The following is a 288,358-nucleotide window of genomic DNA, read 5'->3' as shown; positions in this document are numbered from 1 at the left end:
GGGTGCTCTATCCACTTTCACCATCTAGTTCAAAAAATGGTTTATACTTGGATAATTATGGATCTGGGAGGTAGGAGAATATATAAGGGTGAATATTCACTGTGGTGTCTGGAAGGTGAAGGTTCAAAGCCCACCTGAAGACTTACTGGATGTGACCCCGGGTAAGCCAAAATTTTCTGGTCTATAAAGTGTGTGTGTGTGTGTGTGTGTGTTAGATCATAAATCCCATAATATTCAACAGAAGAAGTATTATACATTGGAAAGGATGTTGGATTTGGCATCAGAGGACCTTAGTTTGAGCCTTATCCATTCTCTGCTATTTGAGTGACTCAGGGCAAGGTTTCTCATGTGTCTGTTTTTTCCTCATCTGCAAAATGACTTTAGACTAGACAGTCCCTTCCAGCTCAAGATTTGTGATCTTATGATTTATTCAAGGCTTCTTCATTGAGCAAATGAGATATTATATGGCAATTATTATATGCACAGAGAGAGTGATTTCAAGTGAGATTGTCAAGGCAGAGAAAAGAGAGAGAACTATAGAGGAGAAGGTAGGAGAAAGAGACAGAGTCAGAGAGAGAATGAGAGAGAGAGGGAGGGAGGGAATGGAAGGAAGAGAAAGGGAGATAGGAGAAGGAAGTAGAAGAGGAGGAGGAGGAGGAAGAAGAAGAGGAGGAGGAGAATAATGAGGAGGAAGAGGAAGAGGGAATGGAGAAGAAGGAGAAGAGAAGAGATGAGAAGAGAAGAGAAGGAGGAAGGGAGGTAGAGGAGAGAAAACAAAGATGGGTTTTGAGGAAATAGTTATTTGGAAAGAAGGACCATGAAAGGAGACCAAGAAGGGGAGAGCAGGAGGAGAGCCAAAAGGGTCTAGAGTTTCTGTGGCAGTTAATTGTATTAGCAGTTCCAGAGAAATCATGGAAAACAAATACTGAACAAAAGTTCAGTAAACTTGACAATGAAAATGTCCTTGACCATCTTGAAAAAAACAGTTTCAGAGAGTGGTGGTGATGGAGAGAAGCCAGATGAAAAGACTTTGAATGAACACAGTTGTTTCTAATGAAGCTGGCAGTGGAGGGGAGAAGTGAGATGGAATACATGAGGATGATTGGGGAGAGGAGGTAGAGTCTCATTATTTAGACTCAACTCAATGAATCAAAAGCCCCAAAGCTATTTCCTGCTCCCTGTCAACCTTCCCTATCAAACCACATCCCAAATCCTATACTCCAAGCTCCATTTCTTGACCTCAGACCCCACTCCAAGTCTTGACCCTACTTCCTCCTACCAAGAATCCTCATCCCACCCCCCAGGCCAGAACCAGGCTTGCCAGGAGTATGGGACTCGCCAGGCGGCTGGAACTCATCCAGAGACTGGGACTCGACAGGAGGCTGGGAGCCTTTCTCAGGGGGAGACCCGCCAGGAAAATGACCGAATACTAAATGGCAAAGACTGTCAACCCCAAACCCAACCATGGCAGGCAGCTCTGTTTCTGCGACCAAACAGACTCTATTGTGGGGCAGTGCTGGTCCATCCACAATGGGTGCTCACTGCTGCGCACTGCCAGAAACCGTAAGTAAGGAGGGGGAGAGGAGAGATGGGGATGGGAAAGGGAGGGGAGGGGAGAGGAACTGGAATGAAGATGAGGAGGGGGAGTGAAGGAAAGGGGGAGAGGAGAGGTGCTAAGGAGAATAATCAGTGGAGAGGGAGGGAAGGGGGTGATCAAGAAAAAGAGGAGAGAACAGAAAGGAAGAGGAGGGATGGAATGAAGATGGTGGGGAGGGAGAAGGGATGAATATACTTATCCCTGAAAGTAGTGAACCCCGAGTCAGCAAAGCTTGGGTTCAAATTCCAACTCTGACACTAGATAATAACTCAGATGCACTATGAATTAGTGGATAGAGTTCCAGACTTGGAGTTAGGAAGTATTAAATTCCAATCCCACCCCAGACATGTTCTAGCTGGATGACTTTGGCCAAGTCACCTCCATTCTTTAAATCTCCATATCTTCATATATAAATTCTGACATCCTAGATTAAGACAAGAAACTGTTTATAAAATCCTGGGCTAGATGTTCTGTTATATATCACTAATATTGTTATCACTAAGAGGTAGAAAAACCTGAGTTCAAATCTGTACTCAAGCACTAGCTGTGTGATCCTGGGCAAGTCACATACCATCTGATTGCATCAATTCCCTCAGCTCTAAAATGGAGATAATAATACAACTAGAAACCTTCCAGGATTGTCGAGAGAATCAAATGAGATAATATTGGTAAAAACATCTTGTAGAAAGTAGTATAAAAAAGCTTATTCCATTTCCCTCCTCTTCCCTCCTCATTTGAGCCTCACAATCCTGGGAGGTACATATTCAGGTATTATCAACCTCATTTTTCTAGGTGAGAAAACTGAGGCTCAGTGAGATGATGACTTGCCCCTCATTACATAACTAGAGTCTCAAATTTACAAGCAGATATTTTAGCATGAGCATCTTTCTGAGGAATGACTTGAACCCAGTTCTTCCTGACTGCAAGGCTACTAAAGTGCCCTGTCCCTCAAATCTGGAGCTCACATGTTCTTTGGACCCACTTCTCCAACTGTCTCTGGAACTTCTCCACCTAGACAGGCCCCAGGCACCAGATGGGATGTAGAACCCAGAAGGCCTCTAGGAGTCCGATAGTTCGACACCTTCATTTTGTAGACATGGAAATAGAACCCAACTCTAAGTCTTTAAGGATTCTCCATGGGCATCTATAGGGCTGGCATTGAAAACAGGGCTGGGGTTAACGCAGGAGTGACCTCTTTACCATCTTCTGCAGAGCCTACTCTGTTCGTCTGGGCCGGTATCATCTCCAAGGGATCGATCCGGGTCAGAGGATTCTCCGTGGCGTCAAGTCCTTTCCTCACCCCAAATATACCCGGCCAGCTCACTCTAATGATCTCATGTTAATTAAATTGAACGGAAGGGTCTCCATGACACCAAGCATCAAAACCATCAAGATCTCAACTCAGCCCCCAAGACCTGGTACCCAGTGCCTTGTTTCAGGCTGGGGAACCACCAGTAGCCCTCAAGGTAAGTCCTGTGCTTCAAGCTCTCACTGTTACTCTCTGTCTTTGTCTATACATCTTGCACCTTCTTTCCCCCAACCCCTTGGGCTAGTCTTTGTCCATCTTCAGGTCTGTTTCTCATTGACCCTATTCCCTAGCTACCTGGAAAGGGGGTGGAAGTTGGAGTTCCAGGAACTGAGTTCAAATTCTTCCTTAGTAGCCATGTGTTCTTAGGTGAGAACCTCAACCTCCTTTGGGCCTTTTTCCTCATCTTCACCATCCCCTCCCTCCCTCCTAACAAGAAGTCCTTGGATTGATCTGAGCGCTCTCCAGACTCTTCCAGCTTTATGAACTCTGGTCTTGTGGGAATTGTTATCCCAGTCGGAATCTCTGACTTCATTATTTGGTATCACAGTCCACTATCCCCAGGTTCTGCAATGTCTTAACATCACGATCATGTCTCATGAGGCCTGCCAGAGGGCCTACCCCGGGGCGATTGATTCTACCATGTTCTGTGCCGGAGATGAAGTGGGCAAGGACTCCTGCCAGGTAAGCCAGACCTTTGAATGTCAGCCGACCTGAGAAATAAGGCTGTTGAAAACTACAGAGAGAGGCAAGGGAGGAGGGAGAGGAAGGAAGACTGGGAGAAAGACTGGAAGACAGTGAAATGGAGGTAAAGAGAATGGAGAGAGGGAGAGACAGACAGACTGGACTGATTGGAGAGACAGTCAGAGAGTCAGAGAGGGGGAGGAGGATAGAGGGAGGGGAGAGAGAGAAACAGAGTCAGAGACATAGAAGCAGAAAGACAGAAATGGAGGAGGATAGAAGGGGGAGAGAGAGGGAGAGACAGACAGACAGACAGAGACAGAGAGAGAGACATACAGAGAGCGAGGGAGGGAGGGAGGGAAAAACAGAGAGGGATTAGATGCAGAGAATGGGAGAAATTAAAGAGTAAAATGGTTAGAAAAGTCTGGAGGGGGTTGTTCCTAAAGAACTCTTTCCATCTGTATTTATCTCTTTTTTTCTGTCTTCATCTCTCATTATTTTTCTCTACTCTGGCTCCCTCTCTGTGCGTCTCTTCCTATCTTCCTTTCTCTCTTTCTTTGTCTATTTCTTGCTGTCTCCAACTCTTTATCTTTGTGTCTCTCTCTATCTCTTCACTTTTTCTTTTCCTTGTTTTCTCTTCCCAGGGTGATTCAGGGGGCCCTGTGGTCTGCAATGGATATCTTCAGGGCCTGGTATCCTGGGGGGATGTTCCCTGTGGACAGCCCAACAAGCCTGGGGTCTACACCAACCTCTACGTCTTCGAAAAATGGATTGAAGACACCATCAAAAACAACTCTTAAATTAAAGAGGACTCTGGCATGTAGGTCCCTAACCTATATCCTATTCAGAGTCCCAGGAGTTTAGGTCTCAGGTTTCCAGCCTTTATTCCCTATTGCCTCAGAGATCTAGGCATCCCCATTTCTATATAGCTCAGGGACATAAGTCAATTAGATCCCCAACTCTTGTCTCCTCAGGACCAAGGATCTGACCCTCTAGTCACTGTTCCCTACAGGTAACCAGGTATTTGTATAGCCTTCCCCAAATTTTACTCTATTTGAAGATTAAGGAGACTAAGGAATTAAGTCATTTAACCAGCAAATCCCTGTCAAAGATTATGCATTCTTTTCTCAACCCTTACCTTCTGTTTTAGAATTAACACTATGTACTGGTTCCAAGGCAGAATTGTGGTAAGAACTAGGCAATGGGGGTTAAGTGACTTGCCCAGGGTCACATAGCTGGGAAGTGTCTGAGGCCAGACTTGAACCTAGGACCTCCCATTTCTAGGCCTGACTCTCAATCCACTAAGCCACCTAGAGCCTTCATTATTGACCTTCCCTTTGACCCTAGGTGATCACTAGTGCCACCTGGGGGACAATACTAAGAAAAGGGGAGCCAGTAAAGAATTAGGAGGAGATGTCTCCATTCAGGAACCTAATGGGCAGTCTCCTTCTCATCTATTTTCCCAACTCCAACTTGATGGCCTCTGAAGTTCTTTTCAACTCCCTAATTATGAACCTAAAGTTCTTCTGGACAAGGAAGGCATCTGAACATCTGGATCATTGCTTGGCTATCTTCCATGACCTCCCTTGTCAACACTAATCTCAACGTTGGCCTGAAGAGGAGTGAGGAGTATTCCCTGGCAGAGATATCCTAGGAAAGGGAATAAGAACAAAATCTACAACCTGGGAGAGTTGTTGCATGGATGACTTTTTGGATGACATGGATGACACTGGTTTGTACCTGGGGCTGATGAGGCTTCCTCTCCTCTAGGAATGAAGAAGATTTATCCTAAGACAGCTGAGGTTTTCCTCTGGAGGACCAAGGAAGACCAGTGGAGATTTATCCTGAAAACAATAAATATTTCATCTGGGAGCTACACAGTCCATAGAGGGAACAACTACTGGCAACCACTGGTACCAATGAGACAGATGAAGGAATCTTATAGGGTAGGGATGAGACTTCTTAGAACCAATAAATGTTCATTGTGGGATAATAGTTCTTCTTTGGAGTAATGGTTCCTGAAGTCTCACACTCTTTTACTTAAGATGAATAAAGATTTCTCTTGATCTTGATGAAGCTTCCTCTAGGGATACCCAAGGATTCTTTCTTCTACTTGACATGGATGAGGGGCCTGTTGGTACAAAAGAGAACCATTGACAAAAATGAGGCTTCTCCCTAAGATAGATGAGGTTACCATCTGGTAGTCATGAGGCTTCTTGGATCAATAAGTGCTCATTCTGGGATAATGGATCTTCACAGTCTTCCATCTGCCTTTTTGGAAGAGGGATGCTCTTAGAACTGATGAAGCTTCCAGTTAGGGAGTCATCAGTTATTGCAGTCCTTCTTGTGTTCTTCTGAGACAAGTTAATTCTTCTATAGGACAAAAAACTTAATTTCTCAGTTCAATATATATTTATTATCTCATATGTGCAAGATCCTATATATCAGGGAAAAGGAAAAACAAAAAAGATGAAAATGTCCCAGTTTCTGTCCTCATGAAGTTTATAGTCTCACAAGGAGACATGGCATGGAGTCACAAATGATTATGCTATGATGTAGAAAGTGATAAGGGCAGGGTCAAGAGATCCAGACAAAGGTCTGTGAAAAATTGAAGGTGAGAGAGAACATGCTTACCTATTAAAATAAGATAAAAGACCACGAATTCCTGGCCTAGACTACAGCAGACATAAAGGCAATTAGAATGAGATAAGGGCAGACCTATATGGAGGCTAAAACTACACCATGGAATTGCTTGAAGTCCAAATCAGGAGCTATCATTTTCTTTGATAGGCAATGGAAAGCCAGTGATAGTTTGTGAATAGAATGATGAGGTCATGACAAGAAGGTTAAGGATCCTGGCAGCAATGAGGACTGGAAGGGTGAGAGATCAATTTGAAGATGATTATAATAATTGGGTGGTAGGCATTCTAGAGAGCAATTTGGAACTATACCCAAAGGGCTCTAAAATGGTACATGTCCTTTGATTCAGCAATACCACTACACGGTCTGTATCCCAAAGAGGTAAAAAGAAGGAAAAATGCATACCTGTACAAAATATTTATAACAGCTCCTCCTTCAATAGTAAAAAATTGGAAATTGAAGGGATGTCCATTACTTGGGGAATGGTTGAATTACAAGTCAGGGTATATGAGTGTAATGGAACACTATTATGCTATAAAAATGATGAGAAGGGTAATTTTGGAAAAACCTGGAAAGACTTACATGAACTGATGCAGAGTGAAGTGAGCAGAACCAGAACAACATTGTACATAGTAACAACAATATTGTGTGATGAACAATTGTGAATGATTTGCTAATCTTAGTAGTATAGCAGGCCAAGACAATCCCCAAGGACTCATGATGAAAAATACCTTCCTCCTCCAGAGAAAGAACTCATGGAGTCTGAATACAAATCAAAACATATTTCAAAATAAAGAATTTTTTTGTTCTAGTTCTCTTCCGCAAAAGGACTAATAGAAAAATGTTTTATGTTATTGCACGTGTCAAATCTACATCAGCTTGTCTGCCATCTCAGGAAGGAGTGGGTAGGAGGACAGGAAGGAGGGAAGGAGAAAATTTGGTTCAAAGTTTTAAAAAATGAAGGTAAATTGTTTTTACATGCAATTGAGGAAAAAATAAAATATTATTTAAAAAATAAGTAAGTGGTGGGATTGATCACTCACAGCTACTTTGAAAGTATAGAATAGGAGATGAATGCTAGATCAGTTGGAGAGGAGGGAAGTTGTGAAGAGGCAGGGACAGATAAAGATTCCTGGGACAACAAGGGACTAACCGGGACCAAGCAAGATAACCACTGGGACTATTGTGCTGGGCAGCTAGGTGGCATTTTGGATAGAGAGAGTATCAGGCCTAGAGTCAGGAAGACTCATCTTCATGAGTTCAAATCTGACCTCAGACATTAGCTATGTGAACTTAGGTACTTACTCTGTTTACCTCAGTTTCTTCATTTGTAAAACAAGCTGGAGAAGGAAATGGCAGACCACCCCAGTATCTTTGCCAAGAAAACCTCAAAATGGGGTTTCAAAGATGACTGAAACATGATTGAACAACAAGCTGTGAGACTGTGTAACCCCTCTGAGCCTCAGTTTCCTCATTTACAAAACTGAGATATGGTGAGTGGAAGGTTGATTTTAGTTAGAAAACCCCAAATTCTAGTCCTTCCTCTAATTGGAACTCCAACACCAGCTGAGTAAGGATGAGCAAGCCATTTAACCTCTTACTATTCCTAGGCAAGTCTCTAAAACTTGCTGGTCACATATCACTGATTTACACCAGTGGAGTGACTTTCTACACCATGTGCTCCTTATGCTCATGAAATCAAAGAACTAGACCAAACAAAATGAAACAAAACAGAAACAAAACCTTTACCTAATGGGGTACTACAAGGATATGTTGAGGTAATGTATCTGTAGAGCTTGAAAATCTTATAGAAATTAATAAATGAAACTTTTTAACCATCCACATTTACAAACAATGTGGATGGAAAATTAGGTGGCAGAAAAGACAATGAATGGCATGCAGCCCAATCAATGTTGTAACATGAGTTTAGTGGATTATAAGCAGATATCACCCACAGGCTTCTAGTTCTGTATAACTCTGCTAAAGGGCTTGCACTGTAGATGTCTCCTAAATGGCTACTGAGCCAGAGGAACTGATGACTCTGTGGATATATAAAAAAGCGAGTCACCAGCAACTTAGCTTCTCTCTCTTCCTTTATGGTTCAAAAATCAAGATAGTGTAAGCTTCTGTCAGGATCTCAAAGATTACAAGGGACTGTTTATCCTTCTGAACCACAAATCCTAGAATTCCAGAGCATTCTCCAACCCCTCCCTCACAATTGGGCAGTGAAGAAGAGGAAGAAAGTAGACCATAAAGTACAGAGGCTAGAAGTGGCACTTTTGAAGATTCAGGGATGCCCTCAAGGATGTCACCAAGAGGCATTACAGGGCTAGCTGAAATCCAGGATATGCTATGGACTTCAAAGAATGGGAAAAAGTTCAAGCCAGAAATCTGCAGAAAGGTCCATAATGGAATAGGTTCATAGAGAAACCACTGAAAATTGGGATGGGGGGAAGATGCCAACAAAAAATGTATTTTAGAATAAATAGGTGTGCTATTCATGTTGGGAGAAGGAGGAGTAACCAATGGTCCATTGGTATACTCATGATCAAGAGGAAATAAGGGAAGACCTCAATGATATAGGTGGACTCCCTTTGGTAAAGTAATAGAGTAATAGATTAAGAACTAGAAGGGGGAGTAGCTGGGTGGCTCAGTGGATTGAGAACTAGGCCTAGAGATGATAGGTCCTAGGTTCAAATCTGGCCTGAGATACTTCCTAGCTTTGTGACCCTGGACAAGTCACTTAACCCCCATTGCCTAGCCCTTATCGATCTTCTGCCTTGGAGCCAATACACAGTATTTACTCCAAGATGGAAGGTGAGGGTTTTAAGAAAAAAAGAACTAGAAGGACCTTAGAAGTTATCAAATCTACTTTTTTCATTTTATAGATGAGGAAACTTAAGCGGAGAGATGAAATGACATGTCCAGGGAAACAGAACTAGTAAGTGTCTGAAGTAGGATTTGAATTTAGTTCTTCCAGACTCTAAGTCTAACATCTTAATTACTGTACCTCACTATTGGCAAGTGTAGGATAGGATAATCAGGCATGGGTGGGTTTTATGAGGGAATATGTGCATAAGTGAGATGATGGGTCCATTGATATACTTCAGTATTTTCATGGTGATGCTAAATGCCTGGGAATCACATCCCACTAGTATTTCAGAAGGACCAAAATTTCAGGTTACACAAAGGACAATAGAAACATGGCAGGTATAAACAGGCTCAAGGCACATTGTCACCAGTGACTTGCATGGGAGACATATAATAAAAGTTTAATAAAAATTACTGGGGATAGGTGTGACCTGAAAACCAGGTGGGTTGGCCATGTTGTGAGTGAAAGTGATGAACAGGTTACATTTGACACAATTCACCTATGAATGATGTGAGAACCAGAGGAAGGTCTAGGGGGCATTGGGTGAATCTTCAATGAAGAAATGAAAATATGTGAACAGGAAAGAATCCCATGAACTGGGAAGAAGAAATAAGCTAATCTGGTGGAGTGAGGGCTGTCAATGATGAGAAGACAGACCCTATCCCTCATTCCAACCCTAACTGGATCTCTAAACCTAACCCCAGTGACCAAAGCAGTGACCTGGAAGAATACAACAAGGATAGAGAGGAACCTAGAAAACAGGCCTTTGGGGGGGGACCTAATGGCCATCTTCTAGCACATGATGATTTTATTAAGTGGCAAAGTTTAGACTTGTCCAAATGGCCTCACAATTCCATGGTTGCTCATCCCTTTTCAGCTCTTAGGTTCCATGGCTTCCTCCATGACTTAGCTCCAACCCCATCTTTCCCCCCCAAAAAAGCCTTTCTTGCCCCTCCCCACCCACTGACCTGTTGATACATGCATGCCTCTCTGAGATCACCTCCCAGCTCAAGTGATGAGCAGGTTACATTTGACACAATTCATCTATGAATGATGTGAGAACCAGAGGAAGGTCTAGGGGGCATTGAGTGAACCTTCAATGAAGAAATGAAAATATGTGAACAGGAAAGAATCCCATGAATTGGGAAGAAGAAATAAGCTAATCTGGTGGAGTGAGGGCTGTCAATGATGAGAAGACAGACCCTATCCCTCATTCCAACCCTAACTGGATCTCTAAACCTAACCCCAGTGACCAAAGCAGTGACCTGGAAGAATACAACAAGGATAGAGAGGAACCTAGAAAACAGGCCTTTGGGGGGGGGACCTAATGGCCATCTTCTAGCACATGATGATTTTATTAAGTGGCAAAGTTTAGACTTGTCCAAATGGCCTCACAATTCCATGGTTGCTCATCCCTTTTCAGCTCTTAGGTTCCATGGCTTCCTCCATGACTTAGCTCCAACCCCATCTTTCCCCCCCAAAAAAGCCTTTCTTGCCCCTCCCCACCCACTGACCTGTTGATACATGCATGCCTTTCTGAGATCACCTCCCAGCTCTTCAGTATTTCTTATGCATATGCCTACCTAGTTGTTTATATGCAGTGTTCCCCTCTAGAACATAGTCCTTGACAGGTTGCATTTCTGTTCCCACTGCTCACAACTGTCCTGATACAGAGTAAGCAGTTCATAAATCCTTGACCAACTGATTGACTGGGTGACCATTTTAGATCTAGATCTTTAGAGGTCTAGCCCTTGGTCTCTAGGACAGTATGCAGGGAGTTTGGGGTGGACAGGGGGAATCTGTGGGGAGACATATTTTAGTTTAATGGAGGTCAAATTCTGGAGGCACCATAATTGTTCTTCATTCATTTCTGTTGTGTCTAACTCTTTGTGACTCCATTTAGGGTTTTCTGGGCAAAAATCCATGAGTGATTTGCTATGTCCTTCTCTACCTCATTTTACAAATGAGGAAAATGAGGCAAATTGGATTAAAGGAATTGCCCAGGGTCACACAGTTAGTAAGGGTCTGAAGCTGGATTTGAATTCCTATCTTCCTGACTCTGAGCCCAGCACTCTATCCACTGCACCACATAACTGCCCTGTAATTGAAGGCTGGAAAACCAGTTGTTGGAGATTCTACATCAGGTCTTGAATAGCCTTCATGTATGGATGCCCTTGCTCATTCTTCATTCCATTTCATTCTGTCTATATCTTACTGGTCTATAATTGTTGGCATGTCTCCCTCATCAGACTGGGAGCTCCTTGAGGGCAGGCAGGGACCATGTTTTGCCTTTGTATCCCCAGAAGCACATAGGTGGACCTTAATAAATGTGTTTTTTTTAAACTTCCTCACTGACTTTCTCACAATTAGAGTTGTCCCCAAAATGAGTGAGCTGCCTTGTTGGTAATGAGCTCTTTTCCTTAGAAGTGTTCAAGTAGGAGATTGTCTGGCTACCTCTTGGGGATGATATAGAGGACTCCTGTAGGGGTGGGGGCTGAATGAGATACTCTGAAGACTGAGAAACTCTGCATCTGGGGACTCCTGGTTTTGGGTGCTTGACTCACTCCCCCTGAGTTCTAAGCTCCAGCCCTATAGTCTCATCATTGCTCCAGGCTCTGGGGTGGACTGGAGTGGCCTTTGGTGGAATGATCCCTAACTGGGGACGCGGAACAAAAGCGCCAGCCTCATAAACGCTCATTATGGCTGGCCCACCCTGCCCCCCTTCTGCTAAAGGCGTCATTGCCCATAAACTGGGCTCTTACAATTGTCTCTCTTCCTAGCCACCCCCCTCCATCTGGGTGGGGCTCAAGAATTTATAAAGTTGGGCATCCCAGGGCCTGTCTCCCCCTTCTTGAGCAGACGAGCCAGAGCCTGAACCAACTGCCCCAGACTGCTCACGCCTTCAGATCAGGTGAGGCCCAGAGAGCAGAAGGATGGAATGGGGAGAGGGCATCAAGGGAGTCCAGTGAAGGGAGGTTGCTATCTGTGCCCTTGTCCCAAGACAAAAACTAGAGGACAGTTAGGAGAAGTCTGGATTAATTCTTGGAGGGATTCCTGGAGCTGAAAACCCTGTTGGGCAATAAAGAAGAAGAGGGATAAGGAGAGGGTGTCTGTGCTTTAGATTTGTCCATTGGGACACTTGCCTGCCAAACTTAGAAGGAATGAGACCTTGAGGGGCAGTGTAGCTCAGTGGAGAAAGTCTCTGATAGAAAGCCTAAAGATCTAGATGTGGAAAACTTGACTTGGGTCAGGCCTTTCCTACCTCTGGACTTCATTCTCCTCCTCTGTTGAAAAGGGAGCTTGGAATATATTATTTCAAAGGGCTCTTCCAGCTCTAATATTCTGGAGTTTCAGTAATGATGGAATCTCTGGAACTGCAAATGGGGGGCTTGAGACTAAGGGAGGAGTGGGGAGACCTGAGTGCTGGAGAAGATTGTGGAAGGGATGGGAGGGGGAGGGGGAGGAGAGAAGAGGAAGGGCCCATTTCTCTTCCTTCCACTCCCCAGCATTCCATTTCTCATTTCTTACCCAGAGTCAAGGTCAAGGGCCTCATCCAAGGCCCTGACCCATCATGCATCGACTCCTCACCTTTTCCTTCCTCCTGACAGTTACAGGTGAGAAAAGGGCCTGGATCACATTTGTGGCTGAGTCTATGATTTTGATCCACACCCTCATATAAATCCAAGTTTGTATGTGTGACTATGGCTGTGGCTGTGGCTGTGACTTCAGGTCCAGTTCCATGACTGTGATTGTTATTTGAGTCCATAATTAGGTCATCCACAGTTACGAGGGTGTTTGTGACTTTGTATGTTCAAAGGTGCAGTCATATGTTCATCTGTGACCTTAAATGTTCATAAGATCATAGGAGAGACAGAGACAATAGCTGGATGGATGGATGGATCAGTGGTAGAGATACTAGACAGATAGATGGGTTGGTGAGAGATAGATTGAAAATGGCAAAGATACATGCATAGATAGATGGATTGATGATAGAGAAAGAGATGGATGGATAGATAGACAGATAAGATAGATAGATGGATGGATAGATAAAGAGATGGATAGATGGATGGATAAGTAGACAGACAGACAGATAGATAGATAGATAGATAGATAGATAGATAGATAGATAGATAGATAGATAGATAGATAGATGGATGGATGGATAAGTAGACAGACAGACAGATAGATAGATAGATAGATAGATAGATAGATAGATAGATAGATAGATAGAATTTAATTTATTAAGTACCTATTCTGTGCCAAGCACTATGGATTCAAAGAGAAGGAAAACCACTCTGTGTCATAACAGGCTTATATCCAAGGCGGGGAAAGAATCCATAAAGAAGAACTTGAAAGGGTAGGGGGAGTGTGGTGGAAGCCTAAACCCCTGCAATATGATTGAAGGTCCCCTGTCAGATCCAAGGGACCCATAGGTCGGGTCTAAGTTGCCTTTGGACAGAGGTAGAGGTAAGGGTCCAAGGCCAGGAGTTGTCCAGGAAGCAAAAGAGAGAGAACTCTAGATGCAGAGCTCCAAAGGACCCCAGAATCCAACTAGTCCAACCTCCTCCTTATAAAGATGAGGAAACAAAAGCCCAAAGTTGAAGGGACTTGTCCAAGGTGGTAAATGAGGAACAAGGATTTAAACCCAGCTGCTCTGAATCCAAATCAAATCCTCTTTCCACTGCCCCACCCTGAATCATATATGTTCGTACCTGCAACCATATATGTGTAGATAATGTCTGTGATTTTTTCAGAGACATATTGGTGATCTGGAACTTATACATCTCTACTTGTGATTTTATATGTTCCATTCAGCAACTGGGCCTATGTATCTCAGCCTCTGTGTTCATAACTTGTTGCTCAACAAGCAACTGCGATATGTATAATCTGGACTACATTTGAAGACCTCCAGTGATAGGCAGCTCACTATTCTGCAAAGCTGTTTGCTCCATTTTTTTAATGTCTTTGAATATTAGAATGCTTTTCCTCATATCTAGCTGCAATCTGCCTCTCTGCAAGCTCCATTTTCCTCTCTCTGGCTCCAGTTTTGCCCTCTGGTCAAGCAAAACAGATGCTCACTCCTGTACTAAGGGAATCTCTGTAGATATGAAGATAATTCCTAACACTCTTTGTATCTCCCTCCCAGCCTTTTCTTTGGGGATGTTTAAGTCCAGCTTCTCTACTTGATTCTTCTTTGTCTTGGTCTGAAGTTTGCACACAAACTAGTTTGTCTTCTTTAAAATAGGGGGCTTAGAAACAGTCTTCACAGTTCTGATACTCTGTGGCCTAAAGTTCCTCCCAGCCCTGAGATGCTGCATTTGTTCTCTGCTCTGATGCTGAGGATAGCTCCCATCAGTGTAAATTCTCTGGCCCAGAGTGACCTGAGGGCCCATTGTGGTTTTCTAGATTCAAAGCTCTCTCCTAACCCATCCAGCTGCACTACCCTTTGTCAAGAGGCTCCATAGTGCAGGGGCATCAGTGCCAACCTAGAGCCAGGAAACACCTGAGCTTAAATCCCACTTCTGATACTTATTGGCTGTGCTCCCATGGGCAAGTCAGCTTGGCCTCTGTGGCTCTAAGGCAACTCTACAGGTCTAACCTATGAGCTGAATAATATAGACTGTGAGGTGGACAGGCCATGAGGTGCATCATTGGAAGGAGTTTCTTCCTACATTAATGAAGTCACAGGTAACTTGACATTTTAATGTATGTACCTATGGCTAAGCTCATTTTCTTCTTTACTTTGTTTCTTTGTTTCTTCCTCCCTCCCTCCCTCCCTCTCTCTTTCCACCTCCCTTCTTTCCTTCCTTCCTCCCTTTTTCTTTTTCTTTTATTTCTCTTTCTCTCCCTTCCTTCCTTCCTTCCTTGCTTCCTTCCTTCCTTCCTTCCTTCCTTGCTTGCTTCCTTCCTTCCTTCCTTCCTTGCTTCCTTCCTTCCTTCCTTGCTTCCTTGCTTCCTTCCTTGCTTCCTTGCTTCCTTCCTTCCTTGCTTCCTTGCTTTCTTGCTTCCTTCCTTGCTTCCTTCCTTCCTTCCTTCCTTCCTTCCTTCCTTCCTTCCTTCCTTCCTTCCTTCCTTCCTTCCTTCCTTTCTTCCTCTTTTTCTTTCTCTCTCTCTTTCTTTCTTTCTCTCTCTTTCTTTCTCTCTCTTTCTTTCTCTCTCTCTCTCTCTTTCTTTCTTTCTTTCTTTCTTTTTTTCTTTCTTTCTTTCTTTCTTTCTTTCTTTCTTTCTTTCTTTCTTTCTTTCTTTCTTTCTTTCTTTCTTTCTTTCTTTCTTTCTTTCTTTCTTTCTTTCTTTCTTTCTTTCTTTCTTTCTTTCTTTCTTTCTTTCTTTCTTTCTTTCTTTCTTTCTTTCTTTCTTTCTTTCTTTCTTTCTTTCTTTCTTTCTTTCTTTCTTTCTTTCTTTCTTTCTTTCTTTCTTTCTTTCTTTCTTTCTTTCTTTCTTTCTTTCTTTCTTTCTTTCTTTCTTTCTTTCTTTCTTTCTGTCTTTCTTTCTTTTCTTTCTCTCCTACCTTCTGTCTTAGAATCAATACTGTATATTGGTTCCAAGGCAGAACAGTAAGGGCTAGGCAACAGGAACTAAATGACATATCCAGAGTCACATAGATAGGAATTGTCTGAGGCCACATTTAAACCTAGGACCTGACTGGCTGTCAGTCCACTGAGCCACCTACCTGCCCTGTCTCTGACTTCAAGATAGATAGATAGATACACATATGTCTATGAATGACCTTTTGTTTCCATAACCACATATATGTGCATACACACATGCATATATATATACATATATGTATATACACATATTGTGTATATGGGTGACATTAGGTTCTCTGATATCATTGTCCAGGGAGTCGAGTCTTGGAAATTGGAGTCAGGAGGTAATGTTTCAACTAGTGTTGGCATTCTATTCTAGTCATGTGATCTTGGGCAATCTTAATTTTCCCTTCTCTGAGCCTCAATTTTCTTCTTTGTCAAAATGCAGGGGTTGAATTAGCTGGCCTCCAAGGTTTCTCTCATCTATAATATTTTATATTCTATCTTCTACGATTTTCCTCAACTTCAACATTCCATATTCCAAGGGTTCTCCTATCTCTTACATTCTCTGTTCTGGTATCCTTATCACCTATGACATTCCATGTTTTTAGGTCCCTCCTGCCTTTGACTTTCTATCTTCTTAGGCCCCTTCCTCATTTGACTTTCCATGTTCTAAGTTCCCTCCCAGTCCTGATGTTCTCTACAGGGTCCTTGTCAGTTTTGTCATTCTATGTCCCTTCCAACTTGGATGCACTCTTTTCAGGACCCTTATGACCCAAACATCTTGTAGGTTAGCTTCCATGATGCCTTCCAGTTCTAGCATATACAATATGTGCCCATTTATGACCTTTTACTTACACATATGTTCATGTATGTAGAATGTTCTGTGTAGAAGTATTGCATGGTTTTGTCAATGTACTGATCTTATCATCCAGGGATATCCCAGAGCTAGACCTGGAAGAGACCTTAGTGATGGTGATACTGAGGATCAGAGGGGCAGCAGGGCCTCTTGACAGTCTTTCATACTGTACCTACCATACCGTCTGCTCTCTCATGACAATGTCCTTGCCTTTGTGTATTCCTGACCTCCAGCAAAACTGCCCCCATATATCTTTGAGAGTGCACACCCACATCTATGCTTGCGAAAGGTCACTGTTCAGTATGATCATATATATACTGCGGCCACAATATCCTTGCTAGGTGCGTATTGGCTCCTGGATGTTTGTACAAGACCCTGAGCATTCCATAACTGGGTGTGTCCCTGTCTCTTTGTCCTGGGTCCTCCCCTTTTCTTTCTTTTTCTCCCCAATTTTTTTTAAAGTGTATTTTGGTCCAAATATTGGAGAGCAGAATGGAAAGAAGAGTCCTAGGAAATAGATTGGGGAAACTAGGTTACACAGTGCCTAGAGCAATGGGCTTAGAATCAGGAAAACATCCTCATGAGTTCAAAGCTGGCTTCAGACATTAGCTGGGTGACCCAGGGCAAGTTACTTCACTGTTTGCCTCAATTTCCTCTTCTGTAAAATGAGCTGGAAGAGGAAATGGCAAACAACTCCAGGATCTTTGCCAAGAAAGCCCCAGATGGGGTTGTGGAGAGTTGGACAGGACAGAAAACCAACGGAACAAAAAAGATAAGATTCAGAATGGAAATCACTTGGCTCTGTAGATGGGATATACGTGTTGGGCTGGAAAGCTACAGTGACTTTGGGATGGAAGTGGTGATTTTAAAGCCACTGTTTGGAGTCAATAGAAAGCAAAATGCTGAGATACAGCAGAAATTTGTTAGCCAATGGAGACTGTTCTCTTTGAAATTCAGGTAACTCAAAAAAATATGGTGGTAAGACCTCTGGGAAATTCTTGGGCACGTTGGGTAACTTCTGTGCCTGTTTTGCCCATGTGTGTGTGTCTGATCCATGGCTGGGGGGAAGCCCTCCTGGGGTGTGTCAATGTCCTCACTGACCTCAGACCTTCTCTCCTCAAGTGTCACAGGGGAATGACAAGGTCCTGGGTGGGGAGGAGTGTCCCCCCCACTCCCAGCCATGGCAGGTGGCTCTCTTCGAAGGGAGACGCTTCAACTGTGGAGCTTCCCTCATCTCCAGCCAGTGGCTGCTTACTGCTGCCCACTGCTACACCAGGTATGGATATGGGGGTCTGACCTCTAGGAGGTATCAAGGGGACAGACACCAGGGGACCTTGAGGGGTTTGGGACCAAGAGCACTGGGTTCTCCTACTTCCTGCCACTAATTGGCTGTGTGACCGGGCATAAATAAATAAATAACTGATCTGGGCCTCGACTTCCCCACTTATAAAACGCTGGTCTAGGGCATGGACAGCTACATCCCTTAGAGGGATGAGGAGACTCGAGATACACAGATCCCGGGTGGGCTGGGGCAGCTGAAAGGACTGTGAAGCCGGGATGGAGGGGATGGAGATGCTTGGTTGGGATCAGGCTGCCTGAGACCCTACTCCGGAGATGGGAATGCCGACTCTCGGGTCCATTAGGGGACCGCAGCTGGGGAAGCTGGAGGTCTGGGGTCCTGGAGGGGAAATGAGGACCCTACGTGGGCTAGCCCTGGGGTACAGGGCATGGCCCCCAAACGATCCACTGTTTTGTCCCGCAGCAAGATGAGGGTCCGGCTAGGGGAGCACAACCTGCGAGTGTGGGACGGGATGGAGCAGCTGCGAGGAGTGGTCTACGCTTTTCCCCACCCTCGCTACCAAGGTCATGGCCACCACGATGACATCATGCTCCTCCGCTTGGCCCGACCCGCCAGCCTCTCGGACAGCGTCCAGCCCGTGGCCCTGCCCGTCCGTTGTCCCCGGACCGGGGAGCAGTGCGTCGTCTCAGGTTGGGGCTTGGTGGCCGAATCCAATAACAAGACCCAGAGGGGCTTGGGTGACAAAGGTGCGTGACGAGGAGGAAGAGGGCCTGGGGGGCTCAGATGCCGGGGTCGCTAAGGTAGGAGAGGGCAGGACACTTGGGGAAGAAGGGATGGAGGAGGAGGGGGACATAGAAGAGTTGGGAAGTGGGTCACCCATGGCCAAAAGTGCTTGGGGACTGCTGTGTAGATCTCTGCAGGGGCTGGATTCTAGCCTAGGACAACTGGATTTCAAGGGTAAAGCTGTAGACTAGGATGCCTGAGTCCCCTGGAGACTCGGAGGAGGGACACGGGATGAGGGTGGGGGCTATGAAGGTATAATGAGCCCTTAACCCTTAAGTCCCAGAGAAGGCGGGATCTAGGAGGTGAGCTGGAGAAATGGGAGCGGGTGCCCCAATGTGGTTCTAGCAACTAGAGTCTAAACTCTGGGTCCCTTCACAGCTCCTGTGCCCAAAGTGAAACTTCCAGACACCTTGCATTGTGCTAACATCAGCATCATATCTGCTGCTTCCTGCAACAGGGATTATCCTGGGCAGGTGACAGACACCATGGTGTGCGCTGGTGTTGAGGGAGGGGGCACCGACTCCTGCGAGGTCTGAGCCTTGGAGCAGCTGCTTCTCTTGGGGAGATATCAGGGGGGTGGGAAATGGGAGTGGTTTGATGCTTGGAGATGGACACGAGGATGGGGATGGGAGTGGGAATGGGCTTAGGCTTGCAAATGGGGGCGATGGTGGGAGTGGGAATGCGGATGGGATAGGGACAGAGGATGGAGATGGGGATGAAGCTGGGTCATTGGAGAGGGGGTGAGGATGGAGATGGAAGATGGTTGGGATAGCACATCTCTTTTTGTTGCCTTTTCTTTCCACAGGGTGACTCAGGAGGCCCCCTGGTCTGTGGGGGAACTCTTCAAGGTATTGTCTCATGGGGTGATGTTCCCTGTGACACCACTACCAAACCAGGGGTCTACACCAAAGTATGCAAATACTTGACTTGGATTCGTGACACAATGAAGAATAATTGAGTTGGAAGGACCTTTGCTCTACAAGAAACCCATTGACAGCCACTCATACTTCCTTTGTGGATACATTGGGATGGCCCTCTGACATCTTGCCTATGGCAAGACAGACACCTAACCTCTTTACCCTCCAGTCCAAAGAACAGGAGATCAACTAAGACATATGCCATCACTGTAAGAACCTGGAGCTGTCCCCTGAGATTCTGTCAAAGTAATCATATAATTGAGACTATAATTTAAACCTGTCTGCCTGGCATTCGTGTGTCTTCCTGTCAAGTCAATAAGTAATAAGCACTTATATATGCCAGGCTCTGACTAAGAATGGTATGATCAGAGTGGAGCAGGCAAAGTAGAAAAGCTAGGGGGCACAGTGGGAGGAGTGCTGAACCCAGAGTCAGGGAAACAAGTTCAAATCCATTTTTCAGACACTTCCTAGCTGTGAGACTCTGGACCAATTGCTTAATTTCTGTCTGCCTTAGTTTCTTCATCTGTAAAATGGGGATGATAATAGCAGTTCTTCCCAGAGTTGTGAAGATTAAGTGAGATAAAATTTGTAAAACATTTTACTGTGGTGCTATAAAAATGCTAGATATTATTGCTATTTGTGTTGCGGGCTGAAAAACATCCCTATCGACCCTTCTATTTCTTCTCATTATTCTTCAGGACTAATGATAATTCAGTGGGGTAGATGGTATAAACATTTGCCTTCCCATTTTAAAGGTGAGAAAATTGAGGCAAAGAGAAGGGAAGTGACTAGTCCAAAATAGCTATTAAGGTAGGATTTTAACCCAGGACCTCAGACAACAGTGCTAACACTTCTTTTCACTGTTGCCTGTCTTCACTTGTGTATGCCTAGAAGTATCTGCTTAGAGACAATATCTTCAATCTCTAACCTTACTTCCCCTACAACCCCATGCTTTGGTTCCCCTCATTTTCCTCTAATTTCTTCTCTTTGCCTCGAATTTGTCTCTTCTTTCTCATCTGCGCTCAGTGATGAAGATGCAAAGATTAGGTAACACATTTTCTCTGCCCTCACTATCTAGAACATGGCAGGATGTCATTCTCTTCTATTCCATTCTCTTCTTTCTTCCACCTCCGTTTGTAGGTGGTAATATGTTGTGGTAAGAGGAACACTGGATTTGGAGTCAGAGGGCTTGGTTGGGTTATGTGTGGGTTGTGTGACCTAGGACAAAGTCATTTGGATTTTCTTGGACTTCTCAGAAAAATGAGGCGTATAGGTTAAATAGACCATATCTGGTCTCCATATTTTCTTCCAATTCCCAATGCAATGACTTCCATTATTTCCCTATGTTCCCAATATTCCCTCATGGAATAGGCATAGTAAAAAAACAAACAACCCCAAAAAGCAAAAAAGCAACCCCCAAAATTACTAAATGCCAATTCTAGAGTGCAAATAGTTATTGGAAGAAAGCAAAAGCTTTATTTCCCATGAAGCCATTTTCCATAGCTCAGCTCCAGATTTGATGTCTCCTATGAATAGTCAAGTTCTTGGTCCAGGCATCCTGGGAAATGTAGTCCTTTTCACCTTTGGCTGTTGTATTTAAAGTCATACCTGAGCATACTGGAGCACACAAGCATACAAAGGTATTTTGCCTTCATTCTGCCATTCCCAGACCATATACTTCTCTATTTCCAGTATAGTAACAAAGCATAGATTTACATCTTTCTTACAACTATATTGTGATTCAAGTGGCACAGCTTTCTCTTCATTGTAGAGATAAGTCAGTTGAGGCTCTGGGAGGGGTGACTTCCTTGGGAGATACACAGTCACTAGATGTGTGATGTGGGGTTTTAACCCAGGTTTCCCAGCTCCTCTTATCATTACTCTTTCTGCTATACCATTCTGTTTCTCCATGTTCCCTGTTCACCTCCATTCCATCACTGCCTCCACTTCTTCATTATTTCTGTTCTTTTTATTCAATTCTTTTCTTTATCCAATCAGCCAGCCAGTAAAGAAGTGTTTATTAGGCACTCACTCCACCAGGTACTGTGCTAAGTGCCCTAGATGGAGATTCCAGTTTCCTCCATTTCTGCATCCAATTCTATCACCTCCTTCCCTTCTATTTCTTGTCCAGTCTTGTCACTCATGCTCATCCCTGGTTTATCTTTAATTGTCTAATTCACCTTAATTCCCCCTTATTTACCTCTAGCTCATTCCAGAAGCATTTACTTAGTACTGGGCTCTGTGGTAAGTACTGGGAATAGTTCCTGCCCTCAGAAAAACAACTGAACAACAAAAACATATGGCATCTACTATGTGACAGGCACTATGTTAAGGGTTTAACAATTATTGTATCACAACAACTCATGGGAGATAGAGACCATTATCATATCAATTTTATAGATGGGGAAACTCAGGCAAATGGGGGTTCATTGACTCACCCAGAGTCAGTCAACTAGTAAGCATCTAAGAACAGATTTGAACTCAAATTTTTCTGATTCCTGGCCAAGTACTCATCACTGTACCCCTAGCAGTCTCTATATCAATGTAGGGGGGAAAAGGGGTTATTTATAAAAGTGTTAGACTGGGTTATTTAAGAGTGTGGTCATTAGGAATTTAATTTATTCCAAAGAGATTTATTTACAATTTATTTATAAAATGGAGAAAGAATGAAGTAAGAACAATCAGATAGAGGATAGGGTAAGATATCTAGCCTAAGCAATAAGTAATTTACTTCGCAGCTCCTAGTCCAACTCGGGCAGGGAGAGTTGGTTCTTAGCTGGCCTCAGCAAAGCCAAGGACCTTGGGAAAAACTCTCTCAAGAGGCTAGTCTCTCCTGAGGCTAGTTTCTTCAGAAAATATCCAGGAAAGGAGTCAGCTCTTTCACTCACCATGTGTCAGTCCAACAGTCTCATCAGGAACAGGGTCTCAGGTCCAGTTAGCAGATTTCTCCTTCAGCCTCCACTCCAAAGAATGAAGAACTCCAAGTAAAACTGCATTCAGGAAGTTGTCACTCCCTTTTAAAGACATTTTCTCTTGTGTCACTTCCTGAGCCTTCCCCTAATTCTATGTCTACCAATCACAGTTAAAGCCCTGATTTAGGACTGCCCAGGAGGCTATCAGTCTATTCTGATTTATCACCCACTATCACAAACATGGCTCACAGATCTCCCACTTAATGTTTGTGTGGGATGTTTACACTTTTGGTGATTAGATCTAAAAATGGGCAGGAGTTATAATTTAATCTTTGCAATCAGAGGAGAGTTATATTTAATCTTCATATCAATAAATACAAAATATTAGCAAAATAAAAACAAATTAATTTAAATGTCTAGGAGGGAGAGAGACAAAATAATGAGGGGAGTCAGTAAAGGTCTCTTAAAAAATTTTTTTAAACCCTTGCCTTCCATCTTGGAATCAATACTGTGTATTGGTTCCAAGGCAGAAGAGTGGTAAGGGCTAGGCAATGAGCATCAAGTGACTTGCCCTGGGTCACACAGCTGGGCCTAGGTTCAAACTGAATTTGAACCTAGGACCTCTCATCTCTAAGCCTGGCTCTCAATCCACTGAGCTACCCAGCTGCCTAGCTGCCCCCAGTAAAGGTCTCTTGAAGGAAGCAGTCTTTGAATTTAGCCTTGAAGGGTGCTATGGGTTTCAAAAGGAAGAGGTGTGAAAAGGAAGACCATTGCAGACATGGAGAAAAGCTGATATTTAAGACACTGAAATGAATGCATGAATGAATGAATGAATGAAAGAGTGAGTGAGTGAGTAAGTGAATGAATAAAAAATAGATTCATTAAGTGATATTCTAGGTACCTTGATAAGAAGTGTGAGGATAAAAATTTAATTAGGGGAAGGTAGGTGGATCAGTGGATAGAGAACCAGGCCTAGAGATGTGATATGTAGTGTTCAAATCCGCCCTCAGAAACTTCCTAGCTGTGTGACCCTGGGCAAGTCATTTAACCCCAGTTGCTTAGTCCTTACCATTCTTCTGCCTTGGAATTGATACTTAGTATCAGTTCTAAGAAGGTCAGGGTTAAAAAAAAAAGAAATATAATCAATAGCTCACATGTGTATATATATATATATTAGCTATTGTTTATATTTCTTTATATATATTTTTGTATATGTGTGTGTACACATGCACAAACAAACAACATTTATATGTGCCAGGCATTGTACTAAGAATTTTTTTTTAATAAATATTCTCTCATTTAAAATTCTTCTAACCCTGGTAGATAGTTACTAGATATTACTATATAGATATTATATAGATATTATTATCCTCATTTTGCAAATGAGGAAAAAGGAAAACAGAGGTTAAGTGATTTACCCAGGGTCACCTGACTAGTGTCTGAAGCTACATTTGAATTCAGATCTTCTAGAATCCAGCCCCAGAATTCTATCCACACCACCTCACTGTCCCATATTTAAAATAAACTGCCCTCAAGGTGCTTACATTTTACACATAACAGGAGCTAGAAAATGAGGGAGAAAGTTAAGTTTGCAAATGGCCAGGTGATGGATCTGAACAAGGGCAAAAATTCATCTATTAGAGCCCAGGGTCCCAGGGCAGGTTCCAGTGAGAGAGAGGGTGATGAGGAGGGCAACCAGAGTGCAGTGAACATGGCTTTGAAATGGATGAGAAAGGAATAGGGGCAAGGTAAGTAGTCTTCCTGAATTACAGAGAGCAAGATGGGAAAAAAAAGAAATCAGCCTGGATTTTGAAGGTTTGGAGTGCCAAAAACAGTTTTGGAAAATTGTTTCTTCCCCCCATTTCTCTCATCTCTGTTCTCTTCCATTGTCTCTCATCCACTGTGGTCTACCGACACCAACACCAATACCAATGCCAACATCAACACCAAACACCATTGCCATTTCCTTTTAATTCCTCCTATTTATTCTCTTCCTTCTTTGTTTTTTTTATTGGGATGGCATGGGTCCAGAGGAATGATAGAAACTAAATGCCAGCAGTGCCCAGGGGACAGCTGGCAGTTATAGGCATCTGGCCAGAAGTCTCAGCTGAAAGTGACTTCAGGCTGTTCAGGATACTTGGTGCCAGATCTAAAAACAATCTTACTATCCTCCAAACCAACACGGACATGTTCAAGAAGCTTGAGGTGGGAAGGGGGAGAAAGGAAGAACCTGAAATGGGAGATAGAATCACCTGTACGATAGTTGTGGGGTGACCACTTGGGAATTGTGGCCCCAGAGGCCATGGATCGTTGAAGGTCTGATAGTCATTTCTTTTTTTTTGTTGGTGTTCACCTATCTAGTTAGCCCCCCAAGTCCCAGTGTGGTGTGACAGAAGCTGGCACATAAGAAAAGTGCCAGGCTGAAGAGTGTGTGGAACTGATTACCTCGATGGGGGAGGGGCCCCAGGACTTTGGAATCTTGAGGAGAAGAAGACTTTTGGTTGGTCTCTCTCAGTTGGGAGAAGCCAAAGAGAGAAGGTTCAAAAAGAATTTCTCCTGAGGGTTACTCACTTTTTTCTGTCTGTGACTGGAAATCTTTCCCCCCAACATTTCCCAATTGAAAAGACTATTGAAGAGTAAACCTGAGAAAGACATTTTAAATCTCTGTCCGACTACTTCAGCTCCTGTTGCCCTGAGTCTGAACTGTGGCCAAGGGCCCAAACCCAGGGTGAGTCAACCTGACTTTTTCTCAGGGATCTCAGGCTGCCAAGGCCTCAAATACAATTGGCACCCCAGATTTAAAAGAACTCAATTAAAAAAAATCTTTGGTGACCAATTGTCACCAACTGTCACTGTCACCAACAGTCAGTTGTAACTCCTGAGCTAGCAGCCATAGTCACTGGCTCTGCCCAGGAGTTTCCACACAGGATCAAAAACATCTTGATTCCTGGTGGGGGGAGTACAAGTCAGTTACCAACTGCCACTCTGGTCATTTGGAAAACTGAGGAAGAGAGGCCATTGTAAAAGGGAGGCTGTATCAGGGCTATCAGCTTATAGGATCTAGCCATTTTAGATCCTGGTTAGAAGCAAAGCTTGTGGAGATAACAACCACTTTCTAACCGTTAACTCCTGGCAATTAGAGTCTAGGAAAGATCTAATGGGAAACATGTTACAACTAATATTGTGGTCTGCTGTGGTAAGAATAATTACAATTTATTGGGGCTACTGTATCATTTATAATACAGTGGCAGGGATGATAGACAACGTTCTGGGGAAATTAACCAATATGACTGTGGAATGGACACAGTTACCAATGAATTATCTAGATGTGAATTACCTCTGGCAAATCATACCCCAAATGTATGTTGTACTTTTGGCAGTGACTAACATCTTAAAAAATATCAAAGCTGCTGCCAACCTGATCTTCCAAAAGAAAACTGTACATGCTCTAGTCATCAATAATAGATTAGAAGCATTGTTTTGTCAGATCCCTATTATAACTGAGATATGCCAGGATTACATGAAGAGAAAACAAGGCATGGGGAAGGGAAACGATGTGGAGACTGGGGATGTGATGGGACAAACTAATATGGACAATGTAGTTACTAATACTAATACTGGGACACCATTAGGGGCAATAGGGGGAAATGACCTTGCCAATAACATACAGGCACAAAACAATGAGGCACCAACTAATGCATCTGCTAACAATCTTGCAAATGCATTAGGGGTTCAAAAGATTATGCCTTTGCATGATGTAGTTAAGGTCACTGATAACTCTGGCATTTTACATGCAAAGGTTCATAAGTCATCCATCACCCATGACTTAGAGTCTTTATGTAAATGCATGCTAAATTTTTATTAGAGTCTTATCTTGAGATTAAAGAACTAAAAAGAGCATTTTGCCTCTCTGAACCAGATTTTGAGGATATAGAAATTCTTTTATCTGAACTTTTTATGCCCCAGAAACATAAAAACTTTATTGAGCAAACTAGAAATAGTTTCTCACTCACGAGCTGGCCAGAAATTTCTGAAGATCTGGATTTTTCTAATCCAAGATCAATGACTTATCTAAGAAAATGCTGTGAGGATCTATTGCAGGGAATGAAGCAATTGTTAGAAAGACCCAATGCATAGGGAAAATTTGACAGATTATCACAAGAAAAAAATGAACACCCAAGCACATTTATCGATCACCTTATTGAAAAAAACAAAAACAAAAACTGAGGGACTATTGGGCTTTAACCCTGATTCAAAAGAATCAGAGGCACATGTGAGGAGACAATTTCTCAAGGGCTGTGATAAGCCCTTGAGGGATTTCTTCAGGAACTATTTCCCTAAGTTTGACACCATCTCACTTAATGAACTTAGGGATGTTGCCACCTATCTCCATGATAACAAAGTAGATCAGGAAAAAGAAAAGGATGATCTAAAAGAAAAAAGAAGCTCGAAAAGACCTCTGCAATATTAAGGCAGAAAGAATTACAGGAGGTTAAGAACTGGGCTACAATTAAGAAATTTAACAGACAAACCACACAGAATAGAAGACACCTCAAAGTCAACAGAAGGTGCAAAGAGACACCAGAACTTGCTTTTTATGTTCTCGTCAGGGACACATAGTAAGAAACTGCCCAGTGAAACATCACTATGAAAAGGGCCAAAATAGGAGAGAGGGGAAAGATCAAAATACATATTATCAAGAAAAAGTATATAATAACAAAAACTATGGGAGACAGGACTCTAATAGCAATCAGTGTTGCTCTCACTGCAGACTGAAAGAACAGGAGACCCCAGACCTGAAATCCATGGAAGCAGCAATAGCTTCTGGAGCGAAACCCCATTATTCAGAAGTTATATTGAGGAATAATCATTATACCACATTATGCCAGGCTCTAGCATTATTTAGTAAAAAAGAGATGAATTTGGAAGGTATCCCAGGGAGGAAACAGGAGGGCGTAAGCATAAAGTGAAAAGAGGGAAATGGTAGAAAGGAAAAAGAAAACTTTAAAATTTCATGGCGGAGAAACACATAGTTGGGCAAGATGCCAAGGGAAGCAACTTAAATACAAAACAAAAGTCTATAATTGAGATGGAGAGAGAAATTACACACTTAATAGCAGACATGAACCATTACATTTATTATGACAATATACAGGCACACAAAACTGAATGGAGAAAAGTAAGGAACAGATTAAAACCTTTTTGGAAAATTTCTTCGCTTTCAGAATGGGCCTAGGCAGTGGAAAAATCAAACAGGGGGAGCAAATCTTTAAAACAGCAATTTAAGTATCCAGATCATTCTGACAAATGATACATTTTTGCAAATGATCTTGAAACAGATACATTTATACATCTAGGAGGGGAAAGAAAGAGAAATGAGGGGAGAACTCATTTAAATCCCAAAGCCAAAGACTTTTACCCACAAGATTGTATCCAAAATCTTATAACACTCAAAGATACCAGTCCTGGGGATTGGTTCAGAACCAAAATTCTAATGACTATCTATTCCCTGTACCAGAGACTGCAAAACAATCGAAGGGAGTGGGAACAGAAGAGTCTTTGATAGTGAAACATCACCTAAGCAGTTCTTAATTTGAAATGAACACAAACACAAACCTGTCCTCTGAGCAGGCTGGTAGCTCACAGACAGCAGTGGTCCAAAGTGATACAAAGCTAGTTAATAATAGTGCACTGAATGAGAGTGGAATGACTAAAGAGGGGATGGCAGATTACACTGTAACATCTACAAAACCTGAAACATCTACTAATTATACATGTGCATTACAAACCATGGAGGCAAGAAAGTAAAGAGGATAATGGGAAACCTGTGTGTGTAAATACCATAATAGCTAATTTATAAGAGACTCCAGAGCCATATCTTGGGACAGAAATGGGAGAACAGAGTTACAAAGATCTCAGTGATACAGGGGCAAGTGGATCTATATTGAAGTCATTCCCAGAAGATACCACCAAAGAGGGAATGGTTTCTATGTCAACAGATTCACAAGAGGGAGTAGGTAAACAAGAACCTGATCCAAAAGATATGGTAAAACCTGTGCACTCCAGTAACATAATAGCAGATCCACAAGAAGCAGTAAACCCACAAGAATCAAATTTGTCACACACATACACACAGAGAAATGCCCCCCTTTGGCCTGAAGAGTTGACATATCTGTCTGCACCCCGTAAAATGATTGTTCCTCCATAAATCTGAATTGACAAGAAGAGCTGAAGAGACAGCAGAGGCTATGTGACATTGTTCTCAACCAGGCAGTGGGGAATTGTCTTTCTCAGAGCTCCTAAGTTTAGAGTGTGTCCATGAATTGGTTAAAAATTGCCTAAGTGAGCAAAAAAAGCTGCAAACTTTGTCTTTCCTCACATGGTGAAACAGCTGAACACTGGCCTTCATGTCAGGATTTTATCTTCCTTTTTGTGGCCATGGCCTTGGCTCTGGTCAGTATGGGGTTTACAATCCTCAATATGATAAAGGTCCCGTATCATGCAATAAATGGTCCTGCTGGTGTATGCCTGTGTGCAGGTGGTATTATTGCTTTGACCATTGGGAGCTTCATGGTGGCTGTGAAATTCCATGACCTCACAGACAGGAAAAAACCCTGAGGAGTAACCCTCAGGAGAAAGTCTTTTTCAACCTTCTCTCTTCGGCTTCTCCCAACTGAGAGAGACCAACTCTCCTACCAGCCAGAGTCTTCTCCTCAAGATTCCAAAGTCCTGGGGTCCCTCCCCCATCGAGGTGATCAGTTCCACACACTCTTCAGCCTGGCACTTTTCTTATGTGCCAGCCTTCCTCACAGTGGGGACCTCAGCTCTCAGTCCTGGTCTTAAGACTGTTTCTGTCCAATTATAAAATCAAAAGGGGAGGCTGAGAATTCAGGCTAGCCAAGGGGGCAGGGAAAGAGTTGGTTTTCCTTCTATCTATTGTCTAAGCCCTGGTCCTCAGCTCCCTCCCAGGACCTCCCCTTTCTCTTTTCCAGGATACCTCAGTTCTCTTCTTTGTTCCATTTCCCCTTCAGAATCAAGACCCCCTTGATTTCAGATTTGGGGTGGTTCTGACTGTGCTAGTTCCTCAGATCAAGGCAGGTCACCTTGTACAAATCCAATAATTTCACATGTGGAGGTGTTATTATCAGTGTGTACTAACTGTTGCTCAATGCCAAACTGAGTGAGTTAAGGAGCTTGTCTTTCTGTCCCACCTCTGTGGGGTTCTTTTCCTGTTCTCTGTCTATAGTTGTCCCTGTCATCTATCTTTGTCTTCCCGCCTCTGTTGTTTTCACAGTTCTGCCATCCTCACCCATCTGATTGTCCTTCTCCTTTTATCTCCCTCAGCATGCCCTCTCACTGTCTCTGACCCTGTCCCTACAGTCTTTCTGGCTATCATTCTCTTTGTCTCAGTTTGCCATGCCTGTCACTGCTCCCCCTGAGTCAAAGCTCTTTAGGCTATTGGTCTTTCTCTGGCACTCTAGAGCCTGTAAAAATGGAGACTTGAACTCCGGACTCCAATCCCCAGGAGTCCTTGCTAGCTCCCAGAATGCCCTCTAATCTCACTGAGATTTCCACTTGGGCCGAGGTCAAGAATTTCTATTTAACCTGGCTGTAAAGGCTACTGGGTCTCTTTCCTACTTATGCTTCTGAGCAGACACATCTCTTTCATGATGTAGGTGAGGTTGTCTAGGTCTCTTTGGGCCTAGACATGTGCTTTCTTATTCTGTATTTTCTTTAATCTTTAACCTTTAATAAACCTCATAAAAATATACTCCTTACAGAGAGAAACTAATTTCTACCTGCCTTAGTTTCCCCCCAAATTTTAAATCTTTACAGTTTGGCAACCACAATACAAGGCCACCCAGTGAACTGGATAGTTCAGGATTCTGTTGGCTCTGAATTTGGGGCCAAAATGGTCAAGAAGAAAGAGAAAGGGCTTCTGGGACCTTGAAAGTCCTGGCTGGCTGACAGTGACATTACAGGCTCTGTGGGAGAAGGAAAAGGGAAAGGGAGGGGAGGGGAAGGAGGTCTGGGAGGCAGTCTCAGAGGAAGATGTCCAGGCTTGATCCCTGGGATTCAGGGAGCTTTCTTCCCAAATTTGGACCCATTGGTCACATAGAGTTTAAACTCACTGCTTCTCCTCTTTGCTTCTTCTTCTACCCTGCTGTCCTGCTGACATCTCCCCGGGGAATCTGAATGCCTGGGTTTCTAAAGGGTAGGAATCTGGGGATCAGGATGTCTAGGTCTCTGAAGGGACAATTAATGGGGAATCAGGACTTTTGACATTCTAATGGGGATAGGATCAGTGAGATCAGGATGCCTGGGTAACTAAGGAGGGAAGGGAATGGGAATTGAGCATTTGGGTTCTGGAATAGAGCTGGGGAAATCCCCTTTCTAAAGAGGTAGAGACTTGGAGGCTGAATAAGAGTCCCTTTACAAAATAGGAATATTAAGGACCTAGGTACCTAGATTTCCAGATTAGTTGGAGAGCAAAGGGATTTTCTCCTGCAGGCCCCTGGACCTGATCTTTCTCTTTCATCCCAGAAATCTTCTCCATTGAGCTGAATTGTGTGGATTACACATTTTCCTCAATCAAATCTGTGCTGATGCTCACCCCCAGGATGTGATCTCATACATAATGTGTGCTTGGAACCTAGCTTAGAAAAAGGAACTAGGACTGGGGTGGGGAGGGAAAGAGTTGGGCTGGATAAGAAACCTTTCTATTCAACTTGAGCTCTCCCCTCATCTCTCTGAGAAGGCATTTCATCACTTCTAGCCCCACTCCCCTCCCATTTTACGACTAAAGAAACTGAGGCCCAGGAAATTTTAGTGATTGCTCTGTCCTGAAATGGGTCCAGATATAACGCTTTTCCTTTGTTTCCACTTACTCGCCCTTCCCCCGCCTCGGCCTTTTTAGCCTGTAGCCCAGATGCACTAGACAAAAAGATCTGGGTGGCGGAGATGCGCTGAAGCGCGGGATTTATTGGGGAGTCAGTAACGACGGGAAGGCGGGAGGCAGGAGACACGGGGCTGGTTAGGACATCGAGAAGGAGTTCTAAGGCAAAGATTGGAAGCAGGTCCTGCGCCGGGTGCCGAGGGAGTATGTATCGTTCGGGCTGATGCTCGAGTGTCTTCGATGGTACGAGAAGATTACGCTCAGCTTCGGGAGCGAAAAGGGAACTGGGAGGTTGTGCTTGTAGTTGAACAGGCAGACGACGCCTGGAGCGGGGTGGAGGGGAGACACAGCTGGGGCGGCGCCCAGAGAAAAGGGAGGGGAAGGGGTGCCGAGAGAGAGGGAGACAAGGGAAGGGCAGCTGGGAGTGGAGGCCACCCCTTCCCACTGCGTCCCCTCTTTGCTGTTCTTCTGGTCCCCGCCCTCGCCTCCCCCTTCTCTATTTGTCCTCCTCTCTTCTGTCTATCCTTCTTGCCCTCACTTCTCTCCCCCTACCCCCACCTGTCTTCTCCCAACGCTTCCGCGATCTTCCTTCCAGTTCTCGGCTCGCTTCTTCCTCCCCCACGGTTCCCCTGCACTCTCCATTTCCCTCGTTTCTTCTCTTCTTCCCGCTCTCATCACCCCCCTGCCCCGCTTACCTGATATATATTGCATCACGCCGCTACCCCAGCACAGGTAGTACGGGGTAACGTAGAGCACCTCGATGGGGTAGAGGTTCCAGCATTCGAGAGTGAAGAGCAGCAAACTGAGGGAAATCAGGGCTCCTGTGCTCCGGCGGGGCCAGACACACAAAGGCAGAGCTACATAGAGAGCCTTGAGAGACTCGCAGGCTATAAGCGGGGGACGCTGCCTGGCCACAGAGCCACTTAGGGCCCAGTCCCAGAAGTCCGAGAGTTTGGGGCCATGGAAACAACGGGACATTTTAACAGATGAAGGGAGCAGAGGACCAGAGAGAGAGAGAGAGAGAGAGAGAGAAAGAGAGAGAGAGAGAGAGAGAGAGAGAGAGAGAGAGAGAGAGAGAGAGAGAGAGAGACAGACAGAGAGAGAGAGAGAGAGAGACAGAGAGAGACAGAGAGAGACAGAGAGAGAGAGAGAGAGAGAGAGAGAGAGAGAGAGAGAGAGAGAGAGAGAGAGAGAGAGAGAGAGAGAGAAGAGAACCTCCCACCTGTCTGAGACACGAAAATAAGGACGGGGACAGGCACAACAAAGCAGAGACGTTAGAGAGGGAAAGACCAGAGACAGAGACAGAGGCAGAGATGGGACACAACAAAACAGAGATGTTAGAGAGGGAAAGACCAGAGACAGAGATAAAGGCAGAGATGGGACACAGAAAAACAGAGACTTTAGAGAGGGAAAGAACAGAAACAGAGACAGAGACAGAGATGGGGCACTACAAAGCAGAGATGTTAGAGAGGGAAAAACCAGAGACAGAGACAGAGGCAGAGATGGGACACAACAAAACAGATGTTAGAGAGGGAAAAACCAGAGACAGAGACAGAGGCAGAGATGGGACACAGAAAAACAGAGACTTTGGAGAGGGAAAGAACAGAAACAGAGACAGAGACAGAGACAGAGATGGTGCACCACAAAGCAGAGACGTTAGAGAGGGAAAGACCAGAGACAGAGACAGAGGCAGAGATGGGACACAGAAAAACAGAGACTTTAGAGAGGGAAAGAACAGAAGCAGAGACAGAGACAGAGATGGGGCACCACAAAGCAGAGATGTTAGAGAGGGAAAAACCAGAGACAGAGACAGAGGCAGAGATGGGACATAACAAAACAGAGACTTTAGAAAGGGAAAGACCATAGACAGAGATGGGACACAACAAAACAGAGACAGCAGAGGGAAAGACCAGAGAGAGACAGAGATGGGGCACCACAAAGCAGAGACGTTAGAGAGGGAAAGACCAGAGACAGAGACAGAGACGGGGGAAAAGCAGAGATGTTAGAAAGGGAAAGGCCAGAAATAGAGACAGACAGAGATGGGGTACAACAAAACAAAACGATCGTAGAAAGACAAACACATGGAGACAAACCAAGAAAGAGGGACACCCGGAGGACAGATAGATTCACCTGAAGTGGGATATGGACCAGAGAGACTCTGAGAGGGAAACAGAGAGAAACCCAGATATAAGTAAGGCTGAGAAAAACTGCCAAGGAGAACTAAGCCCAGATGAAGTTCAAAGATTCATATGATGGCCTTAGAATCATGCCTCTTTTCCCCCTCCCAACTGATGTCTCCTTAACCCAAGTGCTTAATAATTCTCCTCCCTCAGGAGGAATCACCTCTTCCCACCCTGGACCAATCCCATTCCTCCCTTTTGTTGCACCTCAGGTCTGACCGCAGATGTGTCCTACCATTGTTAAAGTGGAGGACAGCAAAGACCAAATCGCAGCGACTGATTCTTCGGAAGATGGGTCGGAAAGAGAAGCCCATGAAAAGGAGGCAGAAGGTCTGGCTGGCCAGGGCAAGAAACATGAAGCCCATTCCTAGGTGTTTACTCACTGGAGAGGAGGAGGGATATTGGTAAAGCCACTGGTCAGTTTCCTCCCAAACTGGCCCTCTGTGTGGAGTTTGGGATGGGGATGACAATGGGGTAGGGATGGACTTAGATATAGGAAAGATGGTTAGGAATTTTTGAGCCCTGTCATTCTCCTTTCCTCTGCCATCCCACAGCCCCACCTGCCTGAGGTTCTCTTCCACACCTGTGACTTTGCCTAGGTTTGGGCAGAAATGCTGTTTACAGTTGGTCCAGTAGCCCAAGACTTCACTGTGAAAGTCTGACACTTCAATGACAGCCAGTCGTCCATCAGCCAAAGAGAGAAGTGGAAAAAAGCCTAAAGCACTCACGGTGAGAGCCCAGGCCCTTAGGACAAATCGACTTTCTCTCCAGATGTCTGCAGGACTTCTAGAAGTATAATCTGGGGAAGAGACGGCTATAAAGGAATTGTGAGAAGATGCATATTCATTAGATCCAGTCCTGACCCATTCAGTCCCGACCCATCTCTTTGTTCCCAAGCCCATCCTCAACAACACGCCTTATTCGGATTCCTAGTTCTTTCCCCTTGCTCCATCTACACTTTTCTCTCTGTCTTCATCCCAGCTCACCCCATTTCATCTCTGTCACTATCTTCTCATCTCCTCTCCTCCAATCCCACTCCATAACTTCATCCCCATTTCACACTCAACCCTCTCCTCATCTCTGACTCTAACTCCAGAAAAAAAAAAAAAGTTATGGACAGGAAATGTGTGAGAGTCAGTCGGGGAAGTAACACTTCATTTTTTTTTAAACCTTTACCTTCCATCTTGGAGTCAATACCATGTGTTGGCTCCAAGGCAGAAGAGTGGTAAGGGCTAGGCAATGGGGGTCAAGTGACTTGCCCAGGGTCACACAGCTGGGAAGTGTCTGAGGCCAGATTTGAACCTAGGACCTCCCATCTCTAGGCCTGGCTCACAATCCACTGAGCTACACAGCTGCCCCCGTAACACTTCATTTTTATCCTGCCTTTTGCTGATGTACCTTTGTTGATACCATCCCTGGAGTCTAGAAGAGAAACCCTTCCTCATTACCAGAGGAACATCTCTCTCTTTTGTCAGACCTCATTCACTTCTATGAAGTTTTCCTTGAATCTCTTCCCTCTAATTATTAAAATAAGACTAATTTAATTTTTACCCCTCCCCAATGGATAAAAGGGTTTTTTCCTCCCTCAGATTTTTTCATAGCACTTTCCCTGGCTTTCCTTGGCACTTATCTCACTTTCCCCTTCATCAAAGTAATTAGTTTGTGTTTTTTCAAAAGGACCTGTTTTATCTTTATCTTTGTATTCCCCATCACCTAGCATAAGGCAAATATTTGTGAATGTGGTTGAAGTGAATTGAATTGAATTCAGCAGGATTTTGAGTATGTCACTGAGTTTAGAGTTGGGAAGAATCTTAAAGGTCATCTAGGCTGCCTTCATTTTGCAGAAGAGAAAATGGAGGACCAGAAAAAGGACATCATTTGCCCAAAGTCACCAATGTTGAAAGTAGCCAAGTCCAGCTCAACTGCCATTATGCCACATTGTCTTTCCAAAAGAGAGAATATGACTTAAGTTTTAGAGAGTGAAAGGAGATTAAAGGGAAAGCATTGGGAGGTGAGGTGGAGTAATTATAGGAGTTTCATGGATAAAGGTCTCAAAGGTTCCCCATAAATATATGGGGATATTTATCAAATATATAAGAACATAAGTCATTCCCAATTAACAAATGGTCAAAGGCAGTTTTTGAATGAAGAAATCAAAGCTATATATAATCACATGAAACATTGTCAGTGGAACTGTGAATTTATCATACCATTTTAGAGAATAATCTGAAATGATGCCCAGAGTTATAAAACTGTGTATACTCTTTCACCCAACAATACCAATATTAGGTTTGTTTCCCAAGGTGATCAGGGAAAGAAAGGAAAAGATCAGGAGTGAAAGAGGCTTGGCATTACACATCAACACTTTAATACAGTAATCTTCAAAAACTTTTTGGTCTGATTAAAAAAATAGATCACTGAGACAGATTAGGTAAGCATGACCTTGAAAAACATAACCAGAGTAGTCCAGTGTTCCAGAAACCCCAAATCACAAAGTACTAGGAGAAGGTCTTATATATTACAAAGAATTTTCTGGGAGAAAAAAATGGTAGAAAATAGATTTAGGGGGAAGCTGGGTGGCTCAGTGGATTGAGAAAGATGGGAGGTCGTGGGTTCAAACCTGGCCTCAGCCACTTCCTAGCTGTGTGACCCTGGGCAAGTCACTTGACCCCCATTGCCTAGCCCTTACCATTCTTCTGCCTTAGAACCAATACACAGTATTGATTATAAGATGGAAGGTAAGGGTTAAAAAAAAAAAAGAAAATAGATTTAGACCATTCTCTTGCACCCTATGCCATAATAAATTCCAAATATAAAAGTGATCTGAATAGAAAAGGACATACCCTGCAAAAAGGAAAGAAACACTGAAGGTTTATCTTTATTGTAATCTAGGGGTGGAAAGAGAATTTATAACTAGATAAGAGATAGATTATAAAAGATAAGAAGATTGAAAAAGAAATAATTTCAGTGATTCAAACATAAAAGATCTTTTTAACAAAATTATGATAAGATGTTAACTATTCACTAGAAAGGTTCAGACTGAAACATCTCTAATAGAAGCCTGATACTCCAAATATATAAACAACTGATCTAAATATATATATGTATATATATATATATATATATATAATTAAGAGCTATTGTCCAGTAGACAAATGGTCAAAAGATATGTGCAAACATTTTTCAAAAGATGAATGATAATCTAGCAACCAGCTCATGGAAGAATAGTTCAAATTACAAATTATATAAATGAAAATAGCAGGTGTCACTGTACACGCATCAAGCTAGCAATGATAGTAAGATATGAAAATAGTATCATAAAAGCTATAGGAAGATAGTGTACTAATACATTGTTGGTGTAGCTGCAAATTGTTCTAATGTTCTAGAAATCTATTTGGAGTTATGTTAGAAAGTTACTAAACTGCTCACATTCTTTGACTCAACAATCCCACTATTCAGCAGATACCCCAAGACAGTGATCCTATGGCACAGGTGCCGAAGATGGCATGCAGAGCATTCTCTGTGGGTACTCAGCTATCCTCCCTCCCCATCCCCATCCCCAGAGTTCATTACTGGAGAGGTAGAGCTATTCCCCTCTCCCTCTCCACTTTGCCTGATGAGATTTTTCTACATCGCTTGCCCTCCACCCAGCATCCCAATGGGAGCACACAGGGGGTTAGGTGAGCAGCTCACAGGTGGCAGAGCTGGAGGGGAGCAGAACACTTTGGCCACTCCCCTCTCTTTCTTTACCTGCAATGAGGACATTTTTTTCACTTCACCCACTCCCCTCTGCCCATCAGCCCAGTGGGAACGCTTCCTCCCTCCCCTGTGTGGGGTAAGGGGCAGGGCAGGGAATACCCTGCACTCAGTGAGAGGGAGGGTCACAGCCCATACTCTTCCTCTAAAAGGTTCACTGTCATTGCCCTAAGTCAATGAAAGACACAATTTTCATGGTATCACTCTTTGTAGTAGCAAAAACCCCAACAAAACAAAACAGAGTAAAATAGTTGTCCATCTATGGGGAATGACTGAACAAATTGTTGCATATGATTTTTTCCCTTTTGATATTTAAAAAAGTTTTAATTAAATTTTATTTTTTTGTCAATCAACAAATATGCTTCTCTCCTACCATTCTCCCCATTGGAGGGGGAACAAAACTTTGCTGTTTGAAACATTGTTTAGTCAAGCAAAACAAATTCCTGCATTGGCCATGTCCAAATATAGATATTATACACACATAATATACTCAATCTGCATTGTGTGAAGATGAGATTAATTCTTCTCTGCCCATTTTTAGATTTAGTCACCAGAAGCGTATACACCCCACTTATCCTTAAGTGGGGGAGGTCTGTGACCCACATGTGCTATAGTGAGTGATGATTCAGAAACCCACTGATTGCGCCTTGGGCAGTCCTAAGAAAAACTACAACTGCCATTGGTCCATGAAAAGTGGAAGGGAGGCACAGGAAGTGACAAAAGGGAGGGTCTTTAAAAGTGGCAAGAACTTCCTGTGACCAGCTCTTTCGCCTGGGAACCTGACCTTGAAGAAGCTCCAGCTTGGAGACTTCGTACTGCTCTTAGATTTTCCCTTAGAACTACTATGTGGGTTAATGAAAAAGGCTGACTCTCTTTCCCGGCTTCTCTGGAGGTACTAGTCTCTGGAGAGGCCCCTTGTCTAAAACCCTTGTTTAATTTACTTCTGGGCCCCTTTGCTGGGGCCTCCAAAGCCCTGCCTGGTTCTGACCAGGCCAGAGTAAATAGCTACTCTCTCTCATTTCCTTACTTTCTCTCTTTCCCTCTATTTTATAAATAAATTGCTATCAAATCATTCTGATTTGAGTAATAATTTCTGGCGACCACATTTTGTATATTTAGTCCAAATCTTTAATTTGTAACCCTTACAATTGAGTCTGTCATCTCTCAGGATATGGATATAATAACATTTCTCTATAATACAGGTTCTTAATCTCTTTGGGTCACAAACCTCTTCTAATCCATTAATAAACATTTATCTAGTGCCTACCATGTGCCAGGCATTGTGCTAAGCATTGGGGGTGCAAAAGAGGCCGAAGATAGTCTTTCCCCTCAAGGGGCTTAAATATAATAGAGCAATCTGATAGAGTCTGTGGATTCCTTCTCCCAATATTGTCTTTAAATGTACAAAATAAACGCATAGAATTACAAAGGAAGCCAGTGATGTTGCAATAGTTATCTGCAAAGAAAACAAGCTCACAGACTCCATGTTAAGAATCACTTCTCTCAAAGAAGCACTGAAAATGGAGAGTTCACGGAAACATGGGAGACTTTTGGAATGGGTTTAGCATGAGAAAAGCAGAAGCAGAAACATAATACGTGCAATGACTATACTAATATGACTGAAGAAAACCCTCCAAGATTAAAAGTCCTCAATCAAGTACAATGATCACTATTGTTTCAAATGACCGATTTGGAGAATACCACATTTCCTGTCCATTATGGCAGATGCATTAGAAAGTTCTGCTTGACTTGTTTTTTTTTTTAATTATTTAAAACCCTTTCCTTCCGTCTTGGAATCAATCCCATGTATTGGTTCCAAGGCAGAAGAGTGGCTAGGCAAGGGGGGTCAGGTGACTTGCCCAGGGTAACACAGCTGGGAAGAGTCTGAGGCCAGATTTGAACCCAGGACCTCCTGTCTCTAGGCCTGGCTCTCCATCCACTGAGCCACCCAGCTGCCCCCAAATAAAATACGTTTTAAACAACATGAATAGATAGATGGGGGGGGATGCCAGGGAAGATGGTGGGGCTATTTACAAAAACGGGAATATAAAGAGAAAGAGTCAAGTTTGAGGGGAGGGGAGAGAAGAGAGAGGGGAGATGATGACTGAGGTGGCTTCCATTTCTTGAGGCATAATCATTCATCTCTGTCACTCGCATCTTCGTCTTCTGAGGTCCCATGAGCCTAGCCCTAATGTCATCCTGAACCCTAGAAAACCACCAGCCTTTCACTGCTGGCCCTTGGCCTATGGGCTAAGCCTTGTACCTCTCTCAAACACCCTGATTTTGTCCTTGTTCATGAGCTTTCATTCCCTACTCCTCCCCCTGCACATCCCCTAAATCTCAGAGCTCAGCCTGCAAACAACAGGCTCTTTCTCGGCTTGGAGTGATGCAATCCCTGCCTTCCACCTTCCATCCCCAGAGCCCCACCTCATCTCGAGCCATGTCCCCCCAAACAAGGGCTGCCCCGTCTACCCTAAACTCCAGAAAAGCCCAGCCCAATCCAGAGGCCTCCCTCTCTCTTCCCATCCCTGGTTTCTCACCTCCATGCTTAGCAGGCAAGTTTCTGACGTCAGACTTCGATCCTGGGGCCCACGACATACTTATACTCCTCTTTTGTATGCTGTTTTTCAGACTGGGTTTCAGGAGCGTCTGCCTTTTACTGTCTTTAGGGGACAAGGAGTCGCTGTCTTCTGATAAGGTTTCCGATGCTTTCTCCATTGCCTTCACGTGAACTAGCCTGGCCAACTGTCACGGAACGCCCAGACTCTCTCCCCTCTGTCCTACGAAGGCAGAATTCCTAGGACAGGATTCAAGAGAGAGAAGGCTCGAGAAAGTCTCTGGGAATTAGAAGGGAGGGAGACTTCCACAGCAGACCCTTTGAGAAAAACCTCCCAGACAAGTGGAGGCCATGAGGTGTGTAGTGGAACAAGTCACGTCTCTGTGCTTGATACCCAGCCAACCATTCATCCCTTCAGTGTCCCAACACTAACTGCGAACCTACTATGGTTTGACCCTTCCCTGCTCTGAAGGGTCCCAGAAAGAAGACAGAGACAATGCTGTGAGAACAAAGGCCTTGAACCCTCTCCATCTGAGGCTTAGAAATGATCCAGAACAGGGGCAGCTGGGGAGCTCAGTGGATGGAGAGCCAGGCCTAGAGATGGGAGGTCCTGGGTTCAAATATGGCCTCAGACACTTCCTAGCTGAGTGACCCTGGGCAAGTCACTTAACTCCTCTTGCTTAGCCCTTACCCCTCTTCTGCTTTGGAACCAATACACAGTATTGATTCCAAGACAGAAGATTAAGGTTTAAAAATTAATATTCAATAACTAGGTATTGTATTTTAAAATTTTTATTAATAATAACTAAAATAAAAAAAGCTACCTGAGCTCAGCCTGGTCGCAAGTTAAAAATAGGATGAGGGAGGAATTACAGTCACTTATAGAACAATAACTTGATCACACAAAGGGGAGGCACAGGAGACATTAAAGGGAATTTGGGGAAATACTAAGGGACTTCTGGGGGATGAAGAGCCAAGGCTCCAAATTTCCATTTATACAGTGTCATTCTCAGAGTAGCATTTGGCTTGTAAGTCCAGTTTTCAAGACCTCTTAGTATTACTCTTTCTTAGAATAAAACTGGCCCCCCTAAACGTTTTTGGTTTCCGGACGTAGTTTCAAAAACTTTGACAAGAGTTTACTTGTAGCCTGGGAAGCGAGCTGCTTCCAGGAAAAGGATGAGATAAGAAAAGGAAGAAGCAGCACGGAGTTTCAAATGTATCTACTGCGCCATGTTGAAAATTGCATGAGAGTCAAGGGCTTTGGTCATGGGGGTCTTTAGAGTATATAATGTTGAAAACCACCCACTCAGGACTGTGAATGTCACAGCCCACCCTCGTACAGGGTTGGATAAGAGAGGGGGATGGGAATCTTACATTATTATGCATATGTAATATTATGATTATGATATGATACGATATTATGATTACGAAAGTCTCTGATTACACACACACAGAGAACATTTTTGCCCCCAGCAAGCAGCTTGTGTGGGCAGAATCCCTTTTCTTTCCCTTACCCTCCCTCCCACCCCTTCCCTGATGTTTTCTCCAAATAAAGCTGCATCCTGTCAACATCTTATCAAAGTTTCCTGTCTGCTTGTTAGAGTGACTTTGGGGTACAGACACCGAGATTACACTACACACACAAGGCAGAAGAGCAGTAAGGGCTAGGCAATGGGGGTTAAGTGACTTGCTCAGGGCCACACAGCTAGGAAGTGTCTGAGGCCAGATTTGAACCCAGGACCTCCTGTCTCTGAACCTGGCTCTCTACCCACTGAACCACCCAGCTGCCCCCTCTTGCTAAGCTTTCAAAGTAAGTATCACTTTAGAAAAGCAAAATACAAACAAATCAAGCTACTGTATGATAGGTACTGTGCCCAAGGGCTGGGGAAACACAAGGGAAAAAAGGCTGCTTCTCCTAAGGGAGATTTTACTTACAACTTACTAGATGAAGACTGGTACATAAATTCATATGCTAAAAAAGATTATTTGAGGATGATAATTTGAGTTCTTCAGGCTTCCCAAGGGCAAGAAGTATATTACTTTTTCCAAGCTGGAGTCTTTCTGAAGATAGACAGCTAGCTGGTGGACTGGATAATGGCACTGAACCTTTAGATCCATAATAAGCTTGTAAGTCAGAAACTTATAGAGTGAGTAAATCACGTAACCACCCTGGGCCACCATTTTTGCACCAGTAAATGAGTGTTGGACTAGGAGACCTATGTAGTCCTTTTTCATTTGTAAACTGTCTACTACATGCCTCTTCTTTCTCCTTACACTGCCACCACCCTTGTGAAGACTCTCATCACCTCATTCCCTGGACTATTGCAATAGACTGCTAGTAAACCTGCCTCAAGTCTCTTTCCATTCCAGACCATTTTCTACTCTGTTGCCAAATGAATCTTCTTAAAGTTCAGGCCTCAGCAGGTCATTTCTGTTCTTTGCACAAGACATTCCATCTCTTGGCTCTGGGCATTCTCATTCACTGTCCCACATGCACATGCCTGGGTTTTTCTTCCATCCCTTGGCTTTATTGGCTTTTCTGTGTCCCAGCTAAAAGCTCATCTTCTTCAAGAAAGTTAATAAAACGGATTCCTTTCTTTTTATTAGCTCTAATATGTTGCGTATATATCTTGATTGCATGTTGTCTCCTCTGTTAGTTTATAATTTCCTTGACATCAGAGATAGGTTTTCGCCTTTTAAAAAAATTCCGGGGGCAGCTGGGTAGCTCTATGGATTGAGAGCTAGGCCTAGAGACAGGAGGTCCTAGGTTCAAATCTGGCCTCAGACACTTCCCAGCTGTGTGACCCTGGGCAAGTCACTTGACCCCCATTGCCTAGCCCTTACCACTCTTCTGCCTTGGAGCCAATACACAGTATTGACTTCAAGACGGAAGGTAAGTGTTTAAAAAAAAAATTCCACGGCTTACCTTAGTACATTGTACATGGTGGGTGCAACTGGATTGATTATGAAATGGAGAGAATTAGTATAAATGTTATAGGGGGCAGCTGGGTTGTTCAGTGGATTGAGAGCCAGGTCTGAAAATGGAAGGTCCTAGGTTCAAATCTGGCCTCAGACCCCACTGACTTCGTGTCGTTATGTACTTCCTGTAGACAGATGATATTAGCAAATGGGTGGTCCTCTTGGCTCTTTTTTTTAAGCCTTTTCAGATTACATTGTTTTATGAAAGTCTCTGTATTTTATTATATTTTGCTGATTTCTGCTTTAAGATTTAATTTTGTTGTTTTAAGTTCATATATTAATGTATTCAATACTATTCTGCTACACTGAATTGGTTTAATCTACTGTGTTTTAACTACTGATATATTTTGTTACCTTTCCCCTATAACTATACTGAACAAATATTAGTGAATAAGCCCATATAAAAACAACTTTTTCTTCTATTTTGGCTTTCTAAATTGTCACACAGATAATGAATGGACTTCATCAACCTGGTTAATAATCTTTGATAAATTTAATGAGCTAAATATCTCAAACTGATTTTAAGGAGTCTTCAGACATCATTAAAACAATTTTTTGAACAACTCTGATTATTTTGCCTACCTCTGAGTTATTTGTAATAAGAAGTAAAAGCTCCATTTTAGTAGCTGAAGTGAAGTAAAATTATAAGCCCCACCTCACGCATTTGTAAAAATATGAATGGATGAGACATAATAGTCTCATACCAAAGAAGCTGGGAAGTTGATCCTAGGGCATGGTACCCCTAGATGGCACTCAAGAAGGAGCATCTCTCATTTGTAGCTCTTCAGTTTAATTTACTTCTAACAGAACAATTTAGATTTCTTAGTAATGTTCTAGACCCAAATAAGTTTTACTTTGTTTAAAAATATCTAGCGGGCAGCTAGCTGGGTGGCTCAGTGGGTTGAGAACCAGGCCTAGAGATGGGAGGTCCTAGGTTCAAATCTGGCCTCAGATTCCTAGCTGTGTGACCCTGGGCAAGTCACTTAACCTCCATTGCCTAGCCCTTACCACTCTTTTGCCTTGGAGCCAATACATAGTATTGACTCCAAGGTGGAAGGTAAGGGGTTTAAAAAAATAAAAAATAAAAATTATAAAAACATCTCACCCAAGGTTGAAAGATTTACTACACCTGAAAAACCTGTGACAAGTATCCTTTAGCTATAAATGTCATACAGCAGACTCATGTAAAATATGATAGTGGGTTTGTTTGCTATTGTCATTAAATGGGCTATTGTAACTTTGGGGATTTTGATACTTCTTGAATGTGCATTACCTGTTGTACTATTGTTCTTTATAAAAACTGTTATTTTGTAAACAGTGCATCATGGTCAAGTTTGAAAAGAAAATGGATCTCATTTTTGGGTGGGAAACCTTTCCTTAGCTGACACAGTGTGTCAATGATTGTAAGCTATATATTTTTTTATTTTTAAAACTCTATTATTGTTGTTTTTGTTTCTCTTTTATTTGGATTTTTAAAATGTTTTTTATTTCTCTTGCCAATTGATTCATATACCTCATAACTCAGCCATGCATCCCTAAGTGATCCCTATGTTTTTTAACACCCTCTTCAGGGGGGAATGTATTATTATTCTAAAATGCAAAGTTTAAACTCTTTTGAGAGTAATTTTAGGTTAAGAAACATGATACCTCTCCAAATTCAGAAAGTGAACTGTTTGGAAAAGGCACCATGAAGATGCCTCCACAGACCACACACTACACCAGAAGATACAGAGTGAACTTTGGGATGTGGTGATTTGAACTGTGTGGGGTTGGATGCATTTGTTTTTGTATGTATACTCTTCTGCTGAAGGGGACTGTCCCCTAACTGGCTTTTTGTCAATGTGCCTAGTAATCATTGGGTTTGCTCTCTTTTCCTCTTATCCTTAAATTATTATAATTTCAAAGTTGATTACGTTTACAAGATCCATTGGAGAGACTGGTCTTCCATGGATCTCAAGGGGCAATGTATAATTGAAAATGTTACCCTAAAAAAGAACTACATTTCCCAGGAGCCCACTGACTTCTTGTTGTTATGTACTTCCTGTAGACAGAGGATATTAGTGAGTGGGTGGTCCTCTTGGCTCTTTCTTGGGCTTGCAGCCAGCATGGTGGCAGTAGTAAGCTAAGTGTGGGGAGTTTAAATGGGCTGATCAGCCATGAGCACATGGTATTGATTTTGTATCCTCTTTATTCTTTGATTTCTAATGATCATTAATAAATCTCCTAAAATATAATATTCTATTATTTGAGATTTAATTTTAATTGTTACAGAATCAGGACTTGAATCTAAGATGTTTCTCTATTCAATAAGCCACTTTATCCAGACTTAAAATAAAGAGTATAGAGATGAGGCCTAGGAACCCAGGAACAAAAATAAGATGAAGCTTATCCTGAGTAGGACATCCAGATTTAAGGGTTGGACACCATGCCTAGAATAGCCATAGACAGACAGACAGACAGACAAATAGATAGATAGATAGATAGATAGATAGATAGATAGATAGATAGATAGATAGATGGATGGATGGATAGATAGATGGATTGATGGGTAGGTAGATAAATGCATGTACCTATATAGTATAGTGGTAGTCTCTCGGTGACAGAGAATGACTATTGTCTTTGTGCATTATCATCTATTGATGTAACCTCATGTGGCTTTGGAGTCCAAAGGCTGAGGCGCAGAGTTTGTGGCACATGGGGCATGGGACGCCAGTTGTTACGGGAGGTGCGGTTGTGGCCTGGTGTTGGCGTTCACGAGCAGCGGCAAGACGTCGACGTCGGTTAATGTGGGTTCGCCAGCTGCTTCTATCAGAGGCAGCGAGTTCTAGTTGCTTTGGTGTAATGCCAGCCCACTTCAAGTTGGACTTTAGCTGATCCTTGAATCTTTTCTTTGGTCGGCCTTGTTTCCTGAGTCCAGCTGACAGTTCACCATAGAATACCTGTCTTGGTATTCACTGTGGGTCCATGCGGATGACGTGTCCAGACCATCATAGCTGGGTTTTGAGGACCAGGACTTCGATGCTGGTGGAGTTGGCTCTGTCGAGGACTTCCTGATTGGTGATTCAGTCCTGCCATTGGATCCTCATGATTGACTGGAGAGAGCGTTGGTGGAATTGCTCCAGTTGTTTCATGTGCTTCCGGTACAGTGTTCATGTCTCGCAACTGTTCAGGAGCGAGCTGAGGACCACTGCATTATACACTTTGAGCTTCGTCGCAGTGCTTACACCTCTGTGTTGGAGGACTTTGCAGCGCAGCCGCCCAAGTGCCTGGCTGGCCTTTTGGATCCTGGCATTGATCTCATGGTCTAGGGACCCGTCGTTGGTGATGGTGCTGCCCAGGTACTTGAAAGTGTTGACGTTAGAAAGCTGCGTGCTGTCGATTGTAATGCATGGCTGGTTCCTTGGCCTCCCTGGTGCAGGTTGGAACAGCATCTCTGTTTTGCTGAGGCTGATAGTCAGGCCAAACAGTTTTGTTGTGGTGGAAAACCTGTCCACAATGGTTTGAAGATGATTTTCTTGGTGGGCCATGAGAGCACAGTCATCTGCAAAGAGAGCTTCCAGGATGAGTCTCTCTGTTGTCTTTGTTTTTGCAGTCAGGAGGCGAAGGTCGAATAGTGAGCCATCCAGTCGGTATTTGATGTAGACGCCCAGGTCTAGATCCATCACAGCATGTTTGTAATATTTGTGTGAAAAATAGGTTGAATAGTACCGGAGCGAAGACACAGCCTTGTTTCACACCATTGGAGATGTAGAAGCGATCGGAAGTCTCTCCACCAGATAGGACTTCCCCTGTCATGTTGACATGAAAGAGCTGGATCAGTTTGACAAATTTTGCTGGGCAACCGAACTAGCTAAGGATCACCCACAATGCGTCCCTGTTCACTGTGTCGAATGCCTTTGTCAGGTCTATGAAGACAATGTAGAGACTTAGGTTCTACTTAGGCATTTTTCCTGCATTTGCCTCACCGTGAAGACCATGTCGATGGTGCTGTGATCTGGTTGGAAGCCACATTGTGATTCAGGCAGGTTCTGCTTTGAAACAGATGACAGGAGTCTGTTGAGTATAACATGGGCGAGGATCTTTCCAGCAGTGGAGAGTAGTGAGATTCCTCTGTAGTTGTCACAGGCTGCTCGTGAGCCTTTGTTCTTATATAGGGCTATGATGGAGGCATCTCTAAGTTCTGGGGGCATGTCTTCCTCTTCCCATATGCTGGTCAGCACTATGTGGAATGCTTGGAGCGCCTTTCCATTTAAGGCCTTGTACACCTCGGTTGGGATCCCATCATTACTGGGTGCCTTGCCTGCACTCATTTGCTTAATGGCTTTTTGGACTTCCTCTATTGAAGGAGGGATGTCAAGTTGTTCAATGGTGTGGTTTTGGGGGATCTGGTCAAGGGCGCTTTGGTCGACTGAAGAGGGTCAGTTGAGAATCTGATTGAAGTGTTCTTTCCACCTGTTGCTGATGACTTTTTTATCTTTTATGAGAGTGTCACTGTCAGAGGACAGCAAGGGAATGGTGGTGGGTTTTAATGGCCCATAGACAGTCTTGAGGGCACTGAAAAATTGTTTGTAGTTTTTTGTATCAGCAAAGCACTGGATTTCTTCTGTCTTTTTTCCCCACCATCGGTCTTGCATCTTCTTGATCTCACACTGTGCCGTGTCTTGGAGAGACTTGAATCTGTCCTTTTTAGGAGCAGAGTTTGGGTTATTTTGCCACTCCATAAAGGCTTTGTTCTTTTTGCTCAATAGGTCTTCAATAGCAGTGTTGTTCTCGTCGAACCAGTCCTGGTGGTTGCATTGTTTGGGGCCTAGGACTGCCTTTGATGTTTCCTTCACTGCGTCTCTGAACTGGTTCCATTTCTTGGTTGAGCTTCCAGTGAGTGGTCCCTTGGCAGACAGCTTGTCTTCCAGGCAGGACTGGAATGTTTGCAAATAAGATGGATCGCTAAGAAGACTCACATTATAAAATGCGTGAACTGTCTGGGTGCATTTTGGATGGCGAGGCACAATGTACATTTGAAGAGTTGCTCTAACCAAATGGTGGTCTGTCCAGCATTCAGCTCCTCTCATGGCTCTACATACAGATATGTATATATATGTTTATGTGTATATAGATATGTATGTGACACATATGCCAATCAATAATAATTCATTACCACTTATTATGTATCCAGCATTGTACTAAGCACTGAGGAATAACCAAAGACAAAAGACAGTCTTAGACATTGAGGAATTCACATACTAATGGGGGAGCCATGTAAACAAGTATGAATAGGCAAGCTGTATAGAAGATAAAATGGAAGGAATTAGAATTAGGATTAGGAAAGGCATCTAGGGAGTGGGTTTTTTCTTCCTTCCTGAGACTTAAAGGAAACCAGGAAAGCCAGGAGGTGGCTACCTGTCATTCATTCAGTAAACATTTACTAACTGTCGACTATAGGTAAGATATTATGCTAAGATGAGGAGAGAGTGAATTCCAGACATGGGGGACAGCTGATGAAAATTCCCAGAGCTAGGAGATGAATGGTCTCATTTGAGGAACAGCAAGAAAAACAGTTTCACTATATTGAAGAGGAGGTGGTGGTATGTAATATGTAAGAAAACTGGGAAAGTAGGAGGGTGGGGTAGGTAAAGAAAGGCTCTGAATGCCAAACAGAGGATTTTGTATTTGATTCTAGAGGTAATATGGAGCCACTGCCGTTTATTGAGTAGGAAGATAACATGGTTGGATTTGTATTTTTGCAAAGTCACTTTAGCTGCTAAATGGAGGTGGTTAGAATAGGGAAAGAATTGTGGCAGGTAGACCAATCACAGGAAGATGCATTAGCCCAGATATGAAGAGGTAAGGAACTATACCAGGAAGATGGCAGAATTCAGAAGTAATACTGGGGCATTTTCAAGAGATATTGCCAAGGGGAAATGGAAAGGCATGGGAAAAAGATAGGATGTTGAGAATGAGAGGTAGTGTGGAGCCAAGGATGACATCTACATCAGGAGTCATGATTCTAAGGCAAAGGTCAGTTTAGGAGAACTGGAAAAATAGGAAGCATCAAGGCAATGAAGGTCAAATAGAAGATTTTGTTTCAGAGCCTGCTGGTGAGAGGGAGCCAGTAGGTTTCCTGACAGCTGGAGGGACACCATTAAGGTTGCATTTTAGGAAAATTACTTTGTCGGCTAAATAGAAGATGGATGTCAGTGGGGAGAGACTGGTGGATGGACCAGGAGAGTACTGTAGCGATTGTCCAGGAGCAAGGAGATGGAATCCTGTGCCTGAGGGGTGACCTCATCAGAAAAGAAAAGGGGGTGCATTGGGGAGATGTGGCAAAGGAAAACCAGACTGGCCTAAGCAAGCATCAGTTCCTGAGGGGGGCTCAGGCTGCCAAGCTAAAGGCCTGGGACAGTGATGGGGAAGATTTGGAGAGTTTAGGAGGAAAGATGAAAAAGGGGCATTTGTTTATGTACATATCTCTGTTTCTGTCTATGTCTGGATATCTCTAGATGAACACATGAATATCAATTCATAAACATTTCTTTTATTTATTATTATATGATAATGTAATATTAATAATAACATGATTTATGCAACACCTGCTATGTGCCAGGACCTGTGCTAGCTTTGGAGATAAGGAGGGGTCCAGGAGGAGGGCCTGGGGGGCAGGTGCTGCTCCCTACCGTAATGGGAAGAAAGGAGGGAGAGGGACTGGGGAAAGGTCTCCAGTTCCAGTTTCTGAGGCTTTCATCTCAAGGCTTCCCCACCCCTGCCTCTAACGCCCTGTGCTTCTCCATTCCAAGGCCTCTTGCTGTTCCTGTGTGCCCTGTTCTACCTGCTTCAGGCCCGGAATTTCCTGCAGAATGGAATGAGCTACACCCTGGAGACAAACTACTACCTGGCATGGCTAGGCATTTTCCTCTATATGCTGACAGGTGGGGATGAGAGCTGGGGCCCAGGAGCAAGGGGTGAACATGGGTAGAGGCTGGGATTGGGGATGAGGTTGAGGCTGGGACCCTGACTGAGGACAGATGTTGTTGTCAGACTAGGACAGGGAGATGAGAGGCTAAGAAAGGAGGTCTATGAGGATTTCAGATGAGATGTCCTGGGTTCAAATGTGGCCTCAGATACTTTGTAGCTGTGTGACCCTGGGCAAGTCACTTAATCTCCATTGCCTAACCCTTGCCACTCTTCTGGCTCAGAATCAGTACACAGTATTAATTCTAAGTTCAGGGCAAAAAGTCCAAGGATATGGGTTCAAATCCTTCCTCCAAAGGGTACTTTCTATGTGATCTGGGGTGTTTTCCCCCAAGTAAAGTGACTTGATTGGACTAGCTGGACTCTGCTTTAAGTCTGTGGTCTTGAGAAATAGTGACATTTGGGATAGGGAAGGATCTGGACTGAGGATGGACATGGAAAGAGGAGCAGATGTAAAGCAGGAATAGGGGTGGGAGGATGGAGAGGGGAGGCAGTGACTCCTGCCCATTCTCCCCTTCTCATAGGCTTCTTTTGCTTCCTCAACTATGCGAATTTCTGGTCTATGATGACACCTGGGGGGGCCTGGCTTTAGGCTTTGAGATGGATTCCTACCCTGGACCCTGCCCTCCCTGCTTCTTACCCTCACGCCAAGCCTTCCCAGCTGGGACTGTCGCTCTCCCTGGCTGATCCCTTCTGTTCCCTCTTGACTCCTCAGCTTAATAAACTCGCGTGTCCTCACTCTCCCCAAGCTGTGGTCAGTCCCCTCATTCAGCCTGGCTTTCCTGAGTTCCCCCCTCCCCACCCCGATGCCCACAAGGGGTTTCTTCCCACAGTGAGTGGAAGAGGGAAAGAAGCCACAGGCCTTGTTGTCGGGATGTCGCTGCATGGCTGGGGAGATGGGTGCCCCACAATGTGATGCTGAGGGGAAGTTCAGCACTTAGAGAGCTGAGAATTTACTCATGGGTGTGATGGGGATACCTGGGACTTTGGGGCCTATTCCCCTAGGAGGCCTGGGGGCAGAGAACCCTACAGGAAAGTCCATAATGGCAGCCAGAATGATGGCGGTCAGCTAGCCCTTAGGGTGACCCCTCTGAAGAAAAGGGGATGAAGGCAGGCTGTGAACATTGGCAGGAGGACAAGGCTGTCCATTCTCATGCCTTCCTTGGTTGGTTGGTTGGTTGTTGTCCTTCATACTCAAAGAGGACCAAAATGGCATCATTGGCGATGTCTTCTGACTCTCCCACGTATTTGCACAGTCATCTGCTTTTCTCTTCCATCGTCATACAAGGCCAGGGGCAAGACAGGGTGACAGGACAGCTCCAGGCACAGGGATGACCCTGGCATCTGTCTGAGCAAGCTCTAAGAGAACCTCTCTGGCCCCCTTCCTTGCTGCTGTAATAACCGTCTGCCCCTTCCCCCAGAAGTCTTTGCATGCTTGAGACAGACATTCCTCTAACTCACCAAGAGCTCTGAAGCCCATTGGATCCCCCCCAGCCCTGTTTAACCCACCTGCTGAAACAGTTTATTGGAGTATGGCAGCTGGGCAAGCTTCTTGGATCGCCAGGTGAGAGCCAGAGGCCACCAAAGACCTGAAAAGGGCTTCACAAGCCTTCACGCAAGAGGCACCAGTCTTCTCTGTACCCCCTAATGTCAGCTCCTAGCCCTTCTCCAAATGCCTGAGGCCCATGATGCCATATTGGTCACAGCTGCCCCTGCTCCAAGCATTCACTGCCCTCCCCCTTTGCCCAGTTTCTGTCTACACTGGTTCATGTCCCCATTCTGACCTTAATGTAGACCCCCATGACTAGCTCTATCCTCACACTCATCCTCTCCCTTTATTAAATTCCTAGAGAATTTAGGACCCCTAGATTCAAAGCAGAAAGGACCGTTGAGATCATCTAGTCCAACCCTCCCTACTTAATTTATTTTTAATTATTTAGGGGAAGACACTAATTTGTCCAAGACTGCCATGAAATTTTTTCCCCTTATTTTTTGTTGTTGATTACACTAAAGTTCTCAGGTATCTCATCTCCTGCTTCCCCTCACCACACCAAGGCATCACCAGACCCCCCAAAATGTACATATGAATTACGTCTTCCATGTTATCAAGTCTTTTCCTGGAAATGGAAATTCACAAGCTATTCCTCAAATATTAATTTTGGAGCTGGATATAATGTTCTCTTCATTCTACTCATTACTGCATGCAGGTCTTTTCAAGATAAAAACAAAACAAAACACCCACTTGCCATTTCTTATGGCACAGAAGTATTCCATCACAATCATCTACCAGAACTTGGTCAATCATTCCCCAAATGATGGAGGACATCATCTCGATTTCCAGTTCTTGGTCACCACAAAGAAAGCTGCGATAGATATTGGGAAACATTTTCTTTTTCCCTGATTTCCTTGGGAAATAGACCCAACTCTGGTATTGTTGGGTGTAAGGACACACATAGGTTTATAACTCTCGGGGCATAATTCCAAATTGTTCTCTAAAATGGTTTTATCAGCTCACAGTTCCACCAACAGTGTAGTAGTGTCTCCATTTTTCCATATCCTCTCCAACATTTGCTAATTTGCCTTTTTATCATTTAATCAATCTGAGAGTATGAAATGATTTCTCAGAAGTGGTTTGATTAGCATTTCTCTAATCAGTAGTGATTTAGAGCATTTTTATATGCCTATATATGACTTTGATTTCTTCATCCAAAAACTGTTAATATTTTTGACCATTTATCAATTAGAGATAGCTCTTATTTTTACAAATTTGACAAAATTCCCTACATATTTCAGATATGAAATCTTTGATAAATTGTACATAAATTCTGTTCCCCCCCCTCCATTTTCTACTTTCCTTCTAACCTTGGCTACATTAGCTTTATTTGTACAAAACCTTTTTCATTTAATGTAATAAAATTATCCATTTTGCATCTCACAATTCTCTCTATGTCTTGTTTATTCATAAATTCTTCTCCTGTCCACAAATCTGATGGATAATATTTTTACTCTTCTTCCAATTTGTCTAATTCAGGTATCCATTTTAAAAAAGCACACATTTTCCCAGGGCAGTTGGATAGCTCAGTGGATTGACAGCCAGGACTATAGGCAGGAGGTCCTGGGTTCAAATTTGGCCTCAGACACTTCCCAGCTATGTGACTCTGGGCAAATCACTTGACTTTGCCTAGCCCTTACTGCTCTTCTGCCTTGGAACCAATACACAGTATTGATCCCAAGATGGAAGATAAGGGTTTAAAAAAAAGTCCTTACCTTCTGACTGTAAAAATTAAATTATATTTTATGAGGTTCATCATTAGAAATCAAGGAATAGAGAAGATACAAAATAAAGATCACGTGCTGGTTATTTTCAGATTTTCAGATTTTCCTCACCTTACCACCATCACTGCTGATGCTACAGCATGCAAGAAGAGAGCATGTGGGAGGTGTTACTGCCAGTTAAATACCAAAAACATGATTTCACCAAGGTGGAGACACAGAAGAGATTATAGGGAATTCTGGGAAATACCAAGGACTTCTGGGGAATGAAATCTAGGGTTCAAAACCTCCATTTATACAAGTCTTACTATCAGTTCCAAGACAGAAGAGTAGCAAAGGCTAGGCTGCCAGGGTTAAGTAACTTGCCCAGGATTGCACAGCTAGAAAATATCTGAGGCTAGATTTGAACTCTTCTCAAATCCAGGCCTGGCACTCTATCTGCTGGGCTACCTTGCTGCCCCCATGTATCCACGTTGATCTTATCTTAGTGAATGATGTAAGATATTGGTCTATACCTAGTTTCTGCCAAACTACTTTCTAATTGCCAAAGAAATTTTTACCAAATAGTGTGTTCTTATCCCCCAAACTTGGATCTATACTTCTGTCACTAGTACCTCGTACTACTGTTTGTTGTATGTCTGTTCTGTTCTACTGACCTACCTTTCTATTTCTTAGCCGATACCAGGCAGTTTTTATAATAACTGCTTTATAATGTATTTAAAATCTTGATATTTTGGATCTTTTCTTTCTTCAAAATGAATTTTGTGATTTTTTCTAGCTCAAAAAAATAATTTTGATCATTTAGATGGGATGACATTGAACAAATAAATTCGTTTAGGTAGGACTGTCATTTTAATTCTATTGGCACTATGAATAATGAATATTTCTCTAATTATTTAAATCTGCCTTTATTTGTATAAAAAGAATCAGTATACTTTTAAGCTATAATACTTTTGGGACATCATTCATATATATGTGCATATGTACTATATATGTATGTGTATTTGCATGTATGTATGCTGCACTGCATATTATGTACATCATATGTGTTGTCAGAAATATGCACTTGTTTGTGAGGATATTTTGTGTTGTGTGTATGTATGTGTTCATGTGTATATAAGCACATACATCATATATATTCTTCACTTAAACACTCCCAGATTGGCATTTCCATATAAAAGAGAGAGCACAAGAAGCTGGTATATGAAAGGGTGAATCTCCATCTTACCCTGCTTGCATGTTTTTCAAAAAGTAGATAATAAATTGCATTTGCTGTTACTTTCAGAATTATTCTCTTTACTTGTGCTTCCTTTTGCAATTCTGCCTGTTCTCTCTTCATTTGAAAAACAACAACAATTTACAAGCCCTCTTTTTTGGCATCACCATTGCTATTCCCTCCCTTCAAGTCTCAATTTAAAAAGCAAGAGAATAAAAAAGGGAACCAAACAAAAACATAGCAATCAATGAGCAGGCGAGCAAAACAAAATGTCGGTCTCTCCCTGAACCTCAAGTCCATCTCCTCTGGTAGGAGGTGGGTGACATGCTTCGTCTTTAGGTCCTCCCAGTGCTTTAAAATTCTTTTCCTTTACAATGGTGTTGCCCTTGCATAAATCATGCCCTACTATAAATTCCAATTCTGTTTGCCTCCCTGCTTCAGTTCTTATTACCCAGAAATCTTTGAAATGCTCGCTTCTTATTTTTTATGGTGCAATCATATTCCATTAGGTTACTATTTAGTAACCACAATTTTTTTTCTGCCCTCTGCCAATTTAGGGTCACCTCCTTGAATTCCCATTCCAATTCCTTTCTCCCTTATTCTTTCCCTTTCTCTGTCCCTTCCTCCCTCTCTTCTTCCTTTTCTTTTTCCCTTTTCCCTTCCTTCCTTCCTTCCTTTCTTCGTTCCTTCTTTCCTTCCTTCCTTCCTTCCTTCCTTCCTTCCTTCCTTCCTTCCTTCATTCCTTCCTTCGTTCCTTCGTTCCTTCCTTCGTTCCTTCCTTCCTTCGTTCCTTCCTTCGTTCGTTCGTTCGTTCCTTCCTTCCTTCCTTCCTTCCTTCCTTCCTTCCTTCCTTGCTTCCTTCCTTCCTTCCTTCCTTCCTTCCCTCCCTCTTCCTGCCTCTCTTCCTTCCTCCCTTTCTCTCTTCCTTTTTTCTTCCTCCATCTTTTACTCCTTTATTCCTTCTTTCATTGTTTTCTACTTTCTTTTCTCCTTCCTTCTCATGCTGATTTAAAATAATTAAAGGGTTGATGGTTGGGGAAAATGGCAACAATTCTAAAAGATAATGCTAATCCATGGTTTTCTAAGTCAGCATGCAGCCCACTGGGAATCCTCCTCCTCTGTTGTATTTTCATTTGTTTTGTTACATATCTCCCAATTACATTTTAACCTGTTTCTTGCACTTGAAATTGGTAGAGTATTGCCCACACTGAGTTTTACTCCCCAATGTAGTGGAGAGGCCACTGGTCTTGAAATGAAAAACCTCTGGGTTCAAATTTCAGATACTACAGAACCCTGGACAACTTATTGGATTTCTCTGGGTCTCATTTTCCTTATCTATAAATTGAGCAGAGTTGAACTTGATTGTCTCTAAGGTCCCAATCACATCTAAAACCATTTTCCTTTTATGCTCCTCCAGTGAGCTTACCCTCATCCCACCAGCCATAAAGAGTTTGACTTCATCACCTGACCCTGTTTCCAATTCCATATTAAGTTTTCACCTTTTCATACCCTCTGATGGATCTGGGGCAATGTGGAATGGGACGAATATTGGATCTGAAGTTATAGGATCAATTAATCGTATATAATGATGATTTCCTAGTTCCACTTTTCTCTCTTCAATTCAACATCTACATCTTGACCCAAGTACTCTTCCTCACCCACAAGTTTGGCTTTGTCTTGCCCTGCTCAGAAAAACTCTACTGGGTGGGACAGCTGGGTAGCTCAGTGGATTGAGAGCTAGGCCTAGAAACAGTAGGTTCTGGGTTCAAATCTAGACTCAGGCACTTTCCAGCCGTGTGACCCTGGGCAAGTCACTTAACCCCATTGCCTAGCCCTTACCACTCTTCTGCCTTGGAGCCAATACACAGTATTGACTCCAAGAGGGAAGGTACGGGTATAAAAAAACAAACAAACTCTACTGGCTCCTTATTGATCATAAATACCAAGTCTTCAGCGTGGCACTTTGGGGCCACCATAATCTCACCTCATTTTACCTAGTTTTTTTCTTTACTCATTCCCTCCATGTATTCTAGTGTCCAGACAAACAGGATTATTAGCTGTTCCCAGAATTTAGCCTTCCATTTCCTAGTTCTGGGGCCCTATGCAAGTCACCCCCTTCTCCCTCCTCTCTCTCTCTCTCTCTCTCTCTCTCTCTCTCTCTCTCTCTCTCTCTCTCTCTCTCTCTCTCCCTCCTACCTTGCCTTTACTTATCTGGACATGTGTTGGATCAGCCACTAGAATGTCAACTCCATGAGGGCAGGGGCTGTTTTGTTGCTGTCTTTGTGGCCCATGGTAGATAGTTAATACTTAATAAATTGCAAGTTGGAAGGAATTACAGAGATCATCTCAATGAATCACTTCATTTTACAAAAAAAGAAAACAGAGAATAATCTAGAGAAGGTAAATGCCACTTCACTTCCTGGTTCCATGCGTTTGAGATGGCTTGGGTGTCCTTCTCACCTCTGCCTCTTGGAAGCCACAACTTTAAGTCTCAGCTCCAGGACCACCTTATGCAGAGGACTCTCCCTCCCCTCCCCCAATCTGTTATCCCCATCCCCTCTGAGGTTGCCTTGTATGATCTCATTGGCTTGTGTCTTCTATATTCCTATATATTCCCATGCTGCCTCCCCCCTCAGAGTGTTCACTTGTGACTTTGTCTTTTATTTTTAGCTTAGGATGACAGGATTTCAAATGAGAAGGGGACTTTTAGATATCACATGTTACCTGTGGAGAAACTGAGGCTCAGAGAACCTACATGGCATGTCCAACACCATATAAGTATGAAGGAGCAGATTGAGAGACACTTACATCCTAGAGCATGGGAGTCGAGTTTTCAGTCATATTTGAATGCCCAAAGTCACTGTCATCATCCTTGGATTAAGGGAAGACCTCCAAAAGAGGAGTGAGAGTATTCCAGACCAACATTTACCTCCTCCCCGACTCTGCCTGGTCCAACATCTCCAAGTCTTTCCCCCTCACCCACTCCATGAGCTACAAGGTGAGAGGAACCATTCCCTTGGTAACATTCTGTTCTCCTGGGCAACAGCATGTCTAATCCTAGGCTCTCTGCACCCAGCCTCATATCCCCAGAAGAAGTTGGAGGAAGAGGGTCCCCAGTCCAAAAGCGCAGGAGAAGGAATGAACTTACAGGAGGTAGTTGGGGGGAGATGTGGAGTGGAAGGAGGAGGGTTGAGTATTGAGTGAGAGGAGTAGCAGGCATTATTAGGGAACAAGAGCTTAGGTAGGTAGTGGAATGGGAGAGAAGGAGTACTTTGGGTTAGGAGGTGGTGGGGACAGGAGAAAAGAGAATATAGAAGAGTCATAAGAAGGAGGTCAACGAAGGAAAGTGGGGTCATTAAGATGGAAAGGTCTAGGGAAAGGCAATGGATGGGGGGCACTGAGAGGCAGAAGGCTGGGGGGTGGGGTATGAGGATTGGGGAAGAGTACTGGAGAAAACCTGACCTTGGACTCTCCATTTTCCCCAGAATGTCACCGTGGCCATGGCAGTGGTCACCATCTTAGCCTCCATTTACTTCTTCCATAAGGTGAGAGGAGTCTGGGGAGCCAAGGACCCTGTTCTAAGATAATACTGAATTTTGTAATTAAGTATCTTGGGAATGCATTGATAACCCAGTGGTTCTCTTATTCTCTTCATTTCTTCCTCTATGTCTGAGTCTCTGTATTTCCCTCTGACTCTGGGCCTCTGGCCTCTCTCAGACTGGAGCACTCAATGACATTGGATTATGTCCCTTCATCCTCCAGCCTCCAGCTGTAAAATGAGGAATTTGGAGTTGATGACCTCTAAGGTCCTCTCCATCTGGAATTCCATGATTCTGTGACCCAACAAATGGGAGGGAGACTCTTTAAATCCAAGCCCCTTATTTTACAGATGAGAAAACTGAGACTCACAGAGAAGGACCTTACCCAACCCATCACTAAGATCATGTTACTCCTCTATTCAAAATCCTCTTAATGGCTTTCTGTTAACAAATGAATAAAGTTGAAGATTTTAATCCTGGCATTCTAGGCTCTCCATAATTTCACCAAACTGGAGGATATCATGCCCCCATCATCTGAGTACTGTACACTGGACTGAACTACTCTGACTCCAACCTTCGATTCTCACCTACTTGGAACCTTTGATTGTATCATTCCCCAAAGTTGAATCAGATTCTTCTTCCCCGCCCACTACACATCCCATAATTTAAGTCCTTCCCATCCTTCAAGGCCTAACTCAGCTGCCACCTCTTCCAGGAAGTCTCACCAGACAACACCTCCCCTTCCCACTTTCCATTCCTACCCCACCCCACCCAGTTTGAAGTGATTTATAGCTTCTCATACTTCTTAGTAGCCCTTTGACTGACTCTAAGATATCTTGTATTTAGGCACTTATCATAACGTACCTATTAGAGCATCAGAGATAAAAAGGTCAAAGGTCAAAGGCCATTTTTCATTTCTGTATCTTCAGCATTGAGAATAGTCAGCCTTGCTTGTGCCCCTGACTTCAGGCCAAGGCTTCAAGGACAGATAGGCACCTTTCAGCCTGGTGTTGATTCCTGTGTCTCTCTGCATCCCTGCCAACTGTTCTCTTTATCTCTGTCTCACTCCCAGGCCCAGAAATAAGAAGACCTTGGGACCCTCAGACCTGAAGGCTACAATCCTGCCTTGAATAATCACCCTGGACTCTTGGACTAAATAAATGTGACGGGCTCATCCCGCCTGGTTCCTTCACACCTTTCCTTATAGATTCATATGCCCTTATATATTTCTATACACCACAGAGGTGTCGGTGAGGTGTGTGTATTTGTGTATTTGGGAGGGGGGGATCCCAAGGGCATGGGCTCCCTAAGCAGATACCTGGGCCCCTTCAGGGTGGGAGTGGGGAAGGGAATTCAGAGACCAAGGACCTGGGGTGGAGGTGGCAGACATCCAAGTGTCCAAAGTCATGGCTAACTCTGCCTTCATTTTCTGGCTCTTGCTGTCCCCCTGTGGCCATTCAGGGTATGTGGTTAATCTTTTCTTGGGCTTTGGTGGATGAAGGGAAGAGAGAGAAGGATCAGGAGAGTCAGACACAGAGAGACAGACAGAGACAGAAAGACACAGAGACAGAGTGAGACACACACAGATACAGACACAGAGAGACAGACACACACACACACACAGACTTAGACGGACAGAGAAAGACAGAGAGAGATAAAGAGAATGAAGAGAGAGGCTAGTCCTCCAGAACCACACGCACAAATATACCCTCAGAATGGTGGAAAGAAAGTAAGGAAAGAAAGAAGGAAAGGAAAGAAAAAGACAAAGAGAGAGAGATAGAAAGACAGAGAGAGAAAAAGAGAGAAAGAAGAAGGGAAGAAGGAAGGAAGGAAGGAAGGAAGGAAAGAAGGAAGGAAGGAAGGGAGGAAAGAAGGAAGGAAGGAAGGGAGGAAGGAAGGAAGGAAGGAAGGAAGGGAGTTATCACCAATCAATTCTATAACTTGTTAACTAGGTCTCTTCAGGAGTAGTTGACCATGGTTAACAAAGAGCTTTCTATCCATGATCTTAATTGTTTTTCATCATAACCCAATGAAGTAGTTAGATCACCAGTTACTGACATCTACAGCTAAAGAAAATGAGGCAGAGAGAAGCTAAGGATAAATTTAGGGAATTAACAGGTAATGAGTGACAGAGCCAAGATCTGAATCCAAGTTTTCTGGTGTTCAGTCTGATGCTCTTCCTAGGATGGTGTGGCCTGGTTCTCTGTCACATCACTGAGGATTCCATATATGGTGCTCTTCCCTTGGTAAATAGGCTGACTCTTCTACTCCACTATGGCTCTGATTTGGGGAAGAGATAGAGAAGGAGACAGCAGGATTGGAAGTGAACAATTGGGGGCACTGGGGGGAATTAGAGTATGGCGGGCACCATAGTTTAGGATTGCTCAAAGGGGACATAAAGGCACAGTGGGAAGAGCATTACTCAAGGAGATTTGGGTTCTAGTCCTATCTCCAGTGCTACCTTCTGGGGCCAACTTGGGCCAGTCCACAAGGTCCCAAAATGGAAAAACACCTCTATGACTATCTAGTCCAACTGCTTCATTTTTATAGATGAAGGAATTGATTTCCAGAAAATAGAAGGGCTTTACATGTAAATGAAGATGCATATATGAAGCTCACTAATGCTTGTGGGATAAAGAATATTCCTTCTATAAAACTTTGCTAAAAAGATGACTTCTTTCCCCTAAAAGGAATCTATTTCCAGAATCGGAGGCTTATGGCTTCCATAGGTATATCTTTTGCAATTGAGTTTGACACGGGAGCATAGCCTAACACTAGCAGGATGTTGTAGGCTAGAGCACTGGTAGAACTGGGGAGGAATGTGTTAAGCCCACACATTCCCACAACACCAGTTGGAACTATTCTGAAGAAAGCAGTCGTGATAGAGAACTGAGGCAGGTGGGGCTAACTTGCCTCCTGGTGCATTGGTCTGGGATCTAGCTATACCTTTTGGACAAAAAGAATATAAAACCAATTTTCCATAAAAACTTCTCAGTCCCCAGGGACCCTTTCTGACTTCTTTTGATCTTCTTACTGAGACTTTGATTCTCTGGACTATTTGTCACTGTCTAGAGATCTGCATTTACCCAATATCCTTTGCAATCAGAGCTCAATACTGCACTAAGGCTATTGATGACCTGTGTATTTTTGTGAAATCAATTCTTTGGATTTTTTCAGTCTGAGTGATCAGTTGTACCAGATGGAGAAACACAACCAACACAATTGGTAGCAATGATAGGATCTGGCACAATGACCTCTCTTGGAAAGAGCTACTTGGAAAGAGGGTGGTGGTACTTTGGAGAGGATTGATGTCCTTGTGAGACCTGCCCTCATGAGAAAACAGCAGATCTATATTAAGGGCCTACTAGGAGTCAAGAGCTGTGCTAAGCTGTGGGGAAATGAAGAAAGACAAAAGCATAGCCTCTGCCTTCGAAACTCACAGTCTAATGGGGGAGACACCATGGAGACCACTATGGACAAATATACAAATAAGATGCATACATGACAATCTCAGAGGGAAGGCACTACGATTAAGGGAGATTCAGAAAGGCTTTGTCATTGTACTTCTGATTATCAAGGTTGGGTCTCTTCTGGAGGTCGTGTTTTTGATTAAAAAAAACAGTGCTACCCCAAGAAACAGTAGAACTCTACAACAATGAATTCCTGTATTTGGCTTTCAAGAGTATTTGCCTGACCAATAGGGACTACTTTTGGAGATAGTCTCAGATGTTTCTCTCTAGTCATTTCTTTTTCCTTTTCCTTTTATTTAAACTCTTACCTTCCATCCTAGTATCAATTCTAAGACAGAAGAGTGGCAAGGGCTAGGCAACTGGGGTCAAGTGACCTCCACAAGACCACAAAGCCAAAACTTATCTGAGGTCAGATTTGAACCCAGGACCACCTGACTCTAGGTCTGGATTGCTCTATCCACTGTGCTACCTACGTGTCTCTATCCACTCCTTATTTCATCCTTTATGGAGGGTAACCTGGGGCATGATGTTTTTTTTTCTCTCCTTGGAAGGGAAATAGCATTCATTAATAGGTTTTCTTTTCTCCAGGATGGTGTAGGCAGCTCCTTCCCAAAAAAGTTTTTCAGGGACTTTGGAGTGAAATTACTGAAGTCTTCGTAGGGGAGGTAAAATTATGCTCTTTCATCATCGAAATACCAGGACTTTACTTAGGCTTGTTTGATAGTGGTTTTGAGTTCCTGGGTGATACAAAGGAAAATATTCAATCCTCATGGGAAAAGATGGTAGGCATTCAGTTCATATCTCTAACGGGACTAAAATTTGGTACTATCCACTTGGCAGGGCTTCTAGGGAAGGGAAAGTTAAATGAATGGTGGCCTCGGGTAAGACCCAGATCAGTGTAAGCCTCAGTATGAACCATATGCAAGATATTTGTGACTTGTTGGGTATTTTAATTCAGATGATCTAGACCTGTGTTGGGAACCAGTGATGATATTAGAAATAGTGAACCTCATATTCCTAGAGGTACGCCTGGCCACTACACTTATTTTCTTCATATACTTTTATTTGTTTTAAAATGCTTATCTTCCATCTTAGAATTATTATGTATTTATCAGTTCTAAGGCACAAGAATGGTAAGGGCTAGGCAATGGGGGTTAAGTGACTTGCCCAGGGTCACACAACTAGGAAGTATCTGAGGCCAGATTTGAACCTGGAATCTCTTATCTCTGGGCCTGGATCTCAATTCAGTAAGCCACTCTCTTCCCAAATACTCAGAACAAATTGTCCTTATATCTTTTCCCCACTGTTTAAAAGTGATTGTTTATATTTTAAAAAATATTTTATTCATTTCAATTTGTTCTAGGCTCATCTTCCAGTTTAGAATTGTTTTGAAATTATTTTAATGGTGAAGGATGTTCCAGAAAATTTTTAGGACCTTCTTACCAAGGGATGGGATATAGTGGAAGGCTAGGCTGGCTCTGGGGTTATTGCAGTGGTGGTGAACCCAGTTGGCTCTCTGTTCTGCCTCTTGACTGAGTCCTTCTTAGGGTTTTGTGGGCCTTTTGGTTTGAATCACAAAAGCATTGGCCTGGCAGTGTTGGAGGTCAGAGAGTTTTTCAAAATTCAAACTTCCTGCAGGGTATTTCCTTCAACTCTTGACCATGGAAGAGAGATGTGTTTCCCATCCTTTTCACTTTTGTATTTTTTTAAGATTTCAAGTATTAGAACAATTTAAATCAGATTTTTATACTTTAGGAATGCCTATTATATTTTAAATCAACTTTGAACCTACCGGAATAATTCAAATTTACACTTAGCCCATAACACCCCCTAAATCTTCCGCTTTTCTATAAACCTCAGGAGTTGTACTATGCTTCCAGCGATCTAAGCTCTCAACTCAGTGTCTTTCCTTGATTTCTTACTTAAATTTAACTTTCATATTCAATCTGTGGTTGAATTTTGGTTTTCTTCCTGTCTTTTCACCCACACAGCCATAATCCTGGTATAGGTCTTCATCACCTCACTCCGGGATTATGGTAATAGCCTGCTGGTAGATCTGCCTGCCTCAAGTCCTTCTCCACTCCAATGCATTCTCCAGTCAGCTGCCAAAGTGAGCTTCCTAAAGGGCAAGTCTCAACACTGCCAGGCCCACTACTCAACAGATGTCAATGGATCAAATACAAAATCCTCACTTTGGCTTTTGAAGCTCTTTCCAATATGGCGCCTTGATACCTTCCTGGTCTTCTTCCCCGTTGCTATTTTCCATACTCTGTGATCTAGATACAGAGACTTACTTGTTGTTTTCTGAACACAAATTCAATGCTTTTTCATCGACTTGTCTCTCATGGCTGAAATGGCAAAGGTCCCTCCTCACCTCTGCTTTATGGCTTCCTTCAAGACTCACCTCAAATCTCACCTTCTACAAGAAGTATTCCCCAGAAACCCTCCCCTTATACTACTGACAGCTTTCTTCTGAGATTACTTTCTACTAAGATAGTTTATTTAGATATAAATTTCTTTACCTAAAAAGGAAAAGACAAAATTCTGAGCTGAATTGATTTCAAGTCAGTCTGGATGTTAGCTTAGATCAATGGTCACTGATCTCCCACTGGAGACAAATGAAATGATGGACAGAGCTCCTTTTTTAAGGTGAAAAAGAGGAACTTGGGGGGAGAGGATTTACAAGAGGGGGTGTCACTGCCAAGAATTTACAGGGAAGGGAGGCATTGCTGGGAAAGTAAAGGCATTACGGTAAGATAGTTAAGAAGATGTGATATCTGCAACTTAAAAAATAACAGAGAAGTCGAAGATTTACAAATCTGTGACGTACACTTTGCAATATGTTGTAACTGCAAGTTTGTGAATCATTGTGTGGATGCGGAATCTAGAAGCCCTCAAACTAGTAGCCTAGAAAAATTTAATGGACCCCAGTTTACTTAGATTAAAGGTGAAGGACTCAGGTTTGACCTTGTCACCTGGGAATTCCTCCCTGAGGGAGGGTCCAGCTTTTCTAGTCTCAGACTAACAATAAACCTTATCTTGAGCTTAGCTCTAGCCCAGTGAGTGACTCTTTTGACTCTTGCTCAGTAGGCAACATGTCAGCCTGTCAGTCTCATAAGCTGAAGGAGAGTTCGATCCTTGGAAGGAAGGTGTGATATACTGGGAGAAGCTTCTGGAGACAAGAAGAATGAGCTTGATCCTGATGGGAATGATCACCCCCACTCAACTTAACCTTATTCTTCAGAATATAATGAAATATATTCTTTCCTTCAATTAACTTGAATAATTAATTAGGTGCTAGAAGTAACTTAATTTCTAAGATAATATCCAGGTTGACTTGACTTAGCTGATAGGCCTGGCTAATAGGGCTAACTCTTACTAAAATCAATCATCAAAGTAAAATCAAAATAATCAATATCTGCTGTTAACTGGAAAAAAACAGAACTATTAAATAGTCAGAAAAAAACACTCTTTAATTAAGGAAAGGGGTTTAAGTGCTAAATTAGGCCTCCACATAGAGCCCCAAAACTTGGGATTCGGGTGGCTCTGATCAGGGACCCTTGGGAGAGCCTAGACTGACAACTCCAAGGAACAAAAGAATTTGGGTAACTTCCATACCTTTTGGGAGGATTGATTGACACTACAAGGAAGTGGGAGAGTTCAAACTATACTGACAGAATACCATCAAGCTTGGGAAAGGAATCATAGCCAGAGGCTGGGGTGTAAGAGAAGAGGCTACTGACAATGGAGACTAAAAGGTCCTGGTGTGGGTCTTCTTGGGAAAGGGCCTCATACAATGGGGAAGGCTAGAATTGTCTTTCCTTGGGGTCCATTATTCAGTCTGAAACTGCTAGCCTGAGATACCCTTCAGGGTGGATTCTCAGGGAATCTACTGTAAATACGAAGGATTGTGGGGAATATAAGGCTTTAAGCAGACAAAGAAAGAACCTCAAAGTAGAAGGGGCTGCCTTAGAGAGAAGTGAAGTCACCATCCTTCCAGACCTCAAACCAACCCTTAAATAATCTACTTTGTCTGCTTAAAGTCTTATATTCCCCACAATCCTTCGTATTTACAGTCATGTCTCTTTGCCACTACCTGTGGTCCTCAGTAGCTGCCGCCCCTGTCTCCCCTTGTACCCTGGGAGCTGCTGGAGCCTGGCAGTGAGATCCTTAGCCTCCACGTGTTGGTACAGATGTTACTATCAGCATGGTGGGTCTGGAGAATCTGTCAGCTTGGGCACAGCATAAGCGGCATTCCTTTCCTTCTTCATGCAATGGCCCACCCCAAATGCTCAGATTGCAACTCTTCCCTTTAACCAAAGGCACCAGTTATACGGTGAGTAAAGGCTTTAGGGAGGAGTTGAACCTTGGCCATCTTCTTAACTTCTGGTCTAGAACTCAACTCACTGTGTCAGACTACTCTAGGCAGCTTTTACTTTGATGATCCCTGCTACAGGAGAGGCTAAAGTGAGCAAATTGCTGGAGCATGAGGGTTCTGAGTTCCAGGCTTCAGACTGGATAGGTAACCACGTTGAGTCTGGCACCAATGAGTAAGCCAGTGAGGAGTTCCTCAGGGGGAGGGGGGGTGAAATCACACCTATCAGATTGGTTAGTGTGACAGAAAAGGAAAAGAATAAATATTGGAGGGAGTGTGGGAAAATTGAGACACCGATACACTGTTGGTGGAGTGGTGAACTGATTCAACCATTCTCCCATTCTCGAGAACGATTTGGAACTATGCCCAAAGGGCTTTAAAACTGTAATGCAGTGACAGTACTACTAAGTCTGTATCCCAGAGACAGACTGAAAGACAGACAAATAGAAGGAGGGGGGGGAGGGAGAGAGAGAGACAGAGAGAGAGAGAGAGACAGAAAGAGAGACAGAAAGAGAGAGAGAGAGAGAGAGAGAGAGAGAGAGAGAGAGAGAGAGAGAGAGAGAGACAGAGAGAGAGAGAGAGAGAGAGAAAGAGGGAGCGAGAGGAAGCAAGAGAGGGAGGGAAAGAGAGAGAGGGAGGGAGAGACAGAGAACAGAACCAGGAGAACATTGTATACAGTAACAGCAATAGTATATGATGAAGGGGAAGCTAGGTGGCAAAGTAGATACAGGCCTAAAGTTGGGAGGTCTTGGGTTCAAATTTGACCTTATATACTTACTAGCTATATGACCTTGGGTAGGCCACTTAACTCCAATTGCCTAGTCCTTACCTCTCTTCTGCCTAGGAATTGATACTTCATATAGATTCTAGGATAAAAGGGATATAGATATAGATAGATAGATAGATATAGACAGATGATGAAGGACTCATGATGAAAAAAGCAATCTGCCTCTATTGTGGGGTATAGAGGTGAACCCCTGGGGTTCAGGAAGGGTACCTTTTGCAAGAATGCAAGACTCTGAAACTTAGCCCCAAAATAAAAAGAGAAATTTATTAATTTGGAAGGTAGTGTTGAATCTGGCCAGGAGGACAGCATAGGTGGAACAGCATGGGTGGAGAGCTGTCCCCCCCAGAGGACATCAATTCTGGGGGTTCTACAACAGTGAGGACATGACTCTGGAGCCAGGGGTTGGGGGGGGGGAGGTTTGCCCAAAGGCAAGGGGATGGACCTCATGATTTGGAGGACAGATGGCTGAGGTGTGTCTCTTTGTCCATCTCAAATCAATGGGCTGATGAAAGGAGGGTAATCCTCAAGGTCAGGTGTCCGGAGGGCCTAAGGGAGCAAAGGAATTTCCTGATAAGAGTTGGCCTGAGTTTCTGGGGATGCCATGCCCATGCCACCTCTTGATAAAGGACTGATGGAATCTGAACTCACACAGAAACCTACTAGATTTCACTTTCTTCAATTTTTTTGTTCAAGTTCTTTTCCACAAAACAACTAATATAGAAAATATTTTACATTATTGGGCATGTAAAATCTCTATCTGACTGCTTTCCATCTCAGGGAGGGAGGAGAAGGGGGAGAAGAGTGAGAATTGTACTCAGATTTAAAAACGAAAAGAGACAAAGGTTAAACTTTTTTATGTGTCAGTCAGGAAAAAATAAAATGTTCAAAAAGGTAAATGTTAGCTATTGTCATTATTATCAAGATATTTAACTGTGTATCTAAGATACACATAACTGCACAGAAGATATATAGTGTCATTGGCAGTGGCATTCAAGGCTCTCTACATTCTCATGCCAACATACTTGTCCAGACTTAATTTATATCATTCCCCTCCATGTACTCTTAAGCCCAGTCAAATGAGTCGCTTCTTCCCCTCCTTGCAATAACTCCCTGCTCCAGGGCCGCCAAGCTCTCTGACCTTTAAATTTATATCCACCTTTAAAGCCCCAGTTTCCCGTCATTGCCTCTTCCACAAGGACTTCTTGATCCATGCCCAAGTTGATAATGGTCCCTCCAGGTGCCTCTCCCATACTGATCATCTCTTGTTCTGTATTAGTTTTCTGTAGGTCCTACCCTAACTCAGGGGGGCCAGTGGATTGTCAGAAAATCTTGGTTTACTCGTTATTTGACTCCATAGAAGTCACTTGACATCCTGAAACTCAGTTTCCCCATCTGTAAATGGTTAGGAGAAAGCCCCTCGGCATTGTCCTGAGGACCAAACAAGATGATGTATGTGAGGAAGTTCACAAGCTCTAAAGCACTTAAAAAATGAGTTATTTCTGGCCATTTTTGAAACCTTTCCACTCTCTTCGCAACAACTGTAACAGCGAAGGGCAAGGACCAGTCAGGGTTAAGTGACTTGCCCAACATCACAAAGCTAGGAAGTGTCTGAAGCCAAATTTGAACCAAGGTCCTCCTGACTCTAGGCCTGATACTCTACCCGGCTTGCTTCCTGACTGCCTCTATTCCGGCCATTTCTATTCTAGGCCACCCGCCCTCCAGCCATAACCCACTGCCAGCAGAAGCTGAATGCTACCCCAGGCTTCTCATGGGTCAATTAGACCCTCAATTTGCGAAAACCAGGTCTCTGTGCCATTTCTTGGCCATTTCCAAGCCAGAGAGCCTTTTCTGTGGCTTACTCCCCCTTTCCAGTGCCCTTGGATGGCTAATCTTCCTCCATTCCAATGGGATGTCCTTGAAGGCAGAGGTTATCTTGGTTGGTTGTGTTTATCCCTGGCACTTAGCACAGTGGCTTCATTTGTCCAGGCTGTAGCAGCACCGCTTCTCTCCACTTCTGGGTCTGTGAACCTCAGTGTGCAAAATGGCTTGGGTTTTGTCTCAGGGTCCGGCTGTGGGAGGCTCAGCTATTGACGACCTGGGAAGGGCATCAAGGGAGGGAATCACAGGTTCTTGATATGTTGATGGATAAGCTGGGATGTTCATGACTGTGGAACACATGTCAAAGTTTGTGCCTGTGACCTTTGGTGTCTCTTTGGATATGTGTGTCAATAGGTGTGGGTGTGTTGTGTGATACTAGATTTTTGTGCCACTGAGCAGAGTCTTACATTAGGCTCTAGAAGGCCTGGGTACTAATCCTGGCCCTCTGTTCTAGCTGTGTCATCTTGGGCAAACCCATTTCTCCTTGGAGCCTCAATTTCCTTCTTTGTCAAAAAAGAGGGCTTAAGTTATTTTTCATGCATTAATTTCCTTCCTTCCTTCCTTCCTTCCTTCCTTCCTTCTTTCTTTCTTTCTTTCTTTCTTTCTTTCTTTCTTTCTTTCTTTCTTTCTTTCTTTCTTTCTTTCTTTCTTTCTTTCTTTCTTTCTTTCTTTCTTTCTTTCTTTCTTTCTTTCTTTCTTTCTTTCTTTCTTTCTTTCTTTCTTTCTTTCTTTCTTTCTTTCTTTTTCTTTCTTTCTTTCTTTCTTTCTTCCTCTCTTTATTCCTCTCTCCCTCCCTCTTCCTCCCTCTCCCTTCCTTCCTGCCTTCCTGCCTTCCTGCCTTCCTTCCTTCCTTCCTTCCTTCCTTCCTTCCTTCCTTCCTTCCTTCCTTCCTTTTTTCCCTTCCCCCTCCTTCCCTCCCTCCCTTCCTTCCAAAAATCTAAGCCTCTGAGCTAAGGGCCCAGGGGTTTGGGGGACGGTGGATAGAGGCCTGGAGCCTAGAGCCTAGAGTAACTGTAGGTCCCAGAAGCCCAGACACAGGCTGAAGGCAGCAGTAGGCAAAGGAGCATTGGGTACAGGGCAGAGAGAAGCAGTTTACTGGACTGTGAGCTCCCTCAGGAAAATACACCTTATTTAAACTTTGTACAGTGTCTCCACCAGCTGGAGAGGTGTTTTGTATACAGAAGCTGCTTCAGCAATGTTTGTGGAATGATTCAATGAATCAGTGGCCCTCACCGGGACACAGCAGTCCCCAGATGTAGTCATACAGCTCCCACCCACAGCAAGCTCATTTTCTCATGCATCCTGAATCTCCTGCATTATTTCGCCATTGGGCAACCCAATTTCTCAACACTCTCTTTTGTTATTGGCAAGCTGATTGTTTAGGCAGGGATCCAAGGCTCTCCCCATTCAACTTCACTGGCCTCTCTTTACCAACAGGGACCATAGTCAGGAGGTGGAAGAGATGGGGAGCTGATAAAATGGGAAAACAGAGCAAAATGAAAAAGAAAACCCACAAACTTCCTTCTAATTAGAACCATCCCAAATGAGAACACATGGCAGTAGAGGTGGCACAGTGCATAGAGCAAATCAGGAAGACTCACCTTTATGAGTATTATCCATTATCAGACACTTAGTAGCTGTGTGATCCTGGGCAAGTCACTTCACCCTGTTGGCCTCAGTTTCCTCATCTGTCAAATGAACTGGAGAAGGAATGGCAAACCTCTCTAGCATCTCTGCCAAGAAAACTCCAAATGGGGTCTCAGAGAGTCGTCCTGAGACACCTGAACAACAAACTGGCCCAGGGTTAGGCACGTCGTATACTTCACACTCATCCATGGAGTGAATGAACTGAATGAAAGGACAGCGCCCTACATTCTTCTGGGCTCAGGGCTCTCATCTTTGAATCACAGAAACTCGGATGCAGAAGGGAGCTCCTGGGGCTTCTGCACAGGAAGTTCTCTTCTGTTAGTCAACCAACATGAATGCTGCTCTGCTGCAGAGGCTTCGTGCTCAGTTCTGGGGCTTCGAGGACAAAATCAGGAGACAATAAGGGCAGCCATAACTATTGACACGATAAACATAAATCCGATAACCTTTTTAGTGTTCAGTCAGCCATTTGTCATGTCTGACTTTGTGGCTCCATTTGGCATTTTCTCTCTCTTTTTTAATCCCTTACCTTCTGTCTTGGAGTCAATACTGTGAGGGCCAGGCAGTGGGGGTTCAGGGACTTCCCCAGGGTCCCACAGTCTGAGGCCACATTTGGATCCCCACCTCCATCTTGAAGCCTGGCTCTCTATAGGCTGAGCATCCCCCATGCCTGGAACTCCCTCGTCATCTTTGTCTCTGCCTCCCTTTCTCTTGTTTCCTTAAAGTCTCAGCCAGAGGGCCATTTTCCCATCCCTGTGTCTTGTCTGGAACCCCTTCCTCCCCAGTTTGTCTTGTTTGTTCTTGCCATTGGCTCGATGTCTCCCTCATCAGACTATAAATCCTAGAGAGCAGGGACTAGTGGTGTTCGTTCCTGACCTTTTCTGGTTAAGCTCAATGGTTAGCGTCGTTCCCCGGCACAGATTGGTCCTTAGTCAGTGTTCATTGGCTGATCCTTTGGACAAACTGAGGAATTATTCCCTAGAAAGTTCCTGGGCCGTCCTGTCATCCCGAGGGTGAATCAGCCAAGGAGATTGTGCTAGATGGCTTAGGCTTTGGGCTCCTGCAAATCCAGGGGCTCAGAAGGGAAGCCTTGAAGGGGGAGGGGGGGGTTGCACGCCTTGGCTGCTAACCTGGGCTCCCCAAGCCTAGAGAGCTGAAGGAGGAGGGAGAGGGGAAGTTATTGGGGTGTGGGGTGTGTGTGTTGTGTGTGGGGCATACAGTAGGCCCTTTATAAATGTTGGCCCTAAGCTGCCCTCCCAGGCCCTGCTGTTCTGCCTTCGACCTTCTGTGTTACTTTGATCCAGTCCCATGTCCTCTCTGTTTCCCACGGCAAAACGGAGTGGGGGAGGGGATCAGTTCCCTTTTCTGTAGCTTGGGGGAGGGGAGGATGGCTGCCCCATTTGGTGGCGCGTCACACGCATGCACGCATGCGCGACCCACTGCAGGGAGGCGGAGAGGAAACCACCGAGAGGAGGCGGGTCCTCCAACAGCCTAGACAGGCCCAGAGGCTGCGCGTACACGCAGTAGCGGTGTTCTTGGGCCGCCTCGTGGAAGCCCCGGGGAGGAGGCAAAGGAAGGGCAGAGGCACCCAAAGCGGGGTGTCACGGACCTAGAGGACCCGACCGAGCGGGAGAATTAGGTGAGCAGCGAAGGCCCGGCCAGGCCTGAAGACAGGACTGCGCCTGCGCGCGCACAGGGGCGCGCTCACAAGGATACGCTCGCGGGGCGCGCTCGCGGGGGCGCGCCGGGAGTGAGGGCTGGGGGTAAGGAGGAGGGAGAGTGTACAGGATCTTCGCCAATCAGAAGTCACTCTGGAGAGCTATGTCGAGAGCCAATGAGCGAGCGTCTGGGACCTGTATGACCCGCCCTGGAGTGGGGAGGGCGGGAGAGGGGACCAGAGCCTGCGTCGTCCCCATGGCAACACTGCGTCTGAGCGCGTCCCGGATCCTCTAGGTGGTCACAGTGTAGATGCTCTAAGGCCCTGCCCACCTCAGGCATGACGTCATCATCGGGTGGTAGCAATATAAACGTAGGGAAGGAAAGGGCTTCATAGGCCAAGGAAGTCATTTGACACTTGAGGAAACTGAGATTAGGTGCTAGGCCTGGGGAATGAAAGGAAAGCAGAACTGTCCAAAGGGTTTTCCCAGCTCTCAGAGACCATCCTGCTAAAGGAATGTGGTTAGAGCATAGATTATCCCCAAATTTGGAATAAAAGTTGCCTTTTAATTGCTTAGAAATAAGATTAAAAAAAAAACGACTTTGTCAAACAGTAAAGCTTCAGGATGTTAGTGTTTTAACAAAGTGTACAAGCCTGGCAATTAAATCAAATGCAACAAAATAGCATTTATTAAATGCCTCCTACACCAGGCCAAGCATCAAAGCCAAGATGAAACAGTTTGTCCCAAAGGAGTTTATGTTCTATTGCGGGAAAAGACACATATAACTAAGGGATTGCAAAATGTATAACGTGTTTACAAAGCAAGTTCTTTTGGGGAGGGAAGAAGAGAAAGGAGAAGGGGGAAGTTGTATAAATAAGGTTCCTTTAGAAGTCTGTCCTAGAGCTGAGCTCTGAAGAATGCTAGCAAATCAGTGAGGAGGAGATGAGAAAGGAGGGCATTCTGGGCATTGAAGGATCTTAGATCTAGAGTGGAAAGGGGTCTCAGACCCTAGCTAGTTCAATCTTGGCACCATGGCACCATATATAATAAATGGCCTTGGTTTCTAATCAGTATTATGTGCCAGTGACTGAACTTTGATGTCTTATGGGAATTTGTCCACAGGATGGCACTCTCTCCCTTCTCTAAGACAATAATGGCGTGCAGAGAAATCTATGGCTCCTTCCTTTATTGAAACAGAAGACTGACCTTGAATGATTATTTGGCCATTGGACAGACAGTTAACATGCTTTTGTAGAAAGGAAGCAGAAGGGGGCAATGGAAGGAGCCCAGCTTTGGGAGTCATATAATCATAGAATTATGGGATTAAGAGTTGGAAGGGATTTTCTTCACCATCAAATGTAATCTTCCCATTTATGGATAAAGAAGTGGCTCAGTGAGGGGAAAACTATCCTAAGAGTACACAGTGGCCAATGCCAGAGTGTCATTTATTGCTAAGTAAGATTTATTACCTGGTTTCACAGACCCTCAAAGAGTCCATGTATAGATTTTAGGGAATCTGGGATTTTTAGGTGGGAAAAAAATAAGTTACATCAATTTAGCAACAGTAAAAACAGAAAGTAAAAGTTACTTTCCTTTGTAGTCTTATGTATTTATTTTTTGCATTTAAAATCAGTTCTGAGAAGGGATCCATGGACTTCATAAGATTGCCAAAGGGGGTCATTGCAAGAAGGTTAAGAACCCATGCTCTGAGGTGGTTTTCCATCTAATCTGTACACATGTTGTATTTATGTCTGTTTACTTACATTAACATATAAACTAGTTGAGGGCAAGGGATATTTTTCCTTTCATTATATTTAATTCTAGAGCTGAGCTTGAGGCCAACACTAATAGTAGATTCTTTCTTTTCTTTTCTTTTTTTTTTAAACCCTTATCTTTCATCTTGGAATCCATACTGTGTATTGGTGCCAAGGCAGAAGAGTGATCAGGACTGGGCAATGGGGGTTAAGTGACTTGCCCAGGGTCACACAGCTGGGAAGCGTCTGAGGCCAGATTTGGACCCAGGACCTCCTGTCTTTAGGCCTGGCTCTCAATCCACTGAGCTACCTAGCTGCCCCCACTAGTAGTAGATTGATTCATTGGGTGGTGTGGTGAACCCAGTAATTGATTCGATAGTCTGAAGATAGGTATGATTCTTGGCTCTTCCATTTGTTTGCTATACATCCTTTCTGATACTGTTTCCTTTTCTGGGTGACAGACTTTATTTATTAGCTCCTCTCTCTATCTTGTTAATAAATAAAATAAAGTTAGCTTCTTTAATTTTATTGATATCCACCCTGCACACCTCTCTCCTGTCCATGAGAATATCATGATGCTGTTGTTGTTGAGTCATTTTAGTTGTGTTGGACTCTTTGTGACCACATTTGAGGGTTTTTTTCTTTTTGGGCGGAGATACTGGAGTTGTTTCCCTTTTCCTTCTTTGGATTATCTTACAGATGAGGAAACTGAGGCAAACAGGGTTAAGTGACTTGTCCAGGATCGTTCTGAGGCCATATTTGAACTCATAAGAGTGAGTTGTCTTCACGGCCCAGCACTCTACCCACTGGGCCACCTAACTACCCTGTAGACTTGATCAAATGCCTTGCAAACATCCCCTTGAGCTGACTTTACTCTAAAAATCAGTTGACTGGCATGAGTTGTCCTTCATGAATATATGCTGGCTTACAGGGATTAAACCTTTCTAAGTGCGTACAATCTATTGACATTCACTGTATACTTGTTGTTTGTGGCCCTTTGACCATCTTTGACCCTTCTTTCTTCCTCATTCCCCCCCAGTATTAATTCTTAGCTACAGGACTAGTGCTGATGGGCAGGAGTACTTGCAGGATGTGGGAGTAGTTCAGACTGGAGGAAAGAGGCCTTCAGGAGGGCATGAGAGTTATCTCCTCGTATTGGAAAGACAGTCAAATGGAAGATCTCTGGGATTTGTGTGTGACTCCAGAGGGCAGAACTAGGAACAGGGGCTCAAAATTGTAGAGGCCTATTTCATTTTAAATTACGAGAAAAGTCAGTCAATGAAATCTATCCTTTGCACAATTAGGATGGTCCAAAAGAAGAATGGGCTGCCCACCTTAAAAGGTTTCACAGGATCATAGGCACAAGGTGGAAAGGACTGTCTAAACCCCTCATTTTATGATGAGCCGACAAAGGCCCAAAGAAGGGCTCGCCTTACCCAGTACATATGTCAGTGACGGGGCAAGAGTTCAAATCCAAGGCTTCTGACGAATTGGATGTTCTTTCTGCTGATCCACCAAGAGGCAGGTAGTGAGTTCCTCATTACTCAGTCTCAAGCAGAAACTGGATGGCCAATTGGAAGGACGTTGGCGAGAGGATTCCAGCTCATATGTGGGCCAGACTTGGATCTCCTTCCACCTTTTTGAGTCTTCCTAGAGGATCCCCTCCAAGCCTTTTGTTTTGCCAGGGGACTCTCATGCCGGGTGTCTGACTCTCCATTGCACTTGGGTCCCAGGCTGACAGCCTCCCTGCCAGGCCGGTGTAGCCTGAGTTCACGAACTTGGACAGGAAAAAGTCACCCTTCTTTTCAATGACCCGTCACCTGAATCTGGCTTTTCACTGGATTACAAATAAAAAGTTACTCTGAGAAGAGGTCCCCGACTCAGAAAGCCCGCTCCGCCGCATCGACTTCCCAGGGTCTAACGTGGACTTCTCTTCGTCAGCAGCCAGGGAGGTTGAGATCCCTTCTTGCCCGCAGAGCCGGGGGGTGGCCCTGGATCACGCCGAAGCACCTCCTCTTCCCCGGGAATCTACGGTTCTGTGACTTGGGCCCTCGTCCCCTTGAGGCGGGCCACGGCGTACCTCGCGGCGCGGTGCACATCCTTGTTCCGCAGACTGTAGATGAGGGGGTTCAGCAGTGGGGTGACCACGATGTAGAAGACGGCCGTGAGCTTGTGGCGCCCGGCCGGGGTGGGCCCCCGGGGCCTCAGGTACATGGCCATGACGGTTCCGTAAAAGAGGCCGACCACCGCCAGATGGGCCCCGCAGGTGGAGAGGGCCTTGCGGCGGCCCCGGGCGGAGGGCAGGCGCAGGGCTGTGGCCAGGATGAGGCCGTAGGAAGCCAGGATGCAGCCGAAGGGCCCCAGCAGGATGGGGACGCCCATGGCATAGACCAGGGCCCGGTTGGGGGCCGTGTCGGCACAGGCCACCCTCAGAACTGCCGGCAGTTCACAGAAGAAATGGTCGATGGGAGGGCGCCCGGCACAGTAGGGAAGGCGCAGGGCGGCAGCGGCGTTGGGCATGGACAGCAGGAAGCCCAGGGCCCAGGCGCCACCCGCCAGAGCCCCGCACACCCCCGGCGTCATGATGGCGGCGTAGTGAAGGGGCCGGCACACGGCCAGGCAGCGGTCCACAGCCATGGAGGCCAGGAGGATGGCCTCGGTGCTGCCCAGAGACAGGGCCACATAGAGCTGGGCCCCGCAGCGGGCGAAGGGGAGGGCCCGCCTCTGGACCAGCATGTGTGCCAAGGCCTGGGGCACGGTGCTGCTCACGTAGGACACATCCAGCAGAGCCAAGTGGGCGAGCAGGCGATACATGGGCCGGTGCAGCCGGCCGTCCAGGAGGATCAGGGACACCAGGAGCACGTTGCCCAGGACGGTGGCCAGGTAGGAGGCCAGCACGGCGGCAAAGAGGAGGGGCTGCAGGGCCGGCCCAGTGGAGAGGCCCAGGAGGAGGAATTCAGCGAGAGCCGTCCCGTTCCCGTGGCCCATCCTGTGGGGGCAGGATGGGGAGACAGTGGGGAGAGAGTCAGACTGAAGGGGAGACTCTGAGTTTGCCTTCCCCTCTCGCTTCTCTCCTCTTTCCTCTCTGACCTCCCCTCAGGTTTGGGACCTGGAGGATGAATTAGACATTGTCTATAAGTCGAGATGAGGAAACTGGGCGGTAGAGTAGAACACGCTTTGAGCTCTAGGCCCGAGTTCAAATCCTGCCTCAGCCTCCCTGGGAAAATCACCTCACCTCAGTCAGTCATCCAGTGCCCTCTGAGGCTCCTTTCAGCTCTGAATCTCTGCTTTTAGGAAGGGAGGCCCTCGAAGTCACACAGGTTGTAAGGGCTGAGCCAGGATTCGCACTCAGGTCCGCCCACCTCCAAGTCAGTGCCCTCTCTGCTACAGCATTCTGCCTCCCTTCTCTGTTTGCTCTCTGTAAGTCGCAGGGCCAACTCCATCCCAAGGGGCTCGGGAGTGTGACTCACCTATTTTTAGCTTTACGGGTTATTTTATTTTTTTTCCCAACCCCTTCCTTCTCTCCGAGAATCAATACCCAATATCCATTCCCAGGCGGAAGGCTGACTCTCCTGCCCATCCCCCTTCCTCTGGTCCCGGGCCTCGCTCTGGCGCTGACGCTCTCAGCAGCCTCCGAGATGCCGTGGCTCCTGTGCCCTCCGCGCTTCCCCGTCCGCCTTTGGTCCGACCTCTTTCCTCCCCAGCTCCCTCCCACATAGCAGGGCGTCCTGCGGAGCGACGGGGATGTCCTGGATAGGCCATCGTGGTGCCCACTCAGGGCTTCACCCTGAGGCCCCCACAGCTTGCGGCCTCCAGGCTTCCCTCCGGCCCGTCTCCCTTTCTCCCCCCTGGCCTTAGCCTCTGGCCAGGGGGCTGCCGGGCCTCGCGATCCTCTCCTCCGTCTCCCGTGGCCCCATGTGATGATCCGGGTCTCTCGCGGCGCCCCCTCCTCCAGCTCCTGCTTCCGGCTGTGTCTTCCTGACCGTGCCGGCCCTGCTGACTCCCGGGCCTGCTGCGGGCTTGTTGGGCGGCATCTGGCCGGATGGGACCCTCACGGGGCTTTCCTGGCCGCAGTCTTGGTGCCCTTGGCCGTTTCCTTCTCCAGCTCATTGGAGGAGACGGAGACGACGGGGGTGGGGCGGGTGGGGGCTGGGGGGTGGGTGGGGGGAAGAGGGGGGGGAGAGGGGGGAAAGGGGGGGAGGGGGGTGAGAGGGACCGGCTGGGGTCAGCCAGCTAATGCTTAGGAAGAGGGTCTTCCTCGTTCTAGGCCGGCGTTCTGGGCGCTGTGGCATGGCCTGGCGGCCCGAGAGCAGGCTTTGGGCCCCTCGCGTCTCCGTGGGCCTCTCTCGCCCCCCATGAGCTCCGTCCGTCCTCAGGGAGTGAGAGCGCGGCTGGGGGGAGCGATGGACGCCAGGGCGGGGCCTGCGTGGGGGAAGGGAGCGAGCTGGGCCTCTCCAGGCCGGTTCTGCCAGAGGGACGTGATTCCCTCGGGGGATGGGCCTTGGAGGCCGCGGATCCAGCCGGACTCTGTCTTGTGGACAGGACAGGGAGGCGGGCCAGCGCCCTGTTCGGGGCCGGCTCACAGGTCTCGACAGGGTCCGAGGTTCGTGCTTGACTCTCCTCGTTCAGTTGTCCCGCTGCGTCTGCACGTGGGGAGCCCGCGCACCGGGCCATCCTGCTCCGTGAAGACGCTGGAGCGGCTTCCTGCTTCCTTCTTGTCAGAATCTGTCCGCCGTCCCTCAGCGAAGAGGTGGCCGAGGTGGAACTTGAACTCAAGGCTTCTCGACTCCAGGCCCAGTGCTCTCAAGTGCTGAGCCGCAAAGGCCTCCACTTGGCTCTGCTGCTTACCGTGACCGTAGACACCGCCCCCCGAGCCATTGTTGGAATGGCAAACTCGACTTGCATCTATGGGGCCGCCGGGAAGCGCACTGGAGAGAGCAGCAGGCCTAGAGAGCGCAGGGCCTGGCTTCCAATCTTACCTCAGATACCTCTTGGCTGTGTGGTCTTGGGCAAGTCACTTAACCCCAATTGTCTAGACCAAGCTGCTTCTCTGTCTTAGAATTGATACCAAGACATAAGGAAAGGGTGAAAGAAAAGCACCTGCGTCAGGCTCATGACGCCGACTTGGCATGGAGAGCTAACATTTTCGATGGCAGAGGCGGGATCCCCAAATGTCTTAAAAGTTTGAACCTTGGGGTGGAGATGAACAAGAGGAGGCTAGATCTCAACGTGGGTCTTCCTGGCTCCAGGCCCATTGCTCTACCCATTAAGCCGCCTCCCTCGCTGCCTCCTAGGCATACTGAGGTTAAGTGACTTTCCTGAGGCCACACAGCGAGGATGTGTCTGAGGCTGAATGTGAACTCCGGTCTTCCTGAGCTGAAAGCCTCAAAAAGCGTTAGAAAAAAGCTTAAAAAAAATCACCTGTGGAAGTGCATGATGGGTGAGGTATAGGTAGAAAGGAAGAAGTTCTTCTGAAAACTCCCGGGGGTGTTTATTGGCCCACCTGCCGAACATGTGGAAGCCGTGGGATATGTGGCCTGAAGAGAAATCTACGTGTCTATAAAACCTTGGACGGGAGATGCTGCTGCAGGCTCGGTGCGGGCGCCATATTGGAGGAAGCAAGGGTGGCGACCCACTGAGGCATGTGTCTGAGGCTGGACTGAGGGATTTGGCGTGTTTAACCTGGAGAAGAGGTTTTCTTCCTTGAGGGGCAGGAGAGCTCGTATTCACCAGCCGCCTGTGGAGGAGACTTCTCCTGGCCGGCCTCAGGAGGCAAAAATCGGGGCGGGAAGGCCCCCTTTACAGCCAGAGCTCTCAAAGAGCAGCATGGCGGCCTGCACGTGCCATGGGTTCCCTCTCCCAGGAAGTCCTTGGTTAGAGGCTGGAGGACCATCCCTCTGGTGAGAAGGATTGTGTATTCTTTGCCCAATGAGATGCCCGTTCTGATGGAGATTGGGGGACTGCCATTTCCTGCCCAGCTGTCCTCCTCTCTCCGGGCCAACCAAAATAATCTTCCTCAGGAACAGATATCACCAGCTTGGCACAATGGAAAGAGTGTCCACTGTAGAACCAGAGGTCCCGAGTTCGAATCCTGCCTCTGACATGCCCAGTATCACCTCAGAAGACACTTAAATGTTGATTGACAATCGATCCTCTCTTTCTAATAACCCTTCCCTCAATCTCTTCTTCTTGCTCATTTTCCCACATTTCTCTTCCTATTCTCTCTCTCTCCTCTCTGTCATGCATCCCAGCTCCTTCCCTCTGTCCAGATCAGCTCAGTAAGCATTTATTCAGTGCCCCGTGTAGGAGAAGTCTTGGGCTACAAAGACAAAGACCCCAGAAGTGCCCAAGGACATAAAACATGGGCCGCTGGACCGCAGTGTCAGGAGGGAGAGACCGTTATTTTCTAGGGGGGATCCGGGGAAGTGGAGATGAGGAGGGAGCCCATGGCCGGTGTGGGGAGAGAGGGGGGAGGGGAACCCCTTTGGTTCTGCAGGAGGCAGGGAGACGTCATGCAGGCCAAAATCCAGCGTGTTGACAAGTACACCAGGGGCAGGAAGAGCGCGGAACGCACTGGAGAACAGCCGTCACCCGATTGGGTTTCAGTGCATCTGCGAGCAAAGCTGGAGAGGAGCTCGGGAATGCCTTGCTGCAGGATAGAGGCCTGGGATAGAGCCGTAGAGGTAGGAAACACGAGAGCAAGGATGATGCCCTCCCGGGAGCCTCCCGCATAGCTTTTGTCAGCCTGAGACTGCAGCCGTGACAGCGGGCAGCAGAGTTTGGCTCTTATGGAGCCCCGAAGCCCACGGACGGGCCTGGAGCGATGAGGCCACAAGCGACGCGCAGGGAGGAGCCCGTCCGCGTGTGTGGGGCAGGCCAGTGGGGACCTTCAGCGCACGGCTCTCCCAGAGAGCCACGGCAGGGAGGAGCAGGACTGCTGAAAATGGCGGCCCCCAGATGGGAGCTGGAAGTGGGCGAAGAGTAGCAACGTGCAATCAGAATGAATTCTTGCTATCTTATCCCAGAGGCAATCGGGAGGAGAGATTTTTGGGCAGGGGCGTTACATGGGTCAGACCTGCGGATTTTTGTTGGTCATTCATTTTGGTTGTGTCTGACTTGGTGGGACCCTATTTGGGGTTTTCTTGGCAAAGATCCTGGAGCAGTTGGCCATGCCCTTCTCCAGCGCATTTTACAGATGAGGAAATGGAGGTAGACAGGGTGAAGTGACCTGCCCAGGGGCACACAACTAGTAAGTATCTGAGACTGGATTTGAACCGATTCTTCCTAACTGCAGGCCCAGTGCTCTGTGCAGTGCCTCGCTTTCTGACTTGTATATTCGCAAGATAAATTTGCCAATGTGTGGAAGAAGATTTGAGAAAGGAGAGATTGAGTCTGGGAGATAAATCCTTAGCGGAGGTACAAATGATTTTTCAGGTGAGAGGTAATGAGGGCCTGACCCAGGGTAGTGTGAACGGAGAGCAGAGGTTTGAAGTGAGATATGTTTTGGAGATAAAATTGGCGAGACAGTCTCCCCCCTCACTCCACCCCCCCATTCTTCTCAAAATCCCCTCAGATCCCCAATAGATCATTTACTCTAACCCTTGTACTTGCCTCAGGCATCGTATTTGCTCTGTTGAGGAAAGTCCTGAAGGATTTTTTTAGAAGGCACAAATGCTGTCTGGGAGGAGGGACATAGCACAGCATGGGCAATCTTGGCATGGACTGATTTCTCAGCTTAGTGATCTGTAGAGCCATATAGAATGTCAGAGCCCTCAGAATAGAGAATGCCTCCTTGGGAGGGTAAGAACCGAGAATGTCAGAGCTGGGATGTTGTATAACTCCCTGTTGTAATAGTAGAAACAAACCCAGAGAAATGGGAGCTGCCTAAGATCTCTAAGGGAACATTTGATTCCTGCTGAAACCCAAGGAATCCCATGTCACTTTTCTCCTGCCAGGTACTGGCCCATACCTCACTCTCCTTCATCCCAGTGATCTAATTTGCCCAGTAAATGGATGTCCGGTTAGTATTCTCTCCCTCATCCCCCTGGGTGGCTGCATACTAACTGTTGCTTTGGCTGAACAACTGCCTTGATTCTTGCTGACTAAACGTGCATTTAGCAAGGATATATTCATTATCAAGAGAAGAGTGACACCTACGTAGCATGGACAACTGCAGACTTTTTTTGATAATAGGAAAATGTCAGAGAGAGCCCACATTTATTTGACAGGGAAATGACTGAACAAATGGTGATATGTGAACACAGGGAGATTCCATTGCACCTTGATGAATGAAAGAAAAGTCAAGAACAAAAATACATGGGGAATCTTTTGGAAAGTGCAGCAAATATAGCAGTGTGCAATGGAAAGGCCAATGGAGTTTGAGGATCCAGGCTTTAATTCTGGCTCTGCTGGTTAGCACTAGTAAGAACTTGAACAATTATTTCATCTTTCTTGGCTTTGGATTTCTTGCATAAAAAACTAAATGATCTTTAATTTCTTTTTCATTGTTAAGTCCATGACATCCATCCATTCATCCATTCTTTCATCCAGCTATCCATCCATTTTGTCCATCCATTCAACTATCCATCCATTCATCCTTCTATCTTCCTATCCATCCATTCATCTGTTCCTCCATGCATCCTTCCATCCATCCATCCATTTAATTGTCCATCTATCCATCCATCCATCCATCCATCCATCCATCCATCCATCCATCCATCCATCCATCCCTCCACCTGTTTACCCATTCATGTTATAAGAATATTAAGGACCTCCTATGTGCTAGTTACTGTGGTAGGCACTGGAATAAAATAAACTTAGAGCCAGGATTGACCATTCCACAGAAGGAGACTTTAACTTTTTCACACCTTAGCAAACGGTCTTCAGTGGCTTGTTGTGGCCATTTTTTTTTGTCCTGGTGGCCCATCTTTTGGTGCTTGGATGAGAGAGATTGGGACTGCTAATTTGCATTCTCTTCAGTCTATCCTTTGAGAATATCAGCTTGCTTCTTTGTGGTGATGGAGTATTAGAGTGGGACATCAATGGAGACAGAAACCGTCTGGTTCAAGAAATCTGTTCTTAGTAATTGCTAACCTGTGGCACAGGGGAAAGAGTTCTGGATTTGGAAGCAGGAAATCTGAGTTCAAGTCCTAGCTGTGCTACTTTCTGTGTGAATTATTTCCTTAATCTCCTTTTCTCAGTTTCTCTGTCAGTAAAAAGAAAGGGCTGGACTCTGTGACTTAAAAAGTCCTTTCTAGCTCTAAATGTTACGAAATCTGATTATTCATTTTCTGAGCAGCTTCCATCCTGAGCCCTGCTTGAAGTGGCCTGACCTCATCATTTTGGTTTGTCATTGAAGTTTGAGATACATGGCATGGATGTCCCCATTTTCTACTGAGACTCTGCCTCTGCTCACCATTCAGTTTGTTTGACTTAACTGATGGAGAGAGTTGCAGAAAGAAGTGTCACCTCACCATTTGATTAGAGCACTTTGTCCTGGCCTTGCCCAGCTGTTTACTACAGCTCTGTCATAGCATGTCCTCACTCCTGGCATCCAGGAAGAAGTATGCCCATAAGAAAGCAGGCTGTTACAGATGACTTCTGAAGGATTTGGAGGTTTAGAAACAAGGCTCAAATGTGGGCTATCCCTCCGTCAGTGCAAAACAAGACCTATATTCAACTTTGTAAATAGGTCTTAAGGTATTTCTTAAGGCAAAAGAGGTTAAGTATCTTGCCCAGAGTCACACGACTAATACTGTGCCCAAGATGGGACTCAATCCTTTTTCTCACAGACCATATTTAACACTTATTTACATTCAAGCTCAAAAAATTCTTCAGAATTTCAAATAGAGAATGCAGGACAAAGTAGGAACAAATTTCTAGGTGGTGACATGATTCCCCCTTCCCCCTCTGCCTACTCCCCTTCCAAGTTCAAGGATGTTTGTCTTCCCTTTCTCTAGATTAGATTGGAGACTGTAGATAGGGAAGACAATAGGATGATGGATACTTAGCTGTGAAGGGTAGGGTATGTGTAGAATTAGAGCTGAAAACTTGGGTGGAGCCCCAGTGACTTTGCCCTAGTTTGAAAGAGTTAAGAGAGCGTGTACCCATCCTGGTTCCTGCCCTCCTTCCCCCTCCTCCCCCCGCCCCCCAGCAGCTTTAATCTGGGAAGTACTTTTTTCCCCTGGAAGTGGCACCTCTTCCACTTTTGTGTTCTCCAGTCATCCAACAGAAGAGCAGAACTCTTGAAGTGTCCCAGAGTATGCTTCTTCCCTTCCTTGGATGCACTACTTCTGATTATCTGAAGGATAAGAGTTTCTACATCTTCTCTCCTTCTTCCCATTCTTAGAGCATCATAGACAGCTTAGAGATCATCTGGTACAACTCTACAATTTTATAGGGAAGGGTTGAGGAAATCACTTGTCCAGGGTTATCCTGTAGCTAGAAAAGGCAGACTTTAAACCAATATCTTCCAGTTCCAAGTGCAAGGAACTTTCCTAGCACTGTGTTCTATCCCTCCAGTCCTTTCTTCCTTGGGTATTTGAAGGTCCTGGGCTGCTCTCTGTGACCTTTCCTTCTCCTCAATTTCTTTCCCATTCGAATTTCCCATCATGGATTCAGTTGGATTTAGACCTGGTTCCCTGCTCAGTCACAATGAACTCGCTGTACCTTGCTTGGTGAAGGAGGGGATTAATGATCATCAGTGGTTACTGGAGACCTAGCAAATGGTCCTGCTCAGGGGGATAAGTGGGCCCAGCTGATCACTAAGGGCTTTTTCAGACCTAATGTTCTGAGCTATGGTCTGTGATTTAAGATAGCTTCCAGCTGGAACACTCTACACTCTTTGTTCTAAGGTCTCTCAGCTCTTTTAACTATTTTATATTCTATCCATCTCTTCATTGGATTGCCCCTATTAGTCTTGTCTCCTTGCCCCTCCAACATGGACTCACCTCCTTCTGGGTGCCCCCAAGGTTCAGATCTCAGTTCTTCTCCAGCCAACAGTGATATTCCTTAACTCGCAGCTTAGCATTTTGTGGACACCAGATTGGATGGTCACATGCCTAGGCCCCAAGCCTGTGAGAGGCCAGAATAGATAAAGAAGAGTCATCTCCTGTTCCAAGGAGGGGAAAGATAAAAGGATAGTCTTGGTTCCCTTGGGGGAACCCAAGAAGGTAGGAAGCTGCCTTCTCTTTCCCACTCTGGTTCGGTGGCACCATCCAGTTTCTCTCAGGCCAGAGGATGCTGTTGCCACTGTCACTTTCCTTGGGGACTCCTAACTGTCTCTGCTAATGAAGCTGGGAAAGTGGGACCTGTGCCCTTGAGCACAGACCTTGGCACCACCTTGGCCCCAGTACATGCCCTCTCTGGGGATGGGAAATGAGAAGGTGGTGAATGGTTGAGGTTTTTATGCCAGTCTAATCCATGGGATTCCTTCAAGGTTCTTAGGCACTGAAGAGTGTATATCAGCAATTAATCAATGAACTTATAATTCATTGCATTAGCATCTTTTAGTCAGGCATTATTATAACAGGAAATATGGAAAGCACAAAAGTATGAGCTATATCCCTGAGGGTGCTTAGAATCTGTTTGGAGAGATAAAACAGGCATGAGAAAAAAGTCCATAAGACAAGGTAACATTGCAAAGCCTTGTACAGCAAAGAAGCATTATGGTAACCTGTATGATTGGCGTAGACAGTTAGTGTGTTGGGAGTCTAGAGGAGGGTCATCTGAGGAAAGTGTAGGGGATGCTCATTCCTGGTCAGATCAGGCCAGTCAGCAAGATCACATGCACAATATTAGGTTCATTTCAGGGAAGCACAATTAAGAAAGACTATGGATGTTCAGGCCAGAGAAGAGAGGACCAAGGAGAAACATGGGAGCTGACTTTGAATATCTGAGAGATTTCATGTAGAAGAGTGGTTATACTGACTATTCTTGACCCCAGAAGAAACCATGAGGAGCGATATACGGAGGGCGCAGAGAGAGGGAGTTGGGCTCAGTAGAAGGAAAAGCTTCCTTAAAGTCTGAGCAGTCCCACAGTGGAATGGACTTCTTGAGCATGTGCTGGGCTCCCCATCTCTGGAGGCTTTCTAGTGGAGCCTATCTGCCAGCAATACTGTAGAGGATGGTTTCTTAATTCCAATACAGGCTTGGCTAGAAGACTTTTGAAGTCTCTTAAGACTCTGAAGTTCTACAAGGCTATGCTTCCTGAAGGCTCAATGGAGAAAATGGCATTATACCTTGTCTCCTTTGGTTCTAAATTCTTTTAAAACCTACTTTGCCTTTTGCAACTCTAATTCTAGTGCTTTTTCTCTCTTTAATTATTTCCTATCTATTCTGTAAATATCTTGTTTATATATGTTTGTTTGTATGTTGTTTCCTCCTTTAGACTGTGAGCTCCTGGAAGGGCAGGGTCTGTCTTTTGTCTCTTTGAAGTCCCAGTGTTTAGCACAATGCCTGATACAATAGGTGCTCACCAGGTGTTTACTGACTGGCTAACTAATGGAACTGTGATGAGTTATGCAAGTACTTCCTCTAACCAGTGTAGATTTTAGTCTTTCTATGTCTTCTCATCCTAGGACTTGTCATCTTCCTGTAAATCACCAAGATCCATTTAGCATCATTTGGTATTCCTTCTTAACATTTTGTACCACCTCTTACTTTGGCCACATCTGGTCTGCTTCCTTTTTGCAATTATCTTTTATAGAAAGATGATATAATTTACTTCTCCAGTAGTTTGTCTGTTCATCGGTCACTGGTCATGGAGCTAACATTTAGAATAACAACAATGAAGTCAATATTTATAAATGATCTCAAAATTGTGTGATTCTAAGTATACTGTGCTCCTTTTCCTACCAGTCTGTCCATCATCTCTGCTGAAACAGAATGACTTGGGGCCATTTTGTGTTTTTCCTTGGGTTTTAGGTTTCCATGGCCAACTTGATAAGAGATAAAGAGAAATCCTTTTAAAAATAATTGTAGACAATATAAAATATTTGGGAATCCACCTGCCAAGAAAAATCCAGGATAAGACACTTCTTAATTTGGCAGATTGGTCCTTGGAAATGAGATATAGTCTTTTCTTGGAACCATACTAGAAACCTATCTAGTGGGCAAACATTCCAGAGCTTGTGCACTGGCTGACTTAGCCTTTGAGTACCCAGGTCACCTACCTGTCACAATGAGATACTGGAGTAAAACTTCGTTGATGACCTTGCATATAACAAGTGCTTAATAAGTAGTCACTAAATTGGATTGAGATACATTTCGAGAATGATGGGTTTCACTTTGGTAGAGAACATGGAATTTTGAGTTAGGAAAACTAAGGGGGCAAGAAGTTTCTTGAACAATGAAGATACTAGATCATATTTGTGCAGTTTTTTGATGTTGTTATTCAGTGATTTCAGTCATATTAGATTATTCATAACCCCATTTGGGATTTTCTTGGCAATGATTCTGGAGTGACTTCCCAGAACTGAGGCAAATAGGGTGAAGTGACCTGCCTAGAGTCACATAGGTAGTCAGAAGCCAAATTTGAACTGTTTTTCTGAATCCAGACCCAGCACTCTACCCAGTGTGCCATCTAATTTCCCCTGATATGTGCATTAGGAAGACAAATCTAGCAGTAGAACCAGGGTAAATTAGAAGAGGAAGAAATTAGATGTAGTAATACCACTTAGAAGGCAATTACAATAGTATACTAAAAAGCAGTGAGACTCAGTGGGCACAGCAAAGTGGGAAACAAATGGCTAATTATATCCACCAGAATATAAAAATCTCCAAAAACCAAACCAAACTGGGACAGGATAAAACAATAATAATCTACAAATTTTCAGTACTCTGGAGAAACAAATATTGTAGTTCCATGAAACCATTTTTGGTAGTTTGATTGGTATGGAACTGAATAGGTAGATTGATTTAAGTAGAATTGTTATTTTTATTATATTGGTGCAGCCTATCCATGAGCAATTAATGTTTTTCTAATTGTTTAGTTCTTACTTTATTTGTGTGAAAAGTGTTTTGTAATTGTGACCATATAGTTTCTGGGTTTTTCTTGGCAGGTAGACTCCCAAATATTTTATATTGTCTATAATTATTTAAAATGGCTCTCTTTTTATCTCTTGCTGTTGGAATTTATTGGTATTATAAAGAAATGCTGATGATTTATGTGGGTTTATTTTATGTCCTTCAACTTTCTTAACATTGTTAATTGTTTCTATTAGTTTTTTGGTTGATTCTCTAGGATGCTCTGAGTATACTATCATATTATCTGCAAAAAGTGATACTTTCTTTCCTTATTGCCTATTCTGATTCCTTCAATTTCTTCTCTTATTGCTATTGCTAGCATTTCTAGTACAAAATTGAACGGTAGTAGGCATCCTTATTTCACTCCTGAACTTATCCCCAATGCTTCTAGCTTAGTCTCACTACAGTTAATGCTTGCTGATGGTTTTAGATGTATGCATTTTATCATTTTAAGGAATGCTCCATTTATTTCAGTGTTTTCTAGTTGTTGTTTTTTTTTGTGAGTGGATATATTTTGTCAAAAAGCTTTTTCTGTCTCTCTGTTGAGATAATCAGATGGCTTCTGTTGATTTTGTTTTGGTCAATTATGCTGATAGTTTTCCTAGTATTGAACTATTCCTACATTTCTGATGTAACTCATATCTGGTCTTAGTGCATGATCATTGTGATTTTTTTCTATATTTATTATCCTTGCTAGTATTTTATGTAATATTTTTGTATTAATATACATTAGGGAGATTAGTCTGTGATTTTCTTTCTCTGTTTTTACTCTTTCTGGTTTTGATAATAGTACCGTATTTGTTTCTTAAAAGGAATTTGGTAGGATTCCCTTTTTGACCATTTTCCTAAATAAATAACATTAGAATTAATTGTTCTTTAAATATTTGATAGGATTCACTTGTGATCCATCTGGTCCTGGTGATTTTTTTCTCAGTATGCTGACTGATGGCTTGTTCAGTTCCTTTTTCTAAGATAAAATTATTTAAGTCTTCCATTTCCTTTTCTGATAAACTTTGCAATTTATATTTTTTGTAAATATTCATCAGGTTCACTTAGATTGTTAGATTTACGGAATAAAATTGGGACAAAATAGCTTTATTTATTTGACAAAATAGCGTCTAATAATTGCTTTAATTTCATCTTCATTAGTGGTGAATTTTCATTTTTGGTCCTGGTAATTTGTTTTTAATAAATCAAATTAACCAATGGTTTATATGTTTCTATTTTTTTTCATAAAACCAGGTCCTAGTTTTATTCAACATTCAATGTTCAATGATCTTCTTATTTTCAATTTTCTTAATGTCTTTTTTGATTTTCTCAGTTTGCAATATGGTGTTTAATTGGGGATTTAAATTTTTTTCTTTTTCTAGCTTTTGCAAGCCCAATTCATCCATGTACTCTTTCTCTATTTTATTGATATAAACCTTTAGAAATATACATTTTCCTCTAAATACTGCTTTGGCAGCAACCCATAAATTTTGATATGCTGTCTCATTATTGTCATTCTCTTTATAATGAAATTATTGATTGCTTCTATGATTTGTTCTTTGACCCATTTGTTCTTTAGGATTAGATTTCCTTGGCCCTTTATTGAATGTGATTTTTATTTGAAAAGGATGCATTTAATATTTCTGCTTTTCTTCATTTGGTTGGGAAGTTTTTATACCCTAACACATGGTCAGTTTTTGTAAAGATGCTATGTACTACTGAGAAAAAGATAAATTCCTTTTTATTCCTATTCAGTATTCTCCAGAGGTCTATTAAGTCTAACTTTTAAAAAACTCAATTCATCTGTTTAAATTTTTTCTTGTTCATTTTTCAGGTAGATTTATCTAGTTCCGAGATAGGAAAGTTGAGGCCCCTCACTAGCATAGTTTTACTGTCTATTTCCTTCTGTAGCTCATTCAACTTTTTGTTTAAGACTTTGGATTTTATACCCTTTGGTTCAGTGCATATGGAATGAGTGTGAGGGAAAAAATAAATTAAAAAGTAGAGAAGAGATCATAGTCAACATAATCATGGTAGGAAAACTATTTTGCTGTGAATGGTATGGACCAAAACTACATGACAGATATCTATGAGTAGTGATGACTGACAAAGGAAAGATCCAGGCAGGAGAGACATTTTTCCTCCATGAAAGAATATTAATTCAGGCAGTAGCTATTCTTTTTTTTTTTTTTAAGTTGTTACTAAAACCCTTACCTTCTTTCTTAGAGTCAATACTGTATATTGGTTCCAAGCCAGAAGATGGTAAGGGCTAGGCAATGGGGGTTAAGTGACTTGCTTAGGGTCACACAGCTAGGCAGTATCTGAGGCCAGATTTGAAGCTAGGACCTCCCATCTCTAAGCCTGGCTCTCAATCCACTGAAATACCCAGCTGCCCCCGGGTAGTATCTATTCTTGATGTGAATAGTAGGAATCCTTTAGATGGTTCAAGATAGGAATTACCTGTCAGTGGAAAGTAGAAAGAGATATTTCCAGGTTATGCCACATTTTTGGGATAAGAAAAGGAGACTGACTATTAGAATTCTTAGATTAAGAGAAACAAATGATCCAAGGGAAAGTCTAAGGTATTGAAAAGAGGGACAAGAGGTAAAAATAATACAGTGTTCCCTGAAGAGGCTCCAAGTCCATTTATCTTGCACACAGTTTCCTATTTAATTTACTTCTTCCCACCTGACAGGTTTATTTCCATTTCTATTTTACTTGAACACAAAAATAAGTTCATGTTCAAAATGCTTTGTGGATGCCTTAATTGCTAATAGATGAGTTAAGTCAGCTATTCTAAAAGTGAGCAATATCCTCAGGTTTATCTTAGTGGGGACATAAGCCTTTTGTTGATGCTCCGAGATTAGCTCCACTCCTGTTTTCATTGAACACAAGTTCCCAAGATTTGCTTGTACTGAAAGTAGTCAGGTGAGGTAAGAAAATAGAAACTGAAGTGAGTGGGGAAGGTAAGAAATAAAAGAGTCAAGAGATGACCAAGAAAGAATAATTCAGCAGATGAGAATAAGGAATAAGAAAACAAAGAAAATAGGAAGTTGATAAGAAATGACAGAAAGCATACAAGGGAAGACAAATAATTGGCTAGAGATGGACAAAGGAAGAGATGTGGGCAGATGGAGAGAGGAAGTGGGAAAGGATGGAAATAGACTAAGGTGACCAGGCTCTGAAATGGTGCTTACTTATGGCTGCAACTCTCTTTAACCAATTGTAAAGAAAAAGTCTGGGAGAGCATAACTTCTGAGTCCATTGGTTTTATTTTGAGACCTACAAGTTGTACAAAGTCAGTGGATCTGCAGACACAGCCAGTTTGCTCTGGGACCATGAGCAGTGGCATCAACATGGTTTTTATAATAGGAAAAGAGAAAGGAAACTTAAATTTTAACTGGGAACACTATAGTTTGGAAATGTTAGGCAAAAACAAACTGAGGAATGCAGGGGTGGCATTTCCAAGATAAGTGTTACTCCTGGGCATAAGAGCGGGATGGAGTGGATTGAGGAGTGTCCAAGGGGGGACTTTGACAGTTCTTACATTGGATTGGATTAGGGCATATGTCCTTTCTGTGGTTATCCTATGTAACGGGGAAAAGGGGTTATTTTATAAAAAAGTTGGACTGGATTATATTTAAAATAGGGTTGCCAGGAATTTAATTTATTCCAAAGAGGTTTATTTATAATTTATTTACAAAATACAGAAAGAGTGAAGTAAGAAAATCAGAGAGAAGATAGGATAAGATATCTAGCCTAAGCACTAAGTAATTTACTCCCGGCCCCTGGCTCAACCCAAGCAGGGAGAATTAGTCCTTAGCCAGCTGCAGCAAAGCTGAGGACCTGGGGAAGTCTCTCTCAAGAGGTAGATCTCTCCCGGGGCTATTTTTTTTTCAGAAAATTCAGGAAAGGATATAGCCTTTTCACTCATTACATGTCAGGCCAAAGGAAGAGATTTTAGAACAGTCTCACCAAAGTACAGGTCTCAGGTCCAGTAAGCAGAATCTTTACCAGCTGAAGATATCAGGCCAATCTCAGATGAATCTCCCACGAATCTGCAATGATTCTCCCTTCCACAGGAAGTTTTAGCTTCCTTTTAAAGCCACTTTGTTTTGTGTCACTTCCTGTGCCTTCTTCCACTTTTTACATGGACAAAGTCATACTCTAAAGTCTTGCTTAGGACTGCCCAAGGACTACCAAGAGGTAGTCAGTTGATTCTGATTCATTACCAACTATTGCACACATGGGTCACAGACCTTCCCACTAAATGATTAAGTGGGATGTTTACCCTTTTGGTGATTAAATCTAAAAATGGGCAGGGGAGTTAATTTTAATTTTCACAATCAGGGGAGAGTTAATTAATTTCATTTTCACAATCAGGGGAGAGTTAACTTTAATCACACTTATTTTGAAAGTGCTCTTGAAAAGTCTAAAATCTTAATGGGGAAGGAAATATCCATCTCCTTTGGCCCAAGGAAGCTTAAAACAAACATTTTAAAAGGGCAGAGAAGGAGGACCTTGCCAGTAGGAGATTTTGACAAACAGTCATTCTGAAACACACACACACACACATCTAAATGATTAGCATGATTATCTTTTTTATATGAGTATATCACACCTAAATAATTAGCTTACCATTAACCCTAAATTTAAAATTGATTTTAACTCCATTATTAAATCTAGTCATAGCTAGGACTATTTCTTTTTTTTTTATTTTTTAATATATTTTATTTGATCAATTCTAAGCATTATTCGTTAAAGACATATATCATTTTCTTTTCATCCCCCCCACCCCCCATAGCCGACGCGTAAGTCCACTGGGCATTAGATGTTTTCTTGATTTGAACCCATTGCTTTGTTGATAGTATTTGCATTAGAGTGTTCATTTAGAGTCTATTCTCTGTCATGTCCCCTCAACCTCTGTATTCAGGCAGTTGCTTTTTCTCGGTGTTTCCACTCCCATAGTTTATCCTTTGCTTATGAATGGTGTTTTTTTCTCCTGGGTCCCTGCAAGTTGTTCAGGGACATTACACCGCCACTAATGGAGAAGTCCATTACGTTCGATGATACCACAGTGTATTAGTCTCTGTGTACAATGTTCTCCTGGTTCTGCTCCTCTCGCTCTGCATCACTTCCTGGAGGTTGTTCCAGTCTCCATGGAACTTCTCCACTTTATTATTCCTTTTAGCACAATAGTACTCCATCACCAACATATACCACAGTTTGTTCAGCCATTCCCCAATTGATGGGCATCCCCTCGTTTTCCAGTTTTGGGCCACCACAAAGAGCGCAGCTATGAATATTTTTGTACAAGTCTTTGTGTCCATTATCTCTTTGGGGTACAGACCCAGCAGTGCTATGGCTGGGTCAAAGGGTAGATATTCTTTTGTCACCCTTTGGGCATAGTTCCAAATTGCCCTCCAGAATGGTTGGATCAGTTCACAGCTCCACCAGCAATGAATTAATGTCCCTATTTTGCCACATCCCCTCCAGCATTCATTACTTTCCTTTGCTGTAATGTTAGCCAATCTGCTAGGTGTGAGGTGATACCTCAGAGTTGTTTTGATTTGCATCTCTCTGATTATAAGAGATGTAGAACACTTCTTCATGTGCTTGTTAATAGTTTTGATTTCTTTATCTGAGAACTGCGTATCCATTTCCCTTGCCCATTTATCAATTGGAGAATGGCTTGATTTTGTGTACAATTGATTTAGCTCTTTATAAATATGAGTAATTAAACCTTTGTCAGAGGTTTCTATGAAGATTTTTTCCCAATTTGTTGTTTCCCTTCTGATTTTAGTTATATTGGTTTTGTTTGTACAAAAGCTTTTTAATTTGATGTAGTCGAAATTATTTATTTTACATTTTGTGATTCTTTCTATATCTTGCTTGGTTTTAAAGCCTTTCCCCTCCCAAAGGTCTGACATGTATACTATTCTGTGTTTACCCAATTTACTTATGGTTTCCTTCTTTATGTTTAAGTCACTCACCCATTTTGAATTTATCTTGGTGTAGGGTGTGAGGTGTTGATCTATTCCTAGTCTCTCCCACACTGTCTTCCAATTTTCCCAGCAGTTTTTATCGAATAGTGGATTTTTGTCCCAAAAGCTGGGATCTTTGGGTTTATCGTATACTGTCTCGCTGAGGTCGCTTTCCCCCAGTCTATTCCACTGATCCTCCTTTCTGTCTCTTAGCCAGTACCAAATTGTTTTGATGACTGCTGCTTTGTAATATAGTTTTAGGTCAGGGACTGCAAGGCCCCCATCATATGTGTTTTTTTTCATTATTTCCCTGGATATCCTTGATCTTTTGTTCTTCCAAATGAACTTTGTTATGGTTTTTTCTAAATCAGTGAAGAAGTATTTTGGTAGTTCAATGGGTATGGCACTAAATAGATAAATAAGTTTGGGTAGGATGGTCATTTTTATTATATTGGCTCGTCCTATCCATGAGCAGTTAATGTTTTTCCATTTGTTCAAGTCTAGTTTTAGTTGTGTGGCGAGTGTTTTGTAGTTGTGTTCATATAGTTCCTGTGTTTGTCTTGGGAGGTAGATTCCTAGGTATTTTATTTTGTCTAAGGTGATTTTGAATGGGATTTCTCTTTCTAGTTCTTGCTGCTGAGCTGTGTTGGAGATATATAGAAAAGCTGATGATTTATGTGGGTTTATTTTGTATCCTGCAACTTTGCTAAAGTTGTTGATTATTTCAATTAGCTTTTTGGTTGAATCTCTAGGATTCTTTAAGTAGACCATCATGTCATCCGCAAAGAGTGATAACTTGGTCTCCTCCTTGCCTATTTTGATGCCTTCAATTCCTTTATCTTCTCTAATTGCTACTGCTAGTGTTTCTAGTACAATGTCAAATAGTAGAGGTGATAATGGGCATCCTTGTTTCACTCCTGATCTTATTGGGAATGCATCTAGTTTATCCCCATTGCAGATGATATTAGCTGTTGGTTTTAGATATATACTGTTTATTATTTTTAGGAATGACCCTTCTATTCCTATGCTTTCTAGTGTTTTTAATAGGAATGGGTGTTGTATTTTATCAAAGGCTTTTTCTGCATCTATTGAAATAATCATGTGATTCTTGCTAGTTTGCTTGTTGATGTGGTCAATTATGTGGATGGTTTTCCTAATGTTGAACCAGCCCTGCATCCCTGGTATGAATCCTACTTGATCATGGTGAATGATCCTTCTGATCACTTGCTGGAGTCTTTTTGCTAGTATCCTATTTAAGATTTTTGCATCTATATTCATTAGGGAGATTGGCCTATAGTTTTCTTTCTCTGTTTTTGACCTGCCTGGTTTTGGAATCAGTACCATGTTTGTGTCGTAAAAGGAGTTTGGTAGAACTCCCTCTTTGCTTATTATGTCAAATAGTTTGTATAGTATTGGGATTAACTGTTCTCTGAATGTTTGATAGAATTCACAGGTGAATCCATCAGGCCCTGGGGACTTTTTCTTAGGAAGTTCTTTGATGGCTTGTTGGATTTCAATTTCTGATATGGGATTATTTAGGAATTCTATTTCCTCTTCTGTTAGTCTAGGCAGTTTGTATTTTTGTATATATTCATCCATTTCTCCTAAATTGGTGTATTTATTGCCATATAATTGGGCAAAGTAATTTCTAATGATTGCCTTAATTTCCTCCTCATTGGAGGTGCTGTCCCCCTTTTCATCTTTAATGCTGTGAATTTGCTTTTCTTCCTTCCTTCTTTTAACTAGATTGACCAGTACCTTGTCTATTTTGTTTGTTTTTTCAAAGTACCAGCTTCTTGTCTCATTTATTAAATCAATAGTTCTATCACTTTCGATTTTATTAATTTCTCCCTTAATTTTTAGGATTTCTAATTTGGTTTTCTGCTGGGGGTTTTTAATTTGATCGCTTTCCAGTTTTTTCATTTGCATTTCCAATTGATTGATCTCTGCTCTCCCTTTTTTGTTAATATAAGCATTCAGGGATATGAATTTACCTCTGATTACCGCTTTGGCTGCATCCCAAAAGGTTTGAAAGGATGTTTCGCCATTGTCATTTTCCTCGATGAAATTATTAATTGTTTCTATGATTTCTTCTTTAACTAAACGGTTTTGGAGTATCATATTGTTTAGTTTCCAATTAGTTTTAGATTTGGTTTTCCATGTACCATTACTAATCATTATTTTTATTGCCTTGTGATCTGAGAAGGCTGCATTCATTATTTCTGCTTTTCTGCATTTGTGTGCTATGTTTCTGTGACCTAATGTATGGTCAATTTTTGTGAATGTGCCATGTGGTGCTGAGAAGAAGGTGTATTCCTTTTTATCCCTATTTATTTTTCTCCATATGTCTATTAATTCTAATTTTTCTAAGATTTCATTCACTTCTTTTACCTCTTTCTTATTTATTTTTTGATTTGATTTATCTAAATTTGATAATGGTTGGTTTAAGTCTCCCACTAGTATGGTTTTATTGTCTATTTCTTCCTTAAATTCTCCTAGTTTCTCCATTAGAAATTTGGGTGCTATATTATTTGGTGCATACATGTTGATTAATGATATTTCCTCATTGTCTATAGTCCCTTTTAACAAAATATAATTACCTTCCCTATCCCTTTTGATCAGGTCTATTTTTGCATTGGCTTTATCAGATATCATGATTACCACTCCTGCCTTCTTTCTATCAGTTGAAGCCCAGAAGGTCTTACTCCATCCTTTAATTCTGACCTTGTGGGTGTCAACCCGCCTCATGTGTGTTTCTTGAAGACAACATATGGTAGGGTTTTGGATTCTAATCCATTCTGCTATTCGTCTACGTTTTATGGGTGAGTTCATCCCATTCACGTTCAAAGTTATGATTGTCATTTGTGGACTCCCTGGCATTTTGATTGCCTTCCCTAATTCTAACCTTTTCTTCTTCGGCTCTACCTTTTAGTCCAGTGATTTACTTTGAATCAGTCCCCCTTGTCCCCTCCCTTGATGTTTCCCTTTTTAGTCCCTCCCTTTTTCTTCCCTCCCCCTTCCCCCTCTCTTTCCCTCCCTTTTTGTTCTCCCTCTCCCCCTCCCCCTTGGTTTTCCTTTCTCCTTACCCTTGTTGGGTAAGATAGAATTCAAGATCCCAATGGATCTGGATGTTTTTCCCTCTCAGAGTTGATTTCCCTGAGATTGAGGTTTAAGTACCCCCCCCCCCCTCTTCCTCTCCTTCTTATAGGAGTTTTCTTCCCCTCCCCTTCCCATGTGAATCTTTGTGTGAGAATGATTATTCTATTTGGTCTTTCTTTACCCCCTATTTATACATTACATTTTCCCCACATGTTAGTATACATAGGTTGATATAAATGTAGTCCTTATAGAAGAGAGTTTGAGTAAAAGAAGAAGATAACATTTTCCCCTTTCCTTAATATTTCCCTTTTCAGGTATTCCTTGCTCTTTGATTTTCGGTATCAAACTTTCCACAGAGCTCTGGTCTTTTCTTTGCAAAAAGTTGGAAGTCTTCTATTTTGTTGAATGCCCATACTTTCCCTTGGAAGTATATAGTCAGTTTTGCTGGGTAGCTGATTCTTGGTTGGAGACCCAGCTCTCTTGCCTTTCTGAAGATCATGTTCCATGCCTTACGATCATTCAGAGTAGAACTTGCAAGGTCTTGGGTGACCCTGATTGGCATTCCTTTATATCTAAATTGTCTTTTTCTGGCTTCCTGTAGGATTTTTTCTTTTGTTTGATAGCTTTGGATTTTGGCAATTACATTCCTGGGAGTTGTCTTTTGGGGGTTTAGTGTAGAAGGTGTTCTGTGAGCTCTGTCAGTGGCTGTATTGCCCCCTTGTTCTAGAATCTCTGGGCAATTTTCTTTGATTATATCTTGTATCACCATGTCCAGTTTGGTGTTTATTTCTGGCTTTTCTGGGAGTCCAATTATTCTTAAATTATCCCTTCTCCCCCTATTTTCCAGATCTATCACCTTGTCGGTGAGATATTTTATGTTCTCTTCTAATTTCTTGGTATTTTGGCTTTGCTTTATTGATTCTTGCTCTTTTACAGGATCGTTGTCTTCCAGCTGCCTGATTCTGGCCTTTAAAGCCTGGTTTTCTTTTACAGTTTGGTCAAACTGGTTTTGTAGATGCGTGAATTTCTTTTGCATTATTTCCAACTTTTCCTCCCAGAAGGCTTCCATCTTTTTGGTCATTTCTGATTCAAATTCTTCATAGGTTTGTGGAGAGTTTCCATTTCCTTTGGAAGGTTTTGGAGCATTTTCTTTTATATTATCTTCTGTCTGCTCTGTATTTTGTATTTTGGCTCCATAGAATGTGTCCAAAATCGCCCCTTTCTTCTTATTTTTCTTGGTATTTTGGGGCTTCTGTGGTTCTGTGGAGTTTGCCATTTCTGAATGTGGAGGATTAGTTTTTCTTGTCTCTGTCTGGTGTTCGGACGCTTTAGTCCTGGGCAGATAGTTCTATGAGCTTTCCCTGGGTTAAACTGAATATGCCTCACTGGAACTGGAATGGAAGGGTCGGACCACGAGGCCACACTCTCCCCCCCGGCTCGCTTTCCGGAAGTTGCCTTCAGAATTGCTGGCCGTGAGGCTGTTTCGTCAGCCTGCGGGGGGATGGGCTGCAGCTTTCCCAAGCTCCGGGCAAGGACTTTCACTGAGACTTGGATAGCAGGATCCAGCCCGTGAGGCTGTCTTGCCCGCCCTGAGGGTTGCTGTTGTTTCGACCAGCTCTCTGCAGCGGAAGCCCCAGGCAGTAACTTTCACCGGGACTGTAGAAGGCCCTGAGGGTTGTTGTTCCGCGGACTCTGCTCTCTGAGCCCGGCCGGGCTGAGGCTTCCCGGAGCCTTGGACTCTGCGCTCCTACCCCTGAGGTCCGAGTGATCTCGGGTTCTGGCTTTTAAGGGGAGCCGTACCTTTTGAACCGGGTCCAGGTCCAGGAGGAGGGTTCCCAGGGTCTGTGCTGTTGATCGTTTTGAATTTCGGCGCCTTAGGAGCTTATCGTTTGAGATCCCCTTCCTCTCCTTCTTATAGGAGTTTTCTTCCCTTCCCCTTCCCATGTGAATCTTTGTGTGAGAACGATTATTCTATTTGGTCTTTCTTTACCCCCTATTTATACATTACATTTCCCCCACATATTAGTATACATAGATTGATATAAATGTAGTCCTTATAGAAGAGAGTTTGAGTAAAAGAAGAAGATAACATTTTTCCCCTTTCCTTAATATTTACCTTTTCAGGTATTCCTTGCTCTTTGATTTTCGGTATCAAACTTTCCACAGAGCTCTGGTCTTTTCTTTGCAAAAAGTTGGAAGTCTTCTATTTTGTTGAATGCCCATACTTTCCCTTGGAAGTATATAGTCAGTTTTGCTGGGTAGCTGATTCTTGGTTGGAGACCCAGCTCTCTTGCCTTTCTGAGTATCATGTTCCATGCCTTACGATCATTCAGAGTAGAACTTGCAAGGTCTTGTGTGACCCTGATTGGCATTCCTTTATATCTAAATTGTCTTTTTCTGGCTTCCTGTAGGATTTTTTCTTTTGTTTGAGAGCTTTGGAATTTGGCAATTACATTCCTGGCAGTTGTCTTTTGGGGGTTTAGTGTAGAAGGTGTTCTGTGAGCTCTGTCAGTGGCTGTATTTCCCCCTTGTTCTAGAATCTCTGGGCAATTTTCTTTGATTATATCTTGTATCATCATGTCCAGTTTGGTGTTTATTTCTGGCTTTTCTGGGAGTCCAATTATTCTTAAATTTTCTCTTCTCCCTCTATTTTCCAGATCTATCACCTTGTCGGTGAGATATTTTATGTTCTCTTCTAATTTCTTGGTGTTTTGGCTTTGCTTTATTAGTTCTTGCTTTAAAGCCTGGTTTTCTTTTACAGTTTGGTCAAACTGGTTTTGTAGATGCGTGAATTTCTTTTGCATTATTTCCCACTTTTCCTCCCAGAAGCCTTCCATCTTTTTGGTCATTTCTAATTCAAATTCTTCATGGGTTTGTGGAGAGTTTCCATTTCCTTTGGAAGATTTTGGAGCATTTTCTTGTATATCTTCTTCTATCTGCTCTGTATTTTGTATTTTGGCTCCATAGAATGTGTCCAAAATCGCCCCTTTCTTCTTATTTTTCTTGGTATTTTGGGGCTTCTGTGCTTCTGTGGAGTTTGCCATCTCTGAATGTGGAGGATTAGCTTTTCTTATCTCTGTCTGGTGTTCGGACGCTTTAGTCCTGGGCAGATTGTCGGTTCTATGAGCTTTCCCTGGGTTAAACTGAATATGCTTCACTGGAACTGGATTGGAAGGGTCGGACCACGAGGCCACACTCTCCCCCCGGCTCTCTGGGTCGGGTTGCTTCCCGGAAGTTGCCTTCAGAATCGCTGGCCGTGAGGCTGTTTCGTCGGCCTGCGGGGGGATGGGCTGCAGCTTCCCCAAGCTCCGAGGGCAGGGACTTTCACTGAGACTTGGATAGCAGGATCCAGCCCGTGAGGCTGTCTTGCTCCAGGCAGTGACTTTCACTGGGACTCGGATAGAGGGCCCTGAGGGTTGTTGTTCGGAGGACCCTGCTCTCTGAGCCGGGCCGGGCTGCGGCTTCTGGGAGCCTTGGACTCTGCGCTCCTACCCCTTAGGTCCGAGTGATCTCGGGTTCTGGCTTTTGAGGGGAGCTGTACGTTTTGATCTGGGTCCAGGTCCAGGAGGAGGGTTCCCAGGGTCTGTGCTGTTGATCGTTTTGAATTTCGGCGCCTTAGGAGCTTATAGTTTGAGATCAGTCGGGAAGGGTTTTCCGGAGATCTGAACTTTAGCTTTCTCTAAGCCGCCATCTTAACCGGAAGTCGCTAGGACTATTTCTTAATCAGATCAATCAATTACAGTTTCTAATAAAGAATTATACTTATCATTCAATAATCCAACTTTTCAGTTATCCTCTTTTGAGCAATAGAAACACAGCGTTCTTCTTGATTGCCAATCATCTTCTCCACAGTACTAATACAGTCTAGATTCTTGAAGCTGTGTGAGTCCCCACCAGAGATTACCATTTGGGTATTCATACTCAGATGGATTTTCAACATCATATTGATTCTCTAGCAGACTTTCTAACTACCATCATGGTGAAGTTGGAACAGCATTCAGGGAAGTCTTAATATAACATTTTGTACATATTTGAATGAATAGTGGACCAGAGATGACAATCATGATGACAAGAATCCATATTAGTATAATAGAAAAAATACCCAGATAACCTTGGAAGAGAACCAAGAAATGCACGATGGTGGGATTGCTCTATAGATTAAAATTTGACACAATTTCAGGGGGAAGTCTCCTTTTGATACAGATGGGATGATACATAGGAAAAAGAGACTAAAAAGGCCCTTGTTGAGTTCTGCTGGCTCATGGAATAGACAGAGAAATGTAAAGTTCTATACTGCAGCTCCTTATGCTATGGAGTTCTTTTAGCTCATTTTGTAGTATATTTCTGGAACACATCAAGAGCATAGCACAGCCCTGAAGTGGCTCTTCTTTCTAGATCAACTTCTTAGGTTCCAAAAGCATGCAGGAAGACGTAATATGGACTTAAAAACATAAAATTAGAAACACATAATTTAAAAGAATTTTACCTGTTACATCATAAGGACCCGAGTTGGCAAATTGATCTCCTCTATTAAAGTTATCAGACAGATGTCTCCAACCTCTGTCTTAGAGTTGTTATCAAGACAGAAAGTAAAGATTATTTAAAAAAAAGATAAAGGGGCCCCATTTCTCATTTAATAGGTCTGTGAACCATTATAAGCATCAGATACCAAAGTTGTAGTGTCAAGTCCATTTCTTTTTTCTTTTTTTAGTGGGTGAGTGTGATCCCATGTTCCTATTCTCCTTTTAATGAGGAGCTATCTTTGAAGTAGATAATGCCTGTCTTGTGGATAATTGGAATAGATGGTACCTATCTCAGCCTTCTGCTTCAAAATAGGTCATGAACAAATGGTTGTCCTTCCTCTAAAGGAGGACATCTCTCCTCTGTTGTCCTGTTTCCTGCTCAGACCATACTTACTGTTTTTAGTTCAGAATACTCTTTCAGAAAGGATACTGACAAATAGAAATATCTCCTGAAGAGGGAAGCTGGAATAGTGAAGTATGAAATAGATTCTGGGACACATGAGGACTAGCCAAAGGTCTTGAAAAATTTTCTCTGGAGAAGAAGTAGGTAATACAGAGGTAATATCACTTTCTTCAAAGGACTAATGCTTTGGCCTAAAGAAGGAAAAATTAGACAATATTTTATTTGTGACTAGAGGTTAAAAGCCAGAGCTTCAGTTAGACATGTGGAGATGCACATTAAGACTTTGTAACAAAACCCTCCAGACCACGAATGCTTTCCAAAATTGGAGTGGACTGACTTGGGAAGAGAGTCCTCCCCCATTTGTGGAAATTTGTAAGCAGAGGCTAGGATACTTGTGATGCTGTAAAGATGGTTTATATTCAGGTAAATATTGGATTAAAAGAACTCGTGTTTCTTTTAGTTAAGATATTCTGTGACTTTTTTTATGGGGGATATAGAGGGCTGCTAGAAACACCTTCATGTTTGGAGGATTGCTCGTGGTTCTGAAAAACTGGTTTCTGTACACCATTTCAACCATGGGGCGTTGAAATGCCTTCATTTTGAATGTATACTCTTATGCCAAAGAGGACTGCCCCAAAATTGGCTTTTTGTCAACCTACTAATCATTGGTTTTGTCTTTTCCCCCCTTTTATCTACAAATTATTGCAATTTTAAAATTGATTATGTTTCCATGATCTTTTTGGGAAAACTGGTTTCCCAATAGGAACCCCGGGGGGGGGGTATGTATAAATGGAAATTTTGAGCCTTTGGACTTCATCCTCCAGAAGTCCCTTAGTATTTCCCCAAATTCCCTTTTACTGCATCCTTGCATTTTTTGTGATGGTATTTAAGTGGCTGTAACTCCTCCCTCTTCCTTTTTTTGACCTGTGTCTGGGCTGGTCAGGCAGTTCTTTGCTTTAGTTATTAATAATAAAACTTTATAAAATATTAAAATTTTTTCTTTGCAAATCTAATCAACCTTTAATTGAATTTAGCTTTCTCACTTACTAATATAATATGTGTAATGGCTTACAAAGAGTTGACCCTGAAATGTTTGTTTGTGAATTTACATCCCTATCATAAAATGGAGAAATATTATCTGCATGTCAGACAAAAGTATAACTGAGCAACCCTCTAAAAGTCATTTGATGGATTAATTGAAAAAGTGTTCCTAGTTAATGAACAGGTTAATGCTAACTCAACGTCAGTCTTTAGTGCAGAACTATGTACTCTAGTTTTATCTTGTACAACTAAGATGAAGATAACAGTAAGTAGCTTGACAATTCTGGCATGAATTTAGCACAATGGAAAAGAGAATCAAAATACAAGAAAATCTTGACAGACTGGAAAAATATTCTGAAATAAGTAAACTGAAATTTAAGATATGTAAATGCAAAGTTCTATATTTAGGTTAAAAAAAATAAACCTTTATCTTTTCTGGACACTTTAAAGGCTGGATCTAACCTAAGAGTAAGGAGCTGTCTGAGGTTCTGACCAAGTTATTCAATATGCTTGTGCCTGTATAGATAGGTACATGAGAATATTAAAGACGCTAGAGGGCACTCTGAGGAAGGCAAGAGAAATGAAAGTGCCACTTTGAAGAGAAATGATGGTAGTTGTTTTGGCAGGCCCTTGAAAAGTAACCAAGTTTGAGGAACTGTGGAAGAAGTTTTCTGAGAGGGCAATATGGTTTATTTCAAGCTTGGCAGCTTGGGATAACAAGGGGAGATTTCTTGTCTTTTGTCAGCATTATGGATAGGGGTGGTGGTGGTGTAAATAAGATTACATTCTATAGATAAGAAAAATACCTAGTTGATTGGAACTCAGCTGCATTTCGATGCACTTACAAGCATGTAGAGGTGAGGCAAATCAGGTTAATTTGGGACACAAAGAGTGGTGATTGGTAGCAAATAGACTGTCTACCATCATGGAACTTTTCAATGTATTTGTGGGGAGTACTTCTTAAAAGGGTCAAAGATTCAGAGCTGGAAGAACTTTAACATCATCGAGTTCAAATGTTTCATGTTGTGGTTGAGGAAACCAAGAAATGAACTGACATAATCTAGGTCTTGTAAGTACTAAGTGATAGAGTCAGACTATAGATCTTATGATTAAAAATCCATGACTGGAGCAGCTGGGTAGCCTTAGATTGTTCCTAGATGTGTGCCTCTGGACAAGTCTCTTAATCCCAATTGTCTAGCCCTTACCACTCTTCTGCCTTGGAATTGATACTTAGTAGTGACTGTAAGACAGAAAGTAAGAGTGTTTTTAAAAATTGATTCATGTTCTTTACCTCCCCTCTTCCCTTCCCCTCCTGTAGCCCATGAGCAGTTCCACTGGGTTCCACACATATCCCTGATCAAGACCTATTTCCATATTATTAATGTTTGCACTAGAGTGATCGTTTGGAGTCTACGCCCCTAGTCATATCCCCATTCAACCATGTGACCAAGCAGATGTTTTTCTTCCATGTTTCTGCTCCCACCGTTCTTTCTCTGGATGTGAATAATGTTCTTTCTCATAAGTCCCTCAGAATTGTCCTGGATCAGTGGGATTTATACCAGGAATGCAATAGTGGTTTAATATTAGGAGAACCATATACATAATTGACCATATCAACAAGCAAACCAACAAAAATCATATGATTATTTCGATAGATGCAGAAAAAGCCTTTGACAAAATACAACACTCATTCCAATTGAAAACACTAGAAAGTATAGGAATAGTATAGAAAGTTATTATTTCCTAAAAATAATAAACAGTATATATCTAAAACCATCAGCAAGCATCATCTGCAATAGGGATAAATTAGAAACCTTCCCAATAAGATCAGGAGTAAAACAGGGATGCCCATTATCACATCTATTACTTAACATTGTACTAGAAACACTAGTGGTAGCAATTAGAGAAGAAAAAGAAATTGAAGAAATTAAAATAGGCAATGAGGAGACTAAACTCTCAATCACTCTTTGCAGATGTGGTGGTCTACTTAAAGAATCCTAGAGAATCCACTAAAAAGCTAGTGGAAATAATCAACAACTTTAGCAAAGTTGCAGTATACAAAATAAACCCACATACATCATCAACATTTCTATATATTTCCAATACAACTCAGCAGCAAGAGTTAGAGAAATTCCATTTAAAATCACGCTAGACAATATAAAATATTTGGGAATCTATCTGCTAAGACAAACACAGAAATTATATGGACACAACTAGAATTGTCCTGGATCATTGCATTGCTGCTAGTAGAGAAGTCCATTATATTCGATTGTACCACAGTGTATCAGTCTCTGTGTATAATGTTCTGGTTCTGCTCCTCTCACTCTGCATCAATTTCTAGAGGTCTTTCCAGTTCACACGGAATTCCTCCAGTTCAATATTCCTTTCAGCACAATAGTATTCCATCACCAACAGATACCACAATTTGTTCAGCCATTCCCCAATCAAGGGACATCCCCTCATTTTCCAATTTTTTGACACCACAAAGAGTGTGGCTATATTTTGGTACAGGTCTTTTCCCTTATTATCTCTTTGGGGTACAAACCCAGCAGTGGTATGGCTGGATCAAAGGGCAGGTAGTCTTTTAGTGTCCTTTGGGCATAATTCCAAATTGGCTTCCAGAATGATTGGATCAATTCACAACTCCACCAGCATGTATTAGTGTCCCAATTTTGCCACATTCTCTCCAACATTTATTACTTTCCTTTGCTGTCATATTAGCTAATCTGCTAGCTGTGAGGTAGTACATCAAAGTTGTTTTGATTTGCATTTCTCTAATTATGAGAGATTTATAGCAATTTTTCATATGCTTATTGATAGTTTTGATTTCTTTATCTGAAAATTGCCTATTCATGTCCCTTGCCCATTTATCAATTAGGGAATGGCTTAATTTTTTTTGTACTATTGATTTAGTTCCTTATAAATTTGAGTAATTAGATATTTGTCAGATGTTTTTGTTATAAAGATTTTCCCCCCAATTTGTTGCTTCCTGTCTGATTTTGGTCACATTGGTTTTGTTTGTACAAACCCTTTTTAATTTAATGTAATCAAAATTATTTTATATTTTGTGATATTCTCTATCTCTTGCTTGGTCTTAAATTCTTTCCTTTCCTATAGATCTGACAGGTATACTATTCTATATTCACCTAATTTATTTATAGTTTCCTTCTTGATGTTCAAGTCATTCACCCATTCTGAGTTTATCTTAGTGTAGGGTGTGAGATGTTGATCCAAACCTAATTTCTCCCCTACTGTTTTCCAATTTTCCCAGCAGTTTTTGTCAAATAGTGGTTTTTTGAACCTGAAGCTGTGATCTTTGGGTTTGTTGCATACTGTCTTGCTGAGGGCATTTACCCCAAGTCTATTCCATTGATCCTTCCTTCTGTCTCTTAGCTAGTACTATATTGTTTTGATGACCACTGCTTTATAGTGCAGTTTAAGATCTGGTACTGCTAGGTCCCCATCCTTCACATTTTTTCCCATTATTTCCCTTGACATTCTTGATCTTTTGTTCTTCCAAATGAACTTTATTATAGTTTTTTTCTAATTCAGTAAAAAAGCTTCTTGGTACTTTGATAGATATGAAACTAAACAAGTAAATTAATTTGGGTAGGATTGCCATTTTTATTGTTAGTTCATCCTGCCCATGAGCAATTGATGTTTTTCCAGTTGTTTAGATCTAGTTTTAATTGTGTGGAAATTGTTTTGTAGTTGTGTTCATATAGTTCCTGTGTTTGCCTCGGCAGATAGATTCCGAAGTATTTTATATTGTCTAGTGTGATTTTAAACTCCTGCTGCTGAGTTATGTTGGAAATATATAGAAGTGCTGATGATTTGTGTGGGTTTATTTTGTGTCCTGCAACTTTGCTAAAGTTGTTGATTATTTCCACTAGCTTTTTAATGGATTTCTCTTTAAGTACACGATCATATCCGCAAACAGTGATAACTTGGTCTCCTCATTGCCTATTTTAATACCTTCAATTTCTTTTTCTTCTCTGATTGCTACTGCTAATATTTCTAATATAATGTTAAATAATAGATGTGATAATGGACATCCTTGTTTCACTCCTGATCTTATTGGGAAGGCTTCTAATTTATCCCCATTGCAGATGATGCTTGCTGATGGTTTTAGCTATATACTGTTTATTATTTTTAGGAAAGACCCTTCTATTCCTATACTTTCTAGTGTTTTCAATAGTAATGAGTGTTGTATTTTGTCAAAGGCTTTTTCTGCATCTATTGAGATAATCATGTAATTTTTGTTGGTCTGCTTGTTGATATGGTCAATTATGTGTATGATTTTCCCAATATTAAACCACCATTGCATTCCTGGTATAAATCCCACATGATCATAGTGAATATCCTCGTGGTCACTTGCTGGAGTCTTTTTGCTAGTATTCTATTTAAGATTTTTGCATCTCTTTTCATTAAGGAGATTGGTCTATAGTTTTATTTTTCTGTTTTTATTTATTTAATTTATTTATTTTTAATTAATTATTTCTTATATAAATTATATAATATTATATAAAATTAATTATTTATTTATTTTATTTCTCTGCCTGGCTTTGCAATCAGTACCATATTTGTGTCATAAAAGAAATATGGTAAAGCTTCTTTACTTATTTTGTCAAATAGTTTGTGTAGTATTGGGATTAGCTGTTATTTGAATGTTTGATAGAATTCACTTGTAAGAGGTTTTTTTTTTAATGACTATTTCTATCATGTGTATACCCAGCAGGAGTTAGAAAGAGAAATTCCATTTAAAATCACCTTAGACAATATAAACCCATGACTGGTTTCATTATCTGGGATGCGTCTCCAACTTGGATGTTGCTTCTGTCTTTTTTTAATAGTTATCCATTGGAAGGAAGCCAGAGGAATTGTGTGTGACATTTGGATTTTTCTTCCTCCCAGGTACCTGGGTGCTGTACCTCTGTAGTGGCATGGGTGGGTGGGGTAGATCTTTGGGGTAAGACCTTTCTGACACAGCCAGTGATACATTTCTGAGATTACAACTCTCAAAGTCTCTGCACCATTTATATAGGGGTGGGTTTGAAAGTACAACATATGGGATATAGTGATGTATGCCTCCAATCCCAGAAATTTGGGCAGTTCTGAGCTGCTTAGATGTCCACAATAAGTCCAGCACCATTATGGTAAGTCCTCAAGAATAGGAGCTGATCAGGCTGCTTAAGGAAGGGAGAATCAGCCCATGGTGGAAATAGAGCACTTCAAAGCTCCCATACTAGACAGTAGTGGGATTGGGCCAATGAATGGCTACTGCATCTCTATCTTTGGTGACATGGGGAGACTCGGTCTAAACAAATAAATGAACAGATAAACAAACGAAAAAAAGTACCACAGAGCAATCGTGGTAATTGGAGGACTCTGTGTAAAACCAATGATTGTCTTGATATCCAGCCACTTTAATTTTCACTAATTGTATTTTAACAGCAGTGATAGCCTTCACCTTTGGGCTACAGAAAAGGGATCCAAAGATCTCTTTCTATGGGACATTCTTCTCTCCCAGTAGTTTCTGTAAGGCCCCCTTCACATCCTTGTTCCGGAGGCTGTAGATAAGGGGGTTAAGCATGGGTGTGACAACAAGATACACCATGGAGATAATCTTGTCCTGGTCCCTGCTGGCCTTGTCCTGGGGCATCATGTACATGGAGATGGCTGTGCCATAGAAGATAATTACCACAGTGAGATGGGAGCTACAGGTGGAGAAAGCCTTCTTTCGACCTTTAGTTGAATGCATCTTCAGCACAGCCCTGAGGATGCGCCCATAGGAAGCAAGGATGAAGGCAAAGGGTAGCAGGAGGGTGAGAAAACTGGATGCCATCATAAAATATTCATTGTACCTCAGATCATTACAGGCGAGTTTGATGACAGCCAAGAGCTCACAGGAGAAGTGGTTGATGATGTGGTGGCCACAGAACTCTAGTGGTGTGGTCAGGGTTGGTATCACAGTGAGGAGAAAGGCTGAGACCCAGGCTGCTCCTGCCAGCTGGGCACAGAGCTGGGGACCCATCCTCACCGAGTAGCGCAAAGGGTCACCAATGGCTATGCAACGGTCATAGGCCATGATGGCCAGCAGAAGGCATTCCACCACCCCCAAGTAAAGGCTAGCACACATCTGGACCAAGCACTCACCCAGGGAGATGATGGGAATTGTGACTAAACAGTTAATGATCATCTGAGGAACACTCGCTGAGGTGTAGCAGATGTCCAGGAAGGAGAGGTTGCTGAGGAAGAAGTACATGGGTGTGTGGAGACGGGAATCATAGTGAATCAAGAAGAGAATAAGGACATTTCCCAGCAAGATGACAAGATAGCATACCAGTAATAGGCAGAAGAAGATGGCTTGAGCCCTGGGGTACTCTGACAGCCCAATCAGAATGAAATAGGTCACAGGTGTGTTATTTCTTCCATCCATCACCTTCCTTCTTTATTTTTGTCACTAAGTGGGAAAACACAACAGAATGAGCCTCATTGGATCCCAGAGTGCTCTTCACCTACATTTTGTAATTTTCAAATCAGAAATGAAGTTTTCCACATCTCCATAGAAAATCTTCCTGAGTTGCTGAGGACTGAAAAAATTAGTTAATTGGAAGCCAAAAATCTGGTAATAATTCATTCTTTACTTAATGAAGCTAGTCTACAAGTGATGGCTACCCACTCTTTTATTGAGTCTCTGATTGGAAATGTTCTATCTTGATAGGACCTGAAAGATTTTTTTTTAAACTCTTACTTTCTATCTTAGTAACAATTCTAAGACAAAGGGGTAATGATTAGGCAAAGGGGGTTAAGTGACTTGCCCAGGATCACCCAGCTAGGAAGTGTCTGAGACCAGATTTGAACTCATATCCTCCCAACTCCTATCCATTGTGCCCCGTAGCTGCCCCTGAAAGATCTTTTATGGCTAGGACACAGCAGTCAAACATTCCCGATGACTTCCATAATGGTGAGTTCTTTATATAGGATTAAGGTGTTCATAATTGTGCAGCAGTGAGTCCTGGCTATGGTGACAGATTATTTGGTTTCAAATCCTGTCTTGGATACTTCAGCCAATCAGTTTATGAGAATTTTTGAAGTACCTGTTCTATGCCAGCAATTGGGCTTTGGACTTCAAGATAGGACTAGGGATAGGGAATGGACCTGTGATTTTATTGGTATGGAGAACTCCCAGATGAGTAAACATCTTCTCGAATACAGGTCAACACCTTGTCTATCAGTGAGGGGTTTGGTGATTTGTTCAATGCAAACAGCCGATATTGATTAGAGGTGGAGCTTGACCTGAAGCCTGCCTGGGTTAGGCTAGTTCCATCCAGTATTCTAAGATGCCTCTTGTAGAGGAGTTGGGAATGCAAAGACGAAAAATAAAAATCATCTCTACTCTCAAGGAGATGATATTTCACTGGGAAAAACACATTACTTGGACAAATCACTTAACTTCTCTGGATCTATTTCTTCGTCTACAGAATGAAGGTGTTGGGCTGGCCTTCAGGGCCCTTTCCAGCAGTAGGTTATGGAACTACGATCAATTGTGGTGATGGCTAGAAATTATGATAATCAAAAAGCCATTCACGTGTGCATTGTGCTTTATAGCTTCCAGCCCACTTGGAGACAGCAGGGCGTTGCCTTCTGGTTGCAGAGCTCTCAGTAATTTGCTCGGTGGCTTTGGGAAAGGCATCTCAACTCTCTGGGCTGGGGTTTTACTAGATGGTTGTCTTTGGCCCACTCCTCCTGAGACAGGGAGCACAAATGCTTCAGAAATCGGTTTTGGCTAGGTTAGCATGCTCCTGTCCCCTGACATTCTGAGACAATGACGGTTTCATGGAGGGATTCCTAGGATGGAGGGCAAATCACTCGCCTGGAATCCAAACTCTTCTCCCTACAAATTTGACACTGTCCAGTCTGAATGAGAAATTGTGAGGCGTTTCAAGAGCTCGCTGATAATGGGTTTTGAGGAGACATTGCTCGGTGGGAGTTTGGTTCTGTAAGATGTGTGAAATTCAAGAAATGAATGACAGCATAGATAACTTAGCGTTTGCAAAGGGCTTTACATGTATGATCCATTCGATACTCACAACATCCCCAGGAGGTAGGTGCTGCCCTTACCTCCATTTTACAAATGAGGAAACTGAGGCAGACATAGGTGAAGTGACTTGTCTAGGGTCATGGAACTCTGGCCAATTTGAACTAGTTGGATTTGAACCTCGAGTTCCTGATTTTAGGTCAACTGTGTTCCTGAGTGGACTCTAATAATTATTATAGTAGAAGCAATTGAGTACAGCTATGTGATTCAGTGGATTGAGAGCCAGGACTAGAGACAGGAGGTCCTGGTTTCGAATCTGGCCTCAGATACTTCCTAGCTCTGTGACCCTGGACAAGTCACTTAATCCTCATTGCCCAGCCCTTACTGCTCTTCGGCTTTGGAAGCAACACACAGTATTGATTCTAAGATGGGAAGTAAGGGTTTAAAAAAATAATATAGGCAGTGATTTTCTTTTTTTTCTTTTTCTTCTTATTTTGCAACACTTATGCCTGAACTCATTTACCTTATTTGGAGACTATATTTCCTTCTGTTGCTTTAGGCAATCTTTTTTCAGTGTGAGAGTTTTGGGTAGACCTCTGGACTGGGGGTCATGAAAGTTAGGTTGTAGCTCCAGCCATGCTCCAGATTCACTGTCGTACTCTGGATAAGTCACTTATCCCCTCTAAGCCTCAGTTTCCTGATCTGTAAAATAGGGGGGAGGGCAAGAGGACCTCTGAGGTTCCTTCCATTCCTGTGTCTATACTGTCATCTGCTAGGGAAATCCAATGAGACTGGAACACGGGGCCGCCAGCTCTTTATCCTACCTTGGGGCAGTGTGGGGTGGTAGGAAGGATGCTCTGTGGCACGAGAGGATCCAGGCTTCCTCCGAGACTCTGCTGTGTGACGTCAGCCCAGTCAATGGTTCGGACCTCTCCCAGCTCCAGCATTCTATTAAGAAAGAGCAGTGCACCCAGAGCCAGGAATCCTGGGTACAAGTCCGAGCTCTAATTTCTTAGCTTTGTGACCCTGAGAAGGTTCATCTCTGAAACTCTCTGAGGCACAGCCTCCTCCTCTGTTGAGGCAGCCAGATGATATAGCAGAGTGTCAGACCCGGAGTCAGGAAGGGCCAAGTTCAAGTCCAGCCTCTTCAGCAAGTCACCTGAGCCCTGTCTGCCTCCGTTTCTTCATCTCTAAAAAGGGGATAATAGTAATGGCGATTCCCCGGTTACCAGGACCATCAACTGGAGTTACGTATAGCATATGTTATAACTTCTGTATTTTGCTGCCTAAGTATAGGCTGTTTTCCTTGTCATTTTCTGAAAAAACAAAACAAAGCAAAACAAAGCACACTCCTTCCAGCGTATAGAAGAGCCATCAATACAGGACCTGCCCTGGACGACCGGCTCCTGCCTCTCCTTTGCCTACTGTCGGGTCATCACAGAGTCTTTAAGGAACTGTAGGATTTAAGGATTGTAACTGCATTTGCTTGCACAAAGATCCCGGCCTGGAAGATGGGTGCCAAGGAACAAATTCGGTCCTATTCCAGCGTGTTCATTCAGGGGAGCCTTGCCAGGCACCGTCTGGCACTTAGTGAGATGCGTCCATCCTCCAGAGCCCGAACGTCAGAGGCTTTCTCCCTGGATGAGCTTCGGCCCCCCGAGAAAGGCCTTGCAACCCTCTGAGGCACTGCCTGCCCATCTGTGGGCCTCTGGGTGGCACCACAGTGGACTGAGTGCGAGACCCAGCGTCAGGAACACCAGAGTTCAAATCCATCCTCAGACACTTGCTAGCGGTGACACTCTCAGCAAGTTATTTACCTCCCATCTGAGCTTCCTTGCAGCCCTCTAGAAGTGGGATCCTTTGATTTTCTAAGGCACAGAAGCAAGTTTAGGCCCAGTATAAAGTCTCAGAGAAGCAGAGCTGGGGAGCTGGGGAGCAGGAGCCTCCTCATTGGAGAGTGAGGTCTCTGTCATGGGGTTTTCAGAAAAGATAGTCAGAAAGACATGCCAGGCAAGTCAGAGGCTGCAGCCTCTTGGCCTGGGTCTGTGCCCAGAGGATGCCATCACAGGAGCACAGATTAGAGCTAGATTTAGAGTTGGGGGACCTCATAGATCCTCTAATGCATGCCCCGTATGCAGAAGAGATTTCATTGACATGAGCCAAGAGGCCCGGGCAGAGCCCTGCGGTCCCCTGGGAAAGAGGCAGCTCTAAGACTCAACCTGAGCTCCACTGACAGTGCCTCCTGGGCCTTTTCCACGATGTCACCTCCCAACAGTAATTTATGAGATCATAAAGTTGGAATTCTGTCCTTGACCAGAAGTTCATTTGATCTCGCCTCACTGGAAAGGACTGTAGAGGTCTTTTTTTCTGTTCCTCTCCATTCACCTAATGAAGGATGGCCATGCCTCTCCCCCTCCCTTCATAAGACACCCTAGACCTTCTTGAAGCCAGTCATGACAGAGAGCTCACTCCCTTGTGAGGAAGGCTGCTCCCTAGCGCTGCTTATTGGGGAGTTTTTATTTGAGCTGGTACCCGCTTCCATGTAACGTGGAGAATTAGAGGATCGTAGTTCCAGAGAGCTGGAAGGAAACGGAGAGATTCTCATCTCCTCATTTTACAGATGGGGAAACCGAGGCACGAGGCAATGTGCATGAAGTCAAAGCTGAGGCTTGAATCTGGGTCTTCATTCTCTGAACTTAAAGCTGTGCAGAACAAGCCCGATTCCCCCTCCCTGTGACAGCCCTTCAGAAAGTGGCCATTCCCTGGGATCATACATCACTGCTCCACTCTGTCTAGTCACACTCTCGTTCCATCAGCCAGTCCTCTAGAACCTGTTTAGAGCCCCCTCGTGCTCCTGGTCACCCTTCTGGATGTGCTAAAGCTTCTTCAAGACGCTCTGATCGCGTGAGACACAGGCACGAGGGATCAGTTAATTTGATTCAGTCAGCAGCTAAGTCCATGGTGGGGGAAAACACTTTAAAGTCACGTTGGGCCAGATGAATTGACTGATTGTCATTGATTCAGACCCTGCTGCCTCAGAGGCTGGACAGAGCCAGTAATCATGGCTTCCTGTTGTCCTGATTCTCGTTGAGAGAGAGCAACGTGGCTGAGTCACCAGAATGTTGAACTTAGAATGAGGAGGACTTGTGTTCTAATTTTGCTTTTTTCACTCTTGCTCCTTTATGTGTTCTTAGCCTCTCTGAGTCTCAGTTCTTCTCATCTATGCAATCATCATCTTAATGTCTATAGTACCTACCAAAGAAATGCTAAATGCGGCCAGGCTATAAGTCTTAGTTTGTCCACTTGTTGAGTCACCACAATCAATCATTTCATCTCATTTCTTTGGAAAGAGTGGATTGAAGTGAGCATTTCTTCCCTCCCTTCCTTCCTCCCTCCTATTTTTCTTTCTTTCCCCTACTAAGACAGAAGAGAAATGCTAGGCACACAGGGTTAAGTGACTTTTCCAAGGCAGAAAATATCTTAGGTCAAATTTGAACCCAGGTCTGAAGTAGGATTGACTTTTAAAAATTTTACCTACATATTTATATTGCCACTATTTTAAGGTCTCTTACAATTCTGACATTCTTTTATGTTTTTATATATTCTTGTACAGTTCACTTAATCTCCCTGGGACTCAATTTCCTCATCTGAAATGAGGTTATTTGACTAGGTAGTTCTGAAGTTGCTTGCAACTTTAGAAATATCGTCATATAGTTGTATATTTTAAAAGTCTTTTTGGCTTTGACATTCTCTGTTCTAGATGCTTCTGGTTGCCTAATGAAGTGACTTTGACTTGGAGCCAGGAAGATTGGAATTTGCCTACTAATTTAGACATTTCCTAGCTGTGTGATCCTGGACAAGTCCCGTAACCTCTCTCATCCTCAGTTTCCTCATCTGTAAAATGGGAGTAATAATAGCACTTTCCTCTTATAGTTGCATGGGGATAAAATGAAATAATATATAAGAAGTGCTTTGTAAAATTTAAGGTGCTATATAAATGTTAGCTGTGTTATTCTAAAATAACTTACAACTCTGCTACTTTATAACACTTTATGTTCTATGATGCCTTTCACTTGTGATATTTCATTATTTTATGAAGATGAATCCTTCAATAATATGTCAGATCACAACTTCCCTCTCATGAATTTACTCAAAGCCCTTTCTCTCTCTCTCTCTCTCTCTCTCTCTCTCTCTCTCTCTCTCTCTCTCTCTCTCTCTCTCTCTTTCTCTTTCTCCCCCTCCCTCCCTCCCTCCCTCCCTCTCTCTCTCTCTCTCTCTCTCTCTCTCTCTCTCTCTCTCTCTCTCTCTCTCTCTCTCTCTTCTCTCTCTCTCTCTCTCTCTTTCTCTTTCTCCCCTCCCTCCCTCCCTCCCTCCCTCCCTCTCTCTCTCTCTCTCTCTCTCTCTCTCTCTCTCTCTCTCTCTCTCTCTCTCTCTCTCTTCTCTCCCCCCCCCCACTCTCCCCCAGCCTCTCACTCCTCAATCCTCTGGTTTGTCCAGTTCTTCAGGAATAAGGAGACAAGAGTATGGAGGAGAGATTCAGAAAACTGCCCTTGTTTCCATCTCTTTTCCCCTTATTTCTGACCCATAACTCTGTTCTTCCCCAAGTCCCCCATGAATACCCACCTAGAACAGAAAGTCTTCTCCAAGGATGTCCAGCCCATCTCTTCTAGTTGCCTAACTGGTGGCTTCAGGGAAATAGCAGGAACAAGTGAGACAGTCTTTCAAATGTAAAGAAGCTGGTGAAGTCGGATTTCCAGTCATCCCCAAGGCCATGCTCTCTCTTTCTCTCTAGACTCTCTTTTCCAATCCCTGACACAGCCATAGGGGAATCCCTTTGCAGTGGGGGGCTGGCATCAAGGCTGAGCCAAAATGAAAGGAGTGTCATAATTAGAGAAGGAAAAATTGGCCTTGACCTCTTCTCTTTACTTCCTCCAGGGGCTACTGGTGGGTTCCATCAAGGGACAAAGAACTCATTAAAATGAGAAGGATTGAAAATGGCTTGGGAATCTAGGAGTGAACTTTCTGAATCATTAGTGGGGAGTCTGTCAAGATGTAGTTATTGAATCCACTCAGAAAACTAAGTAATTCATCTACTGGGAAAACATGTTATAACAGCTCAAGTGTATGTTTGGTGTCTGTGTGTATGTGTGTGTTTGTAGGGGGAGTGGGGGACAGAGAGAGAGACAGAGACAGACAGAGAGAGAGAGAGGGAGAGAGGGAGAGAGACAGAGAGAGAGAGAGAGAGACAGACAGACAGACAGACAGACAGACAGACAGACAGACAGAGAGACAGAGACAGAGACAGAGGGGAAGGGAGAGACCACATCAAAGAGTAGTTAGTTTATCAGTGTGGTTGAACAGAGAGAGACAGAGACAGAGACAGACAGAGAGAGATAGACAGAGAGAGAGAGAGAGAGACAGAGAGAGAGACACAGAGACAGAGACAGAGGGGAAGGGAGAGACCACATCAAAGAGTAGTTAGTTTATCAGTGTGATTGAATCATATAATACTGAATTACAGAGTTGGAAGGGTCCTTAGAATACAGTCAGAGCTGAGAAGGACTTTTACTGATTTTCTAGTCCATAGTTCATGTTTTACCCAAGAGTCTCATAATTTTAGCTCTTGTTAATGTTATTATCATTTTTTGAATTTTTGCCCCTTGTTCAGTGCCCAACAGGAATGCCATTTTCTCCAGAAAGCCTTCTCTGACCACTCTCCTCCATTCCCTTTTCCCTTGGGGGGGGGTATTTCCCCTCAGGCCTCAGAACTTTTTGAGTCTGTTTTCTGAACATTTTTATGCCATATTATTATTTGTCTTCATCTCTCTGCTAGCCATGTTCCTCATCTACAAAACACGGATACAGTTATATATATATATATCCATTTGACAGGGCTATCATGAGGGTCCAATAAGATGATACAGACAAAGCATTAACCTTTTTTTTAATAATTAAAACTTTTTTCATAGGCAAAACATTTTACAAATTATAGAGCACTATAAATATTTCATATCTTCATTATTACTGTTGTGAACTCTAGTATAATAGCTGGTGGCAGCTAATCATCATTTCTCGGTATATATAGCAAACATAATCTCCATTGAGGATGAGGGCAGCTGGGTGATGTAGTTAGAGCCCTGGGCTTAGAATCTGGAAGTCTCATCTTCATGAGTTCAAATCTGGCCTCAGAGACTTCCTAACTGTGGAACCTGGGCAAGTCACCTCATTGTGTGCCTCAGTTTCCTCATCTGTAAAATGAGTTGGAGAAGGAAATGGATAACCACTCCAGTATCTTTGTCAAGAAAACCCCAAATGGGGTGCAACAAATGAACATGACCAAAACAAACCGAACAACAAGAAATCCTCATTGAAGTTGAAGAACACCAGGATGACTGTTATCTACTTAGAAAAAAAACAGGAAGGAGGAAGGTTACTGTCTCATTTGTCAACTTTACAACTGTTATCGATGACAGTGATGTTGACAGTCATTTTGATGGTGCTTCAGTTTCCAAATTTCCAAAGTGTTTTTAATCATCATCTGATTTAATCTTTTCAGAGTTCCATTAAGTCAGCAAGACAAAGAGCATTTTCATTTTACAGAAAAAAAAGACTAAAATTAAGAGAGGCTTAATAGTTGCTAATCATTGATAATTTAAGAACTCAGATCAAGGAATACTGGTCTGTCAGTGTTAAAGACCATCTAGTTCTACCTAAACCTGGATATAGGTACAGGTATGACTTCTTTGATAGTCATCCAGCCCTCTTTTGAACACCTCTAGTAAGGAGGAACTTATTATCTCTTGAGGAATCCTATTCCACTTTAGGATGTATCTTTCTTATTTTTAGTTACTTTTTATATTATTCTAAAATCTGCCCCAAAGCAATATCTATCTGCTACTTCTAGTTCTATTTGTGTGAACTCTGGGGCTGTAAAAATCAAAATCATTTAAAAAACAATAACCTTGGAACATGAGAGAATTGATTATGTTCAGTCTTTTCTTGATTATCATATTGATTTATCTGTGTGTGTGTGTGTGTGTGTGTGTGTGTGTGTGTGTTTTGAATGAGGGGTTTGCAAATGGAATACTACATTCACTTTTTTCACAGGAATCTCTCTTTTATATCATCCAACCTTTTGTCTGCTTTTTTTTTTGTTTTGGTTTTGATTTTTTGGCATATGTACTTGGTGTAAAACTGGAATGCTTGAAATGATGTTACTACAGAACTGAAACTTTCTCCATTCAGCACTAAAATTCTGAAATGTAACCACAACCTATCATTTTCTTTCTACCAGGAGGTTTTTCTTTTGGAGGGCTGTGGGGAGAGGAGAAGGGTTATTATATGTGGATATGAACAATCAGACTTTGTTTTACTTATTTAGACTGGTCAAGTTCCTTGTATTCTAATGGTGTGCCATTTTCAAAGGCATTGTATTTTCTTGGGAACCTATGAAGTTGTTCATTATTTCAACTAGTTTTTGATTCTCTTGGATTCTGTAAGTATATAATCATATCTACAAGAGTAATAGGTTTGTTTCCTTACTACCTTTTCTAATTCCTTCAATTTCTTTTCTTAACATTTCTAGGACAATATTGAATATTAGTGATGATAATGGCCATCTTTCATTCACCTCTGATCTTATTGGGAAGGCTTGTAGCTTGATATATATTGTTACAGTTAAAAGAGTGGTTGCCTTAAACTGTGACTGTGAAAATATGTAAATGGCCAAACTGTAAGGTTTTGTTCACACTGGTGAAGATAATTTTTAGTGTCTTGATTTTATATGAAAATAAAGTAGTCGCCATGGGAAAACTCCCAAACACTAAATATACCCAAGTCAGCTGGGTTTTATGGAGACCTTAATTAATACAAATTAAGGAATTAAGGAAAGGGAGAGAGAGAGAGTAAGAGGAAATAATGGGAAAGGGGCCTAGGCCATTGGCCTAGGCCTGAGCTTTAAGAAAGACCAGTCAGTCTTTAATCCACTCACCACAAGATTTGTCCCAAGCAAGATTCTAGTGTTCAGAGAGACCCTCCAGCTCAGGAAGCTGAACTTAAGTTCAGCCACCAAGAGAGAGACCAGCCTCCAATTCAGCTTTGGCAAGCTGAACTCACCTTTCAGAGGCCTTCTGACCTCCTTTTAAAGAGAATTTTCTCCTATGTCACCTCCCCTAAATTTTCACATCTACCAATCACAGTAGACATTTTCACAGGACTGACCATTCTTAATCCACACCTTGTTATCACCTTCTCTGGGTAGACTAAAACCTCACACCTCTTGCTAAGCTTGCTTGAACTTTTAGTGATTAATTTGACCTTCATAGGTACTTAGCACCTTTTTGTATTAGATCTAAAAATAGACCCAGCTTAAGGGTTTTAGCTTTACTTTAAGTATGGGTTAAATACTTTTCATTGTTCAGTAAGGAGTTTTACAACTTTATCTTCCCCTATTATTTTATTATATTATATTATTATTATATATATTATTATCTTCTCCTATTATATTCCCCTACTATTAAAGTATGCCTAAGTATGGGTGGAGTAATGTTAGAATTCTCACATTCCTGATCAAAGTCCCTTCATTGTTTTAAAATGGAGAATGGTCCTAACCAAATGTTCCACGGTAGAGTCTGAGAATTTTTAAGATTCACAATATACTACTTATCATTTGTAAAAAATCTGCATTTAGTTCTATGCTCTCTCTATTTTTTCAAACATTTAGCTTTTGTCATAGAATAGGTTCTAATATTGTTTCCAAGGTAGAAGATTTGTAAGGAATAGGCAAGATCCCAAGATCTTGTGCCCAAGATCACAAATCTTGGAAGTGTCTAAGGTCAAATTTGAACTCAGAACCTCCCTTTTCTAGGCCTGTTCTCTATCAACTGAGGCACTTAGCTGCCTGCTCTTTTTTTTTTCTTAAACAGGAATGGGTGTTGTATTTTTATGAAAGCTTTTTTTGCATCTGAGATAATCATATAATTTTTGTTGTTTTTGTTATTGATAGGGTCAGTAATTCTCATAGCTTCTCTAATATTGAACAAGCCCTGCATTATTGGTATAAACCTACCTTGTTATAGTATCTCATCTTTGAGATATACTGTTGCAATCTTATTAGTATTTTATTTAAATTTATTGCATCAATATTTATTAGGGAAATTGTTTTAAAGTGTTCTGTTTTTGCTTTTCCTAGTTTCTGTATCAGCACCACATTTGTATCTTGAAAGGAATTTTGTGGTACTATTTCTTTGCCTATTTTTCCAGATAGTTTATATGGTAAAGGAGGAATTCGTTGTTCTTTAAAATTTATATAGAATTCTCTTGTGAACCCATCTGTTCCTGGGAAATTTTTTTCTTAGAGTACTCACTGACAACTCATTCAATTTCTTTTTCTAAGATAGGAATATTGAAATACTTGATTTCCTCTTTTAATCTGGACAATTTATATTTTTATATTCTTCCATTTCACTTGGTTTGTCAGATTTATTGGCACATAATTGGGCAAAATAAATCCTAAGAATTGCTTTAATTTCATCTTCATTGGTGGTGAATTCAAACCTTTCATTTTTGATATATTACATTTTTTTTCTAATGAAAAATTATTTGTTTATACAGAAGGCAAGTTGTTAAACGGCAGGTTTGTGGCTTCATTTCTTCTAGCTCATCTACTTCTCTCTTTGACCTTAGATCCCAACTCTTATCCTGATTAGTAGAAGTGAGCAATCAAGCTTCAGCCTTTGGGAGAGGGAGGGAAGCATGGGCTATAGTTGAAGATGGGTGTGTTTCAGGGTGAAGATCCTAGTATTCTCCTCCTTTCAGTTTCAGAGTGTAAGGGGTAAAATTTATGGTTGGACTGGATATATTTTTAGTTGATCACCAGGGATTTAAATTCTAAATCCCAATGAAATACTCAAGTCAGAATGGAATTTATGGTGGTTTATTTACAAGAGAGGGAAGAAATTAAGGGAATGAGAGAGAGGGAAAGAGAGAGATGGCAGTTCTGGCCTGGTCTGAAACAGGCAGGAGTTCAGAGGCCTCCTCCAAGATGAGGGGTCTCTCCAGAGGCTAGTGACTCCAGAAAGCCAAGGGAAGGGGTGTCAACCTTTTCACTCACCACGTGACAGTCTACGGGAAGCAGTCTGAGGTCTCACGTTGGAGCTCCTCCATGGTCAAGTTCCATGGCCAAGTCCCTCTCACATGAAGTGACATGGAATATAAAGGCAGTTCTTCACTTCCTGTACCAATGGTGGCTTAAACTTGGCTTTGGACTGCCCAGGGGGCCAGTCAGTTATTTCTGATTTGTCACTTGCTAGGACATGCAGGTCATAGACCTTTCTCCCCCACACTTAATCCTTACATGGGGGTGTATACATTCCTGGTTGCTAGAATTCTAAAGATTAAGCAGGGTGGAGTAAATTTAAAATTCACAAGAGTAACCAGACCAATACTCTTGTTTGGTCTTGAACTCTTCCTCTGGATCCTAAAGATAATTTCTTCATCATTTCTTCAATTTGCTTATGATACCACTTTAAAAAATCTAAATCCTCTCTATCCCCTTGAAGCTTGTGTATGAGATGTTGGTTTATCTCTAATTTCTGCCAGATTGCTTTCCAGTTTTACCGGTAGTTTTTGTTTAACATTGTACATGAGGTGTTTTGAGGTTTTCAACACAATGCTTCCCTGTTTGCTTTTATGGATTGTGTGCGTCATTATTTGGTAGATCCAGACCTTTTTTAATCTCTACTAAATAATTTTGGTGATTATTGATTTGTAGCATATTTTTATATCTGGTGCAGCTTCCACTTTTTCATGCACTTTCCTTGATCTTCTTGGCACATTTTTCCCCAGATAAATTTCATTATTATTTTTGTTACTAAAAAGTAAGTTAATTTAGGAAATATTCTCATTTTTATTAAATTGGGATAGCTATTCAAGAGCAATAAACATTTTCCCCCAATCATTCAGATCTGGCTTTATTTCTATTAAAAATGCTTCCGAATTCTGGTGGGTTGCAGTATTTTTTCTCAGACATGGATATTCTAGATTATGGCTCTGTGTATTGGTATGCCTTTCAGGAAGTGGTGCCTTGTGGAATCTTCTTCACATTTCCCTTTTGTTTGAAGAGATCTGGCAGTTTTCATTTATGATTTCTTGAAATATTATGTTCAGGCTTGTTTTTTTGGTAGCAATTATCAGGTATTATAATAGTCCCTTAGGCTTTTTTCCCCCCTCATCTGTCTTATAGGTCTTTTTGCATGTTTTCAGTATTTTAATTTTGTTTTAATATTTCTAATAGTCACATTAAGAGTGATTTCCCCCCCATTAGTTAAATTCCAGCTTTAAGTGTAGTCAGTTATTGCCTAACTTTTTCTACCATCTATTCTAAAGTATCAGTTTTCTTTTCTATTGTTTTCTCCCTGAATACGTTTTGTATTTCATTTCCTTTGGGTGCATTTGTAACTCCTATGGCTAGGACATTTTTTCTTTTGTGCTTTACTTGGATTTGCTGCAGGGCTACTCTCTTGGGGTTTTTTTGTTTTTGTTTTTTTTTGAGAATTGTCCTGGAACATCTCTTAATCGTAGGCATTCAGACTTTGGTGTTTTCTTTGGTTCTCTTATATCAGAACCTCATTGTCTTGGTTGGGGCTTATTTTTAGTTCAAACTGCTGCTCTCTTACTGAATGTTTTAGGCAGGCTCTTTAAGAGCCTGAGAGTGATGGCTCCTTTGTGTAGGGATTGTTAGACTTGCTCCTGCTCTGACTCAGGTCCAGATATTTGGATGCTGGAGAGGATTAGGGCTCCTTGGTTTCTTCCAGTTGAGGTCCAAGCTTCTGGGCCACTTCACCATAAGGTCTTGATAAGGGACTTCAAGGCTTCTCTTCACACTTTTCTCCTTTCTCTCATTGCCATGAGGCTCTAGGGTTGGCCCCTCACTGGGCTGTACTGGGATGGGGGCTTGTTATCCCATTGCAGAGATCTACGTTGTGCCACACCTTCTGCTTATTGACACTTGTCTATGTTCAGGCTTTGTGCAGTTGTTCCTTTGGGGAGCTTTGTTCTGGATACAGGAATTTATAGCTGATGCCTTTCATTAAAAAAATAAAAAGATAGAAAAAGGCTTAGTGCATTTTTAAACTTGCACTTGAGTGTTTGTGGGGGGATTTGGGATCCTCAATGTCCCAGAGTGCGATCATCTACCTGTGGTCCCTCACGACCTCTTAAAGCTCCAGTAACTGGTGGAAGCTGTTGGAAGTTGGTGTGATGTAATGCAAAATGAAATGAATAGAACCAGACTTGTATCCCCAGTGCCTACGATATGTGAGAGGAAGAACAAAAGAGACAAAGATGGAACATTTCAGGCAGGACTATAAAGGGACACAGCAAAAAGATTTTCCTTGAGTTTGCTTTAGTTTGGTTGCACCTTGTTAAGGCAGAAACAGAGGTTGTGGAGCGGTTGGAACTTGTCTAGACATCTAAGAGGTCAAAGTCATGCAGTGCATCCTGGGCCATCGCCAGGCCTGACTTTGGTCTTGCCCTTGGATTCCATGATCTGAAATGAGGACGACAGCTTCGTGAGACGGCCTCATTAAGTCCCATTTGTGCTGGAGTCAGAAACCATCGTCCAGGATGTGCTTGTGGCCCCCTGTGCCTAGGAAGGACGGCCAGCAATAAGGTGCTTGGTGTGGCCCGGGAGAGGAGATCCTTTTCTGCCCATTCAGTGATTATCTGAGAAGAGAAGCAGAAAGCCTTCCTTTGAAGCCTGCCTCGTGCTGACTAGCTGCTCATCCTGGCAGAGTCTCATGAACTCCGTTTTCTTGTACACCAAACATGAGCCTTGTGGAGGCTGCTGGAACAGAAGCCCTTTGTGAGCCTTAAACTGCTAGAGAAATGGAGACTCTTATCACTGTGCCACAAGATGATTTCCTGTTTCTGACAAAAGCCGTAAGATTGTCTTCTTACTTTTTTTAACGCTTCCATCCATGGTCTTCCTTCCCCATCCACACCTCCTGGGGGGAGGGATGCACCCATCGGCCCCAGCGTTTACATCTGAACAGAAGCTCCAGGCTGGGGCTGAGTCTAGATCCCTGTCTGGTGTGGCCTCCTTTGTGAGGGTCTGGCCACTGTTAGAGAGGGGAGTCTTCCTCTAGAACTTTGGAGCACTTTCTGTGGGCAGCTCCTCCGCTCCAGGACAGCTTCTGCAGGCGGGCCGACCAGAGGAGCCCATGCAAGCCTTTTTAGAGCCGCCCCTTCCTCCTTAGAATCAGTCCTGGCTCCAGAGCAGGCGAGTATTAAGGGCCCGGCGCTGGGGAGACTTGCCCAGGGTCCCACAGTCAGGCAGTGTCAGGTCCTCTGAGCCCCCCAGTGTCCCCACGTGTGGAGAAGGTGCAGCTCCCCCGCAGGACGAAGGGTCCCCCGGGCTCTCCCCCTCATGTCTGGGCCTGGCCCTCCCCTAGCTTCCTTTTCATCCCCTCTTCCTCCCTCTGGGCTCCTCGCCTGGCCCCTCGCTTCCCGCTGCCCAGGGCCTGTGGGCCTCTCAGTCTGTCTGCCAGTGAGGGCCAATTCCCTGCCCTCTCTAGAGCAGGAGGTCCTGGAGGGCAGAGGCAGCCGTCTGCTGGTGGTCTGTGGATGAGCAGAGACCCCCCGGTTCGGTGGAGGGGCGGCTGTCCTCTGGGCTTTTCCTTAGAATGGGGGTCACCAGGGCAGCTGGAGTCAGGGAGACTCCTCTTCCCGAGGGCCAATCCAATCACCAGTGGGTGACCCCGGCCAGCTTCTACCCTGCTGGCCTCCGTGTCCTTGCCGCAGAGGGAAATGGCAAAGCCCTCTAGTGTCCCTGCCAAGAAGACCCCCGGGGGGGTCCCGAGGAAGCGGACACCCCTGAAACATCCCTAAGCTAGAGGACCCCAAACGATGAGAGCCGGAGGGGCCTTTTATCCCGTCATGTGAACAGACCCCCCTCCCCCCCCAGAACCATTCTCTGAATAGCGGAGCTTGATTTCAGGGGGCACCGCGGGAAGAGCTGGGGGCCTCCATTCTGGCTTCTCTTCCGTTCCCCAGCGGTCGGGCCTCCCACCACATTTCTGCTCTAGACATAGCGCCGTGTGCCTAGTCCTTCCCGCTCTCCCGCCTTGGCAGGGCCGTACAGGAAGGAGCCCAAGACCTGCCGAGGGGCCGAAAGAACCTCTCCTACGACACGGGAAAGGCTTTTTGAAGAGCTCCTGCCGCGTGCGCCTGAAGCAGCCCTTCCTCAGATCTGATGGCTCAGCTCAGTGCACGGTTCCTTGTCGTGTGGAACGAAGCTGCCCGAAGGCGGAAGGGTTTTAGAGGCCCAGATGGCAGCCTCTCATTTTACAAAGGAAGAAGCCGAGGCAGGGAGGTAGCCCGTGACTTGCCTGAGCTCGCAGAGAGGGCAGGAGCCGGAGCCGGGGCATCCTCCGGTTTCCAGGCTCCTCCTTCCCTTTGGAGCCCCCTAGAGCAAACCAGATTCTCTTCCCGGGATAGAGGCCCTGGGCTCCCGGAGGCCACCCCTCTCAGCCTTTCAGCCGGCGCAAATGCCCTTTGGTTTAGGGCTTTGTCATCCCCTGTTGGCCCTCCTCTGGGTGGGCCCCGGCCTTCCTGGGTCCCTGCTCCCTCGGGACGACGTGCTTTAGATTTCCCAGTTAGATGCGTTGGTCGTGAAGCAGTCAGCTAATTCAGCAGCCGGTTCCACAGAGGCAGGAACTCCCTCGGTGTGTCACGGCCCTGCACCCCACTTCTCCAAAGCCTTTGACAGAGCTGGGCGCAGACCGTGCCCCCCGTGACTGCTGGGGGAGGCAGGGGGGTTCCTGGCTGAAGGGAGTTCTTACTAATGTGACCCTGGGAAACATTGCCCAGCCTTTTGGGGCCTCAGTTTCCCTATCCTGAGACACACCATAATGGTGCCTTCCTGATGGGGTTGTTGTGGGATCTAATGCAGCAGCTTCTGTAGCCAGTGTGTCAGCCCCAGGAGAGCCCTCCTTGCCTAGGTGGCCGTGGGTCCTCCACTTCCTTTGGCTTGGCTCCAGGACAGTCACCGGGACAGCATTCTCCACGCTCCCAGGGGTGACTGAGTGGCTTCTTGGAGCTCTCCATCTACCGTCGAACGTGGGGCTTCTGTTAGAATGCGTGTTGCTCAGTCGTTCAGGGTGTCCTCCTCTTCCCGGCTCCGTTTGGGGTGTTCTTGGCAGAGATACCGTCGTTTCCTTCTCCTTCCAGCCCATTTTACAGATGAGAAAACTGAGCCAAGCAGGGTTAAGTGGCGTGCCCAGGGTCACCCATACTGAGTGCCTGAGGCTGGATTTGTTCAGGCCCAACATCTATCCACTGAACCACCTAGCTGCCCCAAAGAAATGGCCCCTATGTTCAAAGGACTTCCATTCTGTACGGACCATTAGCAGTCCTCACAGGGGTGTTTTGTTGTTCAGTTATTGCAGTTCTCTCCAACTCTTTGTGACCCCATTTGGGGTTCTCTTGGCAGAGATCCTGGAGTGGTTCACCATTTCCTACTCGGCTTATTTTACAGAGGAGGAAATGGGGGCAAACGGGGTGAAATGACTTGCCCGGGGTCACCCAGTGAGGAAGTGTCTGCGCTCCTGGCCTCTCTCCCTCGGGCTTTCTCAAATCACTCACGGCTCTGCTCTTCCGAGGCCTTTGCTCCCCTAGTCACGCCCTCGGGTTCTCAAATCACTCACCGCTCTGCTCTTCCGAGGTCCTGCTCTCCTAGTCACGCCCTCGGGTTCTCAAATCACTCACGGCTCTGCTCTTCGGAGGTCTTTGCTCCCCTAGTCACGCCCTCGGGTTCTCAAATCACTCACGGCTCTGCTCTTCGGAGGTCCTGCTCTCCTAGTCACGCCCTCGGGTTCTCAAATCACTCACGGCTCTGCTCTTCGGAGGTCTTTGCTCTCCTAGTCACGCCCTCGGGTTCTTTTTCACTGAATGTCAGACTTCTGTGATTGGCCGTTTCTCACTTGAGACACTGAGATGCTTGTCTCATTTGGCTTCACGACAGACTGCATCCTGTGCGCGTCCTGCATCGTCTGGGCTCTGCCTCCGTGTTCCAGGCTCCGCTCTGTGGGGAGAATGACAGGAGAGAGAAGTACCAGAGCCGCCGCTCCGCCACAGACTCTCCCCCCCAGTCCACAGCCCCACGGCAGCGCTCCCTTGCGCCACTCGCCTCCCAGATAAGGCCTGGAACGTTGCAGAACCCAGCGGCCCTCGGGCTGCCCACAGGAAGGGATGGCCAGACAGATTCCCAAAGCTGGGCAGACCTTCTTTTTGTCAATGCCTGACGTGAACATGGGACTCGCTCTGCCAAGCAGGCCCAGCTTCTGGCGAGAGCCAGAGCCAAAGCAGCGTCTTGGGGGAAGGCGGTAAATTGCCCTCGCCGCTCCTCCTCCTCGTCTCTTGGGGCTGAAGGAGGCACCGAGTCAGAGCTCATTAAAACGGAAAGTTCTGGAGCGGCTTGGGATTGGGAATAAACAGCGCTGCGCTTAGATTGCTGAGGAGCTGGATGGCGGCGCCGTTCCTGGAGGCGCTCAGGGCACGCATGCCTCGGATGCCGGACAACGCCCCGAGCCGGCCGACCCCGAAGAGGGGGACGGAGCGTACACGGATGCGAACAGGAGATGGCAGGGCCCCGGAACGCTCGTCCCCTCTGGCCAAGGGGGCTTCCATTGCGTCTGGCCCGTGTTTCCAGCGGCTGGAAACGGACCAGCAACGAAGAATCTGGTCCGGGATCGTTCCACCACTTGAAGCCAGTTTTCCTGACAATCCATCCCGTCTGGAAGCTGCTTGGAGAGAACTCCGTCAGCATGGCGGCCCGAGGACCGATAGCAAGTCCTTTTTGGCTTTGACCAAATGAAGCAATGATTCTGCTTTGGAAGCGCCAGTCATTCGAATGAAGTTTTCCAAGTGTCGAAGCTTCTGCAGTGGGACCTGGGCCACCTGTCTGCACTAGCTGTCTCGTTGGTTCTTTCCTTCCTAGATCCTCTGCCAACACTCCCGTTTGACCCTGTCCCGGCCTCCTGAGACGAGTGTAGACGCTTCCTCACTGGTCCTGCTCTCACCCCGCCCCCCTCCCCCCCGACCTTGCTGGAAGGTGTGGCCTGTGGAATAAAGTCTGAAATCTTTTATCCGGCTTTCGGGCCCTTTAACAGTGATTGATATTTACTATTTACGTTGCGCTATGGGTGTGCAGAGCATTTTGCCAATATCCTCTCATTTGATCTTTACACCACCAAGTGGTGGACGCTCATACTGTTCTCATTTGACAGATGAGAGCCTGAGGCAGGTGAAGGGACTCTCCTAGGGTCTTCAAGCTTGTGCCCCAGACAGGATTCAAACTCGGGGCCGCCTGACTTCAAGTCCAACGTCGTGCAGCCTTTTAGGAGCCTGTGTTCCTTTGAGCCTCCAGCAGCCGTGCCTTGTCTGCTGCCCCTGCAGCTCTCCCTGCTTCAGGCAAAGGGGCCATCCATCTGTACGTCCGTCTGTCCGTCTCCCACTTGGCTGCACTGCTCAGCTTCCCTCAATCTCTGCCCTTGCTCCCTGCCTTTATGTTGGGGTGGTGCTGCCTGGGACCAGGATCCTGCACGAGAACGGGGTCGTCTAAGCTCCTCCAACCATCTCCTCCTGCCAGACAAGAATCACGCTGTCTTTCCTACTTGTCTTTGTTTCTTTAGTCCTTACGTGCCATCTTAGCAGCAATGCCAAGTGTTGCAGAAGAGCAGGGAGGGCCGGGCAGCTAGGGTTAAGTGACTGACCCAGGGTCACACAGCCAGGTCACAGTGGAACCCAGGACCCCCATCTCCAGGCTCGGCTCTCTACGCCTCTGACTTCAGTGGTTCAGTGTAGGTGAAGTCCTTAATAAGGCAGGGAATGCTTAGCGTTGAGATTAGAATGACTTAAAGAATTCTCATCCATCCTTTAATTTTGTTGTTGTTCAGTTGTCTTTCAGTTGTCGCTGACTCCTTGTGACCCCTTTTGGGGGCTTTCTTGGCAAAGATACTCAAGTGATTTTCCATTTTCTTCTCCAACTCATTTTACAGATGAAGAAACTGAGGCAAACAGGGTTAATTATTCTTTGCCAGGGCCACAGCTGAACTCAGGAACAGGAGACTTCTCTTTCCATTGCTTCACCTTGCTGCCCATCCATCCTTTAGAGCAAATCCCTAAATGACACCTCTTTCAGGAAGGCCACCCAGATTCTCTCCCATCCCCCATGGGCAAGACCTTCCTTCCAGAACTCAGCCCTCTGTTTTGTGACTTCCTAGATGCATCCAGTTCTTCTCTTTCTTTGTTTCTTTAGCCTCAGTTTCCTTATCTGCAGACTTGGGAAAAAGATACCTGTGACGCTGCTTCCAGGGCTATTAGGAGACTCCAGAGGGAGGATATTAGTCAAGCATTTTGCTTACGATGCATTGAACGTGTCTTTTGCTCTTATTGTTGTCACGAGCCTTGTGCACATCAGGACAGCAGCTGGTGCAGCCTATAATCACCCACTTAAGAAGCTGAGCAAAAATTCCTGTCAGGATTGTACAAATGAGGCATGGCAGGTGACAGCTTTGTTCTTAGGAGAAGGGGTAAAGGGAGATGATGCCTGCCTCAGTTGTCATTTTTACACATCTTAACAATTAATGATAATGATGATTAATAGTAATTATTATTAAAATAATGCCATATTTTTATGGTGCTTGTTACTAATTTCCAAGATGTTTTTATTTCCATCATCTCATTTAGTCTTTGCAAATAGGCTAATAAAATCAGTAAGGTCAAGATAATCCCTATTTTATTGATGGAAAGTAATTTGGATAAGCTTTAGGGGTAGGAAAATAATTGGCTAAGAACTCAAACCAGGGGCATGGTGGATAGAGCACCAGGCCAAATCTGGCCTCAGACACTTCCTAGCTGTGTGACCTTGGTCAAGTCTCTTAACCCTGATTACCTCGCCCTTCCTGCTCTTCTCTCTTAGAATTAATGCTAAGATATGTTAGGGGTAAAATTAGGAACATATTATATTAGTGTTGAATATGTTATATATTAGTGTTGCTGGAGATTTAAATTCAATTCCAATAAAATACTCAAGTCAGTATGGGATTTAATGGTGGTTTATTTACAATAGAAGGAAGAAATTAAGAAGAAGGAGAAGAAGGAAAGGGTAGAAGATTGCTCCAGCATAGCCTAAACCAGGGGGAGTTCAGAGGCCTCAGCCAAGGGGCCTTCTCAGAAGATTAAATCTAGCTCAGCTTCTAGCCATGAGGCCTCCTCCAGGATGAGGGGCCTCCTTGGGGGCTAGTGCCTTCAGAAGGTCAAGGAAAAGGGGAGTCAGCCTTATCACTCACCAAGGCTGATTCAGGGAAACCGCCTCACCTAAACCATGCTTCTGTATCTCTCTCTCTCTCTCTCTCTCTCTCTCTCTCTCTCTCTCTCTTTCTCACTCTCTCTAATACCTTTCTTCCTCCTGTTTGTAATTAAAAACTCCATAAAAGGTTGACTGCTGACTTGAGTTTTCATTTAGGAATTACATAGCTGAATTCCTTGGTGACCTTAAATTAATATATCTCAGTCTTTTAAAGTGATTTCCATATCACATTGATATGGATATCCATATCACAATTTTTTTCATTTTAGCATCTCTAAATACAGTATTGAGGAGTACAAAAATGACAGTACATATTAATATAAAAAATTGGAGGTATCCTGCATTCCTCAATGCCCCTAATTCTTCAGCTGCCATATAATTGTCAAAGAATGTAGTACTCATTTATATATATATATATATATATATATATATATATATATATATTTTGTAGTTAGTTCTCTAACAGTCTTCACAAAACACGTGGGGAGCAGGGCAAAGCAAAAAACTTTCCACAGGGTTTTTTTTTTTTAATCTAGGAAGTTGTTCCTTAAAGGAAAGGATATTTAGAAACAGCTCTCCCAGCCAGGACTTTAGGGTCCTGTTGCTGAGATTTAAAACAGCTGTTTTCTATCTAACTATCAGAGTCACACAGCTGGGAAGTATCTGAGGTCTGATTTGAACCTAGGACCTTCTGTCTCTAGGCCTGGCTCTCAATCCACTGAGCCACCCAGCTGCCCCTTAAGATTAAAGGGAAGAAAAAGAAAAACTGCTGATTCCAATTTAACTTAAGGAGAAAAGAGAAGCGAGAAGTTGTTTTTTATACTCACTTGTTCTAGCAGCTGTGTCTTTAAGCCGAGTTAGCTGTTAAAAGGGACTAAGTGATGAGAAGGTAGAGTAAAAAGGCAAGAAAATTCAGAAGTTTATTGAGAGAATTCTTTAGACTCCCGTGTGGTCAGCCACAATGTTACAAGGGAATCACTTTAAAAGACTGATATATATTAATTTAAGGTCACCAAGGAATTCAGCTATGTAATTCCTAAATGAAAACTCAAGTCAGCAGTCAACCTTTTATGGAGTTTTTAATTACTAACAGGAGGAAGAAAGGTGAGAGTGAAAGAGAGAGAGAGAGAGAGATTGAGAAAGAGAGAGAGAGAGAGAGATTGAGAAAGAGAGAGAGAGAGAGACAGAGAGAGAGAGAGAGGGAGAGAGAGAGAGAGAGAGAGAGAGAGAGAGAGAGAGAGAGAGAGAGAGAGAGAGAGAGAGAGAGAGAGAGAGAGAGAGAGAGGAGAGAAGGGAATAGGGCTTAAATACCGCCTCTGCTTAGGCTGGGCCAAAGGCCCAAGGCGTTGGATAGCCGAGGCAAAGAAAAGAGATCAGTCCCTATCACTCACGTGACCAATCTGAAGGGAAGCTGTCTGCGGGCCTCCTCCCTGTCTAAGCTCCTCACACGAACTGCTGTCTCGCCCTGTCCACAGGAAGTGAGCGAATTCCTGAGGCTGCTCTCTCCGTCACTTCCTGTGCCTCACAAGTGCCAATGGTGACTCAAGCTTGGCTTAGGACAGCCCAGGTGGGCAGTTAGTTATTTCTGATTTTTCATTGACTAGCACATGCCCGTGTAGTGTGGGTGTGCACAATTTTTGGGTGCTGGACCAAGATGGAGGTTTTAAAATTCACACTTCAGACTCCTCCCAGTCAACTCCAACGCCAAAGTCCACCAAAGCCCATCAAAGCTATAAGTACGCCAAATGCTGCCAAAAGCTCCCAATGCCTCTGAGAGCATTCACAGGAAGTGACTCGAAATATAAAGGCAGTTCTGTATATCACTTCCATTTCACATGTGTCTCACATGTACCAATGGTGGCTTAAGCTTGGCTTAGGACAGCCCAGGGGGTCAGTCAGTTGTTATTGATTTGTCACTTGTTAGCACATGTCAGTCATAGTCCATTCTCCCCAACAGTTAATCCTTAAGTGGGGGTGTAGACATTCCTGGTTGCTAAAATTTTAAAAAATTAAGCAGGGTGGAGTAAATCTAAAATTCATAGATAGAAGGTAAGTTTTTAAAAAATCAGAAAGAACTAAAACCAGCACAACATACTCTATTAGTTTGTCAGTGCCCCAGAGACCATTGAGATCCTACTCATTTCACTGTAAGGATCCTCGACTATTTAAAGCTATTAGACATCCAGTTTCCTCTTGAAGATCTTCAGTAGTGGGGTCCTTACTACCTCCTATGGCATCCCACTTTGACATTTCTATACTTGTTCAAAATTTCTTCCTCATATCAAGCTGAAATGTGCCTTTGAACGACACTTATCTGTGCCTCTGCATAATTCTTTGGGCTTGAGTCAAGTAAAAGAAGCCCACACTGTCACAATACATCTGCTTAAGAAAGTTAGTTTTTCTGCCTTTCAGATTATCTATTAAGACAGAAAAGGAAAGTGACAAATGTTGGAGGCAGTGTGGGAAAATTGGGACACTGATGCCATGCTGGTGGAACAGTGAACTGATAGAACCATTCTGGAAAGCAATCTGGAACTACGCCCAAAGGGCTTTAAAATTTTGATCCAGCAATACTACTACTGGGTCTGTATCCCAAAAAGAGAAAAAACAAAAAGGAAAAAGACCTCTTTGTACAAAAATATTCATAGTAGTTCTTTTAGTAGCAGCAAATAATTGCAAAGTGGGAGAATGCCCATCAATTGGGGAATGGCCGAACAAGTTGGGATATATGATAGTGATGGAATAATACTTTTGTGCTATAAGAATTGATGAGGAAGAGGATTTCAGAAATAACTGGAAAGATTTCTACGAACTGATGCAGACTGAAATGAGCACAACCAGAACACCTTATACCCTAACAGCAGTGCTATTCTCTGCAATAGTGATCCAAGAAAATCCCCAAGGACTCATGATGAAAAATGTCATCCTGATGGAGTCTGAATGAAGACCTAAACACACTACCTTTTACTTTCTTTCTTCATTTTTTTAATCACACATTTTATTTTCCCAATTACATGCAACAACAATTTTTCACACCCATTTCCTGAAATTCTAAGATCCAAATGGTCTCCCATTATACATGAATTATGGTGCAAAACATGCTTCCATATTGGTCATTGCTGTAAGAAAACACTCATATAAAACTAAACGAATGTGTAAGATAGTCTGCTTTGATCTGCATCCGACTCCAACAGTTCTTTCTCTAGAGGTGGATAGCATTCCTTGCCATAAGTCCCTCAGAATTGTTCTAGATCATTTCATAGCTGAGAGTAACTAAGTCTTTCACAGTTGATCATTGTACAGTATTACTGCTACTGTGTACAATGTCCTCCCAATTCACCTTATTTCACTCTGCATTAGTTCCTGCAGATCTTTCCAGCTTTTTCTGAAATCATCTTGCTTATCATTTCTTATAGCACAATAGTATTCCATCACCAACATGTACTTTCATTTGTTCAGCCATTCCCAATTGACATCTCCTCAATTTCCAATTCTTTGCCACCACAAAAAGAGAAGCTGTAAATATTTTTGTACAAGAGGGTCCTTTCCCCCCCTTTTTATGTGATCTCTTTGGGATACAGATCCAGTAGTGGTATTACAGGATCAAAGAGTATGAAGTATGCACAGTTTTAAAGACCTTTGGGCATGGTTCCAAATTGCCCTCCAGAATGGTTGTATCAGTTCTTCCTTTGTTTTTTGATTTGGGTTCTTTTTCATGAAATGACTAATATAGAAAAATCTTTATCAGATTATTTAGCATCTAAGGGAGGAGAGAAGAGAGTGAGAGAATTTGGAATTCAAAATTTTTTAAAGGGAGCATTAAAAATAGTTGTTAGATGTAATTGGAGGAAAATAAAATATTAAGATTAGTTTTTCTTATAAATTATTTTTAGAAACAGCCTGAAAACCCCAGATGACAAATTTATTTGCTTATTTCCTTCCTTTAACTATTTATATTTAACTTTCTTACATTTTTTTAAACCCTTATTTTCTGTCTTAGAATGAGTATTGTGTATTGGTTCCAAGGCAGAAGAGCAGTAAGGGCTAGACTATTAGGGGTAAGTGACTTGACCAGGGTGACACTGCTAGGAAGTGTCTGAGACCAGACTTGAACCAAGACCTCTCATCTCTAGGTCTGTCTCTCAAGCCACTGAGCAACCTAGCCACCCACAGCTTGGGATGTTTTTAAAAAATGCTTGATTCACTTTTTTTTTGAGAATTCAAATATCTCTGTTGAAGATGTCATCTTTTAAAACATTAGATATCTCTTTATATCATTTGCTATTTGTGGGAAGTATAACAATATCTTCTCTGGTTCTTCATTGCTCCTGTGTAATATTGGTAATTCAGATAGACATTTCTTTATCTGATGGTCTTTCTCTTAGATAACTTGCAAAATTTGCTAGTTGCTATTGAAATTCCCAGAATTCATTTAGAGATTTAATAATGAGATATTTTTTTAGACTTAATTGTCTTAATTTAAAACTTGTGGGCACTTTTCTTATATTATTTCCCAAAGTACAGTATTCAGTTCAAAAGAAAACTTATTTTATTTTCCTGGGAGAATCCTTAAGTTACCTCTGTGTACCTCATCATTCTGCCAAATCTTCTCTCTCTAAAGTTTCTGAATCTTTGAGCTGCCCAATCCATGTCCCGCTTGGCCTCTGCCTCCATCTTCTTCTCCTTGAGCTTTCTCCCAAGGTTTTTGGGACACGGCTCTCTCTTGATTCTCCTCCTGCCTATCGAATGGCTCCTTCTTAGTCTCCCAGCTGGGTCTTTATCAAGGCCACTCTGTCCTCTTCTCTTTTCCCTCTGTGCTGTTTCCCTTGGTGATTTCATCAATTCTCATGGATTCAATGATCATTTCTACTCTTATAATTCTCTTTATCCAGCCTACACTTCTCTGCTGGCCTCTGGTCTTTCATTATCAGTTGCCAATTGGACATCTCAAACTGGATGGCTCATAGTTATCTTCAGCTAAACATGTCCAAAACAGAGCTCATTAGCTTTCCCCCAAAACTACTTCCTGTCTTCCTGACTTCCCTAATACTGTCTAGGGCATGATGGTGAACCTTTTAGAAACCGAATGCCCAACCCTCACACTGCCTGTGAGCCCCCCTTTACCCCAGACAGAGGAGGGAGAAAGTGCTCCCAAGGGGCTGCTGGGTAGAGGGTGGCTGATGGGAGAAATGTCCTCAGGTATGGTGGACAGCTGTCATAGGTTGGCCAACACCAGTCTAGGGCATCATCAACCTCCCAGGGAACCCGACAGCCATTTTCAAATACTCAACAGGCTGTAGTATGGACAAGGATGAAGCTTGACACATTTGTGCCAGAATATAGAAAGAAATAGGAGCACTTGAGGAAGTTGCAGACAGATATAGGCTTCATGTAATGAAAACATTCCTAACTGGTGTGATCTAGTCGGTCTAGTAAGTCAGTAAATATTCATTAAGCATCTACTATGTAATGGGGAACAGCTTAGTGGTGCAGTGGATAAAATATGGGTCTGGAGTCAGGGCAACCTGAATTCACATCCAGCCTCAGACGCCTTCTAACTGGGTGACCCTGGGCAAGTCACTTAACCCTCTTTGCCTCAATTTCCTAATCTATAAAATAAGGTGGAGAAGGACATGGCAAACCACTATGGTGTCTTTGCCAAGAAAACCCCAAATGGGATCACAGAGAGTCAGACACAACTGAAATGACGGACAACAACCACAGCAACCCCTTTATGTACCGGGCACTGTGAGAAGTCTGGGGATACTGATACCAAACAGGAGGACTTCCTTCAAGGACCTTGAAGTCAAATCCAAACCTACCAAAGGAAGCTGGAAAGGGCAATGGAGGGAGGTACCCACCTTGAGGGCATTATGGGGATGTCCAAAAGGAATTCAGCTGGGTGGGGAATGAAGAGATGGCCACCCCCTGGGCTCCTTCCTTCAGTGGAGGTTCCAGCCTTCCCTCAGAGAGTGCCTGGGCTCTGAGGATCCCGATGAAGCAGGAGGACCATGGTTGATGCTGCCTGGCTTAGCAGGGGACACTTTCATAAGCAGATTTTGTTTCCCTCCACATTTTCAAGGAAAGGCTGAACACTTATTTAGTCTTTTAAAATGCACTTTATTGATTTCATTGATTTCTGGGACTTTTTAGTCTCCATCCTGGTTCAGGTACAGATTGGATGAGGGAACTTACGTGATACTTTCCAACTCTGAGTTGTGTGATGATGGAGAGCTTCCTGGTCCATGAGACTGGTTAGTAATTTATTATGTAATATAGATGTAGATGGACTATCTGCCATGGATACCTGGGCCTGCCCTGTGCTTGGATAAATGTATAACCTGCAGCCCAGCCCATCCTATGGCTAAGGGAGTCTGTGATTGCTGCCTTTGTGGGAAGCCGAAGGGGTGCCAAGGCAGGACCCTCACTCCTTCTCTTTCCTATTTGAAGAGAGGCATTAGGCTAGAATAACTATGTTCTGTAGCTCATAGACTTGTAGTCTAGGGCCATGGTGTTTGTCCAGGGAATTCACTATCAGAGTCAGCTTCTCTGCTTCCTCCCAAGGACAGGGCCATAGTTTTTTCTCCCTAATCTTAGCTCCCTGCCACCAAAAGCTAGTTACATAAAAGACAACCTTGGACCGGAGACTGACACATTGATCTAAGCAAAGAGAATGGGGAAATTATACAGATTATAGTAGACAATAGAATCCTCAAGAGTAAAGGGCTAGATAGAATCTCCGCTCAACCAAGGCGACATCTCACTGGGAGAGTCTTCTCATTGTAGTTTTGGGGAGTGCGGACATTGGAATCCAAGGGACGTGTGTGGGGAAGGACTGGCTTCTTGTGTATGTTGCTCTGAGGTCTCCCACTAGCTTTGTAAAAAAAAAATCTTGCATTTCTTCTCACTTGTCTTGAAGTCTTCTTTCCTCTCCTTATTCTCCCCTAATCTTTTTACATTTTCCCAGCATCTCCGGATCAAGGATCTGCCTGTCAGCCAATCAGGAGGTGGGTTTCTCTCTGCAGTGCTGTCCTTCAGGGAATGACTCTTAATGGCCTGGAGTGTTCTTCCTTGTCTCTACCTCCTGGCTTCCTTTAAGTCCCAGCTAAAATCTCATTTTCTTTTCTTTTTTTTTTAAATCTCATTTTCTGATGACTCTTAATTGATTGTTTTCCCTCTGTTGATTTTCTCCAATTTTTCCTCTATATCATTTGTACATATTTGGTTGCATATTTTCTCCCTGTTAGATTGTGAGCTCATTGAGGGCAAGAATTGTCGTTTTCCTCTTTTTCTTTTTTTGTACCGACAGTGCTAAGCATAGTGCTTGGTATGTATCATATGCTTAATAATACTAACTGAGTGACCGAACTCTTCTTAACCTCAGTTTCTTCATGTATAAAATGGGGTTAATATACCACATACTTTATTTTTTGGAGGTTGTTTGGAGGAGCAGACGAACTGCCATATTTAAAGTACTTCATGAACCTTATAAAGCGCTTTATAAAAGGGAACTATCAGATAGTTCCAGATAGTACACTCTCCACCATCTTTTCCTTGCATTTCCAAATGGACCTGGAAGAGATCGCTATCTTCTGAAGTGGACCTTTCCCCTCTTGAGAACACACTTAGAGTATTGCGTTCACAAGTCGTTAACCCATGGTGGGCAGCCACGATGGTGATGGAGCTGGATCCTGTGTTGCAGACACACTTCCTTTTGGCTCTTCTGAACTACCTTTCCAAGGGAAGGAGGTCTGAGGAGACGTGTTATGTCTGGATCTTTCTTCCTCCTGGACACCTGGATGTTTGGAACCTTTGTCATAGCTTGGGGCTCAGCATCGAGTACAGGAGATAGACGGTGGCCAGTGGGGAACCGTGAGAGTGGGACTCTCCAAGACTGCCCTGTTTACTTTGTTATCTGTTTGAAAGTCCCAAAGGGCAATCCTGAGAGCTTTCAGCATGGATGAAAACCAAAATCTGTTTTGAGATTCAGTATTTCTTTCTGTTTCATCCATTAGAACATAAATAGGGGACTGGACTTTTGACTTGATTGGTAGGTGGACCGCCTAAGTGAGGAACCTCCTTTTTCTGTTATTCAGTCGTTTTTCAGTCATGGCCAAGTCTTTGTGACCCCATTTGGGTTTTCTTGGCAGAGATGCTGGAGTGGTTTGCCATTTCCTTCTCCTGCTCACTTCAGAGATGAAGTACCTGAGGCCAACAGGGTGAAGTGACTTTGCCCAGGGCCACACAGCTAATAAGTATCTGAGACCAGATTTGAACTCAGGAAGATGAGTTTTCCTGATTCCAAGCCTAGTATTCTATCTTCTGTGGCACCTGGCCACCAACCTTCTTTTCCTAATGCCCTTTGGCACCTTCTCTGTCTTAAAGGATTTTCTAGAGCAGTGGGAAGAGAAATGATTTGCCCATGGAAACCCAGTTAGTATATGTAAGAGGAGCAATTTGAGCCCACATTTGAGTGGTTTCAAGGCCATCCCTCAACCCACTAAGATAAGATCCTTTTTTTTAAATGCTTACCTCCTATCTTAGAATCAATAAATACTGTGTATCCATTCCAAGGCAGAAGAACAGCAAGAGCTAGGCAGAGGGGGTTAAATGACTTGCCCACGGTCACACTGCTAGGAAGTGTCTGAGGCCAGACTTGAACCTGGGACCTCCTCTCTCTAAGCCTGACTGTCAATCTACTGAGCCACACAGTGACCCCTGGTAAGAGTCTTTTAAAAAACATTGGAGCAGCCCCTGTCCTCCAGACTCCAGGACAGGGGTCTGAGGACCTGTTCTTAGGGGACCTTCTTCTCTCCTAGGAGCTTTCTCAGGGCCTCCTTCACATCTTTGTTCCGGAGGCTGTAGATGAGGGGATTGAGCATAGGCGTCACAACACCATATAAAAGGGAGGCGAGCTTATCCTGCTCCCGGCTGGTCTTGTCCTGCGGCATCATGTACATGGCGATGGCTGTGCCATAGAAGAGGACCACCACAGTGAGGTGGGAACTACAGGTGGAGAAAGCCTTCTTCCTGCCCTCGGTGGAGCGCATCTTCAGCACGGCCCCGAGGATGCGCCCGTAGGAGGCCAGGATGAAGACGAAGGGGGCCAGGAGGGTCAGGGAGCTGGTGGCCATCATCAGCAGTTCATTCAGCTGCAGGTCGCTGCATGCAAGCTTCATGATGGCCAAGACCTCGCAGAAGAAGTGGTTGATGACGTGGCTACACAGCTCCAGTGGCGTGGCCACAGTGGGGACGATGGAGAAGAGAAAGGCCGAGACCCAGGAGAGTCCTGCCAGCTGGACGCAGAACTGGTTGCTCATCCTCACTGGGTAGCGCAAGGGGTCGCTAATCGCTATGCAGCGGTCGTAGGCCATGACGGCCAACAAGAGGCATTCCACGACCCCCAGGTAGAGGAGGGTGCACATCTGGGCCATGCACTGGCCCGCAGAGATGACCGGCATTCTGACCAGACAATTGATGATCATCTGAGGGATGCTGGACGAGGTGAAGCAGATGTCCAGAAATGAGAGGTTGCTCAGGAAGAAATACATGGGGGTGTGGAGCCTGGAATCAAACTGGACCAAGACCAGAATGAGGCTGTTCCCAAGCAGGATGACAAGGTAGGATGCCAGGAGCAGGCAGAAGAGGAGCATTTGGGCTCTGGGGTACTCCGAGAGCCCCACCAGAATGAAGTAGGTCACGGCTGTGTTGTTTCTTCTGTCCATCTGCTTCCTTCCTATCTTCATCACCAAAAGAGAAGTGGGGAAAAATACAGACATTTACTGTTTTATGATAGGTAAGTTTGCATGGGCTGTTGGAGCTAGTCAGGGCAAACTCTCTGGTTTTATGGATGTCCGAGTTGCCGTGGCCAGCACAGGTAATTTCCTGTTGGCCCACTTCCTGTTGGTGACTCTCTACACTTATTAAGCTGGTCTTCAGACAACAGACTCCTATTGCAGTCAGACCTGTGTTTGGAACCTTCCTCTTTTGGGACAACCTACAAACCTTTCATTGATGGTGTTCAAGCATTCACAGTTACCTCCATCCCATAATGAATTTTTTGTTTTTTTAAGCCCTTACTTTCTGTCTCAGAATCAGTATTGTGAATTGGTTCCAAGGCAGAAGAGCAGGAAGGGCTAGGCGGTGGGGGTTAAGTGACTTGCCCAGGGTCACACAGTTAGGAAGTGTCTGAGGCCAGATTTGAACCCAGGACCTCCCATCTCCGTAATCTTAATCCTCCCTTTGAAGGACCTCCGTCCTTTCTGGTAGGTCGTCTTTGACGTCATTGCTTTCCTGTTGATGCAACCATCAGACTGTGAACACTTTGGGAGCAGAAACTACCCTTTTTTGTCTTTGTTCCCAGCACTTAGGACAGTATCTGGCATGGAGAGGAAGTCTTTAATCAGTGCTAGTTAGACCAACTGGCACATATGATCCATTCAGTCTTTGCAAGTGCCAAGTATTGTTCTCCTCGTTGGGCAGATGAGGAAACTGAGGTAGACATGTTGCTGAGAGTGTCACGTGCAACAAGGCAGGCAGCTGCTCAGGAATTGGAAACCATACTACGTGCACACCATCTCCTCCTGGATCTACTACAGCCTAGAGTTTTTAACCTTTCTTGGTAGTCTGGAGCCCTTTGGCAGGCCTATTTTCTCTAGTAATTATTCCTATTTATTCTGCAGGGAGCTTGTTTTGTTTATATTTCTTGGCATGTGGTCTCTTGCCGTAGATTGTAAGCAGAGACTGTCCTTTGCATCTTTTTTTATCTCTAGCCCTTAACACAGTGCTTGGCACATAATGGGGTATTAGTAACTGTTTATTGGCAAATTGATCGATGAATGGTGCAGCCGATAGAGCCCTGGTTAGAAAGACCTGGTCACCGCTGGCCTCAGCGTTGTGTGACCCAGGACAAGTCACGTGACCCGCTTTGTTTCAGTTTCTTAAACTGTAAAGTGAGGTAATAATAATCCTTACCTCTCAGGGTTATTGCAATAGCCAAATGAGATAATAATGCCTGGTACATAGTAGGCACTCTATAAATGTCTGTTTCCTAAATTATATAAGACAAATTGCGTACGATTTTGGAGGAAACCAATTAAATTGAAGTAGCACTATAAAACAGATCAAGTTGCTAATTTAAATTTACATTTGAAATTAAATGTAAATTTTGCTAACATTTCAAAGAAGGTTGCAGACCCCAGATTAAGAACTGCCGGTGCAGCCATTATCCCACTTCCACTCCCCAGAAGGCAGGCCCAAATCTTCCTCTACCTTAAGACCTCTGATAGTCTAGGGATTAAACTCTTTCACTTGGTTGGAGAACGTTGAGCCGAGGCCAAGCTCATGTGAAATGGAAGAAACACTGAGCGCACTTCTGAGACGGAACTAAGCCTGAGATGGCCTCAGCAGGCCAGCCTCAACGCCTGTGTGGCATCAGAGATGCAAAGTATTCTGGAGAGATCCCTGAAAGGGAAAGAGTTCATTTTAAAAGATAAACGTCAGGGGCAGCTCAGATAGAGAGCTGGACCTAGAGAGGGGAGGTCCTGGGTTCAAATGTGACCCTAGATACTTGCTAGCTGTGCGATCCTGAGCAAGTCACTTCGCCCCAGTGACTTAGCCCTTCCCACAATTCTGCCTTGGAACTGATACTCAGTATTAATTCTAAGACAGAAGGCAAAGGTTCTCAAAATAAAAAGAAAGGCAAACATCAGACACGTTGACCTGGCTGCCTCTCCTGATTGACGATGTCCAGCCAAGGACAAGGGTGGGGCGCCATGTAGCTTGGCTCGTCAGCCTATCCAATGCCATTGCACAGTGTCTCCGGGGCCCCCCATGAAGAACGGTGGGGCCCCTGTGTACACAGGGAACGCGTTCTCACCTGCCGTGGATGCCGGATCCTCGGGTTCAAGTGAATGCCTACTTTAACTGTGGATACGGAGGAAACCGGGGCTTCCTGGAGTCGGGACTCCCCCGGGGTACACTCGCGCGTCCTGGGGGGTCATGTGAGAGCTGGGCATGGGGCGGAAGCGTCCGAGTTGTCCTGAGCTGGTGCTCTCACTTGGCAGGCCCTTGGAAACGTATGAACTATGTAGAAGTTATTTCCTGGAATTTTCCAGTTTTCCCTCCGAGGTTAGCCGTGGCTAAGTGAATGGGCAGACGGGGGGCACGTGTTTCGCAGGGGAGGAGAGCCTTCAGGAATTCCATAGACAAAGGCGGGCAGGGAAGACATGCCAGCAGGCCACTGGTGCAGGCTCTTGGTCTTGGGCTCCTTACCTGATCGCATCGTAGAGAAAGCAGGAACTTGGCCCACAAAAGACTTCCAAAATTATCGTCCATCTTCTTTAGCTTACGGAAGAGCAAACCGAGGGTCAGAGAGGTTGATTCACTTACTCCAGGCAGCGTTGGCACTACATCTGGGGTTCCGATCCAAGTCCACTGACTGCGAGTTGAGGCCATTTTCCAGTACCTCATATTTTTCTCCCTCATTTACAGAACCATAAAATTGGAATCTTTCTCTTCTAAAAAATGTAAGACTTATGTTGTCACCCTATTAAATGCACTCCCTACCTGCCTTTCTTTAACTTTTGTCCCCAAAAAACTGGAAATGAATTTAGTAGCCTTGTATTCCGCCCTCCCATGGGCTCCAGGATAGTCATGCTCACCACTCTTGGCCTTGGTTCATCCGGCATCCTTTCTTTGATTTTTAAAAACCTTCCCTTCTGTTGTAGAATCAATACTGTGTATTGGTTCCAGGGCAGAAGAGCGGCAAGAACTAGGCAATGGGGGTGAAGTGACTGGCCCAGGGTCCCCCAGCTGGGAAGTGTCTGAGGCCAGACTTGAAGCAAGATCTCACCTCTCTAGGCCTGGCTCTCTGGTCCCCCGAGCTGCCCCCGAACATCCAGCATCTTGCAAACCTCTGACGCTGAGTAGCTCTCTCTTTTGTGAGGCAACCTTTTTCTCACCATAGATGACTTGAGTTGGTTATTACATTGAGCCAACATTTGACTGCACATAACTCAGAGAATCGAATGGTTCCAGCCCAAGAGCACGGGAAGGAAGCTTCCGATTCCGTAACAGGCTCGTTTGGCACAAGAGGACCCCCAGGTAGAGAGGCCTGGGGGAGGGAACTTACCCAGCAGTAGGTGTCTCAGCAAAGGCATGGATGCGCCCAGGGCTTCTGGCTCCAAGCACATTGTTCTAAGAGCTCCTTCCTCCCCTTCGGAGCCGCACGTCTGGGTGAGATTCTTCAGGCCGTCAAGGCTGAGATCATACCTCCCTCAGTCTTCTCTTCTCCATGTTCATGATCTCCACTTCTTCCCACCGAGCTAGATCCTCTTTGGTGTAGGGCTTCCTTGTTGTGTTGGGTCCTCTCCTTTGGGGAGGCTACAGCTTTTTCACGTCTTCTTGTCACATGATGTGTTCCAGAATTATTATATTCCAGTGATATAATCCCCCAAAGGGCTTACTATGAAGCTCCTAATTTGATTTGACGGGGTGACCAATGCACATTCCAATCAAGTTGCACTCAACCTTCAGACAGTCATTCCATCAACTCTGCCTTTGACATCACCTCCTCAGACTGTTGGACAGATCTGGCAATTATTGGTCCCTGCAAAAAGAGAAAAAAATGGAGACGCCGGTGGTCATAGGCCCGTGGCCACAGTGTTGGCTAGCTCCTCGAGAGCTGCCTCTGCCTCTCTGGCTCTGTCCAGAGGAAAACCACTAGCCCCTGGGAAGCTCCCTTTTCTCAGCTTTGGTGAAAGAGCTGTGACAGCCTTTGTAACGCCTGCCTCATAGGATTGTTGTAAGAAAGGCTCAGGAAGTAACTCATGTGGCCAGGCCGTGCTTTCCAGCCTGGCCACTGCTGCAGCTCTCTGGGTGGGCCCTTGTTCAGTTCCTTTGAAAAGAGGGAGCAACACAAAATATTCCAGGACAGGTACGCCCGTTCATCCCCTGCAGCCGTCATTTTCTGGTCACTTCCACTTCCGGACATTCTTGGTCTTAAAAGCCCTCCTACCTGTCCTGGGCCCCACTTTCTCCCCTCTGACGATGCTTAACTTGGTGACCCGGGGTAACCCAAGCCAGTTACGTAGATGGTTTCTGAAGTCCATCCCAGCTATAGCTATTATCTCACGCTTCTCTTTCCCTGGAGCCCCCAGCACTGAACTATTTTTCGTAATTACGTGCACTCCCACTGTCCTAGGATCTGCATTATGATATTTTGTGTCCAAAAGTCACTTCCACCTCGGGTATTTTGTTCTTTTTTGAAGAAGGACCCCTCGCTGTTTCACAACTTTTTCTCACATTTATTTTTACTGCACCCCCTTCTTTATTCTCCTTACCCTTCCTCTGGCATACTTCCTTGCATATGTAGAATTGCCCTTTCCATGTTGTCCCATCAGAATTCCCTCTCCTCACGTGTCCTGAGGGATACTCCATGCACTCATAGAATTAGAAGGAAGGAAGAGGAAGACTGGAAGCCGGTCTTGTTTCCATCTCTCCCTCTCCCCTATAGGAGCTCAGGTCCAGTGTTTCTCCAGTGTTCCATGACCACACACCTGGGAGAAGAAGTCTCCTCCATCTCCCTCAGAGGCATAGCGAGGGCTTCAGGAATTACTGGGACAGGGTGGCATTAAAGAAGCTTCTGGAGTTGCACCTCTAAACAAATTCCCAAGGCTGGACAGATCTCTCTCTGTCTCTGTCTCTGTCTCTGTCTGTCTCTGTCTGTCTCTCTGTCTCTCTCTCTCTCTTTCTCTGTTTCTTTCTCTCTCTGTCTGTCTCTCTGTTTGTCTGTCTGTCTGTCTGTCTGTCTGTCTGTCTGTCTGTCTGTCTCTCTCTCTCTCTCTCTCTCTCTCTCTCTCTCTCTCTGTCTTCTCTAATGCCTACAATCACTCCAGATTGCCTTTGTAATGCAGGACTGGTTTGTGGACTGAACCAAAGGGAAAGTCTCTGAATAATTGGGGAAGGAGGTAAAATTGGCCTTCCCCTCTCTTCCGCATTGCCTCTAAGGGCTGAAGGAGGGACCTCTGAGGGACCAAGTGCTCATTAAAATGAAAAGTTCTGAGAGTGACTTGGGAATTAGGAGCAAACTTTCTGACTCAGTTAAAGTCTTGAGTGAAAAGATGCAATAATTGGATCAACTTAGAGGAAAGTAATTTAGATGCCAGGGAAGCTAAGTTGGAAGAAACAGAGACCACACCAAGTAAGAACATGTCAATCAATAAACATTTATTAAGCACCTCCTCTGTGCCAAGCATTATGCTACAGAAATAATAAGCACTGAGGTTGTATATGAAGGCAAAAAAGAGAGAGCTAGGTGGCTTAGAGATAGAGTGCCAGACCTGGAGATGGGAGGCCCTGGGTTCAAATTTGGCCTCAGACACTTACTAGCTGGGTGACCCTGGGCAAGTCACTTAACCCCCATTGCCCAGCCCTTATCTTTCTTCTCCCTTAGAATCAATACTAAGATGGAAGGTAAGGGTTAAAAAAAAAGAAACAGTTAAGAAAGTTTGTTAATTAATGTGCTTAGACAACAATTAATATGAAAAAAATGGGGTTGTTACTGAAAAACTCCAGAGGAGTTCTTGTTGGTGGTGTGGTGATGAAGTTAAGAGAGGGCAAACAGCAGGTTGAGGGTACTGAGGCCCTTGTCATGTGAGTATCAGCAAGAGTATCCCCAGATGGATATCCTGTGGAAGAGAAGACTCGGAAGGAATGTGAAGCCTGTCTCTAAGTACTTGATGGGCTATCATGTGGATGAGGGCTTTAACTTGCTCTGATTGGCCCTAGGAAGCAGCTTGAGGAGCCCTGGGGAAATTGCATGCAGTTAGATTTAGGTTTAATGTCTCCCCCCCAAACCCCCAATCATTTTTTGTGTTAGTTAAGAATGCAGTGAGCTATCTCCACCTATAGGGGATTCTTAGTCATACCAGGTTTCCAAGCAAAAGTTGAGTGACCAATTTTTGGGGATTTTATCTTTAAAATTATACTGCATTGATGTGTTTATATTTCACAAAGGTGTTAGTCTCCTTTTTCAGGTATTGGTGTGAGCAGGACCTTTCCTGAGGCGCCTTCCAATCCAGAGCTCTCTGATTCTGGAGAATTTCTTGTGCCTTAAAATGGACTTTTCCTTTCTTTTCTCCTTCTCTCCCCTCCCCTCCTTTCCTCCCCTTCCCTTCTTCCCTCCTCTCCTTCCCTTCCCTCCCCTTTCCTCCCCTCTGGTCTTGTCTCATCTCGTCTCATCTCATCTCATCTCCTCTCATCTCCTCTCCTCTCCTCTGTTTGAGAATCAATACTGTGTAAAGATTCCAGGGCAGAAGCGCAGTATGGGGTAGGCAATGAGGGCTTGGTCCAGGGTCCACAGCTAGGAAGTGTCTGAAGCCAGATTTGATGCCCATTGTCCTCCGTCTCTAGGCCTGGCTCTCAATCCACTGAGCCGTGTAGCAGCTCCCTGATAATTTTCTTAAACAATATGAGCAGAAACTCTCACACCCAAGATGTTCAAGTGGAGAGGACCTGAGAAGTGATCTAATCTGCCCCTCCCATTTTGTGGTGAGAAAACAGATAGATGCCCATAGATAGGAAGTGATTTCCTTGGGGTTGCTCAGCTGAATTGGAGGCTGAAACACATGGAGCCTGTGGTCACACGGCTGATTTATTCCAGAGCTAGGACCCAAGCCTATTCTCCAACCTAAGCCCAGTCCTCTTTCTGCTCCAATAGGTTTTCTCTGATTTCTTCCCTTCTACCCCTCTCTCTGGTTCTTATTTCAGTCTGCAGTTCATGATTGAGATGGTAAATACAGCTTCATCCATTGTCTTCCAGGTAAAGATTAAAGATGAATCTACAAGAAAAAAGCATAAAATACAGAAGACAGATCTCAAGGGTTTTTGGAGAAGCCATTGATTCTATTTAGTCTTTAATTCATATAGATATTTAACAGTTTTTCTTTACTCAGAACTTTGGTGGGGAAAAAGGGGTTTGAAAGAAGAGAAAACAGTCCTTATCCCCTGGGAGTTTTGATAAATTAGTCATATGACTCACATATCAAAAAGTGATAGATGCATATAAGTAAGTGTACATGTTGAGAGGAGGGTGAGGTCATATATGCTAGAGTGATTGGAGAATGCCTTCATGGATCAGGAGAACTGAGCTCAATATGGAAAGATGGCTGGGAGAATGGAAGCTCATATTCCCAGTGGCCATGTTTAGTGCACCTAAAACAATGATACTCTGTGTTTGCCCTTGAAAATTCTAGTCCATTCTGTGGGCACCTCCATATTCCTCTCTCTTTACAAGAAAGTCTAATTGAAGGGAATGGTATCCACCATGCAGGTGATCAGAAGATGCCTCTTCTCTCTTATCCTTTTAGTTCAAAATGGACCTGGAGCCTAAGGATATCAACTGAAGAATATAAGTCCTTCTGTATTCTGTGTTGTTAAGAGTGTGGTGTTCAATTGTGGATACCTTTTTCTAGGAAGCAAATTGCCCATCCAGCAGAGGGAAACTAAGAGGCTGAAGGGACTGGATACCATGTCATGGGAAATGCTTTTCCATGCCTTTTCTCATAGGCTAATATAAGGGAAGGAAATTAGAGAAGATATGTTTCATGTTTGAGTTTTTCTTTCTCCTAGGAACCCGAGGGCTGTTGTGGTATTTGGAACCTCTATGGTAGCTTCAGAGTTAGCTTCAAGTATAAAGTGATGATAAATCCTTTCTTAGATTGCCATTGCCAAGACTACAGGTCTTTGGTTGCCATTGTATATAACTCTGGCCCATTTACACTGCAGTGTTTTAGAAAATCCCAGAGAACAACCTAGGACTCTTGAGGCATTTCTCGAAATCTGGAATTACACTCAGAATTATAAAACTATGTGTACCTTTAGACCCAGCAGTACCACCATTGGGTCTCTATCCCAAGGTGATTAGGAAGAAAGGAAAAGAACCTAAAATATTGATGACAGCTTTCTTTGTGGTGGCCAAGAACTGGGAACTGAAGGGATGTTCATCAATTGGGAAATGGCTGAGCAAGTTGTGGCATATGATTGTGATGGAATACTACTATCCTTTAAGAAATGATGAGCAAGTTAATTGCAAAGATAGCAAGTCCCCCATGGGAAAATGTACAGGAAATTATGAAAAGTGAAATGAGTAGAAAACATGTTATATTCAGCTACAGAATTAATGTTTGAAGAATAATTTGTGAATGGTCACCTCCAGAGAAAGAACTGATAAATAGAAACATAAAAGACATAGTTTATATATGCTATACACACATTAATATATATGTACATATATATATATATATATATGTATTTTTTTATAAAGCAATGCCTTCTCTAGTGTGGGGAGGGAAGGAGGGAGATACTTGGCAATTTTAATGTAACCAATAAACAGATTAATTAATTTTAAAGTGTTATATTTTGTCAATAATCGGACCCTCATCTTTGAGGTACAGAAAAAAGATCTTTTCTTAGGTGGTAGTCTTCTCCCCACATAGTTTCTGTAAGGCCCCCTTCACATCCTTGTTCCGGAGGCTGTAGATAAGGGGGTTAAGCATGGGTGTGACAACACCATATAGCATCGAGATGATTTTGTCCCGGTCCCTGCTGGCCTTATCTTGGGGCATCATGTACATGGAGATGGCTGTGCCATAAAAGATGACCACCACAGTGAGATGGGAGCTACAGGTGGAGAAAGCCTTCTTTCGACCTTTAGTTGAATGCATCTTCAGCACAGCCCTGAGGATGCGCCCATAGGAAGCAAGGATGAAGGCAAAGGGTAGCAGGAGGGTGAGAAAACTGGATGCCATCATAAAATATTCATTGTACCTCAGATCATTACAGGCGAGTTTGATGACAGCCAAGAGCTCACAGGAGAAGTGGTTGATGATGTGGTGGCCACAGAACTCTAGTGGTGTGGTCAGGGTTGGTATCACAGTGAGGAGAAAGGCTGAAACCCAGGACCCCACTGAAAGCTGGACACAGAGCTGTGGACCCATCCTCACCGAGTAGCGCAAAGGGTCACCAATGGCTATGCAACGGTCATAGGCCATGACGGCCAGCAGAAGGCATTCCACCACCCCCAAGTAAAGGCCAGCACACATCTGGGCCAAGCACTGGCCCAGGGAGATGATGGGAATTGTGACTAAACAGTTAATGATCATCTGAGGAACACTCGCTGAGGTGTAGCAGATGTCCAGGAAGGAGAGGTTGCTGAGGAAGAAGTACATGGGTGTGTGGAGACGGGAATCATAGTGAATCAAGAAGAGAATAAGGACATTTCCCAGCAAGGTGACAAGATAGGACACGAGGAGCAGGAAGAAAAAGACCACTTGAGCCCTGGGGTACTCTGACAGCCCAATCAGAATGAAATAGGTCACAACTGTGTTATTTCTTCCATCCATAGCCTGCCTTCCTTCTCTTTCTGGATCATCAAAGCAGGAGAAACACATCGTTTGACCAAGTGGTCATGACCAACATTTTCTCTTCATGCAAAGGTCTTTCATTTCAGTTCTCTAGTGCCAAATAAGGTTTTAAGAAACCTGTCATGCCTTAAGTCTTCACCAGTTGCTATGATCAGATCAACGAATCATTTTCTGATGAGGACCTTCTCTGCACAATGTAAGTAAGTTGGTCCCAACATAACAGTTGCCTACACCATTGTTGAGCCTTTACTTGGGCAAGTCACATATTGGTAGGGCTCACCAGACCATGGATGGCAAGGATCCCATACATCTTCATGTAAGATTAGGGGAGGCAGCACAATACAGCAGAAATATCCCTGGTGCCATGGTGGTAGAGTGGTGTCTTTAAATCTGACCTTTGAAAATCAAACGCATCAATCAATGATCACTTGTGAAGTGCCTGTTTATACCAGATTTGCTAGGTGCTGAGGCATAAAGACAGCAATAATATAGTTCTTTATATTCAATCCCAGGGAGACAAATATCAACTGACTGTATGACCTTGGACAAATGACTTAATCATCCCACTCCCCCCAGAAGCCTCAGTTTTCTTATCTACAGAATAAAGAGGTTAGACTAGATGTTGATGTCCCTATCAGCCCTAAATTTACTATTTCATGGATTTATTGGAGTCAAAAAGTTATAAAGGAATAAGAATAACTCATTTTTAGATGCCTATATTGACAATGTACTAAGAAATATCAGGACATCATGGAAAGGGCGCTGATCTGGAAGTTAGGAGACTTAAATTCTAATCCCTGTGCTGTCATGAACTTGTGGTATGGGCTTGGCTAAGGCAGGATAATGGATTGGTCACTGGATTTGGCATTAGAAGACATTAGTGTATGCTTAGAAATTACTATTTATTAGATGAGTGATGTCAGTCTCATTGCTTTACATCTCTGGCCCCCAATTTTCTGATATTTAAAGCCAAGTGTTTGGCTGATATTATATTTAAGGTCTCTTCCAGTCTTAGAATCCATTAAAATAGAAAGAGCATTTGGATTTGGAGGAGAGTTGGGTTCAAGTACAATTCTCCCCTTTAATTACTGTCACCTGGGTAAATCCCAGCACCTCTCTAGGGCATGATCTCATCATCTATGAAATGGGAATGTTGTATTCTAGTCCTTAAACTCTGATTATGAGGAAAGCAAGTTGTAGTCTATAAAATGAATAAAACTGTGAGATGTTTTTACTGGGCCATAGTGCTAAGGTCCAAGAGATTAGTGGTTGTCCCTACCATAGACATCTTGGGAAGTTATTGTAGATGCTTCAGCAAATTGCCGTCTTGGAGATTTGAATGTTGTTTGTCTAATGGCATTGGCATGGAAAATAAGTGCATAGGAAGTAGGTCTCTTACTGGCCAGTTATTGTATCCAACAGTTGTGTTTTCATTTATTGCATTGCTTAGATTTCGTATCTTTGTTTAGCAATCAGTAAACCATCTTCATCATTTGGAAAATTCATATTTCTGGATGGAGAAGCTGTTCTAATAGGCCACTGAAAAGAGAAAAAAATGATCTCAAAAGAAGAAATCCAGAAAAGTTGCCCTAGGTAATCCCTCTGATTCCCCCACCTGAAGATAGATTGTCAAGGACAGGATAGGAGAAGTCTGACTAGACAATAGCTCATGACAAAGCCATAATATTTGATTTCTTAATTGAATTCTTTGCTGCATCTACCTTATGTAATCAGGAATTTGGAGGTGCTGTAGCAATCCATTGAAGACATTTCAGAATGAATGGGTGCCCTGGTTTAGAGTTCCCTCTTCCTCTTAAACAGATGAAAAAGAAGGGAGCTATTTCAGGGGAGCTAGGGATAGAGGCTATTGTCCCTGATCCCATTCCAACTGATGATGTCACAGGATCAAAGATTAGAGGACCATAGATAGAGTTGGAATGAACCTTGTCGATCATTTCAGCGTCCTCACCTTCACTTTACAGATAAAGGGACTGAGGACCAGGGCTGTTAAGTGATTTACCTAGGGACACATAGGTAAGTGGACGATAAAGACTTCCAATCCAGTTCTCTTGACTACAAAGCCATGCCCCTTTCCAGTGTACCATATTCTGTCCTAGAAAGTTATAGAAACATAAATTGGACACTTTACCTTTATAAAAATGAGAGATTTGCTTTCACATATTTGGAAAGAACATTAGAGGTCATGTGTTCTAAATTTCTACCTTTCATGGGTGTTCATGCCTACATCATGTCTTGAATATACTCAGCCATATTGGAAGGGTCACTACCTTGTGAGGCAACTGATTACTTGAGAATTTATTTTGCTATTAAGCCAATGTTTCCTTTACCGTAACTGACCTACTTAGAGCTTTGTAGAGCTTGTGACCTGGAGAACTTAGGGGAAATTGGGGTGTAAAGATTTCTGACTACTTACATGAAGTCACAAAGCCAAGGGATTCCTTCCCCCTGCAAAGAAGCCCTGGATTAGAGTTCCCTCTTCCTCTTAATCATCCCCCTCTCAATGGACCACCGCTTCTCCATGTCCAGATTATGTGTGGGACCATGAGTCATATTCACCAAACAATTTTGTGGACTTGTTATAGAGTAAATAATCTGCTCAATCAACCAGTGATTTCTTGGAGCTCAAGTGAGAGGAGAACATATTGAAATACTGTTGTACCAAACTGACCAGCATGTTCAATGACTGTCCTCACAGCATCAACTCTAGAATTGATTTCCTAGCCTCAGACTATCTTGTGAACCTGGCAATTTTAGGTTGATGCCCCAAAATGGAGATAGTTGGGGGCTGCCCAGTGGTAGCCCCCATGTCACTCTGAAATGGAATGTGGTTTAAGTTGCTTGAGTATCAAATTTGGTGTTAGGAACATTATGTTGTCTGATCTTGCCTCTGATTCCTACTTCCATGGGAAGATTACTTAGCTCCTTGGTCTCAGTTTCCTCTTCTGTAAAACTGGAAAATAATAACATATGTAATGCCTACCTCATAGGGTCATTGTGAGGAGGCGATAAAACAACATGTATGACCAGGCCATGATTTCTGGCTCTATCACTGCCTGGCCATGTGGTCAGTCTATCAGTTTCATCTCTAGGCTCATGCTTTAGTTTCTTAGAAAGGAGAAGGTTGAGCTAAATATCCTCCAAGTTCCCTTCCAGTAGTGACCTATGGGTCTGTGCCTGTTCTGACATTCTTTGTCTTACTTTAAGCCAAAGACCCTCCCATCTCTGACATACTGTCTTATCTTTAGGAAATGCCTTTCTGTGTTACCTTGAGAAGGACTTTAACATTTCTGGACTTCAGTTCTCATTTCTATAAAATCGCTGACTTGTATTGGATCTCTTCTAAGGTCCATTCTAGCTCTAGATTTGGGATTCTCCAACTCAGTGTTCTAACAGTCTTCCAAGCTCTGACCTTCTCTATGCAAAAATCACTTGGCCCTGCTTTTTCTGTATTCTGTCCTTTGATATTCCTAGGCCCATTTGACCTTTTACATTTCAGGCTTTTATAAAGCAGGACCTCACTCCCCTTCTACCCCCAAGAAGGCATAGCACCCAATTTGTTTCATATATATATATTCTCTCATTCTCCTACATACTTTTACTTCCCTCTGTGCTCCTTCTTCCCAAGTTGTCCCTCTTTACTCTCTCTGTGACCTACCCAATTGCACAAGAGGAAGGAGGAGATACACTTGAAGCAGTCCCAGTTTCCATATCCTCTTGTCTTCCATAGCTCTGTTCAACCAGTCAGACCTCCATGCAGATACACTTCAAACGAAAATTCCCCAAGCATTCCCCAAGCTCATCTTCTCCAGGTGCCTCATGGGTGGCTTTAGGGTGTCAGTGGGTTCAGTCTTCCAAAGGTAAAGAAGTTTGTGACAAAGAACCTCTGTCTCCATATCTTTAGAACTCTGCTTTTTTTTGGCTGTAACTTCTACTTTCTAATCTCTGGCACAATCAAAGGGAACCCACTGGTAAAGGATGGCTAGCATCTGGACCAAACCAAAGGGAAAGGAGGAGGATAACTGAGGAAGGAGATAAAATGGGTCTTCTTCTCTCCTCCTCCCTGCCTCCAGGGGGCTTAATAGGCGACCCCTGAGGGACCAAGGGCTCATTAAATTCTGAAGTGCTGAGAGTGACTTGGGAATCCAACTCACTTGTAATTAAGAGGAGAAGTTTGTAAAGAACTAGTTTTTGGATCCACTCAGAGAACAAGTGATTGAGCTGCTGGGAAAATACTCTGTGAAGCAGAGCTTGAAGAGAGAACATCTCATGAGAACATTTGCATTTTTCATTTTTAGTGTAGTCACTTAATCATAAAATACTCTTGCCAGATTTGGAAAACGAGATGCTAGAATGTTGGAGCTGGGAAGACCCTTAGAACAGAGAATTTCAGAGGTGGGAGGGCCCTTAGGACAAAGAGTATTATAGCTGGGTAGGCTTCAATGATGTACTTGTCAGGACCTCTCATTATCTAGATGAGAAAATAGAACTCTAAAGGAAGAATCTGGCCCAAGTTTACAAATACTAAATAAGGAGAGTTCCAGTTCTAGAACCCCGATTTCTTGAGAGCTAGCTATACTCTTTTCTCTAAACATCATTGACTTTTTCTTGGTGGGTCATAGTTGGAGAGAAACAAACTGGTATTATTGCACGCAGACCACCAATCAAATTCTTTCTGACAAATGACCAAACTGAACAACCATGAATTTTTTGGTGTCCAGCTTTTTGATTCAATTATGTCTTTGGTTAAAGCCATCACTGGCAAGGCTTTGTTAAAAATGTACCTCTTGATACTTCATGCAGGTATAGACATCAAGCTGGTAATGGGTATCCCATGCCTTTCAAAATATGGTGCCTGCCTTGAACTTAATACTTTCAATGCAGCCTGACCATGGCATGTTGCGATTATGGGGAAGTTAGGACACTATGCTACTGTTTTGTTTGAACCTAAGATGGCTTTAAGGTTTTGTTTCCTTTTTGAAGGGGTAGGAATGTTATGTTCCACTGTTGACTTAGTCCTAAGCAATCTTATCTAGTCATAGTATTTCCTTCTGTATCCTTTATTGCTTATTTTCAACTCAAGCTCTAGACTTTTCATTTATACCCTTTAAACTTAAATTTCATCAGATTAAATTCGTCTCCTTTAAAAGTCACTGAACTATTTTGAGATCCTGGTTTTGTCATATAATACATTAGATATCCTTCCCTTATATTGACTTTTTCAATTCTGCACATGATATGTTTAACTTGGTGTAGTAGAAAGTGCTATGGACTAAAAATCAGAGATCTTGATGTGTAGCTTAGCAGTGATTCTTGGAAGCTTTGGGATCATGATTAAAATTGTCAAAAACTGTTTCCATCCCTTGACCAATCATCTGCTTGGGATTTATAAATCTATTTATACCAATCTACTATATATTTTAGGTATCAGACTTTTCCTGGAGACATTTGATGACAGATATTTTTTATCAATGTGACCACTTTACCATTTCTCTTTGAGGCTGTTAAGTTGTAAGACTTATTTGTATAAGAAGATCTATTTTATGATCTTATGTAGAATTTCTTAGTTAAAAATTCTCCTCCCCATACTTGGAACAAAACCTGATCTCTATTTTGATTTGATATTTATATTCACAAACTGCATTTTTAGCTAATTGTGGCATATGGCACTATATGTTGGTCTAATCCATTGTTTTCCATTTTTTCCCGGCATTTTTTAGGAAAAGAGAGTCTTTCCCACCAATAATGTATGGTCTTGATTTTACCAAACACTGGCCATCCATTGTAAATTCTACTTCTTGTTTATTAAGATTGTTCTATCACTTGATTTTTGTGATTTTTTCTTAAACCAATAGAAAATAGTTTTTATGACTACTAATACAAACTGTAATAATTTCTGATAATTAATATCTCCTTCCTTTATGTGTTATCTCATTTTTTCCCCTTGAGACTTTAAACTTTTTTTTAATGAAAAGAAAGCATTCAATAAATGGTATTTTCATTAGTAACAAAGAAGAATGAAACCCAGTCATTTCAGTGTGACTTTTTCCCCCTTAATGAACCTGTTCCGGATCCTAGTGATCTTTTCCACCCTAATTACTTAGACAGTATACCTTGGACAGTTCACTCTAATATTTTGGCAGGAATTAGTTTACAGTATAAATAATCCACTTTTTCCTCTATTTTGAAAATATTACCAACATTTAACTGCCTCCAGTTCTCAGATCATAAGAATTAGACATGGAAAGAATACCATCAAGTCTATTTCCTGAACCTTTTTGAGTATAGAAACATTTAAACATTTTGAGGATCCCTGGGATGAGAGGTTGAATTCTTACTCCTTGTTTACTCTGTATCCTACCATAACCTCTCTCCTGAGCTGCAGTCATGAATCACCAAATAACCACATCTCTACTTGGATGATCCATACATACATATGTCAAATTCATCATATCCAAAGCAGAACTCCTCTCTCCCCCAAAACTTCCTCTTTTGCCAGCTTCACTATTACTATTAAGGATACCACCATCATTCCAGTTATCCAGACTTACAACTTCTGTGTCATCCTCAGATTGTCCTCATTCCTTGAATGATGCGATAAATTGGCAGGTCTTGCCATTTCTAACTTCATTTCTCTGTTATATGTGCCCTCCCTTCCCCTTGGATGTGACAAACCAATACAGGTCTTCATCATCTTTCTCTTAGACTGTCCTAAAGCCTTCTAATTAATCTGCCTGCCTCAAATCTTCCCACATTGCAATTCATCCTCTGCGTAGCTGCCAAGATGATTTTTCTAAAATATAGATAGTCACTTGGAGGACCTTCAGGTTTTTACAATGTTTTCATTAAAATGCGTAAGGAACAGAGAATAAGCGTCTCAATGAACTTGGAGTTTCCTATTGTCAACACACTGGTCAGACCACATATTTCCATCATGAATGAATTATTAGGAAGGCTATTGAAAAATAGAGGAAGCCTCCAGAGGGTGCCAAACCAGGACGGTCAGGGGGTAGGTATTTAACTACCCAAGAATTAGCTGAAATAACTACATATTTTTATCTCAGAGGAGAGAAGACTTGGAGAGTCGTAGTCACTGTTTTTACACATTTGAAGGGCTGTCATATATGACTTGGTTTTATCATGATTTCAGTATACTAGAAAACTTAGAATTATACCAAAGTGATAAAATTTCTTAGCATGGAGTAAGTTTTCCCCCCTATTCCTGGATGCCTGTTAACAAAGGCTGTGATCATAAAATCATAGCCTGATATATTTAAGAGTATTGAGGACAGAAGGGGCCCCAGAGGTCACTGAGTCCAGTGAACTCATCTTACTGATGAGGAGATGGAGGTTCAAAGATGTTAACTGACTTGGACTGTGTCATACAGGGGAAGTGTCTGCAGGATTTCAAATCAGGTGCTCCTTACTGCAAGCCTGGTATACGCCACTGTTTTCAAGAGGGTTTGCAGTTTGGTAGAGTTCATCTTAGAAGACTTCTGAAGTTTGTGATTTTGTGTACCAGGAGAAATGAAAAGAATGTGGGGAAAAGACAGACATTGGGATGGACGTCCAAGGCCCTACACTGCAAACTTTTTTATTTTTCCCCAAGAATTTAATATTTGTATATATTTCTAATCACTTCCAGAAATAATTTTAAATATTAATTTTCTGACAAATTTTATAGAGGCTATCATGTGACACATATTCCCATATTTGTCATGTGAAAGAAGACATCTACCACACATACAAGAAAACACTCATGAAGGAAATAAAGTGAAAAAGTGGAATGCTTGGGTCTGTATTCAGACCCCATCAGTTCCTGCTGTGGCAGCGGGTGGCCTTTTTCTTCATGAGTCTCTTGGAGTTGTCTTGCATCCTTTTTTTGGTTGAGAGTCGTTAAGCCATTCACAATCGGTCATCCTACAATATTGTTGTTACTATGTACGATGTTCTCCTGGTTCTGCTCACTTCACTCTGCATCACTTCATTCATGTCTTTCCAGGTCTGTTTGCTGGACTACAATCTTTAGATCCTGAAAGAATAGATCTGAAGGATCCTCCTGAGACTGGATAACTGTCAACCGCTGACTTTATTCTCTAAGCTCTTGTGCTTTGGGCATGTACACGGTAATAAGTCCTGTCAGGGATCATGGTTTGCCCAGGGATGACCGTAGAGTGGACCCTGGGAGAGGCATTCATCTCCGCCAAACAAGATCCTCTCAGACAAGCATGGAGGGCCGCTGGTACAAGGTCCGGGATAACTTTTAGAGTAAAGAGGAGTCAATTGTCTTAGCACTGTGGTTAGAGAAGTCACTTCACGAGCATCAGATGAGGTTCACCGAGGCGCCGTTGTGGTGGTCGGTATCAGGACAGTTGTGGGAAGACCGAGTACCGTGACCGGCAAGTAAGAGAAGTCCACACTGTGGCAATAATTGTCAGTGATCTGTCGAGTTCGTTTGTTTTCCATAGAAAATCTTTCTCGTCCAGGGGTGTGGATTGAGACACGGAAGGAACCTTTAACTGGAAGTTTAGCCTCGTGGATAGTTTACTAGACGTTCAAATCCTGTTTCCGACTATCCAGCCTCGTGACTGTGACAAAGTCACTTAACTGTGTTCGGGTGCAACTTTCTTCTTGGGGAAATAGTGACGGTAACTCTGGTATTTACCTTACCCTGTTGTTCTGAGGAGCCACGTACGAAAGCCTTGTTAGAGGTATCCTACTACTACAAGATGAAAAGGATGGGAAGGGAGACCCGGAGCGTTGAGGGGATTAACCTGGATACGGACAAGGAGTGAGTGGCAGGAGCCAGGCCCGAGGGTTCTGGTTCCTCCTATGTGTCATCCATCGCACCAAAGGGAATTTCAGGGCATGGGAAGGGCGTGGTTGATGGGGATGCCTTGGAATATGTTCCCCAGGAGGAGCCATCGCCGCCTCCAGCCCTCTCACAGTGAGACCTCGCCTTGTTCTTGTCCAGACGGACCCCTTTACACGGACAAGTGATCCCATGCCGTACAAATTCCCCACGTTGCGACTCCTCTCCAGTCTATCTGCATGCTGGCTACCTCTCTGCCGCCTGCCAACGAGCCTTGTCTTCAAAAGGCTTCCGCTTGTTCCCTCCGTTCCCGTAGCCTTCGTCCCTATGTTTGCTCCGTTTCACAGACAGAGAACTTGAGAAGGCCGTTTTCAGAAGGCGACCACTTCCTTTTGTCTCCCTCTCCTCTGAATTCTTTACGTTCTGGCTTCTGACCTCATCAGTCTCTGCCCGTTTAGTCGGCCTTTTCTCAGTCCCTGCCCTCTCCCGGACACCCGCTTCTCTGCAGGGCTTTATGACACTATTCCTTGGTTTTCCTCCTCAGGCTCCTTTGCTGGATCTTCCTCTATGTCAAACCCACTCACTATGAGTGTCCCCCAAGGCTCTATCCTGCACCCTTTCCCCTTCTCCCTCTGGACTCTTTCATCCACGACCATGCTTTCCATTATGATCTCTGTGCTGACGATTCTGAAATGTTATCTAGTCATAACCTCTCTGAAGACCTGCCATCTCCCATCCTGAATGCCTCGTAGACATAGGAAAGTGGTCGTGTAGACATCTTCAATCCAACGTGTCTGAAGCGGAACTCCTTCTCTCCCTCCCTCCCAAACCCTCTGCCTCTCCCAACTTCCCTCCTCTTGTCAGACACCTTTTCTGCCAACCCCGCGGGTTCAAACCTCGTAGTCATCTTTGACTCCCTTTTTGCAGCCTGGTACCAAGGCCTGTCAGTTTGACAGTCATCTCTTTTCTGGAATATTGCCTTCTTTCCTCTGACACCACCATCGCCAGAGCCCGGGGTCCTCGTCACCTCGGATCGTGTCTCCCGAAGTAGACGGTGTGTTCCTTGTCCTTATCCTGTTGGCAGGCAAATCGTAGACTCGATGGGGCGTTCAGTGTGGCTCTCCCAGCATGCCACTGGAAAGAGGCGAGGGCGGGCGGATGCTCTGTTTGCGTTTCTCCTTCTTCCTTGGCACCTTCTTTGTCCTGACTCTGTTTGGCACAGCCCTGGGAGCCGAGCTGTCAGTCTGCCGTTTGAGGAGCAGCCACAGCCCAAGCTACCCCTCTGAAATAGCGACTCTACCTCACTGGTCATTTACTACCCTCGTTACTGGAGAAAGGCGTGGGGGGAGCAGATGCTGCTAGGGCGTTCTTTTTCTCACATGTTCATTTTCTCCAGTTCTGTCAAAACGTAATCCAGCATCTCTGCTTAGGAGACATCTTTCTTCCCCATTAGTTTCTTCAAGGCCCCTTTGACATCCTTGTTCCTGAGACTATAAATGAGGGGGTTGAGCATGGGTGGGAGGACGCCGTACAGTATCGAAATGATCTTATCCCGATCGCGGCTGGCCTTGTCCTGAGGCATCATGTACATGGAGATGGCAGTCCCATAGGAGAGGATGACCACAGTGAGGTGGGAGCTGCAGGTGGAGAAAGCCTTCTTGCGACCCTCGGCCGAGCGCATCTTCAGCACAGCTCTCAGGATGCGGCCGTACGAAGCCAGGATGAAGGCAAAGGGGGCCAGGAGGGTCAGGGAACTGCTGGCCATCATAAACAGCTCATTCAAGCGCAGGTCATTGCAGGCCAGCTTAAGGACGGCCAGGAGCTCGCAGGAGAAGTGATTGATGATGTGGTGGCCACAGAACTCCAGCGGAGTGGTCAGGGTTGGGATCACGGTGAGCAGAAAGGCCGAGACCCAGGACGCAACTGCCAGCTGGGCACAGAGCTGGGCGCTCATTCTCACCGGGTAGCGCAGCGGGTCGCCGATGGCAACGCAACGGTCGTAGGCCATGACGGCTAGGAGGAGACATTCCACGACCCCCAGGTAGAGGCCGGCACACATCTGGGCCAAGCACTGGCCCAGGGAGATGGCGGGAATCCTGACCAAACAATTGACGAGCACTTGAGGGAGGCTGGATGAAGTGTAGCAGATGTCCAGGAAGGAGAGGTTGCTGAGGAAGAAGTACATGGGAGTGTGGAGACGGGAATCATAGTGAATCAAGAAGAGGATGAGGCTGTTCCCCAGCACAGTTGTGAGATAGGACACCAAGAGCAGGCAGAAGAAGATGGCTTGGGCTCGGGGGTACTCTGAGAGGCCAAGCAGGATGAAGTAGGTCACAGCTGTGTCATTTCTTCCATCCATTCCCTTCTTCACGATCTGCACCACCCAAGAGGAGGAAAAAGCACGGAATCACAAGCGGTCCTGACCGACATTCAGGCTTTCAAATGAGAGCTCCATTTCCCTTTCAGCCATCCAGTGAGAAAGCTCCCTCACCACCATCCTCGCAAGCAACTAGAGCCGAAATACCTGTTCGAGTCTGCAGAATGTTCTGCAGATCTCATGTGAACCTGAGCAGGATTATCCATTATGCCAAGGATTATCCCTGAGTTTGCATTTTATTTCTTTAAGCGCTTACCTTTTGTCTTAGAATTGCTATTACATGTTGCTTCCAAGACAGAAGAGGGTTAAGGGCTCGGCATGCGGGGCTCAGGGCCTGGCCCAGGCTCACACAGTTAGGAAGTGCCTGAGGCCAGACTCGAGTGCAGGACCTCCCCTCTCTGGACCTTTCTCTCTGTCCACTGGGCCACCTAGGAGCCCCGGTTCTGTTTTCAGATGAGGAAACTGAGGCTGAGAGAGCTTTGCTGACTTGCCTAGGGTCACCCTGCAAGTGTCTGAGCTAAGACTTGAACGTGGTTTCCTGCCTTTGAGTCTGGTGTTTCATGCCCCGTCCTTCTCTAATTTCATGACCCCCAGAATACCGTAGTAGAGTGCATTCATGAGTCATTCTGCACTGAAATCATCAGTGCTTGTCGGCCACCCTCCTGGGGATGCCCTTTTTTTCGCTTTCCTACGCAGGCCCAGCCGTGTAGTGTTCATGCTTACTTTGCTGAGTCGTTTATCTTGGGATCTTCCAGACGTAGCACTGCAAGTACACCTTGGGAAAGAGTCCATGGTAAAGTCTGATACAATGAGGTATTTCCATGAGAGTATGGGGAGCAGAATGGCGTCACAGAAGGAACTCTGGCTACAATGTCAGAGAGCCATTTCCAAATCCCATATCCAATAATTCAGTCAGTAAGCCTAATCTACCTTTCTTTAGCATTTCCTCTATGTCATACACCATACCAGATAGAGATATAAAATCGTTGTGTCCTCTAGGAGCTTAGGTTTTATCTGGGGAGACAAATTTTTAGTGTGTGACCTTGGGCGAGTCATTTCACTACCTTAGGTCTCAGTTCCCTCCTTTGCAAAATGAAGAGGTTGGACTAGGTTAACCCTTTTGTCCCTTCCAGCTCTAAACCTTGGTCTGATCCATTTGGTGGGGACAGATAATTATAAAACCATCAAAACAGCAATTCCCGCTTAACCAGCTTTTTCCAGCTTCAGGGCACTGCACAAGCGGCAGAGAGTGAAGGGAGACTCGCTAGGATAGAAGTCATCACCCTCCGGTTCTAGTTCTAGTCTTGACTCTGACTTGCTTGGCCAAGAGAGCTTCTTTGGGCTTAGGTTGGCCTAGACGCTCCCTTTTAGATCTGATATCTACACATGATCTTATCAGAACTTGCAAGAGCCGTCTGGGCTCCTTGGGGCAAGTATTGCACTTCTTCTTACGCACCCGTGGAGTCTGGAATGGGCGTCTTAGAGATGCTCCCATGTGGACCAAGCCCGAGAGGATGCCAGCCTTCAGTGCCACACCCTCAGCAGGGCCCAACCGCTAGCCATGGCTGCCTTTTCAGCCTCGCCACATCCTTCATGCCCATGCAGGGCAAGACCTTTACCATGAGACAGTTTAAATCGTTGTGTAGGTCCTACTCTGAGGGATCATTTAAAACCTCAAAGAAGAGGCAGAAAATCAAGTTCTATACACGTATGTTATTATTGTCATGATTTTCTCAATCCGTATCACTGACAGTCTCTCACACTCAGAATGGGAGTCATGGAGAGGGTCATGACATGTCAGATCAGATCTATCTCAAGCAATCGGAACTCTTTCTCTACTTTTCTCTAGTGCTCTCTCGAGTTTCTGGCCACAAGGATGGGCTTAATAAATGCTTTTTGACTGAGTAGGAACATTAGACGCCACCTAGGATTGTTCCACCCATATTTGGCTTTTCAAGGACTCGTTGATGCTCAGACACAGTCATGGAGATCACGCTGGTTAGAGTGAATGTTTTTCCTTTTCTAAAAGGAACAGGAACTTTGCGAGCCATGAACTCCCTTGTGGCCTTGGCTAATTCATTTACCGTACTGAGGTCTCCGTGTTCTCCTTTGTACAATGCAAGGGCTGGACAAGATGATAACCGACGTTAATGCATTTCATGTTGAGGGTCCTCCGTTTCCCCTCAGGACAAGAAGCCTGCCGAGAGCCCTTCTTCCAATGCCAGTGCTTCTCTGTTATGTGATCCTGTAAACTCAATGAGGCTGGAGCCCAGGCTCTCTTAACTCCAAAGCCAGCACAGAGACAGGCGGCGTGGTAGATGGGGGGGCTGCAAAGTGATCGCTGTATTTGGCATCGAGCATTTGAGTCCAGGTATTCCCATTTCCTCCTTGAACTCGCTTGTCTTCGTGATTCTCTTATGGAAAACAAGAGTTGCTCTGGCTATTTTCAAGGTCCTGCTCAAATCTAGTGTTTTATGAAATGGAAAGAATTCTGGACCTGAAGCCAGGAGACACGAGTTCAAGTCATAACTTTCCTAGTTGGGAGCTTTATGACCCTGGGCAAGTCACTGCATCTCACTCAGGAATATTTGCCTCATCTATAACATAGGAGCAATAACAATGGTGATACGTTCCTCATTGGTTTGCTGTGAGAGGGAAAGAGGAAATTTATTGTACTTTAAAAATACATAAAAATGGGAGCAGTTAAATTCGAACCACTCTGCCCCTACAGGAGATCCAAGAGGGGTAGCCTTCACCTTAATGAGAACAAATCCTATCCATACCACTGGCATCCTCTTATCACCATTGATGCATCAAGATAGCTCAGGGTTTGGGGTTTAGCCAAAGGTATAGACGTGAGGAAACAATGCAGAGGAAATCGGTCACTTACTGGCCAGCAGATTGAGCCTGGAGAATGTCTTCCTTCATGAGGACCAAAAGGCACAGTCTCCGTGCAGAAACCATTGAAATGGCTCACCATCGAACAGAACACGGACGCTTTTGAAGAGCAAGGCGATTGTACGAGGCCTGCTGAAAGGCAAACAAGAAACAAAACTAAAGGATTTGCCCAAGTTAAGCCAGGATTCCTTCAGACGAGACTCCCCAAGCAGAAGAGGAAGAAGAGTGTCCCACCTATGGCGAGGCCATGCCATTTGGTTTCCGGTTCCAGTCGGTTCTCTGCCGTGCTTAGTGATTTGGAGGCGTAGCACTTTCAGAGTAGGCGTCATCTCTGGATGTGGAGGAATTTCATATGGAAGAGAGAGAGAGAGAGGCCATTCCGTGCCGGGTCTGCTTCAGAGACTGTCACCAGGAGTCAGTAGAACAGGAACTCGGGAGTAGGGTAGCACCCAAAGGGACATCAGCGTTCACTTGCCCAGAGAGTGCTGAGCAACTTTACCCAATGCCACAGATCTGGGTTTCAAATCCGAATCCTTGGACCTTTGATTACAAATCTAGGGCCCTTCCCAGGGCACCACACTTTCTTTAAAAAGGTACAGAATCGGCCATTTTTGCCTTTAAAACTGGGAACATTTATTTCCTCCATGTACTTCTAATTGCTAGTCATCGCTCAGTCTGACTTTCCACTGGATGCAGGATGGTCAGACCCAAAGCATCCCTGGAACGTTGTTGGGTATCTTCTCAACAGCTCTTAACAGAGGGCCTGCCACATTGTGAGGACGCCTGCTGCTCATCTCTGTGAGCTTTGGAAATAATCAGACAGTATCTTTTTTTGCAAATAACATAAGATCAAGCGATGATAACTTTTGAGAGCCTCTAATTTTACTGATGAGGAAACTGAGGTATAGAGTAACCCAGAGTGATAGAACTGCTTGATCAGAGCCTTCTGTCCCTTTGCCCAGCAATCCTCCTACTTCACCCATTTCTTATTCTCTCTATTGGAGCTACACAGAATAAGTTTAATTTCTTCTTTCTATCACAGCCTTTTAGATACTGGAAGACTGTGAGTGTATCCCTGAACCTTTTCTTCTTCGTACTTAGTATCTTCAGTTCTTTTCACTAATCCAAATATGCTTTAGTTTAAAATTTTTTTTCATTTTCCCCAGATATTCTCCTCTCCCTTTAAAATCCCTTTGTGTGTTTCTCACCCTTCAAAATCCTCCTTTAGAATGTAAAGTACTTAAGAGTAGAGATGCCTTTCTTTTTAAATTTATTCTTGTTCCCAATGCTTTGCACAGTTCCTGGAATATAATAGGGCAGCTTGATGATAAAGTAGATGGAGGGCCAGGCCTGGAGTCAGGAAGACTTACGTTTCTGAGTTCAAATATGGCCTCAGACCACTTATTGGTTGTGTGTGAGACCTGGGCATTGAGTCACTTCACCTGTTTGCCTCAGTTTCCTCATCTGTAAAATGAACTGGAAGAGGAAATGGCAAACTACTCCAGTGTCTTTGCCAGGAAAACTCCATCTGGGGTCATGAAGGCTCACACACAGCTGAAATGACTGAACAACAACAAAATGGCACCTAGGAATCACTTGCTTATTGACTTGTTGACTCAGCCCTCCTATCACTGTACTGTATTTTCTACATTCCTCTGTTGGCCAGGGAATAATATTCTCAAAAAGACTTCTATGGGCTTCTCTTGAATCAATTAATTATATTTGATCAGGCAACCACTTCTGTTTGGGGGAAAGAACATATGCACAGCAGGCTGGGCCAAACCAAGCAGCTTCCTCATGCTTTGCGGCCCATTAATCAATTGAGTTAACATCGCCTTTCTAGACTGGTTGACAGATACTTCGATTATGTAGTCTTGCTGAAAAGGGGAAACATTTGGGCACATACCTGAAAGCCCTACTGGGCTGACTCTCCGAGACACGGGAGGAAAAGGGAAGGCAATTTTCTTTCAGGAGTATTGGACTTGGAGTTAGGATGATAGTGTTCTGATCTTTTTTCTGATCTTTACTAGTTCTGGACCCAAAGGAAAATCAGTTGGTTTCTTTCAGCCTCAGTTTCCTCATCTGTAAAATAGGACAATAATAATACCTATAGCACTTACCCCCTTGGGTTGCTGCAAGCCTCAAGTGAAACAATTTTAGTGGCCAGGACCCTGCCTTTAGTGACCACTGCCTTTCTGTGTGGCTGCATGTAATCCATTTTCTCCGTTACTCTAGCACGTTCTCTGAAAGCTGGAGATGAAGTCAGCATTCTCTAGGATCTCTCTTAGCCCTGACCTTTTAAGTCAGAAGGTCACTTCCATTTCTGTCCTCCTATCCTTGAAGGGCCCCCTGACCGCTGACACACTGTCGCACCTCTGAGGCTTCCTGCCTCAGTGGCCTTTCACAGCAACTCAAACTCTCCTGAGAGGTTTCCTCCTTGTAAAATGCAGGTGTTGGCTAGATGGCTTTTAGTCATTTTCTAGCTCTAGATCCAGTCCTATGGCAAACTGGCCTCAGGTCCATTACCATTCTAGACTACAGTTCTGTTCCCAGAGCCCTCGTAGTAAAATCGGCCTCAGCATTAATTTCTCTCGCCCGCGTATGCACGTCAGTGCCTTCCATGCATCTCCTTCCCGAGGCTTTCTCTCCTTCCTGTGGCTTACAATACCATATACAATGGGCATTTCAGTATCATTTCATAGTTGGCAAGACAGTGGAAGAGGCAAAAAGAAACAAGAAATGAGTCCTCTTTCAATAGCTCTTCCCTCTCCCACTGCCCCATTCCCTGCGTAGACTGTCATGGACACTCACCTCCAGCAGAAATTCTCCTTCAGAAATGTCTAGCCCATCACCTGCAGATGCATCATGGGTGTATCCTCCGCGAGAACCAGGAACCAGTGGGGTTCAGCCTGCGCAGTGACAGAGTTGATGAAGGTGGCCCTCCAGCTGGACCCCAAGGCCCCGTCCTTGCTCTTTTCCTTTAGTTTGCCCTTCTGTAACAATTGTAAAGGAATCCCTTTGTGAAGAGGGGCTCTCGCTGCAATTAAACTGAAGGGAAGGGAGCAAGACAATAGCGGAAGGAGGCAAAGTTGGCCTTCAGCGCCTCCCTCACTGCCTCCGGGGACTGTGGGAGGGACCTCTGAGGGGCCAAGTCCTCATTAAAATCCAAAGGGTTGCGATTGGCTTGGGAATGAGAAGTAAACTTTCTGACTCACTTAGTCATTAGTGGGAGACGTTTTGGAAGATATAGTTATCAGATCAAGTGATAGAAAAAGTAATTCAGCTTTTCAGAAATCACTCTGTGGTAGCTGAGGGTGTGTGTAGGAGAGGGGGAGCGGGGAGAGACAGACAGACAGATGGACAGAGAGGGTGCATGCGTAGTGCATGCATTAGAATCGGGGTCTCCTGCCAGCAAGTCCTGAGGTCTTGTCTCGGTACCCCATTGACCCTTCCTGGCTGGCGCCCAGCTACTGAGAACTCAATACATGCCATTTTAAGTCATACTAAAAACAAGCAGGATTTGAGGCGGGTGGTGTGGTTGATAGCACACTCGCCCTAGAATCAGGAAGACCCGAGTTCCAGTCTAGTCTCAGACCCTGTGCTAGATGAAGGAGCCTGGACAAGTCCCTTCACCTCTATTTGCTTCAGGTTCCTTAGCATCCCAGGGCTTTGGAGTTTGTGAAACACTAGTCCACTAATTTCGTTGAACACCGCACAACTAATATTTATGAACCACATCATTTTGGTGATCGATGCTTGGTAGTGTAGTTTGGGCACAGTAGAGAGTGCCAGGCCCAAGTCAGGAAGACTCCTCTTTCCGAGTTCAAATCTGGCCCCACACTAGCAGTGTGACCCTGAGCAAGTCTCTTAATCCGGTGTGTTCTTATTTCCTCATCTGTAAAATGAGCTGGAGGAGGACACGACAAACCACTCTAGTCTCTTGGGCAAGAAGACCCCAAATGAGGAGTCAGACGTGCCTGAAGCAGCTGAACAACAACAATAACACAAGTACAGCTTAAGATCTCGTATTGGCAGGCCTCTATTTCCATTTTTTTCATCGTTTCCCTCAAGACCCTCAGCCTTTGGTTCTTCTGGATGATTTTTATTAATATTTTTTCTAGTTTTAAAAAATAACCCATTGGTAGCCAGATTTGGTATAGCACCGATTAAGGAAATTTAGATAGTATCCTGATTGTTAATAAGGTAGCTTGACCTGGTCAGGAAACAGTAACATTTAGTATTTCTCATTATTTAGGCCTATATTTGTATAAAGAACTTTTTTCTAATTGTGTTCATATAGTTTGTGTCTTGATGCATAGATTTATGAGTATTTTGTGTATGTATTTTGTGGTTATTTCAAAATGGAAATTCTCTTTCAATTTCTTGTTTGTTTGTTTTTTAGCAGTATATAGAAAGCTAGTGATTTTATGGATTTATTTTATATCCTATGCCTTTGCTGGAATTGTCAATTATGTTAAATAATACAAATTTGTCTTGGAGTTCTCTATGCTATATCATCTAGAAAAAGTGATCATTTTCTTCCTTCTTTACAAACTATGTTTATCCTCTCAATTTTTTCTTTATCAATATAGCTAGTATTTCAAAGCACAAATATCAAATACTAGTGGTGACCATGGACTTCTTTACTCCTAAGCGTATTATTGAAGCCCCTAATAGATCTCCATTGCATATAATGATGGCTCTTGACTTTGGGTAGACTCTATTTTCTTTGTTAAGGAAAGTTCTGTTTACTTCTAAGCTTCCTCAATTTTGTTTTAAACAGAAATGATTGTGGCATTTTGTTAAAAGCTTTTCCTACATTTAACTGAATCATTTTTGTTGTTTTTGTTATTATTATATATGATTCTGTTTAGAGTTTTCCTATTACTGGATCTGCCCAGCATTCATTGCTGATATTAATCTAGACTGGTGCTTGTATATATAATCTTTGTGATTTGATTCTGTAACCTCTTTAGTAATATTTTATTGAATATTATCACATGAAAATTCCCTAGGAAATGGAAAGTAGCTGCTATTTTTATATCCGTTTTAAAGATGAGGAAACTGAGGCTAATAGAAGTTAAACTATTTTCCCTTGGTCACATAGCTTTGTCCACCATTTTTTAAACTCCTAACTTCTGTCTTACAATCAATACTAAGTATCAGCTCCAAGGCAGAAGAGTGGTAAGGGCTAGGTAGTTGGGATTAAGTGATTTACTTGCCTGAGGTCACATAGCTAGGGAGTATCTGGGACCAGATTTGAATTTAGGACCTCCCATCTCTAAGCCTGACTCTCTATCCACTGAGCTGCCTTGAACCGCCATTTTTAAATTTTTATTTTTTCTTTGCTTGATGGTTAGTTTAGCCCATGAAAATAATAGAAGTGGAGTTCACCGAAGCACAAATTGCCCGATGGTTGGCTTTCTTAAACTCTTCTCTACAATCACTACATGCTATAATTCTGATGAGATGCTTGAAGCCCAAATCTTTGAGGGTAAAATAACACAAGGTTTTCCCATTTATAGTAGAAAGGTTGATCACCCTTGACTTGCCCATATGGTTTACTGATATAGATTTGGAGTTTGGGACTGGGTACCCAATCCTGACATTTCTTAGCAACTATTCTGGTATAAAAGCTCTAGATGTTTGTCATTGCAGATTTTAGCAGCCTAATGATACAGAAAGGATTAGCAATTGGGTAATTGAAAGAAGAGTTGATTGGAAAGGAGAAAAACTAGCTGTTAGGGCATCAATTGGAAAGCTATTAGAACATAGCCAGATAAGAGGTGATGTGATGAGAGACCAAAATAGGGTATAGCAGTGATGTCAACTTCAAATAGAAATGGGGATCACTAATGCGTATATAAAGATTGTTGGTGGCCACATGTTGACTTTATTTTTAAATATAATGTAATGTAAAACAATACAATACAATATAATATAATATAATACAATATAATATAATAATATAATAAATGTAAATATAATATTATTTCTGTTACTCATTTGCTTAAAAACATTTGGATTCTAGCAAGCATCTCTTCGATGGCTCCCTGTTGCCTTCTCAGTAAAAAAACAACAAACTCTTTGCTTGACAATCAAGGCCCTTCCCCACCTGCAGATAACCTCCACATTTTTAGTTTAACATTTTTTCAGTTATATGTAGTGGCACTTTGATAATTGTTTTTTTACATGTTAAAATTCAGATTTTCTCCCTCTCTGCCCTCCTCCTAACAGGCAGTGAATAATCTTGACATATAGATTATATCCATTCTTTCATGTAATGCATATTTCCATTTTCCTTGTGTCATGATTGAAGACACATATTACATGTACAATAGAAGTCTCATGATGGAAATATAGTGGAAGATGGCGTGCTTTGATCTGCCATCAAATTCCAACAGTTCCTTCTTTGACTGTGGATAGTATTTCCATCATGAGTCTATTGGGTTATCTTGGAGACTTGCTTTGTTGATAATGGTTTAGTCCTTCCCAGTTGATCATCACATAGTATTTCTGGTACTGTATACAGTGTTCTCTTGGTTCTGTTCACTATGCATCAGTTCATGAAAGTCTTTCCAGGTTTTTCTGAACTCATCCTATCCTGTTCCTTGTTCCACCTTCCACTTTCAATCTTGGCTTCGGTTCCTCCCTCTTACACTCGATACAACTGAACTGGATATGCCCATGAGCTCTCATGCCTCCATGCCTTGATCAAGCTGTTGCCTAACCCCGAACAATTCCCCCACTAAACCCAGATAAAGACCCAACTCAAATGTTACTTTCTCTATGAGGGCAAAGGATTGCCATGCAATGGGCTCAGCACACATGATGGAGCCCACATTTGAAATGAACCCCAACAGTCCAATTTTGTAATGATTTTTTTTCAGTCTCCATTCACCAGCATATGAGGAGGGACAAAAGCTATTTACCTCATCTGGAAGTAATCCAAGGCTGAAGCTTGCAAAAGTCAAGAATTTACCTTTCTTTACATGCTTAGAACTTAACACAGTACCTAGCACATAATCACTTGTTGAATGTTGTTGTTGTTGACAAGAACTTGTTGAAGTGATATGGTTAATTTGATGCATTTATTTTCTGCATTCTTAGGGACAGGTCTGGGAGGGTAGGGGGGTGGATGGAAAGGTCCTGAGGTCCTGGCTCTGAGTGCCTTTGGATCTTTACAGCCTGGGTGGGGTGGGGCCCTGGGCTATGGGGGAACCTTGGAAGAGAAGGATGCCTGCCTGAGGCCTCTTCCTTCTCTTCCTGTTCCCATGGGGGCTCCCCTTTCTAGGTGAGCTATGCCATAGAAGCCTCCTTCCAGCTACCCTCCTGGAGCCGAGGTTACTCTCCATCTCCTAGACACACAGTGCTGGGCATACCAGTCCCTGGTAGGTCTGATCCAAGAAATCAGGGAGATTGGAAGGCCTCCCTGTAGTCTAAATGACATTCTAGGGGCAAGACGTGGATCTTTGAGGACTCCTGCCTCAGACTTGCCTCTCACTAGCTCTTACTCAGAGACCCTGCTCTTGTGATGGTGCTCTTATGATGGAGGAGGATCTCCACAATCTGATCTCCAAGATGCTGCACTCTGGCCATTGTTCTAACATTTCCCACCTCCCACCCCTCAGACCACTGTGACAAGGAAATCACTTTTAAAAGACTGATATATATTAATTTAAGGTCACCAAGGAATTCAGCTATGTAATTCCTAAATGAAAACTTAAGTCAGCCGTCAACCTTTTATGGAGTTTAATTACAAACAGGAGGAAGAAAGGAATTAGAGATAGAGAGATAGAGGGAGAGAGAAAGGGGAGAGAAGGGAATAGGGCTTAAATAACCCCTCTGTTTAGGCTGGGCCAAAAGGCCCAAGCCCTTAGATAGCTGGGGCAAAGAAAAGAGATCAGTCCCTATTACTCACGTGACCAAAATGGAGAAACAGTCTCAGAGGCCCCCACCTTCAGCTTCCTTCAGAGCAAGCTTCTCAGAGCACACTCCAACCACTCCGACCAACTCCTCAACTCCCTGAGTCTTCAGACCCCTCTATCTTTAAGGAAACCATCCAAGTTCCCTCCCCTCAGTTCTCACATCTACCAATCACTGTCCATCAATTTCCCTGTGCCAATGGAGGCTCTAGCTTAACCCAGGACCGCCCAGAGGTCTCTGGCTTTGCACATGTCTGTTGAAGGTCATATTTTCAAATAATTAAATCTTTGATCCTTTGCTACAGCCCTTCCTAAATCCTGTTACCCTGAGTAGGGTAGAGATTGGAATAATTAAATTTTGATCTATGCTGCAGCCCTTCCTTAATCCTGTTAGGACTGAGTAGGGTGGAGATTGATTCCAAGTATCTCCATTGTATCAATTCTAAAATCAATCATGACTCAAAGAAATTCCTGTTCTATGCTTAAGCATAGGTCAAAGTCCTTTCCATTGTTCAGCAAAAGGTTTCTGTCCTAAAGTAATCTTAAGAAGGGAGGAGGAGGAACCTCCCATGCCAATGGGGTTCACATTCCAATAGACTATCAGTAAGAAATTTTCCAAGTATAAAATTTCCCAATGGTGAAATTTCCAACATTTATAAGTCTAAGGAATTTTAAGGTTTACACCACTCACCCCTAATCTCTGTCTTCCTTTATCTCTGGGACATCTTTTTAAAATTTTATTTACTTAATTAATTTAGAATATTTTTCCATGGTTACATGATTCATGTTCTTTCCCTCCCCTCCCCTGTCCCATAGCCAGCGAGCAATTCCCCTGGGTTTTACATAGATCATTGACCAAAACCTATTTCCATATTATTAATATTTGCAATAGTGATTGTTTAGCGTCTACATCCCCAGGTATATCCCCATCGACCATGTGATCAAGCAGTTATTTTTCTTCTGTGTTTCCGCTCCCACGGTTCTTTCTCTGAATGTGCATAGCATCTTTCTGATAAGTCCCTCAGAATTGTTTTGGATCATTGCATTGCTGCTAGTAGAGAAGTCCATTATGTTCGATTGTACCACAGTGTATCTGTCTCTTAAAGTTTTGTGAAAAGGGGGGTCAGGGTGGCCTTGGTGGAAATAATTTCAGTCAAGCATTGGGGCCTGAAGTCACCCAGGAAGGTGCTAGGAAAGGACTTGGGGGTACCTGCTAGAGGCAAAGAATCCCTGGGCTCCCTGCATCTCTGTGCTCCTCACTGGGATCCACCTCTTGGGCATCACTAGTCACCTCACTCTTCACTCAGGACATTTCTTCACCCCAGTTTGATCTGCCCACTCCTGTTTTGAAGTCATTTGTCACCCCACATCTTTCCCTTGCCTCTAATTCCATCAAGAAGAACCGAGATCAAAAGTGTTTTTCCTCCTCTGCCTAGATGGCGAATGCCAATCTGTACCCTAAGCCCCCAGCACAGCAACATTCCAACTATAGTACCCCTTCCTTTATATGTTTCCCCATGGTCCCTCATGGCCCTTTTGCTCTGCTCTTTTCATTGGATCTCGTTCTCTAGGACTGGCAGAAGCACTTCCTCACAGGTCTGACTCCTGGATAGACACCCTACCCCTGACTCTTATTCCAGATGTCTGGGAGTATCCTCCCCAGTTCTACTTTTGGGTCACATTTTCCCCAATTTTTCCGTATAGGGACCCAGGAGCCCTGCATTCAGCCTCCCCATCAGGACCCAGGTGTCCTGTCTCCCTATCTCCCTACCATGACCTGGGAGTCCTACCTTTACCCTCCCAATTAGGATCCAGGTGTCCTGTCTCCCTGCCTCTGGGTCTTATTCAGACATCCCTGCCTCTAGCCTTAACCTCCTATGAGGATCTGGGGATGTTGCCTTTCTGCCCTCAAGAACCATCTAGGATTCATGCAGGCTCGATGTTCTTGGTCTGACTCCCCGTAAAACCCCAGGCACTTGGCTCCCTGTCTCCTGTTTCCCTTGAGGGGTTCAAGTTATTAGCCCCAAAGCTTAAGCTCCACAGGGTGTCCTGGAAGACCTCCCCAGCTCCCATTGTGCTGAAGGACACGGTCGCCCTGATGTCCCGGTCTCTGCTGCCCTGCAGAACCCTTCTGGCCCTCCTGCGTCCCACTTCTTTCTGAGGCCTCAGGCCCCTGCTAGAGGGCTGAATGCCAGCCTGGATTTTTTCTCCTGGTCTCAGGTCATTCCCAGGTGACCCCATCCCCTCTAGCTTCCCTTTCTTCTAGTTCAAGCAGTGGGTCTGCTGTCTGGATTCTGTGTGTGTGCTCCTGGGGGAGGGGAGAGTCCCAGCTGGAGGCAGCTGTGATTCAGGGATCATTGAGGCTCCACTGGCCTTACCCTGTATGGGATCCCAAGCCCCACCTGCTTCTTGGGTAGGAGGATGGGGGAGAGGAGAGGTACAGAAGAGGGAGGTTGGGAAAGAGTTCTCCCGTTCGGGACATTTGTTTCCAAACCAGAACCAACCGCTTCCCTCCCCGATTGGTCCTTGCCCAAGGCAGGACCAGAGCCATTGTAACTCCCATGGGTCCTTACCATCTGTAAACTCTTGTAGGTCAGCCTCCGGGTCATCCCGGAAGAGAAAGGAAAGTCGTCCTCTCTGGGATCCTTCTGCCTCCCCATCCCGATCTGCTGAGGACCGCGGCCTGGCCCAGGAAGGGAGCATGGAGCCTGCGAGAACGGCCCCTGGCAGCTGCAGACTCCCACCCAAGGTGAGTGCGGGCGGTCCCCAAAGAGGCTTGTCTGTGGAGCTGGCAGTCTCAGCCGCGGATCATTCCTTATAAACGGCATACAAATGGGATGCAGTAATTACCATATAAACTGTGAAGTGCTTTTCTCACAATTGCACTGGGCTTGTCGTGGCCGTGATGGTTCACGATGTGTGTTTCAACTCTACGTCCTGTGACTTTTGGGGTTTCAGGCGTTCGTGACGTTCAAAGATGTGACCGTGGACTTCACCGTGGAGGAATGGGATCTGCTGGACAGCGACCAGAAGGAGCTGCATAAGAACGTCATGCTGGAGAATGCCCAGAACCTGCTCTCCATAGGTAAGGCCACCTTCCCCGGTGCCTGAACCCAGCACCAGGAGGCCAGTCTTCCTTCCCTCCCTAGTGTGTCGTTTTAGGTGTTTATCAGTTCTTAGGGAGGCCAAAGCGCTGGTCTCCTGAGTCCGGGAGGGCCGGGCCCCTGGCTGTCCGGTTTGCTTCGTGTGCCGGGGCTTCCTTTGTTGCTCCTGGCATGGTTTGCTTTGGATTCCAAGAAGCTTCAGGTCAGGGTTCTAACCCGTGGCACCAAGTCTGTGACGTAGAAGGAATCTCGGGCACTGTCAAGTCTAGCCTCTACCGGAGGGCCAGTCTAAAAGCTGATACCACAGCTTTTCCTTGAAGACGGGTAATGAAGGCAAGCCTCTTCCTCCCAAGGCCACTCTCCCTCTTTGGGAAGGTTTGTCTTTGGAATGTTCTTTTTGCTACTTAGGACAGATTTGTAGCTCCCTGCTCTCAATCTTCCTCCGTGCATCCCCCAATTCTAATCCAGATACAGGGAGAGAACGGAAAGGCAATAAATATTTATGTACAGCTACGATGAGCCTGGCCGTGCGCAAAGCACTTTCTTTATGTACGTTATCTCACTTGGTCCTCACAACCATCGTTTTGGTTTCAGTGCTATTATCCCCAATTTATAGTTGAGGAAATCAAACACAGAGATTAAGTGACTTGCCCATGGGCACCCAACAAGTAAGTGTCTGAATCCAGATTTGAACTCAGGTCTTCCTGACTCCAGGTCCATTGTCACCTCCTCGGCACTAACCACTGCCTCAAATTCTTCAAAAATGGAAGTTATGGAATGCATCCCTCTTTACATGAAGGAAATAGAGAAAAATTGGGATTTTCTGATTCCAAATAGATTGTTTGATGTGATTGTCCTCCCATCTCCAAAGCTCCTAGCAAGAAAGACTCTGGAAACCGTCCTTGAGTATTCTTAGAACCCGCTTGTGGTCTTTGCTTGCATTCTCCCTTTTCCTGTTGAGGACAACATTCTAAGTTTCTCTCCATCTTCATCTGTAATTTATTCCCCATGTCCAGGGCTTCCAGTACCCAGAGAGTATCGGATCTCCCCTTTTGATCAAGAAGAGCTGAAAAACTCATACCCAGGTAAGAGAGATGAAAGCTGATGTATATGAACTATTATCACAAGAAGCTTATTTTATCTTGCAATGAAGAGAGTGCTAGACTTGAAGGCAGGAAAACCTGACTTGTTATTCTTTTTTCAGAAATTTAGCAGTGAGATCCTGGGCAAGTCACTGAACCTCTGAGCCTCAGTTTCCTCATCTGTGAGAAATGAGGAGTGTCATGCCAAAAATTTGTCTAATCTGCACTAAAACAAGGGAGACAGAACTCCAAGTCAATAGCTATTTATTAAAAGGACCTGTCCCCCTTCAACAGATAGAATCCTAGATCTTCCCCATGATCCGAAACTCCTTGGTGTTCCAGAATGCCAGTGTTATAACCCTTAAGTCCTAGACAGTCTACATACTGCAGCACAAAGTACAAAATCTCATTGTGGTCTCATAGTCATATTGGGATTAAGGGCTGCAAAATCTCAGGGTAATGGACTGATAGATTTGCACCCCAATTGTTGTGTATTGGGCTTACAATTGTTCCCTTGATGTTAAGTTCAGGACATGCAGAATCCTGCCCAAGTGCTTGAATAACTTCATTTTGGAGGAACTTTCTGCTCCCATTAGGACATCTCTGCCCTGCAGCACTCAGATGACCCCCGGGTAGAGGCCCAGAGGTCTTCCTTGCCCATGGTGACACTCATCAGACTGCATGGGTGGAAGTCTTGTAGTTAGGACATTTTTTGGTCAGTAAGTACATTTTCTGACAAGTTTAAAATCTAATATAAGAAAACATTTATAAGTTTAAAGTGAATGCAAAAAAGAATAGTTAATCTAATTTAATTACTCCTAATTATACTATATGCTAGGATTAGTTGACTATCCTTAACTAACTAGAGAATATTGTCTGTAAAGACAAAAGAAATATTCACTTCCTCTTTGGAATCACATTAAACTGGATAATACGGGTGAGAAATAAGCATACAGGTAAATTTGTTGTCTTAGGGTGGGCAGGGCTCTACTCAGAAAGGGTAGAGGTTGAATAATTTCTCAAGGAAAGTTAGACTCCATGGCCTTTTAGTTTCCTCCTACTGATAATCACTGACCCTATAAAAAGTTTTGTTGGGAACTTTGGGACAAAGAACTCTCCCACAACTATCTCCCAAGGGACGAGGCTGTCTAATACGACCTCCTTCTTAAACCTTACTTAAGTCAACAAACATTTAAGTACTGATTATGTGCCAGACCCTGTGTTAAGCATGGGAATATAAAGAAATGGAGGGGGCATCCCTTGCTTTTAAGGAGTTTCTAGACTTGTGGGAAAGACAATGTGGACACAACTATTGAAAACGTCTTATAGGCAGGATAAAATAGAGTTAGTCCAGAAAAGGTAGGCAGGTATTGAGGTTAAGAAGAACTGAAAAAACCCTTATTCTAGTGGTAGGTTTTTTTTTTTATTGTACTTCAGGGGAGCATCGTAGACCTGCTGGCTAGCCAGGGAAAACTCACGGAATTGGGATGTAGAGGGTCTTATTCATAGAAACAAAGGAGATCTGTACCCCCTGGATTAAAGCGTTTGTGGAATGGGAGTAAGGAGAAAGACTGGAAAGACAGAAGGTGATGAAGGGCTTTGAAGCCCAACAGAAGGTTACATAGGAAGCCACTAGAGGTGGGTTTTCTGGTTTCTTTTTTTGTTTGTTTGTTTTATTTTGTTTTTGAATAGGGAGTAAATGCAATAGCTAGTTGGAGGATTGAATGGAGTGTGGGGATAGACTTGAGGGAATGAGAGCAATGAAGGGATCCTTGCAATACTTCAGGTTTGACGTTATTGGGCCCTAAACCATGAACGACACAGTGTTGGGAGAGAAAGAGATGAATTTGAGAGATTACAGGTGGGCGTGTTGATTATTTACAGGCAGCCCTTCATGATTCTACTTAGGGTTTTCTTGGCAAGGATACCGAAGTGTTTTGTAATTTCCTTCTCCAGTGTATTTTATAGATGAGAAACTGAGGCAAAAAGTGTTAAGTGACTTGCCCATGATCATACAGCTAGTATCTGATTTGAACTCGGGGACTCCTAACTTCCGGGCCAGCACTGTATTCACTGGACCACCTAGCTGGCCCTAGAGATGTTACAAAGGTGAATACAATGGTACTTGGCAGCAGTTTGAGTTTAAAGGCGGGGAATTTATTAGAAATAATGGTACCTACAACATGAGCCTGTGTGATTGGGAGGGTTGTGCTCTGAATGGGAATAGGAAAGCAAGAAGAGGGGCGTATTGGTGGAAAGATAAGTTTAGTTTTGTTTTGAGAAAGAACAGGAAAGAGTAATGTCCCCAAAATTTAGAGGCAAGAGAAGAGAGCGGATGATTGACAATATCACAGGTTATAGAAAGATCAAGAAGAATGAGATTGAGAAAAGAAAACCTTACTCTTAGTCATTTGGAGGTCCTGGGCACCTTGGAGAGAGCGTTTCAGTTGAAGAGAGTTTTAAAGAAACGAAGAAGAAAGGAAGCGGTGACACCAAGTGTACATGGCCATCTAGCTGTTTACCTTGAAAGCGTTGGAATACACGGGGCATCGTATCTTTGGGAGAAGGGATCAATTGAATTATTTTGGATTAGGAGACATCCTGATATGTTGGTAGAGCTAGGAAAGGATCCAGTAGATAGAGTATGACTCAGAATTAGTGGAAAAATGGGGATGATCAAGGAGGGGTTATGCTGGGAGAGAAAATGGAATAGAGTGGGATCAATTATATAAATAAGCAGGTTTACTTTTTAAATTAAAAAAAAATTCTTATCTTCCATTTAGAATCATCACAAAGTATTGACATCCCAGGGCAGAAGAGTGGTAAGGGCTAGGTTAAGTGGAGGTTAAGTGACTTGCCCAGGGTCACACAGCTAGGAAGGGTCTGAGGCTACATTTGAATCCAGGACTTTCCATCTTTAGGCCTGACTCTCAGGCCAGTAAACCATTTGGCTACTCTTGACAAGGTTTACTTTTACAAAGCAAGAAGGTGCCTTCTTCATGTGTGACTGGGACAAAGAAGGAAAGAAGGCACCCAATGGAGGTGAAACGAGGAGGTAAGATATGTAGCGAATTGTCCCATTTTTTTCAGTGAAATGTGAGGCCAAGTTCCAATTAGAGAGTTTAGGAGGGAGCAAATGATAGGGAAAGGTTGAGAAGGCATCATGAAAAGATTGGAAGAGCTCCATGATGAGGGGGATAAAGTCAGTTAGAGAGTTAAGTATTGCCTCGCTGTAGTGAGGGCCAGCTAGAGTATGCAACCTAAATTTGTAGGGGACCTGGGCAGCCTGGCTTGGTGATTTTCTCTGCCTCCTTCCTTAGCGGGTGATGAGGAGCGAAGGTCACTGCCTTACTTGGAAATAATTCAGGCGTAACTCATCAACCTTCACCTTTTTTTTTCTGATTTCTGTGACTAATCTTTGATCAATCATTAGAGAATCCTCGTCTAAATGTAGATGACCAGATGTGGATAACCACTACCCTGACATCAGGGAGGTGGGGGGAAGAGACTTCCAGGGATCTCCTAGGAAGAGACCCTCCAGGCGTCTACATGCCGTCATTACCTGCTGCATTGGGCCTCCTGTCGTCGCCTCATGAGTAGAAGTGGTCACAGGTGATAAGTTACAAAAAAGTGACGGGCAGAAACAGGGTTAAAGAGCACATAGAGTGACCACTTGGAGAATGATCAGAATCCAGGAATAATAACAGCTCTGGGTCCATTCCACCCATCAGTCAGTAAGCATTGATGAGTAAATACCCATCACATATGAGGCCCGGTGCTAAACCCAAGGGATGCCGAGGCAGAAAGACAATTCCTGCCCTCAGGAAGCTCAAAATCTAGTATACAGCCATAGAACTGGTTTGAGAATAATCAATAGATCATGCCTCTTAGCTAATCTGGGCAAAGGAGAAGGGTTTGGTACAGAAAAACGTTGGGTCAACAAGCGCATATACGAAAAGAAGAGAGGAGAATATGGTGGTTCATGAAGGAGAGAAGAGTGGAGGTGGAAAGAATCAAAGTCACGTTGACAATGGTAATAGCCAACAACTTTATGGGCCTACTGTGTGCCAAGAGCTTTACAGATATTCTCTCATTTATTGCTCACAACTACCTGGCAAGTAGGTGCTATTATTATCCTCATTGGACAGATAAATGGAGCCAGAGGAGTCCTGTCATTTTCCCAGGGTCTCACAGCTAGTAGATTACAGGCTGAATTTGAACTTAAGTCGACCATTTCCTGGCCCATTGTTCTACTCATCAGACTACCTCGTTGCCTCCTGATGAAAAATAAATTTCTACTTTAGAGGATTCATTCAATAGGAAAGATAAAAAGATAGGACACCCTTCAAATAGCGTTACAACTGGTTGTCAGAGACTAGGATGGAAGGAAGACAAAGTCTAGTGAGGGATGGTGTTTGTGCCATTTCAATTGTGGTGATGAGGGGCAATCCCATTCCCTTACTCACCTTTTTCCTTCTAAACATGGAAGCAGAGGCAAAGAGGAATGATGATGAGGGCATAGAATGGAGAAAAGATTATTAATTGTCATAAATAAATGTAAATGGGATAAATTCCCCCTCAGAAATGAAAGAGATAGCAGAACACATTAGAAAGGAAAACCCGACATGTGTATAAGAAATACCTTTTATATACAGATTCACACAGCATTAAAATATAGATGTCATTCTATTATGTAGTTTGGAGTTTTGCCCCCAAAGTCATTCAGCTGTATTTCCTTTGATTCAGTGATAACTAAATAAAACTATGAAGTGATCATTAAGGAATTTAAAAAAGCATATTGACATAACCCAAAGTTATAGATGCTCTTGTTAAAAAAAAAAGAAAGTTGTTGCTCATATATTGGCAAATGACTGAGGAAGAAATGGTCTAACAATTTCATAGAACCCTGTTGTTTCCTAAAAAATGGTGAAAGACATGGTTTCAGAGAAACCAGGGAAGAGTTCTCTGAACTGATTAGAGAGCTGTGAGAAGAAACAGGAAATAGTTTATACTGGAACAACATTGAACAATGCAGTGAATAACCCATGATGCCAGAGCAATGTCTTTGAAAACTTTTTGTTCTTTAAGTCCATTTGAAAAATCTCCACAAAAATTGTGTTATTATCCTCACTGGTCACTTAATCTAAGACTCAGAATATTCTTCTAAATTTATACATTAAGTACTTAGGATAGTGAAGTTGATAATACTAATTTGGAACTTTGAGGGACAAATTTTACATTACAAGCTAACAGGATAAAATATAAAAAATTATTCTCTTAATTTTGCAAACTAAATGTATAATTACAAATTGGTAACTAAAATAGTTGTGAAAATTTTATGTTGTACTTTCTCTACACATCATTTTAAAAATATAATAATAGTAATAATAATAACATGAATCTAGCCAACATTTATGTATCACTTAATACACACTAGTATTGCTATTAGGAACAGGCACAAAAAATTGAGAAACAGAATTTGTACCAACTAGGAATTTTTTGATTTAGCATCAGGGGATCTGACCGAAAGAGGCAAAGACCGACTGAATAGTATATATGGTTTATATAGGTGTTAGGGAGTGAGGAACTGGGTAGGAGAATGAGGCAAAAGTTGATTGGCTACTGTCCCTCATGCTGGGGCTCAAGAGTGATCTGGTACAATAAGTCTTTCACCTAGTTTTGGGTTGGGGATATATGTATCACCGAATGGGGGGGCCCAGTGATTTCTTAGAACAGTAAAGTACCAAAGTTTGTCCTTTTTGGGGTTACTTATATTGCAAACACTAGTGGGAGAGTACCTCCTTCCCCAAACTATGATTGTAATTAGTTCTTACTCTGACTACCTGACCACCATGAGTCTTCAGCCATCATGGTACCTGGAAAACCCAAATTAGACCAACATCCTCTTATAAAAACCAATCCCCCAATGCCTCCCAGACATACATATGTGAATAAAACAGAATAATTCTCAAAATGAAATACCTCTGGATCCATAGATCTCCCCACTAACCTGGGGCCATAGGTCATATTCTTACAAGGGGCGTGGGGTACACATATGGCCACACATGCCCTTGGAGGTTAGGAATTTCAAAAGTTTGACAACCACAGAGTAGTCAGGGATCCAAGGAAGGCACAAAGAGCCTTTTTTTTTAAATTAAGGAGGGTATAATTCAAGGGACTTAAACTTACAGTAGGTTAACAGATGCATCGTGGCCATGAGTATTACAAATTCATCTACCATTCCTAGTACCAGAGGAATCCATAGTAGAAAAACATCTTGTGACCAGATTGAATCATCCTTCATCCGTCTTTCTTATCTCCCTCAACTGGCTTCTTGCATTGCTGACTTTTTAAGGGTTGGACATTAGCCTTTCCTGCACAGTAAATTCTTTTTTTTTTTATTTTAAACATTATTTTATTTGGTCATTTCCATACATTATTCACTGGAAACAAAGATCATTTTCTTTTCCTCCCCTCCCCTTCCCCCCCCTCCCACCACCTTTCCCTCTCCTATAGCCAACGCACGATTCCACTGGGTATCACATGTGTTCTTGACTCAAACCCATTTCCCTGTTGTTGGAATTTGCATTAGAGTGTTCATTTAGAGTCTCTCCTCAGTCATATCCCCTCAACCCCTGTAGTCAAGCAGTTGCTTATCCTCAGTGTTTTTACTCCCACAGTTTATCCTCTGCTTGTGGATAGTATTTTTTAGATCCCTGCAGGTTGTTCAGGGACATTGCATTGACATTAATGGAGAAGTCCATCACCTTCTATTGTACCACAGTGTATCAGTCTCTGTGTATAATGATTTCCTGGTTCTGCTCCTTTCGCTCTGCATCACTTCCTGGAGGTTGTTCCAGTCTCCATGGAATTCCTCCACTTTATTATTCCTTTGAGCACAATAGTATTCCATCACCAACATATACCACAATTTGTTCAGCCATTCCCCAATTGACGGGCATCCCCTTGTTTTCCAATTTTTGGCCACCACAAAGAGTGCAGCTATGAATATTCTTGTACAAGTCTTTTTCCTTATTATCTCTTTGGGGTACAAACCCAGCAGTGCTATAGCTGGATCAAAGGGCAGACAGTCTTTTATTGCCCTTTGGGCATAGTTCCAAATTGCCCTCCAGAATGGTTGGATCAATTCACAACTCCACCAGCAATGAATTAATGTCACCACTTTGCCACATCCCCTCCAGCATTCATTACTTTCCATAGCTGTCATGTTAGCCAATCTGCTAGGTGTGAGGTGATACCTCAGAGTTGTTTTGATTTGCATCTCTCTGATTATAAGAGATGTAGAGCACTTTTTCATGTGCTTATTAATAGTTTTGATTTCTTTGGCTGCGAACTGCCTGTTCCTGTCCCTTGCCCATTTGTCAATTGGAGAATGGCTTGATTTTTTGTACAATTGATTTAGTTCTTTATAAATTTGAGTAATTAAACCTTTGTCAGAGGTTTTTATGAAGATTGTTTCCCAATTTGTTGCTACCCTTCTGATTTTGGTTACATTGGTTTTGTTTGTACAAAACCTTTTTAATTTGATGTAATCCAGATTATTTATTTTGCATTTTGTAACTCTTTCTAATTCTTGCTTGGTTTTGAAGTCTTTCCCTTCCCAAAGGTCTGACATGTATACTATTCTGTGTTTGCCTAATTTTCTTATAGTTTCCTTCTTTATGTTCAAGTCATTCACCCATTTTGAATTTATCTTGGTGTAAGGTGTGAGGTGTTGATCTAAACCTAACCTTTCCCACACTGTCCTCCAATTTTCCCAGCAGTTTTTATGAAATAGTGGATTTTTGTCCCAAAAGCTGGGATCTTTGGGTTTGTCATATACTGTCTTGCTGAGGTTGCTTGCCCCCAGTCTATTCCACTGATCCTCCTTTCTGTCTCTTAGCCAGTACCAAATTGTTTCGATGACCGCTGCTTTATAATATAGTCTGAGATCTGGGACTGCAAGACCCCCTTCCTTTGTATTTTTTTTTCATTATTTCCCTGGATATCCTTGATCTTTTGTTCTTCCAAATGAACTTTGTTATGGTTTTTTCTAAATCAGTAAAATAAATTTTTGGAAGTTCCATGGGTATGGCACTAAATAGATAGATGAGTTTGGGTAGGATGGTCATTTTTATTATATTGGCTCGTCCTACCCATGAGCAGTTAATGTGCTTCCAATTGTTCAAGTCTAGTTTTAGTTGTGTGGAAAGTGTTTTGTAGTTGTGTTCATATAGATCCTGTGTTTGTCTCGGGAGATAGATTCCTAAGTATTTTATTTTGTCTAAGGTAATTTTGAATGGGATTTCTCTTTCTAGTTCTTGCTGCTGAGCTGTGTTGGAATTATATAGAAATGCTGATGACTTATATGGATTTATTTTGTATCCTGCAACTTTGCTAAAGTTGTTGATTATTTCAATTAGCTTTTTGGTTGAATCTCTAGGATTCTTTAAGAAGACCATCATGTCATCTGCAAAGAGCGGTAATTTGGTCTCCTCCTTGCCTATTTTGATGCCTTCAATTCCTTTATCTTCTCTAATTGCTACTGCTAGTGTTTCTAGTACAATGTCAAATAGTAGAGGTGATAATGGGCATCCTTGTTTCACTCCTGATCTTATTGGGAATGCATCTAGTTTATCCCCATTACAGATGATATTAGTTGATGGTTTTAGATATATACTGTTTATTATTTTTAGGAATGACCCTTTTATTCCTATGCTTTCTAGTGTTTTTAGTAGGAATGGGTGTTGTATTTTATCAAAGGCTTTTTCTGCATCTATTGGGATAATCATGTGGTTCTTGTTGGTTTGCTTGTTGATGTGGTCAATTATGTGGATGGTTTTCCTAATATTGAACCAGTCCTGCATCCCTGGTATAAATCCTACTTGATCATGGTGGATGACCCTTCTGATCACTTGCTGGAGTCTTTTTGCTAGTATCCTATTTAAGATTTTTGCATCTATATTCATTAGGGAGATTGGTCTATAGTTTTCTTTCTCTGTTTTTGGCCTGCCTGGCTTTGGGATCAGAACCATGTTTGTGTCATAAAAGGAATTTGGAAGAACTCCCTCTTTGCTTATTATATCAAATAGTTTGTATATTATTGGGGTTAGTTGTTCTTTGAATGTTTGATAGAATTCACTAGTGAATCCATCAGGCCTTGGGGATTTTTTCTTAGGAAGTTTTTTGATGGCCTGTTGGATTTCTTTTTCTGATATGGGATCATTTAAGAAAACTATTTCTTCTTCTGTTAGTCTAGGCAATTTATATTTTTGTAAATATTCATCCATATCACCTAGGTTGGTATATTTATTGCCATATAGTTGGGCAAAGTAGTTTTTAATGATTGCCTTAATTTCCTCTTCATTGGAGGTGAGATCCCCCTTTTCATCCTTGATGCTGTTAATTTGCCTTTCTTCTTTCCTTTTTTTAATTAGATTAACCAGTACTTTGTCTATTTTGTCTGTTTTTTCAAAGTACCAGCTTCTAGTCTTGTTTATTAGCTCAATAGTTCTGTCACTTTCAATTTTATTAATTTCTCCCTTAATTTTTAGGATCTCTAGTTTGGTTTTCTTCTGGGGGTTTTTAATTTGTTTGTTCTCAAGTTTTTTGATTTGCATTTCCAATTCCTTGATCTCTGTCCTCTCTAATTTGTTAATATATGCACTCAGGGATATGAATTTTCCTCTAAGTACTGCCTTGGCTGCATCCCATAAGGTTTGAAAGGATGTTTTGCTGTTGTCATTTTCTTCAATGAAATTATTAATTGTTTCTATAATTTCTTCTCTAACTATCTGATTTTGGAGTATCATATTATTTAATTTCCAATTAATTTTTGATTTGGCTCTCCATGTACCCTTGCCGATCAATATTTTTATTGCCTTGTGATCTGAAAAGGCTGCATTTATTATTTCTGCTTTTCTGCATTTGAGTGCCATGTTTCTGTGACCTAGTGTATGATCTATTTTTGTGAATGTGCCATGTGGTGCTGAAAAGAAGGTGTATTCCTTTTTGTCCCTATTTATTTTTCTCCATATGTCTATTAACTCTATTTTTTCTAAGATTTCATTCACCTTTTTTACCTCTTTCTTGTTTATTTTTTGGTTTGATTTATCTAAATTTGATAGTGGTTGGTTCAAGTCTCCCACTAATATGGTTTTACTGTCTATTTCCTCCTTCAATTCTCCTAGTTTCTCTATTAAAAATTTGGATGCTATACCATTTGGTGCATACATGTTGATTAGTGATATTTCCTCATTGTCTATACTCCCTTTTAACAGAATGTATTTACCTTCCCTATCCCTTTTGATCAGATCTATTTTTGCTTTGGCTTTGTCAGATATCATGATTGCAACTCCTGCCTTCTTTCTCTCAGTTGAGGCCCAAAAGGTCTTACTCCAACCTTTAATTCTAACCTTGTGAGTGTCAACCCGTCTCATGTGTGTTTCTTGAAGACAACATATGGTAGGGTTTTGGGTTCTAATCCACTCTGCTATTTGTCTAAGTTTTATGAGTGAGTTCATCCCATTCACGTTCAAAGTTATGATTGTCATTTGTGGATTCACTGGCATTTTGATATCTTCCCCTAGTTCTGACCTTTCTTCTTTAGCTATTTCCTTTTGAACCAGTGATTTACTTTAGGTCAGTCCCCCTAGTCCCCTCCCTTGAGATGCTTCCCTTTCTAGCCCCTCCCTTTTTATGTTCCCTTCCCCTCCCCCCTCTCCTTCCCTCCCTTTTTATACTCCCTCCCCCCTCCCCCTCCTTAATTTTACTTTCTTTCTTGCCCTAATGGATGAGATAGAATTCAGGATCCCACTGGATCTAGATGTTCTTCCCTCTCAGATTTGATTTCACTGAGAATAAGGTTTAAGTAATCCACTTCACGCTCTCTTCCTCTCCTCATATGAGAGTTCTTCCCCTCCCCTTCCCATGTATATCTTTATATGGGAAAGATTATTCTGTTAAGTTCCCCCCCCAATTTCTTGAAGTTAATCTTAGTATTATCGATGGTTCCCCCCTCCCTTTTCCTTTCTTTGCCCCCACTTTCCCCAAATCTTCTTAATGCCCCAATCTTTCCCTATGCATGTTTCTTCTAACTACTCTTATGATGCTACAATTTATGAGAGTTACACAAAACATTTTCCCCACATATTAATATATATAATTTGATGTAAATGTAGTCCTTATAGAAGAGAGTTTGACTTAAAGAAAAAGATAAGATTTATCTCCTTTTCCCTTTCTTTCATATTTACCTTTCCATGTTTCTCTTGCTTTCTGTGCTTGGATATCAAATTTTCCAATAAGTTCTGGTCTTTTCTTAGCAAATGCTTGGAAATCTTCTATTTTGTTGAATGCCCATACTTTCCCTGGAAGTATATAGTCAGTTTTGCTGGGTAGTTGATTCTTGGTTGGAGACCCAGCTCTCTTGCTTTTCTAAATATCGTGTTCCATGCTTTGCGGTCTCTTAGTGTGTTAGCCGCTAAGTCCTGTGTGATGCTTATGGGAGCCCCCTTATATCTGAAGCTCCTCTTCTTGGCTTCTTGTAGAATTTTCTCCTTTTCTTGGAAGCTCTTGAATTTGGCGATTACATTCCCGGGGGTTGTCTTTTGGGGATTTAGTATAGAGGGTGATCTATGAATCCTTTCTATTTCTATTTTGCCCCCTTGCTCCAGAACGTGGGGGCAATTTTCTTTTATAATCTTCTGTAGAATAATATCGAGTTTATTGTTTATCTCTGGTTTTTCTGGGAGACCGATAATTTGGAGGTTTTCTCTTCTCCCTCTGTTTTCCAGATCGGTGACCTTCTCAGTGAGATATTTTATGTTTTCTTCTAATTCATTATTTTTTTGGGTTTGCTTTATTGATTCTTGCTGTTTTATCATCTCACTTTCTTCGAGTTGCTTGATTCTGGTTGTTAGGGACTGGTTTTGCTTTTCAGCTTAGTCTTCCCTTCTATTGGATGCTTCGAGCTCTTTTTCCAGTTGAGCAGTCTTATCTCTCAGACTGCTGATCTCTTTCACCCATTTTTCTTTCCAGGTTTCCATCTTTTGGATAAGTTCCAGTTTGAGATCTTCCAGAGCTTGTTGATAGTTTTCATTTTGGGAGGCATGTTCTGATTTTTTTTTGGATTTCCTCCTCATTCTCCTCTTTTCCTTGAGTACTTCCACCATAAAAGTTTTCAATAGTCACTTTTTTCCCTTTCTTCCTGGAGGCTTGATTTTGGGCCATGTGCACCATCTCTTTGGTGGTTTTATTCCCCTTTCCTTTTTGGTCTGTGGTCTGGGTTATATGGGCGGTTTTTCTGTGAATTTAGGTTGCTTCAGACTAGTTCTTCCCAGCCTCCGAGGTTTCTTAGAGCGCTGGGTCCCTGATCACAGCCACACTGCCCAGGTGTTCAGCTCCGCCCAGATAATCAGCGCGTGGTCAGCCCCTGGTGTTTAGCTCAGCGGCGATGTTCAGCGCAGCTGCCTCGAGTACAGCTCTGCTGACCCCAGTGCTCAGCGCCGGGTTCTCCAGTGAAACCGCCCTGAGACGTTTTTTCCTGGCAGTCTCCAGATCCCAAGGACCCTGGATGCCCCCCCCCCCCAGACAGAGACGTTCCCCACTCACTTGCTGTCCCGGTGAGGGCTCAGGTAGCTCACTCTGGTTTGGTGGGGGAGGTGGGGTGGGGGAAGGGCGGCTCAGTTCACGTTTCTGTGCAAGCTTTCCTCCTTCTTATTATAGTGTGGAAATGTTCAAGCCCCACGTACCTTCACCTCTTTGGGATACTGGGGAGTCCTGTTCCGCCAAAGGTGATGTTTATGCTCCTTTGATGTAGTCTATTTCGTTCGGTGCCGGGGAGAGGAAGGGTGTGGCGTCTAGATTGCAGCCATGATTACCCGAAAGTCCTGCACAGTAAATTCTAAGCTTGAAAGTTGTAGAGTTTGGTTACAATGATAAAGCTTGATTATGATGGGTACTCTTATAATTAACAAACTTAATTATAAATCACTAATCAATGATCAATATTCAGTTTCACAGTTGAGAGAGAAACAGAGAGAGAACCGTTTGTTCTGGACCTTAATTCTACCTGTAAATTTCCAAAAATCTACCAACATGTTTTTAGCAGTTACAAAAACCTTTAATGTGGAAATTTACATTAAAGATCATTCAAAATTTTGTTCTTAATTAATTTATAATGCCATAAATGTCCTGTTGTTTAATTGTTTCAACCATATCTGACCCTTCATGACTACGTTTGGGGACTTTTTCTTGGCAGAGATACTGGAGTGGTTTGCCATTTCCTTCTGCAGCTCATTTTATACATGAGGAAACTGAGGCAGAAGGGCTTAAAGTAACTTGTTCAGGGTTACACAGCTAGTAAATGTTTGAGGCTGGATTTGAACTCAGGTTTTCCTGACTCCAGGTCTAGCACTTTCTCTCTCCTGTATCGCCTAGCTGCTCCCCCATTTCTACAAACCAGGGGAACACATTTCCTTTCTTTTTTAAAAAATCTGTCATTATCTCTAGAATCTTTAATTTGGCCAGGGTTACAAAGGAAGGGAATGAAAGAATCTCTCCATTTTTCCTTGGGAAGGGCCTGAAAAGACTGGCCTGCAGAGGTCTGCTAGATCCTCAAGAATGGCTGCTGGTGGTCGCAGTTCCTAGTGCTCCTGGGAGATTTAGGAATATGGGACAAAGGGGTTGGAGCATGAAGTTTGTGGAGGCTCAGATTGTAGCATTTTATTACATTCTGTCAGTTTGCTTCTATCTTCTTTCCATGAACTGACAAGTGAATGAATATTTTTCTTAGTGGCCTCCATGGAGAAATAGGAATCCATGTCCTGGGAATATTTGCATTTAATCCTTTCCCTCAGAGATTAACTAATTTAGCCAAATCAAAAGACCCCACTCCCCTTCTCAGGAAACCCCAATCCAAATTATCCTGAGTATAAGAGCTATTTGGACAAAGGCCCAATTTTGTGGGTGCTAGCCAGTGTCAGCCCTACAGTTTAAACATCTTATCTGGGGGATCAGTGGAATGAACTTGAAGGGAGCAAAGCCTATTTTGCCTGAACACAAGATGAGGGATCTGTGGTGGCTTATCCATTTCAGCTGGGACACAGGAATAACGAGGCACCAGGGGATCAGACTTGACTTGGGGTTTATTGAGTTTGCCAGCAAGGGAGCCTCACTCTCCTATGGTGTGCGCTCTCTCTGTCTCTCTGTCTCTCTGTCTCAGTCTCTCTGTCTCTGTCTCTCTCCCCCTTTCTTCCCCTCTCTCTCCCTCTCTCGCCCTCTCTCTCCCTCCCTCCCCGCTCTCCCTCTCTCTCTCTCTGTCTGTCTCTCTGTCTCTCTATGTCTGTCTCTCTGTCTGTCTGTCTCTCTGTCTGTCTGTCTCTCTGTCTCAGTCTCTCTGTCTCTGTCTCTCTCCCCCTCTCTCTCCCTCTCTCTCTCTCTCCCTCTCTCTTGTGACAAGGAAATCACTTTAAAAGACTGATATATATTAATTTAAGGTCACCAAGGAATTCAGCTATGTAATTCCTAAATGAAAACTCAAGTCAGCAGTCAACCTTTTATGGAGTTTAATTACAAACAGGAGGAAGAAAGGTATTAGAGAGAGAGAGAGAGAGAGAGAGAGAAAGAGAGAGAGAGAGAGAGAGAGAGAGAGAGAGAGAGAAAGGGGAGAGAAGGGAATAGGGCTTAAATACCCCCTCTGTTTAGGCTGGGCCAAAAGGCCCAAGCCCTTAGATAGCTGAGGCAAAGAAAAGAGATCAGTCCCTATCACTCACGTGACCAAAATGGAGAAACAGTCTCAGGGGCCTCCACCTCCAGCCTCCTTCAGAGCAAGCTTCTCAGAGCACAACCTCTCAGAGCAAAACCTCTCCAACCACCCCTCAGTCCTCAGACCCCACTATCTTTAAGGAAACCATCTAAGTTCCCTCCCCTCAGTTCTCACATCTACCAATCACTGTCCATGTCTTCCCTGTGCCAATGGTGGCTCTAGCTTAACCCAGGACTGCCCAGAGGTCTGCCCCTTTGCACATGTCTGTTGAAGGTCATATTCTCAAATAATTAAATTTTGATCTATGCTGTAGCCCTTCCTAAATCCTGTTAGGACTGAGTAGGGTAGAGATTGTATTTTCCAAGACCTGGTTCTGTCATTCCAAGTATCTCTATTGTATCAATTCTAAAATCAATCATGACTGAAAGAACTTCCTGTTCTATGCTTAAGCAGAGGTCAAAGCCCTTTCCATTGTTCAGCAAAAGGTTTCTGTCCTAAAGTAATCTTAAGTAAGGAGGAGGAGGAACCTCCCATGCCAAGGGGGTTCACATTCCAATAGACTATCAGTAAGAAATTTTTCAAGTATGAAATTTCCCAATGGTGAAATTTCCAACATTTATAAGTCTAAGAAATTTTAAGGTTTACACTCTCTCTTTCTGTCTCTCTGTCTCTTTCTCTCTCTCGCTCTCTCTCTGTTGGTCTCTGTCAGTCTCTGTCTGTCTCTGTATAAGCTTATATATGCTTAAACCACAAAAGCCTGTGATATCGGGAGGGCATGTAGCAAGAGCTGGCCACGTTGCCCTGATCAAGGCGCCTTTGAAGTGTCCATGAACAGATGTTAAACCACATGATATTCCTGTGGTGGGGCCGTTGGGGGGGGGGGGGAAGCCTGTGAGGAAGCCCGTTAATGGGTGAGTGAATAGTGCGGCAAGGAGTCACAGTTTGTTCATCCCTCACCAGCGGCTTACAGACTAGAGGGAGAAGTCCTGAGCCCTTGCTTTCGGTTCTGCCTTCCACTGCCCTGCTCAACATGGACCCACGGCAGCTACTGCAAATCTTAGATTACAAGCACTCATGGCAGAGAGCCAACTCATACATGAGAATAAAATGGAATATTTCTCAAAATGCAGTACGTCTGGATCACAGTTCCACCCTTTGTGACACACAGGCACATTCCCCACTAAATTAGGGCCTATAGAACATATTCTTACCAGGGGCCTGAGGTACCTGTAGGGTCAGAGGTGCGGAGCAAGAGGGCATTTTATATCTTTAAAAGGAACCCAGGAAACCATCCAACAAGTTGCAGATTCTCCAACAGAATAGACAGAAACAGACAAAAGGAGACCAGAAAGAGGAACGTGCTAGCACCATCACAGGATGCATTCAGGAAAAGCTTCTTGGCCTGTGGGAGAGACAGGGTGGTTCACCTGGGGGTCAGGGGAGCAGGGCCAGGTCTAATCTCCCAGAACACAGATGTGCTCTGCAGGCTTGGAAGTGATTCCGAGGGGATAGAGACTGTAGGACTTCTGGCTGTCAACTCCCGAAGGTTGATCCAAGGCTCCGTCTCCCTTGAATTCCTAGAATCACCATCACCAATAAATTATCAGTGTTGAGAAAAATGAAAAATAGATTTTCTGAGAATAAGCATTTGGACCAACTAGGGTTTTCCAACTTCTCCAGCAGTGAGTCTAGGCTGAATAGTCAAACACTCCTGGAATGGACAGTACACAAGCATATAGAGGTTTAGAGACTGTAGGAAGACAGGCAAAAGGGCATCAATCAAGGTGTTACCCGTTGTCAAGGTTAGGGATTTCTGCACAATAGAACATGGAGGACTCAGTTGTTTCTGAGCAAGGGTGGCACGGTAAGATACTATATCATGACGTCTTTTGGGTTACTTGATTTTTAAGCACTCAGTGGAGAGTATAGACATATGTGTGAACAAAAAGAAGTGATTTTCAAAAAGTAGTTTTGGACCCACACCAAGCATTGAACATAAAAGCTTTAAAATAACTAATCTGATTCTTTCAACAACTCTGAGATATAGGTGCTATTATTATCCTCATTTTAAAGTTCAGGAAACCAAGGCAGAGGTGAAGTGATTGGCCAGGGTCATACAGCTAATAGGTGTCTGTGTCCAGTCTTGAATTTTACAAGCTCTCTTGGTGAAGGATGGAAATTGGTTATTTGTTAATAGCCCCCTATTCTGAAACTAAATGAATCACTTGTCATTTATAAGATTTGTAGTGACTTAGTTTAACTGGCAAATAACAAAATGCATTAATTTATAAATTCACTTGAAGGTCAATTGTACATTTTTTTCCTTTTCTTTTTTTTCTTTTTTTCTTTTCCCTTTTCTTTTCCCTTTTCCACTCTTCCCTTCTCTCCTCTTCCCTTCTCTTCCCTTCTCTTCTCTTCTCTTCTCTTCTCTTCTCTTCTCTTCTCTTCTCTTCTCTTCTCTTCTCTTCTCTTCTCTTCTCTTCTCTTCTCTTCTCTTCTCTTCTCTTCTCTTCTCTTCTCTTCTCTTCTCTTCTCTTCTCTTCTTGTTTATATTTAAAACAACCATTTTCAAGAAAGTTCTCTTTGCCTTCCTTTTTTTATCTTTTTCTTTTTTTTCTTCCCTGGGACACTGGCCATAGAAACTACTGAAGGACTGACTTGGGTAGCCAAACCAATTCTATTGAAAATCAGCCTCATAATAAAAAAGCAATATAAGTTGAAGATAAAGTCAAATAAAAAAATAGCCTCTTACACTTCAGTGAGAGGCACTATAATGTCTACAGTCTGTGTAAAACATTTGTTGTGTTTCATGAATTTTTCAAGATGATTTGTACTGTCAATGCCTAGCTAGTAGTAATCATGGATCATGATCAAGAAGCCTGCCATCTCTCCTGCAGGAATAAAAACATTCTTCATACCATTGATAAGTGATAGCAAAATAACTGGTGAAAGATCCACTGCTCTGGGACAATGACAGAGAGTGAATGAGGACTGTGCATGCCTGTGACTGTCCATTGGGAATCAATTTGTACATGAATGTCCAGCCTTTCTGGGGGTTTGAAAACAATTTGATGATAGGTTGAAAACTGTATTCAATCAGAAGCAGTTTGTTATATTAAGCAGTTTAATGATTGTACTTAGAGTTTTATGTATCCACTACAGGAACATCAAAAGCATTGTACACTTAATCATAATATTTGTGAATCATTATAGAAACTATTTGCATTTCAGATATACACATACTTGTTTTCCCCAGAAGAAAAGTATATTTGTAACAGATTTGGATGGTTATTTGCTACTTAAGGTGTCCCTAAAGAATTTTAGCTTAAACTCTTTGGACCATCTACACCTACTCTAAAGGAATTCAAGTATCCATAAATGGGAAGTGTTGCTGGAGGACTAAGAGTGAATCAAACTTGTCTATTAACTGGCAGAAGGATTATGGATTGATTAAGAAATAAAATTTTTGGACATAGCAAAATGCATAATTTTTCTTACTCAGTTACAAGAATTTTAGTTTTTCTTTTTTAATTTAGTAAGCAGAGACATTAAAAGAAAAAAATTAAATAAATAAATAATGGCTATCTTTAAAAAAGTGATGGGTCAAAAGAGAATATAATATACCTCAGATGAATACGAAAAACAGAGTTGGCATTCATGATGATAGCAACAACAACAAAAATTTAAAAGTTAAATTTTATTATGTTTGAAAATAGATATTTAGTACATGTACAAGAGTCATAATATCTTTAGATCTGAATAGATAATAAGAAAAGATGAATATAATTAAAAAGTATTACAGGACAACTGAAAGTAGTCAATCTATTTCTTTGGTTAGTGTGAAATTTACAAAGAATTACTATGTGATTTTTGCAGCAAAACTGGTCAATACAAAATAACAGGATTATTTCCTGAACATAATAGAATAAAATTGGAATCAACAAAATGCATTTGAAGAAAGGATTTAAGCATAAATGGAGAGAGACCGTCTGTCCAGTGTGGTGGATAGAGCATACTCAGTCGTTGGGTTTGAAGTCTAGATTCAGCTGCCAGGCTTTAAGTTGGGTCACTTAGCATTAGACCTCATAGCCTTAGTTGTAAAGTAAAATGAGAATTTCTGCCTGGATCTCACTCAGTTTTGGGGTGAGAATCTAACACAATTGTGTGGAGCTCTTTGTTAATGAAATCATCTTATTGGTGCAAGATAATAGTATTTTAAAACAGTTGATTTTTCCAATTTAAGTTTGAAGACTCATCTTCTGACTTAGGGATATTGAATGTCAATCAGTTTACTTTCTGCCAACAGAAGGAAGAGGATCTATTTATATATATGTGTATATGTATGTGTTTGTTTCCATCAGATGCAGAGATCAGGTTTGATATGAAGGAGGACAGTGCAAATCTGAAAATAATCTCATGGAACAAGTATTCTCAAGCTAGTGAATATAGGGCTGGTCTTGCTAAATATAAGAAAATTCATAATGAAGAGAAACATTTTGAATACAATCAACATGGAAAAGCCTTCATAACAAATTCCAGTGTTGTGAATAAGAGAATATATACTGAAGAGAAACTTCATGAGTATCATGAATGTGGTAAAGTTTTCAGTGTACACTTTTCCCTTATTAAACACCAGACCATCCACAGTGGAGAGAAATCTTATGTATATAAAAAGACTTTCAGAGACAGATCCACTCTTAATAAACATCAGAGAATCCACACAGGAGAAAAATATTATGAATGTAGTGAATGTAGAAAAACTTTCAGAGACAGATCCAATCTCTATAAACATCAGAGAATCCACACTGGAAAGAAACCTTATGAATGTAATGAATGTGGAAAGGCTTTCACCCAGAGGGGAAATCTTGCTGTTCATAAGAGAATCCACACTGGAGAAAAGCCTTATGAATGTAACCAATGTGGAAAGGCTTTCACATGCAGCTCTAGTCTTGCTGTACATAAGAGAATCCATACTGGAGAGAAACCATATGAGTGTCATGAATGTGGTAAAGTCTTTCGGGAATACTATTTTCTTAATGTACATCAGAGAATCCATACTGAGGAGAAACCTTACAAGTGCAATCAGTGTGGAAAAGCTTATAAACGCAGGTACAGTCTTACTCTCCATCTGGCAATCCACACTGGAGAGAAACCTTATGAATGTGATCAGTGCGGAAAGGCTTTTACACGGAGAGCTCATCTTACTGGATATCAGAAAATCCACACTGGAGAGAAACCTCATGAGTGTCTTGAATGTGGAAAGGCTTTCAGTTGCAGCTCCTATCTTGCTATACATAAGAGAATCCACACTGGAGAGAAACCTTTTGAATGTAATCAGTGTGGAAAGGCTTTCAGATGTAGCTCCAGTCTTGTTGAACATCAGAGAATCCACACTGGAGAGAAACTTTATGAATGTAAACAATGTGGAAAGGCTTTCAGATGCAGCTCCACTCTTGCTGAACATCAGAGAATCCACACTGGAGAAAAACCTTATAAATGTAATCAGTGTGGAAAGGCTTTCAGATGCTTCTCCAGCCTTGCTGTACATAATAGAATCCACACTGGAGAAAAACCTTTTGAATGTAATCAATGTGGAAAATCTTTCAAATGCCGCTCCAGTCCTGCCGCCCATCAGAGAATCCACACTGGAGAGAAGCCTTATGAATGTAAACAGTGTGGAAAGGCTTTCATGTACCACTCCACTCTTCATAAACATCAGAGCATACACGGTGGAGAAAAACCACAATGAACATAATCAATATGAAAAGGCTTTCAGAATGAGCTTTTTTCTTGGAGTACATCAGAGAATTCTCTCACTGGAGAGAAACCTTATAAATGTAATCAGTATGAAAAGGCTTCCATGTTACTCATCAGAGAATCCACAATAGAGAGAAGCCTTATTATGATTGTCTAGAATATATTAATACTCTTAATATTCTCGTACTGAATATCATAGAATCAATACTAGAGGAAGAACTTCATTAATGTAATCAGTGTTCAACTAAAGTCATCCCTCATTTCCCATCAGAAAATTCATATAATGAATGTGGAAAAACATTCAAATGAAGTACAGAGCTTGTTAGACATCAGCAAATTCATCCTGGAAATAAGTCTTATATGGACTCAATGTGGGAAGGTTTTCAGCCAGAGACCATCTCTTATTTCACATCAAAGGATTCATAGGTGGAGAGAAAATTTCTTAATGTGCTCAATGTGTATCTTCCTTTTGCTGGAAGATGGAGGTTATCAGACATCACAATATTTACACTGGGAAAATAAAACCTTTAAAAAGCAATAATTGTGGGAAGGGCTTCACCTAGAACTCTTACTCATGTGTATTTTGGAAAAATCTTCCTGGAGATAATACTAAAGAAACTAATTAATGATGAAAAGCATCTTCTGGCAGCACAGACTTCATTATTCATCACAAAATTTGTATGGTGTATGAAGTCCTAAAAACAGATGGAATTTTTTCTCTGAAATCCTAAGTTTTCTCATTCATTCTCTGTGATATTCCATGGTTTTCCAATACTACAACTTTTTACCTCCCACTCTTAAATACTTTATTTTTTCCAATTGGATAAAAATATTTTTAAGATATTTTAAAAAGTTTTGAATTCCAAATTCCCTCCTTATTTACTCTCATTGAGAGAGCAAGTGATTTGATGTAGGTTATACAAATCTAGTCATATAAAACATTTCCATATTAGTTGTGTTCTAAAAGAAAACAGACAAAAAACCCAAACAAATGAGAAAAATAAGTGTTTTTTTTTCAAACCCATACCTTCCATCCAAAGCAAAAGAGTGATAAGGGATAGGCAATGGGGGTTAAGTGACTTGCTCAAGGTCACACAGGAAGGAAGTTTCTGTGGCCAGATTTTAACAAAGGACCTCTCATCTCCAGGCCTGGCTCTCAGTCCACTGAGCCACCTACCTTCCTCCCCTTTAAAGTATATTTTGATCTTTATTTAGACTGTTATCAGTTTTTTTCTAGCAGTACATAATATTTTTCATTTTAAGTCCTTAAGAATTGTCTTGGATCATTAATACCATAACTTCTCCAACTTTTCTCTAGTTGATCTGTATTCAAAGTGTTTCATGATGCTAACTAATGTAAAAAAAGCCTTGTTTAATATTTTGTGTCTGTTGGACTTTTTCTTTTAATGATGCCTTTAAACTGCTGGATAGCACAAAAGAGAGCATTGTTTTTGAATCTATAAGCCCTGAATTCAAATGCAGTCTCTGATACTTACTAGCTGTTTAACCCTGGACAAGTCACTTGGCCTATTCCTGACTCAGTTTATCCATCAGTACAGTTGGGATAATAATAACATCTACCATGCAGAGTAGATGAGAGGATCAAATAAGACAATATTTGTAATGTGCTTTGTAAACATTAAATCACTCTGTAAATGATACTTATTATTTTTCCTAAGGCTCATAAATCTTATGGAAAAGTCAGTGGCTATGAGATAGTTTAATCACTTTTTATTCAAATTGATATTCAGAACAGTATAAATGACTGCAGTATATTTTAATGTATAGGAAACTGGATTTAGAGTTGGGAAGTCTTGGCTTTAAAATCTGCCTCACATGTTCTTAAGCAATGTAACGCTGGGAGAAGAACCGCCTCTCTGTGCCTCAGTTTAGGAGGCTGAACTTACTGGCCTCTATGGTCCCATCTAACCCAAGTCTGTTCTCATCCAAAGTACCTTTGTATGTCTCTTTCTTAAACTTCTTCCAGTATTCCAGCAGTAGGACCAAATCTGAACCCATAGCATAAAGTAATAATCACCCAAACTATCTAATATAATTTAAAAATAGACAGCTTGTACAGGATGCATGTGAAATACATGTGTGGGAGATTCTGATACTTAAATTATGGGTGCTTGACTAGGCAATGCTAGTTTGATTAGTAGTCTCTCCCCATACCTTTTACATTGTGGATTTCTAGAAATCCAGAGACCTCGACTGCTGGTACTAATCATTACATTAAAACTCACAAGCAGTCTGACAGAAAGTAGGTATAGACCAACATCCACAGCATAGACCAGTATTAGCTCCAAATGAATATGAAATTTAGATGTGAAAGGTTCTTTAAAGAAATCAGAGAAACCATAAAAGATTCATTTTGTAAAGAATGTGGCATCAGAGAAGGTGTGGAGAAGATCACACAAAATGAAATGGGGCATTCATGTCAGATGAAGAAATCAAGGTTACCTAAAATATGAAGGGAAGCAGTTATTTGAGGGGAATGAATGTTTCCTTAATAGAGGTCTCATATCTAAGGTGTTTAAATAGACTGGATACAGTCATAAAAACTAGCTATTCCCCAACAGAACTTTATTATAGACAGTTATCAAAGGAAGAAAGAAATCCAAGTTATTCACAACCTCATGAAAAAGTGTTCCACATCTGTAATTACTAATCCAAATCACTAATAATTAGATTTTCAAATTGGTAAAGACGAGAAGTAAATGACAATCACAGATATCGGAAGGAATTTACAAATTTGTATATTAAGGAAAAATGTTTTAATATTATCTATGTCGAAATAAAATATGTGTCTTATCCTGTCCTCCGAGTCCTTCATCTCTTTCAATATGTGGGTAGCGTATTTTGTCCTCTGGAGACATGGTTGATCAGTGCATTGATCAGAACTTGGAAGTCTTTCAGGCTTTTGTTTACATTATAATGTTGCTTTTATTTGTAATGTGTATAGATATATGGGGTGCTCAGGGAGGACTAGTACCTCTGTGTGAGGGTGGCTTTCCGCCTTTGACTGGACATGTGTGGTGTCCACGTCCAGTAAAACCATCCTGGCTGATTGGCTAAACCAGGTTGAGAGTAATCATTAGGTCTATAATCCTTAGGTGAATTAGGGAGGATTTCTGCTCCAAGCATGTGAGGACTTCCCCAGCAGAAGGGGAGAACACTTTGTTCCAGCAGCCACAATGTTGGCAGGTGCCGTGAGGAACCTAGAGATTGCCAAAGTCGTCCACTCTATCCTGAGCTATTGCCAGTCATCCTCACCTTAGTCTTGCCAGTGGACGTTGATGATTCTGGAAGAGAATCAGATGAATGACACTGTACAACTCCACCTCACTTAAATCAAATACACTGATGTCACTGGCCCTCTTTGAACTAAGGATGAACAATTAGCTATATGGCAAACACTGTACTAAGGTCTGGGAATACAGAGAAAAGGCAAAACATATTTCCCAGTATTATTACTATTTTTTCTCTTATTTGAATTTTAAAGTCTGTTTTGAGTTCTTCTAGTGCCTGAGAAGAATTCTTATTTTTCTTTGAGTCTTTGCATGCAGTCTATTTCAACCTAGGTGACAGCTACTAATTGACTTAAACAATTAAATTCTCTTGAACTGTTTGAAACTGCCTGTTTTTCCCCCCTAGTAGGGAAAATCACCTTCTACTAAAACACTGCATCAGTCACTTTCTAACAAATGGAAGGGGAAAGGTTGAGAGAGGAGTTGAGTTGGAGGAAGAGGAGGAGGAGGATGAGAGAGAGAAACTGTTGATCTGAATCTTAAGTCTAGCTGCAAATCTGCAAACTTCCAAAAATCCAAGATATTTTTAGTAGTTCCAAAAACCTTTAAACTATAACATGAAAATATATAGTAAAGATATTGTATTTCACTTCCTAATTTTAGCTCCTAATTAGTTTATGCCATGAATTTCTGTAAACCAAGAAAAAATCTTCTTTTCTTATCTCTAGCTCTGCAATTTCCAATATGACCCAGTCTTTGAAGGCAGAGAGAAAGAAAGATGGAATCTTACAATTTTTCCCTGGTTTGGGATTCAGTAGGGTTTAGCTATGGAGGTAGTGGCATTCAGAAGGCTAATAGGTCTCAGGAATAGGTACGAGGCTTCTTAGAGACTTCTGGAAGACTTAGATATATGGAACAAGTAGTTTGGGGGTAAGGAGGTTGTGGGGGATCATATCCTCGCATTTTAATGCATTTGCCAGTCCTTTCATTTTTGTCCCTACAACCGTTATTGAATTAATCTTTTTTAAATAGCCTCCCTATCCACAAGAAATAAGAGTCCAACTGCTGGGAACATTTGGATTTGGTCATCAACCATGTAGGTTAACTTATTTAGGCGAATCAAAAGATCTTGTGAAATTGCAAAACTGAATTGTTCCAAGTGTTAAAGGTGCCATTTGCATAAATGCCTCATTGCTTGGTTGCTACACATTTTAAAGGTCTTTTCTGTGGGTAGCACTATAGTAAGCTTAAAAGGGGCTAAGCCCATTTCTCTCTCTTACATTTCTTTTGTTAGTTACAGTAAAATACCCAGTTAATGGTCTCCCTCCCTCCCTCCTGTTAGAGAAGGCATCATCTGACAAAAATGTATGTGCTTATATAAAACTATGTTTTGCTTATTTCTATTTATCGGTTCTTTCTCTGGAGGTGGACAAGTCCATTTTGATAGACTGAACCCAGAACATAAGATGAGGAGTCTGTAGGTGCTTATCTATTTTACTGGGCCTGTGGGTGATACAGGCATAAAAGACAACAGAGTGTCAGGGTTTATTGAGTTTGCCAGCAAAGGAGCCCCACTCTGACTTGCTTAAAATGAATCCAGGGTGGCTACTAAAAATCTTAATGGCACAGCAAGACATCAGCTTATGTAAGACATAAGTCTTGCTGTGCCATTAAGATTTTTAGGAACTCAGGGAAACCCTCCTGATAAGTTGCAAACCATCCAAAAGGATGGCCAGAAACAAAGGGAGGCCTGAAAGAGGAACCTGCTGGAGAAGGCACAGGATCAATTTAGGGAAAGCTGATAAAGAGGCAAAACTCATACCCCAAACCCCAGGGTGTTTAGTCCAAGGACAGAGTAAATATTGTGAGTGAGGACTTTAGGAATAATTCTTAGCCACCAGAGCACAGATGAATTTACTCATTTCCCAAAAGAAATGGAATCAATTCTAAGTGGGTAGAGCCTGTGTAGTGCTTTTGGATTTCAATTCCCAAAGGTTGAATCATGGCTCTGTCCAGCTGAAATCCTATCCTCTTCCACTGTTAAATTATAGATGTTGAATACAAAAATAACAGATTGGCTGAGAGAGGATTTGGACCAACTAGGGTTTCTTGAATTTGCCAGCAGGGAGTTTGACTCATAGTCAAAGACCTCCTAATAGTCAAAGACCTCCTAAATGGACAATACATAAGATTTATCCAGGTTTTTGAGAGTGAGGAGCAGTGGAGGAGGATGGGCAAAAGTTCATTGGTCAGGTCCCTGTTGCTGGGGCTCAAGGATGATCTGGTACAATAACCCTTTTGCCCATTTTCAGGATTGGGGGATTCAGCTGTTTCCTAGAAGTGGCACAGTAAGATACCATGGCATACTATTTTGGATTACTTGGATTGCAAATACAAATGGGAATGTACAGATGTATATGTGAACAAAATGGGAGTGATTCTCAAATGGAGTAATTTTGGATCTATACCACACACTGTGCTAAGGTTTTTAAAATAATTAATTCAATTTTTCTCAATAGCTCTGAGATATAAGTGCTATTATGATTCCCATTTAACAGTTGAGGAAACTGAAAGAAAGAATAAGTAAGTGCCTTGGACAGGAACACATAGCTAGAAAGTGTCTTTGTTCCTTCTCTCTGACTATTCTGTCACCAGCTGTATTTTGTTTTATAAACAGGGTACAGTAAAATATCCCTTAAAATGTAGGAAGTAAAAAATGGGAGGAGAATTTCACAAGCTCTTTTGGTGAAAGATAGATTTTTTTTTGTTAATGGTCCTCTAATTTGTAAGTGAAATAAATTACTATTTACTATATAGAAGATTTGTAATAACTTGCTGTATTTTTGTAATTGGCTAATGACAAATAGTGTATTCATTGAAAAATTCACATGAAGGTCAATTGCATATATTGCTTTGGTCTTTTTAAAATTATATATATATATATAAAGCAACCTTTTATAGGGAAGAGCCCTTTAATTTTCTTTTTTCTACCAAGGAACACTGGCTACATTCTCACAGAAATGACTAAAGATTTGTCCTGAAATTCCTTTGAAAATTAATGTTATAATAGAAGAATAATATAAGGGGGAGATAACATGATATTTTAAAAAATTTAGTCTTCAACACTTTAATGAGAGGCAATATAATATCTACTGTCTATGTAAAATGTTTATGCTGATTCATGATATTTTTGAAGATGGCTTATAAAGTGCATGCCTAATGATAGTGGAGCCATCTATCCTACAGGGATCAAAAATGTTTCTAATCTCTTGATCAGATGATTACATCAGTGATGATTTACAAAGTAGCTGGTGAAGGAGGGAGCTACTCTCCTGCAGGGACAGAAAATAAATGAAGGTCTGTGTGTGCCTATGATCATTCCTTGGGAGTCAATTTACACATAAATGCCCAGCCTTTGAGAGGGTTTGGAAACAATTTGATGACAGGCTGAAAAACTGAAGGAAGATGTACTTGGGTGAGGATCCAATGTGACTGCCTGTGGAACTGTTTCTTAATTAAATCATCTTGTTATTCTGAGGTATTTAAAAAAGGATTGATTCTGCCTATTTCAGTTTAAAGATTTCTTTTTGACTGGGGAAATTGAATATCCTTCAGTTTCCTTTCTGCCAACAGAAGGAAAAGTCAGAAAGAGTTCCATGATTGTACTTAGAGTTTATATATTCAATACTTTTTAGGTCTGATTATGATGTTTGGGAATCACTGAATAATATTATTTTCATATATATTATACTTCAAACTATACTTTAAATATGCACACACTTTTCTTCCCAGAAGAAAAATAGATTTATAACAAAATTAGATAATTATTTACTGCTTAGAGTGCCATTAAAATGTTAAGTTCAAACCCCTTGGATTATTATTACCAACTCCCAGAGTATTCTGGTAACCCAAATGGGCATTATTGATGAAGGATTAATAGTGCGAGCCATGATGTCCACTTCTTAGTGGAAGAACAGTGGACTCAAGGACCTGCATGAGAATATTTTTGGACAAAGATATAGTTTTTAAAAATTCTGTTTATTATAAGAAATATAGTTTAGGGGTTTTTTTAGAGACATTTAAAGGTAAAGATTTTAAAATGAAGTTCTCCTAAAAATAAAAAAAAAATTATGGATCAGAACAGAATGCAATATACCTCAGGTAAATTAAAAAATAAGAGTGGGAAAACATGATGGGGGCTCAAATTATATTACATTTAAAGATATGATAGTGAAATAATGTTACTGTACAATATGGATAATAAGTAGTAAATTATCTCTAGATCTGAATAGAATATAAGAAAATGTTCAGATTTAAGTTATTATAGGACACCTGAAAATAGTAAATCTCTTTCTCAGGTTTTCATGAGATTTACAAAGAATGCCCATAGGATAGTACCTCAAAACTAGTCAAGACGGAACTGTCAGAAAATAATCTGAACACAACAGAATGAAATTGTAATCAAAATGCATTTGAAGAATGGATTGAAGTTAAATTGGAGACACTCTGTCTAGTGTAGCATATGGAGACCAGTCAGTCATTGTGTCTGAGTTCTAGTCTCAGTTACTGGGATTTGGGTCAGGTCACTCAGCCATCCAGAGTTCATGGCCTGAGTTGTATATAAATACAATGATAATGCATATTTAGCTTGTGTCTCAAGCTTGTGGTGAGGATTCATTGTGATTGGTGCATGACTTTTTGTTAAGTTAATTACCTTATTGATGTTGAGCATTTTAAAATGATTGATTCTGCCCACTTCAGGTCGAAGACACTTCTTTTTGACTGGGGAAATTGAATATCCCTCAGTTTACTTTCTTCCAGAAGAAGGAAGAGGATATATTTATGCTTGTCTGTGTTTATTTCCATCAGATGCAGAGAACAGGCTTGATGTGAAAGAGATGGGTGGAAATCCAAAAATGACCTCATGGAACGACTATTCTCAGTATAGTGAATTCAGGGCTGGTCTTGCTAAATATGAGAGAATACACACTGTAGAGAAACCTGAATGCATTCAACGTGAAAAAACTTTCAGAATGAGATCCAGTGTTGTTAAACATAAAGGAATACATGCTGAACAGACACCTCATAAATGTTGTGAATGTGGTAAAGTTTTTAGTATATGCTCTTCTCTTATTAAACATCAGAGAATCCACAGTGGAGAGAAACTTTATGAATATAATAAATGTAGGAAGACTTTCAGAAACAAATCCAAACTTGTCAGACATCAGAGAATTCACAGTGGAAAGAAACTTTATGAATGTAATGAATGTAGGAAGACTTTCAGAAACAAATCCAAACTTGTCAGACATCAGAGAATCCACACTGGAGAGAAGCCTTACGAGTGTCATGAATGTGGCAAAACTTTTATTCAAAACTCTGCCCTTTATATACACCATAGAGTCCACACTGGAGAGAAACCTTATGTGTGTAATCAGTGTGGAAAGGCTTTTGCCCAGAAGGGCAATCTTGCTCTCCATGAGAGAATCCACACTGGAGAGAAACCTTATGTATGTAATGAATGTGGAAAGTCTTTCACACTGAGGGCCAATCTCACTGTCCATGAGAGCATCCACACTGGAGAGAAACTTCATGAGTGTCATGAATGTGGCAAAGTCTTTCGGGAATACTCATTCCTTAATGTACATCAGAGAATCCACCCTGGGGAAAAACCTTATGAATGTAATCAATGTGGAAAGACTTTCACACTGAAATCCAGTCTTGCTGTTCATCAGAGAATCCACACTGGAGAGAAACCTTATGAATGTGATCAATGTGGAAAAGCTTTCAAACGGAACTCCAGACTTGTTCTCCATCAGAGAATCCATACTGGAGAGAAACCTTATAAATGTAATCAGTGTGGAAAGAGTTTCACACACAAGACCAGTTTTGTTTTGCATGAGAGAATCCATACTGGAGAAAAACCATACGAGTGTAATCAGTGTGGAAAAATATTCAGGTGTTACCCCAGTTTTGTTGCGCACAAGAGAGTCCACAGTGGAGTGAAGCCTTTAAATGTAATCATTGTGAAAAGGCTTTCCATTGCAGCTCAGGACTTGTTACACATGAGAGAGTCCACATTGGAGAGAAACCTTATGAATGTAATCAGTGTGGAAAGTCTTTTGCACGCCTCTCCACTCTTTGTAAACATCAGAGTATTCACACTGGAGAGAAACCTTATGAATGTAAACAATGTGGAAAGGCTTTTAGCTGTAGTGATGCTCTCCTTACACATGAGAGAACCCACACTCGATAAGAACTTTATGAGTGTTTGGAATGTGCTACAACTTTTAATATATACTTATCCCTTACTGAACATCAGAGAATCCACATTAGGGGAACAACCTTATTAATATAATCAATGGAGAAAATCATAATGGCTTAAGTTTCCCCTTATTTACCATTAGAGAACTCATATCAAATAGAAATAATATGCCTGCAATGTATATATAGAAAGGTAATTAAATGTAGTATAGAGCTTGGTAGACATCAGAAAATTCATCTTTGTAGCAAATCAATCTGGGAAAGTTTTTAGTCAGAGAACATCTCTTGCTTTAGATCAGGGGATTCATAGTAGAGACTTATGAATATACTCAACTTGCCTTTTGCTGGAAGATGGAAGTCACTCCATATCACAGTATTCATACTGGAATCAAGCCTTATAAAATTCATAATTGTGAAAAGGCCTAGAACTCAACATGTGTTTATATTGGAAAATTCTTCCTGGAGATGAAACTCAAGGATTTGGTTAATGATGAAAGGCCTCTTTCTCCAGCTTCTCACAAAATTGTACACACTCAAGAAGCTAGCATAGTAAAATGGAAGAATCAGAAATGGGAGATTCATGGTCGAGAAATTGGGGGTGAATCTTTGTGGGAGGAATTCTGGGAAATGTCTTTAAATATGAACATATCAATTTTTCATGTAGATGCTCATGTGCAGATTGACACTGAAGAATGTGAATACAATGCTTATGTGGACCAACGAGCAAAAATAGCCAGGGCCAGGGATAATACGGATCCTAGCACTGACTCAGATGAGTCAGCCCTCGTCCAGTGGGACATCTGGGAATATAGGCTACACACAGGGGGGCACAAGGTAGAGGAATATCACTCTCCTTATCTGCCCTCAAATGAGCTACAGGTATTATATGCCAACACGATGCCCCAAAAGCAATACCCAGAATAGCTACAGGAGAACTGGCCGGCTAATATATCTGCTGCTGTGCTGATCCCTGTGCCCGAGCCTCTGGATAGACAGACTTGAAGTGGAGGGTTGGGACCTACTGACGTAAAGGTGGGGACTAGAGTTTGGGTTAAGAAACAGGCGAAAGACAGGCCAAAGGCCACAGAAATGGCAGCCGAGGGATTGAACAATACTGTGGCTATCACACGTCCAAGCGACGATGCGAGGGAAATTGTGCTGAGTGATCATTTATTTGTTTGTGAATAAAGTGTGCTTTAGGCCTGGCCGGGATCCTCTGGCCGACCTCATGCTTTTCCCAGACTCCTGGAGATCTTCCCTGTCCTTCTGGGAGATGCCCCACACGCAAGATGACAAGATGAATTTACTCGTCCGGGCTCACAGTCCTGCCGACTTGCTGACCTGATGTTGAGAACCCATTGAGTCTGGAAAGCGACCTTTCCTCGGAGATGTCTCGTGGTGGGCATTTTCCCATCTCGGGGACGATGAGAGCTTTGCTTGACATCACACACTGTCATCTGTTATTAGCTTTGCCCTCCTCTCATGACCAGCACTCTGTATCATCAGGCGGCTATCAATGTAAATCCTCTACAGATAATTCAGTTCCTGTCCTGAAACATGGTAGAAGGAGAGGAGCAGGGTCTGACACCCGACTTGGTGGGGCACGGCCAGGCTCGGGCATGGTGAGGTCTGTACATGTCGAGGTCTTGTCTAGCCGACTGCTCTGTGCTGGATGAGATGTGCCTCAGCATGCACAGTCAGTGCTCAGTGGTTGCCACCAAAACACTAAATTAGGAAAAGAAATTTCTGACTTTGTTTGATTCCTCCTCCTTCGCCTCCTTGCATATCGATATATCCGCCCTGTTTACTTGTTCCCTAGAAAACATTTCTTCTCTCACCCAAAAGGAAAATGTTCAGAGATTGCTAACTTCTGGAGATGATTATACTTGGAGGGAAATGTTTAAACTTTATCTCCCTACCGACTAGTGGATAGCCCTACAACAAGGGGCAGCAGGACGTCGTAGTGTGTTGTGTCCCGGGACAATCATATAGGATAAGGTTCATCATGCTATTGCTATGTGTAATTTTCATGTTATTCCTTTTGTATGGAATTCCTGTTCTGCTGCATTGTGTCACTTGTGACCACTGTAAAGTGTGTGGAATGATCAGTAGGCAGATGGAGCCCCGCCTGCGGAATTCTTCTCCAATCTCTGTGATTTGACTCTGTTTCTCTAAGTTATTAAACATTGGTTTTCTCCAGTGACAGGGTGATATGTTTTATTTTTCCCCTGACCATGTGGATGATGAAGTTTTTTCGTGCCTATTGCAATCTTTACATTTACTTTCCATATATGTGTGTGTATATATATATCTGTATATATATATATATATATAAATAAAATGTGTATATGTATATCCCCTACTGTTAAAAATATTTCTCTGCTTTAGCAAACCCTCTATTAATTTTTGCTTCAATTCTGATATTATGCATATGAAACTGTGATGGTCTCTGTAAAATGAAAATGATATCTAATAGATTTACCCCAAAGGTATGTATGGCCTATTCTCACAACATGATTGATTTAAAGGCTGAAAGAAGAGTTATACATTTTAATAAATCTCCCCTGTTTCATATCATAGGCCTTATTCTTACCAGCAGAGACTCAGACTGCTTTGGGCTTTTGGCCAGAGCTCTCAGCAGATTCTCCAGGTTTCTGTTACTGTCAGGGAAGTAAACCCTTATCTTGTGGAATGTGTTGTCTTCATGATTCTTGATTAAATTTTGAGAAAATGTTTTGCTTAGCTGTTTCTTGGAACTCAGGACCTTGGCCAGGTCAGCTTAGGCCCTGGAAGAAGTTCTGCAAAGTACAGTTGACCAAAAAAAAAAAGCCTTCTTTGTTTGAGGCCCAATAAGAATCCCCTTCTGGAAAGTAGACTTTGGAATCTCACCCATGGAGAGGAAGCTCTGCCTGGGACTTTCCTGAATGGGACCTGAAAGTTGTACCCTGGGACTCCCCAGCTAGAATACAAAGGTGTTGGTGCTTTCCTGATTTGGTGCTCTCTCTCTCTCTCTCTCTCTCTCTCTCTCTCTCTCTCTCTCTCTCTCTCTCTCTCTCTCTCTCTCTCTCTCTCTCTCTCTCTCTCTCTCTCTCTCTCTCCCTTTCCCTCTCCCTCTCCCTCTCTCTCTTCTCTCTGTCTCTGTTTCTTTTAACCCCTCACATTCCATCTTAGAGTCAATACTGTGTATTGGTTCCAAGTCGGAAAAACAGAAAAGGTCAGTCAGTAGGGGTTGTTTGAACCCAGAATTTCCCACTGTGTAAGATTTTAAATGGTTGAAGGCCTTAAACTGTAACAGTTAAAAGAGTGATGTTATAAACTGTAGTGAGTTAAAATGGTGGAAAATATAAATTGTGATAGATATAAGAGAGGGTGAGTAAATTGTGACTGCAGAAAATATGTTTCACTACAGTGTCTTGGTTTTTAAATCAAATATAAGGTGGTCTCCAGGGAAATATTCCCAATTATTCAAATACCCAAGTCAACTGGGTTTATATAGAATTTAATTAATACAAATGTGGAATTAAAGAAAAGAGAGAAAGAGAGAAAAAGGAAATAAGTATGAAGGGTCTTAAGCCAACATGGCCTAGACCTGAGTCTTAAGAGAGAGAGATCAGTCAGTCAGTCTTTTAACACTCACCACAAGGTCTGTCTAAGCAAGGATTCTAGTGACACCAGGCCAGCTCCATCTCAGCTGACTTCACCAGAGACTGTTCCAAAGGGCCTCTCTCCAGAGCCTCCAGAGGGACAGAGTCCCCTCAGAGGAGCTCTAGCGAGACCTCCTTAGAGACTGTCCTCCAAGAGCTTCCCTTCTCTAGAGCCTCTCTCAAGAGATTCTTCCCAAGCGATCCTCATAAGAGCTTTCTCCAAAAGGATTCTCCCTCAAGAGATTCTGCTTTTTCTTATATAGGGGTTTTTCTCCTATGTCACCTCCCCTAAGTCCTTACATCTACCAATCACCATAGATGTTTTCTAAAAGACTGCCCATCTGAATTCCTGCTAAGTCGACAAATCTCTTCAGTCAGTCTGAACCAGTGAAAACACAGCTGAGTCAACTAATCTCATTAAGAGAAAACTTGCCCGACCCTTTTAGGTATTCTAAAAAACAGGCATGGCTCAAAGAACTCCTTGCCTTATTATAAGCATGGGTCTAAGTACTTTCTTTGTTTAGCAAGGAGTTTTCTCCCCTAAAGCAGTCTTAAGTACGGGTGGAGTAGAGGTCCTCCCATTTCTGATCCTGGCGAGTTCTCACATCAAAATGGGGAATGTTTTCAGTTCAATGGGGAAAATTTTAACATTCACAAGTCTGAGAAATTTCAAGGTTTACAACTGTCAGGGCTGGCTCTCAATCCACTGAGCCACCCAGCCATCTCTCTCTCTCTTCTTCTTCTCTCTTTCTCTCTCTCTTCTTCCTCTCTCTCTCTTATTATTATTGCTTATTATCTCATCTGTATATTCATGTATGTTTTCCATTGCAAGCTAAATTGCTGGATCGTTGCATGATAATAATAAACCTACTTTAAAAAAAAAACTTTTTTATTTAAAAATGCTGTGGAGAAATGTGTCTTATTGTAAGAGCAAATCTTGAATCAAAAAAAGAGTCAAGCAACTTCATTTCATAAGCCTTAGTGTTACATCTGGCTTGCTGTGGGGATGCTTGCAGCTGTTTTCTCTAGCTAGATTTTATTCTCTTTCCCTGTTTGCAAGAGCTCCTATTGTCTCAGGAGGTGAGTTGGTCCCCAATACTATTGTATTTTTCTCCCCAGACCATCTATGTGCACAAGTCCCACCAGTACCACTCCTGGGCTCATTTGGTGGGCTGCTCCTACCTGCATCCCCTTTTTGGTTATGTTCAGTAGGTGAGTCTATCCTATATCTTTTCTGGGGTCAGGTGCGGTAGGCTTCTAGGCAACTCCCTAAGAATAAAACTTGATGGTCAGGTTAAAAAAAATTTAGTTCAACCCTCTTGGATGATAATTGCTAATTCCCTAAGGATTCTGGTTTTCCTAAATAGAAAATGTGGATGGAGGACTAATAGTGAAACATGCTGTCCACTTCCTCATGGAAGGATAGTGGACTCAGGATCTAGAATGAAAAAATATTTTTTTACATGGGAAATGCATAGTTTTTTGTTGTGTTTTTTTCTTAAAATAAGGATTTTAGGGTTTTTTTTTTTTAGATTTCATGAAAAGAGACACTATAAGATAAAAATTTCATAAGAAAGATGTAATGGCTATTCAAAAATAAGTGATATCTGATATACCACAGAGACTAGAACAGAATTAAATTGTAATCCACAAAATGAATTTGAAGAAGGGATTGAGGTGGAAATGGAGACAATCTTCAGTGTACCAAGCAGAATCAGTTAATGAGCTTGAGTTCTAGTCTCAGTGGCTGGAATATGAATCAGGTCACTCATCCTTTAGAGTTCATAGCTGGAGTTGTAACATATAATGAGACTGCATGCTCTCCTTATGTCTTAGCCTTGTGGTAAGGATCCAGCATGTGGAAAGTTTTTAGTGTACACTCTTCCCTTATTAAACACCAGAGAATCCACAGTGGAGAGAAACCTTATGAATATAATCAATGTGGAAAAGCTTTCACATGCTACCCCTCTCTTCCTAAACATAAGAGAACCCACAGTAAAGAGAAACCTTAGGAAGGTGATCAATATGGAAAGGCTTTTGGACTCAACACTAGTCCTAATATTCATAAGAGGAGAGTGTGCACAATGTGAACAGGATTTCATGCACAGGGGAAACTTTGCTGCATATGAGAGAATCCACCCTGAATAGCAACCTTATGAGTGTCCAGAATATGGCAAAACTTTGAATTTTTACTCTTTCCTTACCTTACACTAGAGAATCCTTATTAGAGAGAAAACCTTATTAATACAGTCACTTTGGAAAATTATTCTAAAGTTATGCCTTATTTCCCATCAAAATTCTGAAACAGGAATTATATCCCTCTAATGAATGTGGAAAGACATTCTGATAGAGTACAGAGATTGTTAGACATCAGAAAATTCATGTTGAGAACAAGACTTCTATGGGATCAATGTGGGAATGTCTTTAATCAGAGGTCATTTCTTACTTTACATCAGAGGATTCCTAGTGGGGAGAAGACTTATTCATGTGCTAAATGAGTATCTATTTTTTAGATGATGAAGTTTACTAGATACCATACTACTCACCCTGGAAAAAGGTCTTATAAAATCAGTAATTGTGGGAAGGGCTTTACCTGGAACTCATTACTTTTCTGAATATTGGAAAACTTTTGCTGGAGGTAAAGGTTAGAGATGTGATTAATGATGGAAGACCTTTTCTCGGAACATAGACCTCATTAGAAATTACAAAATTAATAATGTTCATAAAGCCCTAAAAATGGATTGAATTTTTCTCTATAATCCTTCCAACATCTTTTTTTATCTTACTCTTGTTTTTCTCCCCTATTATTAAATATTTCACTCTTTTCTTGATATTTATAAAACCAATTTTTAAAAACCCTTACTTTCTATCTTAGAATTGGTTCTGTGTATTAGTTCCAAGACAGAAGAGCAGTAAGGGCTAGTCAATGAGGGCTAAATGTCTTGCCCAAGGTCACACAGATGGGAAATATCTGAGGCCATATTTGAACCTGGGACCTCCCATCTTCAGGCCTAGCTCTCTCTCTATCCATTGAGCTACCTATCTGACCCCATGTAAAACCAATTAATGTTAGGTTTAAAAAAAAATATCTAGTTCCAAATTCTCTCCTGTCCTCAGCTCCTTATCATTGAGAAAGCACATTTGAAGTCATGCAAAACATATATTTCCATATTAGTCATGTTGTTAAAAAAATAACTTATCAAAAAAAAAAGCCAAAAGAAAAATTTAAAAAGTATGCTTCAATCTGTTTTCAGACTCCATCAGTTCTTTTTCTAGTGACAGATAGCATTTTTTCATCACAAGTCCTTCAGAATTCCCTTGGATCATTAATACCATATCTTCTTCAGCCATTCCCTAGTTGATTGGTATTAGCTGACCAAAAATGTCCTGGCATACAATATATTTTGGTATGTGTTGGACATTTATTTTTGTAATGATTTCTTTAGGCTGCTGGATGGCACAGTGGATAGAAGGCTGTCCCTATATCCACAAGACCTAAGTTCAAATTCAGCCTCTGATAATTACTAGCTATGTGACCCTAGACAAGTCACTGAATCTATTCTCCCTCGACTTTTCTCATTTATACAATGTACCTAACTTCCATAGTGTCAGGGAATGTTAAATGAGACATGATAGCATATTTCATTTTTTTCCCTCCTCTGGAGACTATATTTAAAAAAGATAAAAGAGAGGGAAGTTTTGTACCCCAAGGAAAGGTTGGACTTTTGGTATGGAGACGGGGGAAGGATACAAGAACCCCCTTCTCAAAGTGGGGTTCAGGGGAGACAGCAGATGTAATGGGTTGGCTCAGAGAGAGGAGAGGGGGTTTGAAGATTTTCCCCCTTCTGCCTTCCCACCTTAGCTAAAGTTGTCCTCCCCAACTCACTCTTGTCCCTCTTGTCCCCCCTCCACTACTCGAGACCAAAAGGTCTCCCCTTGATCCATTCACTCACACTCAACTTGGGGAACAGATAACTTTTAATGTTAACTCAGGTGATACAAAAGGAATAATAGGCAAGGAAGAATGGGAAAAGGAAAGTGGGGAGAAGGGGTTCCTGCCTCTATCTAAACCCTTCTGCCCTCCCTCCTCGAGTTTGGGGGGAACTCGGGTCTTGGCAGACTGAGCCCCCTGAGAGAAAGTCAGGTTGACTCACCCCTGGGCAATAGGAGCTGAGGTAAAGTCTGCTCAGGTTTCTCTTCAGAAGTTCCTTCAATTGGGAAGTGTTGGGAGGAAAGATGTCCAGTCACCAGCAGGAAAAATGGGGAACCCTCAGGAGAAAGTCTTTTCCCACTTTCTCTCTTCAGCTTCTCAAGACTGAGAGAGCTACTGCTCCTTCCGCCAGAGACTGCTTCTCCTTCCGGATTTCACTCCTGGGGCCCCTCTCCTGTTGAGGTGATCAATTTCACATACTCTTCAGCTTGGCACTTTTTCTCTAGTGCCAGCCTCTGTCACAAAACATGGCTATTCATCACATTGATTAGAATTCTTAAGTCTTACAGTCTTAATTTTCACTATATATATATATATATATATATATATATATATATATATATGTTTGTTTATAAGGTATTCTGGTTCTACTTATTTCACTTTACATTAATTCATATAAACCTTTCCAAGTTTCTGCAGCCATTCACCATCCTTATTTCTTATAGCACATCCTATTTCATCAAATTCATGGAAATGACCAGTGTTCTGCAGATGTCATTGTTCTTAACTACATATTCCTTTCAAGAGTCTGGATGTGATTGGTTAAAGGGGGTGAAAATGAATATTAATTAAAATTTTAAAAGAAGCTGAAGTTCTGTATGCTTGAATTCTCTAATAATTATAGGCATCCTAACTTAAACCGAAAATGTTAACACCCCCCCCCCCCCCATGTAATTACCCTTTGTCTCATTACTGGGACATATGTGTATTCCCTGAAATTCCCTGAAAGCATAAGGAAAGGACCAGAGTTTATAAAATATCCATAAGGGCTTCTTTTGTCATGGCAAATAATTGGAAACTCAAGTGTGATTCCTGACTATAGTTCCAATGACTGAACAAATATTGATGCAAGGCTTGAATTGAACACAAATATGCCATTAAAGATTGGCAATTCCTTTAAAAGCTCAGAAGTCAAATGAATGGCTGTAGAGCGAACTGAATAATCTCAAAGGAATAATCGATAACTATTACAACATTGCTAACAGTCAACTAAGAAATTTGAAAGATGTCACATCTCTGAGAATGATTATGACAAACTAAAATTTCAGAGGATTTATTAAAATCTGCTACCTCTCTTGACACCCAAGGATGATAAGTTCAAAATGTTGGGAATATGGACAAAGTGGGAATTGATTTTGCTTAACTATGTGATTTCATTTCAGATATATATTTTGGACTTTTTGGTCAGTTTTGTGGGAAAGTTTGACATTTTGAGGGGGATTAATCATAGGATTTCCCATATGTTCATTTTTTAATATAACATTTGATAAAAATCTCCAGAGCATAATTTTTGTTTTACTTACATTCATTTAGTTTTAAAAATCTTTTAAATTTTATGTAGAGTTTATATACATATATATTTTCATTAAAAATTCTCCTAGTCTTAATTGTGAAAGATACTTGAATGTTTTTCCCTCTGATTTTTAAAAAAATATTTTTTCACTTATTAAACATTCCCCTTACTTCTCTCATCTGCCTTCAGAAAAGAAACCAAAACCTTTTATTATAAACATGAATAATGAAGAACGGCATTCTTGCTTTGTCCATGCCCCAAAAATAGATGTCTTATTCCATACCGAGTCCTTCATGTCTTTTAGAGGGAGATAGCACATTTCATCATTTGTACTCTGGAGTCTCTTCTTTAACTTTTAGACCAAGTTCCTATTTACAATAGACTTACAGATTTTGGGGAAAAAAAGGTGGTTTCTCCCTCCACTTGGTCTTCCTCTGTTCTACTTGCCCATCCTGATTGTGTGAGATCATTTATATCTCTTCCCTTTCTCAGCCCTGTGCATTTCACACATCTTCCATTTCCATGATTTTAAGAATATGGAGACAAATCAGAACTCCCATTTAATTATGGTTTTTCATCCATGATCATGATTCAAAGGAGACTCTCCATATTAGAAAGTAAAGAGTTTATCCTTGTATTTACTCCTTGGTACTGGTGACTGCTAAATCATATATGATTCCAACTGTGGCTCTTTAGTGTTTGATCTTCCTTCCTCCCTCCCTTCCTTCCTCCCTTCCTCCCTTCCTTCCTCCCTTCCTCCCTTCCTTCCTCCCTTCATCCCTTCCTTACTCCCTTCCTCCCTCCCTCCTTTCCTCCCTTCTTCCCTTCTTCCCTCCCTCCCTTCCTTCCTTCCTTCCTTCCTTCCTTCCTTCCTTCCTTCCTTCCTTCCTTCCTTCCTTCCTTCCTTCCTTCCTTCCTCCCTCCCTCCCTCCCTTCCTTCCTTCCTTCCTTCCTTCCTTCCTTCCTTCCTTCCTTCCTTCCTTCCTTCCTTCCTTCCTTCCTTCCTTCCTTCCTTCCTTCCTTCCTTCCTTCCTTCCTTCCTTCCTTCCTTCCTTCCTTCCTTCCTTCCTTCCTTCCTTCCTTCCTTCCTTCCTTCCTTCCTTCCTTCCTTCCTTCCTTCCTTCCTTCCTTCCTTCCTTCCTTCCTTCCTTCCTTCCTTCCTTCCTTCCTTCCTTCCTTCCTTCCTTCCTTCCTTCCTTCCCCATTGTTAATCATTTCTTCTCCTTCACACTTTCAACTCTCTATGGATTTATAACACTTTCCTGGGTTTCTTTTTACTAACATGACTGTTTCTCCTTTGCTGGATCTTTAACCTGGGCCCCTTTCCCTTCTCTCTCTACTGTTTCATTAGGAGATCTGTTCAGCTACCAGGCATTCAATGATCATCTCTATTCTGATGATTCTGAAATGTACTTGTCAAGCCTTAACCTCCCCTGCTACCCTCTCTTCTCAGATCTTGACATGCCTACTAGACACATTGAATTGGATATCATGAAAGACATTCTACATGCAAAATATACCAAACTCATAAATTCATTTTCTCCAAAAACACTCTACTGTTCCCAACTTCCCTATTTCTGTCAGGTACTTTTTCTTCAACTCTCTCAGGCTCACAATTTAGTAAGTCATATTTGACTCCTCATCCTCTCTGATTCCCTTTTTTGTCCAATATGATGCCAAGGCCTGCCAGTTTTACATTCATCTTTTCTCTTAAATATTCCCTTCTCTCCTCTGACACTACTACCACCAGAAGCACATGGTCCTCATCACTTCAAATTTGTCTCTTTAATTAGATTGTTAGCTCTATGAGAGCTGGGGCTTTCTTTACCCTTCTTTATAGTTATTCTTCATGCTTATCATGGAGTCAGGCAAATAGTAGACATCTAAATGTTTATTGATTGGAACAATGTACGACTCTCCTGGCATGACAATCCATTGGAAAGAGGCCCGGGGAGGTGAATGCTGTAATGTGTGTTTTTCTTTCTTCTTTGGCACTTTCATTGTCCTGACTATTTGGCACAGGTCTGGGGGATGAGATGTCAGTCTGCTGATTGAAGAGTGGGCACAGGCTTTCTGGGACAGCCTGAACTACTTCTCTGAAAAAGCAACTCTCTGCAACTCTACCTGATCGTTTACTACCCTAGTTATTGAGGAAATTTGTGAGGGAAAGATGTTGCTAGGGTTTTCTTTTTTTCATATGTTTTATTTTCTCCAATCTTGTCAAAATGTAGTCCATCATCTCTTCTTAGGAAATATTTTTCTCCTCCATTAGTTTCTTCAAGGCCCTTTTGACATCCTTGTTCCTCTTCTGTTCATTCCAGCTCTAAGCCTTGGCCTGATCAGTTTTATGGGGAAAGATAATTATAAAATTATAAAAATGGCAATTCCCATTTAGCCAGCCATTTACAGCTTCAGGGCACTGTAGAAACAACAGAGAGTGAAGGGAGATCTCTAAAATAGAAGACACCATGCATAGGTTCTAATCGTGGTCCCCACTAAATTGCTCTGTGGCCTTGGCCAAGGCAATTGCTTTGAGCTAGATGGTCCATTTTGGTTCTGATAGTCTATGATAGGAATGATTCACACTGATCAGGAAACGGAGACAGATGGGTAAAGCAACTTGCCCAGAATCTCATGGCTAGTAAGTGTCTGAGGCCAGATTTTAACCCAGCAAGTCCTCCTGACTCCAGCCCTGGTGCTCTATCTACTTGGCCACTTAGCCATCTGATGAGAAACCATGTCATTCACAATTCAACTAGCAGAGTTTATACAATATTGGGGGGAGAAAGGAGAAAACGTGCTTATTCATTAAAGTGAAAGTGGTTATGGAAAGGCCAAAAGGTGTGATTGTTGTTTTGTTTTGTTTAACCTTTAACTTATGTCATAGAACCAGTACTGTGTCGTGGTTCCAAGGCAGAGGAGCAGTAAGGGCTGGGCAATGCGGTTAAGTGATTTGCCCAGAGTCACATAGCTAGGAAGTGTCTGAGGCCTCCAGACATCTCTGGACGTGGCTCTCTGTCTACTGAGCTAACTAGGTGCCCTCTAAGGTATGATTGTTAAGGCTTTTATGTATCACTGTATACATGTGATAGAGAAGAGAGTTCTCTCTCTTCGTCTCCTTTTTTTCCCCTTCTGTAAACATTTGGTTCTTTCATACAATTAGAGGAGAGAAGACACCGAAGAGAACCAGCTGTTGTTGCAGCTGGTCCTGTGGTTTATATCATCATCCTACACAGCAAAAGAGGGACTACAGAAGAAAATGTTAGCAGTTATCTTCTCCCAGTAATTCACTGTGCTTGACCTAGCTTGCATTGTTAAATGTTTTGTGTGAGTGTCTTGTCCTAAGAAATCAGTTCAAAGTGCAAGTCATGGTTTGATGGTTTTGTTGTTTAGACCTTAGAAAGGGATGTTCAGCATGAACATAATACATAAAACTCTATTATCCTTATTTATTTTATTTTTTTGGAAGCCAGTTGTTAAAACATTGACTAGCATATATGTATCTGGCTACTTCTTTTAGATGACCCTCCCTTTGGTTTCTGTACTACAGGCACCTTGGCAGTTCCCTTCCCCTCATTGTGTGAAGACATCAGGAAAAGAACCAATCTCTTGTGGTCTGGACCAGAGAAAATGGAGGCAGTTGGTAGAATAAATTGGAGTTAGGGTAATGCCAAGTAGCTAAGGGAAACAGAGGAAAGAAGGGGCATAGAATGGATGAAATGGTTAAGAGGGAGTAACTAGATTTAGATCTAGGCCCAGAATATTAGAAAAACTAACTAAATATTAAATTTAAATTAAATATTAGAAAAACTAAAGAGAATAATGAACGATGACTAAAAGGCTAGTAAAACCCCCAACTAATCAATCAGTTAATGCTCTGAGCCATGTAGCTGCCCTGAGATATTTCTTAAAGGTGGAGAGAAAGAGGGAGTAAGTTCCAGGCAAGGGAAACAGGCACAGCACAGAGACAGGAAGTGGAAAGTGGAAGACCATATTGGGAAAGGATGGGAAGTCCCAAGTGACTGGATCACTAAGGCCAGGAGGGTGAATGGTTGGGGCTAGTTCAGGTAGAGCTTTCAGACCTTAGGAGAGGGTTCATATTTGATTCTAGAGGCTCCAGGGAGCCATTGAAGAGGAACTGATAATTGTGGGTTGTCACCTGGACAAATCTGTGTTTAAGGAAAATGACTTTAGGTGTAATGCAGAAGATGGACTGGAGTGGTGAGGGACTTGGAGCAAGGCGTTGCATTAGCTTGGTATGGTAGGAAGAGAAGCACCCATCATATACCAAACACTGTTCTGTGTTTACAAATATTATCTCCTTTGGTCTTCAGAATTATCCTGGCAGAGAGGAGCTTCTTGTCCCCATTTTACACTTAAGGAAACTGAGGCAAACAGATAAAGTGACTTGCTGAGAGTCACACCACTTATGACTTTCTGAGACTGGAGTTGAACTGAGGTCAGATTCCAGGTCTAAGGAGCTAATAATGTTGCCTTAAGAATTGAGGAGATGCAATTCTGAGAGGCCTGTGAGAAAGAACACCACCTACATTCAGAGGAAGAATTGTGGGAAAAGAAAAACAGAAGAAGAACAAATCCTTGATCACATGGTTGATAGGGATATGACTGGGGATGTAGACTCTAATTGGTCATGCTTGTGCAAACATCAACAACATGGAAATAGTTCTTGATCAATTACACATGTAAAACCCAGTGGAGTTGTGTGTTGTCTATGGGAGGGGGTGGAAAGGGAGGGGAGGGAAAGAACAGGAATCTTGTAACCATGGAAAAACATTTTGAATTAACTATTCAAATAAAATTAAATAATTAAAAATTAAATTAATTAAAAATAATAATTTAAAAAATAACAAAAAATTAAATAATTGAATAAAATGTCTAAAACTTAAAAAAAAAAAAGAATTGAGAAGATGGGGGCAGTTAGGTGGATCAATGGATCGAGAGCCAGGCCTAGAGACAGGAGGTTCCTCAGTTCAAATCTGGTCTCTGACATTTCCCAGCTGTGTGACCCTGGGCAAGTCACTTAACCCTCATTGCCTGAAGGAGCCCTTATTCTTTCCCTAGTGTGCAGACTTTCATTTTTTTATTAATTCTAATAAAGGTCAAAGTGATGATCCCCTGTGTCTAAGAGGCAAGACCTTCCTAATGCCTGGTTTTTCCTGTGATAGGTTTTTCCCTTCTGTTAAAGAGAGCCAGAGTTTCTTTTGATATTCCTGCAGTTGTCTTCTGATTCTAGGCAGCTCAAACGAGTGGTACTGAACCTCATCTATTATCCAGTCTAATTTCTACTTGGACATGACTTTTGTCTGCAAAATCCCTAAAAACTGATCATGCTGTTTTTCCTTAAAGATAGACAGTGAAGGGGAGCGCCTTCCTCCTGAGGTCATCCTTCCTCTTTGGGAAGGGTTTTGTCTTTGGAATGTCCTTTTGGTTAATAAGGATAAATGTATAGATCACTACTCCTAGTCTTATTCTTAAAGTCCTAGTATAGCAAGGGTGCCCTTGTTCTTCCTTCATACACCCCCTAAATTTTAGTTTAAATGCATGGGAAGAAAGAGAAGGGAATAAATATTCATCTAGATGTCTTCTCTGTACCAGGCACTGTGATGGACATTCTTTACATGTATGATGTCACTTGATCCTCACAACAACCTTTAGGTTTGGGTAGTATTAATATCCCTAATTGTGGTTGAGCAAACTGAGGCAAATAGAGATTAAGTGACTTTCCCATGAGTAAATGGCTAAGTATTAAGATCAGATTTGAGCCCAGGTCTTCCTGACTCCAGGACCAGTGCAGTTTCCTCTCCGTTATCTAATTTCTTGAAAATGGAAGCGATGGGATATGGCCCTACTTCTATGAAAGAGGTAGACAAAGTTGGAATTTTCTAATTCCAAATTGATTCTATATTCCCTGCCATGCCACCAATCCCTAAAGCTCTCAGCAATAAATATCCTGGAAACCATCTTTGGGTAGTCTTTAGGAACCACCTTTGTGGACTTGCTTGCATTCTCCCTTTCCCTAATGAGAATTAAATTAAATTTTTCTCTCCATCCTCATCCCTAAATTATTCTCCATTTGTAGGGCTTCCAGTTCCCAGAGAATATTGGATCACCTATTTTGAGCAAGAAGACTTGAGGAATTTCTGTTCAGGTGAGTAGATTGAAAGCTGGTAAATGTGAGCTAGCATAACAAGAGACTTCTTTATGTTTGAATAAAGGGACAAGGGGGCAGGAAGAGCTGACTTGTTCTTCTTTTGCAATAGTTTTTAACAGGGAGATTCTGGACAAATCACGAAGCCTCAGTTTCCTCATTTATAAAAATAAAGTTGGATTCCATGGACTTCAATTCCCTTTTGTATTAAATCAGTTATCCTCTAAGATGTCTTTGTTGGAATCTTTGGAGCATAGAACTCTCCTGCATCAATCTAAAATGGGCTTGAAAGCTCTTCCTAAGACCTTCCTTAAGACTGCAAGCATTTATTTATTTTGTTTTATTTTTTGTTTTGATTAAAAAAATAACTATTACCTTCTGCCTTAGAATCAATACTGTCTATTGATTTCAAGGCAGAAGAGTGGTAAGGACTAGGCAGTGGGGTTTAAGTGACTTGACCAGGGTCACACATCTAGGAAGTGTCTCAGGTTAGATTCGAATCTAGGACCTCCCATCTACGTATGGGCCTGGCTCTCAAATCACTGAGCTGCCTAGCTGCCTCCCACAAGAAACATTTGTTAAGTGCTTGCTATGTTCCAAACTCTAGCTAAGCACTGAGACTAGGAAGAGATACAAGTGACACCTGCTGTCACGGAGCTTATTCTCTAATGGACACAACTATGTAAAACCTGTTTTATATTATAGAATGTGAGCTTTTCATTGGTACCTCAAAGAAGCCAAGAAACGCATTCTAGACATGAGGGCCAGCCTGGGAAAACCCATGCAGTTAGGAGATAAGGTGTCTGGCTCATGGAAGAGAAAGGAAACCTATCCACTACTAACATATGTGGAATGGGAATAAGATGGAAGAATACTAGATGGGTAGATGGGAGGCAGATGATAAAGAGCTTTAAAAATGCAACAAAGGATTTTATCTTTAATCTTATCTTTATCTTTGGTAATAAGAAACCACTAGAATGTTTTTGAGTAGGAGGGACATAATCAGCTAAGAGATTTAGGAGATAGAATTTGACAGATGATGGTTGGAGGAGTCTCCAGTGGCCTCTGGAGACATTTGAGAGAGTTCTTCCAATTCCTCAGGTGTGAAGTTATTGGCTCCCAAAGCCAGATAGAAGCAATGTTGGGAGAGGGAAATGTAGTGGAGAGATGTTAAAAAGGTATAATCAAGCGGACTCTTCAAAAGATTGAATTTGGGGGTCAAAAGTGGGTGAGACAATGACGAGTGGATGACACCTATATTATGACCCTGGATGACTGGGAAGGATGTATCCTAGATAGTAAAAGGATAATAATAAGATGAGAGCTTTGAGGGAAATCTAACAAGTTAGTTTTGGACATATTATAAGGAATAGCAAGAGAGAGTAGTCAGTGTTCCTCAATCTTAGAGGGAAGAGGAGAGAGAATTAAGCAAAAGTGGGTGAGGCTAGGATCAGAGGCTGTGAATGGTCAAGAAAAAATAAGGATTGAGAAAAGGCTTTTGGTTTTGGTAATTCGATCATTAGTATCTTTATCAAGAGGTGTTTCAGTTGAACAATGAAGATGGGAACCAGATTGCAGAGATTTTTGAAGAAACTAAGAGGAAAGGAAGTGGTGAAACCAACTATAGATGGCCAATGAAAAGAATGGAAGATATAGAACAACATATTACAGGGAGGAAGGGATCAAGTGGGTTTTTGATGGATTTTGTAGACCATTTTATTTGTGGAAGTAGAGAAGGAACCAGTGGACAGAGAGAGATTCAAAATTAGTAGAAAAAGATGGGGCTGATTAAGGAGGGAATGTTCTTAGGGAGAAGAGGTGATGGAGTGGGATCAATTATGGATATAGATGGACTTGCTTTTGGCAAGCAGTAGGGCCCCCTCTTCATGTGGCATGCAAAGAAGGAAAAGAAGACATCTAATATATGTGAAATGAGGAGGTAAGAGCTCTGCATAAATACCTCACTTTTAAGGCAAATACGAGACCATATTCTCACTAGAGAATATAAGAGGATGCAAATGATATGGAAAGGATGAGGAGGCATGAAAAGATTTGGGAAAACTCTATCATGAGTAGGATATAGAGTCAGTTAGGGAGATCAAAGATTGCATTGCTATAGAGATGGTGCATCTGAAACCATGCAACCTATATGTTCATTGTTTGCATTAGACTGATGTGATAAATATAAAATTTTACTCTAAAATCTGAAAACTAAAATATAAAGTTATAAATTCATTACTATAAACAAATTGAGAAAATATCATGTTGGGCTTTCCCCAAGAATTGTTTTTTTTTAAAACAGTCCTACCAGTAGTAATTATACCTAACATGTATATATTGAAAATGTCACTAAATGTTAGTCTTGCTGTCAGCAATAGGAATAAAAGATTGTCTGAGAAACAGAATTTGGACCAAGCTAGGTTTTATTGAGTTCACCAGCAGGGAGTCTTTACTTTGATCCTGTACCTGATATGTACAATATCATCAACAGCCTGAAGGAAGTATCTTAAATAGGATTCAAGGAATGCTTGACTTGGAAAATATTATTAGAAATAAACTTCAAAATAGGAAAATATATAACTAAAACTTTTTTTGAGATTATTAATAGAGTTTTACATGTAAATTCATTAACCCAATTTTGAGAATTTGTAACTAAGCTGTGTTCAAAGTCTGCGTGTCTCTTTAGAAACATTTGTAAGCTAATTATGTATAAGTCTATATTATATTTATGGCAGCTAGGTAGTGCAGTGGATAGAGCATCAGCCTTGGAATCAGGAAGACTCATCTTCCTGAGTTTAAGTCCATCCTCAGACACTTTCTAGCTATGTGACCCTGGGAAAGTCACTTAACCTTATTTGCCTCAGTTTTCTCATCTATAAAATGAACTGGAGAAGGAAATGGGAGTCTATTCCAGGCTCTTTGCCAAGAAATTCTCCCCCCCCAAAGTGGGGTCAGAAAGGGTCAGACATGACTGAAAGGACTAAACAACAATATAGATGTCTATAGTATTATATGTATCTGTATATATCCTAGTTCTTAAGGAAACGTCTAATCTTGTTGCCATCTCAACGTTTACTATTTCATTAAAATTTAGGATTTTAATATTATTCTATACTCCTATTTTGAGGATATATATATATATATATATATATATATATATATATATATAAACCTCATATAATCCTGAAAGAATGAGATTCTACAAGGATAAGGTCAATTTAAAAGACAGCCTTAACACTTTAATAAGAGACAATAATGACCATTTCCAATGGAGAATCTTTGTAATGATCAATGATTTTTTTCAAGATGGGTTGCAATGCACATACTTAGTGGTCATAGGTCATGATTAAAGACCCTCCCATCTATCCTGATGGAACAAAAATATTTATAATGTCTTGATCTGGTGATTTTATCACTGATGAGATAGAATTGCAAAGTAACTGGCAAACGAAGGAACTATTCTGATTCACTAATAAAAAGCAAATGAGCATCTGTGCATGCCTTTGATCATCCATTGGAAATCAATTCACAGTCTTCCAGGGGTTTGAAAACAATTTGATGACAGATTGAGAAACAAAAGGAAAGCAGTTTGATGATTGTACTTAGTCAGAATTTGGTGTGTTTATTAACTGAACACCAAAAGCATTGTATACTTGATCATAATATTTTAGAATCACTGCCAAAAGAAACTGATTATGCATCAAATATATATGTGCTTACCTTCCCAGTGGGAATAAAAAGGCATCTGTAATAAAACTGGACAGTTATTTAGTGCTTAAGAATTAATCATTAAAGAACGTTTATCTCAAACTCTTTGGTCCATTTTCATCCACTCTCAATGGATTCTGGTTCCCATAAATGGTATATATTACTATAGGACTAACAGTGAAGTATACTGGCCACTTTCCAGCAGAAGGATGTTGGACTCAAGGTTCAATATGGGAAATAATATTTTTAGGCAGGGAAATGCAGATTTTGGGGGAATTAATTAAAATGGCTTTAGTTTTTCTTTTTTGATTTAGGGAACAGAGGCTTCCAAAAATAAAATTTAAAAGTAAAGATATAATGGCTACCCTAAAAAAAATGATGGGCCAGAAGAGACTATAAAATGCCTCAGGTAAATATAGGAAATTATACTATGTTAAAATTATGATAGTGAAATAATATGAATATTTAGTATATGTGCACCAAATATAATACTATATTTACAGAGAGAGAATTGAGAGAGAGATTGAGATCTGAATAGATTCTAAGAAAAGCTGAATATAACAAAATTATTATAGGACAATTGAGAAGAATAAATCTTTTTCTCAAGTTAGCATGAAATTTTCAAGGAGTGTTCATGTGATCATGCATCAAAACTGTCAATACAGAATACTGGGAAGACTGCCCAACCACCCCAGAATACAATTCTAAGCAACAAAATATATTTGAAGAAAGGATTGAAGCTGAAATGGAGACACTACGTCTCCTGGAGCACACTCCTTGAGTTATTGTCTCAGGTGGGAGGATTTGGGTCAGGTCACTCCGACATTCAGAGTCAAGACTTTCCCTCTGCCTGAGTCTCAGGTTTGTGGAAAGGATCCAAGGGGATTGTGTAGAGAACTCGGTTAATGAAAGCATCTTATTGGTGTGAGCTAACAGCATTTTAAAAGGACCGATTGTGCTCATTTCATTTTGACAATTTTTTTTCCTGGGAAAATTATATTATTCGGTTTTCTTTCTGCCAGTGTAAGAAAGATAATCTACTCATCCAAGTGCCTGTGTGTGTGTGTGTGTTTGTTTCTATCAGATTCAAAGATCAGGTTTGATGTGAAGGAGGCGAGTGCGAATCTGAAAATGACCTTATGGAATGACTCTTCCCAGTATGGTGGATACAGGACTGGGCTTGCTAAATGTGAGAGAATCCACATTGAAGAGAAACACTGTGAATTCAATCCACCTGGAAAAGCTTTCAGAATGAGTTCCAGTGTTGCTAAATCCAAGAGGATATATAGTGGACAGAAAGGTCCCGAGTGTCCCGAGTGTGGTAAAGTGTTCTGTGTCCACTCCTCCTCCGTGAAACAGCCGAGGGTCCACACTGCAGCCAAAGCGTACACGTGCAGTCAGTGTGGAAAGGCTTTCACCCAGAGGAACAGTCTCGCGGTACATAGGAGGATCCACACCGGAGAGAAGCCTTATCAGTGTGGTCAGTGTGGCAAGGCTTTCCGATGCCCTTCCAATCTTCGTAACCATCAGAAAATCCACAGCGCGGAGAAACTGTATGAGTGCAGTCAGTGTGGAAAGGCTTTCCGGTGGCGTTCCAACCTGAACAAGCACCAGACGACCCACATCGGAGAGAAACCTTACGAATGCCAGTGCGGGAAGGCTTTTCGGTGCAGCTCCAACCTCATCGAACACCAGAGAATCCACACGGGGGAGAAGCTTCATGAATGCCATCAGTGTGAAAAGACTTTCATCAATAAATACTATCTCGCCGAGCACGAGAGAAGCCACACGGGGGAGAAGCCTTATGAATGCAGTCAGTGTGGAAAGGCTTTCGCCCAGAGGAACAGCCTGGCTGTGCATAAGAGAATCCACACTGGAGAAAGACCTTACGAATGTAATCAGTGTGGGAAGACGTTCCGATGCAGCTACAGCCTCAAAATACATAAGAGAATCCACACGGGGGAGAAGCCTTATGAGTGTAACCAGTGTGGAAAGGCTTTCACGCAGCACTCCCATTTCACTCGTCACCTGAGGATCCACTCTGGAGAGAAGCCGTACTGAATGGCTGGAGGTGACAGAGCTTTAACTCTGTGCCCTGGGTGAGACATCTCATGAACGCTATCCATGTGGAAATCCTGCCTGACCTCCTCCTTTTCCCCCATCTGAGAACTCCCACCAAGTAGAAATCATGCCTTCCCTGAGTGGGGAAAGGCGTTCAAATGGCACAGAGCACCCTGGACATCAGAAAATGGGTCTTGGGAATGAGCCTCACATGAACTCACAGTGAGGCCTTCAGCCCGAGGCCATCTCTGACTTGACATCAGAAGGTTCGGCGCGGAGAGAAGACCCATGCACGCGCTCGACGTGGACTAGACAGCCTTAAGTGAACTTGTAGGAAGGCCTTTGCCTGGAACGCGTACTTCTGTGCATATTGGAAGACTCTTGCGGGAGATCAAACGTTAATTAATGATGAAAGGCCTCTTCCTGCAGCAGAGACCCCCTTAGACACTGCACATTCCATACTGTGCACCGAGCGCCAGAAGTGGATTGAATTTGTCTCTGAGATCAGACGTTTACTCACGCCTCCTGTAGCGTTCCCTGGTAGTCTAATACCACGATTTCTTCAGCCATTCCCCCGCTGAGTGGTAATAATGGATGCGGTTCCATGATCCAACGGGTACGCGTCACGGTATAAAGATTTTAGCGTCTGTGGGATCTTTATGTTTACCATGATCTCTTTAGGCAGCAGCTGTCCTCGAATCGTTTAAATTCGGTCTCTGATCATTGTTGGCTGTGTGAGCCTGGGAAAATCACGTAGCCCGTTATGGCCCGAGTTTCTCCATTTGTGCAGCGGGGATGCAATAGCGCCTACTTCCCAGGGTCAGTGAAAGGATCAAGTGAGAAAATAGTTATGAAATGCTGTGCAAGGACTCAATCGCTATATGAATACTGCTTACTGTTTTTCCTCATATCCTATGTTTCATAGCAAAGTCAGTGTGCTCAACGTGTGGGTCTTTTTATTCAAATTGACATTCAGAACGTGTATATTAGGGATCGGGGTTCAAAGTTGGGAAGACGGGCTCAGAATCTACTTTAAATGTTCTCTAGCTGGGTAGCTATGGCTGAGGAATGACCTCGCTGTCCCTCAGTCTGCTCATCTCTAAGAGGAAGAGGTTGGGCTCAGACCTCTGTTCCCTCTGACACTAAAACTGTGTTCTCAGCCAAAGTGCAGCCGTATCTCTTTCTACAAACCTCTCCCAGTATTCTAAGAAGGAGAGCTGGCAGGTCTAAATCTGAAACTGGAACAGTCCGAGGCCATCGTCCAAACCCCTAAAATCAGAGAGCTTGTACAGATATGTGTAATATAGACAAGAAAACGAACACAGAACCTCTTGATGGACACATCCAAAGACCTCGATGGCTGAGACTGGACTTACTAATCATTACAAAGTCCTGGGATCACTGGCAGGCAGTGTGGCAGACTGGAATAGACCAGCCTCTCCTAGTGTAGACCAGGATTAGCTCCAAATGCATACATGATAAAGAGCTGAAAGATCACCCCAAAGAAACCGGAGGAATCATGATGAATATTCATTTTGTAAATTATGAAAAAGGGAAGACCGCATCACTAGAGAAGAAGCGGAGATCATACAAAACAAAATGAGGAATTTGCATCCATGAAGAAACCAAAGTATCTAACTATTAAAGGAAGCCATCAAGTGGCAAAGTGATTTGCAGTAAGTTTCTCTAATAAAAGTCTCATATCTGAGGGATATAAAAAATACATACAGATTTATATAAAGGAGCCAATCCCTAGTAGATATATGATCAAAACCTATGAATAGACAGCTTCTAAGGAAAGAAGTCCAAATTTTCAGCAACTTTCTGAAAAAAGATGTTCTACGTCTTTAATCATTAATCCAAATAACTAGTAATTTAAAATTTTCAGATTGGTAAAGGTAATAAGAAAGTGACAGGCACAAATATGGGAAGGAATTTACAAATATGTATAGTGAGAGAAAATTTTCTCACATTGTCCAGGCCCAAAGAAAATGATTATATTCCACCCTGCACCCTGAATCCTTCATCTCTATCAGGATTTGGGTAGCATATTTCAACCTTCTTCCGCTGGAGATAAAAAGTGTTCATGTGCATTAATCAGTGTTCTTAAGCCTTTCATTACAATACTGTTGTTGTAAAGTGTTTTGATTCTGCTCACTTGACTTTCCATCAGTTCATATGATCTTCCTCGTGGCTCTGCAACTCTCACAATCATCATTTCTTACTTTTTCTTTGTGTATATTAGTTTCATGAGTCTCGAGAGTTCATGTCAGAGAGAGAAAATGAATGTTAATTTAAAAATTCAATTTTGAAAACAAGCTAAAGCATGTATGCTTGAATTCACTAGTAATCACAAGTATCTTAATTAATTCTCTCTTGGTGGAGATGTGAAACCCCAAAAGTAATATCCTGAGACGCGCTGGCATCATCAGGATGTCCTTAACGTCAAAGAGAGACGAAGTATACAAAATATATAAAAATATTTAGAATATCTTCTTTTATTTGGTCAAAGAATTAGCAACCGAGGTTTGATGCCCAACTACAGTGCAACAGCAGGAGAAATATTGGTATGTGAGTGGAATTGAACACAAACATGCTATCAAAGATAGGCAATTTCATTCCAAACTCAAGTCATCTGAACTGTTGGAATGAACTGAATATCATCATGGGAATAAATTGATAATAATAACAACATTGCTAAAGACCAAGAACTTTAAAAAGATATTACAACTGATCATTTTAATGACAAACTACTATTCCAGAATATGTCTAAAAAAGACCTCTGCTACCTACATACTGACCAAAATGTGAGAGATTCAAGATGATTGATAAATAGTACATTTGTGGATATGGACAAGGTAGGAATTGATTTTGCTTGATTGTGTGCTTTCATTTCAAATATTGTTTTTGCTAGTGTTCTGTGGGAAACTTTGGCATTTTGAGTGTGATTGGGAAGAGGAGTGTCCCATGCACAAAAAAGAAAGGAAGGAAATTATTTAATTTTTCCCCAGTTGCATTTAGAAAAAATCCAAGAACATTTTTTCCCTAAATTTTGTGTTCCAAATTCTCTTCCTCCCTTCCCTTTCATTCTCTGAGAGGGTAAGCAATCTAATATAGTTTATACATCAGCAATCATGTCAACTATTTTCATATTAGTCATTCTGTGGAAGAAATCTCCAACCAAAAAATAGAAAATTTAAAAAAAAACATGCATCAGTCTACATTTGAGACTCCATCAGTTATTTCTCTGGAGCCAGAAGATATTTTCTTTTTAATCTTGAGTCTTTGAATCATTATATGACTGAGAATAGCTAAGCCATTCATAGTTAACTGATTTTACAGTATTGCTGTTACGATGTACAATGTTCTCCTGGTTCTGCTCACTTCATTGTGCCTCAGTTCATGTAAGTCTTTGCAGATCTTTCTGAGATCTTCCTGTTCATCTCTTATAGAATAATATATTGTTACAATCATATACCACAACTTGTTCAGCCATTCTCGTATTGATGGGCTTTCCCTCAATTTCCTATTTTTTACCATCACAAAAAGAGCTGCTATCAATACATATAGGTTCTTTATTAATTTTTTAAATCTCTTTAGAGTACAAACCTAATAGCAGTGTTTCTAGATCAAAGGCTTATACACAGTTTTATAGCACTTTGCGCATAGTTCCCAATTGCTCTCCAGAATGGCTGGATCAGTTCGCAACTCCACCAGCAGTGTATTAGTGTCCCAATTTCCCCACAACCCTTCCAACATTTATCATTTTGCTTTTCAGTCATATTGGCCAATCTGTCATGTGGTACTTCCGAGTTGCTTTAATTTGCATTTCTCTAATCAAGATTGATTTAAGATATTTTATATGACTATAGATAGCTTTGATTTATTTGAAAACTGCCTGTTCACATCCTTTGACCATTTATCAATTGGAGAATAACTTGTATTCTAATAGTTTGACTCAGTTCTATATATGTTTGAGAAATGTAGGCCTTTACCAGAGTTACTTGCTGTAAAAAAAGTTTTCCCCAGCTTTCTGCTTTTCTTCTGTCATTGGCTGCTTTGGATTTTTTCTGTGCAAAAATTTTAATGTAATCAATTTTTTTTCTTAGGGAAGTCATTGATAGTTTGTCCAGTTTCTTTTTCTACATTGTGATTTTGGTATTCTCTTTCCTCTTTTGTTAATCTGGACAATTTATATTTTTGTAAATATTCAGCATTGTCAGACTTATTGGCATATAGTTGGATGATATAGCTTCTAATAATAGCTTTAATTTTCCCTTCCTTGGTGGTCAATTCACCCCTTTCACTTTTGATAATAGTAATTTGGTTTTCTTACTTCTTTTAATAATCAAATTAACCAATTGTTTATCTATTTTTTGTCTCCCCCTCCCCTAACAAAACCAACTTCTAGTTTTATTTATTAGTTTAATAATTTTCTTCCTGCAGATTTTGTTAATCTCTCCTTTGGTTTTCAGGATTTCCAATTTGGTGTTTATTTGGGAAATTTCAATTTTTTTATTTGTTATAGTTGCATGCTCAATTTATCGATCTGCTCTTTCTCTATTTTATTGATGTAAGTAGTTAGAAATATAAATTTTCCCCTAAGTACTGTTGTGGCTATATCCCATAAATTTTGGAGTATTGTCACATTGTTGTCATTCTCTTTAATAAAATTATTGATTGTTTCTATGATTTGTTCTTGACTCATTATTCTTTAGGATTAAATTATTTAGTTTTTAATTAATATTGAAAAATTGAAAAAAATTGAAAAAAATAATAAAAATATACCTTTCCATAGCCATTTATCTAATCAAATTTTTATTGCATTATGATCAGAAAATGATTCTTTTAATATTTGTGCTTTTCTGCATTTTGGTTGTAATGTTTATATTCTTATTCAGAAAGATGATATATATATATATATATATATAACTTCATAACTTTATCACTATTAGAGCCATTATAAGAAATATACATGGACAGAAGATGTGGGTGTGAATTGACTATGTTGGAATAATCCCCCCCCCCAAAATTAAGGGGCATGAAAGAGGATTATACTTAGAGAAGAGACATAAAAGAGGTCTTACACTGGAGGAGAAGATGAGGGGATGATGAATAATGCTTAGATCTTATTTTCATCAGAAGTCTTTCAAACAGGGGACAATATACACACTCATTTGGATATAGAAATCTATCTTACCCTATGGGGAAGTAGAAAAGGCTGGATATAAGGGAAGGTGGGAGAGACCATTATAAGGGAGGGTGGATTGGGGGAAGTGGTGATCAAAAATAAAACACTTTTTAGGAGAGTCAGGGTGAAAGAATAATAATGGGGAAATAATAATAATGGGGAAAAGGGGACAGAAGAAAATACATAGTTAATTATCATGACTGTAAATGTGTATAGGATGAACTAGTTCATAAAATAGATATTTATTATATCCAAAAGAAGAGGAGGAAAACCAGAAGGAATTGGAACAGGTTTGAAAATGTTATGTTGAATTTTTTGATAATTGAAAATGAAAATCAAAGCAATAAATAACAAATTATTTTTTCAGGTGTTAATCCTCTTTTCTGGTTTATTATACACATACTTATGATGCACTCATTTCATTATTATGAATTTTGGGATTTTGGGGATATTGATAGTTTCCTTTTTGTCTTTTTTGCCAATTTTGAAGGAATTTCCTACTTCTTGGACATAATATCTTATATTGTTCATTTTTGATGTAACATTTGATTAAATTCAGGCTGTAGTTTTGTCTTTTTTGATCATCATTTATTTTATTAAAATATTTTAAGTTTTATATAGTTAGATTTTAAATATATATAAATAACTAATACTAAGAATTTTCCTAGTCATAATTATGAAAGTTACCTGAATGTTTTCTTATCATTTAAAAAAATCAATTTTATACTCTTACTCTCCTTGCCTGCCTCTAATTCATAAAGAAAAAAACCATGTACTCCTGTTACAAACATAAATAATAAAGGACAACATTGCTCCGTTGTCCATGTCCAAATTATTCTGTACTCTCAATCTTTCATCTCTATTAGGAAGGGGGAGCTTATTTGATCATTTGTCCTATGGAGTTCATTCTTTGACTATTTCAAAAGAGTCATTTTCTCCCCTCTTCCTCCTAGATCCTTCTCTGTGGTATAGACATCTATTTGCTCATTCTGATTGTATAAAACCATTTTTCTCATCTCTTCTAGATCCCTAGCCCAGGGTATTACCCACACTATCCATTTCCATGCTTTGAAAAACATTGAGATATATTAGAACTTGTTCCAGACTTTCTAATTACTCTTTTTCACTTCTGATCATGGTTCAAAGGAGATTCATTTTTCATCCCCACATATTGGAATGTAAGCAGTGTATCCCTGCTTTGTCCTTAATGGTATTTGACTTGTATTTCTCTTTTAATGTTTCTCTTGACTTCCGTCTTTGTGATTTTGTTTCTGTTCTTCCCTGATATTTTCTTCAACAATAGCTGGAAGTTCTCTTATTTCATTGAAGTGCAATTCCCTTGATTTGGATTTGTTTTTATGAGGCATAAGTTGTTCATAGTTGAAAGCTGATATCCTTTGTCTTCTATAAATATTCCAAGTTCTCTACTCCTTTGTAGTAGTGGTTGCTAAATCTTGTGTGATTCTGACCATGACTCTTCGGAGTCTTAATTCCTTCTCAATGTTTATAGTATTTTTGTCTTTGATCATAAACATCTGGATTTTGGCTATGAAAAAATCCTGTCTGAGACCAGAATTGAACCCAAGGCCTCCTCTCTCTGGGCCTGGATCTCAATCCACTGAACCACCTAGTTACTCCATGATCTTTCATTCTAATGGGAGGAACACCATATAATTAAGTAGCTATATATGTCACATGCTGTATATAGACAGGAAAAGAGAAATTCTGGTTGTCTGAGGGAATGAAGAGTGAGATGTTATGTATTTGCCATAAATGGTTTAATTCTGTTGGTTGCAAACAAAGCCTGTGTAAATCTTAAAACTGCTCAGACTCTACCTTAGAACATTTGGTTAAGGCTATTCCCTTATTGTAACAAATGAAGGTACTTGATCAGGAATGTATTGGGAATTTTAACATTACTCCACCCATACTTAGGCACACTTTAGGGGAAGATAAAGTTGTAAACTCCTTACTGAACAATGAAAAGTCCGCAACTCATACTTATAGTGAAGCAAAAACCCTAAGCTAGTTGGTCTATTTTTAGATCTAATACAAAAGGGTACTAAGTACCTATAAAGGTTAAATTAATCACTAAAAGGTCAAGCAACTTTGTGATGTCTTCAAACCCAGAGACTTTTAGAGATCAATGGGAAGACAAATATTAATCAACTGCCTTACCCAGAAGCAAACAATCCTTTCTCTACAAGCACTACAGCCTAGAAGATGCCCTCTGCCAAGGGTGTGTCAGTCAACAGATATAAATGCACAGGCACAGGCACAGAATTGACTGCCAGTAAATCTTATTTTGTTGACAAGCTTGAGCTCCTGACTTTAAAGTAGGCTGTCATGGAGAATTGAAAGGCCATGCTACCATGTGTTAAGGGCATTGACATGTTCTGACCAGTGCCAAGTTTGCTGTTGCTTGACAGAGATGAAGGGTAGCACTGGGAAATTAAGATGGCAGGGTCTATGGGTCGGATAAGACAGATGTGGAGGAAGATGCCTTGTCTAGAATGTCATATAATTGAATTACCCTTTCAGCAAATAATCATTACATTAGTCAGTCAGTAGGTTCTTATTAAATCCCTACTATGTGCAAGGCACTGTGTTAAGTGCTGGAGATTCAAATGAAGGCAAAAGACTGCCTGTCTAGAGGACCTCACAATCTAAAGGAACACATGACTTATAAACATTTCTATACAGACTAAATAGGAAATAATCAACAGAGGAAGGCACTAGTATTAAGAAAGATCGGGAAAGGCTTCTTATGTTGAACTCAGTTTGGAACATAGTGAGTTTGAGATATATCCAGCTAGACTGGAACCTTCCCAATCTTTTCTTGCTAATTTCTTGTCAACAAGGGCCAGAGTACAATATTCTCATAGAGGTGATGATAAAGACTTTTTTCTATTTTCCTCAATTTTATTTGTTGTTAAATTCAATATAATAAAGAAAATATGAAATAAAATTCACAACTATTTAAATCTTTAGAAACTTAACATTTCTGTTATTTCTATGTCCCCTTCACTCTCTCTATACATTTCCTTCTAGGATTCAGACACATACAACCCATAAACATACAAACACAAACATGTATACATACACACACACACACACACACTGAAATAGGTATAGTGAAGTCACTTGTTTCTGCTATCTTGGATTTGTTATTTCATATATCTTTATATACAATCTGTTTAGTTTTTTATCATGCTGTACCATGCCATTATATTAATATTCTGGGTTTCAGTCAGCTATACCACAATCATTAGTTATTTATATTGTTTACATTTTGGACATTATAAAAATGACATTATAAATATTAATACATATATATTTTTCTTTTAAAATATTCTTGTGGTAGATACTTAATAAGGATATTGTTGGATCAAAGGGTATGACTTTTTTTAAAATCAGTGTTATTCATTACTGTCTTTTCAAAGAATTTTAATGAATTTGCAATGACACCAGCAATGCATGAGAGCAACTATCTTATTACTAGCCAACCAACATGTTTTTGTCACTGTTACTTCTACGTGTGTATAATACATTCATTATCCTTCACTCCCATTATGCTTCTCTGCACAATACAAAACTCAAAAAAAAATGGAAAACTAACAAGAAATATTCAGGCTTTGTGTACTGTCCTAGACTGTATGTCTGAAATAGTGACTGTCAAACACTGTGCTCTATCCATGTCTTTGTGTGTTTGAAACCACAACAAAAATCTTCCTGTTGGATGGATAGATTTCTTGAAAACAGAAGACCTTGCGAACCACTGCCTCCTTTCATTTCATTTTTTAAACCCTTACCTTCTATTGTAGAACCAATACTAAGTATTGGTTCCAAGGCAGAAGAGCATTAAGGGTTAAGCAACGAGGATTAAGAGACTTGTCCAGAATCACATAGCTAGAAAGTGTCTGAGGTCAGATTTGAACCCAGGCCTTTCTGTCTCTAGGCTCAGATCTCAATTTACTGAGCCATCCAGCTGCCCATTTCCTTTCATTTATTATTTTTTTTCGTAGCCATTCCTCTTCTGGATATTTTTTTTCAATCTTCTGTTTTCATTTTTGGAGTAATATTTATTTTTTTCCAGTTACACGTAGTAACCATTTTTAATATGCATTTCCTCACATTTGAAATTCCAATTTATCTCCCTTCCCTTATTTCTACCTATGACTTAAACAATTTGATATAGGTTCTACATGTGTTATTATGCAATACTTATTTTCATACTCATTATGCTGTAGAAGATACATATCACTAAAAACAAAACAACAAAAAAAACTCCACGCTTTTCTAGATCTCCTAAGAAGGGAATCAAAGATCTATTTCTTAGGAGTCACTCTTTTTGCCTATTAGTTTCCTCAGAGCCCCTTTCACATCTTTGTTCCTAAGACTATAGATAATGGGATTGAGCATGGGTGTCACAATGCAATACATCATAGAGATAATCTTGTCTTTGTCTCGGCTGACTTTGTCCTGCGGCATCATGTACATGGAGATGGCAGTGCCATAAAAGATAACTACCACCGTGAGGTGGGAGCTGCAGGTGGAGAAGGCTTTCTTTCGTCCATCAGCTGAGCGCATCTTCAACACAGCTACCAAGATGTGCCCGTAGGATACTAGGATAAATGTAAAGGGTAGCAGGAGAGTTAGGGAACAGGTGGCCATAATTAACAATTCAAAGAACTTCAAATCATTGCATGCAAGCTTGATGATTGCCAAGAGCTCACAGGAGAAGTGGTTGATAATGTAGTGGCCACAGAAATCCAGTGGCATGGTCAGGATTGGGACCACAGCGATGATAAATGATACAAACCAGGGCACCACTGCCAGCTGTAAACACAGCTGGGGCCCCATTTTCACCGCATAGTGCAGGGGGTTGCTGATGGCTACAAAACGGTCATAGGCCATGATGGCCAGAAAGAGGCATTCTACAACACCCAAGTAGAGAAGGACACACATCTGTGCGAGGCATTCAGTCAGGGAGATGATGGGAGTCCTGACTAAACAGTTGATGAGCATCTGAGGCACGGTAGATGAAGTATAGCAGATGTCCAGGAAAGACAAATTGCTGAGGAAGAAATACATGGGGGTGTGGAGCTGAGGGTCATAGTGGATCAGGAGAAGAATGAGGCTATTCCCGAGCAGGGTGACAATATAGGCCACCAGGAGTATGCAGAAGAAGATGAGTTGGGCTCGGGGATACTCTGAGAGCCCAATCAGGATGAAATAGGTCACATCTGTGCCATTTCTTCTATCCATAGCATTCCTTTTCCTCTACCTGAAGCAACAAAGAGAAAAAAACACATTGAGTTCCAAAGTGGTTATTAAATATATATGTCATATATAACACACATATATTTTCTAATTTGCAGACCAATTTCCAATTTACATGGGGGCATTTTGACTTTTTAACTCAAAATCTTTTTGACTTTATGTACCCATCAAAGCCTACAAAGAGGATCTACATGGGTGGCTATGGCCAAAGCATTTCATGACCTGATATCCATCCTTCTTATGAGAAGTTCTCTACATTTAGTTGAGTTGGTTCCTAGATGTCATCTAGATTATTGTTGAACTTGGATATAAATACTTTTCTGTCATTGGGAGAGTGCGTTCAAAGGTTCAATTACCTTTGTTTTGTAATGCAACATGACACATAGGACATAAGTTCAGGGCAAGCAATTATAATAAAATGAATAGCAACTCAGATATATGTAGCCCTTTATAATGTCAAAACACTTAGAGATATCCAGGAATGGTGGAAGGTTGGTGGGGAGAGTAGAGGGTACTGAACTGGAAATCTAGAGGCTCTGAATTTCATCCCAGTTCTTTCACTAATTTTGTTTGGTCATTTACAAGCCAGTTCTTCTCTGGGCTGGGAGGTACCTTCTGATAGATACTTCCACATAAATGATCTCATTTTATTCTTATAACAACCTTCTGAGGTATACTGTATCCGTATTTGCTATTCCATTTGATGAGGAGGAAACTAAGACAGACATTTTGAATACCAATGTGAAATATTCATTGTCCTTGAAAGGGTTCTGAAAAATCCCTCTATGCTTCATATTTTTATCATCCTTATATCCAAATATAGCCACATGCATCTTCCATCTCATTAAATGTATTTATTGGTCCTGTTCAATGAATAAGCCCTTGCAAGGAAGAAAGGGATGAAAGCAGCTCAGCAAATCCAATGGCCACATCAAACAACAGACATCTTTGCTCTCTTTGTACTTGCTCCACTTTGCTCTCATTCATGTCCCCATCTAACTATTTCCTATCTATACAGGATGAAACATAATTCCCTGAACTATAAAAATTTATCTCAAGGTTAAGTCCACTGTTAGTGTAGTGAAAAATTTATTGGACTTATAAAAAGATGATTTAGCTTAGAGTTATAGCTCCATAACTTGCTTCCTGTATAATGTTGAATTAAGTCCTTGTCCTCTCTCATTCTCAGTTTCCTGATTTGTAAAATGAGGATATACTTTCAACCTATCTCATAGAGACATTGCAAAATTCACAAAAGATATTTTGAGTGAAATATTGTGTTAACCTGAGCTATTATTATTTTAATCAGAAGAAAATGTTTTAAATGGCCTCTTACTCCTAGAGAAGAGGTTCAAGGAAAACCTGACACAAGAAACTCTACAAATTTGTCTTATCTATCTATCTATCTATCTATCTATCTATCTATCTATTTATCTATCTATCTATCTATATATCTATCCATCTATCTCTCTATCTATCTATCTCTATCCATCCACCCATCCACCCATCTATCCATCTATCTATATCTATCTATCCATCCATCCATCTATCTATCCATCCATCTATCTATCTATCTATCTATCTCTATCCATCCACCCACCCATCCATCCATCTATCCATCTATCTATATCTATCTATCTATCTATCTATCTATCTATCTATCTATCTATCTATCTATCTATCTCTATCCATCCACCCATCCATCCATCTATCCATCTATCTATATCTATATCTATCTATCTATCTATCTATCTATCTATCTATCTATCTATCTATCTATCTATCTCTAACTATCTATCTATCTCTATCCATCCATCCATCCATCTATCTATCTATCTATCTATCTATCTATCTATCTATCTATCTATCTATCTATCTATCTATCCACTCATCCATCCATCCATCTATCTATCTATCTATCTATCTATCCACCCATTCATCTATCTATCTATATATCTATCTATCTATCTAATCTACATATTTCACTGATATTGGCATTTATGTCAATGAAGTAGGGCTTCATCTAAGTAAGTTACCAGAAAAGTCTTATTTTTATTTTTTAAACCCTTTCCTTCAGTCTTAGAATCAATACTAAGTGTATCATCCTTATATGAATATATAGCCACATATTTTCCCTTTCATTGTATATACTTATTATACTAAGTATCAATTCCAAGACAGAATAGTGGAAAGAACTAGGCAATTGGAGTTAACTTGGCCATGGTCACAGAACTAGAACATGTTTGAGGCCACATTTGAACTCAGATCTTCCTGACTCCAGGCAGGGTGCTCTATCCACTGTGCTACCGACCTAGCTTCCCCTATCTGAAAATTTTTGCTATCCCAGACCTGTCATTGAAATGGTATTCTTCAGAGTGAGTTTGATTCTAAAAGACAGTAACCAATTCCAGAGAGAAATGGGAATCTGAAGTGATAGGAAGTTTGCTGTGCCCTAGCCTGAAAAACATTCAAGTTGGGTTCTAGTTCAGTCAGCTAAAGCCTTTGTGTGAATGTAGACAGGATACTTCACCTCTTCACCCAAATCTCAGTGTCCTTATTTGTAAAATGAGTAGGTATAATTAAATCCTCTTTGAAATCATCTATCAGTGATTTTCTACTCTATGATCCTAGAAAATAAAATGTAACTGGAATCTATCTCCAAATTTAGCATAGAATCAGTGTGGGGAGTGTTATTGTGCAAATATCATTGACTATGACATTTGAGGACTTTGTTTTAAGTTCAGTTATTGATGTTTATTGGTCATATGAAGTCAGCAAGTAACTAAAAATGCGAAAATAGTATTTCATTTTTCCTAGTTACATGCAAAAGCAATTTTTCATTGATTTTCCAAAATTCTCAATTCTAAAAGCTCTCCATACTGCCCCCCTTCCCTTATCTTTCACTAAAATGGCAAGCAATTTGATGTAGATTATACTTGTACGATCTATCAGTAAGTAATTTCATCTCTATAATTCATAGTTTTCTTTTGTGTAAGTAAAAATATTGGTCTGAATTATTTCTAAGATTCTAATTTAAACATTTTATTTAAATAGAAAAGTTGCAAGACCTTGGTGCAGGAGATCTTGGTTGAACATCCTAGGGAAAGAAAGTCTTTTCTCTGTGTCAATTTTTTCCCTGTAAATTAGGAATAATAATAATTTAAAAAATTTTTCAGGAAACATATTTGTAGGCCTTAAAACAAAAGAGAAATCTGAGCTGTTGTGATTGGACCATGCAGTTCACAGATTAGAAGCAAGAGTAGCTTATTTCACCATAGAAGGAAAGTTCTTACCCATATCATGCTCAGCCTTGAGGTCATCAAGGATGCTTCAAGAAATCACAGGCTTCAGGGTTTGCAACTGTATAGTGCTTGACCAAAGGCAAGGGAAAGAAATACAAAGCAACAATATCATTTATCAGCAAATTGACTAACCTTGGTGGATGAATCTTCATTCTTCTCTCATCAATTAGAACATAGATACTTCTGGATGGAGAAGGTCTCTTAAGAGATCTTTGGATGGTAAATAAGTCATTTTAAAAGGACTTCAAAAACTTAGCCCTGAGTCAGCCTTGTGATTTATCCACCTTAGCATGGATCCTCAAGAAGAGGATGGAAAAGTATGGCCAGTTAACTCAACTCATGACCATCTCCCATGATGTCTTTTATGAATTTAATTTATTTTCCTCCTTCTATTTTAATAAAGACATGTTGAAATTTCCATACATCAATAGAATGAGAGATTTCAAGATGGCTAGGATTTCCACAGAGAGAGTGAAGAGTAAAGATAATTCAAGAGGTCTACAAGTTTATTGGCCTTGGACTACTTTTCCAGTTGTGATATAGCTAAAGGACTGACTACAGGACCATAGACATATATGGAAGGGACTTTAGAGATCATCTAAAATTCATTCCCTTCCTTTTACAGAGGAGGAAACTGAGGCTCAGGGAGCTTGTTATCCATGTTCACACAAGTAGAAAATAACAAACTAACTATATTAATCTGGGTCCACTGACTTCAATGTCAATGTTCTTTTCAGTAATCACAAACCCTCTCTGCAATTTATAGATCAAGAGAAAATAAAAATATTTTTAGAAATGGAAAGTCTTTAAATTTTTATTTAATTAATTACTTTAAAATATTTTTTCATGGTTACATGATTCATATTCTTTCCCTCCCCCTTTTCCCTCTCCCCTTCCATAGCCAATGAGCAATTCCACTGGGTTTTACATGTATCATTGATCAAGACCTATTTCCATATTATTGATATTTGCACCAGGGTGATCATTTAGAGTCTACATCCCCAGTCATATCCCCATCAACCCATGTGATCAAGAAATTGTTTTTCTTCTGTGTTTCTGCTCCCACAGTTCTTCCTTTGGATGTGGATAGTGTTCTTTCTCATAAGTCCTTCTGAATTTTCCTGGATCATTGCATTGCTGCTAGGAGAGAAGTCCATTACATTCGATTATACCACAGTGTATTAGTCTCTGTGTACGATGTTCTCCTGGTTCTGCTCCTCTCGCTCTGCATCACTTCCTGGAGGTTGTTCCAGTCTCCATGGAATTCCTCCACTTTATTATTCCTTTTAGCACAATAGTATTCCATCACCAACATATACCGCAATCTGTTCTGCCATTCCCCAAATGATGGGCATCCCCTCCTTTTCCAATTTTTTGCCACCACAAAGAGCGCAGCTATGAATATTCTTGTACAAGTCTTTTTCCTTATTATCTCTTTGGGGTACAAACCCAGCAGTGCTATGGCTGGATCAAAGGGCAGACAGTCTTTTAGCTCCCTTTGGGCATAGTTCCAAATTGCCCTCCAGAATGGTTGGATCAATTCACAACTCCACCAGCAATGAATTAATGTCCCTACTTTGCCACATCCCCTCCAGCATCCATTACTTTCCTTTGCTGTCATGTTAGCCAATCTGCTAGGTGTGAGGTGATACCTCAGAGTTGTTTTGATTTGCAAGAAATGGAAGGTTTAGCTCAGTCTGGACAACTAAGTAGAATAGTTGGATAGGAAACAAATGGATAGAATGCTGGGTCTGAAGTCAGGAAGACTCATCTTCCTAAGCTCAAATCTGTTCTCAGGCACTATCTGTGTGACCCTGGGCAAATCACTTAACTCTTTGCCTCAGTTCCTCATATGTACAATGAGCTGAAGAAGGAATTGAGAGACTACTCCAGGATCTTTGCCAAGAAAACATGAAATGAGGTTACAAAGAGTTGGACATGACTGAGCAAAAATTAGACCATTCAATTGGAAGTCATTTTAGAAGCCAACTAGTTCAACTTCCTGTCCATGGCAGGGTGGCCATGTCTAGAGAGCTCTTGATGAATGATCATCCACAATCTTCATGAAATCATCTAGTGAGAGGGAGCACACTCTCTTCCTCTTCTTCATATGTGATTTCTTGAGATAGTGATTTTAAAAAACTGAGCCAATATTTGCCTATGGTTAATGTACACATTCAAAGGAATTTTAGCTTTTGAGAGCTGAAAGAAGCTTAGATAACCTATAGTACAACCCTCATTTTATACAAATGAGGAAACTGTATAGCCCAGAAAAGTTAATGACCTACCTGATATCACACAGCTATTTAGAATCAGAACTGGAACTTACTGTCAGACTTCTAACATGGAGCCAGAGGCAGTCACCACTCTAGCAGATTCTTCTCCTTCTCCTTGGAATCACACAGGAAATAGCTTGTTCCTCTTTCATGTGCCAGGCCTAAAAATATTGTAAAATAGTGATTATGTCCCCTCAACTCAATTTTTTTTGCATTCATACCATCTCTTCCTTCCTTGCTTCCTTGCTTGCTTGCTTCCTTGCTTGCTTGCTTCCTTGCTTGCTTGCTTCCTTCCTTCCTTCCTTGCTTCCTTGCTTGCTTGCTTGCTTCCTTCCTTCCTTGCTTCCTTGCTTCCTTGCTTCCTTCCTTGCTTCCTTGCTTCCTTGCTTCCTTCCTTGCTTCCTTGCTTCCTTGCTTCCTTGCTTCCTTTCTTGCTTCCTTGCTTCCTTGCTTCCTTGCTTCCTTTCTTGCTTCCTTTCTTGCTTCCTTTCTTGCTTCCTTGCTTCCTTGCTTCCTTGCTTCCTTCCTTCCTTCCTTCCTTCCTTCCTTCCTTCCTTCCTTCCTTCCTTCCTTCCTTCCTTCCTTCCTTCCTTCCTTCCTTCCTTCCTTCCTTCCTTCCTTCCTTCCTTCCTTCCTTCCTTCTTATTGTGAGGCTCAAAAGAAATCATGTATTGATGTGTTTTGGAAACTTTAAAGGGCTAACTAAATGACAATTAATCATTTCTACCTACAATTCCATTATGTGACCTGGGTGCTAATTATAACTTTGCCATTCTTTTGTTGTGAGCTCTAAGGTAAAGTATTTCTCATCTCTAAACCTTTGTTTACTTATGTATAAGAGAAGAGTTTTTGATTCTACATCCTTCCAAGTCTATTCAAATTTTGATATCCTACTTTCTCAGGACTCTTCTCATTCTGACACTTCATGTTCTATCAACCCTCCCAGATCTAATATTTTGTGTTCTAGGGTTGTGCCCAGGTCCAACATTTTTTGTTCTTTGTTCTACAGACCCACCTATATTTAACATCTTATGTTCTCACATTTTTCCCAAACTCTGATATTTTATATTCTCTGTTTTAAGAATCTATATTTGAAAGTACCTTCCACCTTCCATCATTTTATTTTTTGATGAAATGGGATTCTTCAAAGAGGTCTCTCTCTCTGTCTCTGTCTCTGTCTCTGTCTCTGTCTCTGTATTTCTGTCTCTATCTCTCTGTCTGTCTGTCTGTCTCCAACTTTCTCCCTCTAAAATATACTTTCATTGTCTTTCATGCTGCCTCTTCCCAAGGTTCTCTCTCTCATTTCTTATTCAATGGTATTCTAGGTAGAGCATGTGGAAGATGACAGTAGGAAAGACCCTTGAAGCTGGCTTTGGTTCAAAAGAAGTCTTCTTCCATTTCTACCTCTTAATTCCTAACCAGGCTTTCATGAACACAACTAGAATAGAAAATATTTTCCAAAGATGTCCAACCCATCTTTCCCAGCCACACTGCGGGTGGCTTTAGGTGATGCCAAGGACTAATCAGCTTCTACTAAAGAGCAGTTCATAGAATTGGCCTCTGGAGAGATCACCAAGGTTGAACTTTCTCTTTCCTTCTAGCCTTCACTTTCCAGTCTCCCCACACAATTACAGGGGGCATCCCCTTGTGATAGAGGGCTGGTGCTTGGATTGAGCCAAAATAAAAGGAAGAAAATAATTGCAGAAGGAAATAAAACTGTCCTTCTTCTCTCCTCCTCATTGTCTCGAGGGCCTTCAGGAGGAGACCTCTGTGGGAACAAGTACTCATTAAAATCAGAAGTTCTGCGAGTGGCTGGGGAATCCAGAGTGAACTTTCTGACTCACTTAAAAAGTTTTTAAAGATGTAGTCGTTGGATCAAATGAGAAAACAAGTGATGCAGGTGCTGAGAAAACCCCCTGTGACAGCTTCAGTGGGGGTAGGAAGGCCACAGTACAATTACAATTAGTGTATTTATTGGTATAATTAACTGACCTCACTAGAATCACAGTACGTAGATCTCCAGAATCTGAAGGTCAAGAGAATAGAGGATGGAAACCCTGAGTCATGGCAAGCCTAAACACACACAGACACACACACACACTTTTAAACATATATACATGTATGTATACATGTATGAACCTAAATTACTGCCCCCCCCCAGTTTAAGAGGAATTTGAAAATATGCAAATTGTAGAGCTTCCATCCATAGAACATCATAACTAGCAGGATTTAGTGAATATATTAGGGGGCAGCTAGGTGGCACAGTGGTCAGGACACCAGACCTTGAGTTATAAATATTCCTTGAGACAGGAAAACCCCTTAGGGCCACCCTTAGGGTGACAAAAGGGCAACTTTGGTATTGCCACTGTTCAGTTCTGTGACCTTGAGCAAAACCCTTAACCTCCATCTACCTCAGTTTCCCCATTTTTAAAGTGGGAATGAGGGGGCAGCTGAGTAGCTCAGTGGATTGAGAGCCAGGCTTAGAGATGGGGAGTCCTGGGTTCCAATCCGGACTCAGACACTTCCCAGCAGTGTGACCCTGGGCAAGTCACTTGACCCCCATTTCCTAGCCCTTACCACTCTTCTGCTCTTGGAACCAATACACAGCATTGTGTAATTAACCTGTAAAAAGGTTAAAGATGAAATGAAATAAAATGGGGATGATATTAGCACACATCTTCCAGGATCTTTGGGAGGATCAGAGGAGAAAATAATTGTGAAGCGCTTGGCACAGTGCCTGGCACATAGTAAGTGTTCTGTTATTGTTAGTATTAAGTTACTCCGTCATTCCAAAGCTGAAGAAACAACTACACAGAAGGGAAGCAAATGACCCCTTCATGCCACTGTGACAGGAGGACGACTTCAGTCTTGCCACTCTGCCCTCTTGAATCCAGCCTTTTCTGTATTCCATATGTATATATATATATGGTATTATAGGGCCAGTAATCTGGTTGGGGAAGGGTAGACCCTCCTAGGGAGGCAGAGCCAGACCCTGAGCTAAGAAACACAGATACTGTATAGTCACAGGACAGTTTGGTTTGAGACCTAAGGGAAAGGTGAAAAGGGGCTTGGGATATCTAAACTAAAGAACATAAATAGCCCCCTCCCCAAAACAAGCTGGTAACTTCAGAGAGATGCTATCTGCACTGCCCGTCAGCTCTCTACCTACAATAAAAGTTCCTACAATAAACTATACTTCTCTAACCCCAATTTCCCCCTTGCAGGGTGATGGAGGTAGGAAGATAAGCAGGACCAGGGCTCAAAGGAATAGTCTCCCTGACAGATGGCTTTTGGTGTCTCAAGCAGCTCTGTAGGAGCTCAATCAGTGCCCAGGATACACGGGGACAGCAAGTTCCTGTGATGGATCAACAGGAAAGCCACAGCAGAGATAATAGCCAGTTCACTAGGTCTACCCTAGAGGACTAGACAAAACTCAACCTCCAGCCTGTCCTTTAGGAGAAGCAACAGCCCTGCCACGTCTCCAGAATTCTGGAAGCAGGATCTCCTGCTTCTGCCTTTGTATTGCCTTATAACAATATCTATACCATATCTTTAACCATCATTGTCCCATGAGATCAGAGTTGACCGCATTTTGGAGAACCTCTTCAGAAGAAGATGCAATTATCTATCCAAGACGTAGTTTGTTGGAAGTGAGAAGCCTAAAAGAAAGAGCTAAGCATGTCTGTTATATCCACCCCCATTATTGGAGCTCATATATGATTTCTTACCAGGGCGTTTGAGTGGGATCAGAGTCAGGGCTCTTAAATCTTTTTCTCATACCTTCTCTCCTGTCTCTTTCCATTGTTACTGCTCTAGTATACTCCTTCTCCCCCATTCACTTGTACTATTATAGTACCTTCCCTAGTACTTTTCTTGCCACAGCCAAAGTCTCTCCATTCCAATCCCTCCATATACTCTTCATATCATCTTTCTTCTGCATGTTATATTCTGTTAGAAAGCCTTCATCATTTGTCTAGTGTCCAACATTCAAAGATTTCGTCTCGTTCTCTTCCTCATTGTGTACTGGATGGGATGCCATTGATCTCCAACATTCTTTAGAGTGCACATCATCTCAGCTACAGTTTTTGAGTATGTACTCCCCCTCTCTGGTCAGGTCATGTCTGGAGTGCTGAATTTCCTTTAGGGTGCTACATTTTAAGAAGGAAATGGGCAAGCAGAAGGGAATCTAGTCAAGGACAAACAGGATCATGAACTGGAGATGCTGTTTTATAGCAAACTCCAATTAAAGGGGATATTATAGATATTAGTATCACCCTATGCAATAATAAGGATTATGCTATGTTTTTGATGTGATGCTCATATGAAATGTGGTTTTCACAGTTTAAAGCACTTTGCAAATTTTAGCAAATATTGTTATTATGATGTTTAGTCTGTGGAAGTGGGATATGGAAGTTGTAGATGTTCTCAAGTCCTTCAAGACTTTTGACGTGCAAGAATTAAATTTGTTCTGTTAGGGTTGGAAAAGCAGAACTAGGAATAGTGGAACTCCACAAAGAGTAGAATTGGCCTTTGTGTGGAAGGAAGCATTTCATAATTAGATCTGTCTCAAAGTGGAATGAACTGTCTCCCAAAGAGTGGGCTCTCCCTCAGCAAAGGTTTGCAAGAGAAATCTGGATGCCCACTTTTTAGAGACACAGCATATACAGATACAAGTAGGACTAGGTGGCTTCTGAGATCAGTTCCTACTCTGAGTTAATGTGATTTTCAGGAACTTTGAACCTGGAAAATTTTTCTTATACAATGTGATCACACAATCATGTACTATGAATAGTTATAGTGTGAAGGACTTTAGAATCAATTTAGTCCATTGTTGTTATTTTCCAAATGAGGAAACTGGTGCCCAGAGGCAAGTTATATCTTACCAAGGGTCAAACAACCAGTTTCTGGCAGACATAAGACTAATCTCCTGAATTGTCATACTTTGTGCTTTCCATTACATCATAGTTACCTCTCATATATTCTGCAACTCCTATTGCTGGCCTCTTTCTAAGCTTGTTTGAAAGAGACTAAATGTGAATCCACACATTCACAAAATTGTCAAAGGCGGCATTCAGAGAAATTTCAGGAAGAAGTGTTTGTACCAGTATATCGCAGCATTTAAAAAAATTGAATACCTATTCTTAGTTTAGGACTTTGCACAGCGATTCCAGGAATAAAGTAAGCAAAGGAAAGGAAGCTTATGTTCCAGTATTATTGATTTTGCCATTCGCTCTCTCTCTCTCTCTCTCTCTCTCTCTCTCTCTCTCTCTCTCTCTCTCTCTCACACACACACACAAAACACACACACACACACACACACACACACAGAGTAACCCAAAAAGATACTCAGATATAAGTAATTTAAGGATTCTGGAAGTAGATGAAAGGGAATAGATAGGAATGTGATCCACGGATGAGATGAAACAAAATGGACTTTAAAAAGTTGGATGATATAGTGTGGGTTCTTCATTTCCTATTTATTAAAACTATGCAACAATTGGATTCTAGGCTTTTCCTTGACAATTTAGCTTATTCTTTTTCTACTCTGGATATTCCTTTTACATTATAGGGAAACTTGAGTTGAAATAGTGTCTTCTGTTGATAATTTGAATATCTTTTCCTTCAGATTCTAACAATGTGGAACAGAGAAAAAATGCATCAAAGCAATAGTTGAGCCCTGGTATCTTCTTCATTTGTAGTGCTGCATTCTGTTTTGAATATTACATTTTAGGTAAAACAGTGAAAAATGGGAGGGGCTAAACAGAAGGTAACAACTGAGGTGCCAAGAATATGGTTGGCTATTTTGCCTCTGAAAGACTAGATGAAGGAGGTGGACATATTTATCCCAGAGTAGAGAAGATTCAGGGAATGGTCACAATTTTCAAATACTTGAAAGGAAGAATTAGTCACTTGTTTTAATGGAGTAGAAGTCAAAGAAAAGTATGGAAATTACAGAGGTGGATTTCAATTGAGTGGAATACTTCCTAAAAGTAGAACTGTACCTAAATGGGGTAGTTTCTTTCAAAAGAGAGTAAATTTCTCCAAATCTGGTTGCTTATAAGCAGAAGTGGGGAGACTGGAGAGTATATACATCCTCGTAACAAATAGCTTTGAGAACCTCTGAGGTTTTTGCTTCTTTCCTTTCCTTTCCTTTCCTTTCCTTTCCTTTCCTTTTCCTTTCCTTTCCTTTCCTTTTCCTTTCCTTTCCTTTCCTTTCCTTTCCTTTCCTTTCCTTTCCTTTCCTTTCCTTTCCTTTCCCTTTTCCTTTCCTTTCCTTTTCCTTTCCTTTCCTTTCCTTTCCTTTCCTTTCCTTTCCTTTCCTTTCCTTTCCTTTTCCTTTCCTTTCCTTTCCTTTCCTTTTTTCTTTTCTTTTCTTTTCTTTTCTTTTCTTTTCTTTTCTTTTCTTTTCTCTTCTTTTCTTTTCTTTCCTTTCCTTTCCTTTCCTTTCCTTTCCTTTCCTTTTCTTTTCTATTCTATTCTTTTCTTTTCTTTTCTCATCTCTGGGAGCTCCTGATTCCATAAACCAGAATGAGATGCATAGTCTAAGGGTAAATTAATGGTTTAGTCCAATAAGCAAGGTCTTGAAGCACTCACAGGCACTGAAGCACTGTTATTCATTTAGAGAGCTTAGAAGAGGGGAGCCAGCTTTGTGCTCTGGAAGCTGTCAGAGGTATGGACCAAATTGTTAAAGGTTCTTAGGGACAAAGGTTGTACCTAAAGTCCCTTCAGGACTTCTAAGGAAGGCAGAAAGGATCAATGTGTTGAATTTAGGAGAGGTAATCATTGCTTATTTAGTTAATCTTTCAAGAGAATCCCATATAGTTGTAAAAATGCTTTCTGACAGGATAATAGCACTGATGCAATAACTTTGTGCTTAGTAAGGGACAGGCACATTCCTCTTCCTGCCAATATCATGTTAAAAAGTAGCAATCAATTCATTCAGTACCATGGCTAGAGAAAATAACTAATTAGCCTCTGCTCTGTTTCATTAACTTATGTAAGGTACTTTGCAAAGCATTCAGCAATCTATGTTGCTGGTGAGTCATTTCAGTCTGTCTGACATCATTTGGAGTTTTCTTAACAAATTCCTTGGCAATTTCTTTACTGATGATGAAGAAACTGAGGCCAACAGGATTAAGTGATGATCCCAGGGTCACAGAGCTCTTGAGTATTTGAGGCTGAATTTGAACTCAGGTCTTCTCAATTCTAGTCCTGCCACTCTATCCATCATGCAAACTAGCTGCCCTAAAGCACTGTATACATACATGTTATTTGGATGATGATTACTGTTATTATCATTATGATTATTACTAATGGTAACAAGTTGCTATTATTTTTGTTGTTAAATTATAGAGGCACTAAGAGCATGTAAGGTTGGTGTGTATTGGGAAAGTTTCAGGAAGAGGACTAGAGACTTATAATGTTTTACAGAATGCCCACTATTGAGGAGCTATTGGGAAGTCATTATTTCACAGAAGCTTACCTCTTATAGAATCCATGGATTTAGAAATAAAAGGGACCTTAAAAAGATACTTTGGCTGAGTGAGTTGAAAACTAGACTTGCAGTTAAAAAGGTCTCCATCCAAATTTCACCACTCACTCACTGGTTTTTTGTTCATGATTAAGTCACTTAGTGATCTTCATTTTGTTGTCATATCTTAAAAAGTAGTAACAATGATTTCATTTGGCTTGTAAGATGATTGTAAGGAGAAAAAGGAGGGAATATACATGATGTGTTTTGCAGGATTAAAGCACTACATACAAGTCAGTTATTATTATTATTATTATTATTATTATTATTAGTTATAGTGTAAAATTCATTCATTTGACATTCCTGGAATTTAAATGATTTGCCCAAATTCATACTAGTAGTAAGTGGCAGAGGTGGGATTTGGTTGCAAGCCTTCTGATTCCCAAACCAGAATTCTTTCCACTGCATCAGACTGCCTATCCCCAGATGAACTTCTGTGCATGAGAAGGTCATTGTTGAACTGATGGAAATTCTTGAGATTCTTCTTCCATGTGAGCATGTGGTGATGTGGAAAGGGAGAGTTCAGACTTTCTTAGTTGAAACTCCATTTTTGAGAAAGCAATTGTCCAGCCTCATCATTTAATACCCTAGTGATTGCAGGAATTTTTGAAAAATAAATTTTATTTTGGTTAGTAAAACTACCACTTCTTTCATTTCCCCAGTTTTGCTAAAAATTAACCAAACATTTCTTCTTAGGAAACATTCTTCTCCCCCATTAGTTTCTTTAATGCCTCTTTCACATCCTTATTTCGAAGGCTGTAGATGAGAGGGTTGAGCATGGGTGGAAGGATACCATACAGCATAGAGATGATCTTGTCCTGATCCTGGCTTGCTTTGCCCTGGGGAATCATGTATGCTGAAATGGCTGTACCATAGAAGATAACTACCACAGTTATATGGGAACTGCAGGTGGAGAAAGCCTTCTTTCGACCCTCTGCTGAGTGCATCTTCAGGACAGCTCCAAGGATGCGCCCATAGGAGGAAAGGATGAAGGTAAAGGGTGCAAGAAGAGTCAGAGAACTGGTGGCCATCATCAACCACTCATAGAACTTCAGATCATTGCATGCACGCTTGAGGATGGCTAAGAGTTCACAAGAAAAGTGATTGATCATGTGGTGGCCACAGAACTCCAGTGGCATTGTAAGGGTTGGAACCACAGTCAGCAGAAAGGCTGTAACCCAGGATGCTACTGCTAGCTTGATGCAGAGCTGGAAACTCATCCTAACTGAATAGCGTAGTGGGTCACCAATGGCAATGCAACGATCATAGGCCATTACGGCCAGCAGCAGACATTCTGCAACCCCCAAATAGAGGCCAGCACACATCTGTGCCAGACACTGGCCCAAAGAGATAGATGGAATCTTGACCAAGCAGTTGATGAGAATCTGAGGCACACTAGATGAAGTGTAGCAGATATCCAGGAAGGACAGATTACTTAGGAAAAAATACATGGGGGTATGGAGCCGGGAATCATAGTGGATCAAGAAGAGAATGAGGCTGTTCCCAATTAATATAATAAGATAGGACATTAAGAGAAAACAGAAGAATATGACTTGGGCTTTGGGATGCTCTGAGAAACCAACTAGAATAAAATAGGTCACATCTGTTTCATTTCCTCCATCCATTTCTTTCCTTCTTATCTATAATAAAAGAAAAAAGTCATAACTTTTTGTAAATTGTAACTATTTTGACAAATATTTTAAATGCCAGAGCATTTTGCATGGCTATTTTGACCTACATCTAAACACCTATGATTTCACAAAGCGCTACCCATCTCCACAAAAAGACTTCATGAAATTATGAAATAACAATAACAATAGCAGTAATAATACATAGTTTCCAATTTTTTGGAAGACCACGTTCCACTTGAAGATTTTCTTGATTCCCCCAAATGCTAGTTTCCTCCCTTAAGTATCTTTTAGGTGTTTTATATTGTATCGTATTATACTTTATGATATTATATATGTATATATACATATTCATCCTATACATATTTATGCTTGAGTATGTCTTACTAATGGATTGATTGCTGTGACCTTCTGTACTCGGCTAGCTCCCCATATATCATATGCCCAAACCATCATTTAGCTCATACTTTAGTTCTTTGCCATTTGGTAGGACTCACTAGTACATAGTCACTAACATGAACTCTAAGAGCCAGCATCAGCCTTGTTGCTTTGATAAGAAAAAGATATAGGACTTTTGTGGAAATGTGGGACTAAACTAATTAAAGAATCAATTCATATATCAATAGACTTAAAAATTACAGAGCATGCACAGGCAGTATGGGATGCTGGGAAGACAACCGATCTAGAAGTCAGGAGTCTCGAGTTCCAATTTGCCTCATCACTACATTTTCTGGGTTGTTTTAGTCAAGCGATTTTTTCAATCTGTTTTTGGAGTTGATGTTCAATCATTTTAGTTGTTTCTGACTATTTACGACCCCATTTGGGATTTTCTTGGCAAAGACGCTGGAGTGGTTTGCCACTTCCTCCTCCAGCTCATTTTACATATGAGGAAACTGAGGTGAACAGGGTTAAGTGACTTGCTCAGGGTCATAGTAAGGGTTTGATGACAGATTGGAACTCAGGAAGGTGAGTCTCCCTGACTCCAGGTCTGGCACTCTACCCATTGCACTACCTCGCTGCTATAGTTTTTAACCAGTCTGTGCTGATTTAATTAAATGATGCTTTCCTAGCTAGTCTATGATAGCAATGAACTAACAAGCAGTTATTATGTAGCCACTCTTTGAACATTGGGGATTAAAACACAAGGGATCAATCTCTAATCTCAAGGAGATTATGACATAAAAATTATCTCATCTTTTTCTTTCATGGAAGTTGTAGGCACATTATTACTCCTTCCCCACCCCAATGTGGAAACTTGAGTATAACACCTTTAAATGTGAAACACGGATCACAAGGGGAGCACATTCAGATGTCTGGAGAGTTCAGTGCTGGAAAAGAAACTCAAATACTTGTCCTATTCATCAAGGATCCATTAATAGCTTTTTTTTCCCCATTGACATTTTTGTCCCACACCACTTACTATTTAACTGGAAATAAACTTACTTCTACTGACTAGCAAAAAAAAAAAAAGTGGTGTCAAGTTTCACGCAGGATAGTGGTGTAGAAAGGGCACCAGAACTGGAGGCACTATTTGGCAGAGAGTCCCAGCTCCATCACTTACTAGATGTAGAACCTCAAGTCGAGTCTGCTCAAGTCTTACCTTCTTTATCTGTAAAATAAGAACAGGAGCATATTCACTACTGTGTAAATAGAAATTTTATAGCCCTGATCTACATTACCCAGAATCCCTTTCCTTTACATCCTGACTTTGCATACTGATGTTTGGAAATAAGTCGGCCAGAAACACCACCCTTGGGACTTCTCCGGCAGCTCTGGGAAGCTTTTCTCTTTACTGAAGCTACTCTTTCCTTTGCTTCAAGTTATTATTATTGAATCTTATAAAAATAATACTTGGAGTATTTGGATATTAATAGTTTATCTTATACTACCCAATTAAAGAGTTTGGGTGCATATTAAACAAGGGAATAGACATGAGATGCCCTTTCGGTGTGAGCTGTTTTTTTTTTTCCTTTGGGGGGGGGGAGAAAAGTCAATCCTGCTCAGAGTGTGTCCCAAGTAAGAATACGGTCAGATAAATGGAATGACAAACTTGTCACGAGGAATGTCAAAAACCGTCTCTGTCACTAGGATTGAAGTTTGATTGTGTCTAGTATAACTGAGTCCTAGGATAGGGTCTATGGCTTCTTTATATATGGACCTTGTTTTCAAGCTGGTACTACTTACAAGAGGATTTGTTTAGAAAGGGGTATGAAGTTCCAGCTAGGTAGTCATTCACAGAAAAAGCAGAGACACAAGAATTTGATTTGAGTTCCAGTTTGACATCGGAGGGCCGGGGGAGGAAATAAGCATTCATAAAAAGCCCACTATGTGCCGGACACTGTTCTAAGCCCTTTGTACAAATATTACCTCATTTGAGTCTCACAGCTACCCTGAGAAACATTCAGGTGTGGGGGGTATTCAGGAAAGACTAATTCCTCTGCTATGAAGGCTTGGGGAGTTCTTTTCAGGGTTGCTTTCCTCATTTGGGGTCCACTTGCCACCCATCTCTCACCTGTGGCTCCTGTGGCCACATGCTGGTAAACTGCCTCGACAGATAGCCTAAACCAGGTTGAGGGTACCTAGCAGACCTCAAACCCATCAGTGAAATAGAGGATATCTACCCCAGTCATGTGAAGATTTCTTTTGATGGAAGAGGCAGATGAGAACAATTCCTTTAAGTGACCACGAAGAGGGTAGAAAAGGGTACTGTAGAGTGCTTAGAGCTTGGTTGGACATCAAAGATGCCATGGTCATCCACTGAATCCTGAGCCCTCACCAGTTATCCTGACTTTAGTCTTGCTGCCAGGACTGGATGACTCTGGAAGAGAGAGTGAGACTGATGAATTTGTGCCACTCTGCTTTGTTCGAATCCAATTTATGTGTGAGTTACCAGTGATGCCCTTTTATTCCTCTTAAAGTATGAAGGAAAACAACCAATTATTATCCCCATTTTATAGTTGAGGAACCTGAAGCAAAGAGGAATTAAGTGACTTTCAAAGGATCACATAAGTGAGGTTGAATTTGAACTCAGGTCTTCCTGGGTCCAGGCTCAGTACTCTATTCAGAGCTAACTCAAGCTCACTATAGCATTCAGTAACTCAGTCTGTCTCTCTGATCCTTAGTTTCCATATCTGTAAATTGGAAGGTTGGGCTGCATGGTTTTAATGTCTCTCACACCTCTGACATTTTATGTTTTGTCTTCTAGCGATCCATCTACTTCTTAGTTATCTAGTTCATGTTCTATATTCTCTTCTAGCTAGAACGTTGTGTTGTGTGATCCAAATCTCCTTCTAGCTCTAACATTCTCTTTTCCATGATCTAGGTTATTTTTCAGCTTTTTCCTTTTGTGATTTACATTTTGAGGCTCCCATATTACCCTTGTTGTTTATTTTCTGGTTACGATATTCTGAAATATCCTATGGCTTGTTCTATGCAATATCCTGTAGGAATTTTGTCTTTACATGAGTCCAATACTGGTCACTTTTCATGTAAAGATTAAGGAGAAACAAGAAAGGAACAGCAGTGTTTAAAGAAATGGAAAATCCTTACCAGGAGGGAAGTGCAGAACAATTGTTATGTTCAGCCTACTGAGGAGAAGACTGACTTAAGGGTCTTCATTGATAAGCCTATTAGAGACTTAAGAAGGGGAAAATGAGCAAGTGGATTTTCCGATGAATGCCTGGACAAGAAAAATGGCCCTAAATAAAAACAGGTGACATATCATTTTTGACATATCAGTTTCAAACTGAGGCACTTTGGTTCCAAATGCAGCATGAAGGCAGAGTATTCAGGGAAGGTATTAGCATTTGGAGTCATAGCATTGGTTTATGTCTTGGCTTTGCAAGTCTTTAGGAGTGTTAATGACTAGCAAGTCACTCTTTTCCTCATCTTCAAAACAATGAGTTGGACTTGATATCTTTCCGGTTTACACATCAGCACCATATTTGTTTCATAAAAGGAGCTTGGTAAGACTCCTTTATTAAGTATACTAATTAATTAATTTAATGAAATTAGATGATATTTAAATGTTTGTTAGAATTCATTTGTAAATTCATCTGTTCCTAATACTTTTTCTTAGGAAGTTCATTTAGTGCCTGTTCAAATTCTTTTTCTAAAATAGGTTTATTTGGATATTCTATTTCTTTCATTGTTAGTCTAGGCCCAGAATGGCAAACCTATGGTACATGTGCCAAAGGTAACACACAGAAACCTCTCTGTGGGCATATGCTTCATCGCCCACCAGAGTTAGTTACTTAGAAATCAGAGGTACTCAGGTGGTGCTGGTACCTTCCCCATCTCCACCATGACTCCCTGACCCTCTGCCTAGCAGCCGAATGGAAGTGCTTACTCCCTCCCCTGAGCAGAGTACTCAGGCTGCTCCCTTCCATTTCTCCCTCCCCTATCTGGGATAAAGCATGGGAGGGGGGCAGCACTTGGTCTCTGGCAGGGCATGGCATGCAATCTGAGGGGGAGGGGCATGGCACATGTTCTCTAAAAGGTTTATCATCACTAGTCTAGGCAGTCTATATTTTTGTAAGTATTCTTCCATTTCACTGAAATTAGTAAATTTGTTGGCATATAATTGGGTGAAATAACTGCTAATAATTGCTTTGATTTCATCTTCATTAGTAGTAACTTTATTCCCTTTTCAATTTTGCTTCTAGTGATTCGTTTTTCTTCTCTTTAAAAAAAAATCACATTAACCATTGGTTTATCTATTTGGTTGTTGGGTTTTTTCTCACAAAACCAACTGTTATTTATTTATTAATTTAATGGTTTTCTTTGTTCAATTTTGTTAATCTCACTTTTGATTTTTAGGATTTCTAATTTTGTATTTAATTGGGGATTTTTAATTTCCCTCCTTAGTTTTTGAATTGTATACTCAATTCATTGTTGTTCTCTTTTATTGACATAAATATTTATAGATATAAATTTTCCTTTACTTATAAATTTTCTGCCAAATCTGGTATTGCTGATAGTGCAAAAAAGTATTTTTCGCAGATCTAGGAGACCCTTGTTCAAGACCCAACTTTTTCATTTCTGAGCTTTGTGACAGTGAGCAAATCAAATCAGTTCTCTATGTATCTGTTTCCTCATCCACAAAATGGGAATGATTGTTGCATTACTTTACTGTGCTGTATTTAAAACAATGGTAACAAAAGATATTCCTTACCCTGTGGCCCATATAGTAAGATGGAATAGACATTATCTGAGATCATTATGGATTCCTGAGGAAGCTCCATGTAAGGGGGTTTGTAACTGGATAGCCATGCACTGAGAACCCAGTGATAGAATAAAAATGTAGAGGTCATAGAACCAATAGATTGTCCAGCATTGATGTATTTTCATCTCAGCAGACCTGACATTGTTTCACTTTTGAATCCTTTAGTCAAGTCATAGATGAGGTCATTCTTCATAGATCAAAGCATTGTCACTTCTGGAAAGGGATGATGAGCTTATGGACTTCTGGAAGGGAAATGATTCTTTTGAGAAGACTGTCTACAAAATGTACAGTAGATAACTTTGACTACATTAAATTAAAAAGGTTTTGCATAAAAAAACCAATACAACCAAACTTAGGAGGTAAATAAAAAGTAGTGAAAAAATGCTTTAGGAACTGTCTCACAAAGGTCATATTTCTCAAATAAAAAGAGAACCGAGTCAAATTCATAAGAACACAAAGCATTCCCCAGTTGAGAAATGTTCGAAGAAATGAATAGGCAATTATCAGATGAAGAAATTAAAGGTATGTGAAAAAATGCTTCATATAACTATTAATGAGAGAAATGTAAATTAAAACAACTCTGAGGTATCACCTCATAACTATCAGATTTATTAATATGACAAAAAGGAAAAATGATAAATGTTGTAGAGGTTATGGTAAAACCGGAACACTAATACACTGATGGTGAAGCTGTGAATTGATACGATCATTCTGGATAGCAATTTGGAACCATGCCCAAAGGACATAAAACAACATATCTTTTGATCTGGCAATGTCACTACTAGGTCTGCTTCCTAAGAGATCAAAGACAGGAGAAAAGGATCTATTTGTACAAAAATATTTTTAGCAGCTCTTTTTGTGGTGGCAAAGAACTGGAAACTGAAGGGATGCTTATCAATTGGGGAATGACTGAACAAGTGGTGGTATGTGATTGTAATGGAATATTAGTGTGCCATAAGAAATAATGAGCAAGACAGTCACAAAATAAAAACCCTGGAAAGACTTATATGAAATGACGCAAAGTGAAGAAAATAGAAGGAGAGTATTGTACACAGTAACAACAATAATGATCATGATAGCCTCTAATGTCTCTTCTAGTTCTGAAATACTATGATACTTTGATTCTATAAGTAACAGGGAAGCAAATATTGACTCAATGTAAAAATAAATTATTAAACTATTAAGACAAGGAATTAGACTACCTTTCAAAATTGTTTTAAAAACAACTCCTCACAAGAGGTGTTCAATGAGAAGACAAATGTATGCCATTTCATTTCAATAAATATTTATTAAATGCCTAATATGGGCAAGATATTCTACTAAAATTCTGAGGGACTTAAGAGAAAGAGCACTATCCACATTCAGAGGAAGAACTGTGAGAGAAGAAACCCAGAAGAAAAACAACTACTTGATCACATGGTCTGATGGGGATATGACTGGGGATGTAGACTCTAAATGATCACCTTGATGCAAATATCAATAATATGGAAATAGGTTTTGATCAATGACATGTAAGACCCAGTGGAATTGCTCATTGGCTGTGGAAGGGGAGTTGAGGGAAGGGAGGGAAAGAACATGAATCTTGTAACCATGGAAAAACATTCTAAATTAATTAAATAAATAACAATTTTCCAAAACTTAAAAAAAAAGATGTTCTGCTAAACATTGGTGATCCAATTTCAAAACCAAAACAATTCCTGAATTCAAGAGATTTATACTCTCTCAGGTAGAATACAGTATTTATAAAAATAGCAAATTTAAGGGACATCTAAGTAACTCAATGGACCAAGAGTCAGGCCTTGAGATGAGAAATCTTGGGTTCAAATCTAGTTTTATAAATTTATATATATGTGTATGTATATATATATATACATATATATGTATATATATATATATATATATATGTCACTTAACCCTTGTTGTCTAGCTCTTACCGCTCTTCTGGCTTGGACTAGTACACAACATTGATTCTAAGATGTAAGGTAAGGGTTTGGGTTTTTTAATAGCAAATTAAAATTCTATGCAGAGAGAGAGAGAGAGGGAGAGACAGAGAGGGAGAGAGAGAGAGAGAGAGAGAGAGAGAGAGAGAGAGAGAGAGAGAGAGAGAGAGAGAGAGAGAGAGAAGAGAGAGAGAGAGAGAGAGAGAAAGAGAGAGAGAGAGACAGAGGGAGAGACAGAGAGGGAGAGACAGAGAGAGAGAGAGAGAGGGAGAGAGGGGAAGAGACAGAGAGAGAGAGAGAGAGAGAGAGAGAGAGAGAGAGAGAGAGAGAGAGAGAGAGAGAGAGAGAGAGAGAGAGGTGATTTCAAGAGAGAAAATTCTAGCAACTAAGGAGATCATGGAAGACTTTTTGTAGAGGAAACAGAAGATGACCTAAGCCTGGAAGTAAACTAGGGATTCTTTTAGACAGATGAGGAGAGAACACATTCCAAAAATAAGACACCACCACCTTTGCAGACATACAAAGGAAAAATAATATGCTTTGTCTTGGATGATGATATCTCAGTAATACTATGGGCATTCAACCTACAATAGGTGGGAAGTAAACTTCTGTATTTGACTTTTAAAGTTCTTTTCAATGTTGTAAATGATAAATAGACAGACCTATAGATAGATTAGATAGAGAGATGCACACATACATTATTTTTCAGTACAGTTTTACTCACTATCAGGAGTGGACATGAATTACAGATTAGCTGCTAAGATCTTCGTCAAGAATATGAGTTGCTGGGGGGTAGCTCAGTGGATTGAGAGCCAGACCTAAAGATGGAAGGTCCTGGATCAAAATCTGACTTCAGACACCTCCTAGCTGTGTAACTGAGCAAGTCACTTAACTCTCATTGCCTAGTCCTTACTGTTTTTCTGACTTGGAGCCAATATACAGTACTAATTCTAAGATGGACAGTAAAGGCAAAAAAGGAATATCAGATCCTCTAAGACATCAGAGATATCAGTATACTTTCTTACTTCCATATCTTATATCCTAATATTTCATATCCTATTCATTAGGTTGGTTTGAAAGGTTCAATAAGGCTCTAAATTCTCTGTTCTCTGTTTTAAGGTTCATCTTAGTTCTGACATTCTACTTTCTATGTTAATAAATCCCTCTGAGTTCTACCAATGTATGTATTAAAGTATCTCTCAATTTTCTTTCCTAATAGCTTATGTTCTAAGGTTTACAGGTTCAATATTTTATTCTTTTATGAAGCAGTACCTCCCAAGAAAGTTTAGTTTTCTCTTTGTTCCATACTTTCCTCTTTCTCACATATACATTCAGTACCCTCCATTATCCAACTCTCAAGGGTCTCTCATTTCCTCTTTGAAGCAAATGGAGGACAATAAGAGAGCAGAAGCTGTCCCTGGTTTGGCATCCTCCCCCATCTCCATGGTTCCATTCTCTGTTTAGTCACCACACATCTAGGACAAGAAGTCCCCTCCAAAGAGGGCCAAACTATTTTCTTACAACTGCAAAATGGGTAGCCACAAGAAGATGCCATGAATCAATGTCTCAGTCTGACAAAAGTAGAAAAGTTTGTGAAGCTGAGCCTCCAGATAGGTCCCAAAGATCAAGTTCACTATTTTTTTCCCATCTAGCCTCTTTTCCAAACACTTACAATCTCAGGGAATCCTCTGATGATGGAAGAGTGCTACATGGATTAAGCCAATAAAAAAAGGAGACTAGTTCAGGAAGGAGGCAAAATTGACTTTCATCTCCCCTCCTTGCTGGCTCCAGAGATTTCAGGAGGTTTCCTCTAAGGGACAAAATGTTTATTAAAATCTGAGGTACTGTCTGACTTGGGAATCCAGAGTAAACTTTCTGATTCACCTAGTCATTAGTGGAGAAGTTTTGGAAGACATCTGACTGACTCTGAAAAAAAAGTAATTTAGCTACTTGTGACAGCTGGGGGGGGGGAAGGAAGGAGAGAGAGGGAGAGGGAGAACGAGGGAGAGAGAAGATGGGCAGACATATAGAGGTAGAGACAGAGAGATAGATGTAGACAGAGAAACACCAAATGGAGTGATTGAATTCATTATCATTGTTATCGACTAACTTCCCTTAAATCACTGAACAAAGAATGGCTGAATTGGAAGGAGAGAGATCTTAGACCTTTGGAATGTCAAAGCTAGGAGGTACCTTAGAACAGAGAATGTTAGCTCTGGAAGGAGCCTTAGAGATTTTTTCATCACCATTCTCTTCTACAGATAGAGAAATAGTTACAGAGAAGGGACCTGATTTGTGGAAGATAAAGTCAGGGACAGATTTACTAGGAATAAAGGAAGTAAATAAGGATTTACAGTGCCTTACAAATATCTCATTTGATCCCATTTTACAGTTGAGTAAACTGAGGAAAGCAGAGGTTAAATGATTTTTCCCAGTGTCATGCATAGTAAATGTCTAAGGTCATATAAGAAGTCATATGTTCCTGACTTGATATCTAGCACACCATTTAGCTTCCTCTACTAGAATAATGCTCTTGGCCCCTAGTCCAATATTTTTATTTTATGGTGTTGCTTCTTCTTTGTTGGGTCCAGATAGAAGAGAATGGAAAACTCCAAATACTTTTCATTGAAATATACTTATGTTACTTAGAATGGACAATGAGCTGATCCCACAGTACTTATTATATCCATACCAGTTAACTGATCATATTGGCTGTCTATCACCTACCAGATATAGGCAATAACTTTCTTTACCTATAAAGGAAAAGACTAAGAATGACAAGATTCCAAACATAATTAATTTAATTTAAATCTAGTTATGTTAGATTAATGGCCATTGACTTTCCAAATAGGCCAGAGACAAATAAATGATGTATAGGACTTCTTTTTAAGGTGCAAAAAGAGGAACATACAATATTGGGTGGGATTTGTAGATTTCCAGTATTTCCAGTAGGGGGTGTTGCTACTGAGAATTTATGGAGAGCAGGGAATTTTAAGACATCATAGTAAGAGAGTTCATTAAGAGGATGTGATATATACAATCTAAAATAACAGAGAAGATGAAGATTTACTCATTGTGACTTAGATTTTGTAACAAAATCTAGTTTGTGAGCCATCGTTGTCAGTTATTGGGACAATGCTGGTACCCCTGAAATTTTGTGGTTGCAAGAACTGTAGCTAGTTGCCAGAAAAGAAGATTAGAGCCCATGATTTCTAACTTAATTAATTCTTTGGATTATAATAAAATATGTGTTATTTAATGAAATATTCTTTCCTTTAACTAAATCATTAACTGGGTATTACTGCTAGAAGTAACTATTTTCTAAGAAAATATCTTGGTTGGCTTGACTTAGCTGATAGTCTTGGTTAACAGCTAGAACTAACTCTTACTAAAATCAATCATCAAAGAAAATCAAAATAATCGACATCAATTAATTCTGAAGTTTAACTATTAAGGTCATGAGGAATGAGGCACAGTCAAACATTCCAATATCTCTCTTATTCTCTTCTTCTGATTTCCAGTGCTACTACCCTAATGAATTCTCTTCTTAATGTCCACTGGGACCTATTACAGAAACTCTAGAACAAGTTGTGCTACCATCACTCTTCACAGCCACCCTGCATTTCATTCTACAAATGCTCCTAAATGTACCCATTTTATGCAAGTCATGCAGTACCAAAAATCTTTAGTGGCTTTTTATAGCGAAGTTCAGAGTCTTTTGCTTGGCATTCAAGGCCTCTATACTTGTCAAAATGTCCAATATCTTATCTTTCAAACATATTACACAGTTTTCACTTACCTCAGTTTAGTCAAACTGTTCCATTTTTCTGAAATGTCATCCTTCGCTCATATCACGGGACAATGGTTATCCTTGTTATGAAGAAAGCATAGGGTGTGAACCCAGTCTGACTTTTATGGACAAGTTATTTAATAATTTTCAACTTTTATTTCTTTTTCACTAACAAGGTGATAATTCACAGAATCACAGAATTTGAGAGACACCATGTAGTCCAAAGTATAATATCAAATATAATACCTGGAAATTGATCTGGCAATAAGGTGGTGCAGTGGGTAGAGCACAGGAAGACCTGAATTAAAAAATAATCTCAGTTATTTATTAATTGTATGAACCTGGAAAATTCACTTAACCTCTGTTTGCCTCAGTTGCCTCACCTGAAAAATGAGAATAATAGTAGCATTTATTTCCCCAGTTTGTTGTGAAGATAAAATGAGATAATGTTTAGAAAGTGCTTGTAAACCTTAAAGTAATATAAAAATAATAGCTACTATTTATTTTACTTTTTATTTTATTTTTCTCAATTACGTGTAAACGTATGTTTTTAACATTTGCCTTTTTTAAATTTTGAGTTCCAAATTCTATCTTTTGATTCCTTCTCCCTCCTTGAGAAGGCAAGCACTTTAATGCACATTATACATGTGCTGTAATCAAAAACATTTTCATATTAGCCATGTTGAAAAGAAAACAGACCAACTCCACATCTCCCCAAGAATAATAAAGTTTTTTTAAATTATTCTTCAATATACATCCAGATTCTATCAGCTTTTTCTCTGAAGGTAGGTAGCATTTTTCACCAGAAGTCCTTCTGAATTGTCTTAGATCATTGTATTGCTGAGAATAGTAATCATTCATACTCGAACATCATGAAGTATTGCTGCTAGCACATCGAATGTTCTACTTCAGCTCCTTTCACTCTAAATCAGTTCATGTACGTCTTCTCAGATTTTTCTGAAAGCATCCTGCTCATCATTTCTTGTCATACAGTAGTATTCCACCACAATCATCCACCACAGTTTGTTCAGTCATTCCCCAACGGATGGCTATCTCTTTAATATCCAATTCTTTGCCATGACTAAAAGAGATGTTATAAATATTTCTGTTTTGATAGGTCATTTTTCTTTTTTCTTTGATCTCTTTGATGTAGAGAGACCTACTAGTGATTTGAGAGAGCGATATCAAAGTGGAATGGACTTCCTTGGCAGGGGGTGAGTTCTCTATCACCAGAAGTCCTCAAGCAAAATGGAAATGACCTATTGTCAGTTTTGTTGTAGAGGAGATTCTATTCTAAGTATATATGGGTCCAGTTGTCCTCCAAGGTCCTTTCCAACTCTGAGGTACTCTGCTTCTATGCAAAAGACAGGTCACTGTAATTAGATGAAAAAGAAATAGGTTTTAGGTCTAGTTTTGTAATTTACCAGGGGAATAAGATTGATAAAATAGTTATTATTGGGGATTCAGGAGTGCTCTATGACTTAACACAAAGAACTTGCTACCTACATCACTGGAGGCAACACTGGCATTGGTAAGATCATTGATCTCTGAAAGTAAAACCATATTTAATATTCTATGTTATATGTTGTGAAACATGTCTATTAACATGTACATATGTTCCTAGAAATTATAGACTGTGTGTGTGGTTTTTTTAGTGCCCCTAGCACTTAACATAATGTCTGACATTTTCTCTGATATAAAATAAGGGTTGGGATTTGAGCAGAAATGAAAAAAGCCTTAGATGCCCAGCTCCCTTCCCCATCTTCACTTGGGAACCCATAGGAGAGGATAGTAATGAGCTTAGTTTCTTTGTTGGCTGAGTCCTCTGGGATAGCTCCCTGAATTTCAGTCCCAGTAGCCATAGCCAAAGGTTGAAATCTCATCCTCTCATGCACTCAGGAAAGAAATCTAGAAAACAGGTAGAGCTAGAGGTAGGTGGGAAGCTTTTTTCTTGGGTTGGGTCAGAATTAGAACTAAACTTTTCTGTTCAATCAATGTGCACAAAAGGCACTGAACAAAAAAACTCAAGAGACTTGGATTTGGCCCCAGGTGTGACTCACTAACTTCATAGCCATGGGCAATCGCTTAACCTTAACCTTAAGCCTTAGTTTCCCCTCTTGAAAATTGACCAGTAATACCTAGTTGACTTGCTTCACAGAGCTTCTGTAAGAAAAACCTATAGCAATATGGTTTGTGAGCCATTTTCCAGGGAGATGAAACAGGCAGATTGCCCATCTAACACTTCAGATATTTGTCTTTATGATGATCCTTATCTTTGTTCTTGAGAAAATTTCTCTGACTCTACAAGAAAGCAGCATTGAAGGGTGGAAAGAAGACTGGCCCTGAGGTTGAAACACTTCAAATTCTCAGTTATTAGATGTGACTGCTTAAGCTACTTAATTTGTCTGAGCTTCAGCTTTCTTCATCAGTGAAATGGAAATCATTGACATCTACTCTACCTACCCCACAGCATTCTTGTGAGATGTGCGTTGGATAAAACTCATAGAAATGGGAAGCATTTAAAAGTTATTTCATTAGTCATCTGGTTTAATGGCAAAAGTTATCATGATTTTAAGGTGAACTCCGCATGAAACAATCTTTAGAAGGAGAAAAGTTACACGTGAGTTTCTAGGGGTTGAAGTCATTGAGACGTCCAATGGGACAAAACTCCAGAGAATTTATTTTATCAAGACTTTCCCACTGCTATTGCATCTATAAATTTATTCCTTTTTTTCCAGCTAAAATTTATTTCTGTCTCCTTCAAGGAAAAAATAACCCCAAACTTTTTAAGCATTAAAGATGCCCCAAAGTAAAATAGACTTCTTAGGGAAGACACAGGAGAGAGAAAAGGTTCTTAAACATAAACTATGTGATTCCCTGTCAAGCATTTTATAAGGACAGCGTTCAGACATAAGTCGGGTTGGTGATTTGAGGAGCCTTAGAGCTCTATGCTTTTGTTATTTACATTCTCTAAACCTCAGTTTACTCTTCTTTAAAATGGGTATGGAAGGCTTTGAGCTAGTCAATCATTAAGACACATTTCAATTCCATAGTCTGTGATTCAAGTTATAGTGATTTTGAGATCACAACTTCTCATCCCTTTCATAAATGCAACAACTCCTCCACTCCATAAGAAACATAAGGGCCAAGGGCATCAAACTGTCTTGGAACTCAAGTTATGAACACATGTTTACTGAGTACTTTTTGGGTGTCCAGAATATCTGGGGCTTCTATATCAAATATACAGAAATGTAGGATAATTTGGTCCTAAGAGATGTAGGCGACTTAGTTGGAAAAGAGTTAGTACAAATAACAAATGTACATAGTGTTTTTAAAAATACTGTACAGATCTTTTCTTTCTGTCAATGACCTCCTTGATTTTTAATGAATTATTTTGATTTTGTTTCATTCATATTCCTGAAGATAGAGATGAAATTTCAGAGGACATATCACTTATATTCAGGGATATAAAATATCCTTCTCTTTCTGCTTCTCAGTTGGCCATTCCTAAATAAAACTTTTTTTAATTAAAAAAGAAAGAAATTAAAAAAAAAACCAGAAAAATAAATCAACCCATTAAAATAATTTCTATAATTATCTGTAGTGTTTTACCCTTTTGGATCAGGATCAGGGAAAAGTCATCTTATTATATCTCTTTTTGGAGTCATCTTATTCTTTAAAATATTGCAATATTACATTTTGACAGCTTTGAGGTGGTTATGATTGCCATTTCCATTGCTGTGGCCATTCTGTATATATTGACTTCTTGTCTCTGTTTACTTCATTATGCATGAATTTGTGTAAGCCTTTCCATGTTTCTCTGTACTTATCAGGCTCCTCATTTCATATGTATATATATACATATATATGTATACATGTGATATTCCATTTTTATTTAGCCATTCTCCCAATGGATGGGCATTTACTCTGTTTATAGTCATCGAACATTTATCAAGTAATGACTACATATCAGTTTTTTTGTTAACAGAAAAAGTGTTCCTAGAGATATTCTGTTGTGCATGGATCTTTTCTTTCTGTCAATAACCTCCTTGATGTATATGGCTAGTGGTGAAGTCTCTGAGTCAAAGTATATAGACATTTTGACTATTTTATTATATAATTCTATGTTGCTTTACAAAATGGTAATACCAATTTGTTCTATGCTTGGCAAACCACTATCTGGTTTGTGAAGATCTTTTATATATATTACTTTATTTAAACCCTAAAATAATCTAGTGTAAGGTCTACTACTGGAATTATTATCTCCATTTTGTAGCAAAAACTTCTGAGGTTTAGAGAGGTTGAGTGATTTGCCCATTCCATAGACTGTGTGGGAAGTGAGATTTGAATCTAGGTCTTCATGACTCCAAGGCCAGCAGACTATCCTTTATGGCATAGGACAATATATTTAGAACTAGAGGAGAACTTAGAAATAATCAGGTTCAAACCAGGAGGCTTGCTACATAGTTGTGATGTCTTCTTTTGGTCATAGAAACTCAAACTAATCTGTGAAGGTGCAGGGGTTGTGGTTTTCAAGAAAAAAGGAAACATCCACCATGTTTAACCAAACATATTTCACTCAATACTTCCTTACCAAGTTAAATCTCTTGTTTAAAATACTCAGGAGGTGTAAAGATTAAAATTAATATCTGATACTCCAAGTATTATTTTAATACTATTTATTAAAATCAACTTAGAGCAAAGGGAAAGGTAAATCCGGAGAAAAGCCAAGTCGCCCCTTGCTCCATGCCCATCCAAGCCATAGAGAGCTCCCTGGAGCAAGAGTGCAGGGTGGTCAAAATCCAAACTGAATGCCAAATTAACCAATGAAACACGTGCAGGGAAAGGCAAAGAGGATTGTGGGAAATGTAGTCTCTAGGGTTCAAGATTCTAAATCAATACAGAGGTATGTGATCTCCAAGACGGATCTTTCCTTCAGTGTTGCACATTATATTGATTCATGCCAGCCCATTCTGATTAACTCTGATTAAGTACATGCATAAGTTTGCCACAGGGGGGTCCATCCAATGTGCTAGTATTTCTTGCTTTCTCCTACCATGGTGAGGATACCAGTGGATCTCATGGACTATTGATCTTCCATCTCTTGACCTAATAAAAAATAAGAAAGGCTGTAAGATATGTTGGAAAGAACACTTAATTTGGAGTCAGATGGCCTGTATATCAGTGTTGGTTCTGCTTCCATATGGGGTAAGTAACATTATCTCTGAGGAAAATGAGATTCCACAAAGTGAAGAGAATCTGACTTGGTCATGTGAATGATCAATTTCAGAGCGAGGATTTGAATTCTTTGCCTTTATTGACAATTCTGATAACTTTTGATAGAGAAAGTATAGTCCCATTTCTCAGTAGATTTTCCTTTTATTTTTAGAACAAGGTCCTGCTATCTCCTTGAGCTCATCACTTCCTTATACTCTCTGGAACTCCTGGGAAAGAGTGGACTTAATGGATCCCATTGTGACTATGGCGAGAAGCAACGAATCTTTCATTGGGGAATTTATTCTTTTAGGTTTTTCCCATGTTCCTAGGTTGGAACCACTTCTCTTTGTGTTGTTTCTGGGGATGTTTCTAGTCACCATACAGGGAAACAGCCTCATTGTATTCCTGACTGTGGCTGACTCTGCCCTCCACACACCTATGTATTTTTTCCTCTAGAACCTAGCTCTGGTGGACATCTGCTTCTCTTTGGACATTGTACCCAAGATGCTAGAAAGCCTGGTGGCTGGTAGGGGCATCTCCCTGTCAGCCTGTGCCCTCCAGCTCTTTCTCCTTCTTTCCTGTGTCACATGAGAGTGTTTCCTCCTGACAGTGATGGCCTATGACCGCTATGTGACCATCCGCCACCCACTGCACTATGGGGTCCTCATGAACCACAATCTCTGCTTCCTTTTGGCATTGGCATGCTGGGTAACGGGTATCCCAGTTTCCTTGCTGTTTATCATTTGGCTCTTTCGCTTCCCATTTTGTGGGCCCCGAGGGGTTCACCACTTCCTCTGTGGTGTGGCACCACTCTTGAGGCTGGTGTGTGCTGACACTTCTGTCTTTGAGGCCATATTCTTGTAGCCAGTGTGTTTGTCATGATGGTACCTTTCTCCTTCATCATCAGGTCCTATAGTCATGTCCTGGCAGCTGTTATTCAGATGCCTTCTGCTACTGGGCGCCATAAAGCCCTGTCTACTTGTACAGCCCACCTTATTGTGGTGGCCCTATTCTTGGCACTGCTTGTGTCATCCACCTGCAACCCAAGTCTACTTACTCTCCTGAGAGCAAGCAAATTGTGTCCCTGTCCTACACTCTTGTCACTCCCATGCTCAACCCCAACATCTACAGTCTGAGGAACAAGGAGGTGAAAGCTGCTCTGAGGAGGGTTTTGGGTAGGAAGAAAGGTGGTGCAAAGACAACCTGAGCCCTAATGGTCTGCTTTTGGTTGTGGCAAACCAAAGGGGAATTGGACCACTGATAGTCAACATCCAGAGATCAGAGATTGCTTTCCAATTAAATTGATTCTGTATCTTTTTTGTATTTATAATTAATTGATTTTGTCTGTAATTGCCCGTCATGGTTCTTTATCACTGAATTTAGTGCAGAAGTTCAAATGGTCTGTTATATGTTAAGTTTAGAAATCCAATTTTCTTGCTAGTAATCACTGTTTTATTCTTATCTCAAAGAATACTGTTATCTTTGGAGGATGCAAGTAAACACCAGGGAGTCTGATCTACTATCTTTATACTACAAAGCCATCCTTAAAGGATGTCTGGATTATTACCCAAAAGAATTCTGGCCTATTACCTTTGGCCTTGCATGTGGACTCAAACATTGAACATTTCTTATTCAAAGGAAGGAAGGAGAGGGCTGGTCCTAGCCCCTGATTCCCAACTTCAATCAATCCTATTGTTCCTCATTCCTTATCTATATAACCAATTCTGTTGTTCTCAACCACATGTGATCAACTCTATAGCCAACTGTATTATTTCCTCCACCTACTCTGTTCTGTTCTTTGTTCTAATCTTATAAAAAGAAACTGAGTCTCTCTCTTGGGTTCTTTTGGCTAACTGAGGCAGTCTTATTGATCCATCTTATTGACAGGTTTGTGCCTTGCTAATTAAATGTCATCTTACTTGGAGAAAATGTGCCTTAGTCTACCTTTGTGAGATTTCACATGCAACACCAAAATCATTGTTAAATTATAGACTTTCATAGTTGGAAATAACCAAAAGAGACATCTAGTCTAACATACCTGGTCATCCAGTATATCATTCCCGAGAACTGTCATTTAGTCTCTGATTAAAGACCTAGAGTGAAGAGAACTTAAAGAAACTGAGCTGGGGATCTTATAGATAATGTAATCTGATCCTTTAAAAATTGATAATATAATAAAGTCTTGGAAAAAGTGAAGTGAATGGCTGAGGTTTTGTAGCTAATAGCTAACTGGCACTTTGATCTTTTTTATTTTAGCCAAAACACAATAGATGCTGCTCCAGCCCCTTATTTTGATTCTATGTGGCTCTATGTTTTAAGTGTATTTCTTGTAAACAATATTATTGTTGGATTCTGGTTTATCTGTTATCGGCTTTTGTTTTATGGGTGAGTGTATGGACACCAAAGATACAACCCTACCATAAGAGGAAGTTATTTTGATTTCAAAGAAAGGTGCAGGGGGCAGCTGGGTAGCACAGTGGATTGAGAACCAGTCCTAGAGACGGGAGGTCCTAGGTTCAAATCTGGCTTCTGCCACTTCCCAGCTGTGTGACCCTGGGCAAGTCACTTGACCCCCATTGCCTAGCCCTTACCACTCTTCTGCCTTGGAGCCAATACACAGTATTGACTCCAAGACAGAAGGTAAGGGTTTTACAAAAAAAAAAAAAAAGAAAGATGCAAATCATGCTAGTATGGTTTTTATATGTTGATTTAAAAGGACTATAGGAATAATTAAGTTAGTAAAGAGTCATCTTACTTATGAGGTAAACTCTGTGGCAGTGACAGGACAGAGTAATGGATCCCCACAACCTCTCTGGGGACAGATCAGATGTTATATAGAAACAGAACAAAGAAGGCATTACGTGAGGGATGGCCAATGGTCATGTGTAAGTTTTCCCATGGGATGATTGGAGCTTCTTTTCTTATTTACAATTATGTTAAAGGTGATTTACATTCTTTGGTAAAGTTATAGGTCACAATCTCACATTCTGGATATGACCATCCAGTGAGTTTATCTTTTTTTCATTCACAGTTATGATTGCTAACAATGCATTTTCTTCCACCCTTTTTTCTTCTTTTTCTCTTTTTATCCTGTTCTTATAGTCTTTTTTGCTTCTGACTATTGCCTTCTTTTATTTGCCATCCCTTTTATCACCCACTTTTCTCTTATCCTCTTTTTCCTCCCCTTCTCTCTTGATCAAAATCATTTTATATAATGAATACACACATTTTTCCTTTTTGATTCAATTTAGATGGAAGTGAGGTTCAAACATTGCTATCCCTCCCTGTTCTTTCTCCCTCTTCTGTAAAAGCTTTTCCTTGAATATCTTTTTTAAGTGAGATAATTTTCTTAATTCTTCCTCTCCTTCTCCTAAGGCATCCTTTTTCTTGCCCATCCATTTTTTTTATGTCATCCTAATATGATTGTCTCCTTCATGCACCATCTTTCTATATAGAATACTTCACACAGTCGTAATAATGAAAAAGTTCTTAGATGATAAATGCACAAACTTTTCATATAGAAAGATAAAAAGTTTGATTTATTGAGTCTTTTATTCTCTTTTATATTTATTGCTTTATGTTTCTCCTGAATCTTTTATTTGAAAATCAAATTTTCCATTCAACTTTAGCCTTTTCAATAGGAATGCTTGAAAGTTCTCTATTTCATTAAATATTAATTTTTTCTGTGAAAGATAATTAGTTTTTTTAGGTAGATTATTTTTGGTTGTAATTCCAACTCTTTTGCCTTCTAGAATATCATATATCAATCATTCTACTCCTTTAAACTGGGAGCTGATAGATCTTGTGTAATCCTGACTGTGACTCCATGGTATTTAAATAGTTCCTTTCTGAATGCTTCAAGTGTTTTCTTGTTGTCCTGGGAGGTCTGGAATATGACTACACTATTCTTGAGTTTCCATTTGGGGATCTCTTTCAGGTGGTGTCTTTTGATTCTGTCAATTTCTATTTTATCCTCTAGTTCTGGAATATCAGGGAATCTTCCCTTGACAATTCTTGAAATATGGTGTCTAGGCTCTTTCTTTGATCATGGATTTTATATAATACAATCATTCTTAAATTATCCTTCCTCAATCTATTTTCTAAGTCAACTATTTTTCCAATGAGATATTTTACATTTTTGCTATTTTAAAAAATTGATTTTGTTTTATTTTTTCTCTTTATCTTATGGAATAATTAGCATCTACTTGTCTAATTCTAGCTTTTAATAAATTATTTACTTCAGTGAGCTCTTGCATCTCTTCTCCCATTTGATCAATTCTGCTTTTTAAAAAGTTATTTTCATTAGTGAATTTTTGTATATTTTCCCCTTTGTCTAATTCTCTTCTTAAGGTGTCATTTTTTTGTGCCTTTTAAAAAACAAGTTATAAGTTGTCTTTTCTTCATTTTCTTCCTCTGCTTTCATTTATTTACCTAATTTTGCTTCTACCACTCTTATTTGATTTTGGAAAAATAGTTTAGCTCTTCCAGGAATTCTTGTTGGGTTTATGTCCAATTCATATTTTTCTCAAAGGTTTTGCTTGTAACTGTTTTAACTTCATTGTCTTCTGGGTTGTGTCTTGATCTTGACCCTATCACCATAGCAGATTTTTGTGGTTATGGTTTTTTTTTATTGTTGGTTCATTCTTTTACCCCATTTCTTGATTTGGTAATTTATGTTAATGTTGGGCTCCATTCCTAGCATGGATGGGAAGGGACTCTGTCTCAAGCTTCAAGCTTTCTTGTAATGCTATTTTCAGAGTTAGTTCCTGGGATTTGGGAATTTTCAGTGATTTTAATGTGGTATGTTATGGATAGAAGTGTCATTATTGTTATCTTGGTCTATAGTCTGATCCTTACCCAGGAAGGGCCCCTGATTCCTTTGAACTGTAATTGATACTTCTCTTCAGGGCCACTCATCCCTTGGGACCAGAATGAATTTATTGGCATTAAAATAGAATTTAAATTAAAAAAAAATGAACTATATTAAAAGGCATTTAATATTGGTGAAAATATAAATCAGCAATTTATATATGCTCTCTCTCTTAGGAGTCCCAGTCCCACATTGCCAAGTGACTGCTGGATACTCTATAGCCATCTTAAATTTCATGTCTCTAAAATAATGTAATTCCCCCTCTACTTCCTCCATTCAATCAGTTCCTCATTTTTTCTAATTCAGTTTCCTCAATATGTCTAATCTCAGTTCTTATATTTCCTAATGCCTTCATAAACTCTAAAAAAATACCTTCCTTCTTAGAACCAACACTGTGTATTGGTTTCAAGGCAGAAGAGGGGTAAGAGCTAGGCAATGGAGGTTAAGTGACTTGCCCAGGGTCACACAGTTAGGAAATGTCTGAAGCCAGTGCCCAAGAACCTCCCATCTCTTGTGTACTGAACCACCTAGCTTCTCCCTTTCGAACCTCTTACTTGAACTATCATAGAAGTCTCCTGCTGTCTCCCTGACCTCAGTCTAACTTCCCCCATCAATCCATCCTATATATGAATTTTTAAAAAATATTATTTTTAATGCCTAGGTCTAATTGTGTTGCTCCCTTGCTTAAGAACCTTCAGAGAATCCATATTATGGCTAGGATAAAATACAAGCTTCACTCTTTTCCTTTTAGAGTCTTTCACAGTCTGAGTATGATCTGTTTTTATAGATCTGCTTCCCATTGTTTTCCCTTGTCAAAAGAATTGTTCTGAATCTCTTCCTCTGTCTCTTTATTTTTCTTCACCATAAACATAAACCTTTTAACATCCCAGCTCTGACATAGAACTTGATAGCTGCCTCTCAGACATTCAGATCATCTGCCAGTTTCTTAGCATGTTTATCTACGCCTTCACCCAAATTACCGATGAAAAATGTTGACTAGCATTGGTCCAAGGGTTTTCCACTAGGGACCTCCTTCCAAGTTAGTGCTGACCTCCTCAGGACTGTTCTTCAAGGCTCTCATCTAGCTTATAGATTTCTATTTTGTTCACCATATGATAGACTGTCAGAGGCATTTCTGGAAAGAACATTGGAAAGCTGTGTGATGCTAAGCCTTACCAGTCGGTTGCCTTGGAAACAACATTTAGTATTAATTCTAAGGCAGAAGATAAGGGTTTACTGAAAAAAAGAACACTGAAAGCATTGAATCCTCCATCTCTGGGGAAGGTACATCATTTTCTGGTCCTATTCTGGGCATCCCTCCAGTGATTTCCTTTACTCTGTGATTAAACTCGTTTTTCTGGCAAAAAGCCAAAGGTCAATATTTTACTACCCAAGAACTCCTTTCAGAGTGGCATCACGAATGCCCTCCATTATGGATTAGAACATCTTTCCCTGTGTGGTGTATTAAACAAACAGTCAGAACCTGCTGGTTTGGGAGTCAGGAGACCAAGATTCGAGTCCCTCCTCTCATCTTCACTATGTCAGCTTTCTGAAAACTTCCTTTCCGTTCCTTTAATGATTCATCAACTCTTGCACTGGCTAACTCCCTGGTTTGTTTTAGTTATGTAAATCTTAAAGTTCTGTAGACCTTTGAGCCACTATTATAATTTCCCTCCTCCAAAAAAGGCTGCAAAAAAGAAATTTTAGAATTTACTCATTACAAAGGATGAGACAGACCTATACAAACATATATATTTAAATAGATACAATTATATAATTTATAATATTTTGATATTGGAAACAACTTCCAGGCTCATTTGATCCAATTCATTCCTGAACAAAAGTGCTCAATAACATCTTTAAAAAATGGTTATCCAGATTCTTCTTCTTTAAATCTTTACCTTCAGTCTTTAAATCAATACTGAGTGTCAGTTCCAAGGCAGGAAAACCTGAGTTCAAATTCAGCTTCAGACTCTTACTAACTGTTTGACTCTGGGCAAGTCACTCAATCATTTTTGCCTCAGTTTCCTCCTCTGTAAAATGAGCTGGAGAAGGAAATGGCAAACCGCTTCTAGTAGCTTTGCTGAGAAAATTCCAAAGGGGTTTTCAATAGGACACGACTGAACCAACTGAACAACAACAACAATAGTGTTCACATCTGAATGCACTCTTCCAGATGGGGTCTGACCAGAGTCACTACGATGGGGAAATTTCCACTTCTGCCTGTGATGGATAAAGCCTGTGTGTTCCTCTGTCTACTGTATCTGCAGATCTCCTCTCTTGACATCCAGAAAGGTTATGAGGTCCTGCTTTCTTCTTTCCTCACATTGTTTTTGGTACTTCTCTAATTCACTTATTAGGAAATGTTAGCATAGTTGCCTACATTGGTATCTTGACATCTTTCCATTCTCCTTACACATTGTTTCCCTCCCTGAACTCCTTAGTCCAGCCATACTGACCTACTTCGTGTTTCTCACACATCTCCCATCCCTAAGCCTTTGCACATTCAGTCCTCCCCTCCTCTGCCCCTTGAAATCCCTCTCCATGAATCCTTTCCTGACCCCCCACCCCCAGCTGCCAGTGTCCTTCCTTCCCATTCATCTTGTGTTTTTTCTCGTTACGTTTATATGTGAACTGTTTCCCCTGATAGGTGTAATCTCCATGAGGGCAGTCAGTTATAATCTTGTTTTTTGCATTCTTAGCTCTTAGCACAGTACTTGGCATATAGTAAATGTCTGATAACTGACCAGTCAACTGAGATATTGTATTAAGCTCTTTGTAAGTATTTAAGAGTTTTATAAATATGATTATTATTTTTTTATTCCCTCTAGTGAATGAGAAACTCCTTGAAGGCAGAGATCATATTTTGCCTCATTCTTTTGGTTGGATTGCTGCCTTATGTGTTGGGCTAGATGACATCTGAAGTATCTTCCAACTCTGAGTAGCTATCATCTTGGAACTTTTCTCCCAGATCTAGCATAATGCACAGCACACAGTAGGTGCTTAATAAATGTTTGTGCTTGTTCCATGTGTTTCCAGGAAGAACCAATGACTCTCTCTCTTTACCTGTTTAATAAGTTTCTACCTCCAACACAGTGTTGGCATTGGATCACCACAGATATCCAGGGGATGATATGGAAGATGCAGCCCACGTTGCATAATCTCTCCATGAGCATAATTCTATAGCTTCTCCCTACCAAGTACATAAGAGTACATTGCATTCATAACAAATAAAGATGGAAGAGAAGGGAACTGAAGGAATGTGCAGTGAAAGGAAGTGATAAGGGAGACAAAGAGGTAAATGTAGCAGATTTTCTGCAGTTAGAAATGATGTGGTTGGTGAGTTGGACATCAGAAACGGAACTACAGACTTCCTCAAAGCTATATATTGCATCCCAAGGAGGTAGGTCATTTAGGTAGAGTTGAACAGCCTGATCATGCCACTCATTTCTAAATAATATTAAAGAACAAATAAATAACTGAGGAATCCTTTGGCATGTTGGGTTGCTGTCCATGGAGGATTTATGGCAAGGCTTGGACAAGATCTATCCAGAGCCTGAAGGCATGGATAGATTTCTAGATCCATGAGGAAAAGAAATATTCATGCCAAATAGATCACAGATGTTTTTAAATGTCAAATAATTAACAGGAATCAGCCACTGTTTCTAAATGGAAAATGAGAGGCACCATAGATCACTTTGAGGTTCCAAGCCTGGATAAATGGGATAGCACTGGTCCTGTTGATGGGGACAGGGAAGATTTGAAGAGGGAACCTAGTTTTTTGGGAAATGCCAAAGCTACTGTCTTATGTGTTGGATTCAAGATGCCCTCTAAAGACTCTTCCAACTTGGAGTGATGCTCTGAACTTTGAATTTCCTAGCAGGATCTAGTGTAACATCCAGTACAAAGAAGGTGCTTAATACATGCTTTTAACTCAACCTCTAGCTGTCTGAGTTCTGACTGAATCCAACCTTGTGGAGGGTCTTGCGCAGAGCTCCTTGGACTTCCTTGTTCCGTAGACAGTAGATGATTGGGTTACACATGGGTGTGAGGACCGTGTAGATGACAGAGAGCACTTTGTTGAGGTCCATGGCCTCAATTCTGCTGGGCCTGGCATAGATGAAGATGGTGGCTGAGTAGAAGATGCCCACCACGATGAGATGGGAGGCACAGGTGGAGAAGGCCTTGAGCCGGGCAGCGGCCGAGGGCATCCGTATCACCGATGCCCCAATAGCTATGTAAGAAGCCAAGGCAACCAGCAGTGAGCCCCACAGGATGACGATGGCAGAGATGAAGTCCACCAGCTCCGTCAATGCCACGTGGGTACAAGAGAGGTTGAGCAGAGGGGAGACGTCACAGAAGAAGTGGTTGAGGACGTTGGGGCCGCAGTAGGAGAGGCCAGCAATGCAGGCCGTCTTGATCACAGAGACGCTGAGGCTGCCCATCCAGGAGGCGGCGGCCAGCAGGAGGCAGACCTGGGGCCTCATGAGGACGGGGTAGTGGAGGGGGCGACAGATGGCCACGTAGCGGTCGTAGGCCATGGAGGCCAGGAGGGTGCACTCGGCACAGATGAGCGTGATGAAGAAGAAGAGCTGCGTCATGCAGGAGGTGAAGGGGACGTGGCAGGATCCCGACCACAGCCCGAGCAGCAGGGTGGGCATCGTGACAGACACATAGCACATCTCCAGGCAGCTCAGGTTCCCCAGGAAGAAGTACATGGGCTTGTGGAGTTCTGTGTGACTGCGGATGAGCAGGATGATGATGGTGTTCTCCAAGAGAGTCAGCAGGTAGAGGGTCAGGAACACGGCAAAGAGGACGCCCCGCAGGCCTGGCCTTGGTGACAACCCCAACAGGATGAACTCCTGGACCCGGGTCATGTTGGCCTTCTCCCAGTGCCTGCCTGGCTAGGGGCAAAGAGCAATAGTTATGGCTTCATGATGCTGGTTGACCTATTCAAGGAAAAAGTTGGACAAGGTGCCTACATTCCCTGGAACAGTCCATAACTCCCTTTTCTACATGTTGAGTTTTACAGTGGACTTTCCTGACAGCAATATTGTGAGGTTAATAGTGGAAGTAAAATCACTCCTATTTTACAGATGAAGAAACTGAGGAAAAAAGAGGAGTTATGAGCCCGGGATCCTAGTTGGGATACGGAGGGGTACTGGTTGACCAGGATGTTTTTACCTAAGAGTTGTTGGAATCCCCTACGTGGAGGTTCTCAAATGAAGGCTTGGATGATGCTTTGTTGAGGATGCTTTAAAGGGTTTGCTTCTTCAGGTGTGAAATGGACTTTATGATCTCTGAAACTTTATCCTACTTTGAAATTCTACATTGCCACGATTCCATGACCTAAGAGAGAATGATTCTTCTACAGTCACAGAACCCAAATCATGAAGGTAAGGGACCTCAGAGATACCTGCTCACCTATTTTATAATATCCCAAATAAATGGTCATTTGGTCCACAATTGCAGACTTCAAATGACTGGAAACTCACTACTTCTCAACAAAAGTAATGCCCACATTCAAGCAGTTAAAATTATGGAGTTCTTCTTCTCCCGCCTTCCCCCATAAATTCTGCCCTCCTTTCAATTCCCAACTTTGCCCCATCAATGTCTGCTGCGTGCAACCACCCTACACAAGCCTCATAACGCTTTGGTGGTCTTGTCATCTCTTGGAACTTTCATGAGTGGTAGAGAATCATGTTTTAATCCTAATGTTTTGCTAGTTGCAGAGCACAATATTAAACACAGGGAACTGGCAAGCTTGTTCTGAGGCTGCTAGGGATAGCCACAGTGCACAGAGTACAAGATTGCAATCAGGAAAATTTGAGTTCAAATTTAGCCTCAGACATTTACTACTTATGTGACTCTAAGCAATTCACTTCACCCTGTTTGCCTCAGTTTCTTCACCTGTAACATGAACTGGAGAAGGCAATGACCAACCATTCCAGTATCTTTACCAAGAAAATTCCAAATGGGGTCCCAAGGAAACTGAAACACACAACTGAAATGATTGAACAGCAACCATCCAACAAAGGTAGATGTCATTTAGTGAAGAGCCTTAGCCCAAGAGTGAGAAGACCTGGGTTCATTTCCTAGCTATGAGACCATGAGTAAGTCCCCGTCTCTCTTTAAGTCTGTTTCCTCACTGGTGAAAAGCACTCAAAGAATATTTGCTTCATTTCATTTAAAAACTTATCATTAGCAAAGAGCTTTGTAACCTGTCCAGGTGAAGTATTACTACTATTACCTAGTGCTTTGGCTTATAGAACCTATTAAAGAGGTGGACAGTTGGGGTGGTAAAGATAGAGAGAGTTGGCTCAGCAAGACTTGTGTTGAAGTTCTGCCTTTTGACACTTTGTTGGCTGTGTGATCTTGGGTAAGTCACAACGTTTCAATGCTTGAGGTAGTTAGGTAGAGGTTTCAGAGAAAGAGATTATTTAATTGGTAGAGGGAATTTTCTTATCCAGGGAGTTTCTTGTACCAGTGAAATAATAAGTACAGTCTCAATCCCTCCCCATCTTCCCTTTCTTTCCCTCTTCCCCCAACATCCAGACAAGCTGGCTCACTAGCTTCCTCCTTTTCATCTCCCTTTTTGAGACTTACCTCCTCCATGGAGACTTCCTTAATGAACTCTGCCAGTTCCAGTCACCCCAGCACTTCACAAGGCCCTTGTGGACTTTTCTGTCCTTCAGACACTCTTGTATTCTCACTATAAGAACACAAAGGTACATTAGAGCATTAGAGGCTTCCACACTGGGTCATTCCCAAGAGCCACACCTTGTTTCCCTCAAGGTCACTTCATGAACTCCAAGCCCAATGATCTTTTGACCATCATTATCTTCTTTTATTTTGATGTGGTTCCCAAATGTTGGTGACCATTTCCATCATTTTGGTTACTCTCTCATCAAGGACCTTGGCTGGTTATGGACTGTTAAAAGTTTGTAGATCTTTGGCAAAGCCATTCCAAGAATCCTGGTTGGCTCAAGTTACCAAAACACTCTGGGTCCACCACAACAATGAGAGTGTATGCTGCACAACAGATAGCCTGCTAAATTTGGAGTCATAGGACCTGGATTTAAATCTCCCTTTTGACATTTATTAGATGGGAATGTCACTTAACCTCTTTGAGAGTCAGATCCCTCCTCTGTAAAGTTTCTAAGTTTATGGTCTTCCATTGTTGACCCTGACACAGTTTTGGTGGATTTTCCTCCTACCTCTCCGTTTTTCTCTTTCTCTTCCTTTTCTCTTGATTTATCTTATTCCTACTACAAAAGTAGTAGTAGTAATAGTAGTAGTAGTAGTAATCATAATATACATATTGCATGAGTGTCTTTGTAAACCTCTCCTTGATCCACTGCCTCCTTTTTGCTGTAGGACTCTCCCTGGGACTTTCATCCACTGTCACAGCCTTGGGTATCAACCCTATGTAGATGTCTATAATCTATGCCCAGCCCTAACTTCTCCCCTGGCCTTTAGTCCTGCAACTCCATCTGTCCAGTGAATATCACTCAAGAGCCCTTCTTGCCCCTCAAACTTACCATTTGCCAAATCAAAATTATACATCCTCTTCTCTTGCTAAATCCATTCATCTTCCAAATGTCCCAGTTCCTCTTTGCTGCCATGTTCTTGGCTTAAAACTTTGGAATCATGTTTGACACTTCCCTCTCTGTTACCTTCTACATCCAATCAGACACAGGCCCTGTTGGCTGTTCTACATCTCTCTCCCAGCATCTCTTGCTTCCATCTCCTCCTCTACACTTATGAAGTTGCCACTCTGCTTGGGATCCTTAGTCAAACTCACCTGGACTATTTCAATGGCATCCAAACTGGTCTCTTTGCCTCCAGCCTCTCTTCTCGCCAACTATTCTTCATACCACTGGCAAAATATTCTTTCTAGCACGCAGGTTTATCCATATGACTCTGTTGTTCAGAAATCCTTTGTGGATAAATGATCTATATATATAAAATCATAAAAAAATTTAAGGGCAGGAGGGGATCTTAGAAACCATCAAATCCAATCTCTTTGTTTTACAGATGAGAAAACTGAGGCCTAGAGAAGAGAAATGACTATACCGCAGGCACACCAGTGACTGGGATGAGAGTCCAACTCAAGGTCTCTTACTTAAACCTAACACTCATTGGATGTTCTGGGTAGTTTTGGAAAGAACTTTTGAGTTCATGAAGTCAACTCCCTCATTTTATGAATGAGGAAAAAGAAACAGGGAGAAGTTATATAACTTTCTCAGGGTCATTTTAGCTAATAATTGTCTGAAACAGGATTTCCAATCAGGATTCTCAATTATAAGCCCAGTCCTCTATTGATTGAACTATATAATCAAAAGGACAACTGTAAACACCAATAAACCATGTCTTTTGTTTAATTTAAATTAATTTTAAATTTTAAATTTAAATAAATTTAAGAATAAAATTAATCAATTTAATAAAATAATATGCAATATAATAAAATAATATAAATATAAATAAACTAACATTTTAATTAATTAATCAATTTAATGATAAAATTCCACATAAGTTTTTCAAAGTTATATAACCCATATTATCTCCTTCCCTTCTTCCCTCTCCCCTCCGAGAGCTGACAAATAATTTGATCTGGCTTATCCATGTATTATCACACAAAACCTATTTCCATATGATTAATTTTTACAAGTGAATAATCTTATAAAACCCAATCCCCAAAATACACAAATAAATAAGTAATAAGTCAATTCATATCTTTTTTTTTTTAAGTCAGACTGACAGGGGATAAGAGAAATTAAAATAAAAACTTGGACTTTCACCTGAAACTCAAAAAAGGGGCAATGATATCACAAAAGACAGAAATCCAGAGGGTAGAAATAGAAGCACTTTAACACATGACTGGAGGAACGGTGAGCTGTCCAACCATTTTGAAAAATAATTTGGAATTTGTGAGTAAAATTAGGAAACCGTTCAAAGTTATTCATCCAGAAATCTCACTCTTGGACATGAAATGCCTGGAGGGCAAAGGCAGAAAGAAATGTCTTAAATATGACAAAACATTTATAGTGGCACATTTGATATACCATGAACACCTATTAAGTAGAAAGTGGGTGAATAAGTTGGGTATGTCAATGTAGCGGAATATTAACTAACGATGAATATCTAGGGGGTGCAGTAGATGACGGAATGCTGAGTTTGGAGACAAGAAGACTCATCTTCCTATAAGTCAAATCTGACCTCAGACTCTTACTTGCTATGTGACCCTGGGCAAGTCACTTAATCCTACTTGCCTTAGTTTCCTCATATGTAAAATGAAGTGGAAGAGAAAATGGCAAACCACTCCTAGTATCTTTGCCAAGAAAACTCCAAATGGGGTCATAATGAGGTAGAACTGAGTGGAAATAACAACAAAAATTCTCAAATGTGGAAGAGGCATGAAGAAAGAGAGGATTTACAAGCCAAGCCAAGCATGCAAACCAAAGTAAAGGACCTGAGTTGTCAATCAAGGTGAAGATTCCAAATGGGATGTTCCCAGGAGAGGCAGTTGGGAGCCTGGTGAGAGGAGAGGAACTGAGACTTTGGCTCTGGGTTTATTGACTAAGGGAGAGACCTCTTCTCTGGGGTTCCTGACCAGGGGGAGACTGACTTCATCTGTCCTAGCTTGAAGGACCTTTGGGGGGAGGCTTCTGGAATTTGGCTGAGAAGAAATGAACTTTTGTTGGTGGCTTTGTGTAATTGAAGAAGAAAGATTTATCAGTTATCCTCCATCTCTCTGACTGTCTCTGATTCAGTTGTGACAGGACTGACATTTCCCAAAATCCTCCCAATCCTCTTTGTAGATTAGGGACACCCCTATCCCTTTCACCTCAATCCCCACCCTGTTGTTCTCAATAAACCCCTTTTACTTGAGGAAGGAAAAGAAAAAAGTTTTCCTCATAAATCTCACAGTCCACTTAGGGGAGAGGAGTGAAGCCAAAAGGCTTCAAGAAGCGGGTGGTTAAGGGAGATGAAGGAAGGGTGGAGGGTAGGAAATAGTTGGATTTATTAGCCATTAATTGGGATCAATAAGCAACCCCAGAGAGTAACCCCTCTAGCAGCATCTCTATATCTCTCACTATCTATCTCTCAGAAGTACTTCTATCTCCATAACAAATAGGCATCCTGAAGGTTCCCCCTAGCATCTCTCTAGTCTGCCAGAGTCTGCCCATTTACCACAACCAGAATTAGTTCCACACAGATTATCATTTATTACACAAAAGAGGTTTGAACATATATATGGGAGGGTTCAGGTGGATGGGGCAGGGAATAGGACCATAGGGGAAATGGTATATATACTGATAGATGTGCTCATTTGTTGTATTCCTTAATTGTTTTTTCTTGTTTATAAGATGGAAACAATAAAACATATTCATGCAACTTGAAAAATAAGGAAAATGAATGCCACTGCTGCCCTAGCATCTCTAGCAAAAAATGTAGCCGTCTTAGCCTTGTATTTAAGGTCCTTTACAATTTTATTCTAATTATCTTTTTATATTAATTGCAGGCTACTTAAAATGCTATCCGCATCTGTCCTGGGGTGGGGGGAGGGCATGGCTTTCTGGATTGTGGAGTGAATTTAAACTCTGTTATCCCACTTTATCTGGAGTCTCTCAAACCATGCTTCACCCTCCCATCCCATCCAGGCAGTCAACCAATCCATCTTGCTATCTTCTTGCTGTGATGTACATGCCTCCTTCCTATCTTTCTATTTCTTGCTTTGGCTCCAGCTTTCATCTGGAAAGGTGACTGATTGATTTATAGGTCAACTCATCATCTCTGTTAATACTCAAATTGAAATTTCCTTCCAGCCACCACTCTTTCATCTGTGTCATTTCCTCTAATTAGAATGTAAGCTCCTTGAAGGCAGAGGCTTATCTCACTTTTTGCCATTGTGTGACAAAATTTTTGCTTAATTCTTGCTACAAAATAAGTACTTAATAAATTCATTTTCATTTATTCATTCATTCATTCATTCATTCATTCATTCATTCATTCTCCACAGAGCTCTTCCCAATCTTGTTTTGCTCTTCTTCCAAGCATTCACTCAGCCAGTGCCCCCAATGCATGGGATAGTCTATGTTTACTTCTTCATTGAAATCCTCTTTCTTCCCTTTTATTAATAGAATTTATTTACAAGTGTCTCCTCTCCCAGCATCATAGAAGGCATCATCTGGGAGGCAGGTAAGTCTATATAAATTATGTTTTTCGTGTGTCTACTTTTTCAGTTCATTCTCTGGAGGCAATAGTCATAATTTATTCTTCAAGAATTAATCAAATCTGTAGCTGTGTATAATATTCTTTAAAATATCCTTACCTTCTGTCTTAGAACCAATGCCGTGTTTGGTTCCAAGGCAGAAGAGCAGTAAGAGTCAGGCAATGGGAGTGAAGTGACTTGCCCAGGGTCTCACAGTTAGGAGGTATCTCATGGTTCTTCTACTTAGTTTTTCCCTTTTTCCAGTCCCTGCTCAGGACCACTACTTCTGATCAGCCTTCCCAGATTGCCACCCCTTTTGCCTAACCTTAGCCCTCAGCCTATGCTGAAAAAGACTGATTCCACGTTCAATTTTCATAGGATGTTTGGTTCAAATCTCCCCTTTATCTTGTTTTAATGGCATTTTAAGGCTTCCTCTCAACAGCCCTGAGAGACAGGCCATGTAATTGTTATTATTCCCATTTTCCAGATAAAGATACTAACTCAGTAAGAAGAAATGACTTGTATAAAGTCATTGAGATTTTAGGAACACAAGGTAGGGCTTTAGCTCATGCCTACTGACTTCAAATTCAAATCTCTGCCCTCTTCCCCTCACTACTTCTTGTCTCCTTACCTGAGTATGGACAGAATTCAGTTCGAGCCTGGGCTTCGGCTGTTCTTTAGAGACTTGAACCCAGGGGTCTGACCATGGAGCATCTTGGGAAAATGATGGTGAAGCCCAGGGCTTTCAATCCATTACAGGAGCCTCCAGGTTTGTTGAGCAGGAGATGAAATGATAGCTGTCAATTTAATAAAAGGCAAAAGGCAGCTGGGTAGCACAGTGGATAGAGTACTAGGCATGGAGTTGGGTCAAGACATGGGTTCAAATCCGATCTCTGACACTTTCTAGCTGTTTGACTCTGGGCAAGTCATTTCACCTCATTTTCCTAGCCCTTGTCTTTTGGTTATTAAGCTATTTTATTATATAATATAATATGTAATCTATTATGTAGTTATCTATAACATATGATTATATCTAATATTATCTAGTACGTAATGTTGTTATTAAGGCAGAAAACAAGGTGTTCTTTTAAATAATAAAGAAGCTGAAGCCTAGAGAGGAAGTCACGGCATCATAGGATAAGGGAGGTGCTGGCTGAAGGACTCAGGGCTCGAAGGGGTCTGAGATCCTCTTTTGCCCACTATGCTCTGCCTAACTGATAGAGGAGGAACCTAAGGCATGGGCAGGTGAAGGCACTTACCCAGTCTCCCAAACAAGTCATCAGAAGATCCCAAGGCTCTTTCCCCAGACTCAGCTTCGGAGCTGTCATAGCTTCCTCTGCCAACAGATGGACGGCGAAGGCAGGCTTAAACCGGAGCTGGAGACCTCAGAGACCTCAGGTGAAGCCCTGGAGGATTGGAGAACAGATGTGTGAAGAGATATTACTGCTCTGTGAGGAGTCACAGCAGGCAGATGGCACAGTGCCCTCGGCGGACCCCAAGGTGGCACGGAAAAATGAAGTGACGTCTGGGGTCTAGAGCCAGCGAGATCTAGGGTCGGAATGATCCTATTACAACATTTCAAGGAGCCAGGAAGTCACTGAAAAGATGTGATCTGGGGATAAGAACACCTAGGTTTGACCCTCGTTTGTTTTGTGACCTTGGACAAGTCACCGAGTCTCTTTGGGCATCCGCTTCCTCTTTTATTAAGATTAGTAATACTTGTACTAGGGACCTCACAGAGTTGTTTGGAGGATAGTGGTTGGTAATGCTAGGTAATACAGCGGATAGAATGCCAGAGCTGGAGTCATGAAAGTCCTGAGTTCAAATGTGGCACTTGCAAGCTGTATGACTCTGGGCTAGTTACTAACCTCTGCCTTAGTTTCCTCATCTGTAAAATGGAGATTTCCTCCTGGGATTGTTGAAGGATAACATTACACACTTGTAAATAATCTTCAGAATACATGCACATACATATGCATGCTCATATACATGCTTTACCAATGAGGAAACTAAGGTAGAAAGAAATTTGCCCAGGGTTCCATAGCTAGAAATTATCTGAGATCTGATTTGAATTCAGGTCTTCCTGACTCCAGCTCTGGCATTCTTTCCATTGTATCACCTGGCATTTTAAACACTATCCTCAAAGTAGCCCTGTGAGGTAGAGAGTGCAAGAATTATTCATCTTAATAAAAGGGGAACCTGAGGCCCAAAGGGACTGTGTCACTTGACCAAGGTCAAAAGCCAGGTAGTATCTGAGCAAATATGTCTCGGTATGCTTATATACATATGTACAATAGAAGCTAGGTGGTCCAGTGGATGGAGTGCCAGGTCTGCAGTCAGGAAGACTCATATTCTCGAATTCAAATCTGGCCTCAGATACTTAGTATATGTGTGACCCTGGACAAGTCACCTAATCCTGTTTGCCTTATCTGCAAAATGAATGGGAGAAAGAAATGGAAAACCACTCAAAAGTTCTCTGCCAAGAAAACCCCAAATGGGGTCATGAAGAATCTGACACAACAGAAATGTCTGAACAATAATACTATACACATGTATACATATGTGCATGTAATGTGTATGTATATATGTGGAATCTGTACACACATAAATACAAATAGGTTTTTATCTTTGTGTAGTTATTTCTTGATCACTCATCTATATCTCTACCTCTATCAACCTATTTCTGCCTATCTCATTCTTTTTATCTACCTATGTATCTCTATCTTATCTCAATCTCTTTCTATATATATCTACTTCTATCTCTCTCTAATCTCTGTATTTATATATCTTTATCTAGTCATCTTTCTGTATCTCTATTGATATCTATCATCTATCTCTCTATACTTAACTAATCTCTCTATCTATCCATTCATCCATTCATCCATCCATCCACCCACCTACCCATCCATCCATCCATCCATCCATCCATCCATCCATCCATCCATCAATTTATCTATCTATCTATCTATCTATCTATCTATCTATCTATCTATCTATCTATCTATCTATCTATCCATCCATCTATCTATCTATCTATCTATCTATCTATCTATCTATCTATCTATCTATCTATCTATCCATCCATCCATTTATCTATCTATCTATCTATCTATCTATCTATCTATCTATCTATCTATCTATCTATCCATCAATCTATCTATCTATTCATCCATCCATCTATCTATCTATCTATCTATCTATCTATCTATCTATCTATCTATCTATCTATCTATCTATCTATCTATCTATCTATTCATCTAACCATCCATCCATCCATCTATCTATCTATCTATCTATCTATCTATCTATCTATCTATCTATCTATCTATCTATCTATCTTTCCATCAATCTATCTATCTATTCATCTATCTATCTATCTATCTATCTATCTATCTATCTATCTATCTATCTATCTATTCATCTAACCATCCATCCATCCATCCATCTATCTATCTATCTATCTATCTATCTATCTATCTATCTATCTATCTATCTATCCATCCATCCATCTCTCACTCTCTTTTCTCCCTCTCTCCCTGTCTGTCTCTCTGTCTCTGTCTGTCTTTCTGTCTCTCGCTGTCTCTCGCTGTCTCTGTCTGTCTCTCTCCAATCTCTCTCTGATGATCTCTCTATCTCTCTATCTGGCATTATGAACCTAGACATTGTAAATAGTAGCTCTTCTTGTTCAGGTGTGGACCCTTATGAACATTGCTGCTATTATTTCCCCCACTGCTACAGTAGCAATCTCTCTGTGCCCTATGTGATAGAGACATGAAGAGAGAGCAGTTTTGCAGGACAAGCCAAGATGCAAGAGCCAAGGCTGGGGACCTGGCTGTCAATCAAGAAGGTTCCAAACAGAATGTTCCCAGGAGGAGAGGCAGTTGAGCTGTCCAGGGGGAGAAACTTGTGACTTTGTCTCTGTCTCTCTGACTCTGGGCAGTTGAAGCTGACCAGGGGAGAAATTTGGGACTTTGTCTTTCTCTTGGGGAGTTGAAGCTGGCTGAAAGGACCCTTGGGGGGCTGGTTTGGCTTGGCTTGGTTTTGAGCTATTTGACCAAAAAGGATCTTATTCTGTCTCTCTCTGAGATTTGACTGACCAACAGTTGGAGGAAAGCCGGGCTGAAGGAGGGATTTTGAACTTTGTTTCCCTCTGGGGTTAAACTGAGAGACCTTGCTGACTTTGTGAAGAAGAAAGAAGAGTTTAAATAGCTGTTGTCCTCCATCTCTCTAACTGTCCATCACACTAGTTGTCTTAGAGTCACAGTTTGTGACTGGACTACTTTCTCAAACCCTCAAATTCTCCCTCATTATAGATTAGGGACATCCTCATC

The 288,358-nt window shown here is 41.7% G+C and overlaps 13 protein-coding genes, 1 long non-coding RNA gene and 1 pseudogene across 19 annotated transcripts in view; 7 read left to right on the top strand and 8 right to left on the bottom strand.

Moving 5' to 3' along the window:
- Positions 1–5,660, top strand: part of KLK5 (kallikrein related peptidase 5) — a 10,114-nt gene extending 4,454 nt beyond the window's left edge. For 2 of the 5 annotated variants that reach the window (XM_056796942.1, XM_056796943.1), the window contains exons 3-6: positions 1,305–1,563; positions 2,810–3,063; positions 3,454–3,587; positions 4,229–5,660. In XM_056796942.1, the coding sequence (XP_056652920.1) occupies positions 1,305–1,563; positions 2,810–3,063; positions 3,454–3,587; positions 4,229–4,384 (803 nt within the window). In that variant the 3' untranslated portion in view covers positions 4,385–5,660. The remainder of the gene's footprint in view (positions 1–1,304; positions 1,564–2,809; positions 3,064–3,453; positions 3,588–4,228) is intronic. The other 3 variants (XM_016422315.2, XM_016422314.2, XM_016422313.2) reach the window with 3 other exon arrangements.
- An 11,755-nt stretch (positions 5,661–17,415) lies between these two features.
- On the top strand, positions 17,416–19,822 carry LOC107649168 (kallikrein-15-like). The gene is made up of 5 exons (XM_056826323.1): positions 17,416–17,442; positions 17,616–17,761; positions 18,248–18,522; positions 18,962–19,098; positions 19,374–19,822. Exons 1-5 carry the CDS (start codon positions 17,416–17,418, stop codon positions 19,524–19,526), a joined length of 738 nt encoding a protein of 245 aa, XP_056682301.1. The 3' UTR covers positions 19,527–19,822.
- Positions 19,823–31,346: 11,524 nt separating this feature from the next.
- On the bottom strand, positions 31,347–40,036 carry LOC103096070 (uncharacterized). 2 transcript variants are annotated; one of them, XM_007492179.3, is made up of 5 exons: positions 39,770–40,036; positions 34,057–34,287; positions 33,709–33,855; positions 31,989–32,114; positions 31,347–31,643 (listed from the first exon to the last, which is right to left on the bottom strand). In XM_007492179.3, exons 1-5 carry the CDS (start codon positions 39,945–39,947, stop codon positions 31,453–31,455), a joined length of 873 nt encoding a protein of 290 aa, XP_007492241.1. In that variant the 5' UTR covers positions 39,948–40,036; the 3' UTR covers positions 31,347–31,452. The 2 variants fall into 2 exon arrangements, with proteins under 2 accessions (XP_007492241.1, XP_056652919.1); XM_056796941.1 differs by having other exon boundaries at positions 31,347–31,616; positions 39,770–40,035.
- Positions 40,037–40,042: 6 nt separating this feature from the next.
- Positions 40,043–50,479, top strand: LOC103094583 (uncharacterized). The gene is made up of 3 exons (XR_008911733.1): positions 40,043–40,142; positions 49,557–49,688; positions 50,256–50,479. It is a non-coding gene; the product is annotated as an uncharacterized LOC103094583 (long non-coding RNA).
- A 6,775-nt stretch (positions 50,480–57,254) lies between these two features.
- SMIM47 (small integral membrane protein 47) lies at positions 57,255–58,953 on the top strand. Its single transcript, NM_001384858.1, has 3 exons — positions 57,255–57,373; positions 57,706–57,765; positions 58,832–58,953. The coding sequence occupies exons 1-3, from the start codon at positions 57,359–57,361 to the stop codon at positions 58,841–58,843; spliced, it is 87 nt and encodes a 28-aa protein (NP_001371787.1). The 5' UTR covers positions 57,255–57,358; the 3' UTR covers positions 58,844–58,953.
- Positions 58,954–71,343: 12,390 nt separating this feature from the next.
- Positions 71,344–231,249, top strand: LOC100013894 (zinc finger protein OZF-like). Its single transcript, XM_056796938.1, has 6 exons — positions 71,344–71,555; positions 173,848–174,004; positions 174,214–174,340; positions 175,376–175,444; positions 220,723–220,791; positions 225,584–231,249. Exons 2-6 carry the CDS (start codon positions 173,957–173,959, stop codon positions 226,558–226,560), a joined length of 1,290 nt encoding a protein of 429 aa, XP_056652916.1. The 5' UTR covers positions 71,344–71,555; positions 173,848–173,956; the 3' UTR covers positions 226,561–231,249.
- On the bottom strand, positions 72,851–77,444 carry LOC107649074 (olfactory receptor 2D2-like). The gene has a single exon (XM_056796940.1). The coding sequence runs from the start codon at positions 76,314–76,316 to the stop codon at positions 75,357–75,359; it is 960 nt and encodes a 319-aa protein (XP_056652918.1). The 5' UTR covers positions 76,317–77,444; the 3' UTR covers positions 72,851–75,356.
- Positions 106,955–108,967, bottom strand: LOC100013233 (olfactory receptor 13H1-like). Its single transcript, XM_007492180.3, has one exon. It carries the CDS (start codon positions 108,828–108,830, stop codon positions 107,898–107,900), a length of 933 nt encoding a protein of 310 aa, XP_007492242.1. The 5' UTR covers positions 108,831–108,967; the 3' UTR covers positions 106,955–107,897.
- Positions 138,597–139,547, bottom strand: LOC100013449 (olfactory receptor 13H1-like). The gene has a single exon (XM_001367803.5). The coding sequence runs from the start codon at positions 139,545–139,547 to the stop codon at positions 138,597–138,599; it is 951 nt and encodes a 316-aa protein (XP_001367840.5).
- Positions 148,225–149,617, bottom strand: LOC100013576 (olfactory receptor 13H1-like). Its single transcript, XM_016422320.2, has one exon. The coding sequence runs from the start codon at positions 149,250–149,252 to the stop codon at positions 148,272–148,274; it is 981 nt and encodes a 326-aa protein (XP_016277806.2). The 5' UTR covers positions 149,253–149,617; the 3' UTR covers positions 148,225–148,271.
- On the top strand, positions 193,938–199,765 carry LOC100617067 (zinc finger protein 781-like). The gene has a single exon (XM_007492181.3). The coding sequence runs from the start codon at positions 194,783–194,785 to the stop codon at positions 196,091–196,093; it is 1,311 nt and encodes a 436-aa protein (XP_007492243.3). The 5' UTR covers positions 193,938–194,782; the 3' UTR covers positions 196,094–199,765.
- A 4,837-nt stretch (positions 231,250–236,086) lies between the features above and the next one.
- On the bottom strand, positions 236,087–237,019 carry LOC100013937 (olfactory receptor 13H1-like). The gene has a single exon (XM_001368252.4). The coding sequence runs from the start codon at positions 237,017–237,019 to the stop codon at positions 236,087–236,089; it is 933 nt and encodes a 310-aa protein (XP_001368289.2).
- A 13,816-nt stretch (positions 237,020–250,835) lies between these two features.
- Positions 250,836–251,594, bottom strand: LOC100013978 (olfactory receptor 13H1-like). The gene has a single exon (XM_001368289.5). It carries the CDS (start codon positions 251,592–251,594, stop codon positions 250,836–250,838), a length of 759 nt encoding a protein of 252 aa, XP_001368326.3.
- Positions 251,595–266,887: 15,293 nt separating this feature from the next.
- On the top strand, positions 266,888–270,371 carry LOC130458923 (olfactory receptor 10A7-like; annotated as a pseudogene).
- A 6,382-nt stretch (positions 270,372–276,753) lies between these two features.
- LOC100014066 (olfactory receptor 5-like) overlaps positions 276,754–288,358 on the bottom strand; it is a 13,316-nt gene continuing 1,711 nt past the window's right edge. The window contains exons 2-3 of the mRNA XM_016433302.2: positions 285,287–285,403; positions 276,754–277,716 (exon numbers count right to left, since the gene is read on the bottom strand). Coding sequence (XP_016288788.2) covers positions 276,754–277,716; positions 285,287–285,403 — 1,080 coding nt within the window. The remainder of the gene's footprint in view (positions 277,717–285,286; positions 285,404–288,358) is intronic.

Source organism: Monodelphis domestica, chromosome 4 (assembly GCF_027887165.1).
Source record: "Monodelphis domestica isolate mMonDom1 chromosome 4, mMonDom1.pri, whole genome shotgun sequence".
Classification (NCBI taxonomy): domain Eukaryota; kingdom Metazoa; phylum Chordata; class Mammalia; order Didelphimorphia; family Didelphidae; genus Monodelphis; species Monodelphis domestica.
The sequence above is the reverse complement of the archived record's forward strand: the minus strand, read 5'-3'. Positions and strand labels throughout refer to the sequence as shown.

Excerpts from the sequence above, each read along its gene's own strand:
- LOC100013449 (XM_001367803.5), bottom strand. The coding sequence starts at position 139,547 with ATGAAGATAGGAAGGAAGCAGATGGACAGAAGAAACAACACAGCCGTG.
- LOC107649074 (XM_056796940.1), bottom strand. The coding sequence starts at position 76,316 with ATGGGCCACGGGAACGGGACGGCTCTCGCTGAATTCCTCCTCCTGGGC.
- LOC103096070 (XM_007492179.3), bottom strand. The coding sequence starts at position 39,947 with ATGGAGAAAGCATCGGAAACCTTATCAGAAGACAGCGACTCCTTGTCC. Across the intron at positions 34,288-39,769 it reads CTTGCCTGCTAAGCATGGAG|CCGTCTCTTCCCCAGATTAT; the intron begins GTGAGAAACCAG and ends ATTCCTTTATAG. Across the intron at positions 32,115-33,708 it reads TGTCCTCCACTTTAACAATG|GAGCCCTGATTTCCCTCAGT; the intron begins GTAGGACACATC and ends GCCGGAGCACAG.
- LOC100013894 (XM_056796938.1), top strand. The coding sequence starts at position 173,957 with ATGGAGCCTGCGAGAACGGCCCCTGGCAGCTGCAGACTCCCACCCAAG. Across the intron at positions 175,445-220,722 it reads GCTGAAAAACTCATACCCAG|GGCTTCCAGTTCCCAGAGAA; the intron begins GTAAGAGAGATG and ends CTCCATTTGTAG. Across the intron at positions 220,792-225,583 it reads CTTGAGGAATTTCTGTTCAG|ATTCAAAGATCAGGTTTGAT; the intron begins GTGAGTAGATTG and ends TGTTTCTATCAG.
- LOC100013233 (XM_007492180.3), bottom strand. The coding sequence starts at position 108,830 with ATGGATGGAAGAAATAACACACCTGTGACCTATTTCATTCTGATTGGG.
- LOC100013937 (XM_001368252.4), bottom strand. The coding sequence starts at position 237,019 with ATGGATAGAAGAAATGGCACAGATGTGACCTATTTCATCCTGATTGGG.
- LOC100013978 (XM_001368289.5), bottom strand. The coding sequence starts at position 251,594 with ATGTATTTTTTCCTAAGTAATCTGTCCTTCCTGGATATCTGCTACACT.
- LOC100617067 (XM_007492181.3), top strand. The coding sequence starts at position 194,783 with ATGAGTATCATGAATGTGGTAAAGTTTTCAGTGTACACTTTTCCCTTA.
- LOC100013576 (XM_016422320.2), bottom strand. The coding sequence starts at position 149,252 with ATGTGTTTCTCCTGCTTTGATGATCCAGAAAGAGAAGGAAGGCAGGCT.
- LOC107649168 (XM_056826323.1), top strand. The coding sequence starts at position 17,416 with ATGGAGACTGTTCTCTTTGAAATTCAG. Across the intron at positions 17,443-17,615 it reads CTGTTCTCTTTGAAATTCAG|GGGAATGACAAGGTCCTGGG; the intron begins GTAACTCAAAAA and ends CAAGTGTCACAG. Across the intron at positions 19,099-19,373 it reads GGGGCACCGACTCCTGCGAG|GGTGACTCAGGAGGCCCCCT; the intron begins GTCTGAGCCTTG and ends TTCTTTCCACAG.